The sequence below is a fragment of the Cynocephalus volans genome, chromosome 13, assembly GCF_027409185.1.
Source record: "Cynocephalus volans isolate mCynVol1 chromosome 13, mCynVol1.pri, whole genome shotgun sequence".
NCBI lineage: Eukaryota > Metazoa > Chordata > Mammalia > Dermoptera > Cynocephalidae > Cynocephalus > Cynocephalus volans.
In genome coordinates, this window is record NC_084472.1 from 29,600,714 (window position 1) to 29,844,506 (window position 243,793).

A 243,793-nucleotide genomic window follows, 5' to 3' on the forward strand; every position below is an offset into this window, starting at 1 on the left:
ACTCACAAACATAATAAGCACAGAGATAATTTCATAAAGAAATCTCCATTATAGTTTTATCTTGAAATATTTATTAATAATGTTTATTGTTAATTCATTTAGGCATGAGGATTCTGCTCTCCATCTGACCACAGTAGACATTATCTCTGATCATAGCATCTGCCTCCAATAAAAGTTTCATGCAAAGTACTTTTATCATAATTCCTTAAGAATAGAGAAGTGCGACTTTACTAAGTCTAAAACAATAGGTTGTTTATTACTTTTATGCTTGCCTGCTAATAAGCAGTTAATTGTGGCAGAACTATCTGAAAATTGCTTTTATCATCATATACAACCTAGCAGAAAGTTTGTGGGAGAAGTCCCTAAAGCTGTCTGTGTCTCAGATTGTTGAAGAATGTCACAGTTAAAGACGGCCAAACTGGCTTGGATCAGCTGAGTTGACAACAATATCTCCTTAAAATCAGGAGTAAGAAATCATACTTCTTACTCAGTTCTTCTTTCTTGTGTTCCTGCTCCTCCTTTCATAGCACAGATACTCTAATGTATTTAACTTCCATTAAATACACTCATAATGATTTTTCCAGCTCCAAATAACCTCCTAAAAATAAATATAGCATTTTGAAAATTCATAGCTGGAGCACCTCTTACTGCAATGATACGGTGGCCTAAAGATATTTTTAAGCAATTTAATTTAAATTTTAAAATATTTAAGCATTAGTAAAATCAATTTTAAATGTTGATTAATTACACTGATTTTTTTTTTTTTTTTTCCCAGTACCTCTCTTTCATCTAGAAATCAAGAAAATTTCTTTAGGTAAAAACACATACCACATTTTTTCTTTGAAACTGCAACTTTAGCTGCCAGCTGAAGTTCCTTGGGGGTTTTAAAAACATCAATCAGTTTCACAGCTGGAGAGAAAGTATTTTATTAGAGAACAATTTTAGCTAAAAGAAAAAGAGGGCTTTGTCATTTCTGAAATTATATGATGAGTTAAATTTAAGAAATTTCAAGAAACAGCTTTTCACTCACAACTTACTTTATTTGAAGAGGAAAAAATAGAGTAGGCAAAGTAACAAACACTTAAGTTCTTCACATGCCACTTATGTCTCAAGACTGCAAATAGTGAACTGTGGTCATGGCCACGGGGAAGACCTGGCCTGGGGATGCTGTTTGTCCAATACTGCAAAAAAGCGTTGACATAATAGTGCCAAGACAAAAGCACTTGATTATACTTACATCTTCCTGAGTTGAAAGGTTTGAGCCTCAAGTCTAAATCTTCACAGAAAAGAAAAATCTCAAATCTCAACTGAAAGCTCCCTTTACTTAGTTTACAACTTGTGTTTTATTTACCTTTCACTTGAACTAGATTGTTTTTATTCACAAACATAATGAGCGCACAGGGCTAATTTTATAGAGATCTCCATTATAATTTTAGCTTGAAATATTTACTACAGTTTTTATTAGTTCCTTTAGTCAGAGAGTGGTAGTCTATGAATTGTTATCTTCTGTGCATTTTAAAGAAAAATATGATTTTTAAACGGATAATTATTTGACATATCTAATGAAACTCGATTCGTGATAACTTTGCTTTTGCCAGTATTTTAAATGGGATAATTTCCCTTCCTATGTTATTGTCACAATATTTTGATGACTATGCAAAAGAATCAAGGGGATACTTTTAGTCAATTAAGATAAATGTAAAAATGTACTATTGAATAAAGTTCACTCAATGTTTATTGGTTCATACAAATGAAAGAAAACTACTGTGCTATGTAGTAGTTGAACTATTGTTCTTTTAAAAGTTTAAATCTGTGAGCAAAAGTACATTTATCTATGGCTAAAACATTAAAAAAAATTGGTAATTAACATTTAATATCACCCAAAGAATTGTTTTAAGTAAATCACAGACATTTCTCTCAGAAAAATCGATCAAACATAGAAGCAAAAAAGAATGCTTTATTTCTTTTGTAATTTTAAATAGCTTCTGTGACTGAAAATGGGGGAAAAATCACTATTAGGATGGATTAATGTTAATAAAATCATTTGAAACTATCATTTTGGTATGTATTGTGTAAATACAAATGTATGACTAACAACTCAAGTGCACTTTGAAAGAACAAGTTCTTTATTGCAGATATTTGCTCACATTATCTGCCTTCTGCTATTTGCTCTGACTGGCTCTAGTCTTTGAAATTATCCATTTTACCCAAAATTTATTTGCCAGAATTCTCTTTAAAACTCATATGTACTATTTTTGATATCATTCATTTAAATAATGTATTTTTTCAATCAACAACAACAACAATAACAAAAACCAACTGAATTGGAAATAAAATAGTGAACGGGATAAGGTAGGAGGAATGGTGAGATTCGTGGAGAAGAAAAAAGCATCAGCTGAGAACCTACACGAAATGATTCTGGGCACTTCATTTTTAATCCTCATTGATAACGTTGTAGTCAGGGAATTATCATTTTCCAGGTTTTACAAACAAGGAAACTGGGGATCAAGAAGATTAGGTGACTTGCCCCAGAGCAGTTAATAAATGCAGAGCTCTGGCAAAGCCAGGGCCTGCTGACTGGAAGGCCTGTGAGATGACTAAATAAAATGATTAAAGTGTTAAATCTTCTGCAAAGTTCTGTAGAGGTGAGCCAGGACATTCTTCAGTAACAACAAAGAAGTAAATGAAATTTCGATTAAGTGTCTCAAGGCTTTTTGATGCTTCATTTCCATATACCATGCCCCAAATGCACTGTACCCACTCTTACATTCACCCAGTAGCCATCAGGAATGTCTTCCCAGTCTCTCCCATTTCTTTCTGCCCTGTCCTTTGTGATTTATTTATCTAATTGTCCATTCATATGGATTCATTCACCAAATATTAAGTGTTTACTATATGCTGGGCAGTTTGGGCACTGAGGCTGCAAATGTAAACTAGAGAAATCTTAACCTTACCTTTGTAGAATTACCATTTAATGGTATCTGAGAGCAACCATATGGAGATACTCTAATTATACACATAATAAATATTTAAATTATAATAACTCCTCATTATCTCCAGCTCCATCATCATTCCCAGTCAAAGCTACCTCTAAGAGAAAAAAATATGAAAACTCAAAGTGAAACATAACTCTGAGTGTTTTATCCTGCCACATTCTCACAAGAATCTAGATACCAACTGAAAGGTGGCAGTGATCAGGGGAGAACATGTGAAGAGGAGCCTCTATAGTGGCACAAGAAAGACTATACTAATCAAAGGAGCAGAAAGAGATGGCAATCGGTCAGGGCTGAAAGATGAAGCAGAAGTAGAGGTAGCTTAGAGAGATGTATTAGGGAGAGTCCTGACTAGGGAAATTAAGCTGTGTCCTATCTGTCTCTCTGCAAGACTCTAAGTCCTGGGAAAGAGGAACTGGGCCTTATTTATTATTTATTTGTGTATCATCACCCATCATCTTCTGCACAGTATGCATTCTGTAATATTTGTGGAATAAAAGAATAAAGGAGGGAAGAAACCCATTGAATTGATCTAATCTGACTTTAAATATTAGTGATAATTGATAGGCAAGTTGTTAAGTGTATATAACCCCATGTGTTCTGGGTCCCACAGTAAAGGTGGTGTGAAGGATCTGCTCCTGGCTGTGAAGTATACTAACATTTATATAGCAAATGTATTTCACAGGGCCTAGTTTCCAAATCCCTGTAGTTTCAGGTATAACCTAACCTTTTAAAATTACACATAGAAATGTTAAGCTTACAAAAGACAGGAAACTTTCCCCAGGCTAAAGTCTCTTTGTTGATAAAGAATTGTAACACAGCAAGATTTTTGGCTCAAGGACAGATGCCCTAGAGTTACTTGATTGTTATGTAAACATACTGAGGAAATTGCTGTAGGAAAAGACAGTATTTGCTAAGGACAAGATTTTGCTGGTGGATTGACTTAACCTTTTGCAAATTGCATTATGGAATGTCACTTTGTTATTTCACTGATGTTACCAGCCTCTATTGTTAAACTATACATAGCCATAATTCCACCTATGTTCTTTTTCTGTAACTTTCTGGTTTGGAGAATAAATACTGAGACAGACCCCAGTTCAGAGTTAATTTCCCAAGGAGGAATGCCTTTCTCTTGAGGTTTCCCAGAAACTAACCCCTTCAGGTGTCTCACTGCTCAGAAGAAATGAGCTTTGAGTAATCCTTTGTGTCTCTGTCACCCAGGGGGGAGAGGTGACAAAGAGAGTGCAACACCTGGCTTTCAATTCTTCAGCTCTTTTTGTGTGACAATCACAAAATCCATTATAATGATCTATTTCTGGTCACAAAAAAATTTCTGACACAGTGTGTGGGGTCTTTCTCACATCAATAACAAATTCCCCAACTTACCAGATACCAGCTGGGTGTCCTGCAATTTAATTTAATTTTAATACTAATTACCTGGAGTTATCATCAGATCTCACAAGTTAAGGGTTAAGTTCCATAAGACTGACCACTTCAGATACCAGTCACAAGACCTTCTGGCTATATGTTAAACCTCTTTAGGTTTAACAATTTGCTAGAAAGACTCATTGAACCCAGGAAAATGTTTACATATACCAATTTATTATAAAGAATATTATAAAGGATACAGAGGAACATTTGGATAAAGAGGCATATAGGGTGAGGTCTGGAAGGGTCCTGAGCACAGGAGTTTCTGTCCCATCGAGTTAGGGTGTGCCATTTTCCTGGAACAAGGATGTGTTCACCAATGCATAAGTTCTCTAAACCTCATTATTTAGGAGCCTTTATGGAGATCTCAATATGTAGGTGTTATGGTTTGAATGCCCCTCCAAAATTCATGCTGAAATTTCATTGTCATTGTGACAGTATTAAGAGGTGGAACCATTAAGAGGTGATTAAGCTACGCTACGAGAGCTCCACCCTCGTGAATGGTCTAATGTCATTATCTTGGGAGTGTGTTTGTTATCTCCAGAGTAGGTTGCTATAAAAGCAAGTTCAGTCCTCCCTCGCTCTCACGTGCTCTTTCTTACCCTTCTGTCTTCTATCATGGGATGATGAAGCAAGAAGGTCCTTACAAGAGGCAGCCCCTTGATCTTGGACTTTCCAGCCTCCAGAACCATAAGCCAAAAATTTATTTTCTTTATAAATTATCCAGTCTGTGGTATCCTGTTACAGCAGCACAAAACAGACTAAGACAGTAGGCATTAGGTATTATTAACTCAATCTTCATCCTGTCTCTCCTCCCCAGAGGTTTGAGTGGGTGTAGCTGAATGTTCTGGGCTTCAAATCAAAGCCTGGTCTTTCTGGCAACCAGCCCATATCCTGAAGCTATCTAGTGTCCAACCAAGTGTTGCCTCATTAAAACAAAAAAGGCTTTCATCACCCAGGAAATTCCAAGAGATTTAGGAGCTCTGTGTTAGGAACAAAAGACACTCCCATTACCCACATCGCTCAGGAAATTACATGGGTTTTAGGAGCTCTGTGTCAGGAATTGGGGTCAAAGATCAAATATGTAATTCTTATGCCATAACCATGTATCAGCCAGCGCTGAGTGTTTAGCTCTGAACTAAGCACTGGAAGATGAATGTTCATAATGTGCAAATTTCCTAAAGCCATGACTGACAAAGGTACTCTCCTGCCTCTTTACTCTGCTCCCTTCAAAACTTGCATGTGTCCAGCTGGATACCACGCATTTATATCAGGCAGACCACTCAAAGGCACACTAGCCCTGTTGGAAGAAATCCCTCAGGTATGCTCCTCTTTCTAGCAGCCTCTACTTCTCTGTGCCAATCCAGTGCACACCTGATTTCTGACCTTTTGATTTGGTCGCTTGTATCTAGCCCCATGCATAAACATTGCCCACGATAGAATTCGTTTCTCAACTTTGGACCTCAGTACTCTCTAGGGCAAGGCTAAAGCTCTCACCCTTCAGTCCTTTCTGCTCTTGGTTCTTTTGGATATTCATAATGCATAACCCACCCCCTATTCTTGGAACTATTTCAGCCAGCATAGCTGATACCCTGCTCAGGCCTATTCTCGCTCCTCAGGAAGAGGAAGTAAATTCTCTCACGCCTAGGTGTTTTTTAATTTCCTGCCCATGTGGATGAACATTTTGAATCTTGAATTTACTTTAAATTATACTGTTTTTTCTCACTGTTTTCTTCTCACCCAGTGATGGGCAGTAAACCTATCACTGCCTTTGGACTCAAATTCTTACTTTTCCATCTCGTTCCCTTTATCTCCTCAGATTCGGCTTGGACAACAGATGTCAGGCGTTTTACAGTCAGAATTTTTTACCTTTTGCTTATTAAACTCTATGCCTTAATATCCTATGGGAATATCTGGATGACCAATCGACTCTCAAATTGAGTAAGTTACCACATCAGAGTATAGTTGACTAACAGGATTTCCTATTCCTAAGTTTCAGACTTCTCTGACTTATCCAGAATTATTTTTTTATATTATTTATTTTTATTCATTTATTTATTTAATTTTTTTATTTTGTCAATATACAACATGGTTGATTATTGTGGCCAATTATTGAAACCTCCCTCCCTCCTTCATCTCCCCCCTCCCTCCCAACAACCTCATATCTGTTCACTTGTCGTGTCAACTTCAAGGACTTGTGTCTTCTTCCCTCTCCCCCTCCCCCCCCCACTCTAGGTCCATCCATGTCGTTGCAAATGGCAGTATTTCATTCTTTTTTATAGTAGAGTAATTTTCCATTGTGTACCACAGTTTCCTCATACACTCATCTGATGATGGACATTTGGGCTGGTTCCAAATCTTAGCTATTATAAAGAGTGCTGTGATGAACACTGGGGAACAGGTATACCTTCGACTTGATGATTTCCATTCCTCTGGTATATTCCCAGCAGTGGGATAGCTGGATCATATGGATCTATCTTCAATTGTTGAGGAACCTCCATACCATTTTCCATAGAGGCTGCACCATTTTGCAGTCCCACCAGCAATGTATGAGAGTTCCTTTTTCTCCACAACCTCGCCAGCATTTATCATTCACAGTCTTTTGGATATTAGCCATCCTAACTGGGGTGAGATGGTATCTCAGTGTGGTTTTGATTTGCATTTCCCGAATGCTAAGAGATGTTGAGCATTTTTTCATATGTCTGTTGGCAATTCATATATCTTCCTTTGAGAAATGCTTATTAGCTCTTTTGCCCAGTTTTTAATTGGGTTGCTTGTTTTTTTTCTTGTAAAGTTGTTTGAGTTCCTTGTATATTCTGGATATTAATCCTTTGTCAGATGTATATTTTGCAAATACTTTCTCCCACTCTGTTGGTTGTCTTTTAACACTGCTAGTTGTTTCTTTTGCTGTGTAGAAGCTTTTTAGTTTGATATAATCCCATTTGTTTATTTTTCCTTTGGTTGCCCATGCTTTGGGGGTCATATTCATGAAGTCTGTGTCCAGTCCTACTTCCTGAAGTGTTTCTTCTATGTTTTCTTTAACAAGTTTTATTGTTTCAGGGTGTAAATTTAGTTCTTTAATCCATTTTGAGTTGATTTTAGTATATGGTGAGAGGTATGAGTCTAGTTTCATTCCTTCATATGGATATCCAGTTATCCCAGCACCATTTGCTGAAGAGGCAGTCTCTTCCCCAGTGTATAGGCTTGGTGCCTTTGTCAAAGATCAGATGGCTGTAGGTGTGTGGGTTGATTTCTGGATTCTTTATTCTATTCCATTGATCAGTGTGTCTGTTTTTATGCCAGTACCATGCTGTTTTGGTTATTATAGCTTTGTAGTACAGTTTAAAGTCAGGTATTGTTATGGCTCCAGCTTTATTTTTTTTGCTCAGCATTGCTTTGGCTATGTGTGGTCTTTTGTTATTCCATATAAATATCTGGATAGTTTTTCCCATTTCTGAGAAAAACATCATTGGAATTTTGATGGCGATTGCATTGAATTTGTATATCACATTGGGTAGTATCACAATGTTGATTCTTCCAATCCAAGAGCATGGGATATCTTTCCATTTTCTTGTGTCCTCTTTAATTTCTCTCAGCAGTGGTTTGTAGTTCTCATTATAGAGGTTTTTCACATCCTTGGTTAATTCAATTCCTAAGTATTTTATTTTTTTGGTGGCCATTGTAAGTGGGCAAGCTTTCTTGATTTCTCTTTCTGCATGTTCACTATTGGAGAATAGAAATGCTACTGATTCTTTTTGTTGATTTTGTATCCTGCTACTTTGCTGAAATCATTTATCAACTCCAAGAGTTTTTTGTAGAGGCTTTAGGCTGTTTGATATATAGGATCATGTCATCTACAAACAGGGACAGTTTGACTTCATCTTTTCCAATCTGCATGCCCTTGTTTTCCTTCGCTTCTCCGATTGCTCTGGCTAGTACTTCCAATTCTATGTTGAAAAGGAGTGGTGAGAGTGAGCATCCTTGTCTGGTTCCTGTTCTTAAAGGAAAAGCTTTCAGCTTTTCCCCATTGAGGATGATATTGGCAGTGGTTTTATCATAGATGGCTTTAATTATGTTGATATACTTTCCATCTATACCTAACTTATACAGGGTCTTTGTCATGAAAGAATGTTGAATTCTATCAAATGCTTTTTCAGCATCTATAGAGATGATCATGTGGTTCTTGAGTTTGATTTTATTAAGATGGTGTATCACATTTATTTATTTGCATATGTTGAACCAACCTTGCATCCCTGGGATGAATTCCACTTGATCGTGGTGTATAATTTTACATATGTGCTGCTGTATTCTGTTAGCTATTATTTTATTGAGGATTTTTGCATCTATATTCATCAAGGATTGGCCTGTAGTTTTCTTTATTATTTGTATCTTTACCTAGTTTTGGTATCAGGATGATGTTTGCTTCATAAAATGAATTTCGTTGATTTGCCTCTGTTTCAATCTTTTGAAATAATTTGTAAAGAATTGGTGTCATTTCCTCTTTGAATGTTTGGTAAAATTCTGCTGTGAATCCAACGGTCCCGGACTTTTCTTTTTTGGGCACCTTCTGATAACAGCTTCAATCTCCTCTATTGTTATTGGTCTGGTCAGATTTTCTACATCTTCTTGGCTCAGTTTTGGTAGCTTGTGTGTGTCCAGAAATTTATCCATTTCCTCCAGATTTTCAAATTTGTTGGCATATAGTTGTTTATAGTAGTCTCGAATGATTCCTTGTATTTCAGATGTATCAGTTGTAATATCACCTTTTTCATTTCTAATTTTTGTTATTTGGATCTTCTGTCTTCTTTTTTTAGTTAGTCCTGCTAATGGTTTGTCAATTTTATTTATCTTTTCAAAAAGCAACTTTTTGATTCATTGATCTTTTATTTTGGGGGTTTCAATTTCTTTAAGTTCTGCTCTGATCTTAATGATTTCTTTCCGTCTACTAATTTTAGGTTTGGATTGTTCTTGTTTTTCTAGTTCTTTAAGGTGAAGTGTTTGGTTGTTCACTTGCCAGGTTTCCATTCTTCTGAGGTGAGCATTTAATGCAATAAATTTCCCCCTTAATACTGAATTTGCAGTATCCCACAGGTTTTGGTATGATGTATCATTATTTTCATTACTTTCAATAATTTTTTTGATTTCCTGCTTGATTTCTTCTTGGACCCATATGTCATTAAGTAGAATGCTGTTTAGTTTCCATGTATTTGTATAGTTGCCAGAATTTCATTTGTTGTTGATTTCTAATTTTAATCCATTGTGGTCTGAAAAAATACATGGGATAATTCCAATTTTTTTGAATTTGTTGAGACTTGATTTGTGACTTAACTTGTGATCTACCCTGGAGAATGATCCATGTGCTGATGAGAAGAATGAATATTCTGAAGTTGTTGGATTCAATGTTCTGTAAATATCTGCCAAGTCCAATTGGCCTAGTGTGTTGTTTAGATCTTGTGTTTCTCTGCTGATTCTTTGTCTAGATGATCTGTCCAATATTGGCAGTGGGGTGTTCAGGTCCCCTGTTATTATGGTATTAGTGTCTATTTCCTTCTTTAGGTCTAATAGAGTTTGTTTTATAAATCCAGCTGCTCCAACATTGGGTGCATATATATTTATGATTGTTATGTCTTCTTGATGCATCAGTCCTTTTATCATTATGTAGTGGCCCTCATTATCTCTTTTTATGGTTTTTAGTTTAAAGTGTATTTTATCAGATATAAGAATAGCTACTCCAGCTTGTTTTTCATTCCTGTTTGCATGGTAAATCTTTTTCCATCCTTCCACTTTTAGTCTATGTGAGTCTTTATGATTTAGGTGGGTCTCTTGAAGGCAGCATATAGTTGGGTCCTTCTTTTTAATCCACTCAGCCAGTCTGTTTCTTTTGATTGGGGAATTTAACCCTTTTAAGAGTTGTTATTCAAAAGTGTTGATTTAATCCTAGCATTTTATTGAATTTTGTTTGGATGTCTTAAGTGTCTTTTGTTCCTTTCTTTCTGATTTACTGTTTGTTTTCTGTATTTGTTGGCTCCTTGGGTTGTAGATAGCCTTTTGTTTGTTTGTTTGTTTTCTCTTCATAGACACCATTTTTATTATACTAGTGGCTTTTGATTTTTCTTGGGTTTTTATGGCAGTGGTAGTTGTTTTTCAGGTACCAAACCCAGTACTCCTTTGAGAATTTCTTGTAAGGCTGGTCATGTGGTGGTGAACTCCTGCAGTTTTTGTTTGTTTGAGAAATATACTATTTGCCCTTCATTTTGGAGGGATAGCCTTGCAGGGTAGAGTATTCTTTGCTGGCAATCTCTGTCTTTCAGTATTTTGAATATATCATCCCATTCCTTTTTGGCTTTTAGGGTTTGTGATGAAAAGTCTGATGTTAGTGTGATTGGGGCTTCCTTATAGGTGATTTGACGCTTCTCTCTTGCAGCTTTTAAGATTCTCTCTTTGAGTTTTGCCAATTTGACTATAACATGTCTTGGAGAAGATCTTTTTGGGTTGAATACATTTGGGGATCTTTGAGCTTCCTGAATCTGAAGATCTGTGTCTTTTCCAATAACTGGGAAATTTTCTGCCACTATGTTGTTGAATATATTTTCAATGAAATCTCCTTTTTCTTCCCCTTCTAGAATACTCATGACTCTGATATTTGAGCACTTAAGGTTGTCTGATATCTCTCTTAGATTTTCTTCAATGCTTTTAATTCTTTTTTTTCTTTTTTTTTGTCTGCCTGTGTTATTTCAAACAGCCCATCTTCAAGGTCAGAAGTTCTCTCTTCTACTTCTGCAAGCCTGCTGGTTAAACTCTCTGTTGTGTTTTTTATTTCATTGAATGAATTCTTCAGCTTGGCAAGCTCTGCTACATTCTTTTTCAGGGCATTGATTTCCTTGTACATTTCTTCTTTCAGGTCCTGTATACTTTTCCTCATTTCATCATGTTGTCTAGCTGAGTTTTCTTGTATCTCATTCAGTTTCCTTAGAATTATCACTTGAAATTCCTTGTCAGAAATTTCAAGGGCTTCTTGTTCTATAGGATTGAGAGTTTGAGAGTTATTATCCTTTTGTGGTGTACTTTCTTGATTCTTCATATTTCTGGTATCTTTCCTTTGATGTTTAGTCATTGTGGCTGTGGGTGTCACAGTCTACTGGTTTGACATGATTGTCTGACTAGGATGTTGCCTGGGTTGCCTATTTGGTATGGCTACGTCAGTGTCTGCTCAGTTGGCCACTAGTGCCTTGTGTGTGTGATTGCCTCCAGTCTTGGGCCTCTCCGGGGGACCGCCTTTCTGGTCAGCATGCACTCAGCCGGGCTGCTGGGTCATGCACTGGCACCGCAGGGCGTGTGGTCTCTGCGGAGCTTCTACCTCCCCTGCTGGACGTCTACCTGCTCCACGTGCACTTGGCTGCTGGGTCGTGCGCTGGCACTGCAGGGCATGTGGTCTCTCCAGATTATCCAGAATTATTAATGAAAACTCCAAAATCATCCAGAACAGCACCATTTTTAGAATATCTTTCAGATCTTGAGGATTTAATGCAACTCTCCTGCCTTACCCCTCCAAAAAAAGAACTCACAAAAAATGTGGAATATGTTCTATCATTTTAGAAGAATATGAATATGAGGACTTTGCTCTAGAAAAACAATGAAGAATAGAGGAAATAATAGAAACCCTGCACTGTCTCTTCCCTCAGATGATACCAGTGCTTCTTAGATTTAAAAAGAACATAGAAGAAATAAAAGAAGTTATCTCTGTCACGACTCTCTGTATTATCGAGCCAAATGTTGACATAAATGTCTTTACACATCTTTGTTATCACTAGCTTTCTCCAGGGGTTCAGGAAAAGGAAAATAATTGACTCAGTGCAGCTTTCATTTATTCTGTGAGGCCAGTACAAATTTATCAAGGTACCAAAAGGTCTTCTAGTTCCAACTGGCAAAAGGCCTAAGGTATCTGAATATTTACCTGAAGGACTTGATCAATTAAGACATATTATTTAAAAGAAAAAAAAGATAGATGCAAGTAAGTTTATCCAAAAGAATCTTTTATTTTGAATTCCAGAATATCATTATTCCAGTGCACAAGTTGACATTTCTTTGATATCCATCCATATACATACACACACACATTTATTTATTTATATATTTATGTATTTATTTATTGCTTAAGGGAAATGCTACATATCCTTCTCCACTGCATAAATGCATATTTAATTGTATTTATAGAAGAATAGAAGAACATTTGTGCAGAAAAAAAAAAGGAGGGTACTCAAGGGCGAGTGTGACTCTCTGCCCTGAGATTTATGGCCTCCCGTTGATGTGGAGACAGTGATGCACATAAATCTTTGTGCACTAAGAAGTGAATCTATTCCCTATGCTCTGTGTTAGGTGGGGTACAAGGAAGCTCAGCAAGAACAGATGTGGCCATTCGCTCAGTTACCCAATGAAAACAAGTAATTGCCATGGCAACTAGAAAATATCATTTGGGACACAAACGAACTGACCTCCAAGACTCAGAGTGCTTTAAGCTATAGGAACTGCATATGTATACTTGCTTTTGATGCAGATTTTTGTCCTATGTGACAGTATTACAGTGTTAAAACAATTACTGTTTTTTTTCTGTCTCCCTCTAGTACCTTCTAGCTATACTTCAAACTGAAACAGAGCAAACTGGAACTAGAAAATGCACTATTAAAAGATGTAAATAAATGATGAACTACCTTAAAAAGATGAAAGGACTTCTACTTACAAACAGTCCAGGGAATGAAAGCTCAGGTTAGGTTGAAAAGCATCTCAGCGGCCTTTTGGAATAGTTGCACACTGACCTAAAGCTGTATTCTTAGTCACATTTGTTTAATCCCCGTACCAACCCCAAACTCTTTCTGCTGGAAAAGTAACTCCAAAACTGAATGAATAAATTAATTGCTGTAACTAATGGATGTGTATGTATAATTTAAATATGCTAAAGATAAAAGTAATTAAGCTCTTACACTGTTAAGGACTTTCTCAGTTACAGGAATTTGTTGTGAGCATATGACTCAGACAGGTAACTACAGGGTAATTACTCCATGGTTAACATTCTCTGTAACAGGAACAATATCTGAAACTTAATTTTTGCATGTGGAAACCTAGGATTAGTTCGGCCTTTACTAGAGAATTTCTCTGAATGTGAGAACATTTTCCTGAGAGCTGAAATTGGTAAACTTCTGCAAGTTAAGTTCATTTCCGTTTGGTTTCTTGCTACCTGCAGAGGGGAGTCCACAGGAAAAGCAGAGTGTGTGGCTAGTATGTTTGCTTGTCCTTCTCCTTAACTCGCAGGTTTAAAGAGCCTCATTTAACTGTTGTGTTCTTACCTTCCCCTAGGTCGAAGAAAATTGGTGTTATCTAAGTTGTGAGTACTGATTCTCCAATGTCACTCATACCTAGATGGAGAGGAATACCGTTAACTTTAATTCTGAAAAGTAAAATACACATATTTGTTCTTAGAGATGTTTTGATTGTGGTTCAACGAAAATGGCCCTGAACTAAGAATAAATACACAGTGATTCTAGCTGCATGTCCCACATGGATACTGGGCCTTTAGTCATAACATTCTCTGGATTTTATCTATCATGTATAAGATGAGGAAAAGATTATCTCTAAGGCCTTTTCAGCCTTAAGATGTTGCAGCTTTGTAAAACTAGTAAAACTAGCCTTTAATCACTACCATATTGTTTCATTTCCTTTAAAGATTCAAAGCTCACTAATGTCATTCATCAGAGAAGCATAATAATTTTAATGTATTCTCAATAAGGTCACTGTTTCAAACATATTTTTTGGTAAAAAATATTACTTCTCAATCTGAATGTGAAATTGGAAATATATATCAAGAAGAATTGGAAGACTTATTGATATTATACTTTCATGGTCAATCAGAAGAGGCATTATAATCTACATTTTTAATAATTAAAAACAAGTCATATAATATAAAACAACATAATTGATGATGTTAAAAGATGAGCAACATGCTAAAAGATACTTGCAGCATAGTAAACAAAGATATTTTATTTAGAATATATAATTTCTGCAGACAAAAAAAGATTAAAGATGCAATAAAACATGAACAAAAAATATGTTTAGGAAATTCCCCAAAGAGAAAATCTCAGTATTAGAAAACTGCAACTAAAACCATAATGGAATCTGTCACTCATTATGCTGACAAATGTTAAATGTACATCAATACATCATTATGTATTGGCTAATAAGTGAAGAAACTGAAACATTATTCACAGCTAGTGGTAGTCTACATTGTTATAACAACTTTGTTCAATACATCAGTGAAATCTAGTAAAACTGGAAATATGCATACGCCATCAAGTTTCAAAATACCTACCCTAATGGAAAAATATCCCTCACATGGTCATAAAAAGACATATATACAACGTTGTTCACTGCAAAATTGTTTATGACAGCAAAAAACTATCAATAAGGAAATGGATTTTGAAAATGGAGAAGATTAGGAAAATGGAAAAATATACAATAGTAAATTAAATCAAATAGGTCCATACACTGGCAAGGATACAATTTTCAAAAACCAGCTACAGAATGACTGACTGGTATGATACCATTTAAATACAAACTTTAAAACATCCACAAATTGTATTTTATTCTTGAATGTACATATACATATTTGAAAATCTAAAATAAGAACCGATAGAACTTAGATCAAATTCATAAAAGTAGAGAGTGGAAGGAATGGAAATAGTGGACAATGGAAATTTTGTTCATTTCCTTTTTTTTTTAACAATAGAAATTTTAACTGTAGCTATAACTTTTATAATACTTTATGAAGAAAATAAGACAAAATGTTAGTGTTTATTGATTCCAGTATTATGCCTATAGTTTTTAATGATATTTCTGTGCACTTTTCTCTATTTTTAATTTTTTAAAAAATAAGTTTTAGAAAATATGTGATTTATAAGTACACTCAAGTACTTACATCCTTCAAAGTAGGTATAAGCATTTAGGAATCTAAAGATATATTTAATAGAATCAGTCACAGTATCTATACTATGTTGAAGCTATTATTTTCTGAAAACTAAAAATAAACATACTGCTTCTTTACTTAATTTAATGTAGAACAACTTAGTTCAATAAAATTAGTAAAATTAAGCATAATCTAAAATCTAAAAAGTGTTGAGAAAGTGTCTCAGTTTACAATAGCCAAGAGTTGGAACCAGCCCAAATGTCCATCAGCAGATGAGTGGATACGGAAACTGTGGTATATTCACACAATGGAATACTATTCTGCTATAAAAAAGAATGAAATACTGCCATTTGCAGCAACATGGATGGACTTAGAAAAAATTATATTAAGTGAAATAAGTCAGGCACAGAAAGAGAAATACCACATGTTCTCACTTATTTGTGGGAGCTAAAAATAAATAAACACAAACAAATGCGGGTGATCGGGAAGAAGACACAACAATCACAATTTCTTGAACTTGTTAAGACAAGTGAACAGACATGATGTTGATGGGCAGGAGTGGGGAGAGGGAGGGGGTGGGAGGATTCGGTAAAGGACACGAAAATCAACTACATTGTATATTGATAAAATAAAATAAAATAAAATAAAATAAAGTGTCTCAGAATTCTCTACTCCACCGATATCGAAGAGAAGCTTTTCGATAATCTCCCACACACTTGCACATTGGAAGAACACCAATGAACTGAAGGACCAAAGAAGTAGTAGTCTGATAAATGAATATTTCGTATTCTTATAGCATTTTAAAGTTAAAGAACTAATAGATTAGAACACTGGCTCATTTAACATGATTGGAAGACTCTAAATTAAGAACATTTAACAGCATTATATATCACAAGTGAGTGAGATTATAGATTTTACTGCTGCAGTGTAATATTCCTGTACATCAGCCCAGTTCTTTATTGTAATTATTCAGCAACAGAAAGAGTTAAGTTGAATTCTGTGAACTTAAAGTATCACAAAAAAAGAATCTCTAGGGATATGTGAAATTTCCATTGTCTAAGAAAAGACAGACAGAAATACTGTGATTCTGTGCAGGGTATTGAGATATTAAAACAGCACTGCAAATTACAGCATTTCCTGGATGCTAAACCCTTCAAAATAATCTGAATAAAGACTCTTAAAGAAGCAAGGGGAAAAAATCCCTGCACTTTGTTAAGAATGATAAGTGGTGAGTAGAAGCCCATTAGAGGATAGTTTTTAGAGGATAGCTTTAGAGTAGAAGCTCATTAGAGGATTACTTTTTGAGGGTAAGCTTTCTGTAAAAAGTAAAGATTTCTGGCTTTGAGAGCTTACTCTGAAAAAGTAATAAACCATCGAACAAGCAAGCGAAGAGGGCGGGGAAGCCCAGCAGATCAAGTTCTCAATAGGGTAAGGTTTCTACCTTCCTGATGAGCTGAAACCAGAACCAATAATCTCATTATTTTTAATGTCAGTGTTTCTCTGAACAGGATTAATCCATTTGCAATAAGTATATTTATCTATGATGGAGCCTGTTTTCATGTATGGATTTTGAAAAAGTAAACAAGGTTACCTTAATTGGAATCAGCCAGTCAGTGCATGACAAAGGAACCAGGATAAAATTAGGAGACAGAAACGTGGTAGGGTTAGAACAAAGGAGAGGTGGGAAATAAAAATCAAGTTGGGATAAAATACGGAGAGATGGTTTGGGAAAGAGTCCAAACAAGAAATAACAATGTGAAAATATCTGGGAAAAGAGAAAAGGTCACATAAACCTAGATTTTTCTTGAGTTCGGAAGTAATTAGGAAAATTGGCTTCTCTTAAATAGATGAAGCTAATAATATTTGGGGTGAGCTCAATTCAGGTAATCACAAATGCAGCAGAACAATTTCTTCCAAATTAATCCTTGAATACCTGGAAGATAGCAAGTTATACCACATTATGAAGAGTGGGAAAGAAAGGATTTCACTGTTCATTTTAGGACCTAAAATTTAGTTTAAAGATACCCCTCACCTAAAAGTGTTAGACCAGGGACTCAAGCAGAACTTTCTGGATGGGTCTCATCAGGCTTTATTAACTACAAAACAAACACCTGTGTAACACTCTTGAAATTCAGTTCTACTTGTGCTGTGTTTAAAGGGGGAATTAAATGTAGCTGAAGTGGATTGGAAGCTTTAGTGGAAGCAGGTAACTTTTTCTCAGTAGAATGAGTTTATCCCCAAAGCACTCCATCATAGGAGGTAAAAGTTATAAGATGACATTTGAAGATTTTGATTAACATAGGAGAAAAAAAATCAGAAGATGGTATTTTGAGATAAGAAAAGAATATCAAGAAAAAGTTTGCTTATGTCTCTCTAAAATTTGATTCAATAAACCAATAGGGTAGGGGGACAGGAAAAAATAGTCCTTCCACTTTAGATACCATTACTCTAAGACAATGATTTTCAAACTTGAACCTACATCAGCATCACCTGGAGAACTTGCTAAAACACAGATTACTGGGTCCTACACTTAGAGTTTCTAATTTAGTAGGTATGAGGTAGGAACAGATAGTCTGTTCCCACGTGCTTCTGGTGTAATTCCAGGACCTCACTTTGAAATCCATTGACCTGCGAGATGCACGTTGTTAAACACTGCCAATTTTGTAATGGAAATTCTAAGAATTTTACCTAGATATTTTAACAGAATTTTGTTTTTTCTCTGTTTCCAGCCTTGCACTTTTTGGTGGTGGTTGTACAAGGAACCAGGGAAACTCTTAGGCAGAGAGGAATACAGTATCAGAACAGAAGGATAGTTTCTCCTCATTGAAATCCCAATATTTCAACCCAAAACAACCTTCAGAGGTCAAGGATATTTTCTTAGAGCAGATGTATTCACCAGACCCTACAGGAAGATTTTCACCAGAAAACCATTAGGAATTGCCATGGATTATCATCATACATGACCATCCAGGCACAGCCAGGGCAGTTTTTATGGAGAATTTGTGAGTTTAAGGAAATTAATTTCAGTCCACACAGTTTGAGTTATGATTTTGGAAACCATGTGCCAGACTGCTCCAATGTTAGTTTTAGTAAAATGTATTTAAAATATCAACTCCAGAGAAAATTCTAAATTAATCTCTATACCAACCACCACAAACAATTTATTGATCTCTGTGAAGGGAAAGGACAAGAAACATGAGACCTCAGAAGTGAATGTGAAATGAATAAATAGATATTTATTACATCCAAGCTATACCACAAATGTCTGCCCTTAGACATGTAATAATTATTGTTACTAGTGTATGGGTCCTTATTCCAAGTAGATTTTAGGTCCTTGGAGAACAGAGAGCATGTCTAACTTATTTTTAATACAGCGTTTTACCATACAGGTAAGGACCAAAGTTCTGATTTTGAGAGGGACATCTTATTTGTTGAATACAAGGAAGGTCTCTTTCATTCATTCAGAGTCAGAAAGTATAGATTACCCTGGAGCACTATAGGCAACCATATTTTCTGTGGCACAGTGTTGTAAATTTTTAGCTGATTGATTAGCTTAGCACTCTACCTCTGGAAGTTTTCTGGTAAATTGGGGGGTAGGAAGTACTCGTCTCTGTGTTTTTATATTCCTCTAGTCTTAAACTGGTTACAGATTAGGTGAAAATACTAAGGAACCCAGGTAAAGTACAAAAGATAATCTAAATCTAAAAGTATATGCGCAACTACCTCTTTTCAAATGCTACCTTTGGACTCCTGCAGATAGATTAATGGCATCTGCTACGCAGTCACGTGCTGGGTCAGACTTACACTGGCCCAGGACAGCCCATTGTGCATGTCTCTTCCCAGCGGTCAATGACAACCATATTGGAGGTTTGAAATTGGCCAGAGTGAGGATATTTATAGAACAGAACAGGAAAATTCTAAAAATCAAAACTTCTTGTTTTCTGGAAAGCCAATTGTTGAACATTCACCAGCACAATATTGCTTTCAATGCAGCACAGTAGTATGGCACACCTTTGTGCAAGTCAACAAGATTCCGGACTGATTGGCCAAAGTATGTCGCTGTTTCTTTTTTGTGTCCAAAGAGTTTATAATATTTGGTGAAAGTACATATGTACTGGAACTAATGCACCGTTGAGGCTATCCAAGCAGAGAACTTTAAGAAATATCAGGAAAACTCTCCCATGAAGCATTTATAGATTCCACAAAGTTATGGTGGACTATCTAACTTAAAGACGCCAATGTCAATGTTTGTTTTATGTTATGAAAGTTGTCAGAATCAGAATAGAGTCAATTGTTTTAAAAACAAAAACAAAAATAAATCCCCTGAAAAACACAGCCAGAGAAAGCCACGAAGGGAGGGTTCTCATGAATAAACAAGAACTATCTGATAACAAGAACTATCACAAAAGAATGAAAAAATACAACTTTGCACAAAGGCCATTGCAACCTTACACAAAAAAATACTTCTGCAAGGAGATCTGCACAGCAACTAACTGTCTGTCTGAGTTCTGACTGTTACCATTCTTGTTATTAATCTTTGTAGCCAAGAATAATTATCTGAATATAATTATGTAAACCTTCTGATTTTTCCTTTAAAAGCCTTTGTCTTCCTTTACTTCCTTGAATATACACAGTTTACTATGGCACATGTATTCCCATTGCAATACCCCATTCAATAATAAATAGCATTTTCTTTTAGAAAGCCTCTCTCTGTTATTTAGGTTGACAATGCACATAGCAATAATTTATCCCCGGACCACTTAATTTTATGAAAAAAGCTTCTTAGCGATACCAGCAATGTGATCTTATTTTATGTCATTTAACCTCTTTCAGACCCTTTGTTTTCTAATCTTAAAACAGAGAAAATCCCTTCTTTTTTTATCTTAAAAGTTTGTTGTATAAAATCATAAAAAAGAAAGAAAAACAATAAAAAAAGTTTGTTGTAAGACTCAAAAGAGATAATGTATGCAAAAGTGTTATTGAAACTCTAAATCAATATATACATAAGTAGTGCAAAAGGCATTTCTTAGAAGTAGGAAAGATTAGAAACCTTGTAATTCCTCTTATCTGTAATTCACATTTTGAAAATAACATATATTACTATAGGTAATATTGATTAAAAAATGCAGCTGTTCTACTTTAGGATACTACTTGAACATATCTGTTATTAATGTTGCATAGCAACATCATATACTATTTACATATGGTATAAATAAATTACTGAAATCATCCTGGATCAAAATAACAGTAGACAAAATAAATTTACCAATCTAATATACAGGGAGATCAGATGGAGAAGAAAGTGATTAATGACAGCAGTTTATATTTTCACTTGAAGGACTTCAAAATACTTTGTAAACAATAAAATTGCCCATACCTTCCAGTATTTATTGTGATAATTCACTTCCAACTTGCCTCATTTAATGAAATAAGCCACTTAACTTCCTAGAACACTTCATTAAATTAACTCTAAAATGTCTTGTTAGAGGTAATTTAGCCAAGGAAAAGCTCAATATTGTATTCATTAACATCCATTTAGTCAAAGAGACTGTGGTGGATTTACCCATAGACTAATCCAGAACACAGAGTAGAACTGCAAAGACAAAGCAATAAATTGATTAGGCGATGAAGCAAAGAAATTTGCTTTTAAAACCTGAATCACCTGGCTAATTAGCATAAAATCAAGTTGTGGATAAGACTTTTGCAATCAAATGATTCTCAGTTTAATTTGCCAAAAGACAATTTTGCCTAAGTCTCAGTATTCTGAATTTACTCTTAAGTAATTTAAATCATGGAAGTGTATGTTTTTTAAAATCTACCACACCATGATTCTATATGAAAGACATGATTATGAAAAGGAAGTTTCAGAGATGAAGTGAATAATTATTCTAAATCTTCTAGTTCAAGACAGTCACCATGAAGCCCTCTACAGTTCTTAACATATTAGGGAGACTAGCTTTTTAGTTGTGCTGTAAATTGTAAATTTTTCTTCAATTTGTCATTTGTCTTTAGACAAACCTTATTCTGTGTTTGCCATGCAAAAGTGTTGTTGTTTTTCTAATATAGTAGAATTTACCTATTTTTATACATTACATCTGGATTCTGGTCATGTTTAAAAAGCCTTTTCTATACCCACGTTATTGAGAAACTTACATGTTTCCTTTTACAGCTTATATGTAGATTTTAGTGAGGTCCCTGATTCATTTGACCTTTTCTTCTTATGAATGGTGTGAGACATGCATCTTCATCCCCATCTTTTTCAAAATGGCTAGCCAGTTATCTCAGCACTGTTTATTAAAAAGTCTATTTTGGCCAGAGTGATTTGTTATGCCATCTTTATCATCTATTTAATTTTCATATGTACCTTGGTCTGTTTCTGAAATTTCTCTTCTCTACCGGCTTATTTATGGGCCAATGCCATACTGCTTTTTAATAGAGGCTGTGTCATTTGTTTCAGTATCTTGTGAGGCTAGTCCCTTATAGTTTCTTTTTCATTGTTTTTCTAGCTATTCTTGCATAAGTATTTTTCCACATTAAATTTAGTATCAGGTTTTCTGGCTGCATAAAACTAGTTTATTGGTACTTTATTAAATTGTGTAAAATTTACAAATTACTTTTGGGAGGACTGACATCTTTATGATGTTGAGTTGTTGTACAAGGGATGAGTTTCCTTTGTACAAACCTATATTTGTATCTTTTATGACTATTTCAATCTTTTCTTCAGATAGGTTTTGCTCATTTCCTCATTTTAATACTTAAATTTATTACTAAGTATTCTATTTTTTTTTAGCAATTGAAAACAAACTTTTCTCTACCATCTTCTAACTGGTTATATATATGAAGCTTATTGATTTTTTGTATTTCATTTGTGTATCCTGCTACCTTACTCATTTTTTTTTACTGACGACATTATCATTGATTCAGGTTTTCTAGGTTGTACTATTGTATCTTCTGCTAATAAAGAATTTTTTACTTCTTGTTTTCTAATTCACATGCCTCTAATTGATTTCTTTTATTTAACTGGCTTGGCTTTTATTTCTTTGTATCTCCAGTACAATGTTAAATAATACAGAGGAGACTGGGAATATTTGCTTTATTTCAGATTATTATATACAAACAGAGAGGAACCATTCTTACATTCCTTAAATAAATAGCACCAAATTGTGGTTCCATAGTGTATTTTCACTAATATTTTATTTATCGGTTTTCAACTTTCTTTTTTGTGCTATTTTTATTTGGTTTAATTATTGATGTTGACCTAGCTTCAGAAAAAAAGTTGGAGCATTTTTCTTCATTTACGTCACTTGAAACATTTTATGTAGTTTTGCAATTATCTGTCCTTTCGAGATTTGGTAGATTTCCTCTGGGAAACTAACTGGGCCTGGTACTTAACTGTCAAGTAGTTTCTTAATAACTTTTTCTATTTTTTCCTACAGAAATTGGTGTGTTTAAGCTTTCGAACTCTAATGGGACCAATTTTGGTAAAAGTAATTTTTCTATGATTTATTAATTTCAACTAGGTTTTAAAGTCTATTTGCGTAGACATTTCCAAAGTAGCCTTTCCCAAAATTTTAAAAAATATTTCTTCTGTTTCATTTTTATTACCCTCATGTAATTTCTTACTTTGTATGTCTGTGTTTTCTCCATTTTCTCTATTAAATTACCTAGAAGTTTAAATATGTCATTGTTTTTCAAGGAACCAAAAATTTTATTTATTAGATAGAGCTATCAATTTTCTGGGCTTTACTTTATTAATTTCTGCTTTTTTCTTTATTATGTCCTTTATTGTTCTGTATTATGGTTTACTTTATTGTTGATTATCTAGTTCATTTTTTAGTTGGAAATTTAATGCACTAATTTTAAACTTTTATTTTTCTGGAAATGATCTCATGGCTATATTTTCATTATTCTGCCATGAGGTCTGCTAAGTAGTATTTCCATTTTCATTACTGTTTAAAATAATTCTACAATATTGGTTTTTATTTCCCCTTTCACCCAGGAGTTGTTTAATAAAAGGTTTTTAAATTTTCAAGGGGAAAGGTTTTTCTTTTTTCAATTCTAGTAATAATTTATAATTTTATTACATGGTGATCTGAGAGTATAATACGACTTTATGAAAATTAATGATATGTGTTTTGAAATGAAGTATATGATTAACTTTTGAAAGCTTTTACATTAGTTTGAGAAGTTTTGTTCTCTATTATAATGGTGGAAAGTTTGTTTATCCATTAGATATACTAATTTATTATGTTGTTTATGTCTTTTAGATACTGATGTACTTCGTTCTCGTGTTAAGAGTGGTCTTAAAAAAAACCTTCTATCACAGTTCGTGTTTACTTATCTTTCCATCCTCTGTTTTGTAAAGGTGAATGCTGTGTTGATTGAATCATGCGTATTTATAGAAGTTATATTTAAATTGTAAAACTGACCTTTAGAAGTAAAATGTGTCCTTTTTTGTCACAGTTTAATGCTTTTTGACTTAAATTCTACTTTAATATCAGAATTGTAAATCCTGCTTTAATCTCGTTTTATGTACCTAAACATCTTTGCTTTGCTTTATTTTTAGCTTTTCTGCATCATTTTGTTTTGGGTTTGTCATATTTAGTAGAGTTAGGTCTTACTTTGTGAGACAAATAATCTAATTCATTTATTTATAGATACCTAGATTTGATCTATTGATGGAATTGTTCTGTTTGGTCACTAAATTTGTTATAATAATTTATCTTATAACTGTGTGAGGGTACTTCAGAAAGGTCATGGAAAAATAGAATTAGAAGATAGTATGAATCTTTCCATGAACTTTTTGAAGTACCCTCGTATGTACTGTTATATTAACTGTTTCTTTTTTCTTTGTGATGTGTTTCCTTTGCTCTCTCATTTTTAAAAATTTATTTTGATATTAAGGAAGGTTTGCATTTTATTTATTGGTTACCTTTCCTATACATTTTTAATGACTTTAGCCCTCTATTTTTTTATGTAAACTTTTATTATCTGGTCTATCAGTTGGTGATATCTTTTGATCTCTACCTATTGCCCACATAAAAATCTATAAGCTTTGTATTACTTTTCTCTTTTTCTCTCTCTTCTCTCATTTTTTAATTTTCTTGTTTCCATTTTGTCAAAACACATAAGTTTATACATATTCTGCTACTCTTGTTCCCACCTTTTAGTCTTAGATTTCCAACTATCTACATTAAATTCTCATCATTAGTCTTGTTCTCAATTTTCCCAGTCAACTCTTGGAAAATTTTGTAAAAGGTGTGAGGTTTAAGTAGAGATTCATTTTGGGCTTATGGATAGTTCATTGTTCCAGCACCACTTGCTGAAAGGACTATCCTTTCTCCATTAAACTGTTTTTAAATGTTTGTTAAAATGAGTTAGATGTGCTTGTTTGGTTTATTTCTTGGTTCCCTATTCTGTTCCATTTTTCTATGTATCTATCCCTCTGCCACTACCACCTAGTATTGATTACTATGGCTGTGTAATTCATAAAATAGAGGAAACTGATTTCTCACACTTTATTCCTGGTTTTCAAAGTTGTATTAGTGCTTCTAGTTTATTTGCCTTTCCATGTAAATTTTAGAATAATCTTGTGTATGTCTACAAAAAAATCTTATATTTCTTCATGCTTTCCTTCCTGCGGTTATGTTATGACTATTTTTTTAGAATTCTATTTTGACTTATCTATAGTCATTTTGAGTGTCTCTGTATAGCTATTTTTAGCAATTGCTCTAGGCATTACATTATATATACATAACTTATCAAAGTCTACTAGTGTCAAAATTTTACCAGTTCGAGTAAAGTGTGACCTTACATCCCTTTACCCTCCACCATTTATAATATGTTGTCTCAAATAATATCTCCACCACCTTAAACAGTGTTATAATTTTTGTTTAAAGTGTAAAATAATTTAGAAATCTTGAGAGAAGCCAATTATCCATATTCTTGCTTACTATGTTCTTCCTTTCTGACATTCAAAGATTCCTTATTTAATTATTTCCTTTCTGTTTAGAGAACTTCCTTTAGCCATGCACTTAGAGTAGATCTATTTGCAACAAATTCTCTTAATTTTCCTTTTTCTGAGAATGTCTTTATTCTTATGGATTTTTGCTGCATATAAGATTCTGGGTTGACTGCTCTTTTCTTTCAGCATTTAAAAAATGTGTGTCACTTCCCTCTAGCATCCAGAATTCTTAATGAGAAATTTGCTGTCCATTTAAATTGGTGTTCACTTGCCAGTAATGCATCAGTTCTCTGCCTGCTTTCAAGACTTTTTTCTTTGTGTTCAGTTTTCAGAAGTTTTAACTACTGATGTGCTTTAGCATTGATTTCTTTGGGTTTGGGATTTACACAGCTTCTTGAATATGTGGGATTGGCTTTTTTTTTTTTTTTTTTTTCATTTGCCAAATTTGGGAAGTTTTCAGCCATTAGTTCTTTGAGTCTTTTTTTTTTTTTAAGCTCCAATGTCTTCTCTCCTTCTCGAACTCCAGTACTGAAAGTGACGTCTTTTGTTAAAGTCTCACATACTGAATTTCTGTTCATCTCTTTTTAGTCTATTTTCTTTCTGTTATTTTGAGTGTTTACTTTCCATTGTTCTATTTTCAAGTTCATTGTTTCTCTTCTCCGTCTTCTTTATTTTATTGAGCCCATCCATTTATTTATTTTTTTATGTAAGTTATCATATATTTCATGTTTAACATTTCCATTTGGTTATTATTTATATCTCTTATTTCTTGCTGAAACTTCCCATTTTCATTTTTTTCAAGTGTGTTTATAATTGCTTCTTGAAGCATTTTGAGGATGACTGCTTTGAAATCTTTGTTAGACAATTTGGGCATCTGTGCCATCTCAGTGTTGGTATCTACTGACTGCATTTTCTTATACAATTCTAGATGTTCTTGGGTATAAGGATTTTTAATAAATACCTGCACATTTGAGGTATTACAAGTCTCTGGTTTTTGTTTCAACCTTATGTTAACAAGCCTCCTCTGACACTGCTCCCTTGGGGGAAAGGGAGACTCCACCTCCTTACTGCCAGATGCAGTGGATGTTTAAGTTCTCTACCCAGTCTCCGTTAACACCTGGGTATACGAGAGGGGGCACTCTGTGTTACTGCTGCATGGGGTAGGAGTTCAGGCTTCCCATGTGACTCTTTCACCTGGAGGGTGTGGCTATTACCCCTGAGCCCTGGTGAAAGTCTCTACTCTCCTGTAAGCCTCCTTTGATACCACCCCATCAGGGAAAAGAAGGGATACATTCACCACCAGTTAGGGGTAAAGATCCAGGCTTCCTACCTGGTCTTAGACACTGGAGAGGTAGGGGAATCTCACTAACACCTGGCATGGTTGAAGTTCCAGATCCTCACTCAGCTTTTTCTGACACAATTCCAGCATGGGGGCAAAGGGGTAAGGGTGTAAGAGGGCTTGGGGCACCTCATTACAGTCAGGTGAGGATGGAAGTCTAGGCTCCTTACATGACGTTTGTTGGTGTGAACAGAGGTAGAGCCACAGTTTTTTGGTAAGAAGAATCTGGTGGGTGTGGCATAGTTGTTTAAAGTGTTGTTTCTTGTTTGGCTGCCCCTTTCCTTGTCCTTTGACTAGAGAGAGCAGACTGTTGGTGGGGTTTTTGTTTTCCCTGCATCCTCTGGCATTTCTCAATAGTGTGTTTCTCCAAACCCTGTCTGGGATATATGAGGCAAAAAACAAAACCCAGAGAACTCATCACTGTGCCATTCCTTGGGTCCCAAAGTTCCTAGCCAAACCGCCTCCTTCTCTCTGCCTTTCAAAGTCTTATGTTTGTTTACATACAATGCCAGCGTTAGAAAAAAGTATATCTAATCTATTATATCATCCCTGAAAATGCAGTGTCCAGAACTATTCTCCTTATTACATGAATAGATTTAGTGTAAGCGTAGATAGTTACAAAAATATAAACATTGAAATTAGATATACTTGTTTTTTCATTTATCAAATATTGAGACTTTAAAAAGTAATAATAATACCTACCAGTTATTAAGCACTTAGTGTATGTCAATCACTGTGTTAAGAATTTGACTTTCCTTGCCCTTCCTTGCTAAACTCCTTTCTTACAGGGATGGATCTGCTGTGTTTCTCTTACTCGGCAGATCTTCTAGAAAGATGTCTTCCTGAGCCCTGACACAGAGTATTTTTGCCATAGATATTCTTCAAGGCATATTGTACCTCCTACTACTGAAGCCTGCCTAAATCACACCCAAGTTTGAAATAGCCTTTACACCCATGGTCTCCAAAAAAAAGATACACGTATCTCAGGGAATATGTAAAATCACGTATCAAGGACCTGGAAATAAACATTAGGTTGCCCATGTTTACACCTGTTTCTAAAAAAAAAAAAAAAATAGAAAAATGCATACATTCCTATTATTTAATGCAGATGGTGATACTGGTGTACATGTCATGAAGACAATGTGAAGTATCCTGAAGGAAGAGAGAAAACAGTTATATGAAATGAACGGCCTGAAAGTGGTCCTCTGGCTCATTGATTCAGTTTCAAGTCTTTCAGTTCACCGTGAAGTAATAGATTGATGAAATCTATTATTTTAAATGGTAGAATCTTTATAACACTTTATAAAGAAATCAGGAGGAACAATGAAAACCTTTTGTACATACACAGGAGTTTGAAGATTATCCAATGGTAAAGTCATTGAGCTTAAAGATGAGTTACATGCTCCTTTTTCAATAAAAATACATTCGTTTCAATTTGTAGATCGATTATATAATAATACATGGCTATGAGGAGTATGCTGTCTATAGATATTAAAAAATAAAAATATATATATATATTTAGTTATTTCTTTAAGGGACAGATGCTATTTTAATCACAACTGAGAAAATAGCTGCTTTTTCAAAAGAATCTCACAGAATAAAAGAGAATGTTAAAAATGCATATTTGAAAATGTTACTAACATTATATGATTTTTGATGCTAGAGTGAGCAATATTTCAACTTTAAAGGAAAGATTTTTGTCTTCGGCCAAATTTAAAAAAAAAAAAGATAAAGAAACTTGGAAGCAGCATTTTTAAACTTGTTACCTTCCAAATGGAGAATTTCAGAAATTCCTTTTTAACCAATCTGCTAAAGTTATTAAAATATAATATCTACCAATTAGCTAAAGCAACTGATTGGAGATGGAGAAGATGGAAATATATTAGCTGAACTTCAACAACAACTTTCACATCATTAGTAAATGTGGATGAAAAATATGTATCATGATTTAGTACATAATCCAACAAAACCTTTTTTCATTATTTTTATGTGTCTTCGTGAAGCACCTTTTTCAACTCTACAATCTCAGACAGGACTTGAAGTCAGTCTAATTTAGACAAAAATAGCTTTTGTTCTAATTGAATTAGTTAGTTAATTAGTTTAGTTAGAGTTAAACTAGCTTTTTCAAAAGTAAAATATTTTTAAATACATTGCTCTCACTAATAACTAATAATTATTATTTGATATTCCAATGAAAACAAAAATATTTAGGATTGTTAATGAATTAACTGAAATGAAAAATAATTTAATATATCTTATTTAATCATTAGAACTTCCTTTATAATTAGTATTTTATTTATGTTTGATAGTATATAAATTTGCTACTGTACTAATATAGGACACAGTAGTATAGTAGCAAATGTAGTGGGTTTTGAATATCATTTTAACTCTTTGGAGTGTGTACTTAGAAAAATATGTTGCATTTGACCCTGCAGCTTCCTTCTAAGTCCTCTCTGAGGCTAATTATACCCTAGAACTCTGCACCAACATGAACAGGAAACAAAAAAAGGAGCTCCTAGCCATAAATGTGCAAACTCATAGCTAAGCTGTTTACACATCAATACACAAATACAGAAAGAACAAGTGCAAAAGCAATATAGTATTATTAAATCAAGGTGGAGAATATATGTACTCATTGTCTCAGCTTTTAGCTTTGTTTAAATGTTTTTTAAAGCAAAAAGTTCAAAGAATAAAGCTCTTTAGCCATACATCTAGTATAAAGAAACAGATTTTCAATATTAATGTACATCCTAAATATAACTTCTATTCAACAAGACATTATTGGGCTGCTGTTATGTGTAGACACTTTTTGAAAGGAATTTTTTCTGATATATGCCTCAATTTCTCACTTTGATCTACTCATACACACACACACACACACACACACACACACACACACACACACACACATATTATAGATATACAATCCCTAGTTTTAACTACTGATCAAGTGGAATCTTCACTTAGAAGGAATGATGTCAAAAAAAGTATTTTTTCCCTATAAAACAATTTTAATACATCAGCGATTCTAATATGGGAATTATTCTTGGCAGAATGCATTCTACAGCTGCCATTTATATTCATTCTATTTTAGTATTTTCTTTATCAATTTGTAAACAGGAGGCCAGATTTAAAAAGGTAGTAAGCTCAAGGGTTGATGTCGCCTGAAAAGAAGGTGCTGAATACTCTTCACCACGGGAACCATCTAGAACATACAAATATATACACATTTACAAAACATCCTTTCAAATCTTCAATGGCATTAAAGTTGAATTTTATAGGTTTTTTTCCTTTTGCATATGTATAAACTGAGAATAGAAGCTATTCCCAGTAAGGAGGCTTCTATACATATATCAAAAGATTTTGATGACATTATAATAACCAACAGTCTGGAGCTGGGGCAGTTTGTGATGATTTTAGAATCTCAAGACATTTACTTTCTGTTATAAAATATTAATGAAACAGCTGACAAGCTAACAAAATTATAAAGAAGCACCTCTCACAGGAGAAAAATTTGGTGGCATTGATTTTAGACTCCGAAGTGTGTTTTATGAACTAACAGTTATGGATGTGCCCACTACTTTGTGTTAATTGTATATTTAATAGAGATGTGATGCTTTCAGAGATAGACATCAATGTAAACTCACTATTCAATGTATTTCAAAGCTGTGAGGCAGGGCAGAACTTGGGCTGGTGCTATTTTTACATGCCTTTAAATAGAAGTGACTTATTTTGAGAAATGAATGTGGATAGGTTTTTGTTGCTTTGCTATTAGGTGTTTGTGGTTTAAAATTCTTTGTGGCTGCAGGGATTTCAGGGCATGGTATTTTTCTTTATCAGGAGGGAGAGAATACTTGATGATGAACAGAAACATTTTCATCCACAGTGTGAAGGGGGACGGTAGCATAAGTTGCTATAGACACAAAGTTTAGGATAAGAGCGTGCAGGAGCTACAATGTGCTGGAAAAGTAATACATCCTAGCAGCAGATTATCATTTTTTTCTTCAGTTCTTCATGACACTCTTCCTCCTAACTCCAGAAGTTAGCATGATGAGCTACAGTATCAAAAGTGGCCTGAAATTCATTAGATACGAGGAAAGAACAATTTGCTTCCACTGCACTTATTTATTTTTTCTTTGTTAGAAAAGTTTCTTTTGACCTTCCAGTGTATCTTATACTAATTTGGCTACTAATCCAAATTTATCTATCTCCTGGTTTCTTTTATTTGTTTGTTTTTATTTTTTTTTATACCAACAGGGCAATAAAGATTCACAATGTTTATAATATGCCATTTGTAGTGCTGAGTTTTACCTACATAAGCCACTTGGAATATTTTCTCTTTATAAGCAAGGATGTACATCTGCAAATCAGCAAGGGAAGGCTGAAGTCTGGAGAACTCCCAGCAGAGAGGCACATGTGTCCAAAATATTATATTTGTGTGAATCCAAATTGCTTGCTTAAGACTTAACTTCAATATTGATCTCATTAGCACCATCTTTTAAACAACTGAATTAACGACATACACATATTAAATAACTATATCTCAAGTCATCTTTGACAAAGTTTCAAAGGCATTTCAATGGAGAAGGAATAGTCTTTTCATCAAATTATACTAGAACAATTGAATACTCACATGCAAGAAAGGAAGGAAGGAAGGAAAGAAGGAAAGAACTTAGACATAGGCCTTACACCTTTCCCCAAAATTAATTCACTCTGGATCATAGATCAAAATGAAAAGTGATCTTGAGCTTGATGATGAGTTTTTAGCTATACCACAAAGAGCACAATCCATGAAAGAAAAAATGGGTAAGTTGGACTTAATTAGAATATAAAACCTCTGCTCTGAGGAAGACTCTGTTAAGAGAACAGTAAGACAAACCACACACTGGGAAACAATATTTGCAAAACACACATCTAACAAAGGACTTGTATCTAAAATATGCAAAGAATTCTTAAATTACAATAATTTAAAAAAATGGGCAAAAGATGTGCACAGACAACTTACCAATTCACTGCAGAAGATATAAAGATGGCAAATAAGCATATAAAAAGATGCTCAACATAATTTATTATTAGCAGAATACAAATTTAAGATGCAATGAGATACTACTACACACCTACTAGAATGCCTAACACTAGAAAAAAATGACAATACCAATTGTTGGCAAGAATGCAGTGTAAACAGGCATTCTCATTCTTTGATGTAAAGAATGTAAAATTGTATAGCCATTTTGGAAGTCACTTCAATAATTTTTATGAAGAGAAATAATAGTTTTACCATATGGTTTAGCAATCACATTTCTAGAGGTTTATCCAAATGAGTTGAAAATTTAAGTTCAAACAAAAATCAAGTGTTTATAGCAATGTTGTTCATAATTGTCAAAAATAAGGCAACAAAGATATCTTTTATTAGATGAGTGGATAAACAAAATGTTGTACAATCATATGATGGAATATTATTCAGCAATAAAAAAGAATGAGTTATCAAGCCAAGAGAAGATATGGATAAAATTTAAATAAATATTGCTGAGTGAAAGAAGTTAAGTCTGAATAGGTTACATAATGTGTGATTCCAATTATATAACATTATGGAAAGGGCAAAACCACAGAGACAGTAAAGATCAGTAGTTGTTGGGGATTTGGGGAGGGGGTAAAGGTTTGAATACATGAGGCACAGTGGATATTTAGGGCAGTGAAACTATTTAGTATAATACTATACTATGGATACACAACATTATAGAATGACAAAGTGGAATGTAAACCATGACAATGGAATCTAACTTCATTACAGTTTGTATGAATTTGAAAAGGGCATAAAGAAACATTACTGACCTAACTTTGGAGGTGAGTAAAATTTGTAAGACTAAAGACAAAAAGGTCTGTGCATGACATGAGGACTGTACTATATCTGTTCAAGTTTTTTCCTGTGGGGGAATTGGTTAGCAATTGTGTTATAGCTATGCATATATACTGGAACTGAACAATTAAGTAAATGGATGACAGATGGTGGGAACCAGGCTATAGTGGACGATTTGTTATAAATAAGCAAGGTGAGGAGGCTAGAATGGCCCACTTAGTAGTGAATTAGAGTTGCAGACATTAGTATGAACTCATATTTAGCTTAATATAGATATAGGTGGTTACATTCAGAAATATTTATAGATGTCTGGGTATGTGTATGTGTATAAAAACATTATTCATGCATGTATTTCCTTGCTCTGTCAGCTTAGAGGGGCTAAAAATACCTTGGTAGCAACAAACACACCTAGCACTTAGGTCTTGGTTTCTGAAACCTGTCTTTAATAATTAAACAAACAAACAAACAAACAAAAACACAAAACAGGACTTCTTGGAGAAGACCTGATTCTAGGACTGTGGCAAGAAATAAACATGATGAGCCTGGAGCACCATATAGCGCCAGAAAGGAAAGAAGTGCTCAAAATATAACAAAAACGAACGAGCAATGACAACAAAAAAACCTGATGGGAGGTATACCCAAAGAATACAGTAGCCATTGGAAAGAGTTCTCAGTCACCAGAACTGAAAAAATTTGAGTACCAAAATAAATAAAGCTTTATTGGTTATAACTCAAAGTATACAATAAATATCCATGACTCCTGATGGAGTTTGGATGTGTTGTCTCCTCCAAAACTCATGTGGAAATTTGATCCTGAATGTGGCAGTGTTGGAAACTGATTGAGTCATGGGGGCAGATCCCTCATGAATGGATTAATGCTCTCCCTGGGGGAGGGGGGATTAATGAGTGAGTTCTTGCTCTATTAGTTCTCTCGAGAGCTGGTTGTTTATGGGACCCTGGCACCTCCTCTCTCTCTCTCTCTCTCTCTCTCACTTCCTCTCACCATGTGATCTGCTTGTACCTGCCACTTCCCACCATGAGTCGAAGCAGCCTGAGGCCCATGCCAGATGTGGCTGTCCCAGAATTGTAAGCCAAATAAAACTCTGTTCTTTATAAATTACCCAGTCTCAGGTAATTCTGTTATAGAAACACAAAATGGACTAATACAACTCCATAGTGATATTAGTAACTGAATAAATAAATAAATAGAAATAATATAATTTCTCATGCAGAAAAATCCAAGAAATTTATGTAGATACTCCACTCTTTATTAAGTGTGACTGCACATACTGACTTCTTTCCAAAACATACAGTATGGATTGAAAGGGGGAAAAAAGAACTTTGCAGTGCAGAAAACTGACAAACTACCTCAGCCAGTGACATACAGTACATCAACAGTATGTACTCTTGATATGATGTGATAAACATGGCACTTTGCCACTTCTTCTCTAAAAACCATAACCCCATTCTAATCATGAGCAGACAGACCAATTCCAGTAGAGGGGCTTCCTATAAAACACCCAAAAATATACCTGACCAGTAGTCCTCAAAACTGTCAAGGTCATCAAAGACAAGGGAAGTCTGAGAAACTGTCACAGCCAAGAGCAGCCAAAGGAGACATAATAACTATATGTAACATGTAATCCTTGATGGAATCTGAAACAGAAAAAGGACATAAGGTAAAAACTATTAAAACATTAATAAAGTATGGACTTTGGTATGTAACAATATTAAATTAATATTGATAATATTAATCAGTTGTGACAAATGTAATGCTATAAGATATTAACAATATGAGAAACTCGATGAGGTATAGGAGAATACTCTGTATATCTTTGTAATTTTTGTGTAAATCTAAATCTGCTCTAAAATACAAAGTTTATCAAAAAACTATCTCAGTGTTTCTGAGGAAATCAAGCACATGTTCAGTATGTTTTTTCTAAATAAACATATATGCATGTAAATAAGAAAAAAACAAGGAGCATTTTGCATATATGTAGATAAAAAATAATTTAACTAGCTCAGTATTTCTCTTTGTGGCCTATATATTACAACAGATTCCTAGATATCTTAAAAAATATGTAGCCTTATTTTTACTTTTTAACAAAGGAGGAAAATATTTTATAGTAGAAAATTGTATACTGTTGTGTCAAGGTGCAGTTTCTTACAGTGGAAAAAAGTAAGATACTTTGACTTACATTGTCTAGTTTCATCTCAGTTTGTCATTTGCAAGTTTCATGACCTTCTACAATTTACTTAATCTATCTGCAATGTACCTTCTTTATTTGCAAAAGAACAATAATAATAGTGCATACCACATAGTGTTCTTGCAAGTAACAATTAAAACTAGTGCTTTGAACCACGGCAATGGCATAGTAAGTGATCATTAAATGTTACCTATCATTACAATTGGCATAATCCTATGAACCATCCGTTTCTACATATGTATTGTCCTTAACATGGACAAATAGTTGACTATTTTGATATATAAAAATTAGTTAATAAAATTTCTCTAAGTGTAGCCTTGTGAATGCGAAAGTCAGAAAATTCTATATTGATCATAAGAGGATTGAAAGGGAGAGTTCAACTGCATCTCTTCTCTTCTTCTTTCCCTCACTTCTCTTTCACTTTTTCCTTTTCTTTTCCCTGCTCCTTTTAAATGTGGGAGTGATCGTGATTACAAATAAATACATGGGGAAATGAAAAGGTCACATTGGAGTGTCCTGGCCTGAGACAGTTGGACTTAATTGAATATGACTGAGAATTATATTAATTTAAGCTGGTTATGTATAGGCACTTACTTTTTCCTAACCAAATAATGATATTCAGAGACACACTGCCTAAGCAAAATAAGTGAATAGAACAAATGCTGTCTTTAGTGCTTAGAAATTCATGCATTTGTTAATTCAGATATTTGTTGACAACTAACATGTACCAGGCCCTGGGTTAATTGTGGTGCTACAATGCTGGCAATAACGATACCATTGCTTTCCTTAGAAAATATCCAGTTAATGGGGAGAATGGTGAAGGTTAAGTACTAAACAGAAAAGACATTTGAAGAAATAATGGCTGAGGCATTTCCAGATTTGGTCACAACTATCAATTCACAGATGCAAGCTCAATGAACCCCAAACTCAAGAAACATGATACAAACTACACCAAGTAATTTCACAATAAAATTGCTCAAAACCTGTGATAAATAAAAAAATATCTTAAGAGAAGCCAGAGGAAAAATGTCTCATTATGAACAGAGGAAAAAAGATTAGGATGACTGCAGATTTCCCATCATAAACGAACCAAGTGAGAAGACAGTGGAATAATTTGATAAGGATTGCATACCAGCAGCTTTGCCCTTGCCCTTTTGGGTCAAAAATTGAAAAGCTGATTCTAACATTTATGTGGAAATGAACTGAAACTTAAATAGATGAAACAACTTCGAAAAAGAGAACAAATTTGGAGATCTTACACTATCTGATTTCAAAATTTATAATAATGCTACAATAATCAAAACAGTGTGATATTGGCAAAAGAACAGACACATATATCAATGCAACCTAATAAAAAACCCAGAAAAAACAACCATTTAATTATGTTCAGTTAATCTTCAGCAAATGTGCCAAGACATTTCAATGAGGAAAAGGATTTTCAACAAATGGTTCTGAAACAATTAAATATGCCATAAACTGATAACTTTACCTCATGTCATACCTCATACAATAACTCAAAATCAGTCATATACATAAATTTAGGAGCTGAAACTAGACTTCCAGAAGAAAACATAAGAGAAATATTTGACTTTAGGTTAGACAAAGATTTCTCAGATATGACAGAATAAGCATACTCCACACACACAGAAAAGTGTTAAATACAGTTTCATCAAAATTAAAATCTTTTGCTCTTCAAAACATACTATTCAGAAAATAAATAGATAAGTCAGAGACTGGGAGAAAATACCTGTAAATCATATGTCTGATGACTCATATGCACAATATGCAAAGAACTATTAAAACTCAATAATAAGAAAACAAATGACACAATTAAAAAAATGGGCAAAAGATTTGAATACAACCAAAGAATATGATGACACTTTGGAAACATGTACTTAAAATAAGATGCAGGAATTTGAAAACTTTAACATATACTTACCATAAGATATAGTAATTCCACTTAAAGATATTTAACAAGAAAAATGGAAACATACTTCCACAGAAAGATTTGTATACAAATGTTCATAGTAGTGTTATATGTAATAGACCCAAACTGAAAACATTCTAAATGTCCTTCAGTTGGTGAACGGATAAACAAAATGTTGAATATCATCGAAGCTGGATATTTCTTAAAAATAAAAGAAACGAACTACTGATACATGCAACAAAATGGATAAATGTAAAATAGATTATGCTAGGTGAAAGAAGTCAGACATAAACGACTACACATTGTGTGATTCCATGTGCTGGAGGTATTAACTGATTTATCTTCAAATGGGCATAAGAATGCTTTTTGGGGTGGTCAAAGTTTCTAGAATTAGATTAAGGTCATGGTTGCAGAACTGTGTAAACTTACAAAAAGAAAAAACATCAAACTATACAGTTACATAGGCTACATTTGTGGTATGCTAACTGTGTAAATTTATAAATCTCAATAAAACCAATAAAGCTTTAACAAAATAGAATTCAAAGAAACAGAAGGAAAAATAAATAGCCTTTTATATATTAGAAAAATTGAATTTACTGTAAAAGGAAACCCTTTATACATACACACATATACACACATGTAACTCTAGTTCTGCATAATTTCAACAGTGAATTCTACTAAACATTTAAGGAAGAAATAGTACTAATCCAACAAAAATTCTTTCAACATTTTGTCATACAAAGGAGGAACAAACTTTTCAGCTTATTTTATGCGTTCACCAATACCATGATATTAAAGTATCTCAAAGATATTTTCAAAAAAGAAAAGTAAAGATCAATATTTCTCATGAGCACAAAGACTAAAATCATTAACAATAACAATATACTAGCAAAATGAATTCAGCAACATATAAAAATATACTTAAAAGGACTAAGTGGAATTAATTGTAGAAATGTAAAGTTGATTTAACATTAGAAAATCAACCAATTTAACAGGATAATAGAGAACAACAGAATAATAGAGGAAAATTTCATAATTACCTCAATAGATGCAGAAAAACTTTTGATAAAATTTAAAACCTACTCATTGGGAGAGTAGAAAAGAACAGTTGGCTCTCTAGGAAAAGAAGAGAACTTCCTCAATCAAATAAAATACATCTACAGAAATCATACAGTTAACAAGACATGTAAGTAAAATATGTATCTCTTTACTCCAAAGTTTGGGAACAGAGTGTGTTTACTCTCATCACTTGAATTCAGAATTGTTCCAGAAGTTCTAGCCAGTGCAATAAAGCAAGAAAAAGGAATAAAATGCATTAAGTCAGAAAAGAAATATAGCTTTGTAGACAAAGTTTTATTTGTAGATAACATAATTATACATATAGAAATTCTATTTGAACCTATAACACCAATTAATGAATTTATCAAGTTATTTATCAAGGTTCACAAGATCAATATTTAAAAATCAAATTTATTTTTATAATAGTGACAGCAAATAATCTAAAAATCAAATTAAAATACTATTTTAAATAGTAAAGAAAATACCAAAACTTGAGAATAAATATAAGAAGCATGTCCAAGAGTTTTAAGTTGAAAACTTAAAAACATGGCTGAGATAAATTAATGTCCCCAAAATGAATTCAAGTTTATGAATATACCAATTTTGATATTGTTAATATATCCATTCTTTCTAAATGTCTGATTCTTTAATTTATATGGAAATGCAAGAACTTGCAAGGCTGCAGTACTCAAGACAGTTTATTATTGGTGTAAATGTAACCAAATAGATAAATAGTATAGAATATAAAGGCCAGAAATAGACCCACACATATATGGTCAATTGATATTTGATCACAGTGCCAAGTGAATTCAATGAGTATAACAATAATAATAATAATAATAATAATTATATAGAAACACGTGGATAGCCATATAAAAATTAATTTTGATCCTTATCTCATTCTATATACACAAATTAATTATAGTTAGATCATAGGTATAAATGCAAAACCTAGATCAATCAACTTCTGGAAGAAAAGATAGGAGAATGCCTTCTTGAATTTGGGGTAGGCAAAGACTTCTTGGATAATACCCAAAGGTTCCATCATAAAAAATATATATATATAAATATATGTGTAATATATACAGGACTTTATTAAATACACCAGACACCATTACAAAAATGAATAGATAAGCCACCAGCAGGGGAAAACATTAGCAGTTCATCAACAGGCCAAACTTACCTATGGTGACTGAAGTCTGAAAATGTGGGGTGAGGAATGACCTGAAATGGCATAAGGAAACATTCAGAAGTGATGAAATGTTTTGTATCTTGTTTTGGATAATAATTACTGGGGTGTATATATTTATCAAAAGTTATCAAACCAAACACTTAAGACCTGTGCATTTTATTTTATGTTAATTATATCTAAAAAAAAAAGAACAGAAATTTTTTAAAAATTAGAAATTTTGCCAATGTGAAACCCTCCTTGCCTGCATAGAGAACTCAGCATTAAGCCCACACATGGGGGGGGGGATTCATTTTATGAAATGGAAATTAACTAAATATTATGGGATGGTTAAAAAAGTTCTAATCTAGACATTTTGGAACTACTACAGAGTTAGTTCTTGGTCTAAGAAAAAAAGGAAGGTCTCCAGAGAAAATAATTCTCTACTAAAAAAATGTGCATTCATCAAAATTCTTACCAGCAATTCAATCCAGGTATTGTTAAAATGCATGATTCATTATTTTGACATCTAAATGTCATAACTATCTTTGATCCTTTTCCTTGGGGATACCTTGCCTAAATGTGATAGAGTGGTATAAAGTCAGGGGGAGTAGGTGAGCAAGAATCTCTTTTTCTGTATCTCTCTATTCTCACATGGAAGATAAATGTGTTTAGTTCCACTGCCATCCCCAACATCACTGCAGCTATGAAAACCCTGAGCAGATTTCAGGCACTGCAGGGTCATTGTTCCCTGTTTTTTTCTGAAATACAGTCCTGGTGCCTTTCCTCACTACTATGTGGTCTCAGTAGGGGTAGCAATTTCTGTGCCTTCGCCCCCAACCCCCTGCCACCTTCTTCTCTCACTACATGAGCCAGTGGACAATTGGATGGCATTTCCTTGGCCACAATGGGCTCCTAAGAGATCTTCCAGTTATTCCTGCTATTTAGCTAATCAATCATGTCACCCCCTGGTTACTGGAAGTGTGTTGGCTAAGATGATCATCCGTGTCCTCTGCAATAAAACTCGATGGGAAAGCAATAAGAATTCTTTAGTTACAAAAGGAGCCCTATCTTCCCATCACTTCAATCCGTCCTTGTAAATGTAGCTGAATAGCCTTATATCTTCCTTTGAGGTTTTGGTGTGATGTGTAGAATGCAGAAGTTCCAACACTTGATTAATACTTAAGGGTTGTACTTTATACATCTCACTGTACAACTTAAAATAGTAGCTAGGTGAAAAACTACCATAATAAATTACTTGTTAGTGATTCCTCTGAAGTTCATTTTGGGGGTCTCAATCACAAAAATTACCCTTTTGGTAAACATGGAAGCTGAAGGAATCAGAATATCAGTAACATGGTCAAGATCCCATTGAATTATAGCGTCTGAGAAAGCAGTAGTAATCAGAATTCTAGTCTTAATCTTGAACTAAGACCATTCTTTCCACATAAAGATGAATTTAGCAGCATGTAATTTTCCTTCTTATCCACTAAATGTGGGATTGAATTAGCGTTTACCTAGAGAAATCTAATTTGTGTTTTTGAAAATAAGCAAAAAGCTGTTAGACTGCAGTGTTGAAATTCTGATCATATTACATATGCATAAGATGATAGTATCAAGCAAAGCTTTATTTACATTTCCTAAGTGGTTTTTTTTTTCATTTTGTATAAACTAATGAGTGGTGCTGTTAGGGAATATGTGTATCCCTCTTTGTGTAATGGATTAAGTGCGAGTCCTGTAAAACACTAGGCCATAAATCAGACTGTGTTCTCTATGCCTAATTAAGAGTTTAAAGGGGGAAAAGGTAAATTCTTGAATGAAGGGCTCTACTCAGAAGCAGAGTTTATTATTGCAGAAAGGAAGTAGAGAGATAAAGCAAAAAAAAAAAAAAAAAAAAAATAGAAAGCTTTTAAGAAAGTGAAAAAGAAAACTTAAAATACGTTTAGCTATTTTATTCTATTTCTCCTCAGATTTAAGAATATACTCTAGCTGTTAAAGGTCTGGATATATCACAAAAAAAATTATGTTTCAATTAGTGAATTGAAATATAATAACAATACAAATTGACCAGAGAATTAAAAATGAGTCTCAAAATAGCTCTAATAAGTTTTTTAAAAAAGATATGCATTGACAACATAAATAAAATCAACTACAGAAAAGTTTTGAAAAAAATGAAAATTTGTAAGTTTAGCTACTCATATCTCTATTAGAGTACACTGAAATCTTAAGATGTAAAACTGTTGTAGATTTCAAGAACAAACAAAATGATCACATTTAACCCACTCATTTCCTAGTGGAAGAATTATCCCAAGTTTAGATAAAATTAGTCAGATAGTATTATTAAAACACCTCTGGATATCTTCACAGTGCAGCTAATGTTTATATTCATAGTATAAACGGACTTTAAATGGATATATTGAGAGACTTGAAAAGTACATTACATAGGATATGCAGGATTAGAATAAGAGAGACAGGGTCAAAATTCATTAGCTTTTAGAAGTATCGTTCAGTAATATCTGACTATATCTTATTAATAATACTGATATTTGGCTTTATTTCAGTTCACTTCATAATACTTCTGAACCACTCAGTGAAATATAGTAGAGAAAAACATTGCCACTAAGAGAAAAAGAAATAGAAATATATCTTGATTCACTGAAGTTTTATTGTATTTAAAAGGAATAATACATTACATTATATTTATAATACTATATAGCAAAATATAATAATAAAAGGAATCAATTGACTAATTTTCCAATCACTTATTTTTTATTCAGTAAATATTCAGTGCAGACTAGATTATGACAAGTAATTTGCTTAGTGCTGAAAATTCAGTGAATTGAGCAATGGACAAAGGAGAAAAAGTGACCACATTCATGGATTTTCCAGACTATTTAGATTCTAATTGATCATTAACAAAAAATACTAAGGAAAAATAAGATTAATAAATGTCTTATTTGTAGAATTCAGGGATTTCCAGTTTATGAAATATTTCAGAAATAAAGCCCAGGCTGCATGGTCATCAAGACCACCTATGACCTCTTCATCTTTCCTGCAACCCTTGACTCTATCCTCTCCCCTCATCTTTTGTTACTCCTTCCCCATCCCACCTTCTGCTCTGTGTTGTCTGCTGGTGGGCATGTGTGTGGGAGGAATGGAAGAAATTTCCATTTATTCCAGACTTCCTCATGCAATGGCATGTAGATGGTAACTATGTACCAAAGAAGTCTCAATGACGAAGCAATCCCATCTTCTTATTCCTGCCTGAAACATCTAAACATTTCCATTTTTGATGATCTCTTTGATAACGATCCATGCTGAAATTTTGTACCTCTTGACAGACCACAGTAATGGCACAACAACTATTGTCCCCAAATTCTGAAGTGTCTCTTCTCTTGGTATTAGTCTCATATGACCTTCGACCATTTTCCAGTACACCATCACCTCTTTTGTCTTATATAAATGTACATTTATTACTGTTTGGGTTTGATATCTATTGAGTGTTCATCAATTGTCAAACATGTTGCTATATAAAAAGGACACATTACAGGAGATTAAAAAGTCTGTGGGAACTGATGAGGGAAGACATGCACAACAGAAGTTTGAATTGTTCAATTCAGAACTAATAGCAAGAATGGAAATAAAGAAAGCATGGGAATGCAAAGATGGTGTTACATGCCATTTGAATTCTGGAGCAATCCCTATTGCTGTATAATCGGGATGAAGACTCAGAAAAAGGAGAATTTATAGGCAGTTCTAACTGAAACCTCTAAGTTATTATACTCCTCTCTTATTTAAAGGAAGGGTTCTTGAAATACTTGTGATCTCATGAATCTGACTGAATGTTAGCAGCTCTTGGTAGATGTCATCTATCTGTTTGGATATTTTCCTTGTTTTTAATTGTCCTAACTAATCTTTACTGCATTTGTGTTTGGAAAAGCTTTTCTCCATTACATAATTGAACAAATTTAAATGTTCAAATCCTACCCATTCTTCAAATCCCATTTCAAAGGACTTCTCTTTATTAAAGCCTTCTTTAATCTCCCCAGCAGAGAATTATTTCTCTTATTAATTTTCACATAATTTAACTTGTGCTTTCTTGTGAAGTTTATCACTTTGTTAAAAAATATATTCATGTAATTTACCAAACTATATTACTAAAATACTAGCAAACTGTAATTGATGCATATATACCCTCTCCCCTGCTACAAACATTTATGGAGAAAGTGAGTAAGTCATAAGGAAAAATATGGCTGAGCGTAGTTAGGTAAATGAAGAAGAAAGGAATACAACAGCCTGTCTGTAATGCTGGATTACCTCTAGTCTGGTGCCCTGTAACATATGTTATTTTGCCATAGAATATTCACCAAATCTTTAATTAGATTTACCTTCTATGAGCTATTTATATTCAAGTATCCAAAAGTAGAGGTAAAATCCAAGAGTCAGTTCATAACATTGGTTATTTATACTTGGCTCACTGGTCAGAGAATGGTGCATAAACAATAGCATATGTATAGGTGTGTGTGTGTGTGTGTGTGTGTGTGTGTGTGTGTGTGTGTGTGTGTGTGTGTGTGTGTGTACATACACCATCAATCTACTTCTGCTTAAGTGAGATGATATATTTTCTTTGATAACTAGAATTGGACTTTCTGTGAAATAACTGAATATGTATGTTTTCTTTTAGCTGACTCCAAAACTTCTTATTAAGCACTATTTCACAGAAAATAACAAATTATATGTTACAGTCTGATTGCTTAAAATAGGTATTTCTGATAAGAGAAAAACATTAGAATGAACATACTTTGAAAATATATCAATTACTTTAGCCATAAAGAGTATTTTCAAAAATAAAAGCAGATGTGAACGTGATTCAAATTTAGTACATTTGAAATGTAAAGTAAAAATATAATACACCTGGATAGAGTTACGCAAATTGCATGGGTAAATTTTCCCCTAGGGATAACTTCAGCCTTTTCCCTAAATCCACCTTTAAAAAAAGAAAAACTGGAGATAATCTCTTACATTTTTTTAAACCGATGCATAACTTTTTCTTATTCTAATGAATAAAACAAATATTTTTAAAGAATTAGCATAAGTAGGTCTTTATGATTATGAACTATCAGTGCATAATTTTTGGTAATCAAACATTTTTATTAGTTTAGTCATTTGACAGTGCTTTTAAAGGAATCACCTTACTATAATTGTTTTCATTCTTAGACTTTTTTTTATAAGATGTAGGTGGTCATTTCTTAGACATGAGTAACTATTCTTAAGCATTGTAGTATGGAATAGTACAAACAACATGGGATTAGAGTGAAAAGACTTGGGTTTAATTTTTAAAACCGATTTAGCGAGAGATCTTGGATACATTGTCATGCGTTTAAACTTCATCTCATTTGCGCAGTAGAGGGAAAAATATACGTTTAGCTGCGTTGTTTTGATGATCAAATGAGATAATGTATATAAAAAACACAAATATTATGATCATACCACTTATTACATTCAGGAAATAACTTTAGATAAATAATCCAGTATAAGTGACCTTTTTGTTTTTAGATACTCAGTACAAATACACACATAATTAAAGTGTGGGTCATAGCGTGGTTTCCTTTTTTGCTTAACAATCACTTTATTGACCTAAACAATTCATAACTGATCTAAGAAGGTGGAAAGGTTGCAATTAACATTTAAGTGTTAACACACTTTTTTGTAGTTCGCGAATAAGGATAACAATCCAACTCCTCTTGCATCCCAAACCTGGAAATTATAAACAATTTAAGAAATACGCAAGCATTAACCGTTCAGTTGTTTACATATGCGTCCTGTTTTACGCTGTAAAATGATGACTATACGCTACTTAAAAATAATTAGTGCGACAGTACGGCATTGCATCGACCCACGGCTCTTTGGTCTTGCATTGTTTAAGATGATGTAAGTGGATCAACGTTGTGTCAAGTTGTGTCAACGCTGTGTTAGTTCTGGATCAGAAAAGGCTGGTTCTGTACCCTTTCAGCAAGGCTCTGGGAACCCACCCAGAGAAGCAGAAACCGGGTTAAAGGAGTCCAGCAGAGGGGAGTGGTGCGGAGTGTGTGTGTATGAGTGTGAGCGCACGGAGGCGTCGAGTTGCGGAGCAGAGTCCTACCAAGTTCCAAAGGCCACCGTGTCCGCGGCTTTCGGCCCTAGCGGGACAGCGGGATAGGGCTGGAACGGCCTCACCGGACTGGGCAGCGCCCCGTAAATTTGGGGGCTGGATTGGAAGAGGAGGGGTCTCGCGAGGGTTTCAGGGCGTGGCTGGAGTAGGGGGCGCGCGGCGAGTGTGCGCGGGTGTGCGCGCGCGAGAGGGCGAGTGTGAGCGCGGCGAGTGTGAGCGCAGCGAGTGTGCGGCCGCGTCGCCATTCCCCGTGACGTCAGAGTGTATTGTTGTGAGCGGGGCCGAGCGGAGCATCCCCGGAGCTGTCACCGCGGCGGCCGCGGCGGCGGCGCAGCGCGAGCCCCGCACGAGCGAGCCCGGCTGGCGCCGCCCCCGCCCCTGGCCCGGGCCCCGCCGCCGCCGCCGCCGCCGCCCCCGCCCCCTGCCCGCCCGCCGCGCGCCGCCGCCGCTGCACGCCCCCACCCACCCCACCCCCTCGCTCCATCCCTCCCACCCGCCGCCGCCGCCGCCCGCGCGCCTCCCCCCGCGAGCGAGTGCGGGTCACCGGGTCACTGGGTCATTGTCTCCGCTCCCGAACCCCGAGCACCCCGTGGAATCCCCCACGTCATCATCAGAACCATCAATGAGATGCAAACATGAAAGACAAGAGGAAGAAGAAGGACCGCACCTGGGCCGAGGCTGCCCGCCTGGTACGTACCGCCCCCCGCCCGCCGCCCGCGCGTCCCGTCGGCCCCGCCGCTCGCCCCGCGCCGGCCCGAGGCGGCGGAGACGGCCACTTCCAGCCGAGCCTCCGCCCGCACGCCGGGCTCCTGCTCTTTGTTATTCTGCGGGAGTGGGCTCGCCCGGGGGCCCCTGGATGTGTGCGTGCGCGCGCGGAGGGGCGCAGCGATTATCTCGGGGAGCCCCGCGCCCGCCGCGCCCGGGACCGCCCGGGACACTTCTCCCGGTACTTCGCTCTCCGGGCTCGGCTGTGCCTTCTCCACGGGTGAATTTCCGAGCGCTCGGAGCCTCCCGACTTCCCTCTCTGCCGTTCTGGAGACCTTTGTGTGGCAATTACCACTCCCTCCCGGCCCCTCCACCCCCCGGAATTTCATCAATAACTCTGTGCACGGTCTGTGTGTATGTTCGGCGTTTGTGAGTTCAGACGTTTTACACGTGCATGCATGGTGTGTGTCCGAGACGGACTAGTGGGGCGTGTGCATGTGGGCTAGGTCGTTGCGTGTCCGTGTGCCGTGTCGTGTGCATTATGTATGCACACTGATACGTGCATGTTTTGTGTGGATCCAGTTCGTTTGTAGGTATTGTGCTCTGCTCGGTGTTTGTGTGTACCTTCTGTGCACGTGTGTGCAGTTTGTAAGTGTGTATGTCGGGGTGTGTGTGTGTGTTTAGTGAAGTTGAGTCAGTGTCATTTGTAGTGGGAGGTTATTAAGAGTGTACAGCTAGGTGTGTTTTACTGCTGGCTTCCTAGGCGGTGTTACTTGGCTGCTTTTCCTTTTCTTTAACCTTTCGGAGCTTATGTTTTAATCATGGAAAGAATGTCTCTATAGAAATGCTGGTTGGCAGAGGGGCGTCGGCGTCTTTGGCTTGATGCATGTATATGTGTGGGTTTTTCTTTTCTTTTTCTACTCATCTTCTTTTAAAGGACAGCTGTAAACGGATTATTTTAAAGGATATTTCTGGACAGTATGTCTCGGGAATGCAAGGCATTACGTTTGAAGCTGAGCCTTTCAGGGTTTAGGCTGCGTAAATTAAATATTTATTCACTAACTTACTATCTGTTATAAATTGGCCAAAAGAAAGCAGACTGCATGCGGGGGGGTGGGGGTGAGGGGACTAGTACGTGTTATTGGGTTGACTTTGTAAAGATTGTTTAACTATAACTGTAGTCATTTTTAAAAGCTTTTGAGTAAGTACATTATGCTCAAGGAGAACATTTGTCAAAAGTAATTATCTGAGTTTGGTTGAAGGGCCTTGCTCTGGTATGTCTCTGGATTCTAGCAAAGGGTTTTAGATAATTGGTCCTGTTGCCCTGCGAAGAAGTGACAAAAGTCTTTTTTAATTGCAGTCTGGTTATGGGTAGCGAGAGTGGCCAGGCCCCTTTACTTCGTCTCTTAATTTTGTAGTGGTGTGTTATCATTTCTCTCCCTTATCTATGTTTGTGTTAATCGCTAAATCGCTCACTCTTTGTGGATGAATGGGCAGGTGATAGTCATTCTCTAATGAACTGCATTTGAGAGAGGAAACTTAGTTGTGGGGAACATATGAGAAGTAAGCAGTAAGTGTTAAGTAGATTCCAGATTGATGTTATCACTGAGTTTTTGCTAGAGCATAGTACATTACTTATTGTTTGCTTGGCCATTAATTCAGAATTGTGTGGGGGTGTGCTAGGCTTCTAAAAATGCATTATTCAGGTTGCTTGGAGTGGCAATCAAGTGCTATTACAGAGCTTCAGTGTATATATTTTAAACAAGCGAGCAAAGAGTTGATTTATAAATACTTTAAAATAATGATTCATGAATTAGCCCTATCTCCCTGCAGAGACTTATTTAATAAATAACATTCTGATGGAATTTAAAGCTAGCCATTTGTACTTAATCAGTATATGTTACTATTCTTGAAAGTACTGTGCTTTATTTGATCTAATCATGACATATCTGTGTAGATATATTTTGAAATAGATTTCTGTGTGTGAGCTTTTTGTTAAAAGTTAAATTTGAATTTTTCTCATGTAAAGTTTATTGATGGGAAAAGACACACTAGGAGTCATCAACACAAAAGAATTAATGATAGACCAGATGTCTCTATTTTAACCAGACATATTGAACTAGTAGTTATGGTAATTTTTCAATTTGGTTCAAGTTATTTTTCCCCTGGTAGTTGTACAAATGTGTATGTGTTCAAAATGTGACAGTTGAAATAAAATACTGAATAAAATAGCAAGTAATTGTAGTGGAAATATCATTTTCAGAAATTTGTGATTTGTAAAAGTGACATGATGATTCTTATTGTGAATAAAGGAGAAATTAGTCCATTTGGGTAATAGTTACTTGTTTGATGTTTTCTTTATGATTATATGAATGCATATGGACTTGAACTTTCTTCCAAACTTGCATGATAAAATATTTTTACTTTTATAATTGATTATATTAATTTACACTCAATGAAAAAGGAATATCTTTTTTTTTTTTTTTTTTTTTTTTTGCATTTCTTTGATACACTATCATTCCATATTTTACAATGCTCTTGCTGGTTTTGCTGTTTTGTTAATGACTTTTAAGCCTTTTCTCCATCAAATGTTAAACCAGGTGTCTGATTTTAGAAGGATGGATGGAAAACATGCAGCTCGGTATGTGGTTCTTGCAATATATGAACTAAAGAGTACTCAGATTAACATTAAGAATGATATTCCAATTCATACAGAATATATAGTATATATGTGTAATATAGATATATACCCTGCTGGAGTGAGTGTCTGTATGATTTTCTTGAAAGAGAGAATATCAAGGGAGAGGAAAGGCAAAATAGATATTTTGAACTGTGACCAAAAGCTATGTTTAAATGTAGCGTTGCCTTCATTTTAAGACAAATATATGTGGAAGAAGAATAATTCTTTCTAGAGTAACTAAGAATTTCCAGTTGACAACAATTTTTGTTTTCTTTCTTTGTGAAAAAAAGTACATGGTCTCCAAATCTATAAACTCTGAGTGGCAACTCCAGGGATTTTGTTTTAGATATAGATACATCTATCAAGGTGTACCATTTTTCTCATAGAAATATATGATGCTAGTATGTGGTGGGCTTGCCTAGCTTACAAAAGAAGGCATGGTGGTATAATTTTCAGGAATGCAGTGATTATTAACAGGCTGCCATTTTAAAACAGTAATACCACATCTTTTTTCTTTCTTTTTTCTTTTTTTCTTTTTGTCTGCCCTGAATCAGTTGCAGAAATTTCAGCCTTTAGCCTCCTCCCCTCCCCTCCCCTCCCCCACGGCCTTCTGCAGTTGTAGTTGTTACTTTGCGCATTGCCATTTAATATGGAGTCTGCTCCCAAACCAGATGCATTTTCATCTGTTTTATCTGCTCTTCTAAGGTTGTAGAGTCTCAGAGGATCCCACAATCACATGGAAGTATCTTCTGTCTTAATATTTGCAGACCACAATAAGAATAAAAATCAAAACCATAACTCATGTCGAGCTGGGGCTTTGACTTTAATCCTTTTGACTTTTATCTCAAGTCTTCACTGTTACTATAAATACAGTTTAAACCATTGTGAAAGGATCTTCATGCTTCTTTGTAAAAAATGGGGATTTGACAGGACTTTGTTTTACTGAACTAAGGAGTTTCTTTGTTACTGGCTTAACAGAGAACATACTGTTATTTATATATTTATTCTAGGTTAATTTTTTTATATACATGCAAAAATGTTGTTGCTTTGAGAAGTGCTTTCTGATAGTTTCATCATTTTGTTCTATACGGAATGCTGCTTTTATGATAATAGTTCAATGTATTAATTTGTTCCTTGAGTTTCATTCTATTTGTTTCATTCCTTACAATCTTTGTTTAGTGTCAGTGGCACCTGAAAATAAATCTTAACAATTTCACTAGATTTGTGCTTGGTAATATGGATGATTTATTTACTCGTGGTTTAGATACATTCACACAGAGAAATGAATGTCAGTTTGTTCTTTGTGTGTATGTGTGTGTTTTGGGTGTTTTTTTTTATTTGGTAGTTCAAGGTGACCTTTGGGGAAACAATTTTTTTAAATGGCAAATTTACCTCATATTTGGAAGAAAACAGGCATATATCCCTTTAAGCCACAGCAGGATTACTGAAGGCTTTAAGTAAATTGAAAGTTGGTAAATTATACTGTATTAAAAATTAAGTAGGGGGGGTTATTAATTAAAGGAGATCTGTATGAATCTTTTTTGCACAGTGAAGGTTCTTTTGCATAATGCATTACATTCTAAGTAAGCTGTTAGGGTTTCTGTAAAATAAAGCTGTATGGTATTGGTAACTGTTAAAATAAAAAACAATTCATAATTGTTTATTTACTGGTAGCTTTGCCTTTTGTCTATGTATTTTAGGAATAAGTATAATTCTCAGGAATGATGAACATGGAGATGAGGGGAGAGTGTTGGTACTGCTTTTGGCATTTTCTTATTGTGCTAGTGGTGCTCAGATTTTAGGTTATGATCAGGCCTCCTTAACAGTGTAAAAAATTTTGACTAATGATCTGGGGGTCATCCCATTTTGACTAGTGATTTCGGGGGGTCACTGCAAAGGCACACATGAGCATAATTGTGACAGTGCTTATTGGCTCACAAGCCTGGCTAATATATTTTTGCAAATGGGGTTTTATTTACAATCACTTAAATTGCACTTGGTTTGATTCAGCTGTTTTCTGTGATCTATGCATAACATCATTTCTTTATGTCTATATCTCATCATCCCTTCTTTCAAATATGGAACCTAAACTTCCATTTTGCAGTTTGAAAGATGGAAAAGAGTTTAGCTATCTCTATGCCTACTTAGAAAAAAAGTGAGTTTCCACTTGGAAAAAAATTTATTTGAAAATAATGAGTAATGTGTTTGCACCTAGTGTTTAGGTTGTTAATTTTTTATTTACTGCTGACATGAAAGTGAATTTTAAGAATTGTTTCTTAAGTCTTTCTTTTTAACTAATTCTTTGGTAGCATAATTCCTTGTATGTCAGAAATGGACCATTTTCTTGGTGTACAGTGGCTTTTAAACTTAGACTTGTAGAGTTGTCCCTGTAAAGCAATTTCAACACAGAAATGCCTTAATAAAGTTAATTATTAATTACTAATTTCTAACAAAGGAATTAAGTTCAATATTTAATAATGTAATAGTTTTATAACTTCACTGAAATGCATTGGAAATGTGAAATATGGCCCCTGAATATTTTGCAGGCTCAACACACACACACACACACACACACACACACACACACACACACACACACACACACACACACACACACACACAGTTCAAATCCTGGGGAGGATACAAAGATATATCCTCAAGGAGTACAAAGTTCAGTAGAGGAGCAAGAAAAAGTGAAAAAGTGGAGGATGACTTAGCAGACACCATCTGTAGGTGACACATGAATGATCAAGTGGGTGCTAGTTTACAGATTTACAGAAGGGAGAAGCTGTGTGGTTTGTGGTGATTGTGGATAGCTAAATGGATTAGGTGAAACTTGGTTTGGCCTTGAAATATGAGTAAGTTTAAGCAGGTAACAAGAGGAGAATATTTGAAAGAGAACTGCAGAAGCAAAAGTGTCATGTCAGGAAAGAGGGTAGGTTTGGGGGGCCAATGAGCAGGTGAGACTAGAAATATTAGAAGACTTTGGGGAGTAGGTACTGTGACAAAAGCAAACATTAAATTGTGATCAGATTGGAGAGGGATTCGAAAATCATTTTAAAGCTGTGAGTTGTGGCATGGGTTGGTGGAGTAGGTGGTAGTAGAAGGGGAATTAAAAACACCTCTACTCCTCCCCTTGCATACACACACACAGAAGCACGAAACAAAATGAATATCCATTATAATATATTCGTGCAGTAATAGAGGTACACCAGTGGTTTGCAGGTGTCTCTGAATGCTTTCATTTCTTGGTACTAAAGAGTCTGAAAACAAAATTAAATAATACAACTTTATTCTGTCCCATGTCCTTTAACAAATAATGCAAAGTAAAAATCAGTAAATAATATACATTACATATGTAGAAGACATATTCTGAGTACTCCATTTGTTCCGTAAAATACCCTCTTGAGATCAGTAGGTAGCTAGGATTATCTCAGTAACTGTCTCTGAGAGTGGTTTAATGACACACCCAATATCATCACCCTGTCTTTAAGGAGCCCTGCTTCTCTGAATTTTTTAAAACAGCATGGGCATTTTAACTGATGCGAATTTAATGGATTTGTAGGGTGGGGAGGATCCAAGCCTGCATCAAACTTACTCCCTGGCTTCCAGTTTGCCTGCTTTCATTTCTCTCTCTGCATCAAAATTCTGCATGAAGTTATTACTTTATTTTACATTTTTAACTTTTCACCCAAAGCTTGTTAGTAGCAGATTCTGGCTCCTTCCTGATAGGGCCAGGAAGAAGGGCATCTGTATAGAACCACTTTCAGCTATTGCCAACACTGAGTGCCTTGATTGTTCCGCTTTTGTCCCTGCACAGTTGGTAGCTGCCTAAATCTAGCCTCGACTGAAACTTTCCCTGAAGAGCCCTTGGGGAACAAATAGAAACATTATATGATTAGCCACATTGTTTTCATTATTAAACAAATCTACGTAAAAGGGTTGCAATTAACAGTTTTATGAGCCTGAATTTAGACACCTACCTCTCCTCTTCCCTTAGTATTCCCACTTGAAGTAGAAACAATTAACTGTTGCTGGTTTTAATGTCAGTAGCTGACAACACTAAATTGAGAATAGGCACTTCTCCTGGTTGATTGACATATAGCCCTCTGACACATTCTTATGTCCTTTTAAGGCAAATTCATGCCCTGGGGTTGGAGCCAAAGGGCTTGTCAGAACATTGACTTTAATAGCAGAAATATATAACTTAAATGACATCTAAGACCTTAGCTTCCGTGGAACTTTTCGAACCTGAGGAATTCTCCAAGACAGTGCTTTGTACTTAGTGGACAAGCTTACAAATTGTAAGGTTATTGTAAATATATACATGCATAATTTAATTTATGATATGATTATTTACCATGGGTTTATTTTGCATATTGTTAGCATAGATTAGTTTAGAAAAAAACTGAATTATGGTTTTTAAAATAATTCCACAATTGGTATTTTTGACATGTATTCCATTCTTTATACAACTGTTATGCAACAATTGATTTCTGAATAAATCAGAAAATCAATAACAAATCATAATTATCTATGACTTAAAGAAGGAAATAGGATGGGCCCTATTCATCTTTATCAGAAGACAGATGGCATTCCTAAGATTTCATTAACTATCATATATTAAAACCTATTTAATAATTTCAAGAAGTTAGAAATTGAGATTGAATTTTGGGCTTGTTTTCCAGCTCAGTCACAGAAAGTCATGATCTAGTGAGGCTGTAGTTTATTCTTCTTAGTCTTTTTTTAAATATCAAAACTAAATGACTGCATATATAATTTGTACATATATCAAAACCTTGTTGACACAGCCATATGATTAAGTGACTGTCTGGACAATCAGAACTCTTTATGACCCTCCATTCCTCCCACCCACATGCACATGCAACAGATAAACACTTATTTTAAAAAGTATTCATAATCACCTTCTTTTAAAAAATGTGTTACATCTTCAAAATCTTGCAATCAGAAATTATCTTAATGTCTTTCCTAAACACATTGTTTAATTTCTTGTCTTAAGTCAATCCTAGAAATAAAATAAATTTTATGTATCAAACTTCTTTGATTTTCTCCTTGTTCTCTTCCCATCAGTCTCTTTACTCTTTTCTGCTCACTTGAGGGCCTCTTCTCTCAGTTGCCCCTTCACTGTTGCCATATTTACGGATCCTGCCCATCCCCTCCTCTTTATTCTTTGGCGGTCTCCCTCATCCCCATAACAGTTCTCCCACGGTGAGGATGCCAGTCCTGATCTTGTCTTTGAATTTCAGATTTATATTATTCCTATTGTTTATCTCTATGTCCTGTGGATATTTCGAATGAAATGTATTCAGTTCATTTAAACATTTATTGGATACTTCCCACAAATGAGTAATGCATTGGGCACACAAAGAAAAATGTGACAGCATTCCTGTCCGGGAGGGACTTATCTGTGTGTACCTAAACACATGGTGTCCCCGGAGAGAGGTACATTCTGTTTTCTAAATAGAACTCACATTTACCTCCTCCTCTTTCATTCACTGCATCTTACCTAGTTTGACCTTCCAAATAGTTTTTGTCCCTAATCTTTTTCTTCTGACTTACTAAAGCTGTGTTTATCTTTCTGGAACAGATCTGATGCTACTGAATCATTCCTCTGCTTAAAAATTTGTGATTATCTTTCAAGTAAAGTCCCGTAGGTCATGAGAAGCCCTTTTCAATATTGGCAACACTTTTTAAAAAGTGATGTATGATTGTTTTCCCTAATAATATGCAGAATTTAGCATATTCTTTCCATTATACACCACACCCGTCCTCCAATCTTGTAGTAATTTCTACAGCCTTAAGTTTATTTTATATTATTTTTAAACACAACAAACTAGTCATTTGTAATTATCATTAGTTAATTGACTACATTTATCAACAAATTTATGAACTTCTGTGCTGAACTTTATTTCTTGTATCATATTCCCACTTCTTTCTGAATCTTATTTTAACAGCTTTTAAAAAAAAAAAATTTAGGGCTGGCCCCGTGGCTCACTCGGGAGCGTGCGGCGCTGGCGTCGAGGCCGCGGGTTTGGATCCTATATAGCGATGGCCGGTGTGCTCACTGGCTGAGTGTGGTGTGGACCACACCGTGCCAAGGGTAGCGATCCCCTTACCGGTCAGGAAAAAAAAAAAAAAAAAAAAAAAATTTAAGTGGGAACGTCTCTAGGTAGTAAGTACTCATAGTCTTTTCTTTGTATGTTTAGGTTGTATGGACTTTGTCCAATTCCATCCATGTTGCTTCAAATGATAGGACAGGATATCATTTTTTTTTTTTTTATAACTGAGTAGTATTCCATTGTGTATACTCACATTTTTTTCCCTCTCACCTTTTGAAAAAGTGTTTTTTTAAAAAAATTAAACTATTAAATTTAAAGATGTAGACTCATATGAATTTATAAGAATTAGAAAAGGTGAGGATGAGCAGATGTTCATACCCTGTCCATGTCATTAGTAGCCTCTACTGAAATCCTTTCTGCTCTAATAAACTGAATCTGAGTACAGTCAAAATTGAATACAAAAGTGGTCAAAAGCAGCCCTTTTGAAGCATTATCACCTGAATATGTGGATTGCAATTTCAAAAAATCTTCACAAAGCTGAGGACACCTTTTATTTAAAGAAAAAAAAGTGGAGAAACTTAGTAGAAAAAAGCTAAGAGATCCCATGTTGATCTCATCTTCATTTGAATGATAATTTAGCTAGTTATAAAAATCTCAGTTGAAAATTTTTTTATCCTTAGCACTTTGGAAATGTTTCTTCGTTATGTTCAGTCATCACTGTGAGCTTAATTGTCATTCTTTAAGAAGTGATATAGTTTTTGAATCTGACAGTTGTTACATGTTCTCTTTGTCCTTGAAGTTCTGCAGTTTTAATAGTATACTCTGTCTTAATGTTTATGGGTGGATTTGTCTTTGTTCTACTTAGAATATACTTAATTGTTGTCTTTTTTGTGCTTTAAAATGTGAATCATATTGTGGTGTAAAGCTTACTTATTGCATTTGTATCTTCAGCAGACCTTGAATTCTTTGAAGTCTTTTAAGAGTCTCCTCAACATCTAGTAGGTCTAGCGTGTGTAGCTTATGGGTTGGAAATGATATTAAGAACAATGGGAAAGGGCTCCCCTAATAATGAATACTGAACAGAATAGAGTGACGAATGTGTTGGCTTTATCAGTCAGGATTATGGGTTGCAAGCAACAGAAAGAAACTTCCTAACTTAAGTAGGAAAGGAGATTTTATTTTGTTGGTTTTGTTTTTCTCAGAGACTACAAAGTACTTTAAATAATCATCAGGAAGGATCTGGAGAACCAGGCCTGAAAAATAATCAGATCAATAGAGGCTGGGCCCAAAATTATGCTGACAAGATCATGCTACAACAATAATTTAGCTGGACAGGGTATATACCCAAAGGAAATAAAATCAATATATCAAAAAGACACCTGCACACCTGTGTTCATCACAGCACTATTCAGAATAGCCAAGAGATGGAATCAACTTAAATGTCCGTCACTGGCTGAATGGATTAAAAATCTGTGGTGTATAGTGAAATACTACTCAGCTATTAAAAAAAAAAAAGATATTTGTAGCAAGAGGCCTGCAGCTGGAAACCATCATGTTAACTGAAGTAGGAAGTCAGGCACAAAAAGACAAGTAACATATGATCTCACTCATATGTGGAGTCTAAAAAAAAAAAAAAGGCAAAAAAGTGGTTCTCATAGAAGTAGAGCACAAAATAATGGTTACCAGAGGTGGGTTGGGGAGTGGGGAGGAGCAGGGACAGAAAAGAAAAGTGGTGGACTAACAGGTACAAAACTATGCTTTCTACCCTAAGTGAATTCTTGTGCAACATATGCATGTATTGAAATAACATATTGTACCCTACAAATATGTACAAATAAATTTTTAAAAAGTTATGAATTAAAAAAAAAGAAAGAATAACCTACTTGGGATATTGCTGTAGGCACCACAACCACCAATAACGTTGACACGGGGCACTGCCATTGCTGCCAATGTATTATGAATGTATTATAATCTGCTGCCTTTGCAGCCCTTGTTTAAGATTCAAATTCACAGGAAGGAGCATTTAATTGGCAGACTCTAGGTCCCAAGTCTGTGTCTAGGGAGTGATGAGAAGGTATATATGGCTCCTTCAATTCCTATGGTGGAAATATGTCCACTTGCATTTTCGTAGCAACAGTAAAGTACAGAATATTAAAGTTGAGTGCATCCTCTCTTCCCCAATTCCTGCTCCCAGCAAGTCTGCCCCCGTCTTTAATCTCAGTGAAAGCCACTCCTATCTTCACAGTTGTTCAAGCCACAAACCCTCTTGTCATCATTAGTGCCTTCCATTTTTTCCCCCCTGTATCCAGTAAATTTAAATTTTAAGATTTTGAGATGTAGACTCATATAAATTTATAAAAATTAGAAAAGGAAAGGGTGGGTGGATGTTCATATCCTTTCCCTGTTATCAGTAACCTCTACTGAAATAGCCTTTCTAATAAACTGAATCTGAATATAGTCAAAATTGAGTACAAAAGTAGTCAAAAGCTCCCCTTTTGAAGATTATCCCCCAAATTTGTGGATTACAATTTAAAAAAAAAGTCTTCACAAAGCTGAGCACACTTTTTATTAAAAAAATAAAGTGGAGAAACTTAGTAGAACAAAACTAAGAGACCCAATGTTGATCTCTCCTTCATTTGAATGATAATTTAGCTAGTTATAAAAGTTTCAGTGACTGAGTTGTGCCAGTTTTATTTCCTTTTTTTTTTTTTTAACTCTTTAAATTCTTAATTTTAAATACTACACATATCTATTTCTATGGTCATTTACCTTAATTCAGGCAGTATATGGGTTAGGGAAAAAGTATAGATTAATGATGGACCTAAAAGTCAAGCAGATTTGTGTTTGAGTCCAAATTCTGCCACTTACCATGTGTTTAACCTTGGGCAAATTATTTAACATCTCTAAATTTTAATTTCTTTTTCTATTAAAAAAAAATCTACCTTAGGGAGTGGTTGGAATATTTAAATAAGATAATGTGTATACTGTACTTAGTACAGTATCTGACATTATAAGATAGTATCTGGTAGTTCCATCTTCTCATCAAGTTGCCACAACAACTTTGTACCTTGTTTCACTGACTCTAGACTTGCCTCCACTCAGATTCATTCCTACTGTATCTATAACCACTTATTTTAAAGTAAAACCAGCTCATAGTAACCCCTTGAGTCTTAGTCTGTGTAGGAAGCAGATGGTATTATCTTAAGAGGATGATTGAAGAAAGTTAGGGCACAATAAAAGAAAAAGAACAAGGGATAGCAAGGCAAATGAGGGATATCAACAGCAGGAAGTTGTTACCATCCTTGGACTTGAAAGACCCAAAACACTGGGAGTGGTTATTGCAGTGATGTCAGCTGTGATTCTAGAAGGCTGCCTGCCAGAAACAATGGCCTTAGACAGTGGGCTATAGCCCTCCTCTTTCAGGGGAGGAGCCACCAACACCAGAATTCTGACTCCTCTCTCTTCCCATTATCTGATCTCCAGTTGGTGCCTGCCGCCTATTGGCGAAACCATACAGAAGCCAGATTACAAGGGAACTCCATAGAACTGGGTGGAGAAAGGTAGAGGGTGAATCTGAAGGAGCTAATGGAGAATTTCCAACATACCTGTTAATAGGTTTCCATTATTCCAAAAATATATTCCCTACTTGTTTCAAAACCTTTACATTTGTCTTCTGCATACTTCTCAGTCTGATTGCTTGATCCTCCTGCCGATGGCATTCTAAACTCTAGTCATATTAAAGTATGATTAGATCTTTGAATTTATCATGCTGTTCATATTTTCCCCTGACTTTGTATGCGTTGTTCTTCCTCTAGGCTTTCTTCAGACTTCAGCTGCCCTTAAGAAACTTTTATATGCTCTCAAAGCACTTTGTAATACGGCAATATATGAGGATACTTCAAAAAGTTCTTGGAAAAATGGAATTAAAAGATAGTATGAATTCATCCATGAACTTTTTGAAGACATCTCCTATTATAATTTGCTGTTTACTTTGTTGTTTATAATTGTTTCCCAAGCACCTACTGCACTGCCTCATGTTAAGATAAGTTTGATTATAGTTGAATTAAGTGAATAAGTCAAAGAAGATTATTTAGAGGAGCTGATAGAGTTAAGTATTTAAAAGTTTTCAACATATCTGTAGAAACAGAGAAGGGCTTCTCCACAAAACTTATGTCTTCTTGATTTATTTCTGTGCGTCATTGAATAATTGTTACTGTATAATCTAGAGAAGGAATAAAATTTTCCTAGAATCAATTAGATAACATGGGTTTTGAAAGTCTTTGTCTACTTTCAGCCCACTATTGGCACCTTTTATTTTATTGGGATAATAATTTGATAGTCATTAGAATTAATGGCACTGGAAAATATTCAGTTCCTGCCATCAATATATTAGGTGCCCTATGAATAAAATAAAACATGGGTCTTGACCTTTGGGTAGTTAATTTAAACAAAACAAAACAAAAAAACCCCTTAGGGCCCCCAAAAGATTCTTCTCTCTAAATTTAAAGTTATGCAGTATAGAAGTTCAGTAACCGAAAAGTAAGATTCTAATTGTTGGATTTTAGTAAGGTACAATGATGATTTATAAAGGCTTGCTGTGACTTCCAAATCAAGAAAATTATCTAGTACATTGATTACAACACAGGTTGAAAATGGTTGCAAAGTAAATAATCTCCTTATACATGTAAGTAAAATATTCATAAAGTTGGTGTCATAGCCTCCTTTTGCAGTATAAGAATCTGATATAATGATGGAATAGTCTTAGTACATCAGCTATCATAAAAATACTGTTACTAAAGTATAGTAGTGGCATTGGTAATGGCTAATAATAACTAATACTTATTGAGTACTTACATGCCTGACACTGAACTAAACTTGTTATATGCAGTATATTGCTTAATCTTATGAACAAACCCAGGAGACATTTCGTAATTTTAACCACATTTTTCAGAAGAAGAAATTGTGATTTATAGTGTGTGCTAGTGGAGTTTCTCTCAGTTGCAAGTGAAATAAATTTAACTCAAACTAGTTAAAGGAGAAAGACTCACATAACTGAGAAATCCAAGAATGGACTTTAGCTGTAAGTGGAAGTCGAGACTTAGAGAATGTTATCAAGGTATTTGCTTTCTCTCTGTCTTTTGTCTTTACTTTTCATTGGCTTCATACTTCAGACAGGGTTCTGTCCAAATCTTGGACAAGATAAGGTGATCGGGGCACTACAGACCTTCATCCTCTGAGCTTAGCCACACCAGCATAAAGAGAATCTCTCTCTCTCTCTCTCTCTCTCTCTCTCCCTCCCCCCCACCTCTCCCCCCCCTCCTCTTTTTGTTTTGATACTAATCCCAGGAAAGACTTCACTTTCTCTTAGCCTGGCTGATATGCCCATTCCTGTACTAACAGCAATGACCAGGATTAGGTAACATGATTGATTACCACATAAGGATCACATGGAACAGAGGAAAATTGCATAAAATCTCCAATAAAAGGCAGATGAAAAGTATGCTGGGAAAACAAATTATAAACGTCGTTGCCTTGCTACGTAGAGGATGAATTAAATTGTCCAGAGAGTAAGCAGTAGAAGAATAACTCAAGTCCATGTCTTCCTGACTTCAGTGCTCTAGACCTGTAGGCACTTTCCAGGCACTTTCTCATTCATTATTTCTAGTGCTATTTTTATGATATTTGTTTTACACTAAAAACATGTTAAGCTGAAGCAGCCATTGCAAAGATCCTAAATATTTTTTTGGTTTGTTTCCCCTGAAACCTACTTTCCTGATTTAGAGGCTAGAAGTTACCACGGATGATTTCTAGTGTGTTTCCCACAGACTAGTTTCTTTACTGTTTTATATGAATAGTTTATATACTTATAACAGATTAACATGATTCAGGTTCTGAGTACGATTTAGGCCATAACACACTAGAAAATATTTCTGCGTGAAGCTTCAAGGTACTTTCTGGATGCAAGTAAATATTTGTATTCACTGTCTAAAAACTTTCCTGAGTTGATCATGACACTTAGAGGATGTTAACTTTGCAAAGGAGAACACACTTTTCTTCTCTGTAGAGTGAATTCTCAGTCCTCTGAATATTGAGATAAGGTCAGCATCAGATAATGATCCCTTGCTTTATGTATAATCCATGGCTATCACAGTCTTATCACTGCGCTTTCCTGTTTATTCATTTAAATAACAGTATTTCTCCTCTCCTAGAGCTCAAAGGAATCAAATACAGTGCTTCTGAAAATTTCTTTTTTTCCATCTCACTTGTTTTAAAATTCTTTCCTCAGCTTGAAGGAAATTAATTTGTACCTTTTCAGTTTGGAAGGAGTTAGATGGTACTGAGAGTTGATATTTATTCATTCAGATTTATTCAGATCTGGGCAGAGGTACTACTGTGTGTAGAGAGAAAAACACATTTAGTCCAGATCCACCAGGCTCTTTAATGAGAGAATGAGAAAAATGAAGTCACTATTCAATATACACAAAAATGTTATCTCTTATTCTCAGCCTTTCTCCAATTTTTATATGTCTGACTTGCCACTTTTTGCTAATGCTGTCTTCACAAGCCAAGTTCCAGTAACTAGGAGTAGATGGACTGTCAGCAGGAAAAAGAAAAATCAATGCATGCGTACAGATATTGCATTTCCTTTTAATCTTCTAATGACTCTTTTTTGTTTTCAGAGTTCACTTTTTACTGAGCTCAACTTCATGGTAGGAAATGCATTCATGAAAATTAAACACTTTTTTTTTTTTCCCTTTATTAAAATCGTTAGAGGGGAATGAGGCCCTTAATTAGTTGAGTTACTGACTCGATCTTTTTATGAAATGTTACGTCTTATCCTCTTGGTGCTAGGCACTAGTGGTGGGTGGTTTTAGGGCAAAACACAACTCTAAGCACTTGAAAGGTGTCATCCAGAAAAATGAATGACAGAGAAAGAAACAGTAGGACGTTAGTAAGACTGTTTTGGTATGATTTTTTTCTCTGTGTGTGTGTGCATACATCTTTGTGTTGCATAGAGTCTACAGAGGAAAAAAAGATAGTTTTCCGCTAAGTTTTTTTTTTTTTTAATCTTTATAGATTTTTTATAGGCAACTAGATATTTCTTCATAGGAGTTTGGTGCAGGATTCTTTCATTTTCTTCCTCAGGGATATGTGCTAGGATTGTACTTTTTTGCTGTTTTTGAAGTTAGGCACGACCATTTGAGTTGTTTTGTTACCTCTGGCCTGAAGCTTTTAAGAGCCGGAGTTCGATTCACCTTATTTCTTTCTGGCTGTTGACCACAAGGTGGAATTTCACTCAGCTTGGTTGGACATGTAGATATGAGGGAGAAATAAGCATTTGCTTTAATCCAGTGAGATGTGGGTGTTCGTTTTTACGGTTGCACATGCCTGCCTATCCTGGCAGATACAGTCTTTATAGCAAAACAAGTGTTCTTACTCCAGGCCGCCTTTTACTTTTGTTTATGAGACCAAATGTACAATTACATGCTTAAGAGGTAGGTTAGGCAAACAAGCTAAGTCCCTTTTTTCCTCCTCTATTGCATTTAATTGATTTGTAAAATCTTCCTTTCCAGTATTTCTGCTTTGATATTTAAAACCAGTAAATAATGGAAAATTTTCATTACAAAGAAAATTCTTTTGTATACTATCATAAGATAATTCTTTTTAATATTTTTGCCTTATATTTTTGCTTTTTCCTCCCATCCGTCTACTGAGGAGGAAGGTTTTATAAACAGAAAGAGTAGAACAATTAACAATAGTTAATGAGGAATTGAATTCTGAGATAGTTGAAGAGATAGAGAAAGGGTACCTGGATATTTTAAATGAGTTCAAGTTCCCGAGTCGAGACAAATTGTGTTTCATTGAAAAGGTATGGCCAGATTTCCACACCACTGAGAAAAGGAAAGCAGACACTGTAATAATACTTCTTTCTTTTTTTCTGCCCACCCCTCCCCATTGCTTTTTTGGCCTACGGGAGTGCTGGTAGAGAAGCACCCCCACAAACAGATTATATTTCCTCATCTGTTTGTCTCAGAGATTCCTGTCTACATTTCTCATCCATTGAGGGCTCAGTCACCCTTGGGCCTTTTCCCACCAGTTTCCATTCTTTTTTAGATGTACAATACAGAAACTCCTGATGGCTGACAGGCTCCCTGTTGAGCCCTACTCCTTTCTATAGGAAAAGGGGGGAAAAAATGAGGAAAACTGTTTTTTCATGCCTGCAGACTTTTATACCATAAGGAATGTGTTCACCATATGAATCTTGAAGCAGATGAACAATGTTTATCCAGCTCTTCAAATCACCAATATTTGGCCTGATCTGTTCCATTCTGTACACCCAAAACTGAAAACCAGGAGGTCTCCTAGAATTTTTTAACCCATCCTTTTGTCAAATTGGAATAGAGTTGTAAATGTACACAATCCCTTCCATGTTCAATTGCATTTTTTTATTATGACATAATTTATCTGCAAGAGACATTGATTTTCACAGAAAATTCCTTATATTCAAAAATGTCAACCTTTATATGGGCGTAGAGCCACTTAATTATAATTATAGGAAGGGCCACCTCTGAATTGCTAGGGTCACAAAACAGAATCTCATTTTCCCATTTTAATTCCCCCAAATATGGAGCTGATATGTTTTACATTTATATACTCCTTGCACCAGAATACATACAGATTATCCAAATGTTTGTCTTCTTATGTGTTCTCTATACCTGATGCAGGCATAGTTATCTCTTAAACCTGAATGTAAGGGTAGTTAGGAGCACTCTCAAAACTTTTTCTATAGACAGCTTGCATTGGAGGATTGATTCCTTGTGAGCCTAATGCCTGCTGTCTGTAGTTGAGTGAATATAAGAGAACAACATCTGGCCTAATTTATCTTCAGGCATAATTTAATAATGCTCAATGACAACCTCTGGGAAAAATCTAAGTAAGACTGTGTGTGAGTCCTCATTTAGAGTTGGCTAATATATAACTCTTACTTTGTATTCCTTCTTTCAAAGAGATAGATATTTTGATCACATCAGTGTTGACCTAACATCAAAATTTTCTTCACTCTAACATCAAAATGTGGTATTGTAGTATAATGTTCCCCCAGCCTGGTTGTAAGCTGAACTCAACATGTAAAATCACAACTGAAGAAGGTTAGGAAGCAATAGGGATGATCTGATTTCATAAAAAAACTTTTGTTGGCAAAGGTAAAGTTTTAATATTCCATTGCCTCCTTAAAGAGACTCGGCACATATTTCATATCAACAAATACTGACTGATTGAAACCAGTTCTGCTTGCACTGTGTTCTGATAAACACCGTCTTCATTCTTCTAGCACATAGTTTAAGAAGCAGGACCAGAAAGTGGGGTAGGATGGAGAACATTGGAAAACTTGGCTAATGTTAAGATGGGTAGTACCTCAAGAAGCATATAAAAATAATTGCCTCAGGAAGTTTTTTAGCATAAATCTTGATGCATATATTTTAATTTGTTTTACAGTTACTTGAGTACAGTAAATCAGGGTGGGATATCTCTGACTTGGTTTTTAGTATAATCCAGTAAGGTGGATTTTTAGGCGTAACTCCAATTAGAAATGGGGATGCACATCTCACATAGGCCTACTGGTCTGTAGAAGGTCTGGGTCATTTCTCTAAATTCCTAGGACACCTGATTTATATATTTAAAATGTTAGTATTTTCTCCAGAGCGTGAGAATCAGAAATTTTCAGCTATTACTCATCAAAGTTAAGTTCTAGGTAAAGATCTTGTACTACTAGAGTTATTTATAGCTTTGCCTGGTGGGCTCCTGATGTTACAAACTTGTTTAATTTTTTAGATATTACCTCTGGATGGATCAAAGTGCATATTTAACAAAGGGACATACTCTTCCTTCTCAAAATTTTAGTCTAATAAGAATTTGGGTTGCCAATGATGAAGAAGTTTTAGCAATAGTTGATCTTCTGTTTAGCTGCTAAAGGAATCAGGAAAACTAACATCTGACCTAGAATTATTTATTATACTCATATATCCTGTGCCTTTAAAAAATATCCTGCGAAATGAACCAACTATGGGCTTAATAATTACTACAACAAACACATCGGTCATGAATATTTGATTAACCAATTTAATGAAAAGGATAATTTATTGGAAGACTCATATAACCATAATCTAGTACAGGAGAAGAGTGGGTCCTAAGTAACACCTGGAAAGAAAGAATGAACGTGTCTAGGACTCACTCATCTCCACCCTCTGCACAGTAGCCTTATTTTCTGAGCCTGGCTACTTTCCACATGGCTAGGAACATGGCTCCTAGCAAATCTCAGGGTTTCATTGTATGGTGTCATTACCAAAAAAGCAATCAATATTTGTTCCTTGAGTTTTAGACTGATGTCCTGGAAAATATCAGTGAGTGGCCCTCCTTGTGTACCAACCCTAGCCATCCCTTGATCTCATCATTAGTAGTCAACTCTCTAGTATCTACAAGAATGTGACAGCTCCCATTCAAACTAATGTGGGTAAGGATATTCTTAAGAAGGGAGTAGGGAGTTGTGCACAGAAAACAATAAATTAAGTCCATTAGTACTTCCTTGTTATTTGTTCATCTTATTTTCATTCATTATGCAAGTTTTTTATGAAAAATGTATCATGCTAGGCACTGGAAATATAGCAGCAAACACACACAAAAAAATACCAAGATTATCACACTTCCATAGAATTTGAATTATAATGTGATACCACGGCCGGAAGGACTGTAAGCAGGGATCATTTCTGTGTAGACTAGATTAGCATTTTGAATGAATATGAAAGAAGACATATGACTTAGTCCCCCGACCCCTTTTAAAAAAATTTTCAATCTATTTCTAAGTAAAATAGATGCTTGCCACTGTTCCCCTCCCCCACTATAGTAAACCAGAGAGTAACTGTCTCCAGAGATGGCGATAGAGATGGCGATAGCATGTTGTATCATATTGCATTTTGCTGTGTGTGTATGCTTGGTAAATATTTGTTAAATCAATGAATTATGGAGGAGGTGATGCTATTGTTCAACTATAGTCAGGAGAAAAGGGTCACTGTGACAAAATAAGCATTACTGTCTTTGTCATTCTTCAGCATTTAAGTGGGCAGAATGAAATGATTCCATATAATGAAGTCTTTATATACAATTATCTAAAGATATATTTTACAGCTAATTGCCTCTGGCAGATACATCTGGATACTGTGTCCTGTCAGACCTAGTTTGTGGGAATAACACTGAAGAATTTTTCTGACTCAGATTATGTGATGATTAATGTTTGTGTTGGAAAAAATTTGATCTACCTATATTTTATTTTCTCACTGTTTTATACAGGATAAGGCATGTAACTGTTCATGTTGTTTGAGTATTCACTTTTGTTTTGAAGCTGATTTTTAAATTAGTTATTAATAATTAAATAACTTATATACACATATCACATAATTTATTTAATATATAGGGATTGTGTAAGTATATAAAGATTATGAAAGTGATTTTGTATTGCTCCTCAATTTTTTTGCCTCCTTCAACTTTTTTCTATCACTCTCCCAGGGTAATAATTGGTAACTCTTTGAATATTTTTATATAGTATGAATGTGGGTGGGGGTGTGTGGGTATGTGTATATGTACGCCACATACACTCAGATATATGCTTCCTCTATACATATTTTTCTTCACCTTGCTTATGTTTATTATTTCCTCATGGACATCCTTCCATGTCAGTACATATTATTTTATTCCTTACGTTATTCTTTGTAATGGCTGTATATTTTGTGGTATGTCTGTGTCTTTATTGATTTAACCATGTCTCTCCTAGATTGTGTCTTGTATTTTTGTTGTTGTTGTACTTTCACATAGTGCTTCATTGAACATACAGATGGGTGTGGATTTCTGTAAGAAAAATACTGAAAGGTGGACTAGATTTAATAAATGGGACTGCCTACATTTTACATTTTAATAGTACCGCTAAATTGCCCTTGAAGTAAGTTTGCACCATTTGATACAAGATAATAATAAGGTAGTAATACTGTGATGGTGAAATACTTGGACTAGGAGGACATGGGTTCGAATCCCAACTCTGCTTCTTACCTAAGAAAGGCCTGGGATAAGTGAATTAATGTATCAGTGTCTTGGTTCTCCCAGCTACAAAACAAAACAAAACAAAAAACCAAAAATAAAGAACAAAAAAACCTACCTAAGTGAATGATTGTGGAATTTAATGTGTTAACATAAGTTCTTAGAGAAGGGGCTAGCCTGTTTGTAGTACAAAATGCTTTCTAGCATTATGTAATTACTAGCTGCTATTATTAACACTACCACCTTGTAAGAATTCCCAAGGTATGGAAATTTGGGGTCTCCACTTATTGCTGCTTTAGAATGTTATCTTGCGGAGAATGCCGACTTTAACCGTAGATAGCTCTGGTTGTCCATTTCCGTATGGATAGGGGTTTAGTCTCTAAATGTGAGCAAAAATAAACAGTAATAAGCACCTTAAGTTTCATAATACTGTATTAATCCTGCCATGTGAAAATCTGGTTTCCAGAGTTATGATGTATCTATCCATAGTTAGTAACGAAATATGAATAAACTCCAAGTTATTGTTAGGATATATAATCTTGATTTAATCATATTAGATCTTGGGAAGATTATCTACTTGGATTATTTCACCTAATGTTCTTAATTATATTTGTGTGTTGTGTTTACGTTTTTATGGGAATTTCCACAACAAAACTTTTATATGTTCTGTGATTGCTTTTGCAAAACCTTCATTGAACCACCCAGTGCCTCTATATGAATTTCCATATGAGACAATTCTTTCAGTGTAGGAATAGGAAAACCTTTATCTGCTTTGAAAAATTCATGTTTCTTTCACTCAGCTAATGGGAGTTAACTAACATTTGCCTCTACATTTTAACTGCCATGAAATTAGGAGAGTGTTCAAGTTCATACTCACAGCAACTTTATCATCGGGTATGATTTCTCATTTTTGAAACATTTTGTTGTATTTGTCTCTTTTAAACAAGTGCAGATTTCTTCTAAGGATGTGTGATAAGGAAAGTAACAAGGAGAGAAGTTATATCTACTGTGGATGGGATAAAAATTGATGAAATATGAGCTTAATGACAAGACACTAAAACAATCTGTAGGTATGCTCAGGAAGTGCTGCTGACAACCATGGGAATAATTACAGAGAACAGGAGAGTAATTGTCACATGGCCTGAGTTCAAATCTTTCTTCTACCATTTTCTAGCTGTATAATCTTTGGCAAATTAAATTAACTCCTCTCTTGGGCAAGTTAAATTAAGTCCTCTGTGCCTTAGTTACTTCATTTGTCATCTATAAAATGAGGACAAAAATAGCCCTTATGTGATAGGATTGTTGTTATGAGGGTTAAATGAGCTCTTGTGCGTGTTAGAATAATGTTTGATGCAGAGTAACTGCTATGTAAATATTTGCTATTATTTTAAAAATGGGAAGAAAACATTTTTGAAATGATAGACTATTGAGTTGTATTTCAGCCCTTAGTAAAATTCTGGAGTGTATTATTAAACAGATGACTGTGATCATTTAAAATTGGAAGTAAAGATTCCTGGAAGGCATTATGGATTCTCTAAGTTAATTCATGTCAAACTAAATTAATTTATTTTTTATAGGATTATTAGACATCAGGAAGATGTGCCTGTTGGAGCTAAATTTCAGCCAGTCATTTGACATGTCTATTGTGAAACTCTTTAGAAGTGATGGACAATTATGAACTGAGTGATAATGTAATTAAAAGAATTTGTAGCAGATTAAACATCTATAGACAAAGCATATTGATTGAGTAATCAGTATCAATCTGAAAGGATATTCCAGCAGCAACCACAACACTTTGTCTTCCATTGCCTTGTTCAGCTCTGTCATGAGTAACTTGGAGGAATACATCAAAATCATGTTTATCAAATATGTGGGTATCACAGAATAAAAAGGGAAACTGAACAATTGGGCAACGGACTAATAATTCCAAAAGAATGTTATAAGCTTTAGCAAATAATCTGCAGCTGAAAAGATCAGATTTACCTGAGATCAGTCCTTTTCTGTACATTTCTTGGGGAGGGGGCACATAGTGGAGATTTGGGGAATGAGTTTAGCTGTTACCTCAGATAATCAGATATTTGGGGCTAATAAGATTTTAGAAGCTACAAAAATGGACTGAAATAAACACTAGTACATTAAACAAAAACACATTTACATCTGGCAAGTTTGGAAAATACACCACGGAACTGTGAATGTAATTTCAGAAGCAAATGTTGAAAGAGTTGAAGTTTTAGTTGACTGACAGTGTGAGGTGGCTGCTAAAAAAGAGTGAATGTCATTTTAAGTTGTATTAATGTAATTATAGGAGATAGAAAGAGGGATTTAATAGTTTTCCTACATTGTGTTTTGATCAGACTACAGTTAGAGTATTTATGGTATTCAGCTAATTTATTTTATGAGTATAATTTTTAAAGATGTGTTTTAAAAGTGACATTGGAAAACTCAAGGATGTTCAAAGAAAGGTGATTTGGATGTTGGTGTCTGCATAATATTTTATATGAAGATTGATGAAAGAAACTGAAGATCCATTAGCCTGGAAACAAAGGGAAACTTGGCCCGTAGTAGTGCTTAAAAACATGTGGCAACATATCATGTGAATAACTTATTGGACTTCATTTTGTAAATAAATATAAAATACAATGCCTTTTAAGCTTACATGTTGGGACAGTGCTTGTAGTTTAATATTAAGTAATTATTACAGTCAAAGGCAAAACTAGGATTAATTAGTAGAAATGAAAAGAAAGCAGAATTTTTACTTGATGTACAGGAAATACTTTCTGATAATAAGTAGGATCTTATTAGAATAGACTGCCTGCAAATTTGTGTGGCTGGAGGATTTCTTGGTTTTTCATTAAAGAGAAGTCTTACTTTTTAACACAGGTTTTTTATATGTCACCATATATCAACATTTAACAACTATTATTTTTCTTTTACTTTTTTTGCATATTGTGTAAATTCTGGGTGTCCCTCACTTTTGTTTGTTTGTTTGTTTTTTCTGTGTGAAAAAGGAATGCCATTCTAAAAGATTAGAAATTTACTGAAGTACACAAAAGTTGCCAAAATCCCACAGGAAACTAGAATTCTAAACCCTCTGTGGAATAGAATTTTATCTGCAAATTCAGGTGATGACCACTCTGAAACTCTTTTATTAGTCCGTTTCTGTTGCTTATGACAGAAATACCTGGAACTGGGTGATTTGTAGGAAAATGAAATTTATTGCTTACAGTTTCAGAGGCTAGGAAGTCCATAGTTGGCGAAGGCCTTGGTGATGGTGACAGTGACCCAGGGGTCTCACATCGTAGAAAATGGTAGAGCAGAGAGAGAAACTGACCTCCTCATTTGCTTTCCTTTTAAAGCCCTCCAAGCCATGCACATGACCACCATTTTTAATACATTCACTACAGCATGGTCCTACAATCCAATCACCTCTTCAAGGCCTCACCTTTCAATTACCGTAATAGGATTTCCCACCCTCTTAACACTGTCACAGTGGGGGTCAAGTTTTGGGGGGACACTCAATCCAAGGCAGCCTCCAAAAGCCATCTCTCTTAGCTGTGCTCAGGTTTTATGACCTGGACAACTCTAATAATTTTGCTACAAGATAGAATTTCTTTCTGATGGGTATCCTATGATACTGTGTATCATAGTTGTTTGAAAGTCTGTCTTTAAGTATGTATTGTTGGAAATAAATTTTTACTGTTGATATTCTGTATTTTTACTTGATGTGTGATAAGTATAACAGGATAATTTGTCCCTTAGCGTGCTGTTCTTCCTAAGTATGAGAACAGTATTTAAAAGCATGCCATGATGAAACTAGGCATAGTGTGGTCTGGGTTGACCTGTGAATGTGTGGTGGAATGAGTTTGCAGTGGTCAGGGATGAGGTATGGGAGTATGTGGCTTACCTAATTTGTAGCAATTGATGTAGTTTACTCAGGAAATCTCAAAGAGAAGACACATGCATGCCCATCATTTTCTTATAGCTCTTTTCTGTGATTCTGTGATCTGAAAAAGATCCGTGTTTCTAGGCTGTGCTCAAAGAAGGCTTTTTTTTTCTTTTTAAATCAGCCTGTAGTATTAGCTACTGTTTATTAACATTCCTTTAGGCAGTCATTTAACTCATTGGAATAATAAGCGCTTTACATTCATTATCTCATTTAGTCCTCACCCGTTTTTATGAATGAGGAAGTGTAGCAGCTGAGACGCAGGCAGGTTAAATATCTAACATCAGACTACTAGTGAGGATGGGTTCCTGGTCAGCAGACTCTAAAGCTCATAACTTTCATCATTATTCTATAAAAAATTTCAAATATAGAACAACTCGAACTATCTCCCTCAATTAACTTGGTCTTTATCGAAACCTATTTAGTAGTGCTACAGTCTGGGGATATAGACATGAATGAGGACCAAGACCTTTGATTTCATAAGGCTTCCAGTGTAGCATTCATTCCAGAATATCATTAAACAAGTAACCCTAATTAATGACAGTTGTGATGGGTGCTACCAAGGGAACATACAGTTTAAGCCACTATCCGAGAGTTCAAGAAAATGTCTAGTTGTTCTTCAGGTGAGATGGCTGAATGGGCTTTGTGAGACAGATACTGTGTATGATATCTTAACTATAGGCCTTCAGTTTCTGTAAAACCCCTGTGCTCATGATGAGGAGCAGTTCAACTTAGTAGAAACAGTAAACTTCAGTGTTGGATGAGCTAGTCCTGTCACTGTCTGTGAAATCTCGGGAGCACATTATCTTCAAAGAAGCTGCCGCTTCTGTGTATGAAGGATGGCTGATTCTTAGGGCTATTTTAATGACATTTTCCATGTCCTTTAAGTTACACATTTATAAATACTACTACAGCATGTAATTTTTCCATAAATTTTATTCAAATAGAACAGAAAATTGTAAGTATCATCTATAACCCCTTAACTAGTAAACACATGCTAGGAGTGGAGAACAACCTAATGGAGCTGGAAATACTGAGCAGTTGGTGAGGTGATATCACTCTTTATGTGATTATTTTCTCATCTGAAAACTACCAGTGATCCAAATTCATATTTCATCAAAATGATATGGACCTTTAAGGTTTCTCAAGAATAGTGGAAATAGGGAATGTTAAATATATGAATTCTAAAGTCTGTTATAACATTGTAAACCTCCAAGAGAGGAATTAGCACATAGGAGTCATCTAATAAATATTAGTAGCTCTTATTTTATTTAAACATTGTCAGCATCAGTGTCATCATATGTACAAGTCCTGTTCATCCACTTACTAGGTTTATGGGCTTGGACCAATTAATTAACCTTTGTACATTTCATAGGATAATAATTATACCTCTTCTGTGCATCTCAACCAGTTGTTGTGAGGTTCAAATAAAATAAAGGATGTTGTGTGAGAGCAAATGAAACAATGTATGTTGAATGAAAGCATTCGGTAATTGTGGAGAGCTAGATAATGGTTTATTGTTGTTATAACCTCATAATTGTTTACCTAGGACATGAGACCCTAAACATCTAAACACTTTAATGAACTGCCAGTATGCATTAAGGGAAGACACATTAATCTTAGAAAAAGGGAGAAAACCTGGTCATCGATACCCACTTAGGATTCCACAAATTTAAACATACATCATTGAAATGGTTTTTAAATTATAGAGTTTCTTTGTTTGTATTTTGCAATCAAATAAGTAAGCTCTCTCGGAAAGTTTTTTTTTTTAGGTCCTGAAAAGGGCCAAAATTTTAACCTTTAAATGAACCTGGTCTAATATATTTATCTTAGGGATACTTAAAATGAATTTTCTGTCTGAAGGGTACCAAGGAATTCTTGAATCAGCCTTAAAATGTTTGAGCCATTGTTCTCGGACCAGAAAAGTGCTTAAAGAAGAATGCATTCTTTATATGACCCATGCCCTGAATGATTTGGCAAATCATCTATTTCCTTCCCTTCACTATATTGCTGTTCTTTTTTGCAGGTTTTTTTCCCCCCCCTTCCTCCTACTGGGACATATAGAAGTCTAGGGGAGGAAATTTCTGGGATTGACACTGTCTTGCCTCAAAGTTGTATGAATCTAGATGGGTTTGAGATAGACTCTGATATAATCAGTCACATGAGTAAAGAAGGTGAAATCCAATGGTATATTTGCTAGTTCTGCATATCTGTTAACCCGATATGAAAACTAGAAGAAGATCCATTGCTAGGAAGGTAGCTGGTTGTATGTGCGCTTTATGTAGGGACATAAAGAGAGTCCCCTTTTTGGGGAATGTTGAATTTGAAATCTTTCATGGAGTAGCAATGCAGAAGAAAGCCGAGAATTGTAAAGATTTCAGTACATAAGAGAATCAAGACAAGTCTTAGTGAGAGTTAAGTGAAATCAGAACTATAGCTCTAACATAGGAGAACAATTTATTTTAGAAAGAAAGAAAGGACATTTTATTAAAGATTGAACACTGTCACAGACTCTGATTTGTGTTAAGCAGAGTGATACCTGGCCATTGGTTTCCAATTACAGTCTTCTCTTGGCAGTTTTAGTTTTAATAATTCTAGTTATGAATATTTTAGCAAATCTTGGCAGTTTTAGGGGCCTGATTTTAAGGAAATAAATTATACAGTAGCTCAAATTTTCAGCAAAATTTTTTTTGAAGCAAACTAGAAAAGATCAATTTTCAGCCAAAGTAAATAAAAAAGGAAAAAGAAATAAAACAGGGCTATTAGAAAAGAGACACAATTCACATTATTTGTAGAAAATATGATTCTATCCTTCTATACTGTTAGAACTATTAAGAATTTAATTAGCCCTTTATATAAATAACAATTATCACAATTCAGTGGCTTTCACATGTATTAGAAAAAAAATGTGAGACTGTTATGAAAAAAGTTTATTCAGAGTTGCAACAGAAAATATAAAGCAATTAGAAAGCTTATTGCAGGTTATAAAATAAACCTTAAATGGAATGTGTGTAAATTCCCTCAAAATTTAATTAGATCTTTCATTCAATTCCAATCTCAATTTCATCTGGAATAATAAACAAGTGAATAATTAGAAACGTAAGAAGGAATAACAAGAGCAGTGTCCTCTTCAGAGAGTGACGTGTATTGTAATGTTACAGCAATTAAAACAGTGTAGTGCTGTCACTGCGATTGAGTGAAAGATCAGTGGAACCTAGCGGGACCCCTGGACAAAGCCCCAGGGGCAGTGGCTTACAGTTTATTCCAGAGACCCTGAAGATTCTCAGAAGTGCCTTTAGTTATTAAAGGGAGTAAATATGTGGTCTCTGAATGCTCTCATCTTCAACTCAACAAGAACAGCTCTGCTTTTGTGAGTTTTACATATTGAGTTCCACATTTATATATATTTCACATTGTGAAAACTTTTCATTGTCCTAGTATTAATATTTGGTAGAGAATTCCATATATCAATACTATTAACATATTTTTTCATAAGCCACCTACTAACCATGTGTGTGGCTTGTGAAACAAATTACATTGGGGAAATGTGGCTTACTAATGGGAGATGGGTATTTAAGCAAATACAAAAATATAAATTCCAGATGCATTAAAAAATAAAACTATAAAAATACTTGAAAGAAACATTTGTAGATATTTGTGTGCTCTCTGGATAAAAGGAATTTGTAAACATTTAAGCAGTAGAAATCAATAGAAAAGACTTGACGAAGTTGCTTGTGTAAAAATAGAAAACTTTGCATAGCTTGCTAAAAAAAATCAAAAACATAAGTAACAGCAAGGCCAGAGCAGCACCTTACGGCCAAGAGATTTTGGGGGCAGTGGGCAGCTAATCTAACATTCGGGCCTGGTTGCTTAGGCCGCCATTTTGCTCTGATTGCAGATTCTCCCCGCTCTAGTGTCGTAGAGTACGGGTGCCTGTGAGCTTGATTCGTGTCTCTGCCATGTGTCACATTTTGGTGGTATCAATGTTTTTTGTTCTGTGAAGGTAATTTTCCCCTTTCATTCTAGTAATGTTTACATAGCTAGTTCAGTAAAACTTGTCACACCCAGGATCCTCTCCTTCTCTGTCTCCTTTCTCTGTCTTGCAGGAACTGAGGGTGGCTTCTGGTGTTTTGTGTGGCTTCATCGTTTCCTTCCTGCCTTTCATCCACTCATGATGTAATTCTTGGCACTTTTACTTCCTTTGTAGAGTAGGATGTGATGTCATAGAGAAGGGGACAGGGCTATCCAAATTCTCTCAATTGCTGGGAGGAGCTGCCCAGGTGTGCTGAGGGGCCTGTACTCAGGAAGAGAAACAGGGAATCCTCCACAGTGAGTAACCCCACTTTCAAGTGCACCCAAATTTTTGTTAAAACGTTGTCCAGTACACTGGAGTTTCCTCTTCGGCCCTTTCTAGATTCAATCAGTTTGCCTTTAGACATTCCCAGTTCAGCTCAACTTTCCTCCTTTCTCTCCCTTCTCCTCTGTCCCCCTCTTTCCACCATCCTGTGTCTCTTCCCGCCATTTTCCCTCTTGCTTGCTTGCTTGCTTGTGTGTCTGTCTGTTGACCTTCTGCCCATATCTTTTATGAGAGACCATGAGTGTTACCAGCATTGCTTTTCTTTTGGGATGATATCCACCCTCTCTAAAGCCCATGTGACCACAGCATCTCCTTTCGGTAATTCATAAGTATGTGCTGTTCTGCTTGCAGTTCTTATTTTAAAAGCTCTGTCAGCTTTTTTGTTTTCAAGTCTATTTCTTTACCCCTTTGTCTGTGATCTATTTTTCCCCCTTTTCAGCCCTGTTATGCAGTTTCCTTATTGCCTTTTTCCCAGTATTTTTCATTTTTCCTCCTCTTCCTTATACAGCTTTGCCTATGTTTATTTTTCCTTTTTCCAGTTTTCAGTTCAGCTCTCCTGTGTCCTCCTCTGTGAGGACCATTTTTCTTCTGCCCTGTCGACATATGTGTCACCATACACTCTTTCTAGTGTGGCTCATATTTCTGTATTCTTCAAAAAACTTACTGACTATGAGTAAGGGGCTGATCAGGATTGAGAAAAATGGGGAAATTGCCTGGGAACTGGAAAGCTGGAAGGGGAGAATAGGAAAGTGCTCTAAAGGTCAGGAGGGGCAGGCTGAGTGTAACTCATTGGAGGACCTTGATGAACAGAGCCTTTGCTCTGAACTACTTGGAATTTGGCCACTGACAGTAGAAGAGATTACAGAGCAATTTCAAAAAGATTTGGAAGCCTTTTCAATGTTAAGTTTTCAGGTGACCCTGTTAATTCTTAATAATTATGATCCTTCTAGTAAATAATCATAAATTAGAGCTCTAATATCTTTAAGTAGCTTGGGGACATGACATGCATGATACTCCCCTGCAGCATCTTTAATTAGGAGTCATCTACCTTTGGAGAAGGTCATTGTGAAGATGAGTATAGCCTTGTTTCTTGTACCCAGATGTGGGCCCAGCACTCCATGTCGGTGAGCAGTGTGGGCACTGCTGCTTAGTGCCCTACTACATGGTGAGGTCCCTGCATCAGTAAAGGAACCTGATTTCCAGGGCTGATGGTCTAATGCCTGTGGAAATAACCAACTATATCCCATGCATTCCCCACCCTTTGTTTAAAAGAACCCCACTCCCAAATGAATAAGTAGGACAGAAGGGGAGAAAAAGAAAATGGGACTGAGTTCATAAAACTGGGATGGGCTGAATTAGAAGAGGAAAGGGTTTACTTGAAATTAATTGGAAAAGGCAAAGGAAAGGAAACTGAGCTGAACTGGAAAACACACTGTAATGAGTTACTTGGGCTCCTATATGCTTCTTTCAACATTTTGGCTATGAAGGTTTTTTTGTTTGTTTTAATTTTCTTTTTTAATAGAAAAGAGGTTGATCAAAATATGAATCCAGTGAGGTTGTTTCTGACCGGCACTCCATTCTCTGTTATTGGTAGTATTCAGGCTCCATGTTTCCAATGTCCTGGAAACTTAGGAAACTTTTTAGCAGCCTGAAAACAAGTCTTTAACCAAAAAATATTGCTAACTTTTTAAATAAAGGAAATTATATACATTTATTAACTTGGTCTCTAGGTTTTGCAGTTCTTTTTTGGTGTGTATGCCTTTGTGACATTTTTTGAAGAATGACCCTTATATGTTGCAGAAATTGCCAATTTAAATGTCCAGCAAAAAATCACATTCTTCTTTTGTACACCTGAGCTGTATGATGGGATCTTACATTGACATAAAAGCCCCGTCCCTTCTAAGACTTTAAGTGAAGATTGCATGATTCACACGTTTTCATTTTGTATGTTTCCATGCAATAATCTAGGAATCTTATGTTTATTTTTATTTTTTAGGCACTAGAAAAACATCCCAACTCACCAATGACAGCAAAGCAGATATTGGAAGTCATTCAGAAAGAAGGGTTAAAAGAAACAAGGTCAGTATTTATATTTAAAACGCTTTCTGTTTTCATTGATTAATAATTGTCACTAGTTGCAATAGATGTGTCTAGATTTTGATACTGTAGTTTACTGTGAGTTAAGTAACTACCTACAAATTTTTTGTGACTGCAATCCAAATATTTGGATGACCTAAGATTTACTTAAAGCGGCCTGTTCACTTAATAAATCATATTAGATGGATTGATATAGAATGCACTTAGTTAACAAAGACCATCACTGTGTGACTTAACCCCTCAGTGGAATTATTCCTTATAAGAGGAGATCGTGTTTCTGAAAGTCAGTAGTAACGGATAAATACTTTTACAGTCTTAATAATAGATCCCAGGATATAAAGATGAGCTCACCCAGATAAAATTCAAAGTACTAGTAAATGTAAATATTTAGCAAATGTAAATATTTAGTCTTCTTTTATTTAAGAACTCTACTTGTTCTCAGCTATTGATCCCCCCCTTTTTTTTAACGACAGCTTCACTGAGATAGGATTTACATACTATAAAATTTACCCTTTTAAAATGTATAATTCAGTGGTATATAATCACAAAATAGTGCAATCATTACCACCATCTAACTTCAAATTTGTCACCCTAAAATGCAACCCTGTACCCATTAACAGTCACTCCCCATTATCCACTACCCCTGCCTCTGGCAACTACTAATCTACTTTCTGTCTCTCTAGATTTGCTGTTCTGAACATGTCATGCAAATGGAGTCATACAATATTTAGCCTTCTGTCACTGTCCTCGTTCACTTGGCATGTTTTTAAGGTTCATCCATATTGTAACATAGATCAGGATTTCATTCCATTTATTGCCAGATAACATTTTATTGTATGGATAGACCACATTTTGTTTATCCATGATGATCCATTATTTATGTATTAATTTTAGAGTTTTTACTTTAGCCAGCGGGGTAGGGCCATATTGATGATATTACTAAAGGAGAAAAAAAAGATATTTGTTACAGCATAAAATAGCTATGATGTTATATGTGTATATACTCAGCATGGTTATTTTTGTGCATGAGTTGTCTGTCTGCAAGCCATTGAGCACACAGTGGTTACAACCTGGTGAAAAATCAAACCAACGGAGCTACCTTTTGAATGATTGATTGGTGGCAAGATAGAACTGCTGAGAGAAATGTATATACTCCTGAAACTGACTTTATCTAAAAAATAGGTTTCATATATAAGTCCTACAACTTCAAAGCATGTTTAACATCAGTTGGTAGCTGTTTAACAGGTATCTTTTGCAAGTTAGATCCACTGACGTCACAGTTTAGTGGGGTATAGAACACCCATGTGCAAATGTTTTTATTTCTGTTTTGGAGACCTTTTCCCACCTGCTCTGAAGAAATAGCCCAAGATCCTGAAACTGTGCTGTGTTTGCAATAATTGCTCCCCCATGCAGTGGAGGCCACAGTGGGGAGATTAGCTTCTGACAGCTCTGTGAAAGGAGATCCTATTCTGAGCCAGATGTCAGTGTGAGGAGTTAGGGAACAAAATGGGAAAAATTGGAAATTAATTTTCTCCTTGCTGGCTGTCAATAAACCTGAAAATATTTATGCTATTTAGAAAGCACTGAAAATGTTTCTACCACACCTGAAAGAAAAGGGTGGAGGGTAAAAATCTAAGGTTATCAACTTCTGTCAAATGTGGGCTTTCGTGCCAGAGGAATCTGCCAACACAGATCTCAAAAGCATCTCCTACAAGTGGAAATTTGAGAAGTTTTGAATGTTGGAAATTTGTTCATTAAGGTATTCTCCTCCACAGGAATGACTGTGCTGCTATCAATTGTTGTATTCCTTGAGATGTAAAATTCATGTACCAAAGCTCTCAACAGGATTTTAATTATACTTATTATGATAACAGCATTATTTCATATTTTTAAAAATGTTGGTTCTCCCGGGATGGTTTATTAAAAGAATTTATGCATATATAGTTAGCAAAAACAAGCAAAGGAAAATCCCCAAACAAAACAACTTCTTTAAAGAGTAGTTAAAGAACATTGAAATAGGAAACATAATCTCCTGTTCATTTAAATGCACCCCCCCCCCGCCCCGGCCCTCCCCCCACCATTATCATGTCCTCCTGTAAGGAAAAAAATGTCCCTTGTTACAAATACTGATGAACCAGTATAGTATTATTGAAAGTACCTACAAGTAGTTCCCAGGTTGAATAGGAAAGAGAGGAGGTGAAGAAAGAGACCACAGTTCTTTTACTGAATGACCTCAGACTATGCATTTTGTGTTCTCATTTCTTTTTACTTTCTTCCTTTAAATCTCCTCCCTTCTGTCAATTGTGACCTGTTACTCTGCTCACTATTCCCTTGTTTTCTAGTTCTAGTTGGCTTACAGGGAATCACCTCTAAAATAAGCATATATAGATTTTCAGTTTGTTTGGGACTGCCTTCCATGTGATGTATGTTGTTTTAGGGAACAGTTACTGGCCTTTATTTTGCCTGCTTAATGTACTGTTTTGCTACTTTCCAAGTTCTTCAGTGTTTTCCAAATATTAAAGGTAGTTGAACAAATGTAACTATATGTATTTTTCTTAAGTAAAGCTTAGAAATTCCACCATCATAAGGTCAAACATAGCTGATTAGTTTCTAGGTATTTATTAATGATGTGTTTTTCAAGAAATGCAGGTTGGTGATATGCCTGATTAAATACAGAGAAGTGTTTGTGAAGTTACTGGTGTGCCCATAGCCCTCTGGTGGTCTCCTCTATGGAAGGGATGTCATGTTAATGAGCCTACCCCAAACAGCCCGCCACTGTACCTAGCATTTCTAGAAAAGAGAAGATAGGGCCTTTATCTATCAACATTGCAATCTGGACTTAAAACCATTTGTTTCAAGTACTATGGGGTCCTTCATTTTCTGTGTGCCAGGCTGTTGTAGCATTTACTTCACTGTGTTGTGATTTTGTCCTTGTACGTCTTCCCTGCCTGTCTGTGAGCTCTTTAAAGGCAGGGAACCTAGCACTCTTGGCACTTAACAGATAATAAATAGTTGTTGAGTCAATAATCTTGTTTCTCAGGATGTTAATTTGCTGTTACTTAGTGATGACTTTGGCTTGTATTCAGAGTTGGAAGCTTCTTTTTAACATTACGTGTTGTATTTTTCATCCTATTCAATAGTTGTTTCTTCTTGTTCTTTTTTTTTAATCAAAAGGAACCTAACAATTTTGTGGGAACCCCATTAGATATATGCATACTGATAGTCTTCAGCAGATTATCTGTGAACAAGTAAAGTTATTGTGCCGTTGCTTGTTTTCAAACAGTGTAAGAGCCACTGGTTTGAACTTGTAACTTACAAAACAACAACAACAACAAAAAAACTACACCAGTAATTTTGGCAAAGCTAATGTGGGAATTTGAATGTATTCAGTATATGTGATATTGTTACTTTGTTTGACTGAGATGAATTTCTTGGCATTTTATACTATCTTTTCCTCTTGTCAAGTGACACTTTAAATTACATACTTTTCATGTAGACATGATAAAAAGAGGACAACTTTTTACATCATTTTCTGTGTATTATCTGCATGTTATTGGGAAAATGTCTAGAGTATGATTAAATTCTACTTGGAAAAGCCAGAATGAAATAAATACTTTCCATGCGGTTTTAAAAAAGATATATGTCAGAGGACATGTGGTTTTTGTTGGAAAAAATTAATAATACGATCATAGCATGATTTTTCTAGAGCTGGTTTTCTTTTTAATAAGAGTACATTTGGTAAGTTTTACCTCCCCTCTATAGAATAGGATAAAAGAGTTTATCAGTATAATTTTACCCCGGTCCATCTGTGCACTTGCTTTACCAATTCTGAGTATTTTCAGGCTTCTGCTTCTTTGTGTTTATTGGTTGTCAGCCATTGATCAGTCATAGTTGTTTGGAATGCTTTTTAGATGATCAGACACTTATAAAATCAATCAAATAGCCATGTTGCTTGTATAGAGGGGATTAAAATGTGCATATTCCAGTCTGCTGCTTTTGTGGATGGATATTTGATATTCCTGTTTGGACTACTTAGCTAAACATTCCCACTTCCTCAGGGAGTTAGGGTGCTGCCGTAGAATATGTTCTTGTCTAGAGTAAGTTAAAATATTTATGGAGAAAAAGAGGAGTAACTCTAGTTACTCTGTTGCTTTGGATGATTTTGGGGGCCAGTTCTGCTCTTCTGTTTTTGATTTGCTTATTCAGACATTATCATTCCTTTACAAAGAGGACTGAGAGGTTTTTGATGCCTGAGGATACGTTTTTCTTTGCCATGTCTCATGTAATTTTTAAAGTGATACTTCCAAAGAAGTGTGTGCTCTGCTTCAGTGACATATCCAGAAGCCACAAGGTCACAGAGTGAGGCTTGCATTGCTTGCCTAGCAAGAACAAAACAACCGTTCATTACTCAGGGCTAATTTTTTTTATGTGCTGAGCATTATTGTTACAAGATACCTGTCATTAATGTAGCAAGAACCGCGATGTAATTTTTATATTACTTGATAATAGGTAAATATATTTGCAGAGCAGCAACCTACAATTACATGTCCCAGTAAGGACATTTAAAAAGTTTTTAAACAATCTCTATTATGTTTAGTGTTATTCAAAATATAGACATATTTAGATTTTGTAATGTGGAACGAGCACTTGACAACCCAAGATTTTGTAATTATTCTAGTATCAATGAAAATTTTTTACTTCTGTTTATAATTCTTAGAATAAATTTGTTTATACCTCCTTTTTAAAGGCTTTTTATGTTTTCATGTTTGCAATCTGTTATGATGTGCTCAAATTAGGATCTTTACTTTGTACTGTTGTTTATTAAAGATGTTGAATTTTTTTTAAGGATAAAATGTCAGAAATTCTATTACCATGTATAGTGACAAACAATAAAATTACTTGGCATTACTCTTGGTGAGATTTACATTGCTAATTAGTGCTATAGGCGATGACTCTTTTTCACTGCTGAAATGTTTTGTCTAGAGATAAGAAGGAAACACAAATAATTTCTATGGCAAAATCAATTCTTATCTCCAGACTCCATGTTGGCTTTCTTCCTTTCATACTGAAATGGTGGTCTAGTTTGTTTGTGTTGGGGCATTTTAGAATTACAGTGTTAATGCACAGTGTCGTCCCGGCCATTTGTTAACATCTAATTCTCATTGTGTAAATGATGTGCACAGTCAGCTACTTAGAGAAGGATGTATGGGACAATGGTGTTATTAAACAGAAACACAGGGCAATTTGCATATGTTTATGTATTTGTCTGTGTGTATAGCAAGCCTCTAGGATAATCTAGCTCTTAGTAGTGGATGTAAAATTCTACTTGTCATCGTTACTCAGATTAGAAATCGGTCAGTTATTCTTAACTCTCATCTGCCATACCCTCATGGCCAGGTGATTCTTGGTAGTGTTCCTTTTACTTTCTAAGTACATCTTTCTTTCTCTGTATCCCCCTTTTTGCCATTCTTCAAGCACTTATCATTTCTTACCTGGGCTATTGCACTATCTTCTTATCTGTCCATCTTACTCCCAGTCTCTCTCGCTTTAAATCCGTTTTTTCCCTCAAACAACCACTGTCATTTATAATAGCATTTCTTAACTAAAATTCATAATATTCCAGAGAACACATCATATGTAGTAAGTTATGAATTAAAAGCTGCTATAAGTTGTATGTTTGGTGATAATTAGATGAAACCGGATGTGGTATTTATTTTCTAGTTATGTGGTATCTGGATAAATCCATGATATTCTGATCATATAGGACTTAGGATATGAATGATGAAAGCATATGTTATACTAGACATCTAGATGAAAATATTAATTTATAATCTGGTCATTTTTATATGCATTTGTTTTCTCCCAAAATATGTCACTTATAATGTTTGTTGGCATTGTATGTTTTCTGTACATAATTAATTAGTTTTAAATTAAATGGTCTAACATTGATTAAGAAGTCTTAGTTTGTACATAAATATTACTAATATTTAAAAAATAATCTTGTAACCTGTCAGAAATTGAGCTTTTTTTAAAACTTAAAATTACTTTGTTTTGTAGTGACAAAATAATTGAAATAATTCTTGAGGAGGATGATAAGATTATAAGTTACTGTGGAAGCGTTTTCTGAGTTAAAAAAATAATTATGTGAAATTTTACCCTGCAAGATCAGGTTCCAGCTCCTCAGAACAGCCCTAATCAACCCAGACTCGGGCAGCTTTAAAGCCTTTATAGAGTCAAGCATCTGATAGTGCAGCCACAGTTGACTATTTGCTTTTCATTGTGAAATTTCTCCTTTTATGTTTTTCATGATTTGAAAAGTAATATAGAGCCCTACAAGTAAGCTTTTATGAACTGTGATTTGTGTGTGCGTGTGCACACACGCACATGCGCTTCTGGTAGTTATCACAGCGTTGATATAAGATGAGATTGTTAAATGGAGAGGAAGTACTTTTCAGACAGAATGCCTAACAGTAATGTAGTGAATTTGGAACAGGACTCTTCCTGGCTCCCAGGTCAAAATCAAATTAATAGTGATTGTCTTAGTATGCTCAGGCTGCCATAACAAAATACCATAGACTGAGTGGCTTAAACAACAGAAATTTATTTTCTTACAGTTCTGGAGACTGGAAGTCCCAGATCAAGGTCTGGCAGGGTCAGTTTCTGGTAGGGCTCTCTTGCTGCTCATAGCCAGAAGTCATTTGGTATGTCCTTTTATAGCCTTTCCTTGGTGTGCGTGCACAGAGAGGTGGCAGTTTCTCTGGTGTCTCTTCTTATAAGTATACTAATCGTATGGGATCAGGGTCCCTCCCTTGTGACCATTTAACCTTAGTCACTTCCTCAGAGGTCCTGTCTTCAAATATAGCCACACTGAGGGTTAAGACTTCAACTTAAGAATTTGGGGGTGGAGGGAGACACAAACATTTAGTCCATAATAGTGATTCAGAATTTGGAACATTTCCAGAATTCCTGGCATATCGTAAGAATATTTCTAGAATTATGAGTATCTCATTCATTTTGAAAGCTATTAATAACAATATGCTTAACACAGTACTAAGCTTCCGTTTTTGCAAACTGCTGATATGTGTTTTCATATGTTATTCCTAACATTTAAAATACTTGGCTTAAGAAGTTTCATGTTTAAATATGTGTATATTTACATAACATAAGTTGATTTGGATTTTATCTGAAGCCTTTGGTAAAAATAGATATGGTGACTGCATATAACCCTCTAGGCATCAGTACCCACTAAGCTATGCACTAATAGCTATGAAACAGCCATTTCTTAATACATTTTTTTTATTCTCTCAAGCTTTCTTTCTCCATTCTTCCAAATAATTGAACAAAAAGGGTAATTTAAGTGATTTCAGCTTTATCGAGATTTAGGTATAATTTACTCCAGAAACACTGAGCACTCTATAAATATTTCAGTGCAGAAATAGAAACAGAAATGGATATAAAATTGCATTGTGAGTCTTTCTAAGTATCCCATGCAGGTGAAAATCTGTGGTGAGGAATAGGCATTTAACTGGGGCAATTTTATTTAATTTTTTTCTAAGTGGTGCTTTTCTCTTCATCTGTTATTTCATTGCTTGTACTCTTAATTGCCACATGTCTAAATAATTTTAGTTTTGCTTCATTGTTTTGAACTTGACAACATAATTCAAATGCAAAACAGTTGCTATGCTCACATATCAGCATATGTCATATGAGGACTTCTTTCTACAGTTGATTTCAGAAGGAATAAAAATTATGATATTTTGTTGAACCAGGTTTTCTAGCATCTATAGTGCATGATTCCTAAGAATAAATCTTAGTTCTTTTAGGAAAACTAAAAGACTTTTAATTTTTTTAATGACCTAAGGCCTGTGGTAGGTGTGGTGCAGGATTTGTATACTTCTTCCATCTCTCTTTGGTCTGTTAGGGCAGGTTCTTAGTATTCAGGTGTATATGTGCAGGGTGCTTAGAAGCCAAATTAGAGGGATATCAGAGAAATTAGAGGATATCAGAGAAGTTAAAATAAGGTTGTGTAGATATAGGCATCATTACGTGAAGTTAATTAAATACCTACTAAGTGCCTACTCAATGTTTACTCTGTAAAATCCTGGGATATTTGTGGAAGTTTAATGGCATGTATTTATTCTATTAGCATTTATTAAGCACATGCTATGCTCTTCAAACTTGAAGAAGTTGATGGGGTTAGTAGATCAATAAAATGTGGTGTCTGCTTTTGAGAATTTAATAGTATGGTTCCAGACCATTCTCTGTTATTTAAGTAGGTCTTTTAACCTCTGTGGAGCATGTCTTAAACCTAGTGTATAATGTTGTTTTTTGTTTGTTTGTTTCTCATTTTTAAACTTGGGAATTTCTAAATTATTTCTTAAGTTGTTTATAAATATACCATATTCCAACATGTTAATAAGTGTTTTATTTCCATCACAAATATAAACTCATTAAAGTAAGGAACTCACATCTTTGTATCCATTATTTTTTTTGGCATAGTGCTGACATACCATTTCATTTAGTATGTTAAGCAAATTAATAAGTAGGGGTGTGATGATAAGAATATTACCTAACATTTATAGATCCTTTATATTATGTTTTAAGAAAGCTTTGAAGTGGGTAGATATTATAATATTTCCTATTTTGCAGATAAAGAAACAGAGGCAGATGAGGTTAAATAACTTGGAAAAGTTCATCCAGCTAGCAAGTGATAAACATGAAACTTGATGTCTGACTTAGAGCCAGTCACTCTTAACCTTTTTAAACACTTGTATCCTGAGTCTAATGAAATTTTTGTTTTTAAGAGTATTGACTATAAGATTCTTTTAAGTAAATACTCTCCCATCGCCTTTAGTAGCTTTTCTGGCTGATTGTTGATGCCTTATATGTATTACCATGTTTAAGTCTGGCTTGTAGATAGGTGTGTTGAAACTCAGTTTATAGCCTGTTTTAGTTGTAAATAAGATTGAAGGGTGAAGAAAACATTTCCATAACCCACTTAGATTTGGAGGATGCAAAACCTCAGACAAACTTTAACTGTTATGCTCATCCAACATGGGGAGAATGCTTTGAAGTAAAGATTTGGGCTTATGGACAAAAGCAAGCCATATTTTAAATGTAACTTCTTAATTTTTTAGAAGATAATTCTGTGAAGGCAGGAAACATAACGTGGGTAATAGGAAATCTAAGGACTTCATAGGACTACCACTATTTTATTGTTAATTTTGGATTTATAGATTGAAATTATTGTTTCTTGAATTTGCTATCTGTGATCAGTCAAAACATAATTGCTGACAAAATGTAGCTGATGCAAAAGGCAATTTTAGAAAGTGGCAGTTTCTATACTTGTGGAAACAATTGAATGAATGTAGATGGAATTTTCTAGAGCTTGTTTAGGTGAGGTATAGGGAGGCTGAGTTGTTAACATTGTTTTTCTTTTAAGTGATGTGTCTAGAGAAAGGAAAAGAGGCCCAAATGAATAAGTGAGTGTAGTTTCAGAAGCAGTGTCACTGCATCCTTTAGGAAATTTTTTTAAGCAGAGAATAATCAGAGATAATTTACTGTCATTTGTAATCTGTATCATGACCACCTGTCCATCCATCCTCCATTTGTTGTATGCCCACTGGAAGGTATAAAAACACCACTATTTACCTTTCTATTTTTATTTTTTATTTTTATGAAAGACATAAGCAATATTGCCAATCAGAGCATGTTCTCCTGTAGGCCACTGTGGCTAGCCTGAATTCATGACTTAATTTTCTAGCATGTCTGCATTAAATGCAAAAGTTTGTATAATGATTATGATTCAATTTGTTGCTTAATTTGTGTTCATTAAAAGTGACCTCCTGGTTGCTAGAAATAGAAAAATGACATTCATTAAAATTTGCTGGAGCAGGTTATTGCTTGTGATGTTGTTTAAAGAATGGCTCAAATCTTAAATTCTTAATGTGTTAGGATTATCATGGCTCACTTTGGAATCCCCCCACCCCCAGCCCAACCGCAAAAAGGGAAGTGCTGAGTCAGAATCAGGAACACAGGAACTATTAGGAATTACCAAAAACAGTTTTTACTACTCACTTATTTATGTATTTATTTATGTATTTATTTATTTATTTATTTTTTGCGGCTGTACAAGTTGATCACTTTTTATATACCAACCTTAATATTGGAAATTATAATTTGATTTTTAAGATCAGAATTTATTTAATTTATTAGACACCATTCCTTTATTATATTACCAAAAAAGTCACCCAATTATAACTTCTAATTTTCAAAATTTTATAGTAGGTACAGTGGTAGTCTCCTCTCCTTTTTTTCATAAGAAAGTGCTAAGGAATTGTAAAATAATCCCTGAATCATTTTGAGTAACATGGAGCAGATAATTATCTAAAATTTTAAGTCCAGTCTTTCCCTTACCCAACTTCCAACCATCTAGTTTCCCAAGCAATTTCTAGCCTTTGTTAAAAGTCTGCCTCTGTGGTAAGAGTGTAGAGAGCTAAATAATTTTTAATAGCTGAGAAATTATGTCCTTTGGTAAAGAGAAGTTCAGGACTAGTTTCCACATGGGGCCATTTACTGTGGTCGTTATTATCTCAACTTTAAACTGTGCTTTTGAAAATTGATCTGAGAGTAAGCTTCCTTTCAAAAACAGATTATTCAGAGTGGTATCTATATTTGGATGCAAAACTAAAATGTGAATGAACCTTAACTCAAAATTGCAAAGTTTTCATTCCAGTAAGGACTTTGCAGATTATATAGTCTTAAACTTTTGCTTTACAGTTATATAAGTAAATCTTAGAAAAGGTAAGTGAGTTGTCCACAATCAAAGAACTAGTAAATGCTTGACTCATTTTTAAACTTAGAAGAAACTGTTCATTTTGGAATTTGAGAATACACAAAAACTTAGCAGTAAATGAAGGCCAGACCATATTAAAAATAATGTGTTCTCTTCTAAGGTACTATTGGAAGGGATGTGTCTTTCAGTTGTTTTTCCTGAAGTGATAGTTTCTCACTGATCCAGTCAGCCTCTATTACCTGATTTTATTTGCCTCCAGTAATGCATATTTGTAAAACCGTTGGCAAAAGTTAGGGATGCAAGAGAGATTGTATTATAATTTATACTTCAAATAGTGATCTAAAATTCCGATTCTGGTTATTGGCTCCTTGTTGCCATCAAGACCTTGCCCAAAGGAGGACTATGTGAAGAAAGGGGCTGTGGCTGCCGTACATTCTTGCTGTAGGCTCATGTGGAGAGCCACTGAGCTCAGTAATGTATAGTGAGCCAATGAGAACTTCATAGCAACAGATAATTTTCTTGAATATTCTTATTCCAGTTATTCTTTGGAATGTATATAATAGGAGGATAAAATATGTGAGGTGAGGGCTGATAGATTTGCCTGTAGATAGCTTGAATCACAGGGGTCCTCCATCACCCACCCTTCTCTTCTTTTTGGGTTTTCACAGTGGTCTTGCAGCCCACTCTCTTTCTTCATTCACATTTTGATAATATTTTTATGTTTATTTATTGAATTTTCCTCTGTTCTGTGTAGAAAATAAAATGAATAGCAAAATACTTACAATTAAGTATTTAAATGTAATCACAGTAAAATTGATGGGCAAATGAAAGCATTGTCAACTAATGTGAACCTACAGCAAAAGTCAAGTTTTCATTTACAGATTCTTTTTTCTGGCATTAATAACTCATTTGACTTTTCTTTATGAGTGGATCTTTGGTATATCTGTGCAGTATGGAATATGTGTAATGAATATTTTACTGATGAATTGAGGTTAAATCCAATATAGATAGAGTTATCAAATACTTTCTGTAATTCATTGTATGTTATCCTATTTTCTCTTATAAAATGATAACATTGATCTCTGTCCTTTTCATCGTGTAGGATTTTATATAGATTAAAAGTTAAAAATAGATTTGTTATAAAACCAAGGTCAAGGTTTCAGATCCCCACACCAGCCATCTGCCATAAATAAATAAATAGATAGATAGATAGATAGAGATAGATGGATAAATAGAATAATAAATAGAATAGATTTGAAAGCCATTTACAGCTATATGTTTTTGATTCCATTGACCCCTTTGCAATTAATTTAAATATTTTCAGATTGTTTATCTTAGGTTTTGAGAATGGAGACCCAAGAAATTATTTTTGATAGCAATTTGCAGCACTATAAACTAGTGTATAAATTTGTATAGGTGTCATGGAGTCCCCAAATAAGTGGCTTAATGAAATAGAAGTTTATTTCTCGTAAAGGGAGTCCCAGGCTTGATGAGATAGCTTTGCTGTACCAGGATAGCCAGGGCGTCAGGTCCTTCTGTCTTGCTGCTTTTGCCGTCTCTTGGATTTTGTTCTCATCCCAATGGCCTGAGAAGGCTTGAAGCTGGAAGAAGGGACACACATAGTACCTTTGAAGACATGGTCTGGAAGTTTAGTGCATCAATTCTCCTCATGTCTCACTGGCCAGACACACAGTTGCCTGTTCCCTGATGAAAAGTTAAGGAGGGTCTTTACTACAGGGAAGGGTCCTTATTGAGGAACAACTGACAGTCTTTGCCATATCTATTTTTTCCTTAAATCTCATGCTTGGGCTTGATTTATGTTAATTATGTATTATCATATTTTACATTGAGAAAACCTATATTCTTTATGCAAACATTCCATATGTTTTCAAGTCTCTCTGACTCTGCTAGCCTGTAATGGCCTTTGCAGTTTCTTGCCTTCCACCCTCACACTCGAGGCCTGATTCAAATGTCATATACCACCTCCTCCGTGAAGAATTCTTTAACTCCTTTGGCTTCAAGTCATCATTTTATCCTTGCCATCCCATTATAACGTAATATGTGTGTTCCTTTCTTGAAGTATCTAATAAATTCTCAAATTTTCTCTTGTTGTAATAGGACTTTAATTTCCTTAATGGTAGAGTTCATGTCTCATTGATCCTTCTCTTCCCCATGGTGCCCTTCATATAATAGACTCATGATATTTTCTGATTGAGTGAACGGAAATTCACATGCTTAGCTTTATTTCTGCTTTTAACATAATGTGTTATCCTGGATAAGTCTCTCAGTCGTTTTATGTCTTTCCAGTAAAATAGGAAGAAATTGTAACTGTTTATTTGCATCATATGGCTGTTATAAAGTAATTTTTTAAAAACTTAGAAACTATGCTGTCAATTGTAAGGTATTTGATTTATGAGATTTCACTGTTTGCTGCTTTGTTAGAAATTTGGAGAAGTTAATCAAAATTGAATGAAGTCCAGTTTGTATGTTACAGAAGTATTTTGGCACACTGGTGCCAAAATACTTATTTACCATCTAAAATTTCATCAGAACTTAGAAAAGGGATTCTAGTTAGTGTTTTTAAGTTAGATTCCATGGCAAGATTTAAAGCTACTGTGACTTGATGAAGTGCAGCCTGAGTTATTTTAAATATGACATATGCCAATGACTAATGTTGGGACTCTAGGATCAAGGATTTTCCTGATGTATAATATACCAATAGGTAAATTATTCTTCATTAAATGAGATTTTTTTTGTTGGGGTAGGGACCTTACCTTGAACTCAGAGAATGTATTTCTCTAGCTAGCGCTCATGCTTAGGCCGCTTCAGAGTCAGCCTTTTGAATATATGATACTGATGTAGGATTTTTCTCTGCTTTCCCATCCTCTAAACTTATATGTGTTAAGTAATCTCCTGACATAACTCCTGTTAATGATCGAATTGGCATGTTTTTTGGGGAAAAGGTGTGTCTTGGGGTCCTATGTATTTGTACCATCATCCAAATTTTGTTTGAAATTCTATTATGAAGCTTTGAATACACAAAATGAAATTTTGGAAAATAGACTTTGGTGAACAAAGCCACTTTGCTGTATCTTAGGAGATCTACATTTATGTTTGTAGGAAATAATTAATTCTTCAGGAAATCTATGTCATTATCTGTGTGCTTCTGTCATTGAGATTCTCACGGTTTAATATTGCTTGGAGTTTTCCATTATGCTGAAATAGTTTTGCTGCCTATTAAACTAAATATCACATAGAATATATTTAGTTGTGAGCATAGTGATCTGATTTCCAAGATACTTATGAATTGCATATAACTAATGCCTTAGCCTCTGTTGGTTATTACCATCACCATCAGTGCAATCTTAATACTTATTTATTCTTTAAGATTGTCACCTCCCCTGGAAAATTTCCCCACAGTACTCATGCAGAAACTTGGTTCCTCCATTTGTGTTCCGTGAGACACTTTTAGTGTATCATTATCATAGTTGTTTTGTTACATGTCTTTCTCCCAACTAAACTCTGAATTAATTTCAAGGTAACTAGTGACATGCCTTACTCATGTTTGCATATCCTAGATCACAGTGGGCATCACAGCATATGTGTATTTGACCAGATGTATGTTACAGCAAACCCTGAGCAACATGAGTTTGAACTGTGTAGGTCCGCTTGCATGTAGATTTTTTTCAGTAAGTATATTGGAAAATTCTTGGTTAGGTATGTCACTGAATATATGAATACATGACATACCTAACTAAACAGTTAAGTAGCCTGTCTAACTGTAAGCTATTAGTTGGCTGTTAGTAGTTATGTAACTGCAACTTAAGTAATGGTGTCCCCTCCCTAACCCCCTGTGTGTGCAAGACTCAGAGCGTGAAGCGCGGCTTGGGCAGTCAAAAGTTATACGTGCATTTCTACTGCACGGCGGGAGGTGGGTGGGAGGTGGCACCCCTAACACCCATATTGTTCAAGGGTCAACTGTATTTATAGACATCTTTAGTCAGGAAGGGTTGGTTTGAGCAGATTCTTATACTTACTGTACTAAGGTCAAAACCTCTGGTTATGCTACTAAGTGTCAATATGTCAAACATAAGAACTTAAAATTTTAGGGGGAAGAGCACTTATATAATGCTGAGCACCAAGTGCACTGGAAGTTTGAACTGAACAAGCAAGTGAACTATTCTTTTCAAAATATTTTCTGAGTTTTTTGCCTAAGTGAGTCATTCATTCTTTGCATTATTCTTAGTGAGAGACATGCCATTTTTTTTTATGAGAGGTAGTGAAGTTAGTAGAGTGTCCAGAAAAACATAAGGAGTATCATGTTTGATATAAATCTCAGGTTCAAATCTGTCTAAAAGTTTTCTGTAATTTGACATCAACAGAATAGACTTGGGAAACAAAGTATGTACCATGTGGGCAGGGGAGGCAGTACACCAGAAAGACATTTCCAAGCTCTTTTACTTTAGTATAGACTGAATGTAACTGAGAAAGATGGAATGGGGCTGGCCAGTAGAGCAAGTGAAATGAATGTGAGAAGACAGATTTCTATTAACTTTAAATGGAATTATAAATGATGGGCTGTTTTACAGCTACGATGATAGCTGTTTTCTTGATACAAAAGTAATTTAGGGTAAGAACATAGAAAATAATGCTACAGTGATTTAACCCATTTAATTTTATTTTAGACACATTCTGGAAATAGAGGAACTTGGTAACATTTTATGGTGGGATTGAAAGTTTTAGTTGTCAGTATTTGTTTAGGTAAAACAGGCAAGCAAAAAGGTTATAGTTTTCAATCTTATAATAAAGGACTTAAGAAAATATGAATTCTTTGGTTACACTTTGAATACTCTATGTAATGTCTATCACCTTGTTTCTAAAAAGCATTAAGAAGTGAGAAGGAAAATTGAAAATTTTTTAGTTGGTTTGAATTCATTTTGCATTTTAATGTATAATAGCTCTTGGGGCTCTATTAATCATTTTTAAATTTTTTTCTGACAGAATTCATTCATTCTAAGGTCCATGTCCCTGTCTCCATGATACACACGTGCAGTCAGTCTAGAGCTCTTTGATCAGTAGAGAGTCTGATAATGCAGTCACGGTGATGGTGGTCAGAGTTATGAAAGTGGTGTCCACACACTGGGATTCAGGAGGAGGCAGGGCACGTTTGATAATACCAACTAGAGCTTCAAGAGTTAAACTGGAATTGTTATTCCATATCATTATTCCATTTCCTGAAGAAGCTAAGGCTTTTTTAAAAAAAATTATCAGAATAGTTTGATTCTGTTCACCAAGTTTAGAAGATTAGCTGTGGAAACCAATATTGTGTTTTCTCTCTTCCCTTCAGGACAAAGTATGTTCCATTTGGGACCACCTCAACTACCTTACCAGGCAGCACCAGGTCTTCAGATGCTTTAAGTTTACCTCCTACTATGGGAAGGATCTTTCCCTGAATGTTCATATTTTCACCTTGAGAAGGCAATATATGTAGGATTGGTTAAGCAGCTGTATATAAATATGACAAAAGTAGAAGAGTGGTTTATGGGAGTTTTACTATATATACACATATATAATATTTTCCAGTCTGGTTTCAGACCCCGGCATGGCTTGGAGACAGCGTTGGTGTGTATGAAGGATCTTCCTCGAATGAAGGATTTGGGACAACTTTCCATGATGATTATATTAGAGCCTCAGCTGCTTTCGTGTTGGTCATGAGGTGATGCTGAACCGAATGCTTGAACTAGCAGGAGTGGCTGGGATTGCATTGGAGTGGTTCCGTTCATTCCTTCCGGGTAGGTACCAGCTAGTGACGGGTGAAAATGGACATTAAGGGTCTTCCCGTGTGGAACCCAGTAGCAGTCACTCATTCCCCTGTTCATGTTTCGTGGGCATGAGAGGACAACTGGACACCTGAAGGCCAGGTAGTGAGATTTGAATGACTGGGTAGAAGTTATGAGAGTGATTTCCAGATGGATGCCGCTCACCGTACGTTATTTCTGTTTTGTCAGTGTGACAGTGCAGACTAGAATGGACACTGAGAAAGTGCGATTTGTTGGAAAGTGAATATTCGGGAGGCTCTGCTGTGCTTTCTGATATCTCTGTCTGAATTACACTTTGTGTAAACTGTGGCCATATTTTGACCACATGTTTATTTAAACATGAAAATCCTATTGCAATTTTAGATAGAAATGTTTTATTTTCCTTTCTGGTATATATCCAGAGCCTTCTTCCCCATGAACATGGACTGCGTTTCCATGATCTTTCTTGCTGAGGTCGTAGTCTACTTTTTCGTTCTTTCACTTGGGGCTCATTTAAGCAAAATAGCCTGACTGTATTAACAAGTGTTCTTGAGGCTGAACATTCCCAGTGAATGTTTTGTTTTATCTTTACTGAAAGCACTTCATTATTCTGACTGTGTTTTACTAAGAATCAAATTGGGTTGTACTTTTAAGGAATTTTGCAGCATAAATATTGCCTCTTCTCCTTAAACTCCTCAAGCATTTCAAGTTTTTATAAGGAGCATGCTAGAGTTTCTTCAATTTTGAACATGTTTCTTAGAAATTTGATGCCTCTTCTTGGTTGTTATTTATTTCTATAATGTGATTTCAATTATTCTCCTTTAGAATAATGAAAAATTTGCTGAGTTTTGAACATGGAGGAAGTTTATTAGGCCTAAGAGTAGAACACAGGTAAAGAACTGAAAAGAAGAAACAGCTGTATGTGTCTGTATATATCATTAGAACTATCTGTTGAATGTCATTTTGGCAAAAGGGCAGAAAACTAACATTTATGCTGTAACTGATCAGTGTCAGGCACTGGGCCAAAAAGTGTCTATTTTTTAGCTTATTTAATCCTCATAGTAACACTGAGAAGTGGATGCTGTTTCTCCATTTTATAGATGAGGAAATTGATGCTGAGAGAAGTTTAGATATCTTGCCTAACTTTACACAATTATAAGTGGTAGGTCTGGTATTGGATCCTGTGTTTGGCTGTTTCCAAAGCTCAGTCTTTCCATCACAGTGGGCCACAGGCAAACGTTAGACTTGAAGTGGGGGTCCCCAGAGGGGGGAAAAAGGAGAAAAAATGCCTTGCAGGAGGCATGAGCATACTAGGGAAGAAATAAGAGTCATAGGAATGTACTATCATAATGTTTATTTTGAAAACTTCCAGAGTTTTCTTAAAACTAAGTTTGACAAGCCAAGTGACAAAAAGCACAATTTTAGTATCATCAAATTTTTGTCATGTAAGGACTGAACAGGTTTATATATTTGTTCTGATATTTGTTCATTCTCTGTGCTGAAAATTATTTAATGATACTTACTTCCACATTGGATCCTAGGAAACTACTGTAAGAATCAGTGCATTTAAGCCAATCAGGTAGTTAGTAATTGTCCCAGGAAAGACAGCATTTAAAGACAATTACCAGGGGTTTACTGTTATAAAAGCGTTTTTTTAAAAAATGTGTCTACAAAACTTTTCTTTGTGGAATCTCAGCTTACCACTGTTTTCACATATAACATGTGCATGTGGTAGAAAACATGAATTTCTGCTTAATGAGGACTTGTCTGGATTTAAGTGAATAATTATTTTCATCTTTGGATGAAGTATAGATTCGTATTAGTTGTTTTCCTTTTTATATTTATATGTAGCTGTCTGCCACCATCACAATAGATTTATTTCAGAAATAGTCAGAGAAAATTTTGTTTCTGTGCTTATAAATGACATTTGGCAATAGAAAGGTGCTACATCATAAATTGAAGCTGCTACTATTATCCTAACATGATATGTTATTAATGTGTTACTAGTGCTTTAGAAAACAACCTCCCCTCCAACAAAAAGAGGTAAAGCTCTTTAATCATAATGATTTTCAATGTCAATGCTATATTTTATCTACTAGCAGCTCATGAAGTAACATTCATAACTGAATTCAGCACCTTAAGATTTCCTGACTTAGCTTAAGTGAAATATTGATTTCATGGAATTAGGTGGCAGGTGCATCAAGGAACTATTTCCTGCAAGCTTTAAGTGGCAGTATAAAACCTTGGGGATATTAATTCAAGTTAAATGAATGAATTGGAGTTGTGCTTACTTAAATAAGATGTTTGCCAAACGGCCAGAAGCTGTGATATCCCAAGTTGTGTTTTTAGAAAGACTGAAAAATGAAGGTAGTCAGAAGAACATTTCTTCTATTGTTACATAAACATAGTTCTCTATAATTTTCACAACTGTTTAATCAGTTTCCATTTAGTTAGTTGATTAAATGGGGCCCCAGGTTCAAAGTAATTTTTCTTGAACTATTACCTGGCTCACCAGTTCTCTTTCTTTCCACCCAGTGACATTTACATATTGTTCTTCCTTTTCTTTATTGGCGTTTTTCTCTGGAGAGTTTCTGTGTACCTGGTTGGAACATTTATACTGCTGTCAAATAATGTACAGGAAATCTTGTTTTTGTCTAAAGATACACTTTTCCTCATGGGTCATCAAAATGCGCATTTTTTCCTAAGGAAGAGGTTTATTTCTGTAAAACAGAGGTAATACATATATATAAGCTATTAGTAGCATCACTTTTGCAATTTATTAATATGTGTGTATAATTTTATAGTTTTCAAAACCTATTAGCCTGAAACATTATTTATTCTCTTTAAACATTTGCACCGATTTTATTCATCCTGACCTTTATTTTACTGTTTTTTTTTTCTCTGTATGGAAGAGTATTAATATTGGCTTGTAGCAAACATAAGGGTTTCTGCAACCCCTGCTCCCAACTTACGTCTCTCATGAATCATGTTTCCCTGCGGGTGAAATTAAAACAAGAAATAGGTGTATTAAATTTCTTTTAGGCCTATTGCTGGATCCTTAAGGTGTACTTCAAGTGTCACATAGTAAGTTTGGAGAAAGGAAGAATGCTAAAATTCATTGGTCTTTGTATTTGCACTGCCTTTTCAATATACATTGTTTCCATGAGAGATTTTACCTTGAAATTAGGGCTTTTGTAAAGTGAAGTTTGTTTTCACTTTTTAATTTTATTTGAATTTTACTGATATACTTCAAACCATCCTAAATAACTATGATGTTTGAATTTCAAAAACTTGTTATATTTTATGTAGAAAGCTATGCTTTTTTTTCTCCCTTAGAAAGCTATGTTTATTAAATATCTTTATATGGTAACACTTCTTTCTCATCAAAGTAGAAGACCACCAGTGAAAAAGTACCTTGAGAATTTAAGTGGACAAAGAAAGAGGAGGAGGAGAGAGGAGAGAGAAAAGCTAAATTAAATTGGCATTTGTGTTGGGGTATAAATGCTGATCTTAACAGTAGTGGTCAGTTTAGTTATTTTTAGACATTACCTTTATCAAACATTTAGAGGTAAAATTTTTTCCATAGCCAGCAAATTCTGTGCTGAATTCTTTTGACATTCTGCTGATCAAGGGATTTCAGATGAGTAGTATCAGAGTCTTTTGCAGAGAAGAGGTAGGAGGATGAATCAGAAATGAAGTAATGGATAAGGGAACTCCACTCTTTTGTTTTTCTGAACTGTAGAAAGCCATTATAAGTGATAAATTTTTATTGAACATGGAATGTGCTAGTTGTGTTTCATGTTGTGGAAGATACAGACATGATCAAAAATCTATGTATGACAAGTCATACCATTAGAAACAAATTAGGAAAAAATTTAAGTCTAACGTTTAAATCCACCTTTGACAGGGAAATAGCATTTCACAGAATCTATAAAATAAAACACAAAGGAAAAGATAGACGTAATTGGATACGTAATATTTTATATGCCTGCTCATGAAAAACAAATCGTTAAGTGACAATCAGCTGATGGAGAAAATATTTTTAGTTAATATGCTAGAGTTAATATATAAAGAAATTTTTTAAACAACAAGGAAAAATTAATGGCCATAGAGCATCATGGTCAAAGGACACGAACAGAGGAGCTCCAGTGCATAAAACTAAGGAATAAAGAAATATGTGGATAAGCATTCAGTCTTACTAACAATCATAAAAATGCTAGTGAAAGCAACTCTTGGGGGTTGTTTTTTAGTTTACATAAGAAATTATTCAGTCCATGCACTTTACCTTGACTCCAAATAAGGCTTCCTGATTATATGCTACTAGTGAGAGTATAAACCAAAACAACCCATTGAAAAGCCAGTTGGCATCATTTGCAAAGGGTCATTAAATGACCTATATTTTGTAAAGTAATATTGCCACTTCTGTAAACCTACCTTAAGGAAGTATTCTTGGTTATAAGAAAAAGGTTATACAAGGATACTTCAAATAGTTCATGGGAAGACTCATATTATCTTTCAATTGTATTTTTCCATGAAATTGTTGAAGTACCCTTATATGCACTAAGATATTCACGTCAATGCTATTTTAGTTATAAACAAAGAACGTAGTTTAAATGTTCACTGGTGATATCAGTGGTTCTCAGTACATGCTCATTAGAATCATTTTAAAAGATTAAAGAAAATACTGATGCCTGGATCCCATCCAGGGGTTTTTATTTTAATAGCTGTGGAGTTGGACCTGAAATTTTTATTTTAAAAAATTTCCCTAAAAATTCTAATAGACAGCCAGGTTGAAGACCACTGACTTGAAACAAGTTGATGTAATATTTTTAACCATTTGATATGATATTTATGATGGTTTTGTGGTAGTATGGAAAAGGATATAATAAGAAATGAAATACTGTTCTTCAACATTCAAGTTATTATAACTTAAAAAAACAGAAAAATAGGCTAGAAGAAAATGTACAGAAGTCTCAGGGTTGATTTAAGGAGTTGGGATTTTGAGTGATTTTTCTCATCTTTTCTTCAGTTCGCAGGTGTTTAGTAATGTTTTTATACTACTTTTTAAAAGAAAAACTAAGTTTAAAGGAAGGGATCCTGCTGGCAAGATCCTCTAGATAACTTCCTACTCATAGGTTATTTCTACCTATGAATACAGAGATTTATTCTGGCTTCTACAATAATCATATCCTGATATTAGAGTATACCGTATAATATTATTATGAAATTCTTATAGGATTATTTTTCCTTTCTTTGATTTCAGGAATATTTTCTAATGTCATTTTCTGAAGTTTGGAATATAATAAGCTCGTCAGTTATTTTTCTCTCCTTTGTTTACTTTAACTGTGCCTGTCAGTTGACACCCTTCTAAATACCATCTATATACTGATGTTCCCCAGGGTTGACCTCCAACCCCAACATTAACTCTGTGATGCATGTATATATCTGAATTTTGGATGCATACCTTTAAATAGTAAGTCCGGAACTACATGCGCATATTGTTTCCAAACTCACCGTTTCCATATTGCCCATCTTAATTAACTATATCCCCATTCACCCCTTGTCTCTGAGGCAATCCTTAACTCTTTCCCTGTTGCTCACACATCTCATCAGTGTCTTTGTCCTACTGATCTTTTTGTTTTTCCATATATAAGGGCACTTTAAGAAGTTTGTGGAAAGTTTTGTATTATCTGTTAATTCTATTTTTTGATTCTCTCTCCACACCTCTGCCCTACCATCATTGCTGTGGTAAAGCTCTGGCCGTCTTCCCTGCAGGCCCTCATTGCTCTGTCTTCTTCTAGGTGTCTGTCAGTTTAAGTCTGTCTTCATGCTAGCAGAGACAAGAGCACTTCCTGGTTAAAATCCTCTGGGGCTCTCTGTCGTCTCCTGCATGAAGTGTAAGCTCCTTGTGTGGCATCTAAACAGTGGTACTAAATGCCATGCACCAAGACATGGTGCATACCTTCCTTTTGGAATCTGATTCTACCCTGCTCTTCCTCCTGCTTGCTGCTCTGGAAATGTCAGCTAATCATGCTCTTGCATACCCCCTTCAGTTCTGTTCATTTGTGCCTCCTTCATGTTGCTCCCTCTACCTGAAATGGCCTCTTCACCTCCACCCCTTAATTGGATTGGCAGAAATGTAAAGAGATTTACACTACCCATCATTTACTAGTTACTCTAGTTAGAAGGTCATTTGGAAATAGCTATCAAAATTTTTAAAGCATCCTTCAAACTAAAAAGTCAATGTTTTAAAATTGATTCTAGAGAGATAGTTATACGTGTGTAAGGAAAAGCATATACAAGATTATTGCAGCACTATTTTAATGGGTAAAATTAGATGCAAACTAAGTTTTCTATAGTGAAGAAATGCTTAAATTATAATGCAGTATATATATTTTATAGACGCTTAAGAACATTATATGAATATTAAAGCATTTTAAATTCTGTAGAATATAATAAGAGCAAAAAAAAAAAAAAGTTCTGTGGGAAAATCTCCTAGTCAAGTTAAGTAAAACTGCATACTTATCATTATGTATTAAATTTTCTCATTTGTGTTGAAAACAAATTAAAAATACCAAATCATAGAGTTGAATGCATGCGTATATATGAACATAAATACAAAGAAATCTGGAAGAAAGCATGGTAGATCTTTAATAGTCATTACTTCTGAGGCAGTGGAGGGGATTGGGAGAGTTAAGAGGGTTTTTTACTTTTAGCTGGTTGTAATGATTTTACATTTTCCATGCCATTTCATTGATTTATTTGCTTGCATAAAAATGTTTAAACATTAATATAAGTTGAATCAAGGGGAGAATCTTATAGAATTAGAGAGAATCCAAATTGTGGGTAAAAAAACAATATCAGCAACAATCAGCTGCGTTTTTCTGTTTTGAAAAATTTTAAAAATACAGTGAAATACCCATATTCATTTAGAATGAATGCTTGTGGACATGTTGTTCAGATTTCTTTTAAATAAAGTGTAATAGAAAAAGCTGAAGTTTCTTTGATTTCCTTCTCATTCTCCTGAGAGGCAATTAGTGTCATAGATCTGCTGTGTGTTTTTGTAGTTCAGGATTTTATACTTTTGTGATGAGTATATACCTAATATGTATGTGTCTATAGCTATAACCTACTGAACAGTTATTTTTATCATTTTTGTTCTTATAACAAATACTGTCTCTTTACAAAAGTATGAGTTTTCTAGGGTCTGTACCAAAAAGTGGAATGGCTGATCTGTAGAGCATGTGCAGTTTTTTTCCCCCCACTAAATATTGCCAAATGTTTTTTTCAATTGGTTATATCAATTTATATTCTTACTTGAGTGTATCGTAATTTCCATTTCTGGATGTCCTCAGACTATACTTAGAATTGCTAGGCTTCAGATTTTGTTCTAGTCTGAAAATTGTGAAATGTTAGCTGATCAACAAGCCCCTGCATGTTTTCTGAGCATGCAAGTCTGGCAGGGCCCTATGAGGGGAACATGAAAGATGTTTATAAACTCAGAGTCCGCAAGGAACTGGTTGCCAGGGAGGAATGTGGTGTTAGACCTCCTGTACCTAAATGCTACAGTAGTAGCATGGCTGTAATGCCTGTAGAGGTGCTGAGTGGATCGTTATGTACCGGAGAGGAGATCGGTAGTTTTTAGGAAGGGAAGGTGAGAAAGCTTGATGAATGAGTAGAAAGGGAGGAGAGCAGAGGGCACTGAGGATGAGGGAAACATGCAGATGGACAGCCCTGTTGGAACGCACTTGAGGAAGGTAATAGTCAAGCTATTACCTACTGCCCTTAACACCTTAACCAGGAAGGGATTAGTAGAGCCTTAAAGCATACTGATTTTAAACTCATCATTTTACAGATGAAGAAATTGAAGAATAGAAAGATAAAGTCATTTTGTACAAGTCACTCAGGTGTGTCAAAAATAAAATTAGCCAAGGATTTATTGACTTATTTAACTTAGACATTCAACGGGTTGGTCTTCAACATGACTGGGGGATGCAGGAGTTCCAGTAATATCATTTTTCTCCCTCTTTTCTTTCCATGTTTTGCTCTACTCTCCTCTGGTGAGCTTTATTCTCAGCAGGCTCTTTCCTTGTGGAGGCAGATAGGTACCAGCTGATCTATCATATCTAGATATATCATCTAGATATCTTTACAGCTGATGTTCCTGCTGAAAATAATTTATGCTCTTTTTTTATTTCTCTATCAATTCTCCAAAAGATACTGAAAGTTCCACCAGTTATCAGTCATTGTGATCAGGGAGTTAATTTAATCTGGACAACTCCTTATGGGGAAATCAGGACCATTTCATTGATTGCTACACTGGAATCACAGTACTAAGGAAGGGAGAGTTCCTAAAAGAAAGAAATGCAGGGCCTGAAAATGTAAGATGGCTGCTGCAGCCTGTTTGGTATGTGGAATGTTTGACAGACATGATTGTAGCCACGAGTTTAAAAAGGAATTGCTGATATTTATTGCAGGTGCTTTATATTCACACATCCATGATTGTAACAGCTTTTATAGCAGCGATTACATTTATTTCAACAAACACCTTTTGAGTACATTGGGATAGCTTGTTAGGTGATACAAAGATAAATAAATATGTCTATCCCCTATGGATTTTCCAAATTTGTTAGAAGGATTAAGGGCAGAAAAATTAGAGATGTAAGCAGTTTTTGGAGAAAAGAAACCTTGAGAGAGATGCAAAGTGTTGCGATTGTTCTAGAGACGGTGGGGATATCCTAGGCTCACAGCAGTCTTCATCATACAGGTGGTAGTTAAAATCCCTTTAAAAATTTTGTTTTGAGTGGCAAAATGGAGCACGGTAGGAGTGGGAGATGATACCAAGCATGGGGTTTCATAGGAGCCAAAGCAGAGTGGTGGAACGCCCTACAGGCATGGTGATTTGCTGAGCTGGATGAGATTATAGGAGAGTGGTCTGAGAGTTAGAGAGTATGAAGACTAGGTAGATGCCAAGTGCAGTACAGGATCCTAACATTAGCCTGTGCTTCCTTTGGTGGGCAGTGAAAACCACTAATTAAGAAAAAACAAAGCCATTGAATGGCATGGCCTAGGAAGCAGTCTGAGTAGTATTTTTCTGGTTTTAAATAGGAACACTGTCAGGCTTCAGAGTATAGGATGAATTGGAGCATATTGAAGGCTGGGAGAACTGTTAGGGACTATAGAATTGTCCTTTTGTGAGTGAGGTAAAAATTACTTGAATTAGAATGTGAGGTAGTAAAAATGTAAATTTAAAGATAAACTTTGTTGAGGCTTTGTGGAGGCAGAATATATGGAATAGTATGAGAAATGCTTCAGTCATGAGATCAGTAGGGAAACAGGAGGAAGCTTTGCATTGGGGGGATGAGAAAGTTGATTTTCATGTTAGGTGTGTCATCTGTCAGGTAATATAACATGGCAGATATAGAGGATTTTCAGTTATATATGGATACTATTTGTAAGTTTTTTTGATGCTATTTAGAATTCCTGGATATGTTTTTCAATTTTATGAATTTACCCAGGGAAAAATAATCATGACATTGCATTATTTTTTTTTTTTTCACAGAAAAAAAGATATTTTTCAGACCTTTAAAATAATCTTTTAAGATTTGGCTGATAAATTGAAATATTCCTCAGAGTGATGACAGCTAGGTATTTTTTTCCTAGTGATTCTAATCATGTAAATATAGTATAGCATTTCTCTAAGTATATTTTTTTGTGTAGCGTAATATATGTTGCTAAATATTATGATGGGAGGATTCTATTATATATGTCTAGAAAACATGGAGTTAAGCAGGATTTTTCAGAGACATATATTGTTAGTGTATTTCATGAGTTTGCAAGAGGAGAATGCAGCATGTTGCATTTCTCAAACCCATTTAACAGTTTTTTTGGAGCATCACTCAGGACTAACATTCCATAGAACAGGTTTTGGAAGTGGTACAGTGCTTGTATTAACCATTGCTGACATGAAGGGAGAGTATGAATAGTACAAATAGAATATAGAAAGTTACATTTTCATATGAAACTAATTTATCATTCCAGACATAATTACAATGTCTTCTATTTTTATAATATGAAATTCACTATTTTATTTAGGAAGTTATATAGTTTGATCTAATTGGAAACATCCTTTTTGAGCTTTCAAGGGTCAGGAAAATGGTATGAAGTCCTTAAACGTCACCTATGTCCATGTGTTGACTGCTTCTGCATTGAAGTTGGTGACATAAAATATCCACACATGATCACATCTCAGACATCTCCTTAAACTAAACTAAGGATAGCATTTAAATTCCAAATAGTTTTCCTCTTATTTGTAACATGCCTCAAGGCTGCCTTTCTCCTGAATCCCCTGTCATTCCATATGTAATCAGAAAATTCAGTTCAGCTCAGCCTACATTTCTATTATGTGCAAAGCACTGTCAGAGCGCAAATTCATTTCAAGATTAGCTTGCCATATATTGTGTGCTCGATAAATGTTTGCTCAGTGAATGGATTGTGTCTTTCTTTAATGGTCCAGTTCTACAAAAAGGTGTCTAAATAATAGGTCTGAATTCTCTACATGTTTTCTCAAAGTTCTTTATTCCTTAGTTTTCATGGGCAGCATTACCTGGGAAAGATAACCAACAATGTCATCTTCTGCAGCATAATTATTTATAATGTTTGGAATCTACTCTGTGGAAGTCATTGCTGTATACAATGTCTAGTGAAGATGGAACCAACCACCTTACCATTTAGCAGCATCTGGCTTTTCTTTGTGTTTTTCCTTAATGTGCTAAATATTTTTTAGTATTTATGTTAGATTACATGGAGGAGGCAAATCTATGAAGAGAGAATGTAGGATGGTTGGAAATAGCATGGGCTTTGGAATCAGATTAGAATTTGGATTTCATCTCTATATCGCTTAGTTATTATTTGACTTCAGTAAGATTCTCTGGAGCCTCCATCACATCTATAAAACTAGGACTCCTTCTTACATTTTATGGTGACTGTAAGGAGTGTACATAACAGTTGTGAAAGCCCAGGCACATTGTAGATGCTCAGTAAGTAGTAACTATAATAATAGATATGTGTTGCTATCATTCTTCTCACTGTACCCTTACTGAATATGTTAGGTCTTATTTTCAATATTATTCACACGAGGAAGACTATGGACTAGCACAGTACTCATGTCTTCACTAGTTTTTTATTTTTTAAATTTTTATTTATTTATTTTTTGGTGGCTGGCCGGTGACACTGTGCTCTAACCAACCGAGCTAACTGGCCAGCCTTTCACTTATTTTTGATAATGAGATGAAAATGAAATTAGAAGTTAAACAAAATCTTACTTGACCCAATTATTTAAATAGCTATGAAATATTAATTTCTTAACATTTATCGTTCTCTGTACCTCTAGGTGTTTGTTGCTTTGACTAGTAGCGGTAGTATTTATAAAATATAATAGCTCACAATTTTTGAACACGTACAACATGCCAGACACAGTTCTAAATGCTTTACATATTTTAACTCATTTAATCTTCAGAATAGTCCTCTATGACATAGTGACTTTTATTATCCACATTTTGTAGTTGAGGAACCTGACACCTAGAAAGGCTAAGACCTAAGTGATGCAGCTGGTCAACGGTCCAGACTCAGTTGAACTCACGGTAACTGGTGCCAGGGCCCACAGTCTTATTCACTGTCCTCTACTGCCTTCTGTAGTGCAGCGGTGGTAACGTGGCATGCCATGGCATGCAACAATTGCCAGTACATGGCATGCTCCTTACTGGTGGTTACAATCAAAGATAACCACCTCACCTCCTATTTTTGTTGAAGGTCTTTAAAAATTATAAAATAGATTATATGCTTTGATTTATACTTCTATAAGGTTATTAATTTCCTTAGAGAGTTTATTTTAAAATAGTACTAAACAAACTTTTGTCCTTGTATTAATGTTTTTAAAATTCTTGTCTCCTAAAGCACTCGGTTAATTTACTGAGTATGGCTGTATGAATTACTATGGTCTATCTAGTGGTAGTTTGGTAATCTCTGTAAAGGATACGAAAGGTCTAAGTTCAAGTGTCTGTTTATAACCTAAGAAGAATATCTTCTTATATTGTCCAAGCAATCAGAGATACACATTGAATTTTGGAAAATGGAATTCTTTCTCTAAATTTAATAATTAAATTGCACAACATATGGTATTTGATAATTGTTTCTTGCCTCAATATCCCCCACCTGATGAAAGAGTACCAAGACTACATTTCTAACTGTACCTTAGAGACATGTTGAATATTGAAAATCATTTAGATATCTTTACACAGAAATTTCACAAAATATCTTCTGTTTAAATATGACCCATCTCTTATTTGAGTCGGTGGGTTGTTCCAATTTATTTTTATATTTTTCTACACTCTAATCTTTGTTACTCCTCATATGTCGGTGCTCTTTAAAAACTTTCATTTGTAATTTTCTTAGAGGGACTTTGGCGTTTGGGACACTGTTCTTCAAAATCAAATTTCAGAGTTACTGTTGGTCATTTTTGGTGCGCATTTTCTTCAGATAACATATAGAATGACGTACATATATAACATACATAATTCAGATAACATGTATAAAGGACTCTAGTTTTTAAGGTTTTATGTTCACTCATTTTAGAAAGTTTCTTACTAGCAGTTATATTTCTCAAGAGTGAGAAGTTAGTTTGGACTTGATTTTCTAGGACATTTTTTAATCATTTAGGTTGCTGATTTATCAACTGATGTATACTGTGTTCTATGTGTGCTTAGGAGTCATCCTTATTCACTGATAAAAATAATTTTTTCTCCTCTAGTAGGGACATGCCCATTAAATATATAAATAAGTAGATATATCAATCCAATAATACATTATTCATTTTTTAATGTTTTAAAGACAATTTTGTGTGAAGTGTAACATATATAGAGTTAAGTGCAAAAATTCTAAGTATAAACAATTTAATTTTCACAAAGTGAATACAAAGATCCTGTATTAAGAACTCAAATACTGCCTGCACTCCAGAGGCCCACATCATTTACTCTTAAAAATATATCCTTTGTAATTAAGATATATTTTCAAAGCTAGCACTGGAAATACTTGAAAGAAGCTATTATAAATTCTTTTTTTGAAAGGAGAGTGAACATATAATTTTTTATATTAATTTATATTAATGGCAGTACAGTAACTGTCTAATAATGGTGCTTAATAATTGCTTGTTTAATTTATTGAATTTGTAGACTTAGGTTGTACATGCTTAATTTTTTGTTATCCCATATTTGAAAAATGAGATTTAAAAATGTTTGCAGGAAATAGCTTCCATCTAAAATTTTTATTAAGTAAGAGATACACTAATATAATACAGAATTTTAAGATTTGGATTACTTAAATATTGTGTTGCAAAGCAATATTATTTTTCATATAAAGAAAGCTGATGATTATGATATTTTCTTTGTCATGTCTACAAATAGTCTTTCGATTGCATTTCCCAGGTATTCTTCCTGTTTTTAAAAATTATTTAAATAGGCTATTCATTCCCTTCACTAAGTATTCACTATTGGTAAGATTTTATGTGTTCCATTAGCAATTTGATAATATAAAGCAATGTTTTTTCTGTATTTCACACAGCACCGGGGCTCTGCAAAGTGTCTCTGGGGGTTCTTTGATGTCTAGACAGTTTAAATTATGCCTGCTCCCCTGCTTCGAAATTCCACCCCTGTTCTGCTTCAGGGGTTGTGGGAAATGAAAACAAACCAGAAGGGTTCCACAACCCTACAGTCTAGGGGGAAAACAAACAAGTAGAATAAGCTGTATGTCTACTCTGGCAGGTGTATAGGGAAAGGCCCATTTAGAATTGGGGGCAAATATTGTCCTGCTTGTTTATTTCTAATGATATTTATAATATGGAAATACATGTACATTATGAACAAAATGAAAACATCATAGAAGTATTAGGGAAGAATGTCAAAGTCACCTTTTACCCCAGTGCGCCAGTTCTTTCTTCCCGACCTCCCCATAGGCGGCCAAATCTAAGACTTTGGTGTGTTTCCTGTACCTTGTCCTATTTATTGAAATGGTAAGATGCAGAATTGCCTTTTAAGTTGGAAAACTAACTTTCTTTTCTTCCTTCCTTTTTCTTTGTTTTCCATATACAAATCGGGATATCGTGATTCTTGCAATTCATCTTGTTAGAAAGTAAGTAACTTTTGAAATTTCAGAGATTTTTTTGTTAAAACATTGATTGTTTTATTACTCCATTATACATATTCTGTTATTGAATTTTTAACTTTTAAATCTGACCAATGTGATTAACCTTAGCATTAACTGTGAAGAAAACTTTTTGGATAAATTAAAGATAAATGTTACATGAGTTCATGCCAAGAACACAGACTTTTAAAGCATATTTGCCTGATCTTTTTTCATAATCACAGTTAATCATTGTTTTAAATATATAGAGAGAGAACTTGCTAATTCTTTTTTTTCTGAATATAGAAGTAAAGTTATGTAAGTAAGACTTTTATTTATTCTTTCTAATAGCAGTTAATTAGGGCATACATTTCTTTAGGAAAAGCAGTCCAAGTTTTCTAGACTTTATTGAAATGACGTGAATAATAGCAATAAGTAAATTGTATAAAAGATTTTTAAAATACATTTTCCTATGTACATTTTGCATTGGATGAATCAGTTACCTTTAAGTATTTAACTCTTGATGCTAGTTTTTTTATTGTTTTTAAGTAAAATGAACCAGAATAAATAGGGTGTTTTTCCCCATAAAGAAATGCAAGTGAGATGCTCAAAACTAAGTGACTAGTCAGTGAGTGATTTGAGTTGTAAAATTTGTATTTGATTGCAAAATATTTTATAATTCTTCTTAAGTGCAAATATTGTACAGTTTTGAAATAAAAAAAATCTTTTCATAGGTCTGTCTTGTGAAAGATTTGGGTAAATTACATAGTCATTGAGACTTTTGGAGACATATTGCCATGTGATTGTGAATTACATATTTTTCTGTAGTAAATCTTGAGTTCATCGAATTAATAAACAGTGTAATTTAGTACTATATTCATGCTCTGTAGAGCTTATTATTTATGTGAAACTGGGTCCTTATCACATATATTTGCAGCAAGCATAGCATTAAACTGCTATTTAATGGTCAATTTATCTTCTACAATTATCTTTAGTTTATTGTACCTTAGAAAATGTAAATTATAGTGGTGTTATATTTGTACAGTATTTCTTAGTTGCCTTTAAATCTGTATTATTTTTTAATATTCTAAATCTGAGTTTTTGGAATTGTGTGTATTAGGACCTTAGGAATCAAGATCAAGAAGAGTATTGTGAGGTTTCACATTAGGTGGACAATTTTATGAAGTTATATTTTTAAAGTCTACATTGTATCATTTTTATGTATGTATTGAATTCTATTTTACTTGCCCTGTTAACATCTTCTTGCCAAATCCCTATGGAAAGTGTGTATTTCTGACAGTTCCACTAAATTAAAGCTCCAAAAATCTGGCATAACCATTCCCAGCTTCAAATTTTCTGTGCTTTTGTATGAAGAATATAATGTAAAAATATATATTTTACAGTGTTCAGTATAACATGCATCGCATTATTTATCTGGAATTTATTCATGGAGAAACATTTCTGGGGAGATGAATATATTTTATTTTATAGATATGCCTGGGCTTACAATATGCAGCAAAAGTCCTTTGTGAGGGAAAAGAATGAAATGAAGTCTGTTAGCTTGTAGGAGCTTCATGAGGAAAGATATTACATAAGCACACAGCATTATTACCATGTGTACTTCAGTGTTACAGCTGCATTGTTCTATGACCAAATTTATATTAAATCCCTTGTTTCCCGTCAAACCCAATGGAATCATATTTATGTATTGGCACAGAGAAACTGCTTCCTAAAATAATAAAGAATATTTGTATTATTATAATACTTATAAACCTTTATGACAATGATGCATATATATGCTGTCTTGCTTTGAAGTGTGTTCTGGCAACTCAGCAAACTTGACTTTTTCATTTTACTAGTGAGTTTTCATAGTAAGTAAGAGATGTGCTAATACTGGTTTTTAGAAAACTTTTAATTTAGTAACATAAAATTATATTTTTGTTCCAGAAATTTAAAGTTTGAAAGCTTTATATTTTAACAGCCTTCTTGGCCCAGAATATTTTGGATTAAGTACCCATAACTCCTAAGAGGCATGTGGGGTGGAAGAACGGCTTCTAATCAAAATTGGTTTGGCCAAATATTGCTCTTTTAGTATTATTAGGTAGTAAAATATATATGGAAACATAATTAAACTATTGTAGCTCTAAACTGTAGCTTGTAAAAATATTAATTTGCAAGCAAAACACAGAAAATGTTTTTTGAAAACACTAAAATCTACCCCAGGAAGTGTGTGTACACACACACACACACACACACACACACACACACACACACACACACACACACACACACACATTTTATACATTTCATAAACATCTTTCCAAATGTATAAATACTGTCCAATAATGTTTGTAAACATGTGCTTTGATATTCAAATCATTAATTTAATGCTATTGATTTCTTTAAAGAAAATTTCATAATTCAGTCACTTGCATCTTTACTGCAGAATATGTTTATTGCTACGCAGAATTCCCAAACACATACTTATTTGACATATCTAACGGAAAAAAAAGATATCATTGTGGAAACTATATCAGAGATTTATACAAAGATATTCATTCTTTTTTTTCCATGTGAGAAATGCAGTCCTGTGACTAACTTAAATACTTATAATTTTAAATCAGTTTCTCCTTGGTTTCTTATTATTCTTTTGTTGCTTTTCAACCTATGGGATGGAGCTGCCCTTGAACTTGGGGTTTTTTTTTTTTTTTTTTTTTTTTTTGATCATTCAAGTGCAACCATCAAGTTGTCTGTAATATTTAAAAAACTGAGGCTTCATGACGTTATTTGTAAAATAACACCATGTAAATGTTTGGGCTTTGGTTTCTTTAAAATATAGTATTGGTTGCTTTATGAATAAAAATGTAATTTCAGATCAGGAGACTTTTTGCCTGAAGCCTATAAGACAGATGCATCTGATTAACTTTGGGGAAACTGGACTGACCCGTTATTGTAATGTAGATGTTTTCGGGTTGGGAGGATATTTTAAAAAGGCATACAAGAAGGCCTTTTTTTGATACTCAGAGAACAGTTTTCCACAGAAGCTGCACCTCGCATTGCTTCATTTTTGCGCACTTTTATTTTCTAGTGGAACCTCTCCATTAGCCTGTCTGAATGCAATGCTTCACACTAACACTCGAATAGGGGATGGAACATTCTTCAAAATCCCTGGAAAGTCAGGCCTCTATGCTCTCAAAGTAAGTTGGATTGTTCTGCATATTATGTCTGTTAAATTATTGCTATGTATTATGCATTTTTTCAGACATGTGAAGGTAAACAAAATTAGATTTGGGTGAAGGGTAGTAGAATGACCCCTGTGCCTTTTAAATGTTTTCAGATGTCTTAAAAATGATTTTTTTTATATTAAGAATAAACAATGACATTTTTCTTTAAGAAAAGCATATCTGTGGTTTCACTCCATAACATATGGTAATGGAAAATAGTTGTGGCTTCCTTAAAATTCTTGAATCTTTAAAATTTATGGGGAAGAATGTCATGGATCATCAGCCAGGACTTTAAGATAATCACAGTTGCCATAAACTCTTTGACTTAATGACCATCAGCTGATATACTGGCTTCATACCTGTGTGCCTTTCTGTCTTTTATAAAAATAAGATACGTATTCATTCTGCTTGAAAGTGTACTGATTTCAATCAAGTATTCAATTATAAAACAAACAGTGATCTCAAGGAAGTTTTACTAATAATGATACTTGGTATGTGAGAAAAACAAATTTAAAAATAGCTTGAGTTAACTGACACTTAATTATTTTAGTGGAATTACTGTATTGGAATTCCCTTTTACATTTAGAATGGGAAATGCCATCTAAAATTCAAAATTCCAGAGGACAAAGGCATATGCTCTACAAATGGTTGTGTAACTTGGAACAAGTAAATTCAATGTATTATTTCTTATAAAGTATAAATAAATCACTGCAATAGTGATGGATTATATTTAAAGTTAATTAATTTCCTTTGAGAATATATTTTTTAAATGCCAAAAGTTATCCCTAGCAAAGCACAAATTTAAGCTCAGGCTCTTGTCACTGCGTGTGTTTCAGAAAATAACACAGGTTAATAAAAAGGCTTGTGTTTTTTCAGTTGCTTTTTCCTAGCTACTTGGGTGTTTAATTTATTGATTAAAATTCTGAGTTGTTAAGCCATTTCTTTACAGGAAGAAGAATGTAGAATTGAAAAAAAAAATGGAAACAACATGTCAAAACGAGACTTTTTTTTTCTTTGGTATAGATTTTAAAAGGTGATATCATACAAATCAATAATGGCAATGGGCTTTTCCCAGGTTGTTTTTTGTTTGTTTTTTTTCCTCAAGAAGTGATCTTATATTAAAAAGTAAAATCAGTATTGCAATTCCAATTCACAAATAACTGTGATAGTACTTTAGGATTCTAAAGGTGTTTTGAATGTTTTCAGTTGCTAACATATTTCCATAAATCATCATTTTTGAAAATAATATAGAAAGAGGAGTCGTCATGCCCAGCGGATGGCACATTGGATATAGTTTGTGAATCTGAATTGGATGGTACAGAAATGGCCGAGGCAAATGCCAATGGAGAGGAAAATGGAGGTGAGTGTGACCAATATCAAAATATAAAGCCTTGTTCTCTTAAAAGTTATATAGAATTCTTATAATTCACTAATTGAATTCTCCATCATTAAAGATACAATTTTCTTCTAAGTCCATCCATGTTGCTGCAAATGGTAGTATTTCATTCTTTTTTATAGCAGAGTAGAATTCCATTGCATAGATACACCACAGTTTCTGTATCCACTCATCTGATGATGGACATTTGGGCTGTTTCCAATTCTTGGCTATTGTAAATAGAGCTGCAATATGGGAGTGCAGGTATCCCTTTGACATGATGATTTCCATTCCTGTGGGTATATGCCCAGCAGTTAAGTGAAATAAGTCAGGCACAGAAAGAAAAATACCACATGTTCTCACTTATTTGTGGGAGCTAAAAATAAATAAATAAATACACAAACAAATGGGGGTGGGGTGGGGAAGAAGACACAAAAATCACAATTCCTTGAACTCATTAAGACAAGTGAACAGATATGATGTTGGTGGGTGGGAGTGGGGCTGTGGGAAGGGAGTAATTGGTAAAGGGACATGAAAATCAACTACATTGTATATTGATAAAATAAAATTTAATAAAAGATACAATTTTCTTCTCCGTTTTTACCACTTAACAAAAATTTATCATCAAACACTTTTGATTCAAAAAGGCTAGCACACTAAGAAAAGTATACAGTTCTTTGCTATTTTTTTTTGTTTTAGACAATATATATTTCCCTGAATAATTTTTTTGAGTGTTACCAGTTTTAATGTATTTCTGCTGTAAGGTGAGAGAGTTACTGGCAGTATCTAGTGGTTTTATTCTTATAGCAGGACTGAGAATGCCAGTGTTTTATTTGTGATTGTGCTGATTTTCCTGATCGTGATAAATAGTTTTGTAAAGTCATAGCTTTGTTCCTTGGTTTGTTCTTTATAAATTAAGCTTAGTGTTATCATTCCTCACAGTGAAACAGGGCTAAATAAGATATTTTCTTGCTAAACACTTTTGAAAAGTGAGTGACCCTACTAGGATTCTAAGGGGACGTTTTCTACCTCTGAATTCTGTTCATGTTCATTCATTTTTATGTTTCTCAAGACTTTATTTTGTTTCTGTTGGTGTACGTAATTCTGTACTGTAATTTTGGCAAATCATCCCACAGAAGCTGCTGCACTTTTTTCCTGTCCCACTGGTCCCACAAATGCACCCAGCTTTTGATTTGGGAGGAAGACTGTGTAATTAGTCTCTGTCAGTGGATTCATAGGAACCAGTAAATTATCTCAAACAAACAAACCTTAAAGATCCCTTGCAGAAATATTGTATTTCAGTAATAACCCAAAACCATTCATTTTATTAATGGCTATAGAAATCCCATGGGATGCTCTCTGCAGTCTGACTGAACACTTCTGCTCTTTTTCTAAAGAGTGTGTTTTCTGATAGGCCCCGTAAGACTGATGCTGCCTTAGTTACTGTCTGATCTGCAGCAGAGGTTGTGAATTTAATGTAAGAAGCACAGATGCTCCTCCTAGTAAAATGGCTTCAGACTGCTTTATAGACTGTTTTTTACCAACTTTTATTTGACTTGATATCCCTATCCTACAGCTTTTGAAAACCTCCCTCCCTACTTGTCAAATATCCCCCCCCACCACACACATATTGTTGTGCTAATGTTGTAAACCTTGGCAGGTCCTTGTGGTTGTGGTTAGAGAGAGGACAAAACAGAGATCCACAGCAATTTCTGGCTTTCTAGAATGGCTGGTGAATGGTTCACTCTTCTCTTTCAGGGAGAAGAAGGAGAATGTTATTGTGGTCATTCCTATTGTGGCATGAGCACTGATGGACTCTCTCTAAACATATATTGAGCTTCTACTATGTGCCTAGTTCTATTCTCGGCATTGCAGTTACAGCAGTAGAAAAAAAAAAACAAATCTCTCATGGAGCTTATGTTCTTTGAGAGACAGACAATAAGCAAGATAAATATGGAAAATTTACAGCTTATTCTGTGGTGACAAGTGATAGGGGCAAAATAAACAAGAGAGAAGAATGGGGGAGAGGAGATCATTTGAGAAAAGACCTAGGGTTGTGAGGTATTAAAGGGGAGAGAGTTTTAGGTAGAGGAAACAATTACAAAGGCCTTGAGGTAGGAGAGTGCCTGGAAAGTTCCAGAAACAGTAAGAGATCAATGTGGCCGGGAAGCCAGAGTGAATAGAGAGAGTATGATAAGATACAAAGGCAGATAAGTTATGGGGGCCAGATTATATAGTGCCTTAATACTGGATTTTTGTTTTGATTAAACCATTGTAGGGTTTTGTGCTAGAGAGAGAATGATTTCACTTAAATTTTAGCAGAATCACTAGGTACAAGAGAAATACAGGAACAAGGACAAAAATAGGGAGGCCAGTTCGAAAGCTATTGCCATAATCCAGAGAAGAGGTGATTTGAATGACAGGAGTAGCAGTGAATATGATGAAAAGAGATTGGAATCTGGATATATTTGTGGGTAGATCCAACAGGAGCTGCTGACATCAATGTGGATGTGGATTAAGAAAGGAGCAGGGGATGACTCCAAAGATTGTGTGAACAAGTAGAAGAATAGCATTGTCTTTAGCTTAGATGGAAGAATCAGCAAGAGCAGCAGTTTGGTGCAGGCGGCTTGTTTATGAGGAGCTCAGTTTTGGACATATGGAGGAGGAGGTTCCTTTGTAACATCCAGGCGGATATGTTAAGTAGTTGAACTTATCTGTCTGAAATTCATGAGAAAGATCTTGCTGGTGGTATACATTTGGAAGTGGTCAGTATATACATGGTATTTGAAGACATGAAGTGGGATGAGATCACTAAGGAACTGAAGGTAAATAGAAAAAAGGAGAGGCCCAAAGTCTCTGAGTTTGGGGGTACTTGGATTTTAAGAGGCTGGAGAGATTGTAGGAAACAGCAAATGAGACTGTGGATAAATGGAAGGAGAACATGTTTTCTGTCCTGGAAACCAAGTGAAGAAGGTGTTCCTGAGAATCAAGAGAACATTTTATTTAAAATAATAAATAAATATTAGATTAATTCTTATCTGATGGGATAGTTCCAGCTGAAAAGGAGAAGTGGATAATGTGGGAGGAGTGAGGTTTCTGCTGTCTTCTGCTTGATTAGAGGAGAGGGGATAGGACTGTTCATCAGACGAAGAGGTTGGTCTTAGCAAGGGGTGTAGACAGGTGCTCTAGAGGAAGCAGGAGGAAAAGTCAGGGCATTTTGGTAGCGAGCAAGGACTTGTGCAAGGGCTCGTGGAAGTGTGCTTCTTATTGCTTCATTTTCCTCCAGGAAGTAGCAAACAAGTTCGTCAGGGATGGTGAGGAATAAGGGAGGTAGTTTTATACATTTAAGAAGAAGGTAGAAAATGTTTGTCTAAGAAAATATGACAGCATTAAGGACACTCTTAAGGTTACTTATCCTGAATTTAACGTGAGACCAGCCAGCATTGTTGTACGTTTTTCTTTAGTCACGTTCAGGACCACTGTACGTGTGCAGAGGTACACAGTTCGAGTGCAGTAGAGTTGGGGCTTGGCCAAACGTGAATGATGAAGTAAGAGAGGGGCAAAGGAGCTGAGGGCAGATGAAACAGAGTAGTTGAGGTGAATGTGTGTAGAATTCAAGTGGAACGTGGAAGTGAGTGACGACACGGCTGTGTGAGGGACGTTGTGAAGGAGGCGTCTCATCGGGATGGAAGGATTGTTTGATTTGCTGTTGCAGAGGCGTAGGTGATGGGAACATGGAATGCGTGCAGTTGAGTTTAGGGTAATAGGATGGAATGCATGACTGAGAGGAGAGGAAGAAGGGGGCTAAGTTCAAGGCTGTCATGAATGATGAGGCACTGTGCACTCTTCAGAGTGGCCTGGCGGGGGGCCATCAGTGGCTGAAATACAGCACTCCTCCATTTGCTCAGGCTGGTGCCACGGGCTGGGGATGCCTGGAGGAAAGGGTGCTTTTTCTTATCTGCACAAAGATGATGTATAGGTTGGTGGTGGCCCTGGCATAAGATATTAGAGAATCATCTGCATGGATATTCAAACAGACAATTATGATAGAACTAACATTGACAAGGTGTGACATTCAGGAGCTACAGTCTTCAGAAAATGAAGCAGGGTAACCCAGGGGTTGGCAGAGAAGTGTAGTAAGGAGGAGTAGTTGTTAGTATAGTCTGATGACATGAGATACAGTGCTGGAGGCATCTGAGGAACAGGGAGGGAAGATGGTCTGGAAGGAACAGTGACTAGAATATAGGTCAGCTCTCGCATTCCCAGGCCCAGTGGTACAAGATGTGCCGGAAAGCAAACAGTGACCACCTGAGAGCATTCCAGGGGAAGCAATGTCCATAGGAGAGGGCCAGCTTTTATAGATCAAGATGTGAAGGGAGTTTTCAGAGAAAAGATGGAGGTTGCAGGAGGCTTTGCTAATGACTAATCCTAAATTCCAGAGGAACAGAGGGAAGATATTAGTAGTTGGGAGAGGGTGGGAGATAGAGTGAGAATACTCAGCCAGTAATTAAACCAAAGCAAACTCCCCTAATTTGAAATGGGAATAGGTACTTCACAAAATAACACATTCCCACACATACCCAACTAATGTGACCAAAATTAGATTTCCTGGCTCTCCTTTGAAGTTGCATTAGGGAAATTGCTTTGGGGAATTACTGAATAAATAGTAAATAGCTTATTTCCTTGAGTATTCCTTGACTTGCCCACTTTTGCATCTTATTGCAAACCACAATTGCTTCTTGTAGGATAAACATATTTCCTATCCATGCAAGTACCGTATACCTCTGTGTATAGCCCATTAATCTAGTCTCAGGATACATTTTGAAACCTAGATTTTGAAAATCTATTGAGTGCTTACAATGTTACAATGTCCAGCTTTTGTAAACTGTTTGCACGTATTATTGTTTAATCTTCACAAGATCCCTGTGAGGTAGGCAGTATCTATAGGCTCTATTATTTTATTTATTTCTACCAGTGAGGAAACAAACAGGTTAAAAGTCTTATCCAAATTGCAAGGCCGGGCTCTAACCACTGTAATACTCTGCGTGGAACCACAGGGAGCACTTTTTAGCCAGTGGTCATGGATGCAGTTTGCTTTTTCAATATTAATACAAATCCATTCTGATTATAACTTGAGACTTGGGCTAAGAGGAAACCCTGATTTACCCAAATGAAGGAGTGGGATACTGGCATAATTTCATACAGATCAGTAATAATTTCAAGTAACTGAACTGCTTTAGGTGATTTCCTTGCTTGCTGTGTTTCTAATACATATTTGAACCAGAAGTTAAGATGGATATACTTTCCACACTTCTTACAGCTGTAAAAATACACTTTGAAAATCTGATCAGAGAGAGAAGGTGGGGAACATGTGTGATTGTGTGTGTGAGGGAGCCGTGGGGGGAAGGGGGAAGAAAAATAGGGAGGGAGACGGGAGGGGCCCACCATCTGTTTTTCTATTTTTATTCCCCTCCCCTTCTCCTGTTCCTCCTTTGGGATGAAAGAGTAGGAAGTATTGAGGTGAATAATAACCTTCAATTGGTAAGATACCCTTGATGCAATTGAAAGAATAAGCCTCTGCCACCATAGAATTATTTCAAATTAATAAAGATTAACTGACATTTGCTGCACCATTGGGTGGTGGGGGGGGGGGTAAGCAGAGAAATATTTGAGAAGAAAGCATTTTGCAAAAATCGATAAGAAAGGAATCTTAGCAGCTTGATTTCAGTCATTAACCCTTGAGTCTTGAGGTAGAGTTAAGACAATGATAGTAATGCTTTAGTCCTCTTCTTGGAGTCAATTAATTGGTCAGGGAAACAGATTCTTTTAAAATGAAAGATGCTTTGCCAAGATATTTTGTTTTAGAGTTTTGTTGAAATATTTTACAATGTGGGAAATTGGTATATTATTGATTGTAGAATTTACAAGACAGAAAGAATTATGGTTATGCATATATTTCTTTGACTTCTGAACAGTTTCTCAAGTTAATAAGAATTAGACTTATAGATGTGAGAAAGTAAACTGTTCAAATTTTACAAGCTGAGCTCTAGAGATCGAAGAGTAATTTAGGCAAATCACTTGATATATCTGTGTTGACAATCCATGACCATTTATGCCTATATAAGTATAGATCTATGTCACCCAAAGAAAATATTATGAATTTTATGGTCTCTTTTAGTCAGAGATTTATGGGTATGTTTGTGTCTGAGTTGTTTTCTGAACATAATACATTGGTATATCATGAGTTTCCTCACACATATTAAGTTGACTTACAATGTGTGGCTGGTCTGCAGAACCCATACATATTTTATATGAAATAATACCATCAGTAGACAGTCTTTAACCTCTTCATCCTCTATTTATAAATTGTTATTCACAAGAAAAAAATGAGTTTCTCTTTTTGTGGCCCTAATATATTTCATGTTTAAAATCAACAGCAACCATCCTACTTGTTTTTTAAAATGAGGAAACCAGAGAATGTACAATTTTCATCTGCAGAGATCAAAAAAGGTTCTGCTTGCTATTAACCCTAATGGCTTTCAGGGAGGAAGCAGCACCCTAGCAAGGGAATTAGTATTTTCAAAGTCTCTGTTTAGGAAAAAAAGAGAGAGAGAACATGTATCCTGTGTTTTAGACCTTAGATCACAGGGTAAATAATGATTCCAGCATTTGAAGAATGTTATATGGTCCTTTTTCATTACTCTTTATGGCCAGTTTTATAAGTGGGTTTCTGATTGTGTGATTCTTGGCAGAGTTGTGTTAACTTAATGAAACATTATTCAGCTCACTCTTTGTTTTCATTGGCTCAGAGGCCACAGTTTGAGGGATCTTTTATCAAAAGTGAAAAGTACTGTAAGGTGGCCTGAAGTGTATGGATAGGGTCTCGATTGAGACGTCAGTTATATACAGAGCTTCGTGGAGAAAGGAGTGTATTAACAACGATGTAGTCACCCTAAGGGAGTAGTCACACTGACAGTTTTTTGGACAATTTTATACAGGGTAGGGGAAGGAAAATGAAGGCTACAGTGGAGTTGTGAAGAGAATGTTCTGAGTGACTTTTGAAGATGTTGCCTGCCTACCTGGTGTCTCTTTCCTCATGGTATTCCTGGTCTTGCTTGAAACCTTGCTAGCGGTGTTTCAGTAGCTTGCCTGTGAATGCTCGTGTGTGATTTTACATAGGATGGTGTGTGTCTCTGCATCTTTGTGTTGAGGAGGGTGGGGGTATCGGCAAGTGCTGATAGGCTTCAGACAGTTCATCGCGGAAGATGAGACAGCATGATTCATTTTTACCTGGCAGCCATTCCTAAGAAACTTACAGGTGAGGGAAAGAAATTCCTTATGTCTGTACCAGGTCCCCTGATTTTCTTGGGTTAAGCTAATTTGTCTTTCATCCAACATCTCTTTTAGTCAACAACCTTGTTAGCTCGTGGAGACACCTGCTCTACATTGGTGGCCTAGAGAAACTTAAGTATGTGAAAACTATGTCGTTTTAGCTATACATGGAGGAAAATACAGAGGAAAAAGAATACTCTTCATAGTAAGAAATGACCATTGGCAGGATATAAAACTTCATCTGCCCACTCTTTCTCATTCTCTCTTCTTTCATCCCAGCCCACAGATTTCACAGTTCATGAGAAATGAACTTCCAAAGCTCATACAGCCCAGAATCCTCTCTCATGCCAGCATTTTACTTAAACTAGTCAATTCAATTAGACGTTATTCTAATAGCAGATATCTAGAGGGATAGAAATCTCAGTCTAATTTATATTTGTCTCTCTGTGTTTTCATAAGCTATATAGTGAAAAATATTTTGTGCTTTAATTAAACTAATTTTCTCCTTTTCCTTTTGTGATGATAGAGAACAGCTGGTCATCATCTAGATCCATCCCCTTCATCTTCTCCAAATGACTTATCCCAACTCTTTCAAATATATAGATGCTATTTTCCATTTCCTTTATCCACTAGGGACCTCTTTTTTTTACATACTCATATTTCCCCATGAACTGTGAACTTTATTATTGTGTGAATGGATTTTGGTCAGTTTTAACAGCTCAGAGTCAAAGGGAAAAAAGTTTTTTTTTTTTTTAAGTGCAGATGAAGTAACCCATTTAAGTGTATTTCCCCTCTTGTATTATGAGCGAAATATTTCATAATATAGAGATAACGATTGGAATGAGAGTATGATCTCATAATCAAAATAAACTCCTTCTCAAATAAAAATAGAATTAAAGGTATTCCCCCAGTTATTCATCTTAACTAGCCAATTTTCTGTTTGATTTATTTATTTTTTGTTGTAACTCACCCAGGCTTTTTAAAAAATTACTTTTTCATTGATGCCAGATAATTCATTCTTTCTTTTGTTTTTAAAGTGACAGTGTGTAATGATTTCTCTAACAGTTAGCCACACGGATACCTTACCTAACTCCTCTTTATTGTACACTCGAGTTGATATTTTATATGTTGAAGTACAAAGTAGTTAGTAATGACACCTATGAGTGAAACACATACCCTTGACCTATGCCAACCTTTTGCTGATATCCTTCCTGTCCACTTCTTTCTATTTCCCATTTTGTAAGTCGACTGCTTTATTTCTGTGCAGTTGTTTCAAAAACCGATGCAGTGTGGACGATCACAGGTGTTGTGCCACTGTGAAAGAATAGTCTCTAATGTTTTTTCGCCCCACATAAGCAGCGTATAGTGTTATTACTCTCGCCATTCAGAGAGAGAAATATTTATTGGTTCTATTGTAGGAGGGGGTTAGATGTTGATGCTGGTACCTGTAAGGTATGCTTTTCCTACTAAATATATTTATTTTGGGTTTGAATTTCCTTTTTTCTCATCTGTGTTTGAAGGGGTATTTTTGTGGATATCCAGAGATATTAGTATAATTAAGTTGGCCTGGCTGATAAATTGAGTACTTGTAGGAGCAATTCCTATAGTTATGTCTTCAGTGTGTAAAAAATGTTCTTCCTAGTTACCCAGGAAGCTTCAGTGTCCTGTCCAGTGCAAACCAAAGTGTTTATGATGATTTGTGAACATTGTAGTGAAGTTGTGACAGTTGAGCGTCATTTGCAGTATATGATATCAGCCACCAGTATTATTAAGGTGTCTGGTATGATTGCATCTTGCAGGAGCATGTTCTTACTGATATTATTGCTGATATAATTATCATGTGACTGACCATTACTCTTGGTATATATTGCTCTTTTTTCTGAAAACCTTTTCTGAATAAGAAAGGGGTTTAATTGGGATAATGAAGTAGGTTATAAAATATAGTAAAATTTTCAGTTATATAAAGTTTTTTTTTATTCATAGATGCTATTGTTCTAAATATCATCAAGAGCATCAGTACTTGCAATGTTTAGACTCCTTCTCCTTTGCAGTTTTTCCCTAAGAAACTTTCTTCTGTTATTTTATTGCTAGCGGTGCTCTATTTAATTGCTGGCTTTTCTTGGCATCTCATATCCTTTGAATGTTTTCTTTTAATGCAACAAGGAAAATTGCTTACATCTAAATACCTATACCTATCTTGGGACAGGGAATAACTTTAGAGAAGGCAGCTCTCCTTAGGCTGGATTGAAAAAGGGTTAAGAAATTATCTTTTCTCTAAAAGAAATGAAGTCCAGGAAAGATTTAATTGGGGTCAAATGGGTTTCCCTGTTCTTCAAGTCTTTTTTTTTTTTTTTTTTTACAATTTTTGGCATTTATTTTGTTGCTGAATATATCTAGAATATCTGATATATACAATTTCAGATGTAAGTACTGTACATAAAACACATTATAATCTAAATTCTTTTGATTATTTTCCATCTGGGGATACTTTTTAATTATCTGTTATTGATCTTTTAAAAACAAAATTTAGTTATCACTGCTAAGTTTTTATAAGCATAGTTTTTCTCAGGTGGAATTAATGATTCTATGCCACCGTTGTTTGAAAAAAACATTTTTAAAAACCTTGTAGCCTCAAAATCAGGTCTTGGGTATTATTCACTGTTTTTCCCCCTGCAGTTTAGAAGGTGCTGCCATGAAGAAGAGTGCTCAATAAAAGTTGTACAATTGAATGAATGATTAATAAATAAGTAAGCTTCCTCTGAGACCCAAGCCTCTTGAAAATCTTACTGAATTCTAACAGTGTGCCCCAATGTTATCCCTAATATAATATGTATTCTCTGATTAACATTTTTTATTTATAAAGACTTTATTAAGCCTATCATGTATGGAAAATAGTCGTGATATGAGAGCATATGATATGATTGTTCAGAAAATTGAAAGGGAACATTTGGAGGGAGAACTGATGGAAATGAAATTGGTCAAAGGGAGCTCCCCTCCTTGCCTTTATTAGACCTTTCAACATGAGTTCCCTCATAACCTCTTATTTATTGGGTGGCGCAGTGCAACAGTTAGCAAATAATAGCACAAAAATATGTGCTGCAGTGACTATATAATGTCTAGATCCTGGTCTGTGTTGTGTTTCTGTGCCCACACAGCTCCTGCCATTTTATGTAAGCATTCTTATTTCTAATTTTGACTTTTAAATTTTATTTATTTTTATTTCTCTATGCAAAACCACAAAACTGTGACTTTCCTCTTAAAATAACACAATGAGTAAGAATGGCAGAGGGAAATATGTCTATATTTAGTGGCAGGTCATGCGACTTCTCACTGACTTGCATAGGAAGCTCTGTAGTTTGGCTTTCATATTTTCCCTAATTGAATTTGAGATAATTTTTAAGAATTTTTTTAAGCAGGTTTTTGATTTTAAAAAAGTTTAATTTTTATGTAGACTTTTTCATATTAAAAACTAGCTTTGCTGACCTTCTCTTCCATGAATTCTTGTTCACGACAGTAACTGAAAGTTAACTTCAAAAGTAGATACTTTAGTTAAATTTAACGCAAATCAAATTTGGAAATTTAGTTTAACAAACATTTATAGATCTACTGCTCTGTGCCCATCTTTGCACATAAGTAAGCCCCTGAATTTCTGAGCCTGTGGCTGCTGAGGTAGACTCAAGCAACAGTATTGCAGGGACTGCCATAAATTCACATACTAAGTTTCAAGGAGGCATGGGGAGGGAGGAGCAAGTCTGCTCTGGGACTGGAAAGTCAGGGAAGTTTTTGGAGAAGTTACTCAGAGTTTGTGCCAAGATGAGTTTGCCAGGCAGAGTGATGGGGAAGGGTATTTGGAGGAGGGACAGTCAGAGCAAGTGCAACAAACACAGCAAGTAGATGTGGTCAGGAAACACAGAAGTGTCTCAGATGGTTGGATCAGTGGTGTGGGTGGGGTCGGGGAAGGTGGCTGAGATGTGAGACTAGAAATAGAGGCAGATCAAGTTTGTGTTGTGATTTCTCCCTCCTTTGTATCTTGGGTTAAAGGTCAGAGTTAGAATTGTAGGTGTCCTCTTTTACACCTGTCAGCAGATTAGTAATTAGCTTAGGAGGAAATGCCACTCCTGTCCCCTCTCCAGCACTTAACTTTAAAGCTAGTCCAATAGCATTTCAAGTTGAATGTGAATGAAAAAGGAGAGAGAGAGGGAGACAACTTGGAGACACTGAGAAAAAGAGACTGAAATCCACATTTATGCTGGAACACAATCACCAGTTTCTCTGGCCTTCAAGGCTGTCTCGTGGTTACCTATAATCTTCCACCTCTCTTTATTCCCAGACCTTCTAAATAAAGTATTTTCAGCCAAGAGATCTGTTGTTGTTGTTGGATTTTGTTTGTTTTGATGGCTGGCTGGTACAGGGATCTGAACCTTTAGCTTGGTGTTATAACACTGCATTCTAAGCAACGGAGCTAACCGGTCAGCTGCCGTAAATAGAGTATTTTAATGGAGGGGTTTGGGAGTGTAAGAGTAGAGGTAGATGAGAGGCAAATTAAAACCAATAGATTAGCTTTTAACTATGTTTTTGGCTTGCCTAATTTTGGTAGGCAAGCAAAATGTAGACAGAAATAGTATTTCTGTACCTTTTAAAAAAATGTTGAATGACAAAAGTTCCAGGGAGAACTGGTCTTCTCGTTTTTGTTTCTTCATCTTCAGTTTGTCCACCTATGAAAAGGGCAGCTGTCTTATGAGGTTTCGTGGTACAAAATCCTAGTATTAGTTTTGTGATCATGCCAGTGCACAGTTAGAAAAAATAGCTTCCATTCTGTCCTGAATGCCAAGAAGATATCACTTTCTAAGCTGCATGTCAGTGTTTGATATTTATTGGATAGAACATCTGTCCTAATTCTTCAGTTTCCTGGCTCCTGTTGTAATTTTACATACGGGGGATTTCCCCTGATCCTGTCTTTAACATTAATTTCTCTTTGGCTGTATTTCAGAGGCCAACCTCAGACCCTTAGATAAATATTCAGGCAACTGTTTAAAATGAGCCCTTCATTATTTATTTATTATATCTATTATTAAGAAAGCTGCAAGAATAAGTAAAAGTGAAAACCTTGAGTTTTGTCAGAATATGAGTCTGCCTAAACCTGCACAATCCAACTGCCCAGTGAATGAGTGTTTTTAGATTCAGTCTTCTTCATGTCATATTCATGGCAAAAGAATGAATAAAGCAACCCATATGCCCATGTTAAGGTCTGTATTGGTTAGTACTTAAAAAATATATATATATATATTTGGGCACACTACTTGGACCCTGTGGATGAAGTACATGTTTGCCCCACCCATTTTTTTCTTTCTTGATTTTTTTTTTTCCTTAAAAATAAGTTTGTTTTTAACCCAAGGGAGTGATCACTTATACATTTTATTTTCTATTACATTTTACTTGAAGGGTCAATAATTATTTTATCAGAAGTAAATAATTAGGGAAAAGTAGTTTGACTCAGAGAAATAAGTGTCAGTTTCAAGTTCCAGAAAGAGGGATCAAGGATGGAAATGACTGCCTACTACAGGAACATTCACGATGCTTCACTTGGATGTAGAATGGAGAATAGGATAAAAGAGTCGGGGAAAGGAAAAGGAATCATTGTGAGAACAAACTTCATAGTATTCCTTAATACTGTTTCAACTCCATTGTCCTACCTTCCCTCTGAAGTTCTGGGCTCTAAATTAAACAGAATTTTTCGTTTGGAAACAACATATGTAAATGTTTGTGACTCCCTGTCTACACAGTGAAATAACAGACTTAGACCAGAATATAGAGCATGTATGCTGATGTCAAAATAGGTATCCCAATATCCAGTGGTGTCCTAGGTAACAGAGGAACAGCAAATGGTGAGCTAGGTGGCTGTTAGCCTCAGGAAGGACAGCTGATTGTGAACTGCCAGGAGAAAACAAGAGGGAAGCAAAGGTTCTAACTGCATGTGCCCTGAGTCAGATTTGTTGTTATTGTACCTGCTGTGTTGAAGTTTGAAAGGCTATGAACGAAAGCATTTCCTAAGCAAATTGGTAGTAAATTTGAATTTAGATGTCCAGTTGCAGAACCATTATCATATTTTCCATAAATTCCCTAAAATCCATGGACTGCATTTAGTTTTCCTCATTTACTAGGCAATTGTTAAGTTTTAAATTTTCTGGGAGCAAGTGCTACTAAGAATGTGAAAGTAATAAAACATGTTTGCTAATGAATACTTTACTTTTGGCTGGACTTATCCATTTGTCATTTGTTCATTTGGGATCATATATCCTTTCTGCCACTTTTCTGTCACCTCCCCAGTTTGTCATACTTTATAGAGACTTCAGAAAATTGAAAAGGCCATCTGTGTAATTAGTGTACAGTATAGATTTATCTTTAGTCTATAAATTGATGGTTATTTCTAATATTTCCTGGTAAGTAAGTTTTGGGACAGTGTTACAAATTAATCTGTTGATCATTGCAAGGAGAGAAGCCCAGGAAGCTTTGTCTATGCAAGCAGTTTATAAACTGTTCCTTAACTAGAGCATGTAGACTGTCTTAAGGAAAAATGTTATATTGTATCAAGTAGAAAAAAACCGCCTGATCTTTAATTCAGGGACTTCTGTCACTATATCTGTCCACAAATCTTTCTGCTACTTCAACCAAAGTATTTCCTCGGCCCATCACTATCACCCACAATTCTCAATATTTTCATGAGTGAATGACTAATTCATCCCCCCCACCCTTATTAACTTTCTTTTACAGAATCTCCAACATCATGTTACAATTTAGTTCTTTGGACATGGAATTTTCTGCATCAGTTTTTGACTTTTGAGGCCAAATATTTTAAGCATAAAACCCATGGGCTGGCCTTGGCCACAGCTCTGCTGTTTCATTGACTGTGTGACATGGGCAAGTTATTTAGCCTTTCTTAGCTCTAATTTTTTCTCTCCAATAAAGAGATTAATCCCTGTTCATCTTGCAAGAAAGCTGCAAAGATTAAATGCGATCATGTATGTGAAAGTACCTGGCATTAATAACTAACTTTTGTTTTTCCAAACTTGTTCATTTGACTTCCTGATTACTTTCTGTATTAAAACAAAACTTTCCCCAAATTCTCTCTCATACCCATGTGTTCATTTCTAGAAAAGGTAGACATGAATCTTTCAAAAGCAACTTGAGTGTGTGCAGCACTGTGCATGTATGTATGCTTCCATATTTGACTGATATTTACTTCTGCACTTTCCTTTTAAACCTAAGTCAGAATCATTCCAAGTTACCATTACTTGGAATTTTTTCTTGTATTAACATTAACCCTGCTGCCCTTAAGTCATGTTTTGAGCTTTTACAATGTGTTCTCAAGTTTCTTCTGTTTAACTTTCTCATGCCTTCTGCCTGTAACATATGCCTCCATTTTACTGCTAATTATAGTCCTTCTTCACATTGATTTTCCAAATAACTCCTTGTCCCCTGTTGTACACAGAAAAGGGCCTGCATTTGTGCTCCTACCAGAGCCACTTCAGTGTTGAAGCTAGTCTCTTGGTTTGAGAAAGACTGAAGGAAGCGTTCTAGCTCCACCTTGGCTTTCACAGAGCAGGAAGTCTCTGTGGGCTCCTTTGTCACCCATGTCAGTGAGATATTGCTTCTCCTGAAGAGCAGTTTTATAGAAGAAATGTCTTTGATCGGATAGGCAACAGGAAAGTCTGACTCTGGTAAAAGGGCAGAATATATTGTAATCTACAGAGAGCACCATTTCTTGAAAATAGTAGTCTTCAGCTGACAGCAAACATCTTGTATTTCATTTTTCTTCTCTGTGCCATGTGACTTGGCCCATAGGAGAAGATAAACATGTCCCGGTAGGTCATAGATTCTACAGAGGGAGCTGTTAAATAGAGAAATCATAATACCTGTGAGACTGGGTAGATTTAAAACAATTACATAATTTAGATTGTTTCTTCAGAATACTATGCATTGCCCAATCTCCATATTCAGATTTAGATAGTATCTACTGATTCCCAACTCTTGAGGCAGATCTTGTGCTATTTTTTATGTTCATACAATAACTCTATGACATAGAAATTATCCTCAATTAGTGGGTAAGGAAACGAAGGTTTAAGAGAGGTTAAATGGAGCTGTGGCCACACAGTTATTAAATGGTCTCTTCAAATCTAGATACTCTTCTTTTTACTGTGCTATTTTGATTTATTTTCGGTATCCATTTACAATTGGAGAAAAGCTCCAAGTGAGTAATTACAGTGGATATAAAAAAAGGAATTCAAATTAGTAATATCGTTCTCTCTCTCCATTTCTAGTCTGTGCGAAGCAGGTAACTGATGAAGCATCTTCCACTCGAGATTCAAGCCTGACGAACACAGCAGTGCAAAGCAAGCTAGTGTCTTCCTTTCAGCAACACACCAAAAAGGCTCTTAAACAGGTAAGATAGCCGGTGTCTGTGCTCTGCCCTTTGGTTTTGCCTGCTTAAGGTAATGGGTGTTTTGCTAATCAAGTAAAATAACCAAGAACCTAGCAATCAGAGAGCAATAGAGATATCCTGCATTCAACCACTTTCAATAATATTCAGTGCAATAATTTTAATCTGTGCTAAAAACTAGGAGAGGCTTAGCTGAGAACTTTGATGTAAAATTAAAGAGGGAACATGCATTTGGAAACATAAAAATTTGTTTTAAGTTTTTTTTGTGTGTGATTTATAGTAAACCTACTGAGTTCATAAATGCATTTCGTATTTTGAAGATAATCTCTATTTATGGTCTCATTGTGTTTATCTGACAGTCAGTGTAAAAAAATTATTACGCAATACTGAGATGCAGTAAGTTAAAAATAAGAAAAATAGTAAGCATGGCTTACTTGTATCTGGAATTTTGATCACTGAGTGGTGCTGAATGGCAGTTAACTGCAGTATTGTCCCAGTGACATTACATAAGCAGTCTTGATCCATGTGGCCTTTGACTGAGATGGTGGTGGGAGATAATGGTTAAAAGGTTGTGCTCTGGGGCCGAGCCCGTGGCGCACTTGGTAGAGTGCTGCGCTGGCATTGCGGCGACGCTCCCGCCGCGGGTTCGGATCCTATATAGGACTGGCCGGTGCACTCACTGGCTGAGTGCCGGTCACGAAAAAACGACAAAAAAAAAAAAAAAAAAAAAAAAAAAAAAAAAAAAAAGGTTGTGCTCTGGGCTCTGACATACCTTGGTCTGAATCCTTGCTACTCACCATGTGACTCTGGACAAACTTACCTCTCCACTGAATCTCAAATTTCTTCTCTAGAAAATGTGGAAAATAATAGTACCTTGCAGGAGGGATTGGTCTGATAATTAACTGAAATGATACACTGAAGGCACGTGGTACAGTGAGTGTCTGATCCATAATAATAAACGTTAGCTACTGCTGCCATACCTGCAAATACTGAATTGTGCAGAGAAGAAAAGGAGGAGATGCTGTGGTTAGATGGGGCCATTGCATGGTGGTAATACTAATAATTGGTGTTAGTAAGCGGAAGGCTCACATAGTTAACCCTGAAATCGTGGTTTTCCCTTGCTTAACTGCTTTCCTCTTGCGTGTTTCATTTCGATCCTTCTGTAACAACCACCATCCAACCACCCTCTGATGACCTTCAGCAGGTCTGGGAATAGAGGTATCATCCTAGCTGTATATTTATAACCAAAAAAAAAAAAAAAAGAGAGAGAAACTGTTTCCTAAAATAAAGTTAATTTTAAAAAGTCCCACCAATCTCTAAAGCTTCTTAATATTCACATCCAATCTCCAGACTTAGAATGTCTCTACCTACCTTCTCCTCTACGTCAAACAAGGAAATGTAGGAAAGAAGCTTAACATTTTTGTACTGAATTATATTACTTTTCTATTCCATATTAATCATTAATATTGCAGCATTTCCATTCATTGGTATTGTATTTAAGGTAATAACAGTATTTCATCTTGCACAGGTTAAATAATCTTTTTGGGAATCTTGCCATTAGTTATTGCTTTTGTGAAATGGTTTAGATGCCAGAGAACAAAACTGAAATCAGTGTTGAGATGCATAGAATGGATTTAGGTGGGGAAGCCTGGGCAAAGGCTTATTTAGGTGGAAAATAGGATGCAGATAAGAAAATACAAACTGATATAAAACAAAAGATACAAAACTGGGCACGTGTAGCTGTGGCATTTAAGAAACACAAATGGGATCTAAATGAGACCCATACTTCTGGAGTGCAGCAATTTGGAAAATGTGTACACTGTGAAATCATCTTTCTGTGTATGGATGGAAAGATAAAGATTCAAGTATCTGTATTGTTATGACTTATTATTTTTAATTTTCTTCATTTTGGTTTTTTATAATCCAAACATTTTTTACAATTACTGAATGTTACACAACTTTGAGTTAGCATTTTTGTTTGTTTTTTGTTTTTCTGTTTTATTGTAATGCACATGTTCACGGGAATTGTCACTTGTTTTAAGAACCCTGTCCTGTAAGCGTCTTAATGTCCTGAAATAGTTATTTATTCATTTCTTAAGACTTTTCTATTTTATAACAAAGTAGCAAATCAGTTACCAAGAGAATATGGCTCAATATATAGCAGATATGCTAATGTTTGATTAATAATCAAATTCATATTGGATGTACATTTAGAAGAAAAGCTGTTCTTGCAGAATTTTGCCCAGTTTCCCTGTAATTGCTGAATTTCTTAAGACAGCATTTCAAAAATTGACTGAGCATGCGGCATTTTAAGTTGTAGCAATCTCAGCAAATCTGCAGCTTTCTTTTATTTTGGGTAGTTGAATGGCTATGACCAAGTAGAATTCTTTATAAGTGTATTACACACCCACATATTAATATATCTCCATATGTATCTTCATATATATGTGTTCTGTGTTTTGTATGTATGCATACACATATAATCATATGAACCTAGATCCATCTAAATAACAGTAATAGTTACATTAGCTGCTATTCACATTTTCTGAATTCTAGACACTATGTTCTTCATTTTACGTGTACATTTTAAATTTTGTGTATCATTTAATCCTCATACAAATTCTTTGAAGTATGTACTTATATCTCCATTTTTCAAATGAAGAAATTAAAGCCTAGAGAAGTTAGAAAACTTGCCCAAGATCACCCAGCAAGTAAATCTTGGAGATGACATCTGAATCCAGACTCATAGTTTCAGATTCTACCCTCTTAACTAATTCTGCCTTTCAGCATATGGTTTGTAATAGGATAGATCAATTTTTGACACTATCCAAGGAAATTTACATACTTGAGTTTTTGAATAGCGTAAGGAAAGCAATGTAGCATAGTCATTAAGAAAATCATTAAGAAACTCACACTGCTTATGTTCAGTACCCGCACATGTTAACAGCATGTACTCAAATGCATTAGCCATTATTATTATATTAGAAATATATTGCAATTCAGAAGGCTTTAGTAGTGCAGCTCTACACTGACCAGTGTAGATTCTTAGAAGTAGGTGGGAAAAAACAAACAAAAATCCTAAAAACCTGATAGTTTTATAATCATAAGTGTAGTGAAAGCAATAATTTAAAACACACTCCCTTGCCAAATAAGCCAGACATAATTTCCTAAATCTGAATTCCCCACTCTCCGTGCTGCCCGAAGCATGTTGCTATAGTGAGGGGGCTGGGTGACTTCACAGCACACTTGATTGCAGTGCAATTTAGGCTGGACAGTATGGAAGCTATAATGCCCCTTGATTATTGACAGAATATTTTCGTTGCTCCCAAATATTTGGGTCCCTTTAACTTTCTAATCAGCAAAATGTTAGCTAACATCATATGTTGGGCATAATTGCATGAATAGTATATTGTTATTTCAGGAGTTTTTTATTTTCTGAATAAGCATATTCAGAAGCCTCTGGAGAGCAGCAGATTGCTGCTGATTATTACCGTGTTCCCTATCTTTTTTTGCCTTGGTATTTTAGTTGTCGTGATCCTAAAAGGTGTGAAATGATTAGATTTTGAATTTTAAAGAGGGATAATTAAGAAAGATTAAATTTTGGGAAGAGTTTTAAACCGCAGAATAAAATGAGAGACGAGAGAAAGATGAGTTCTGTTGGGACAAGTAGCGTGGTGGTGAGTATAACCTTTCAGTGTTGTTTCTGTTGGTTTGTTTGACTTCCATTATTTATTTAGGGTGGCAGAATTTATTCACAAAGTTGCAGATCATTTTCCATCTTGATATTGCAAAGCAGATATATTCCTGGTATTTTGCGTTAGCTTTATATGTTTGACCAGTAGTGTAAAATTCCAAAGGTTATGAGGCATCATAGCAGTTTCTGAACACAGGAATTGACATGTAGCATACTAGCAACAATGCAGTTTGTGGGTGCCTGGCTCAGCCAGCTGTTTCCTATGTATGCATTTCTAATTATTTAACTTTTAGCATTCCAGCACGTGAAACTTTTCAGATTTCCAGATTTTCTGGGCTTATTGCATTTCGTGCTTTCTTAAGTTACAGTGTTGGTGGTCTTCCTCTATTAAAATCAAGCAAGGATTACTTGTTGAAAATTCCAAGTTAACACTAAAACTTCTGATTTTAAGTTTTATTTTATTTTTCCGTTGAAGTAGAAATAAGAATCATTCCATATTTTTAGAATTAACTGATAAGCTTTTGGTCTAAAAAATGAAATGTTTATCTAAAGGTTTGTCCTCTATGTTTACAATAAAATACTGCAGTATATCTCTAGAGAAAAGCATGCTCAGTCAGCATCTTTTGATTTTTTTCCTTTTCACTTAAAGTCAGAGTTAAATTGATGTGAGTGTGATATGATCTTTACTTTTCCTGGAGTAGTTTACTTCAGTTATGTTTGTTTCCTTAAAAAAAGTGTTTATTTCCAGATTTAAGCCTGTAAATTTATCTCACATTGAACAGTACCTGACGGTATTAAACTTGGTCAATCTAATTATATCCTTTAAATATCATAGATATTGAAATTTTACTCTGTGTATTTTGGACGGTAGGACATGATACATGCGACCAGCTTGAAGGAACATTCCTTCACAGTAGGCTGCATTTACATTTGCCATCTGCTTGTTTATTTAGGTTCTGATATTGTTTCTTTCTGGATTTGGAATGGCAGGATTTAAAGTTGTTCATAAGATAGTGCATTAGTGTTCGAAAGTACAGCTAAGTCTTGACACACTTGATGGTGCCTTGCTGATGTCATCCCCACAAAATGAATCTAGACTAAAATAGTAAGACTGATGATAAGATATCAATGTCAAAATAAAACCACATTATAGAGTAATCAACAGGGCCACCACTAGCTATTTAAGATTTTGGTATAGAATAGAAAAAGCTGCCCCCTCCCAAGTTGTCACAAGAAAAAAAGAAAATCCCCTCTTTTGGAGTACCCTTGTCCGGGGCATACCCTCCACAACTATCTAAAGTGGCCCTCCTAATCTAGTTTCTGTATCTTGTACATGGATTTATATTTCCTAGGCTGTGGAATGCTTATATTTTGATAATTATAAGTTGAATTGCAGATAACTTATATTATATTTTGTTTCTTTGGACTTTTAGCAAAAGCTGAGGACAATGTGATGCAAGTATACCCTGTTTTGAACAGAAGTGCTAACACAACCCCAAAGGACTTACTAAGAGGAAACCAGATAGTCCATTGATTATTCATGTGTGTGTATACCAGGGTACTTCCAAAAATTCATGGAAAGATTGTATTATTTTTTAATTCTATTTTTCCATGAACTTTTTGAAAGTGTGTGTGTGTGTGTGTGTGTGTGTGTGTGTGTGTGTACACGTGTGTACGAAGAATTTTGAGGCCTGGAGAATTCTGAAATCAAGGGCTGACCATAATGGCTGGAAAGAGAAAAAGAATCACTCTGTACTTAGTACAGTGGCACAAGGATTGCCAAGTGTACTTGGGGCCTGAGTAGGTGTTGTACAGTTAGCCAGACTTGGGGAATTTGTAAAGACCTTGCCCAGGCAGGCTGTCTACTTAGGTGAGAGGAGCCCAACTATGTAGATCCTACGCTGAGAAGAGTCCAAGAAGTCAGCCACAGGGTGCATGGTGCATGTAACTACAAAGACCTCGGAAGTATGCACTAATACAGGCCATAAAAATGTAGCAGGTGGCCTTCTGTCTCCCAGAAGGTTGTGATGCCATGACAGTGACAACACTGGTTAAGATAACTTTTGCCTTACTCTTCTCACTTTTCATTCTCAGTCCTAATCATGGGGAACCCAGGAAAAAAAAAAAGGGAGATGGAGGAAGGGTAAAATCAGGAATCCCTTCTTCAGTGAAGTTTCTGACGTGAGGCATAGGCTGGCTTGGGGAGAGCAGAAGGGAATCTTTATATTTGACCTCATGTTTTCAAACCTAAAAACGAGACTGCGCAGATATTCAAAGATGACCCAAGAATCTATGCATTCTGCATAAATTATTGTCCAAAAATCAGAAAGGGAAATTGGTCAGAGCATGTATAAATACAATGTCAGAAGAATAGTTATTTATTGATCCATGCCAATTTCTACTTTTTAAATAAGTCAGTTATATATTTTAAAGAGAGATAAATGAGGGTTTTTCTGTTTTTAATAAACTTGTTCCTGAGGGTTTTTTCTTTGACTCAGTAAATATTTACTGAGCACCTGATATATTCCAGATACTCTTCTGGGCACTCAGGAGACGTCAGTGAATGAAACAGACAAAAATTCCTTTCTTTCATAGAGCTTACCTTCTAGGATGGGAAGGGAGGAGATAATGATATTACTCAGTATACTAGAAGTCCATGGGGAAAAAGAATGAAGCAGAGTGGATGGTGGGGATGGAGAATACAACAGAAAAAGTAGGACATGAGCAAAGACTTGAAGTGCATGAGATGAGCCATTGAGGTGTCTGAGGGAAGAGTGTATCAGGCAGAGAGAAGAGCAAACACAGAGGGCAGAAGTGTGCCTGGAGTGGTTCGGGAGGGAACAGCTCAAATCATGAGAATTATTAAGACACTTGTCTAAGGTGTTGCATGCAATGCATTTCATGCAGTAGAGCCTTATAAATGTAAGCTGAATAAATGAGTAAGGGCCAGCAGCAGTTATTTGTTGGAAGACACCCTATGCTTCCTCTTTGCTGTGCCTCTTTCACGTCTTCAGTGTTGAAGTGCTGGGGTGGTAACCTGAGGCTGCGGGGGAAAGCACTGGGGGCTAGGGCTGCCTTTGCATTGAACACAAGCCCCACTTCCTTATAAAGCCTTGGCACTTATTTTGGGGAAGTTTTTTTGCCGTCTTTGTAAACTTCCTATTCTTTTTTTCCAGCCATACTAGCTTTCTTTTTATTTTTTGAACCACCAAATGTCCGTTTTGCTAGGTGTCTTCATACTGCTTCCTTCACTGAGTAGGGGCTCCCCAATTGTCACACAGCTGGCTGCTTCATGTCATTTAGGTCTCATCCCCTTTGTCACCCACAGAGGGAGGTCTTTCCTGTCCTCCCAATCTAGATTGGACCCCACTGCCCCAGTTACTCTACCTCATCTTCCTGGCATTAGTTTCTTAGGACTTGTATGTGTGCGAAATTGTAATGTTTATTTTGTCTTTCCTTGTCAGTCCTTCACTAAAATGTAAAATAATTAAACCAAAATTTTGTCATGTTCACTGCTGTGGATCAGCAGAGCTCAACTGTAGTGCAATGGAATTAAGTCCTCAGAAAATGCAATTCGTTGCAGAGTGGACAAATTATATAAATGTAAAAAGTAACATTTATTATTTACTGTCTGCTGTAAACTGTGCTAACATACTGTTCTACAGATTTCCTATTTAAAGCATCTTGCCAACACCGTTGTCTCTGTTTTACGGGAACAGTTACCCAAGTAATTTACCCAGAATTACACAGCCAATTAGTCAGACTGTTCTCTGACTTTACAGTCTTGTAACCATTGTACAACACAGCCATTAAGACAGCTCTGCAGCAGCCCCAGTTCCTCTGCAGTTCAGCACATTAGAAGAGTGGGGTTTTAATCCCTTTATTGAGCAGTGATCAGACTCCTTTATTTGGATTGTGGGTGAGAGAGGGCAAGGGAATGATGTTTAGCAGATATCAAAGTCTGGTGTCTTAGGCTGAACTTAACCCACAGCCATCTTTGGTTGGTTTGGCACAGTGTTTAAAAACAGGAATACTCACCTAAAAATCTAGATTTGATGCTTCTCTTGAGTAGCAGCTGCCCCCTGCAGTGGGTCTGTGTGCTCCTGCTCACTTCAGTTGCCCTCTGTCCTTGTCTTACTCCCAGCTGCCTGGCACAAAAGGCATTTCACGTCATTCAGAGGATTATGAGGACAAGACATGTAGCATCATGTTTGAGTAACTGATGCACATACAGTTGCAGAAATAGAGTTATATAACCAGAACCAAGAAAAATGCAGAGCTAGCTCTCTTTACTATTGCAGGATGCGTGCCCTCCTACAAGAGACCAGGAATCACTATACAGCTTGCCTCATAGACAGGAGAAGTGCCAGAGTTCTCTTGTTTAGGGGCAGCCCAAACTATCCCATTCATCCCATTGAATCAACATTGTTTTTTTCTCCCACCATTGACATTCTGATCTGCTTGGAGAGAGTTCCCAGGATCCAGAGTCAAATAGATCCTACTTTCTGGGATGTGAATTGGAATCGTCAAGGCAGCCACAGATTCAGGCTAAAATGACTGTGGATCTAGTATATGAAATCACGATGCCTCTCTTACCATTCTGATAACTGGACTCTGATACGCCTGAATTTGCCTAGCATCTTGTTGCTTTACTACTGTGACTGGCATTACAGCAAACAGAGACTTCCCAATTTTTGCTTATCTGCCCCTAGAACTGTTATTTGGGAACAAATATGATGCTTGTTTTTCAGAGGTAAACTAAAAAGTACGTATATATTTAACACACTTAAAACAATTTTTTTTCTTATATGGTGGGCATTTAGTTTTGGTTACCTACAGGCACATAGTTTTATGTGTCAGTATATTTAAAAATATTGTATAAAGAAGTATTATTCAAATTTTCTGAGTAGGAAATAATATTCTGAAAATAATTATTCAAATGGACTCAATATTGGTAAGCATTTCTTTGTCCTTTGCCTTGACTCCAACTTGACTCTTTAAAATTCAAAATAGCTTTTAATTTTTAATTTTGGATAAAAATTCTATTTGAATAAAAACAGGTTTTTATTCCTGTTATTATTTCTATCATGGTTTCTTTCTGTCTGATGACTAATTTTTCTATAGTAGAGTCTTCTAGGTCTAGAAATTGAGGACAAAATTTTTGTTACTTTATTTTGATTTACCACAAATGCTCCAAAAAGACATGCCATCAGCTTCTAGGTCTCTAGTTAGTTCATCTTCTTTCCTTAACCAACATTTTCTAAAATAAACTTCTAAACACACACACACACACACACACACACACACAGAATGAATATTTTTTAAATGCCTGATTTTTTGCCAAGAGAAGCAGTTAAAATCTGTGATGTATAGACTCCTAAAAATTGATCACTCTTTGTACAGGCTTTATTGTTTAGTGAGGTCTTACATGATGGGCAAAGATAGACTTAATTGTAATTTAAAGTGCTGTGTTACCTCAATTCTGTTTTATTATTAGATTGATAGGTTAATGTCTATAAAGTGCTTTGAGTTTTTATACAGGACTAGAGAGATTTATGCAATTATGTGCAAAATTTATGGGCAATTATGTGTATACCTTGAAGAAAGAATAAATGTCTTAAATATTTTATAGCACATGTACTCTCATGAAATATATTATTGACAGCAGGATAAAGGTGAGGAGGATGGCATCTTATTAATCTTTGTATCTTTCGTCCCCCATCTCCCCTGCCCACGGCCCATCATGACTGTTACTTTATGAAAGCTCAATAAAAGTAAGAACTGAAGAGAATGTCTTGTGTTATTGTTATCAACCCTATCATTTGCGATAGATTTCCCAAGCCTTTACTTTCTCATCTGGCTTTAAATCTCCTCCGAATATGCCTTCTCTCATTTAAATAGTATTTAATTTTTTACTTGTGTAATTGTTTGATTGCTAAATCTTACAGTCAACAAGTTGAACATTCAGCTAATACCCTTTGCAAATAAAATGACATCATTCTTGATAGCGAGGGGATATACAGTCAGTGCAGTATTTCAGGAGATTCTGACAACTGGTGGTCAAAGAACATTAATCAAGTAACTGAGATGTTGTAAAATTGGTAAAAATTACACAGAAACCAGGAATAAAAAGGTTTGAGATGGTCTGTGGCCAGCCTTTTAACCTTTTGAGGAGTTTTAGCATTCCTGCATTTGTGAATTTAATGGCTCTTCAGTTTCGTGTGCTTAAGACCCTTTTTATTACAGGTAATTTTCTGCATAAAGCAATCAGCTAGGCAAGCTGTATTTCAAAACTTTTAAATGTCTTTTATTACATTATCATCCCTGTGGTCGATTCATTTATGATATACAAAGCACTCCCATTTGGAGAGATTTATTCTCATATCAGTTTTTTTCCTGGGTTTGCCAGAACCCCGTCATGTTCGTGTTCTGAAGGTTAATGCCCAAAGTCAAGCAGACAGAAGCCAAGTGCTGCAAGGTTTCCAAGATTAGGACTGATTCCCTTCACAGAAATAAATGATTCCTGCCATGTTCAGTGATTTTGTGCAGTGCTCCCCACGGCTGAGCGAGTGCATCAGTACTGTAGTCCTTACATGCTGTACATACTGATGACACTCAGCGTTAACTTGATTGACTGAGCGGTGCACCGGAGAAGACGCACCTGCGAGAGAAGTGCAGACACATATATTTTTATCCTGGTTTCGAAACATTTATTTTACATTTATTTTACTTGGGAGTTATAGTTTCACATTCCATGAGCTCTCAAGCCACACTGCTAAGGTAGAACAAACCTTTAAATGCTGCTTTGTTGTCAGAATTATACCAAAAATGGTCTCAGGTTTATACCCTTTGCCAAAGCCTGATTTTATGCTCTTGGGGGAAAATGACATGAAGGTGACTATCAAGAATCCTGACAGATTAGGAGCTCTGTAGAATTTAAGTCTTTTAAGAGGTTCTATCTAACGATGGGCAAATGGATCATTTAATTCAATTATGAAATATTATTTTGGCTATATTTTTGTTATATTTTATTATCATGTTTTGTAGGCTTTGAGGCAGCAGCAAAAAAGAAGAAATGGAGTCTCAATGATGGTAAACAAGACTGTTCCTCGTGTTGTTTTGACACCATTAAAGGTGTCTGATGAGCAGTCGGATTCGCCTTCAGGTAAAGAGCTAAAATATTGTATGCTTGGCCAGTTCCCTCCTGAAGGAGACTTCCTCACTTATGGAGATGTCATAATTTTTTTTTCAGAAACTGAATAATATTTCCACTTGAGGTTTGGTTTAATTTTTTTTTATACCTTTCACTCTTTCAGTGATTCAGAAATGTGGAGTATTTCCCAGTTTAAAAAAAGGGGGTGGGGGAGCACCAGTGTTTTCATCCTCATCTAATGACTTCATTTGCTAATGTCACTAAATGTAAGAAAATGCGTGGTGATGCTAGGCGGATTTTTTTTTGTTGCTGTTGCTTTGGCTTTTGTTTGAATGTTGAACTTTAATGGTGGACCACATGCCGATGTGTAATGCCATCAAAAGCAGTTCTTCCGTGAGTGTGAATTTGTTTTTCAGGCCTCTGCTGCAAAATCAGGAATCGTTTATTAGTTTCTGTGTTCTGGCAACATTCTTCTCACCTCCGTGCAGCCCCGACCTTTTATTCTAATTTACCTTCTGTCACATTATCAGCTATGTACCATTCTAGTTATTATAGATGAACGTTTGCATTTTCAGTTTCTACTTCAACATAAAGTTATTTATAAAGGTATGATCTCTCCCTGTCTTCAAGACTCACTGCTTCATCTTTCTGTCTCTGTTTTGTATCGTCTCTAAATGGCATAGCGTTGTTCAAGTTTATTTGTGTATTTTTTCAAAAGATCTGACTCTATTTCTTTTAAAAGCTATCAGATTAGTGAACGTGTTTTTGACTCCACTGTTAGGCCATCTGTTCTTGCTTTTTGTTCTGTTTGATTGATTTATTGGGCTTTTCTCTTTATATCCAGTAGGGGAATCAGATTGTGGCCAAAGGTAGTATATTACTCTTGAAAAAAAGATTACATCTATGGTTTTTAAAACAATTTTAGATTTTTCTTTTTCAAGGACAGCAAGAGGAAGATAACCACATAATAACTATTTCTTTTTTAGGATCTGAATCTAAAAATGGTGAAGCAGACAGTTCAGATAAAGAAATGAAACATGGGCAAAAATCTCCTACTGGAAAACAAACAAGTCAGCACTTAAAACGATTAAAAAAGTCTGGTTTAGGTGAGTGTTCAATAGACTATGACATCTCACATTTTAGAGGTTTATGTCTTTTCAAATAAATTATGGAAAATTCTCAGAACTATTTTTTATTGGTTAAACAAGGAAATTATAATATCCTTCCATTTATCTAAACCTAAAAGGGTGCTAGGTAAGGAAACATTGCAGTTACAATTCAGTGATCTTCAGCTTATTACTAGATTTTTGAATGATATTATTGGATGAAGCATAGGATAAAGGTAAGAGACTTAAAATGATATATGCATTCAAATAATTATCTGCCCAGTCATGATCCTATCTAATGTGCAGAGTTTTGTCTATGCAATCTAGGTTTCGCTGTATTGGAATATACTGTATTGGGGAAAAAATGGAAGTTTTATAAAGGCTTCATTGAACTGGAGTGTACACTGGGGTCTGCTGCAGTGAAACTGTTCTGCCTTGCTTTTTGTCTCTGCTGCTTGAAATATTTAGTAGTGCCTGTCTGAAAAATAGTGTGAAATTGCTGAGAAGTGTGGGAGACACAGTCCATGGGTCTTACAAGGCCAGCATCAGGTTTTCATCTTCTAAATATTTCCTTCCTGATAACTTTTTGTCAGAAACCCAACAGCAGCATTCAGGGAAAGAGGAGTATGAGAATTAAAAAAATAAAAATAAGCATATTCTGGGCTGAACATTATAATTCTCGACCACCCCTGCCTTGTTAAATGACCTGGACCTGAGGGCTTCATTTCTCTTAGTTATTTCACTTGTAAATAGGGGTAATGATAATAACCTGAATCATTATTTTGTGAAATGGTTGGTAGAGAGTACGTATTTATTGATTTGAACTTTATTACTGGTTCTGGCTCTTACTTTCTTGGCAACTTAGGATAATTCTTATTTGCAGAGTTTATCTCTTTGTAAAATTTAAGCACAGTTTAAGCTGATTAATTTATTTTTAGTCAAGTTTTATTGATTGTATACTGTATACTAGGCATTTTCTTAAATCCTGAGAACATACTTTCAGTGAAAAGCCTTTGAATAGGATTAATATGTCCTTGGATAAGAGAGACTACTGGGAAAGCAGAATTTATTTTTGATTTAAATTATTTAAATATAGCATAGTTATCTATTTTACATTATTTCCAATGCTAAATAATTTTATAGTTATTGTCTAGCCCATAGTATATCTATATGTGTTTGTGTATAACCACACTTACATGTTCACTGACATGTTTTCTTCCTAGTCCTCTGGGTGTTGAAAAGTAAGTAATATAATTAGCTTTTGAAATAGAAAACTGCAGTGGGAGAGTAATATGTGAAGAATGTACTAAAATAAATATATATTCAAAACACTACCATGTTACCATACACTAAGTGATTTAAAGGTCAGTGACCTTTAGTTAAAAACAGTCTGCCACCAACCTCAGTAAAGTCAATGTCATATAATGAATGTAAAAAAATTCAAGGCACAGAGGCCTCTGAGTTTATTTACTTAGCTATGTTCCAAACTGGAAGCCAACTAGACAGTGGACTGTGTTTATAGTGTTACCAGGATCCTCTCAGGGTCTCAGGTCATCATTCAGGATCTAATTGTTACCTTGAAGTCCATACTCAAGCAGATAGAGAATCAGAATTTTTTTCTTTTTATACATTGAGAGTCAACTGGAAGGTATAAAGGATGAGTCTGCTCTTAGGAAATCCTGCATGCCACTAAACATCTTATGTGTTAAAAATGGTGCTGCTGTAGTACTTTGGTTGATTTCTTACCAAATAAAATAGGTAATAAAGGAGACCACCACGATCTTTTGAACCTGCTTTGTTTTAGACTATAAAGTGGTAGAAATAATGAAACTAATGGAGAATGGACAAGTGAAATCATATTCACTATCTATAGAATGGTCAAGGTATTTTGATGTAAGTTATCTCATTTAATTCTTACTTCACTTCTGTACAATAGAATGATTTCCATTTTACAGCTGAAGAGACAGGCCCAGAAGAAAGTTGTCCATAAATGACACAACTAAGATACAAGCCAAGGCATTTCAAACTCCAAAGTCAAAACCATTCATCTTGGATACAACCTAAATGTCAAATCAGCTGGCCTATATTTTATACCTGTAGATACCACTGAGGAGAAATAGCAGTATATGAAAAGATGAGTCTACCATAGAGGTGAAAGTGCAGGTATAATAGTTACATGTGGAGGAGAGCTAGCAACTGTAAGATTTCCTGACTGATCCTGTATCAGACAGAACGAAGAAGAAGTTGGGATTTAAAATAAGTCAACTAAGGTAAAAATCTGTCAAAAATAAACTGTAGGTGATTACTGGGAAGAAACTGTGACTGACTAACCTAGCAAGCTACTGAATGGAATGGCTTATCCTGTGTGAATGAAGGCAGCGGTCCTTATAAAGCTTCCATATATGCCCAGGAGTATAAAATGAAAAATAAAAAAATGTAAAATGAAAGAGTCTTAAACGTAACCGTCTCCAGACAATAACCCCTGTCTTTTTTAGACAGTGATGTTCCGTTACAATCAGGATGATATTTACTACTCTGTAAGATGTATTTATGTACATTCTGCTCTCTCTCTTTGCCATTAAGTTGTTAACTTTTTGCAAACAGTGACCTTCCTGTCCATCTTTGTCGTCCTTAACCCACATTAAATCCCTCTTGTTTAGTAGGTGCTGAAAAGTTTTGAGTGAGTGAATGATTATAGTTAACTGAATGGGCTAGGTAGTAAGTTTGTCTGGATGGATGAATGATGCTGTAGGTTTTAGCATAGCAGTGAAGCTGCTTATATCTCCTTGAATTAAAATGATCCTTTGTTTCTAGGGCAGGTCATTCTTTGTGGAGTTGCAGAACCGGTGCAAAGGAATGATCCCACCCCGCACCTCTTAGCCAGATAGAGAGAGCCTGTTCTTCCTCATCTATATTTCCCACTCGAATTAGACAGCTAATTCATACAGTTTGAGAAATGTGATTTTAACCTTCTTTGCTTTCTCTAGGTAGGGGTAGCTATATGTAAATCATAACCGGTTGAAACCATTCTGAATAAAAACAAATACCAAAAGATTGTTCTAATTTAAATTGGTAATTCTGAAACGAAATCCAGTCAAAAGCAGATTTCAGGGTTTAAGTCTAATTTTTCATTCTCATTTAACAGGATAAAAAATACTTCTAATTATCCCCTAAGTACTTTCTCTTAATGTCTGGCAGTTACTTAATTTGTCAAATTGCAGGATATCCACCCTGTTCAAGGTATGGGTTTCACCTGGGTCTTGGAATCTAATGAGATGTAGGCTGAGAGACAGTGGACCCACTGTGTTGCCCTGAGTGCCCTGAAGAACACACCATAGACCTACTCAGGAGAGAGAGCAGAAGCCTTCATAGGCCCAACTTCAATGGAGAGGGTTAGGAGTACACACTAAGAAAGAAAAAATGATAATAAGTCTTGAGCTTCAATTCAATATTTAATGGATTCGGTTGCTCTAGTTCTGATGGTAATCTAGACGTCTGTATGAGAAACATCACTCAGGATGGGAACCCACTACTGTTGACGTAGATTTTTTGCTTTTTTTTTTGTTGTTGTTGATGTTGTTCATTTGCTCTTATGTGTTATGTATGAAAAGGATTATGTATGAAAACTATGAGAATATTTATCTGAGTAGCCCTCTGATTGAATAGACATGGTAACATGGGGTGAGTGCCTGCCTTTGGGGCGTAAAAATCATGGTTCTAAATAGTGTTTCTCTGATAATGGTGTAGTATAACAAAAGCAAAACCTAGATGGTCCCTCTTCTATTTCTAAAGCAAGCATAGTATAAAACACTTCTAATATATATAAAAAGAAATGTTAACAATGTCTGCAAAGGCTCTTTTATTACTATAGGCCTTAAAATTATTAAAACGTTGGTAGTAAAATGTTAGACTACTAAATAACTAGGCAGTAGATACTTTATCTGGTGAGATGGAGGGTAGGTGCCAGCTGTAAATGGGGTTTGAAGTGTATTTTTTTCTTGCCTAATTAGTTGTTTTAATAATTTCCCTCCTTGTTTTAGCCAAGGATAAAACTCATTTAAAACTCTCCTGTGGAGTTTCCTGAGACAACCCTAGCACATTATCATCTCACTGTCTTCATAGCACTTAAAGCATGGGTTTGTGAATACTTAAAAAAATTCTTTAATGATATACTTTCTTTCTACTTGTTTTATATTTCTTATTTTCTCACATTTTTCTCTAACTGAAGTGTGTGTTCCTTGAATTCAGGGTCATTGACCTAAACCAGTTTTTAAATACACTCCTTTCTATCCAATCACACAGTAGGAGTTTAAAAAGTGCTTACTTAAGCAAATCTAAGCTTCTACTGAATGTCTCTGAAGGGATTTTCATAAATGTCCTTGTTGAGCACAACTTCTGGGATTCAGTCCAATATATTTTATTTGGTTTAATCTTTTCATAGTAAAGAATTACAGCTTTTCTGGTTTTACAAAATGTTACATACTCTAAATCAAAGCAGAAAAATTAAAGTTTGAATAATAACCCTACATCCTCGCATCTAAAATAATTATGCCGTGTTTGGTAAACATTATTTGACATCTCTTACTGGATAGCTATAGCCAGAGATAGTCTTAGAAAATATGTATTATACCATTTAGTTAAAAGTGTAGTTAATTTTAGGCTAAATCATAAAAAAAGTAAAACCAAAAAACAAAATTGTTAAACATTGCTATAAAATGCATTCATATCTAAAAGTTCTCTCCAAAGATATCCAAAATATGAAAAACTAAAATAGGAGTGATTATCTTTCTAACTATTCATTTTAACTTTGGACAATATATTATAAAAGAGAGGAAAATAATTAAAGTTCTTCCTATGTCCATGTTTTTGTTATATTATTTTTTAAGCATCAAGGTTAATAGCATATTGTTTGTTTAACCGTCATCCCTCTAGTTCTTTAACCCTGCTACTGTATTTTAATGGGTTCGGTGATCCACGATAGACTTTTTACACTGTTTTTCCGTTTGTGAAGGCTATGTTGATTCATATTGTATGTGATTAGACTTTGTCCTCCGATACATTTCTTTTCCCTTAGACTTTACTCTTTGAAAGCCTAATTTTCTTCTCTGAGCTCTCTCTCAGAATCAGTTCTCTCCAGTTTCTTTGAAACAATGGAGAACTCTTAGGATCTGAACTCTTTCTGTATTTCTTTGGGCAGTTCCTCTGGTCTGCCTGATCTGCCTTTACATGTGCTTCTTCTCTTTGTGTGCGTGTATCTGCCTGTCTGTGTGTGTATATTTTGTGCATAATCCTGTGTGGGTTCCTTTTTGGGAAATATGAATCTTGAAGCCAGCAGACTACACCTTGATCAGCAAGTGCTCCATAGTCTGCAGCCTTTACTCAGATGGGTGGTCTCAGAACTTCTTCGGCCAAAATAATAGAGAATTTCCCTGACCCTAACTGGACACATCCCTCATGATTTTTGTCCTGAGATTAGCCTAGTGTCTTCTTATATAGCACAGACTCTTACTGTGGCAGTTTGGCAATTGCTGCTCATCTTCTGTCCTTCACCTTACCTCAGCTACCTCTGACCCTCTCGGCTAAGTGTCTGGGAATTAGACACAAAAATGACTACACATTTTTCCTTCTCTGGGTACTGTAGGGAGATATGAAGCACGAGCTTTAATGAGAGAAAACAATCATATATAATTGGATTGTTCTTAAGCCAATTAAGAGTACATGTGTAAGGATAATTAAAATGGAATTAAACATCCTCTGTGGTAACACATTTAGTACATCTGCTGTGCCTTTGTTCCAAAGTTATAAAACATATTTTTGCCTAGGTGGACATCTTTGAAATAGATCCTCTTTTGGTTTTGACACAAAAGACTATGTACTTCTCTGAAGCTGCTTTTTTCTGTGATGTTCGTAAAATTTTTGAACCATACTAAATAGTGACAGCACTAGTTCTACTTTTCATACTGCTCATAGCATATGTTTCAAAAGTAAAAAAAAAAAAAAAAAAATCAATTCCCCAATACTTCCCCTCTCTCCCGCCCCCCATCATAGTTACTCTCAATAAATGACCTCAGCTCCTGTGTATGAGAAAATTTAGGGCGTATAATAATAAGTGAATCCTTTTCTGTATTTTTCAACAATTTTAGCTCTAGGTTGTGCCTTTGCCTCTAGTGCTGAGAAAGGAAGTTCATCCTAATTCTTCTCCCTGTAGTCTGTTTTTTTATTGTGAAATACTTCAAACATGTAGAAAAACACAGGTGCTAAAAAAACAGACACCTATATTATACCTATCACCTCGACTCAACAAATGTGAACTTTTTAAAAAATACGCACAACTTATATGCTTTTTTGCATTTATAAATGAGATCAGCAGATAAATTTTCTTTCTCTTATTCTCCTTGTTCTTATTTTGGAATAAAGGTTATATTAATGTTATAAAGTGAATTATAGAGCTTTCTTTCTTTGCCTATTCTTCATAATATGTATATAATGAAGTAATATGAGAGTTACAGAGAATAGGTAAGGAAAGTAGGCCCCCCACCCCACTTAAAATACGTCTTTAGAGCTGTTTCTAATTTGTGCTTTGTGTAGATGTGGGTTGGGAAGGTTGCCTACTGTTTCACTTTCAAAATTTTTTACAAATTTATTCAAGTTTTCTATTTTTACGTTAAATGTGAAAATTTATAAACTTAAAATGCTTTATCTGTCTTCAAAGATATTGGCAGAAGACATAGTATTATGCTTTTTAAAATCTATTTTTAATTAGAATTACATCTATCTTTTAAATATGTACTGTACCTAATATTATGTCTCTACCTTTCATTCCTATTCATGTTCGTGTATGCTGTCTCTCACCAGAGATGTCTATTTTATGAGTTTAATTTTAAAAACTTGTTTTCTTGATGGTCTTCATTCTTCTTTTCTGTTTCATGAATGTCTGCTCTTATTTTTATCATCTTTCTTTCCTTTTTTGGGAATGAACTATTCTTTTAGTTCATTCATTTTATTAACTTCATGATTCGAACACTTAACCCTTAAATCTTCGACCTTTGTTTCTGCTCTCCAATATATGCAACTTACCTTTAAAACAATTTGAGCAGCATTTTATACATTTTGCTATTATTGTTTAGAATACAAATTTTTAAACTTCCATTACAATTTTTTTTTCCTTTAACTTGTGAAGTACTTACAAGTGTGCTTTTAAATGTCCAAATATATAATGGGTGTAAGGGGGATTGGAGAGTTGGTATCTTTGTGAGATACCTAATTTAATTTCTTTTTGGACAGAGAGATGAAGTTTCATACGAGGATACTTGAAAAAGTTCATGGAAAAGTAAATTAAAATATAATATAAATCTTTCCAGGAATTTTTTGAAGTACTAGTATCAGTATTTGTTGGGACTTCTTGGTCACTTGTATTCTTTTTTTTTCTTATTGTCTGTCTGGCTAGGCTAAAGCCTGGAATCCTCACAGCACCAGTTGTCTAGCTCATAATCCTGTTTGTGACGCCAATTGTAAAGCTACTCGGCCATGCTAGTTGTCGGGATCTTTTACCTGCCGGTAATCCTGCCAACTGGGCCGATTGTTGAACTAAGGCTGGGTCTGGAGCTCCCAGACCCCTCAAGCCCACTCACAGACTGGATCACAAACCCTTCGTACGCCAGGCTGGGTCACCAGACCCCTTCACGCAGGTCTGTGAGCTAGGTAACCGGCCAAAAAGTCCTTGGAGACATAGGTTGGAAAGCATGGCTGTGTGCAGCGGGTGCCCAAGGCCAAAGCCCGCTCACCTGCTTCACTCAAACTCCCTCTCTACTCACTCTCTCTCTCTCTCTGAAGAACACAAGAGTAGCAACAAAACTAAAAAGATACGTTGGTGCGCATGCACACTAACTACACACACACACAAATTTGCTTACAAAGGATGCTGAACCAAACCCAGCTGGATGTGAGGCAAGGGCCCTGACCAAACTATTCTATTTTCTCAACATTGTCTCTTGAGTGCTGAAAAAAAATTGCTCTCTGTAACTATTCAGGACAGTGCCCCATGTTAAAATTATTGGTTCAAGATTAATTATTGAGTTATCAAAGTTCTTTGTATTCTTAAGACAGTTTTTTTGGTCTGATTGATTAGTTTTTGGTAATATATGTTAAGACTTCCTCCTAGTTTTGCGTAATGTCAATTTCTTTTCTTAATTTTTTCAATTTTACATTTTAAGGTTATGCTATTTAAATAGATTCAGGTTCAAGGTTATTGTATATTCCCAGGGAATTATTCCTTACATACTTAAGGAATGATCTTTCTCAGCCCCACTAATATTTTTTACCTCTGTTTATGTTGTTTGATGTGATATTGTGGTACTGCTTTTTTTGTTGTTTTGAATTTCTAGTTAGTATTTTTTAGTTTATCTCCTAATTTTTATTTTTATTTAAAAATTCCAGGTAATTTTAATTTTAAGTCTATCTGTTTAAAGTATATCTCTATCCTATTTTGATTTGTCATTTTTACACTATATGCTAGATATTTTCTCAAGTCTGTATGTTAATTATTCAAAAATTCTTTGCCGTGTCCACTGAATATTTTTTGAAATTTCTAAAAACTACATATTTATTTCTAGAAGTTCTGTCTGGTTCTGTTGAAATCTGACTATTCTTTTATCACAGTGTCCTGGATTATTTAATTTTTAAAAATTCTTTTATCTTTTTTTAAAAGTATATCTCTTTTAAGCATGTAATACTTTTTTGTTACTTTAAAAATCTAATATGAAAATCCAGTTACATTTATTGATATTGTGTTGGACTTTATTTTATTTTTATTCTTTTCTCTCTTTATGCTTTCCATTTGATTGGTTAGGTTTCTTTGTCCATCCATTTGTTTGGAAGTTATAATTCTTCTTCTTTTCCTCCACTGGCTACCTATAGAGTTTTTGAAAAAAAATCAGTAGTCCCTATCTCTCTTATTTTCAGACAATGCCAGGGTGTTATAGTGCTGTCATTTCAATTACATTTTCCATACTACATTTTGCATGCAGTTAATGACAAGTATTTTGTTTCCACTTTGAGCCCGTTAGTCATTAGTATTATTTTTTACAGTTAATGTTTGTTCGAAGTTACTCATGTTTTTAGTTTATCATTTCTTCTGCAATCCTATCATTCCTTCATTGATATAATTTATTTGTTGAGAACAGCCACTACTGGTTATTTCAGCAAGATTCTCTAAGAGAGAGAGTTTCAATTTTGGACACTGAAAATGTTCTTAAATCATTGTCATCATTTTCACTTTTGAGAGACATAGTTATGAATGAAATTCTAAATTGACACTTATTTTCTCTTGGCCCTTTGAAGATATTCCACTGTCTTCTGTTATTTATTGATAAGGTTTCTATCCGTCTTATTGCCATCTCTCTGGAGATCTATCTTTTGTTAGAAATGGTTTTAAAATATTCTCTTTATTTATTTTTATTTTTATTTTTATTTATTTATTTTTATTTGTGACTGGTAAGGGGATCGTGACCCTTGGCTTGGTGTCACCCGCACCGTGCTCAGCCAGTGAGTGCACCAGCCATCCCTATATAGGATCTGAACCTGCAGCCTTGGTGCTCCCAGCGCCGCTGTGCTCCCAGCGCCGCACTCCCCCAAGTGAGCCATGGGGTCAGCCCATTCTCTTTATTTTTGATGTTTGGAGATTTCACACACCAGATGTAGGAATGGGTATTTATCTTTTGTAAAGTTTGGTGTGTTGCTTTATCTGAAAATGCTTATCATTATTTTATTCTAAAAAAGTTTTGTCTATGAGCTATTCAAATATTTCCTCTCTGCCATCCTCTGTTTTTTTTTTTTTTTTTTTTTTCCATTCTGAAATTCCTATTGATAGTATTCTGGCTGCTTATTACATTCTGTGTGTTTCTTCCCTATCCTATTTTGACTTCTCATTCTTATAATACATTCTAGTTTTTTTTTTAAGTCTGTATCTTAATTATTCAAAAATTTGTTTCTCTGCTGTGGCCACTGAATATTTCCTGAAATTTCTAAAAACTAAATTTTTATTTCTAGAACTTCTGTCTGGTTCTGTTTGAAATCTAACTATTCTTTTATCATAGTATTCTGATGTTTTATAATTTTTTAATTCTTTATTTTGTCGTTAGTTATTTAAAACAAGGGTAAGCAAATGTTTTTTGTCAAAGGCCAAAGAGAAACACTGTAGGTTTTACAGGCCATGTGATTTCTGTCACAACTCTTCAACTCTGCATTGTAATGCAAAAGCAGGCCTAGATAACAAACATGTAAACATTTGGCCATTACTGTGTTCCAGTAAAACTTTATTTATCAAAACAGGCTTGGGACCAGATAAAGCTCCTGGGCCATAATTTTCTGGACCCTGATTTAAAACATACTCTTTGTAAGCACATTCAAGTGATTCTCAGCTGTAGTAACTGAGAATGGTAATTCCTGTTTGAAGCAACAGCTGACTATCCCTCATTATGGATTATTTTCTTGTGTGTCATGATTTTGAGTTGTGAGCTCTGCATACAGCTTTCTGCTGGAGGCCTTGAGTTCTGGAATTATCCTTCAAAGCATATTTGATATATCAGTCTTTGCAGCTCATATTTTTATAAAGAATTGCTTTTAAAATTATCACCCTCAAATACCATGAGTAAGAATCTTCCAAAATAATCCAGTGACTGATACATGAGGAACACACAGCTATTATTGCTATAATTATTGCTGTTAAGATTAATAGCACTGTTATTGTTATTATTAATCCTAGGTCTTATAGAACTTACATAAATTTTAGTTGTTTATGTTTCCAAAATTTTTGAAAATTCTGATTAATTGGAAGTGTATAATTAAATATTGGGACCTGGTGGTGCTAGTTTGAATTAAAGGTATGGAAGGGTATTGAGTAAAGTATATACTATGAAAATTAAAGATAACTAAGGGTAGACAGAAGCATGATGAAAGAAGCTTTGGAAATTTCTCTTTTAAAAATGATTTCAGAAGGGATAGAAATATACAAATTGAATATGTATGTTCAATATGTACATATACTTGTGTGTATGTGCATTTTTCTCAATCTGTAGTGAATTTATGCCTCTTGCTTGTTTATCACAGGACACTTGAAATGGACCAAAGCTGAGGACATTGACATAGAAACCCCAGGATCTATTCTTGTCAACACTAATTTGAGGGCACTAATAAATAAACATACATTTGCTTCCTTACCTCAGCATTTTCAACAGTACCTCCTGCTTTTGCTTCCAGAAGTGGATAGGCAGGTAAGTAGAAGTTTTAGACATTTGATATCAGTTTCTAGTTATTATGAAGTGGTAGATCTGTTATAGAAGATGGCTGATACATGGATATAGTAAATTTATATTACATATATATGTATATATTTATATATATATACACACACACACATATATATGTACACACATTCATTTATTGCTATCATTGGTTTGTTTAATCTATCAAAACAATCATTTTTATTCTCAATAGTAAGCCAGTTCAAATTTTAAAATACAGTACATTGTGGTAGAATGAAAACTGCAGACCTACCTACACAGGAAAGGGAAAACAAAGAAATCCACTGTCAAATCAATCTTTGAAGTAGCTGCTCCTTTGCCTGGAGGGAATATTGAAATGCATCAATAAAAAGTCAGGGTTTCTAAAAAATTATGTAAATGTTTTTATTCTCAATTCTTTCCAAAAGGCATTTAAAATTTATGTTTGCAATTGCTCTCTGAGAGTCTATCATCATGAATATGATTACCTATAAATAATCACCTTTTATCTTTTTTTTTTTTAGTATAACTGGAAGCACTATAGTATATTTTTGTATTTTTGAAAAGCTTCTGAAATAAGGAAATACAAATACAGACCCATAATAGCAGGCATCAATCATCTTCTAAAGCTGTTTACTTAGAAAAGGAAAAATATTTAATCACATAAACTTTTATTAAATTTCATTAAAAAAGTATTCAGCGGTTTCTAGGAAACATATTCTTATGATTCTAATTTTAGTAAATTCTGACACTATATCATTTCCAATTGATGGACTTAATGTGTATTATGAATTTGTATCTTGAAATGATAGGTACATCTATGAATTGAAGTGGGCAAGATTGATTCAATATTTCTATCTTACTTTGAATAGGTTTTCTTAGCTTTTCATTTGATTCTGTTTTCTTCTAACTTACCCGTCTCTTTTTATACATATTAAAATGTGATAAGCAACAGTGTGCTGTACAATTCCTATGTATCTCTTTGGTGGTGATTATTGTTTATATTTAGAAAAAGATTATTTTGATTTTAGGTACATTTTCATTTGGGAGGCTGTTTTCATTGAACAAATTTTTTCTTAATATTTACTATGAATATAATATGTTTTAGGTACTTTGAGTAATAGACAGTAAAAGTTTATTAAATTATTATTAAATGAATGATTAAATGCATTCCATTTGATGCATGAACTATATTTATAAATAACCAAAATATGAGGTAGAAATAGGTACTCTTAAGTAAAAATCACGAAGTATATTGAGCTTTAATATGCAGAAAGGAAAATTCAGAGACAAATTTAAGATCTTCAAATTAGGCCTTGAGTTATAGGTAGAATTTGAATAAAATAGATGGAAAAGTACCAAGTGAGAGGTCCAAAGATGCAAAATTGAAAGCTAATTTGGTGGGAGTCTGGATTGTAGAAAGAACAGTGCAAATAATACTGGAAAGTTAGACTAAAAGTAGATTTTGGAAGATTCCTTGGGTAGGAAGCTAAAGTGTCTGAACAGAGCTCTCACTGTGTCTATAATACAGAGCCATTGAGGTCTTTTGAGCCACACTATACTGTAATAAGACCATTGCTTTTTAAGGAGATTATTCTGGCAGTACTGAAAGGGAATGTTAGGGATGAGAAACGTGAAAGTGGAAAGAATAGTTAGAAAGCAATTTTAGTTGTTCCCAAAAGGCATAAGAAGGGCTTGAATTTGGAGGATAGCACTGAAATGAAAGAGATGGAGGAAAATGCAGTCGTCATTGTAGTTGTCATTATCATCCTCCTCCTCCTCCTCCTCCTCCACCTCTAGTGGTTGCAGTTTTACACTTTGTCAAATAATGCTTGAACAAGGTACAGAGAGGAACCACTGATGACTGTCTAGTCACAAGTTTGTTTGACTGAGAATAGAGTTCAGGAGTTGAAAACTTTTTTTGTTGTGGGGGGAGGACTCATTTATTAACTTACTCACTATTTTTTTTTTTTTTTTTACTTTAACATATGTGTGGTTTATCTTGCTTACAGTTCTGTCTCCAGCTTGTGGAATAAGGTTTGGCATATAGAGGATACTTAATAAATATTTTTGGAGTGACAAAATGACAAATCGTCCTAGATTTAAGCAAATATTCAGTAACCTAGGAGGCCAGAGTCTAAGTCCCATATTTTATTCAACCTGTAGCAGTTTCTATTACTCAGTTGTTTTTCTAGTCAGTGTGAAAAAAGGAGAAGGCAGAATACCTGTCCTCAAATGACATTTAGTTCATTGGGAAATTATTTATTTATTCAAGAAATATTTATTGAACATGTATTGTGTGGTATATGCCTTGGTGAACACAGAGGATACAAGAATGAATCTTATGAGGGACTTATAGTCAGAGGAAAATGATAACCTCATGCTGAAATACAATATACTTTGTTCACTACTAGGGAAGGAATTTAATAACTGGATAGGTCTATACCAGATTTAGTAAAAGACCAGGCAAGTCACATAAATATAAAGCTAGAGGTATAAAGAAATTCCTCTGAAAGCATAGAGGAGTAAGATATTTCATCTGAATTTGATATTAGAGAAGATTTTATGGTGGATAGATTACTTGAGTTGAACCTTGAAGGACTAATAAGTGTTTCTTAAGTAGAACTAAAGGAAGGTGAATTTTACAGAGTCATCTACAAATACTTGTTGGTTGTATATTCTAAAGATTCAGTAGTTCCATATCACTGGAACAACCTACAGGAGGAAAATGGTGAAATACTTTGCTGAAGAGGAATACAGTCTACAAATTTGATAACCCAGTTGCAGGCTAAACTCTTTGGACTTTTTGTGAAACCAGTGTTACCTATTAAAGATTTTTAAAATGAGAAATAGCATGTACAGAATAATTTAAACAAATATTTTAGTGCATGGACATGGGGAGGGGAAGAGTGTTCCAAAGGATAAATAAAATACAGTCCTCATTTTCTCTTATTACCCAATAGCCCTGCAAATTATAGATTGGACCAGCAAGAAGATAAGACACAGGGAAACTGGTTAAGAGACAGTTGCAGTAGTTGAGATACTAGGTACAGGTCTGACCTTCAGCATCGGCCTTGGAAATGAAAAGAAAGGAATGAATTCCAGACATATTTTCATCCCCAAATGAATAGGAATAAATGTAAGATTGCCTATAGAACGGAGTTGTTAAAAGTCTAGAAGGCAACTGGAGATTTTATCTCGAGTAACTTGCAAGGACAGAGAAGCTCCTTGGGCCTGTCAGTATTTGATACCAAGAAATTTAGAGCTATTGCATTCTCTTCCTCTCCCCCTCCCTTTCCTCCCTCCTCCCCCTCTCCCCCTTTCTCCCCTTTTCTCCCCTTTTCCCTCCCTTTCCCTCTCTCTCCTCCTAATTGGCTCTCTTTCCCTCTCTTCCCCGCTCTTCTGGAGGTGTGTTCAGTCTTCTCTCCTAGCAGAAAGGGACAGGATACCTAATGCAACAAGCTACCAAAATTTCTGCTTTGCAGTCTAGCTTCTAAATATCCAAATGAGAGTGAACACCACTGCTTCCTGAGTCAGAGTGAGTAGAGATGGCCTGGACATGTGAATTATGTGAAATATGTAAGAATTTCATTGGTGGGAAGCTTGTCTTCACATATTTTTACAAAATTTGAAACTTCAGTTTTCTTGTTTCTCTCTTTTGATTACACCAGGTTCCTGCCTTCTTTCTAGCATGAATCAGTCCTGTAGGCCTCCTCCTCTGGACCCATATGGAGCTGGGGTTTATTACATTATTATGTCTCTAAAATATGGGAAGCTAGGTCTCCCATTCATCTTGCCAGTGCCAACTATTATTAAGCCAACTTCTCTGGGTGTTTTGTTTTTCTGTATTTGTACTTTTCGTTCTGTTTTAGAGGTCTGTTCATCTTATGTTATATTTTTTACACACTCCTAGTTGTTTTCTAACATTGTTACAGTGTTACATCTAGCTTTCTATTTAATTTTACTCTTCACACAAGTAACAGAAAACCCAACTCAAACTGACTTAAACGTAAAAGGGATTTCTTGATTCAGGCAACTAGAAGGTAGAGGTTAGCGTGGGCTTCTGGTTTTGGTCCTGGGATTCAGTTATTAGAAAAGACACATTTAATTATTATTTAAATAATTAATTAAAAAAAAAATCTTCTCCCTTCTTGTAGACTCTATTCTAAACCGGAATCCCTCTGTAATAGGGTAGTTGCCTGAATCAAAAAATGGGTACAGTACTTGCCTCTTTGTTCACGTGCATGGGGAAAATAGTTCTGTCCCAGTGTTTCGAACAAAAGACCTAGGATTCACAGTAACGGTACTACTTAGATCACATGATTTCTTTAACAGTGACTTTAGCCAGGGGAATAGAATATGGAAATTGGCCTAAGCCAACTTGGCGCACCCTTTGAATTTAGAGAGTGCTCACCATCTCCTGTAGTAAAATGGTGCACTTGTGGTAGAGGTGAAAGATACTTTAAAAATCTGGTTTTTAGGAAATTTTATTGGTAGATATACAACGGCAAGGTAGAGGCTTGGTAGGCAGCTAACAGTGCCTGCTGAAGTGGGGTAGGTATATTAAGTTTGGCTTGTAACATGTTGGGTTGAGATGCTTGTACTCTATGAAATGTCCAGAAAATGATTATATATTCAGGTTTTTAAACTAGAGAATATGGATTTAGTGATAAAATGTACACAGATTACTGTGTCAGCTATGAGATTTGATGGGATTGGGAGATATCATAGTCACCCCAGAAGAATACATATATTTGTGAGAGAGTGTAGATAAGAAAGGGTATGGACAAAAGCAAGGGAATAGATAGAAAACAGCAAATCCATAAGAGATCATCAATCCAGAGATCACATACAGGCCACAGTGTCAAATGGACAGCCACTCTTCCAAGTATATTATGAGTTTCAGTATATTTTTTACAAACAGGGACTTACTTTCTTACATAAGTCCAATGTAACCAATCAGAATCAGGAAATGAACAGTGATGATTACTGTGTCATTCTCAGAATGTATTTAGGTTTAGCCAGTTGTCCCAGTAATGTGACTTTTAGCAACAAGATTCTGTACTGAATCTGTCATTGCATTGAGTTTTATGTCTCTTTAGTTTCCTTCTTCTGGAACAGTTCTTTAGTCTTTCCTTGACTTCCGTGACTTTGACACTTTTGAAGATTATAAGCCAATTTGATTTTGCATGATGTTTCCTTATGATCAGATTCAGATTATGTGCCTTTGGGAGGAATACAGTAAATGATGCTGTGTTCTTCTCTTTGCATCATATTAGGTGAGAGGCAATTTTGATTTGCAGTATGGATGCTGTTCACTTGATCATTTGAAGCATATCTGCCAAGCTTCTCCAGCGTAAAATTGCTCCTTCCCTCTTTATAATTAAGTAGTGTTTTGTAGGAAATTCTTTTAAACTGTGTAAATATCCAGTTCCTTTTCAGGCTCTCAATAAATAGATTAATAAATTGGATAATTTTATTTATTTATTTACATCTGTATGGCTTTATTGTTTCCTATTTTTATAGCAGACTGTGTTGGGAAAATAGAATAGTTTGGTCAGGGCCCTCACCTCAGGTCCAGTTGGGTGTGGTTCAGCATCCTTTGTAAGCAAATTTTGTGTGTGTGTGTATGTGTGGAGTTAGTGCACATGCGCACCAATGTATCTTTTTAGTTTTGTTGCTATTCTTGTGTTCTAGAGAAAGAGAGAGGCACAGAGAGGGAGAGAAAGAGAGAGGTAGAGAGAGAGAGAGAGAGAGAGAGAGAGAGAGGAGTTTTAGTGAAGCAGGTGGGAGGGCGTTGGCCTTGGATGTCCTCCCGGTGCAGCCGTGCTTTCCAACCTATGGCTCCAAGGAACTTTTGGCCAGTTACCTAGCTCATAGACCTGCATGAAGGGGCCTGGTGACCCAGCCTGGTATGTGAGGGGTCTGGGGACCCAGCCTGGTGTGTGAGGGGTCTGGGGACCCAGCCTGGTGTGTGAGGGGTCTGGGGACCCAGCCTGGCATGTGAAGGGTTTGTGGCCCAGTCTGTGAACGGGCTTGAGGGGTCTGTGGGCTCCAGACCCAGCCTTAGCTCAACAATCAGCCCAGTTGGTGCAGGATTACCAGCAGGTAAAAGAGCCCAACAACTGGTGTGGTTGAATAGCTTACAATTGGTGTCACAAACTGGATTAAAAGCTGGACAATTGGTGCTGTGAGCAGGATTTCAGACATTGACATTAGCCACAGCAGACCACCACAGACCATTATGCTTAAATTGTCCCACATTTGGTCAGTGGAAGTCCATTAAAGCTGGCTTCTGTGTCCTCTCACATGTCTCCATCATTCCTTGAGCATCTCCTTACATTGAAGCATGTCAAGGTGTCCTCATTTCATCTTTTACTTTCCCTGCCCCAGACCAGGAATGAACCCTTCCTCCAAGAAGAGGATGGCATAATATTTAGAAATCAAGATCTCATGAGGGGTATGCTCTTTGCTGTCAGGGTGTTGCTGCTCCCAGATTTAGTATAGATCTCAGAAAAATATATGTATGTATATAAACAAATACCTACATGCATAAATACCTCCTTACCTCTGTGTCTTGGAGACATGGAACATCATGTAGAATAGAGTGTAAGCCTACTTATAGTATATATAAACATAACACAATTTATATCTACATTTATTTCTGTGTGTATCTCTCTACCTTGTTAGCTGAAACTTCCAATCCTCATCGAATACCTCATGGTTCATTCTAGCATTCTTTCTTTCCATAGTTGTCTCACTTCTCTTACAGTGAGAAACTGGCTTCTATTACTCTTAATATATGAGGGTACTTCAAAAAGTTCATGAAAAATGAATAATTCACATCTTTCAGTGAACTTTTTGAAGCCCCCTGATATCTAAATATTTGATTACCTTGTAGGTAGCCAGTCTTCCATCTTGGCCACCATACCTCTCCCTTGTGGACAGTCTCCTCATTGCACTCAGGCTCTGACTCAATGACAGGCCACCCACTCACCCACGCACCTTGTTCGGACATCTTCCCCTTCCTGCTTGACTTCTCATGCTGCCCGTCAGGCCACTCCTCTGTGCAGGTACTTTCCTAACCATGCTCGGACTCTGAAACTCTTCTGCAGGCCTCACCTCCACTTAGATACCTACTTTGCCCCACTAGGCTCTGTGATTACACTCTGGGCCATCATGAATCCCCTGTCTCCTCTCTACACAGGGGCTAACACTGCTTTAAGCTTCAAGCCTGAATTGTTCAGCAGAGGCAGAGAAGGCCCTGTAGATTCTGATTGAGTTCAGCTATGATGGAGCCCCAACAGGGATTGGATGGAGGAAGAAGAGTGAGACTGAGTGCCATACCCTCACTAGTGGTCAGCACAGCTGCACCCATTGACCAGCTTCTACCAGGAGGTTCTCTCCATACAGTCCTCTCTCTGTCTGGGTTCTGGTAAGCTCTCCCTCCCCTCACACTTCAGGTCAAATGCTACCTTGCATTATTAGCTCTTGTTTACTGCACTGTCCTCTGTGGCTTTGTTGCTTCTTGACCATACCTTTATAAATCTTACTCTTATCTACTCTCTTCAAATGATCCTAACTTGAATGAACCAACTCTGCCTGCTGGGACTCTTGAGTGACAGTACTTCTGAGTAAGTTGAATAATATGGATGTAAGCAAATTCTAGTGGTTTGGTTTGGGGTAAAAATAAGATACACAATTCATGTATTTATTCAACCAATGTTTAATTAACACCTCTTACATGCCAGACTGCTAAGCACTGATGATACAAACATTAATAAGTCACAATTCCTATCTTATGGAGTGTAATGGTTCTAGAAGAGAAGCCGATAGTTAAAAAGAAGTATGCTTTGGTATTAGTATATGCATTGTGCTATGGGAACATAGAAGAGGTGATTATATTCTGTCTGTGAGAGTTAGAGAAGGCTTGAAAGAGAAGAGGAGATATTTAGATTGGGTGTGGAAAGGTGCAGGAAGTTTACCTATCAGGTAAAGAAGTTTGAAGGGCATTCCAAGTAGAGGTAACAATATATGTCAATAATGTTGATCACTTACAATACTAGGCCCTCTACATATGTTATCACTAATCCTTAACGACACCCATAATACTATTATTAACCCCACTATCTACATGGGGAAACTGAGGATTGGGGAGACAAAAGGACTTACCCAACTTTTTTCAAGTAAAGGCATGGGAGTCAGAATTTGAACACAGTTTTGTCCAACTCCAAGCTCATGCTCATTCCTCTGCATGATGTTCCTTGTCCCCAAGACACGAAGAGAAGCGTGTGATGTCTGTCAGCACGTATGGCTGGGATATAAGGTGAGTGAGTGAGGCTAGGAAGTGAAAGAAAGTGAGCCAAGACGCTGGGTACTGTTCAAGCTTTATTAAAGGAAAAGAATCTGCTGGGCTGCACTCAAAGTGATGGGCAGCCCAGGGCTGCCCTCAAATGGAGGACAGCACCAGGTGTGTGGGGGGTGGAGCTTATATAGGGTGCCAAGGGCTGGCTGATATAATCTAGGAGGGGCATTATGCTAATGTGGAAGCTATTGACCAGCATGGAGAATTGCGCCCTTGTGGAAGCAAAAGTGTTTCTGTTTAAGTCTCGAGGCTTCTCTTAGAGGGAAGGGGGGAGGGGCTTTGTGCTGGAGTGGAAGATGAGGCCAGCAAATATTTTGTGCGTATTGTGTGCACAATGGTGCTGGTCATGCCCAAGATCCATCATTCCTTCCTTTTAAGTACAGGGAGAAGGGAAAAGGGGCGAAGGTCTCATTTTTCTGAAGCTACTTCCTGCTGGAGATGGGCAAAGATATGGAAAAAATAAAAGATTTATGTTGGTGGGTAAAACAATTAGGTGGTGGGGTTTTGGTTTCGTGTGAGGAGGCTGTATTCTTCCAGGGAAGGGTCACTGATTCTGCGGGGCTGATGTCGTCGCAGGAAAAATTCGGTGATCTTTTGGTTGGTGAAAGCCTGAATTCGTTCCTGCAAGAAATTAGAGAAACACCAAAAGAGACAGGGACCAAAAATTAGGATGAGGCACAGTTAGGGGTCCTAGTAGGGGCATAAGCCGGGGTATCCAAAGGTTCAGTGATGGGGGCCATTCCCCAGATGTGTTTGTGTTTTGTAACCCTTTGCGTTGGTGATCAATGCTTGCCTTTAAATGGTTTAAGTTGTTTTGGATCACCCCAGACTCATTTACATAATAACAGCATTCCTTCCCCAAGAAGAGGAAGGTGCCTTCCTTCTCTGCTGTAAGGAAGTCAAAGGCCCAATGGTTCTGTAAAGCGAGTGTAATGAGTGAGGTGACCTGTCGCTGAAGGGAGGAGATGCTATCTATAGTTAGTTCTTCTAAGAGTTTTTGATAGAATTGAGAGGCAGTAGCAGGGCCCGCTATGCCAGTTCCAGTTGCAGGAAGGATCCCTGCCCCAATTAAAAAAGTGCAATTAGTGCCCTATGGGAGCAGGGGGGCACTTCCTGAGATTGGGGGGGGGGGCGCTGCGAAGTTAGTCCCAGTCCTGTCTTCATCCCTCCATCTGTCTGGATGGTGATGTCAGGGACAAGCCAAACAAATATGCAAGAAATTGTGTTATGGGGCAGGCAACAGGATAATGTAGTTTTAGAAAGTAAATATATTTCAGTTTTAGGGCATGGATGAGGGGGGCGTAAATGAGTGGTAGCGTTTGGTGGTGTTAGTGAGGCAGAGCGTGGGCAGGCCCTGCATAGTGCTGACAGTCCCCACTGAAGTGACATTAGAGGAAAGTCAAGAGACATTTGTGGAAACGTTGCGGGCTGCATCAACAGGGAGGGGGGTGATCACAAAATGTTTCTCGCATAGCAGGAGACAGATGAGTCGCTCGGGGACCAGTCTGATTCATTGAGGACTGAATCGTCCCTGTGGACCTGGAACGTCCATGTTCCAGGTGAGGAGGAGCATTGAGATAGGAGGAAAAACACAGGAAAGATGTGAAGGGAAGCGGGCCTGCAAGAGTGAGAGGATAATCGCTGGGGGAAAGATCATCCTTCTTTTGGGATTGGAGGAAGAGCAGAGGTCCTGGAGATTTTCAGTTTTGTGGGTCCTAAAATGGACAAAGTGTGAGGAGATGTTGGGTTGGGGGTTGAGCAGAGGGACCCCTCTGGCTTGGTGTTAAGAGATTTTTGGGTAAAGTCTCAGGTGCTAGTTTTACCAAGGATAAGTGATACCAAGGGGCCATTCCTAGTACTTTTACTGCTGTGGGGGTGGTGAGAAGTACTGTATAAGGCCCTTCCCAGCATGGTGAGAAGGGCTTTGGGATTTGGGTCTTAATATACATTTGCTGTCGTGGGCTCAGTTTAAAGTCTAAGGTGGTGGTGGGGAAAGGATGAGGTAATAGAAGGTTGACCTGTTCCTGATTCTTCATCCCTAATTAGCGAAACAGTAGGGAGATACTGGTCTAAAGGTGATGAGCTGGAAGGGAGAGATGTGAGAGTGAAGGGCCTACCATACATAAGTTCGAGAGGGCTGAGGCCTGTGGGCTTGCAGGGGGCAGCCTGTAGGTGAGTGAGTGACTGGTGGGGAGGCCAAAACGAGGGATGATTTCTGAGGTCAGAGCATGTGTTACTGCTGTGGCAGCCTCTGAAGTGCAGGGCAAAGCTTCAATCCAATCTGAAAAGGTATCTACTAAGGTTGTGAGGAGGCATGTGAGTAAAGTCAATTTGCCAATCCTGGCCAGGAGTGTATCCTCTGGCCTGGTGGGAGGGAAATGACTGAACGTGGAGGCCACCTTGATTGGAGCAACAAGTACACAAAGGACAATTTTGAGTGATTTGTTTTAGTAACTTGGCCATGTGGGGAGAGTAATATAAGGGCTGAAGAAGGTGTAGTAGGGGTTCATAGCCTGTATGTACCGAATTACGGAAATCTGAAAGAATTTGCTCAGCTTGTGTGGTAGGTAGGACATAGCAACAGGAGAGAGTATACCAGTTGTCCTTTCCCTGTGCTCCCAATTGCTGGAGGTGTTGTATTTCTTGAGGTGTTAATTGGGGTAGGAGCATAGGGGCCATGAGAAGGACCTGAGCAAGAGAGGAAGAGTGGGGGCCTGGTGATTGAGCAGCCTGTTTTGCAGTTAGATCCACCAGTTTGTTTCCCTGGGCTATGGTGTCATTGGAGGTTTGGTGTCCTCTGCAGTGTATAACCCTAACCTCCTTTGGGAGTTGTGCAGCCTCAAGAAATATCTTGATAAGATGTCCGTTTTTTATGAGCCCTCCCTGAGTGGTCACGTATCCTCTCTCCTTCCATATGGCTGGGCATGGATGTGGCACTCCCTTCTATGAATCGTGTAATGGGATGCGGGGAGATGTGTGAAAAGGGATTGAGAAAGAGGTCTAAAGCCTCCGTGCAATTGTGTTCTAAGCATCATGAGTGTTTTGGGATGAGAGTGGCTGGATTTAAGGGAGGGCAAGTTTTGAAGGAGAACTGGAAATTTTCAATGAAGGTAGGGTGAATAAGTTGTAGGCAGGAAGGTGAGAGAATTGACTTGGTCTTATGGCTGAGAAGGTCTTGACTGTTTGTTTTCCAAAAGTTAGTTTAGAGCTTTCTTGTGGTATAAGGGAAGCTGCTGCCAAGGCCCATAAATAGGGGCCCATTCTCAAGCTGTGGTTTCTAGTTGTTTAGAGAGGTATGCAACCAGGGAGAAAATATCTCCTGCCTTTTGTTCCAGAACCCTGATTGCCAATCCCTGGGTTTTGGTGATATATAGGATAACAGGATGAGATAGGTTTGGGAGAGATAGAGCTGAGGCTGCAAGGAGAGCAGCTTTTAATTGCTGGAAGGGAGAATGAATGGGCTTTGTGGGATCTAAAGGAATAGCAAGATCCCCTTTGGCTGCCTCATAAAGTGGTTTTGCTAGCATGCCAAAATTGGGGATCCCCATGTAGAGATATCCTGCAAGCCCCAGGAAAGAGAGAATGTCACTCTTTGTGGTGGGAGTTGGTAGTTCAGAAACTAGACTGTTGTGATCCACCATTATTTCTCTGGTGTTGGGGGTGAGATGGACTCTCAAGTAAGTGACTGAAGGAGAAGAAATTTGGGCCTTGCTGGGGATACTTGGTATCCCTTGGAGGCCAGCAGGAAAGTAAGGAGAGCAATAGTGTAGGCCTGTGAATCCTCATAGGAGGGGCTTCAAAGGAAGAGCTCATCCACATATTGTATTAAAGTGCTAGAGGTTAGGGAAAGTTCAGATAAGTCTTGAGCTAAGGCCTCGCTGAAGAAGTGGGGGCAATCCCCAAACCCCTGAAGTACTGTACAGGTGAGTTGTTGGGAGCGACACATGTCAGGATTAGTCTGTACTAAGTGTTATGAGCTGTTAGGCTTTACAACCGGAGGGATGGGTGTATTAAAAGGCAAGTGGGTAGGCCATGAGAGATGAGAAGAAAAGAGTTTGTTTATAAAGGGCTTTAACTCTATTAGGTGTTTATTAGCAGTGGGGTCTTGTGGGACATTAGGGAATAAAGAGGGGTTTCGCAGCTTAACAGGGATAGGGGAATGGTGTGTAGTAATGGAGGGAGAAGTGTCTCCTACTACGGGATTAACCCTGTCTGAGGGGGTGGGGGGAAGGTGAAAACTTCAGGGGGCTGGTCTGGGTGGCCTGTAACAGCAGTATTATAGCTGGAGTTAAAGTGTTTAGGTTAAGAGTAGCTTTGAATTTGAAAAGGATGTCCAATCCCAGTAAGGGGGTTGGTCATTGAGGCATTATTATAAATTTGTGCATGAATTGAGTGTGATGTCGGGTGCAGGAAAGGGGTTGAGTGATCCATGGGTGGTATTCTGATCCCATGACCCCTACTTTTGTGATAGAGGACAAGGTTGTTGTTCCTGCATATTTAGGAAGGGTAAAGTAAGTGGCCCCTGTATCAATGACAAAAGAGATCAGCTCACCTGCTCTGAGGCAAGTTACCCTGGGCTCATGCATGGTGATCTCTGTGGGGGCCACAGGCCCTGAGCATCATCAGTCCTCCTCCTGGGCAAAGCCAAGAAGCTCTGGTAGGGATGACTGTGGAGCCAAAGGCTGTGAGTTGGGGACTGGGGCACTCCCTCTCTGGCGAGTGGAACAGACAACACCCCAGTGATTTGGCTGTTTTTAGTGAGGACAGGGCCCAGGAGAGGGCCTGGGATTAGAACAAGCCATGCTGAGTGGCCCAGTTGACTACATTTGAAGCAGTTCTTGGGTGGTTTGTCCCTTGAGGCAGCTGCTTTGGAGTATGTGAGCCATGGATGGCATTAGCCAGGAGCTGGTATTTGGCCTGATCTCTTTTGTAACGAACCTTTTTTTTTTTTTCTTTCTCTATTGTTAAAAACCTTGAAAGCTGTGTTGAGGAGGTAGTGTAAAAGGGCCATGCCTGCAGGGGAGTTTGGATCTATTTGTGTGTATTTATGTAAAGCCTCAGAGAGGCAGGTTAGGAATTAGTAGCCTTTTGGAGGCCATACATAAATCAAGTGTGTGATCATGTTATCCTGGAGATCCCAATCCCTGTGGCCAGCCTGGTGGTCCCAATTTGGGTCCTTGCAAGGAGCAGCAGTGGTTCCCACAGGCTGCCTATTATTTTGAGTATGTACCTTGTCAGCCTGTTGGGCTGATACCCAGACCTGTTCCCTGTCTTCAGGGGACAGATATGTGTCTGGGTTGAACTGGAAGGATTCCGTCATTTTTTGAGTTGGGAAAGGTCCGAAAGAGAAAAGGGGACATGAACTAGGACAATCCCTCCATCCCAGCCACTTCGCACAGGGGTGTATAAAGGAGCCCAAACTGAGGACAAAGAGAGGGAAAAGATGGAGGGGCTGGTGAAGGATTTGGAGCATACAGAGGTAGTTGAGGTTGCCCGTACGGGTAGCACTGTAATCTGGCAGATTAAAAGATTAATCTGAGTCCAGAAGGGGAAGTCGGCATGTGCTAGGAGAATTTGAGACATAGGACAGTTTTGACAGAGAGAAGAACGTGTTCAGAGATAGAAGAAGGTTTGAACAGAAAGGAATCTCTCCAGCTTTTGCCGTCTCAGTGAGTATCTAAATTGAGAGTGCCATCTTGTGGCCACTGGGATCCATTGTAACAAGGCATTCAAGTTTTAATGTCTCCCTGGAGGCTGAGACAGCTTGGAGGCATAGATTGTCGAGTACAGTAAAAAACGAGATGCTTAGGTTTAATGTTTCCATGGAGGCCAAGAAATTGGCCAGGAGATGGCCCAGAGGCATAGAGCATGGAGGTTTGGATCATGAGGATCCTGTATAGAGGATAAGAGAGGGAATGGGCAGTCCTGGTAGGAGAAGAGTGCCAACAAAGAACATCCTCTTTGGTGTCCACCTTCTTTTCTAGAGAAAAGCCATGACCAGCTAATGAAGCGTCCTCAAATAGCTGAGGGGCATGAGAAAAGTTCCCTCGGCCAGGCGCCTGGACTTTGTAGAGATTAGGGTCGTAGAGAGTAGCCGGGGGAACTCATAGAGGCAGGACAGACCCACTGACTTACCCTGAATTGAGGCCGATGTTTCGGATACTTTGGTCCGAAATGGCAAAAAGGAGAGAGTCTTGAATGTACCTGGTTCAGCAGGTCTGGGAAGTGCAGCCGGGAGGGGCCAATTGACCCAAGAGAGGGAATCGTCCAACAGTCTGGCCAGGACCCTTTCCGGCTTTCAGCACCATAATGAAAGAAAGTGAGCCGAGATGCCAGGTACCATTCAAGCTTTATTAAAGGAAAAGAATCTGCCTGGCTGCGCTCGAAGTGACAAGGGCTGGCTGATAAAATAAAGGAGGGGCATTATGCTAATGTGGAAGCTATGCAACCAGGGTGGAGAATTGCACCCTTACAGCAGCAGAAGGGTTTCTGTTTAAGTCACGGGGCTTCTCATAAAAGGAAGGTGGGAGGGGTTTGGTGCTGGAGTGGAAGACAAGGCTGGCAACTATTTTGTGCTTATTGTGTGCACAGTGGTGCCAGTCATGTCCAAGATCCATCAGGAAGATGGGTTAGCCAAAGCATTTTTTAAAAGAGCTCAAATGTCAGTAAGTATTGTAGAACATACCAAGACATACATTGTAGTATGACGTGGTTAGATTTATATTTTAGAAAAAGAGCTCTGGTGGAGGACTGGAGCATGGAGCAGATGAGGGAGGATTCTCTTGTTCTCCAGCTTGCTCTGGGTGAGCCACACTATCTTCCTTTCTGTCCCTCCAGCCTTTCTCCTTTCTCCTTTCTCAGCTTCTGTGCTTGCTGACACCTCTGCAGGGATGCTTTACTGACATCATGTGGCAAGACCAACTTTCTCCTTTCTCGTGTACCAGGTCTCAATGTTTTCTCCTCAGTAAGCCTTTTCTTGCCTCCCCTCCCATCTAAAGTACCTTCTTCAGTTCCTCTTATTTTTGTGTTTATTTCCTTCCCTCTCATAGTCTACAATTACTTATCATGGTTTGTAAGGTCTGTAATTAACTCGTTTATGTTTTGTTTGTCTTCGTCATTTGAATAAAGGCCTCAGGACAGTGCTTTTGTTGCCTCTACTCATTGTGCCTAACCCATAGCAAGTGCTCAGCAAATGCTTCCTGAATGAATGACTGAATGAATATAGGCTGGGAAATCAGTTATAAAGCTAATTGAACTTATCTGATGAACATAACTTTAGCCAAAGACATTATAGAATGGAAAAGAAAGGCCTGTTTATGAGATATTATGTTTGTTTGCTAGGGCTGCCATAAAAAAAATTCAAAAACTGGGTGGCTTAAACAAAAGAAATTTATTTTCTCATAGTTTTGGAGGCTGGAAAATCCAAAATAAAAGTGTCATCATGGTTGGATTCTCTTGAGGCCTTTTTCCTTGGCTTGTGGGTGGCTTCCTGCTCACTGTGTCTTCACGTGGCCTTTCCTCTGTGAGCATGCACCCCTGGTGTCCCTTACTCTTATAAAGACACCAGTCCTATTGGACTAGGGCCCCACCCTATGATGTCATTTAACCTTAATTACCTTTTTAAAAGCCCTATCTCCAAATACAGTAACACTGGGGTTAAGCCTTCAACATATGAATTTTGGGAAGACACAATTCAGTCCATACTAGACATTTTAGAAATCAAATCAAGACTTGGTAAATTAGTCAGTGTTCTGTCACTTATAATAACAGAATACTTGAAACTGAGTAATTCATAAACAAAACTTGTTTCTTACAGTTTTGGAGGTAGGGAAGTCCCAGGATGAGGGACACATCTGGTGAGGGCCTTCTTCTTGATGGGGACTCTATGCAGAATTCCAAGATGTCACAGGGAATCACATTTCAACAGGGCAAGAGTGTGAGTGTGCTCTCATCTCCTTGTAAAGCCCCTGTGCCACTCCCATGATAACCTGTTTAATCCATTAACTCATTAATTCATGAATGGATTAACCCATTCATGAGAGTATAACCCTCACAATCCAGTCACCTCCCAAAGGCCCCACCTCTCAGCACCGGAGCATTAGGAACTGAGCTTCCACATGAGCTTTGAAGGGAACAAACATTCCATTCATAGCACTTGGTAATTGGATTTGGGGGAGAAGGAGATGTTGAATACATGTTTTAGGCATTGATTATTGTGCATTTGAGAATAACAGAAGATTGGTAATTTTTTTAAGCTATGGTAGATTAAACATGTTTTAAACCTAAAAATTGAGGCAGTGGATGGAATAAATTGAAGATAGAACAGAAAGGATTTGATATATGAACCAAAGTTTTAGAGTAGATAAGAAGGGATGGACTATATTAGAGAAGCTTATTTAAGAAAAATAAAATATAAAGTACTGATTTCTAAGATAAGAGGAAAGCAGGAAAGAAGGAGTGAAGAAACAATGAAATGTCAGAAGTGCAGTGGAAAGTGAGGGTTTTCTGCTGTATGGTGTACATTTATCTGCACAGAGACTAGAGGACTAGGGGCTTCAGGAGAGTAAAGAGACTTTGGAAAGCAGCTTGATGGGAAGTCATAGGGATTCATACTTGTGAAAGAAGTGGTCACTGAGCAACATTGAGGGTTCATTTGAGGTTAGATGGCAGTAGATACAGTTGGTTTACTCATATGTTTTTCACCCCAGCAGTGCTAAATATTTGTGCATTTAGCTTGGTGACAGATATGCCAGAAGTTGGATTTTTCAAGGGTTGGAGATTTGCAAAAGCTCAAATTGAAGAAGTTGAGAGATTTTAGGGGACTTGTGAGATGCTTTTTTGGAGTGGTTGATTATGGGATTCAGGCTGCATATGGGGGAGAGTAAGGTCATGGGGGCTGGACTGAATGGAGTTTTCAGGGAGAGGAAAATGTGGGCTGAAAGGAAGATATGTTGTTGGATGAAAGAGTTTCAGAATAATACACTTTAGATAAGATCAGGTTTAGGTAAACACACGGGTCAAAAGTCATCTCCATGGCCACAGCATTTTGGTTCAGAGATCAAATTCAAAGAAACCAAGGGAGCAGGGGAGCATTGGTCAGTGCTGGGGAACAGGCAGAATTATAGCTAGTTCTTTATTCAGTCCCTATTTGTGAATATTGGCTTAATAAATTCAGTGCTTGGGTTTGTAGCCAGACCTGCTTTGTGCATAGCTCTCTGCAAAATGTGCTTAGAGAATTTTTAGAACTTCCTTGATTATACATAGCAGATCCCTCCTTTAAGAATTTGTACTTTATAAACTGTGTCTACATAAAACAGTTTTGTGACCTTTTAAAAATATATGGCAGCTGGTTGAATAAATGTCAACTAAAGTAGAGTACTATTTAGGTTTTTATTACACTTTCAAATGGAACCTCACTGATGAATAGGTTGTTGTCATTTCTGGCATTGGTATCATTTTAAGTGATGTTCTTCTCTGCCTCCATTTGGTGGTATGGGAGCTGATGGGGCCATCTCTGCAAATACTTAGAAAACCATCCCCCAACTTCTTCTAAATAAATTATGCCTACTATTTTTTGTTCAAATGGTAATTGCAGCATTTCAATCCATTCTTACTAATCTTCTAATTTTGTTCTGCATTCATATCTGTGTCTATGGTCTGTTAAATGACTAGCCACTGAAGGATATGTACTATGTAGGTGCTTTAAAATCCTGTCTGGCTTTGTGCTCCTCAGGTTTTGCACTCACTGGCAATAATGCACATAATTTTAACTGTGGAGAATGTCATTAAACTAAAATGGAACATTTACACAGTCCCTTTTGCAGAGAATTTTGAACTAGGAAAATGAATGTGTGTGTCAGACATTTTACAGCACACGAGAATGTGATTTATTGATTTCTGATGGCTCTGTTGGCATCAGTGTATATATTTAAAGAAGTCACGCAGCCTTTATAAATGCAAATGGGAAAAGGCTTTCCATCTTTTTTCCTCCATGGAAATAGCTCATACATTTTCAATAACTCAGTCTCCTCTTAGAGATTGCTCTATGTACTGTATATAGTGATTTAAAAATTATACTGTTATTTTATTCCACAAATAGCATATATAATGAAATGTCAATTTACCTAAAAGATTATAAAATTCAAAAGTATTAAAGATATGAAAAAATACTAGTATTTTAAACCTTTAGGTAAAAGTAAGTATGTACTTGAGATGTAATTATTTTAATGGAACTGATACTTTGGCTTTTTCCCTGCTTCTGAAAGCATATCTTAAAGTACTTAGGAGATCCATTATTTGTTCTTGCCCGAGTTACTTACTGGTGATAGTAAATCATACATAGCCAAAGATATTCTTGCAGACCATACCTGGATGGACTTTATGGAGGGTATGGAGGTACATATATAATTTATGGAAATCACTTATGGAGGAAAGTGATTTTATTTGCATATTATTCATTTTTTAGTTAACTAATAGTTAATATCAAATCCTATTTATCAATATCTGCCTCAGTGAATGTCAAGTAATGCATAGACTAGATTGAATTACAGATTCGCAAGTAATTGCATGTAATAGGCAATCCAACAAACAGAGCTTATTTTTATCCTATGTGTAAGGAAGTTAAGAGAAACACAGATTCATTTAACTCAGAGAACACGCTATTCTGTGCATTAAACCAATTTCTTCCTCTTTTATATATGGTACTGGGTGGCACCTTCATGGCCTGGAAGGGTATCTTTGGCCATGTGTGGTACACTAACACTAGCATATTGGTTACTAAATATTTAATATTGTTATGTAATATTTACATAATTACCTTTTCATTAGCTTATATAATTTATTTAATACTATAATATGTAGTGTAATATTTTGCTGCCAGTTTATATAGGAATGGAAAATAAAGGACATTAAACTTGCTTTATCATAAATATGAAAAAGGGACAGTTCTAGAGTTTGAGGAAGGGATTCACCATAGACCATGATGAACAGGTGTCATATAGTGACTTACCCTAAATTAAGGTCAAGGGTAGGAGAAAGAAAACTGATTTCACTAATAAAATCACCTTAAGAATTTGTAGTATTAAACTCTGTTCAGAACATATAGTTGCCTGAGAAAATACTGATTCCATTTGTAAAACTGATTAAAGTTCATTGTAAAGGAATAAAGAATCAATTATAAGCAGGAAGTCAACAGTGTAGTAATGTTTTAACCTCTGGATTAAGGTGGCAGTATAAGTATGCATACTTAATTCCCTTCACTGCTTCTAATTTCCCATGGCTTTTTCTCATTAATATATTTCTTTATCAGTCCTGGAACCTAGGGGAAGAATGTCATCCAGATGCCAAAAACTGTGAGGAATTTCTGCAGGAGATAATGAAGGTGAGATTAGATTAAGCAGAGAAATGATGAATGACAGCGACTGCCTCAGAAGGAGGACTCTTTGTGGGCTCTGCCTGGAAGGGACTGTAGACCTGCCCTATGCAAAACTAGCACTGGGGGAGGGGGCCCAAGGCACAGGGGAGCAAATCTCAATAGTACTCTTGTTTTCCAGGAATGTTCACCAGGATTTTGTCTCTAAACAGCAGAATCCCACTGCAGAAAGTGTTTCTAGTCTGTGCTTGCTACATACAGGGTCACCTTGTGTTTATGTCCAAAGCCTAAATTAAATGTTTTGCCAGCTAAAGGGAGGCCCACCCTCATTGATGTATCACTAAATATATGGGTAAGATGTTCTTGGTTAAAGAATCAATTCGTACTCCTCAAGAGTGCCAAACCTCTACTTGGGCAAGCATCAACTGGAGTAAACATGCACTTCTTTTTGTTCTTTTTCTGACCCTAAAAGATTTGTACAAGGTCCCACAGAGTTTTTGACAGAAACCATCTGAATATCTGCTTCTAACCCAACATCTGCTGACCTCACTCTCTTAAAATGCAAAGACAGACAATAACTAGACATAGGAAAGATTTGGTAGTACACAAAAGAGACCCAGTGTGACAATTCAGAGAAGACCCTCTATGTGTTACTGACATAGGATGAAAATGATCTCATTAGTATCTTAGTGAACTGAAGGAAATTCAAGAGAATTCAGTAATTTTACAAATATTGGTGTTGTACAGTGGGCTATGCAACAAACTAGACATTGGGGATCTTATGTTACCTGAGACTAATGAGTCCTGCCTTCCCTGAACTTACAGTTTGGCAAGAGAAACTACACTGGAAATAGTGAATGTGCATGAAGCTCCCTGGGAATATAAATTTGAAAGAGAGAAAAAGAGAGCTTCTGAGCTGGCACATGAGTAAGCTTGAAGCAGTTAAGTTTGGAAACAGTTTGGTACTTCAGAACCTTAAGATCTCTTAGGCAGAACCAGACCAGGGCTCAGTCTATGGTGAATTCTTCTCTGCCACTGAAGCAAGTGGTCGTCTTGTCTGGCTGGTGGATAGTAGGCACTGTTTCTGGTTCTGTCTGAGCACAGGGCACTGTTACCTCTGTAGATTTCTGCTGGTTTTTGCCTAGCCTCTTGTAGTTTCTTCACATTAGGATGCTGATCAGTGCTCAGCTGAAGCACTCCAGAATTTTCTGTCTGTGATGCTCTGTTTTCTCAGATTCTCCTTTTGTGAGCTGTAACCATCTTTGTTTCCCCTGAATCTCAGCTAAAGTATCTTGTTAGCCTAATAGATGGATAGTGATGGCATTTATTGAGATAGATAAAACTGGAAGAAGAGCATCTGCTGTGGTTTGAATGAATGCTTCTCTCCAAAATTTGTATTTTGGAACTTGAGCTCCAAGGTGGTGGTGTTAAGAGGTCGGACCTTTTGGGAGGTGATTAAGTCATGAGAACTCTGACCTCATGAAGGGGTTGATGCCTTTATAAAGCAGGCTTCAGAGAGCTGTCTGGCCCTTCTGTCTCTTCTGCCACATTGAGGACACAGCGTTTATTTCTTCCGTACCTTCTGTCATGTGAGGACACATCAACAAATGGGCCATCTGGAAGCAGAGATCAGCCCTCACCAAACATCAAATCTGTGATGCCTTGAACTTGGACTTCCCAGCCTGTAGAACTATGCGAAAATAAATTTCTGGTTTTTATCCAATGTCAGATATTTTGTCATTGTAGCACAAACAGACTAAGAGCATGTTTTCAGTCTTGGACATAGGGCTGGAGGCTAAACTACAGTTCTAAGCTGGAGTTCAAAAAACATTGGAAACCACTGACATATGCATGATAATTAGAATCATGAACATAAATGATATGGGCTAAAGAATAGCTTGAGGAGAGGACCTAAGACTAGGACTTGAGACTTCCAAATCTTAATGGCTGAATAAAAGAGAATGAACTTGCAAAGGATACTACAGAGTAACAGCCAGAAAAGTGGGGTAGAGGAAAACCAAAAGTGCGTATCATTGGAGCCAGGGGAAGTAAATATTTAAAGAGGGCATGATTTAATTTATACTTAGATTAACTCTTGAGTAAGATGAGGATTGAGCGTTAACGATCAGATTCACGTATGCAGTTAAGGAAGGACAGTGTTTGGACAGAACTCTTTCATGTATTCTACTTGTAAATGGAAACAGAGAAAAGGAGCAGTAGATCTTAGAATTTCTTGTTGAACACATTAAGGCCATTGTTCTTTTTAAAATTGCTATTATAAGTGGGGTCTTTTTTCCCATAATATAGTTGTTGTGTTTTGTGTGTATGAAAAGTATTTATGCAGACATCTTACTGAATTTTTGATAATTTTTAATTTTTTCATTTTATACTCTTGAGTTTTCCAGATAATTATATCACTCACGACGAATGATAATTTTATCTCCTCCTTTTGAATTAGTATACTTTTTGAGAACCATTTTATTTATTTAATAGAGGAGAAATCCAGATTGGAGTTGGATGCGATGTAAGTTAAAGAAGAAAGGAAGTAGAGAGTACAGACTTGTCTTTTGAGAAATTTGGCTATAAAGTGGAAAAGGGACGGAGTAACTGCAACAGCATAAGTTACGAGGGAGGTGGGTTTTGTTCGTTTGGTGTATTTTTTCATGTGGGAGAGGGTTTAGTATGTTTAGAGATCAAAGGGATCTTTGAGGTCCCCTTGAGAGTGAGCAATTAAATAATCAAGATAAAAATGGAAACTGGTAACTTACTGTAATGAGTCCTAAAAGGCAGGGGTGGAGTAGGTAGTGATCAAAGCACTGGTAGAGATAATTTTCCTTAGAAAGGAGGCAGAGGATTTCTTCCAGAAAAACTGGAAGGTACGAAGAAAGTGGGTAGATAAAATGCATTTGAATTTTGTTAGTGGAAAAATCTAGGAGAGTTCCTGTCTGATCATCACAGGTTCTTTTTTCCCCAGGAAAGTTGAAGTCAGGATCCTGTACTGGTAGTGATAAGTAGGATAAGGATAGGGAGAAAGGTAAAAAACTTGAGGAGAACAGTTTGCGACAGTGACTGAAGGGTGAGAAAGTCACTGAAAGCAGCACATTAGGCCAGCTGAAGAGTGATAAGGGGCCTGGAGATGAACACGCAATTAACAAACCTGTCTGCTTAAAGGAGCAAAGTTTTCCAAAAGTGCTGGCTGTAGAATGGAAAGGTCTCCTATAGATTGGGCTTTTGTCACTTAAGCATATCTAAATGACAAGAAAGACAACTGTCCTGTGAACATGATGGGCCAGAAAATCTAAACTTGAAAAGGATGGAAATGAAAGGAACAGTGGACTGGGTGAGAGTAAAGGACGAGTGGACAGCAGGTCAGGCTGAGTTCAGGAACGGCCGAAGTAGGAGCAGGTAAGTGTGTGAGCAGGGAGCTGAATGCAGCGTAGGATTAAAAGTTACAGTGACAGAGCAGTTTGGGGCTTTCTCCCCAGTTTTTTCTAAAATATCTATTGTCTTATGTCTTTTTGTTGCTGTTGTTGTTAGTAGCTCTACAGGAAAAAAAAAATTTTTGAGTTTCCTATCTGTTTTAACAATGTATTTTCTACATCAGTATTTTACAAATCTCCAAAATATTCTAATTTTTTATATTTAAAAATTTTCCCCTTTAGATTTTCATCAGTGTGAGTTCTGCAGTTTTTTCGCAAGTTGTTTTTTTAGTTTTTGGTTTTTTTTCACTATTCTGGGTCACTGAATTTCCATAAGAATTTTAAGATCAGCTTGTCAATTTCTGTAACGAAGCCAGCTGGAATATTAATAGGGATTATCTCGAATCTGTAGGTCACTCTGGGGAGTAGTATTGCAAATGGTTAACAATATCAAGCCCTCTGATCCATCAACATAGGATGTCTTTCCATTTATTTAGGTCTTTTATTTCTTTCAAATTGCTTTTTAGTTTTCAGAGTATAAGTTTTATGATTCTTTTGTTAAATTTATTCCTCTCCGTTTTATTCTTTGTAATGGGAATTTTTTCTTCATTTCATTTTTGGGTTGGTGAGAAGTCAGTTGTTAACATTATTGTGGTTTCCTTGTACATGACAAGTCATTTTTCTCTTGCCGCTTTCAAATTTTTCTCTTTGGCTTTTAGCATTTTTACTATGATGTGTCTGGTTGTGGATCTTTTTGCATTTATCCTACTCAAAGTTTGTTGAACTTCTCCAATTTTGTAGGTTGTTCTCCATCAAATTTGGAAAGTTAGTCGTTATTTCTTTGAATATTTTCCTCCTTGTTTGACTTGTTTAGAGACTTGTCTGGTTTATTTTAGTGAAGCTGATTTCTGTGCACCGTGACGCCTCTGATGTTGATACTCAAAGGGTGCATGCAGCCTGGCCACGAGCACAGTCAACCTGGAACTCTTTGTCCCTTTCCCTGAACTCTCTGTTAAACCATTACAAATACCTCTATGAAATGTTGTAATTACTTAAATTATTTTTTATTCAAAGAAGGAGAGTATTTCTTTTGATTGTACCTTTATTTTATCATTATTTACTATAACTTTTTTTTAAGTTTATGTTTGCTTTGGGGAGTGGGATAGTAATTTATATTAGGTTTTCAGTGATCACAATAAAATTACATTTGCCATTCATAAACATTGTGAGCCTGTTTCTAAGTGTTCTGTCTCCTTGGTAAGCAATGGGGATAACATTATTGGGTAGATATGAGTGTGCTCAAGATTTTACAATCGCCTTTGGTATCACAGCCAGCCCTCAGGTTCTATTAATTGCTGCCTGATTGCTTTATTGTTTTCAACAATGCTTTGGTGCATAAATTGCTCCACAGTCTGATCCAATTAAATTAGAGTCCCTTTGCAGAGTAGTTTTGAGGCCAGTTTTTGAGGTGATTCAGATCCCAAAAGGGCTGTACTTAGCTATCTTGCCCTGATTCTCTCTGATAAATTAGTTGGCCTACAGTCTAACTTGTTGCTCTCGTAGAGCTACCAGTCTCTTCTTATGGCCTACCATCAAAACTTCATTGGTTTCAAGAGCACCCTTAGGCTCGAACTTCCCTGTATTCTATTTTAAATAAAGTGAGTTCCTTTTAGGATACCTTAGAAACTCTCTGTTCTTATGGACATTTTCTCTGCCTGGGAAAAATTAAGTCACTGCTCCAGAGCTGGGGACAGGAGTGGCACTCCTGCTTTCATAGCAGGGCATTGGTGGCAGTGGTATGCTCTGGTCTTCTCAGCTTACGTCTCCTGGAAAGGAACCTCCTTCCTATGAGTAAGCTGGAGTGAGGGCCCCAGTATTCTTGATCTGCCACATGTTGGGCAGAGCCACTACCCTAAAGTGGTTACTGGGTAGAGGAAAGGTGCCTGTGACCTTTTGGCTGCACTTGCCAGGAATTTAGCTTCTGCAATTCAGAGCTGGAGAGGGAAGAGAAATGCTATTTGGCTGCACCTCTCTTTGAGTTACTATATCTCTTGAGTGGGAGCTGAGGGGAGAGTGGGTCCCCTCTTCTAGGCCACTACTAGCTGAAGAGGAGTTTTCCTCACAGAGACCTGGTGGATGGAGGGAAGGAGTCAGGGCTTAAGTGGCACAGATACTTGCAGTGGTTTCCAAGATTTAGCATATTTTCTGAATGTTTCTTCATTTGCTCTACACCCTTAGGACAAATTCCCAAGACTTTAAATAATTATTTTTAAAAATATTTTTAATGTTAAGGTTGTTTCTCTGGGGAACAGATCCACAGAACTCTGGAAGTGAAACTCCACTGCCTATAGATTTTTAATGTAACTTTTATATATGATAATGAATATGGGTTTAAATTTGCTTTTCTCTTCTAGATTACCAAGTATGCCAAAGCCATTTCTTAAATGAATTACCCTTTTCCCAAAAGTAACGTATTAATAGCACATGGATATTTTAATATGTGCTATGATATAGAAGGTACTCGATAACTATTTTTTGAATTAAATTTAGATTTACATCTAATTTCTATGAGTAAAAACACCTCAGGAAAAAATCTGTGTTATATTCTCCTTATCTTTTTAGATTTCATATCACATTAAGACTTCAAAAGAAAAATTGCAGTTTTACTAAGCTTTTTTATATTATAGAATCCTCTCAAAAGAGAGTTATATTAAAGAATAGATTATCTGAAAAACACAGGGAGCTTGACAGTTTTTATTACAAATGCCTATATTAATGTAGTAATTGTTTATTTTTTCCTCAAAGAAAGAGAACATTTCTTTTGATCATACTTTTATTGTATCAGTATTTACAATAATTTTGAGGATTTTGTTTATATTAGCTTTAGAGAATGGGATAATTAATTTATAGTAGGTTTTTAATGATCACAATAAAATTGCATTTTGCCACTCATAAACATTGAGCCTGTTTCTAAGTGTCCTGTTTCTTTGGTATGCAGTGGGGATAAAATTAATGAGTAGATACAGTGCCTGTGCTCAAGGATTTTATAGTCTAGTAGGAAAGTCGGATAAGCCATCTTAGAAAATGGTGTGATACATTTTAAAACTGAAGCATCTCATTGATAATGTGGGAGGTCAGAGGTGTTAATGATACTTGGATCATGTTTTCCTTGCCTAGAGTAGTTTTGCACCAGGCCTATACAGAATTGTTTATAGTCACAATATTTTAGTACCAAAATTTTGATTATTTAAATTTAGTGTTTCGTACATTAGAGATATTATTAAATAAGTGGTGAGTGAAAGAAAGAAAGGATACATTGGAGAGCTGAGATCATGCTTCACGTGGTTCAGTTTCCTCACTTTAAAAAAATCTCCTCTTGGGATAGTTTCTAGAATGTTATTATCTATACTCTCTGTTCCCATCTACATTCTTCTTCTAATGCTTTATCCTTTCACAAATTCCATGGAAAGAAAAGGAAAGAAGCCAGAAAATATCTGTTTAAACAAGACTGAGGCTTTTCAAGATGGCGGCGGCTGCGGCGGCTGGCGCGGAGTAGCTGAGGTGGAAAAGGCGGCCACTGGGCCTCAGGCAGCCGGGAATCTTGTGGACCTTCCTCTCGCCATCTCTTAAGGGAGGATCGCTGCTGCTGACCGGTCGTGGGGGGTGACCGCCACTTTGCCCCTGGCAGGAAAGGCTGCCTCATTTACAGACAACAGCTTTGAAGTGTGGAGCAGGAAAAGAACTGTTTCATAGCTGCAAAAGCGAGTCTTGAAACAGGGAACACGGTGCCAGGGCTGCTGTGGATGCAGCCAGGATCCCGGAGGCTGGGGCCGCGCTGAAGGCGGCCAGCTGCCCTATTCAGGATTCGAGGTTTCAGACCGGCATTAAAGAAGATTCCTGGGAGCGCCCGAGCTGCGCCGCGACTGAACAGCCTGAGGCGGCAGCGGCCGAGAACTGGGAAAGGCGGCAAACCAGAGACAGAGCGAGCACCCGACCTGGCACAGCACTGTGAGTGATCCCTGGCACAGCTCTGTTCGGGGGGTGGATGCCCACGCGGCTCCCGCCTACACCACCAGGCCACTCACTGCCCCGGTGCTGCCTCCATTTTCCCAGGTGCGGGCAGCTCCGCCCTGCTCGGCCATCACTGAGCCCTCCCACTTGCTTGGCCTGGCGCGGGGGGCCTCCGCTCCCACTCCCTCCGCGGTTCTCTGGCGGGGCTGGTGGAGGGGGTGTCCCGGGCCAGTGTCGGGACGGCAAGGAAGTACAGGCGGGCCGACTGTCACTCCACCATACCCTGGACTCCGGCCCCAGGTAAACTCCCTGTTACTGGGAGGCAGATACCATCTCTGCGGCCACCAGTTTGGAAAAAAGCCTAACGAATGTCTGGTTGGGAATAGTGTGGTAGGAGAGTTCCCAGGTCCGCTTGAACCTGCCGGACACCAGGCTGCAGGTGGGCGCTAGACTCGGTTTAGACTCGGGGGATACAAAGGTGAACAAGACCCGAGAAAGATCTACACAGTGCTACAAAGGCACCCAGAGAGACCAGTCGTCTGTGCCCAGCAGAAACCTGGTAGACTTCCTGGGCGAGGCGGTGCCGAGCAGGGTCTTGAAGGCCCAGCTGATAGACGAGGGGTGCAGAAGACACGCCCCAGCCCAGCACAGTGCGCACAGAGTGGGGAGACGTACGGCCAGGGAGGGGGAGACTCGACAGAAACCACACACCCGGTGGGGTCGCCACTGCACGATCTAACAGCCTGGGCCAGAGCACACGGAACAGGGAGAAGTCCTGCACAGGAAGTGAAAGCTCAACAGAGATCACACACCCTGTGGTACGTGATCCACCAGCCCAGCAGAGTCCAAGCTGACCAGAAAGGTGGCTCCCCGGAGAAGCCCAAGACCCGAGACAACCACACACACAAGGCACTAGAGGCCAACTGAGCAGTCACGGGGGGAGCCATACGAAATTGGCAACCACAGCAACATCCTAGTTAGTCATTAGTCTCAAACCGGTGAACTGTGAAACCCCCAGCCACAATGAATAAACACCAAAAAAAAGATACCAGAAATACAAAAAGTCAAGAAAGTACACCACCAAAAGTTAATAAATCTCAAACTCTAGATCCTATAGAACAAGAAGCCCTTGAAATGACTGACAAGGAATTTCGATTGATAATTCTAAGGAAACAGAATGAGATACAAGAAAACTCAGCTAGACATCATGATGAAATGAGGAAAAGTATACAGGATCTGAAAGAGGAAATGTACAAGGAAATCAATGTCCTGAAAAAAGATGTAGCAGAACTTGCTGAACTGAAGAAGTTATTCAACGAAATTAAAAACACAACGGAGAGTTTAACCAGCAGGCTTGTCGAAGTTGAAGAGAGAACCTCTGAACTTGAAGATGGGCTGTTTGAAATAACACAAGCAGACAAAAAGAAAGAAAAAAGAATCAAGGACATTGAAGAAAATCTGAGAGAGATATCAGACAACCATAAGCGATCAAATATCCGAGTCATGGGTATTCCAGAAGGGGAGGAAAATGGAGATTCCATTGAAAACATATTCAACAAAATAGTGGCAGAAAACTTCCCAGGTATAGGAAAAGACACATATCTTCAGATTCAGGAAGCTCAAAGATCCCCAAACGTATTCAACCCAAAAAGACCTTCTCCAAGACATGTCATAGTCAAATTGGCAAAACTCAGAGATAAAGAGAGAATCTTAAAAGCTGCAAGAGAGAAGCGTCAAATCACCTATAAGGGAGCCCCAATCAGGTTAACATCAGACTTTTCATCACAAACCCTAAAAGCTAGAAAGGAATGGGATGATATTTTCAAAATACTAAAAGACAAAGATTGCCAGCCAAGAATACTCTACTCTGCAAGGCTATCCTTCCGAAATGAGGGGCAAATAGTATATTTCTCAGACAAACAAAAACTGCGGGAGTTCACTACCACAAGACCACCCTTACAAGAAATCCTCAAGGGAGTACTGGGTTTGGTTCCTGAAAAATAACTACCACTGCCATAAAAACCCAAGAAAAATCTAAACCCGCTAGTATAATAAAAATGGCATTCATGAAGAGAAAACAACACTATCTACAACCTAAGGAACCAACAAACACAGAAAACAAACAGTAAATCAGAAAGCAAGGAACAAAAGACACCTAAGACAACCAAACAACCAATAAAATGCTAGGAATAAATCAACACCTTTCAATAACAACTCTTAATGTAAAAGGCTTAAATTCCCCAATTAAAAGACACAGACTGGCCGACTGGATCAAAAAGCAGGACCCAACTATATGCTGCCTACAAGAGACCCACCTCACCCATAAAGATTCACATAGACTAAGAGTGAAAGGATGGAAAAAGATTTACCAAGCAAACAGAAAAGAAAAACGAGCTGGAGTAGCTATTCTTATATCTGACAAAATAGACTTTAAACTAAAAACCATAAAAAGAGACAATGAGGGACACTACTTAATGATAAAAGGACTGATCCATCAAGAAGACATAACAATCATAAATATGTATGCACCCAATGTTGGAGCAGACAGATTTATAAAACAAACTCTATTAGACCTAAAGAAGGAAATAGACACTAATACCATAATAGCAGGGGACCTGAACACCCCACTGTCAATATTAGACAGATCATCTAGGCGAAGAATCAGTAGAGAAACACAAGATCTAAACAAGACTCTAGACCAATTGGAATTGGCAGATATCTACAGAACATTCCACCCAACAACCTCAGAATATTCATTCTTCTCAGCAGCACATGGATCATTCTCCAGGATAGATCACATATTAGGTCACAAATCAAGTCTCAATAAATTCAAAAAAATTGGAATTATCCCATGTATCTTCTCAGACCACAATGGATTAAAACTAGAAATTAATAACAAACGAAACTCTGGAAACTATACAAACACATGGAAATTAAACAGCATTCTACTTAATGACATATGGGTCCAAGAAGAAATCAAGCAGGTAATCAAAAAATTTCTTGAAACTAATGAAAACAATGATATATCATACCAAAACCTGTGGGATACTGCAAAAGCAGTATTGAGGGGAAAATTTATTGCATTAAACGCTCACTTCAGAAGAATAGAAAGATGGCAAGTGAACAACCTAACACTTCACCTTAAAGAACTAGAAAAACAAGAACAATCCAATCCTAAAGTTAGCAGACGGAAAGAAATCATTAAGATCAGAGCAGAACTGAATGAAATTGAAAACCAAAAAACAATTCAAAAGATCAACGAATCAAAAAGTTGGTTTTTTGAAAAGATAAAATTGACAAACCGTTAGCATGGCTAACAAAAAAAAGAAGAGAGAAGACTCAAATAACAAAAATTAGAAATGAAAAAGGCGATATTACAACTGATTCATCTGAAATACAAGGAATCATTCGAGACTACTATAAACAACTATACGCCAACAAATTTGAAAATCTGGAGGAAATGGATAAATTTCTGGACACACACAAGCTCCCAAAACTGAACTGTGAAGACGTAGAAAATTTGAACAGACCAATAACAATAAAGGAGATTGAAGCTGTTATCAGAAGGCTCCCAACAAAGAAAAGCCCAGGACCAGATGGATTCACAGCAGAATTTTACCAAACATTCAAAGAGGAATTGACACCGATTCTTTACAAACTATTCCAAAAGATTGAAACAGACGCAAATCTCCCAAACTCATTCTATGAAGCAAATATCATCCTGATACCAAAACCAGGTAAAGATATAACCAAAAAAGAAAACTACAGGCCGATATCCTTGATGAATATAGATGCAAAAATCCTCACTAAATTACTAGCAAACAGAATACAGCAACACATACGTAAAATTATTCATCACGATCAAGTGGGATTCATCCTAGGGATGCAAGGTTGGTTCAACATACGCAAATCAATAAATGTGATACACCATATTAATAAACTCAAACACAAGGACCATATGATCATCTCTATAGATGCTGAAAAAGCATTTGATAAAGTTCAGCACTCATTCATGACAAAGACCCTCTATAAGTTAGGTATAGAGGGAAAGTATCTCAACATAATTAAAGCCATATATGCCAAACCCACAGCCAATATCATCCTGAATGGGGAAAAGCTGAAAGCTTTTCCTTTAAGAATAGGAACTAGACAAGGATGCCCACTCTCACCACTCCTATTTAACATAGTGTTGGAAGTACTAGCCAGAGCAATCAGAGAAGAGAAGGAAATAAAGGGCATTCAGATTGGAAAAGATGAAGTCAAACTGTCCCTGTTTGCAGATGACATGATCCTATATATCGAACAGCCTAAAACCTCTACAAAAAACTGCTGGAATTGATAAATGATTTCAGCACAGTAGCAGGATACAAAATCAACACACAAAAATCAGTAGCATTTCTTTTCTCCAATAGTGAACATGCAGAAAGAGAAATCAAGAAAGCCTGCCCATTTACAATAGCCACCAAAAAAATAAAATACTTAGGAATTGAGTTAACCAAGGAGGTGAAAAATCTCTATAATGAGAACTACAAACCACTGCTGAGAGAAATTAGAGAGGATACAAGAAGATGGAAAGATATCCCATGCTCTTGGATTGGTAGAATCAACATAGTGAAAATGTCCATACTACCCAAAGTGATATACAAATTCAATGCAATCCCCATCAAAATTCCAAAGACATTTTTCTCAGAAATGGAAAAAACTATCCAGACATTTATATGGAACAATAAAAGACCACGCATAGCCAAAGCAATGCTGAGCAAAAAAAATAAAGCTGGAGGCATAACACTACCTGACTTTAAGCTATACTGCAAAGCTATAATAACCAAAACACTATGGTACTGGCATAAAAACAGACACACTGACCAATGGAATAGAATAGAGAATCCAGAAATCAACCCACACACTTACTGCCATCTGATATTTGACAAAGGCACCAAGCCTATTCACTGGGGAAGGGACTGCCTCTTCAGCAAATGGTGCTGGGATAACTGGATATCCATATGCAGGAGAATGAAACTAGATCCATACCTCTCGCCGTATACTAAAATCAACTCAAAATGGATTAAGGATTTAAATATACACCCTGAGACAATAAAACTTCTTAAAGAAAACATAGGAGAAACACTTCAGGAAATATGACTGGGCACAGACTTCATGAATACGACCCCAAAAGCACGGGCAACCAAAGGAAAAATAAACAAATGGGATTATATCAAACTAAAAAGCTTCTGCAGAGCAAAAGAAACAATTAAAAGAGTTAAAAGACAACCAACAGAGTGGGAGAAAATATTTGCAAAATATATATCTGACAAAGAATTAATATCCAGAATATATAAGGAACTCAAACAACTGTACAAGAAGAAAACAAGCAACCCAATTAAAAAATGGGCAAAAGAGCTAAGCAGGCATTTCTCTAAGGAAGATATACAAATGGCTAACAGACATATGAAAAAGTGCTCAACATCACTCAGCATCCGGGAAATGCAAATCAAAACCACATTGAGATACCATCTAACCCCAGTTAGGATGGCTAAAATCCAAAAGACTCTGAACGATAAATGCTGGCGAGGCTGCGGAGAAAAAGGAACTCTCATACATTGTTGGTGGGACTGCAAAATGGTGCAGCCTCTATGGAAAATGATATGGAGGTTCCTCAAACAATTGCAGATAGATCTACCATACGACCCAGCTATCCCACTGTTGGGAATATACCCAGAGGAATGGAAATCATCAATTCGAAGGTATACCTGTTTCCCAATGTTTATCGCAGCACTCTTTACAATAGCCAAGAGTTGGAACCAGCCCAAATGCCCATCAATAGATAAGTGGATACGGAAAATGTGGTACATCTACACAGTGGAATACTACTCAGCTATAAAAATGAATGAAATACTGCCATTTGCAACAACATGGATGGACCTTGAGAGAATTATATTAAGTGAAACAAGTCAGGCACAGAAAGAGAAATACCACATGTTCTCACTTATTGGTGGGAGCTAAAAATTAATATATAAATTCACACACACACATACACACACACACACACAAACCGGGGGGTGGGAAGAAGATATAACAACTACAATTATTTGAAGTTGATACGACAAGCAAACAGAAAGGACATTGTTGGGGGGGAGGGGGGGAGGGAGAAGGGAGGGAGGTTTTGGTGATGGGGAGCAATAATCAGCCACAATGTATATCGACAAAATAAAATTAAAAAATAAAATAAAATAAAATAAAAATAAAATAAAATAAAATAAAATAAAATAAAAAAAATAAATTCTTATTTTCCCTATTTTAGTGCAATAAAAATACATCCTGATTAAAAAAAAAAAAATCAAGACTGAATATGCTGTTATTGATACTCAGATATTATTTGATATATTTGATTGCTTAGATATACTTATTATATTAATATATTTTAATATGTCAATATACATTTTATTTTTAAGAAATGAGGAATATTTTTGTTTTGTAGACACCTTAAAAAGGGCATGAATAAACCTTATATTACAGAAGACAAAATAATGTTATAGCAACAATGAATGTAACATTGTACTATTAACATCTGCTAAGTATATACTTGTATTTCACTGGGGAAGAAAAAGTACTGGGATACCGTCCTACCATCTTTACATAGACCCATTTCCAAAACTTAAGGATATTTTACATTTTTTTTTAACTGAAGACATTTTCTTTATACCAATTGTGTGTGACAATTTTATTAAACTTAAAAACTACTGTAAGCTTTTATTCTCTATTTTATTTATTTTTTGAAAGTAGTCACTGTTCACTGACCAGATTACAAAAATTATCATGGCAGACACCTTAGTTCATCCTTCTAATAAGCCTTTTGATCTCATCTTCCCTGTTGCCAGTATCTCCATCTTCTATAAAATAGGTGGTCTTTTTCTTAATTCCATCTTGTGGAGAAGATAATTTGAAGGGCCACAAGAAGTTATTTGCTTCTTTGAAGTGCTTTCCAACATTATAGATCTCATGATCTATGCAAATGGTGCTGTATTTATCAAGAGATCAAGCATTCAGAGTGTACGCTGTCAAGGCAATTTGCTTCATATTGATTTTGTCACAGCCATGTTGTAAATTAGTTTATTAACTGACTTCAGGTTCAGGTGCCATCAGGCAGAGTACAGTTCCACAATCATCTACATATTCACTGAAGCGTTGTTGAGCATAACAAAGGGGCCACTGAAGATCTAGTGAAGGTGAAGAGGCTTCAGCACTTTTCTGACCTTTGGGCTCACACCACTGATACCTCTGATCCTGATGACAAATGCTAGCTTGGGTCCTGCAGGTGCACAAAAAGTGGCTAGCTTTTCTTGCCGTCCTAGCCATTCCAGTCTCAATTCTGTACATCGGCCTATATTCCTTGAGACAGTGCTTAGCTTTTTAATAGATAAGCTTCCTCCTCACCTTTCAAAGCATATTTTGGGCAAACTTCATTCTCATTCTTCATTGTCAGGTGCTTGATCTTCAGTTCTGTGAAATTCCTTTGCTTTTTCTTACACATTTCTGGCATAGCTAGAACCTTTTTTTTTTTCTTCTCTTTGACACTGTCCGTGGCTCTAGCCAGAAAAGTCGAAGTAAGCTTTTAATTTACAGAAAATGAGCCAATTTCAGCAGCAAAATGAAGGATGAACTCTCTATTTTTTTAAAATATATGCCAAACAATGGATAGTTGCAGATAAAAGACCTACATTATATTAAGCAAGACCTCATGTTTATCTTGGCCATTTCTGATTTTATCGATGCCAGATTTTCCCTGATCACCATATATAATCGTTCTTGTTGTTCTGGAGGTCAGCTGTTAATTCAGGTAAGGGAGTAACAGAAAAAGAAATCATTCCTTTATTTTTGCATAAAAGTTTTATTGAAGTTTAACATGTGTACAGATAAGTGCCCAGCTGATAGTTCTACACTTTGATATTTTTTAAAAATGTGAGCATGCCCCTATAACTGGTATGTGGATTTTTTAAAAAGAGAGACTATATGCTAGCACTTTAGAAATTCTTCGACTGCCATTCCAGTTAATACCCACAGGAAGGACCCCACTATCCTGAGTTTTATCACCATCAACTAGTCTTGTCTGTTGTTGAACTTGATACAAAAGGAATCATTCAGTATGTACTCTGTTGTACAAGGGTACTTCAAAAACTTTGTGCAAATTTTAATTCTATTTTTCTATGAACTTTTTGAAGTACCCTTATATTTAGCTGAATATTGTATTTGTGAGATTTATACATTCTGTTCTGTGTAGCAGTACTTAATTTATTTTCATTGCTGTGTAGTATTTCAGTGAATGAATGTACCTTAATTTCCTTATTCATTATCTTGATGGACATTTGGGTTGTTTTCAGTTTGTGGCTATTTTGAGTGTATTGCTATGAACATTTTGCTATCTATGGTTTTTGTCTGCCTTAGTTCAAAATGCTTTGGGGTACATGCCTACCAATCTAATTGGTGGATCACAGAGGATACATATATTCTGCTTTTTTTAGAAAGTATTAAATAGTTTCTCAAAATACTTACACCAATTTACATTTCTGCCAGTAATATGTGAGCATTTAGAGTATTTCACATCCTTACCAGGACTGGATATTGTCAGTCTTTATCATTTTACGTTGTGGTTTTAATTTGAATTTTTTTGAAGACTAACGAGGTTGAACAACATCTTACAGTTTTTGTGTTTGGATATCCTCTGTTGTTAATTACCAGTTAAGTCTATTCCTTTTATCGAGTCATCTTTTTCTTACTGATTTGTGGCAGTTTTTATAAACTTAGGGCATGAATTCTTTGTCACATATATTGCTGATATATTATCACATTGTGGTTTGTCTTTTGATTCTCTCACTGGTGTCCTTTGATAAAGAGAAGTTCATAATTTTAACATACTTAAATGTGTTGGCTTTTGTTAATATATTAAGTCTTATTGTCATGATGAGAAATGTCCTTATGATACATTTAGATTTACCTCTACACACCACCTGGAGTTGAATATGAGTATGATATGAGATAGGGATTATTTGATTTGTTTTATATAGATATATAATTTGTCTTAGATAGATAATAAATAATAAATAGATAATAAACCTATTAAAAAGATCATTTCCTCCCCTGCAATATAATGTTACCTTTGTCAAAAACAATTGACCAGATATGTGTGCTTCTATTTATTGCCCTTATTCTTTTGTGTTGGTCTTTTTGTCTATCCTTATACCAAAACCATGTTACCTTGATTGTTGGTAGCTTGATATCTAGTAGAGGCGGCTCACCAGGTTTGTTCTTTTTCCTTGGCTATCGGTGGTGCTTTGTGTTTTCATAGAAATTTTGGAACAATAGTATCAATTTTCATAAGAGCACATGGATTTTGATTAGGGGATACATCAAAGATATAGACCAATTTAAGGAAGAATTGACACTTTTACCACATTGATTCTTCTAACCTATGAATTTGTCTTTCTATTTATTTAGATCTTATTTAATTTATCTCAAAAATATTTCATAGTTTCATAATTCCCTTAGGAATGGTCTTGTACATTGCTTAATATGTTTGTTCCTATGTATTTGCTGATGTTTTGCTGGTATTCTAAATTGTTATTATTTTTTGTTAATGATATAGAAATCAATTTGTGTATATGGATTTTTTCCAGTGGATGTGTTAATTCGCTTATTAATTCTAATAGTGTATAGATTTTTTTTGGATCCTATGAGTTCACAATTATATTGTTTATAATAATTACAGTGTTATTTATTATTTTAAAATGTTAGGGCCAGCCCGTGGTTCACTTGGAAGAGCGTGGTGCTGACAACACCAAGTCAAGGGTTAAGATCCCTTTTCCGGTCATCTTTATTTAAAAAATAAATAAATAAAAATAAAATGCTTATACCTTTCTTGCCTTATTCCACTGGGTAATATCTTCAGAATAGGGTTGAACAGAAGTGGTGATAGCTGGCATCTGTATCTCATTTTCAAACTCAGGGATATTTTACTCTTCCATCTTTCAGCAGGATGATTAATGAAGGTTTCTTTTATAGATCCTTTCTATCACATTAAGGAAATTTTGTTCTATTCCTAGTTTTCTCAGTTTTAATCACAAACAGTATTTTCTGCATCTATTAAGATGATTATTTTCTCCTTTATTATACTAATATGGTAAATGACCAATTGCTTTTCAGATATTAAATGAATCTCATATTTCTAGAATAAACTTAAATAGACACACACATATGAATGCAATTTGCTGATATTTTGTTTAGGATTTTTACATTTTTGATTGAGGGGAGATTGGCCTATAGTATTTCTTCTAATAATATCCTTGACAGGTTTTGGTGGTAAAAGTAGTGCTGACCTCTTGAAATCAGTTAGTAAACATTTTATTTGATACCAAAGTTTGTATATATTTATATCTTTTCAAAATGTTAGGAAAAATTCACTTCTGTGGTTATCTAGGTCTTGAGATCTCTGAGAATACTTATAATTACAGACTCAATTTCTTTAATAGTTGTAAACCTTTGATATCATCTCTTAAATTTATTCAGTTTTAGTAAATTATTTTTGAGAATTTAGAAAAATTAGCAGCCATGTTGATATATAATTGACATAAACTGCACATATTGAAAAATGTACAAGTTGATAAGTTTTGACATACAAATATCCCCATGGAACCATCACCACAATCAAGATAATAAACCTATGTCACCCCAAAGAGTTTCTTCATACCCTCTGACATCTTTACAGTAGTAAGTCTTCTAATCATAAGCATTGTTTAACTCCCTCCCCTATCTACTGTGTCTTTAATTTTTTCTAACACTTTGTAGTTTAGAGTGTATAACGGAGTTTCTCAGCCTCAGCACTGGTGACATTTGTACTGGATAATCCTTTGTGGTGGGGTTGGGGGTGGGGATGGCTATCCTGTGTGTCATAGGATATTTCCCAACCTACCTGACCTCTACCTACCTAACAATCAAAACTGTTCTCTAGACAGTGCCAAATGGTCCCAGGGGGATAAGTTCCCCAAGGCTGAGAGGTTGAGAACCACTGTTGTAAAGAGAGTTCTCACACATCTTTCAAATTAGTTAATTTATTCCAAGGGATTTTTTATGCTGTTGTTTATAATATCTTTCTAAAACTTAACTTTCTATTTGGCTCTGACATTTATCAATGATATTAACTTGTATCATCAATATTATGATTCAACAATGTTGCTCAATTTACTTGATAATTCTAATAATTTTTATCAATTTGGGAAAAAGGAATTGAGCTGGCACTTTTAAAAGTATGATATCCAAATGGCCGGTAAAAACATGAAAAGTTGCTCAGTGTCAGTCATCAGGTAAACAAATGAAACCACAGTGCAGTACAACCACATACCCAGGAGGGTGGCTGCTATTACAAACAAATGAACATAAACATTAAAAACTTAAATAGTAGATTAATAATGGACTGTAATAAATGCTGGTGATGAAGTGAAGTAAATGGAACTCTCATATGAGTGAACAACCACTTCAAAAATGATATGACAGTATTTACTAAAGTTGACCTAGCACTTAAACTCCTACGTTTATACCCAATGGAAATCACATGTTTACCAAAAGACATGAGGAAAAAATGGTATAGCCATGCTGTTCACAATAGCCAAAACCTAGAAAACCAAAATACCAGTCAAGTAGAATAAGTAAATTGCTGTACGGTATTCCAGTATTTGAATTTACCACAATGGGAATGAAGGAACTATATCTACATGCCACAGTGTGGATGAATTTCACAAATATAATGTTACATGTAAGTGCTCAATACAAAAGTATACGTACTATGTAATTCCATTTTTAGAAAGGTTAAAAAAGAAATGAAACTAATCTGTGGTGTTAGATTACCCATGGGGATTACTACCTTGGAGGAAGTACTTTAGAGCGCTGTTGATGTTCTGTTTCTTAACCTGGTTGCTGATAATATAAAAAAAACTCACTTCGTGAAAATGAATAAAGCTGTATGCTTATGATTTGTTCACTTTCTATATGTATATATCTTACACTTCAATTAAAATACGTTACATTTGCAGAAAATAAAGAAAATGACTATTCCTCCACCCCTAGTTTGGCTCTGTAACCGGCAGTCTGTTCTGTCCCACGTGCAACTCCAGTTACGTTGCCCCCCCTTCCCACCACTCCTTCCAGATCACTTCTGCTCCCACCAGCAGCTTTAGCTCATTGTCGGGAGGTGTTAGTAGATCTAACGTAAAAGTTGAGACATGGCCATTGATGGAGACAAAGTATGTTACTTTTCTCCTATTTCATGGGCACCTCACTAAGATCAACTAAGAAGCTGTAATTAGCAATAGTTTCAGTTTAATAAATTGTGGCTACAGTTAGAATGTCTCAACTATAAAGAATCATTCATAATTAACTTAAAAAATTTTTTTTGAGTGTTCTTTTTTAGTTGATCATAGTTTACTTGGAGAGGGATGCTACGAGCTTCTGAATATGCTCAAAGTCATAAAAAGTAGACCATTCCTCTTTGTCCGATTAAAGACATACTCCTTTATAGTTGCCTTTTCAATAGAATTGATCTTGACTTGATAATCTAATATAGAATCCCTTATTTAGATGCAGATCTATTGATATAGGTTTAATAGATTTCACTTTCTCTTTTATTTTTTCAAAGATGAGAAAAGTGCATACAACAAATTATTGTCTTTAACTATATAGTTGAAATATATGGATTTTTCTTTGCCTGACCATGTTAAACATTTAATTTTTTTCTTTTTGTAAAATTTTATATTAAGACTTATTTGTATATTTTTGTGGTATATAGTGTGTTGTTTCAATACATGCATATATTGCACAATGATTCACTTAGGGCAGACAGCATAGTTTTGTACCTGTTAGTCCACCACTTCTCTTCCTTTCCACCCTCCTCCCCTCCCAGCCTCTGGTAATCATTATTGTACTCTCTACTTCTATAAGACTCACCTTTTTTTTTTTTTTTTAGATTCCACATGAGTGAGATCATGCAGTATTTGTCTTTCTATACCTGACTGACTTCAGTTACATGATGTATTCCAGATCCATCCATGTTGCTGCAAATGATAGGATATTATTTCTTTTTGTAGCTGAGTAGTATTCCGTTGTGTATAAATACCAAAGTTTTTTAATCCATTCATCCATTGATGGGGTCTTAGGGTTGATTCCATCTGTTGGCTGTTGTAAATAGCATTGCCATGAACATGGGAGTACAGGTATCTTTTTGATACATTGATTTCATTTCCTGTGGGTATATACTAGTAGTGAGATAGCTGGGTTGTAAGGTAGATCTATTCTTAGTTCTGTGAGGAACTTCCATTGTTTTCAATAATGGCTGTGCCAATTTACATTCCCACCAACATTATGGGAGAGTTTCTTTTCTCTGCATCCTCGCCAGCATTTTTCTTTTCTGTCTTGATGATATCCATTCTAACTGGGCTGAGATGATCTCCCATTGTGGTTTTAATTTTCATTTCCCTGATGACTATGATTTTGAGCATTTTTCACATACTTGTTGGCCATTTGTATGTGTTATTTTGAGACATGTCCTTTTGGGTCATTTTCCCATTTTTTAATTGGGTTATTTGTTTTTTGCTGTTGAGTTGTCTGAGTTCCTTATATATTCTGGATATTAGCCCCTTGTCTGATGTTTTAAACATTCTCTCTCATTCTGTAGGTTGTCTCTTTGTTGATAGTGTCCCTGGCTGTGCAGAAGCTTTTTAGTTTTATGTTGTTGTTTTTGTGTATTTTTGCTTTAGTTTCTTGTGCCTTTTCAGTCTCCTTCAAAAAAGCACTGCCCGCTCCCATTTTGTGTAGCATTTCCCCTATGTTTTCTTCTAGTAGTTATATAGTTTGGGGTCTTAAATTTAGGTCTTTAACTCAGTTTGAGTTGATTTTTCTATATGGTGAGAGATAGGGGTTTAGTTTCACTCTTCTGCATATGGACATCCAGTTTTCCCAGCACCATTTATTAGAGAGGCTGTCGTGTCCCCACTGTATATTCTTGGCACCTTTGTCAAAAATCAGTTGTCTGTAAGTACATGAGTTTGTTTCCTGGCTGTCTTGATTTTATTTTCTTTACTAAATGTTTTTTTCATGGACTTTGTTAGTTTGCTTATGGAAAAAAATATTTACAAAGGCATTATTTTACAAAATGTTTCAAAAATTTTATAAATTTGTATAGAAAATGGCAAGTCTTATGCATATCATTGTACTATTTTTCAAAGGTGGTTTCTTAAATGTTCTTTTTTCATTTTGCCGGATTTATTATTTCATTTAGATTTTCTGTTTAGTCTCCCGTATTTTAGCCCAACAGAGCAATTTTGTCATTTCAGAATGAATGTACTATCATGTTTTTTCTTGAATTGATTTCTAAATAAACTAAATGACATCTTATTTTGTAAACAGATGTTTGTATTTATTTTATTGCCATAATTTCACTATTCCTTTTGGGAAAATAGATTATTTTTTATTTCTTATGTCCATGGCATTCACATTTGCTTTCTCTTTTTTTTTGCCTTTATATGCAAATTTGATGAATATTCTCCTCATTTCATTTCTGATTTGATTTTGTGCCATATGCCTCAGACTAGCTTTCAAAATATACATAATCTTCTTCCAAAATTTGGTTAGACTTCCCTCTCCCAATTGTTTGCAATATTTATATGAACTGCTTTTCATTTCTGTTTATGAGGTAAAAGAACCATACCGTGGATGATCTGAATTCTTGAATGACTAATAGTCAACTTGTCAGTATATGGTTATTATTTAATTAAATGGAAACCTTTTTGGTTATGATAGTGAATTGTGTCACTGGTAACTGATTTTTAAACAGCTTAGAATTTTAAAAACCATTTCTGCCTTTGTCATTTGAATAAAATTAGACGGTTGAGTTGATTGTTTGCACGTAGATCATGTATGTCCTCTGGGTGAGAGCATATGGCATGACTAGATCACTCCGTGTTGGGGAGGGACTCTGGGTACCCCTTGCAGAGCTAGTGCTGCGTTGTTACAGTGATTGCTCCCCCATGAATTCCTCTCCAGGCTAACACTGTCACATTTGGGGGTTAGTCACTTATATATCATTCAGCAGTATAAAACTTCTGTTAAAAAGATTAAAATTCTATACATTTCTGCAGTTGCTGGAAAAAAAATGGTCATGCAGTTATTAAATATGCAATCCTTATTTTCTTACATTTTCATACTATATGAAATTAATTAGTTTCACATACACCAATTCCTCATTTACGGACAATAGATTATTCTTTAGTATTATTATTTGCTTTCTAAGATGATATATAGAATTAAAGGAAAAATAGATAATGTTTGGACAAAAATTGAGAACTGTTGTTAATCCTACAGTTGTTATTATTTGCAAAAATTCTTCTCATATTCTTTAAGCATTTGTTCATAGTGATTAATCATAACCTGTGATTTTGGCTCTTTGTTTTCGACCTCATATATTTATTGCAAGATATGTTTGCTTTAGAAATTCACCCTTTATTGATGACAGAAAGAGAATATGGATGATGGTGTTTTAATGATTTCTCTCATTTAAAGAAGAATTGTATGATAGTTTTGCAGCCTAAGTGATTGTTGCTCCTGGTATTTACATTGACACACTTAAATAAGCTTTGACATTCATTAAGATTACTTGCTTACAGGCCTGAAAATAGAGATGAGAGATGAAAGAATTTAGATTATTGGGTAAGGAGCCAGACATTAAATCATTTTTCAAATTTCAGACTGCTCTCCTGTTTCACTTGTATGTTACAATATTGGCTGACAAAATGAGTTTCCTTGTAACTGCTCCAAAACAAAAGCTCCTCTGATGTTTTTTAAGCTAGTTTTCCTAAGAGACTTTTTAGCTACCCCTAATTGCAATGAAACATTTAGCTTAGAATACCAAGAAGAGTTCTTGAAACTCCTGAAATTTTATGCAGCATTTTGCGTGTACGTATGTACAGTCACGCACCATATAATGACATTCCAGTCAACAGTAGACCACATGTATGACTGTGGTTGGAGCAATGGGCTTGGTGTATAGTAGGCTACACATCTAGGTTTGTGTAGGTACACTCTGTGGTGTTGACACAATGACAAAATTGCCTGACCACACATTTCTCAGAACATATCCCCATTGTTAAGCATTGAGGATGTTTATAGCATATGTGTGCATTTGTTTGCTGGTTTCTTTCCGGGGTGCATTAGTCAAGGTGGAGGCTAAGTTGTTATAGCAAAGAGTCCCAGTAGAGGATGGCTTAAACATGATAGCAGTTTTTTGCTCATATAACAGTGCACAAGTAAGCAGTACACCCTGGGTGGTTTGGCAGTTTTATCCCTTAGAGTTGTATGGTACTTTGCTTTCTTCTGCATCCTTGTCACATCTTCTGCCAGGCTGTTGCCCTCATTTTCAATGGCTGACACTGGCTCATTCATTCATGTTCTAGCTGGAGGACTGTGGAGGGCAAGTTTACAGGAGTCACACACATCACATGTGCTTACATTCCTTTGTTGAGAATGTAGACATGAGTAACTACAGGAGAGTTTGAGAAATGTCTCTAATGCTGCTCAAACTCAGGGCAGGTGTTTGTTACTATACATGAGTGCAGGAGACAATGAATACTGGGAGATGGTTAGAAGTCTGCCACATAGTTTCATCCATAGTCTTCATCAAATATAGAAAAGGCATTGCAAACCGAAAGCATTTGAAACCACTATTGTAGTGCAAAAGCTGTCAGAAGCAGTGACCCTGTTTTAAAATGCATATTTTGTAAATCCCTTTTCTATCTTTAAACGAAAGTCACAGAAATTGTAACTTTCCTACACACATATTTTTAAAATACATAAATAACATATTGTTATATTAGATACAATGTTTTATTATATACAATACATTATATAAGAGAAATAAAAGGAAATTGTTAATAATCAAATCTGAGTGTTCCAGTATGTCAGTGGTCAGGTGCAAGAATCTGCGTTTGCACGATAGGGAGTAGGATACCTGGAAAACTTCATGTATACGTTGAATGGCTGTGTTTGCCAGAGCTGCAGATGGAGACTGGTATGCATACAGCAGAATATTAATAGAAATACCACAAGTGTTGACTTCGGTAATGTAATGTTTATGAATTGAAACAACTTTTATAAAAGTCCTAAACACAGCAAAGTGCAATATTCTCTCAAAATACAGGTTAGGTGTGTTCATAGAAAGAAAATTCAGCATATATTAAAACCGGTGCAAAATTGTGGTGTTATGTTCTAGTCTCAGATCATTGTAGCAGGCGTTTTAGTTGCATGCATGTCTGTCATCTGTAAGGCATATGGGGTACAGGGCAGTTTTCCATGGAGTGTGACTGTGTACATTACATGACCTCTATATCTTTCTCTTTGCCCACAAAAGGCCAGAAATGGCACCTTAATTGTGGAAACCCTCACCCTGACATGCATGTACATGTGTGCGCACGCACACACACACACACACACACACACACACACACACACACACATTTTGAGTGGCATTTTTTTATTTTTAGAAAGTTTTTTTTCCCTGGAAGTCATCATTGTCTTTTGCTCTTTCAGTTCTTCGGTGGAAACCATGTGTTCACACTCACTCTAGTGCTTTATATCTCTACAATGTCCATCATGTGTTTTAGTATAGCACACCTTCAAGGGTTAAAATCATGTTCAGTGTAGGCAGGTCACAGGCTCTCACAGAATCACACCACTTACCTAGCTTGGCAGTACCTAGTTTCTTCCTAACTTTGTTTCATCTGTTTCCATTAACTGTCACTTCTTTAGACCTAATCATTGTCACTATTTTTTTTTCTTTGCTCTACCTATGCCGTAGAACATTGAATGTGGAAGAAAAGTTAGAGAACCTTTATTTTAATCACTTTCATATGGTTACAGTACCTTGCCCAAAGACACAACGGCCAGTTCTAACTCTGAAGCAGGCCACGGGTATTTCTTATTGTTCCCCTATTTTCCTTGAGAAGCAAGCACCCTTTTTATTCTGTCCAGGTTTCCCCCAGCTCAGCTTCAGACCACCACTCGTTTTCTGAGCTGGTGGTGTTCTGTAGACCTGTGGTGCACACGCCCCCAGCCCTTACTCTTCCCCGATCCTACTCTTACTTCCACATCCTCCTTCTCTTGATGTGGCACATGATGAATTCATACTGGGACCTATGGCAATTCTACTCTATTCCTGTTGGCTTATTAATGTTATCTTGAATCATTTTTACACTAGGAACCTTTTCAAGCTCCTTGTCCATTTTTTGAGGACTGGTTTAGTTATAATTTATAATTGGTAAAGTTTCTTAACTGGGAACAAGTTGAGTGCAATGCTTTTAAGTACATTGAGAATGAACCAAGGTGGAGGGTTCTTCTACCTGGTAGAAGGCCCCTCTCTTCTCTCAGTGCAGTTCCTGCAGTAAGTGACTCAGGATGATGGACATGAAGGTCAAGTGAAGTCTCTGTGTTTTACTTTGCATTTTCCTTTATTCCTGCTTTCAGTGGGTCATTGTGTCCACACTCTGGGCTGAATACCATAACAAGCTTTTGTGTGTGTGGATGTGTTTTTAATTTATCGTGTGTTCACAGGACTTTACTAAGACTTCCTAAGCTCCCTGATTTTTTCAGGATTTTTGTCCTTTTTCATGCTTTCAAACTAACAAGTTTTCTAAAAGCTCTCCAAATTCATTCTTAACACTTTAAAATTAGTCTGGCATATACAGCTCCACCGTATGCAATAGCATATTAAAAAACTCACAGTAGGCCTATACATTCTGCCCCACTATTAGTTATTTGTCACATTAGTCTTTTTAGATGTCATTTATACATTTTGCATATTGAGCTTATCGTTCTGTTAGCCCTCAATCCAGCCATAGGAACTGGAAGGAAGGGTGATTTTGTGATAGACAGTTGGGCTCAATGCTGACTTGTAATTATAAAAAACTAATTGTGACTGATGTCCACAACATCATCGTTGTATGACTAATGTTTTTGTCATTAGCAATGTTTCTATTTTTATCTGTAGTCTTAGGAAGGATAATATTTTGAATTAAATTTCTACAGAAAACCCGAGAATATTAAAACTCATTATTTATAATCTGTTGTATTGGGATACATTAAAAAATGAAACTTTTGAGATATCGGTAAAAAGACAAGTGGCACGTAGTAAAGAGAAAGTAGATAGAATGTGGCCATTATATCAGAAATGCCCTGAGTGAGGGCCCTGCATTTGAGCACACACTTGTTTCCGAAGTCCCAGAGAGCAAAGGCAGAGAGCAAACACAAAAAGTCATATAGACCTCATTTTTTAATAAAAGGAATCATTGGTTTTCATGTCAGAAATACCACACAGCATTTGAATAATGTTTCAATGGCAGTTTTGTGAAAATGATAAAGACCTTGTTTATACTTGTTTATAAAGGGCACTTATTCTGGCCTTTAATAATAAGTTCATTAAATTGAAGTTTATGAATATGTGTCAGTTCAGGGCTAGAGTGATAAAGTAGATACTAGGTCTATAATTCTCTAGCGCTGTGACCTGCTGTAGTTTAATACTGTAAGGCAGCACTTCCTACCGTGAACACAGACTGTAGAATATCCTTCCCATGTTTTATTTTATTTAGTAGAGTATTTTATAGAGAGGAGCATTCAGAGCTTTCAGGGATTTGGGACATGCTTCGCGTATTTGCATAGTAAAAGTTCCATAACTCTGCAGTGAAGGAAATTGTTAAATTTTGTGTAAATGGTGATTTTCAAACTTACCTGATCATAAAATTCCTTATTTCCTTAGGAACACCTCATGGATTGCTATCATAGAATATATTTTGGGAAATGAGAATGAGGAAGTAAAGGAACAAAAGTTTGATACGTTGTCAATCGTGATATAAGTATTTCAAAAATTAGGTGAAAGACAGGCATTCCCTATTATTAATGAAAGGAGTGTTTTAAGGTTTTCATTTAGGTGCTTGGTGTCTGTGTAATTAGGGTAGCACGTTTGACATTTTGTTATGGAAATTTGAAGGTCGGTTTGGAATGTTTATTAAACTTTGCTCTTACGGTTTCTATAAGTTGAACTGTTAACTTGTTATTAGTTTGCAGTCCAACTTTTTTCATGGTCTTTGGCTTTCTTTGCAAATGGAATTTCTTTCTCCAGTGAACTGTACACTATCTTCAAAGTGGAAAGTGTTTAATAGATTACTTAGTGTAATACTTTCTGGTTGTGTTAGCTTGGCCTTGCTCAGATTGCAAGAAATAGAGATCTGCTGGGAAAAAAATTTTAAGTGAGTGGAGGGGGAGTGTTAAACATACAGTGAGCTCTGATATTTGTTATACAATTCTAGGATACCTTTTTTCCTCTCATGATATCTCTTCTGCTAGTTCAGACGCTATCTCTCTCCCCTGCGTGTGAAGGATGTGATAGATTGATTATCTTAAGTCATAGGATATCTCTCTGGTACAGCTTTGGCTCTGGCACTGATCTCCAGGCCAATCAGCTGTGGCCTGGGTAGTAGGACTAATTTTGCTTAAGGTTAAGGAATTGATTTCTGGGAAGGTGACAGTAGAGGTCAGGTGACCAGCCAGCACTAAAGGGGACAAGACACTAAACTCTGGTTTCAAAGTAGATAGTCCCTTTCAAATGTTGCTTCTTAGATTTCGTGATATCTGTGTTCAAGTTCAAGGACTTGATTTTCTGAGATTTAAAAGATCACACACTAATCTCTTACTAAGTTGATAGTTAATATTATTATACATTTTTAAAAAAATTTTACTCCTCATATGTTATTTGTTAGGTAGTATGTTAGTTTCTTTACATTTATTATCTCTAATTCATGTAACAACGTTGCAAGTACGTTTACTTTCTCGCATTTGAATAAAGAGACAGACAGAGACTCAAAGCTGCGAAGAAACTGGAGCATCTTCAGACAGCTGTAAAGACGGAGCTGGGTTTAGCAGACCAATTTTCTAACTTCAAATCCAGCCTGTTTTCCACTGCGACATGCTAGGTTACTTAAGGAGAATACCATGGAATATCTTGAATATATCAGAAGTCCATTTTTTGTTTATTTGATTTTTTTTTTTCCTTAGAAGATATTGGAGGAACAGGAGTGTACATAAAATTAAATCATACTAGATTTAATTGAAGAAATCATATCTTTCATTTTCTGTTTTGTGCATAGCTGATTAATTTAATTTGAAGAGATACACTGTCCACATTTTGGAATGTTGTCTTGCAGATCCATAACTGTGGTGTTGGGACCCCCCCCACCCCCCGCAAAAGCTAAAATTTGTCCTCTGCTTTATTTTTCTCTTTGTTACTTTGAATCAAAGACAGTAGCTGAAAGTAGCTCCTGAAATCTGTATGTTCCTTATAAAATCCATTTTTTATACACCCTAACAGAGGTATCTTTTGGTCACCCTCATCAAAAAACTGGGTAGGGTTACATAGATGCATCAAATAGTGATACAACTGAACCACACAAAATTAATTCATTCAACAATGTTTCTTAATAAGCTCCTGCTTTGCACACCATGACAAAGTTTCTTCCCTACTTTCTAAGATTGCAGCCTGCCCTTTATAAACTGTCTTCTTTTTTAACACTGCCTGAAGTCCTGTATTCTCTCCTCCTGTCTCCTACACACAGAAACACACACTCATACAGACCAGTATTGTTAGCAGATAATTTTGTCTCTCAAATAATAAAGAGGTAATCAAATGAGGTTTCCTCACCTCCCCTGTATTAGTTTTCTATGCAGTGTAACAATTTAGCACAAATTCAGCAGCTTGAGGTAGCCCACATTTACTATCTCCATGGGTCAGGAGTAAGTTAGGGTAGTCTGCGTGGGCACAGCTTAGCCAGTTCTTCTGCTCAGGGATGTCACAGGCTGAAATCAAAGTGTTGGTGGCTGCATTCTCATTTGCAGCATGGAGTCCTCTTCCAAGCTCATTCTGGTTGCTGGCTGAATTCAGTCCCATACAGCTGTAAGGCTGAAGCCCTCAGCTCTTAAAGGTCACCCCTCTCCTTTGGCACAAAGTGGTGGTACTTTGCTTCCTCAAGGTCAGCAGGAGAACGTTTCCACCCCGATAGGTTAAGACAACTTCTCATGTAACAGCATGATCAAGGGGTGACAGCCCATCACCTTGCCTGCTTCCTGTTGCCTAGAAGCAAGTCTCAGGCTCTTCCCACACTTAGTGGGAGGGGATTTTCCAAGCCTGTGGCTCTGGGGGCACTCTAGAGTGTGTCTGTCACACTCCATACCAGATAATAATTATACCTAAGCTTCTCGAGAACTTCCTCTAAACCAGGACTATTCTAGGCATTTTACATATATTGCACTCATGTAACCCTCACAAAAACTCTACCAAGTGAGTAGTTTATTATTAATAGTTTATAACTGACAAAAGCAAAACATGGAGAGGTGGATCCTTGTTAGCTAAGAATATCCAAAAAAATAAAACAGGCAAAAACAACAATCTTGATGCCATGTACTCTTTCAGCTACCACCCTCATATGTCATTCCCTTCATAATAAGGTTCTTTACCTCCCTTTCTCTCACCCCAGGACTCTCTCCTCCCCGTCCTTCATATACATCTCTGCTTAGAAATCATTGCCTTTGAGAGTCTTTTCTGCACATATATGTACCTAGAAATTTCTCTCATTGTACATTTTTCTTTTTTCCTTCAGGGGCCCTAACACAATTGGTAATTATAACTTTATAGAACAGGGACCATGTCTTTTTGTTTATTGTTGATTCCTAGCACCTAGTGCATAAACCTTTTGAGTGGAAGGATGAATGCCTGCATGTTAATTAGAGGAAGCCACATGGTATAATGAAAAAGGTATCATTTTGGAGTGTCAAATCCTGCTTCACTGCTTACCTACTGCTAGAGTCTGAATGTTTGCGTCCCCCCAAAATTCATATGTTGAAATCTTAACCTTCAGTGCCCTGGTATTAGAAGGTGGGCCTTTTGGGGGTGATTAGGTCATAAAGGCAGAGCGCTCATGAATGGTATTAATGACCCTGTAAGACATCCGAGAGAGCTAGCCTTCTCCTTCCACCATGTGAGGACACAGCAAGAAATCACATCTATGAGCCAGGTAATGAGCCCTCACCACCGGACACCATGTCTGCTAGTCCCTTGGTCTTGGATTGCCAGCCTCCAGAACCATGAGGAATAAATTCTGTTGTTTATAAGCTACCCAGTCTGTAATACTTTGTTATAGCAACTTGAATGAACTGAGATACCTACCTTCAGGGTTGTTGTATACACTAAATTAATGGTAGTTATTATTATTAGTTATAGTTTTTATTTAACAATAAGTAGGTAAGGGCCATTGTTAAACTGGGGAGAGGAGGAAACACGTACCTTTGGGCATCGATGTTAACAAGCTACAAAGGACGAATTACAGGCATACCAGATACCCAGGTTTGGGAGTTCTCCTAGCATCCTTTTGTTCTTTGTGTACTTCCTATACCTTTATACCAGACATTTTACCCTTTTCTGTCCTACTGTAGGTGATAGGCTCTGTGGTGGTAGAAGCAATCTGTTCATTTCATAGTTCCTGGCACGTAGTAGATGCTTATGAAATGTTTGTTAAAGAAATGAATGACTAATAGATAGTCACTTAAACACAGCTGTTCAGTGTATTACAAATGGAAACAGTGATTCATTGACTCCCATAACATAATCTTATTTTATCTACACAGGAACGTGAGCTTGAGTTTCACTGAATAAAACATTAGTATTCTGTTTCATGATTGGGTACATTGGAAGTTTGCTTCCCTCCCTTCCACAGAGAAAACAATGATGAAAATACAATTATAAGAGAGATTGTCTTTCAAGACATACACACATTCTCATATTTGCTAAAACTTGTTAAAATTTTATTATCTGCCTTTGGGTCATTCTGAAAACACCACTTCTCATTGAGCCTATTAGATTGCCCCAAAGTGTGGCCAAGGGCTGTTCACAAACTTGTCATGAAGTAGATGTACTGTGAGCATCAAAACACACTTCCCTAATTTTGGAGAAGTTGATTAAAGCTTAATCTCTATGTGCTGAACTCCATAGCAGCAGTTATGAAGAAAACTTTCTTTTTCTCTTATTGCTATGGAATTCCTTTTTCCCATTCACCAGGGCATGAGAGAGAGCTTTCCAGCCTGTCTGTCTGGTTCTAAGGATTGCCCTCCCCAAGTCTGGTTGAACATCTTCTCTGCAAACTTGGAGGCTTGGGCAGGTCATCTGGGGGAAGGGAGAACAGTCTCTCAGGATGAGCAAGAGTTTTCATTCCTGAGGAAACTGCTGTCTTAACCAAGTGGTTGGATTGCTTAGAAATTGTGTTTTTAGAGGAAAAAAAATTATGTATCTGTATGCATGCACACGTAGTGTGCTTAGTGTGTTTAGGTGTGTAAGTACATGTGTACATGTGTAAAATATCTCTATATAAACATATTTGTGTGCGTGTCTACCAATATATCTATTAACATATAGATGTATTACATTTATATATATGTATATATATAAATTATTTAAACATAATTTTTTATGAAAAGGGGATAATCATTTCCCAAAAGACTCGTTCCTATATGCTGTTTTATAAACTTATTTAGTTTTCAGAACCCTTTGCGGTTTATTCATTCAGAAATCTCATTTAGTAACTCAGCGTTGCTATGTGTACTGCCCACTCCTCTGCCTGAAGAACTTCATTTTACATAAGAATTTCACCTGATGGCTGGCTGGTTAGCTCAGTTGGTTAGAACATGGTGCTGATAACGTGAGGGTCCAGGGTTTGATCGCTGTACCAGCCACCCCCCCCCCCCAAAAAAAAGAATTACACCTAGATCCTGCGTATTGCAGATCTTCCATCTCCTAAACACTTCCATGTAGAATTTTATACCTTGAGATTTCTTTCTTAGTGCTCAGTAGTGATCACAAAGGCAGCAAGTAGAAGGGAAAGAAAGGAACCATCTTGCCTCAGAAGAAGAGAGATTTCATTATAAAAACAAACTATGAAACTCTGCCAGAAGAATGATGACACAAAATGTGTTCCACTTTTACATTTAAATGCTGATTTGTTTTTGATAATAGTTTCTCTCTGAAATTCCTCTTTTTGCTACAGCTTGATTCCATGCATATTTTTTTTTAAATTCAGTGTAGGAAGGATGAAAACTATATAACATTTTTTTCTTTAATCCCCAAATGACTAGAAATAATCTCGATTACAACTTTATAATAACGATGTATAATTTTTTAAAATGTTGTTATAAATACGTTGAGTTTTTAAAAAGTAATAGCAAACAGTTGTTTTCTGCAGTGAGCTTAGAACTTGAGGTCACTTAGGCTTGTAGGTTAAATTTTATTATATCATTCTTTATAATTTTTTACTATTTTATTTATTTATTTTGAATATTTGATTCTTTCAGTATCCTGAAAATTATCTCACGTTCAGATCATAGAAATTTTCATTTATTTGTTAAACAGGAATTTAATATCTAGCATGTGCAGATTTATTTTTTGTTCTAGGTTTATCCCATTTGACTGCTTCTGACAATGATAATTTTACAACTCTTTTTTTTTTTTTTTTTTTTTGTCATTTTTCGTGACCGGTGCTCAGCCAGTGAGCGCACCAGCCATTCCTATATAGGATCCGAACCCATGGCGGAAGCGTCGCCGCGCTCCCAGCGCCGCACTCTCCCAAGTGCGCCACGGGCTCGGCCCAATTTTACAACTCTTAATACATCATTTCCCAAACTGTCTTCTGGGGAATACATGTTCCATGAGATATTGTTCTGTGAGAGGATTACAAAGTTAAAAATGTTAGAGAAATACTGTGTAATCTATTCTTAGAGGTTTAAAATAAGTTCTAGCATTTTAGAGAATGCTTAGAGTAAAGAAAACTGTGTAACCACATTTAATAAATACAGTCTATATTTATTGGATGGAAGAATAGATTTCCTTTTAGTTGGATTTACCTACTAAAATACCTATTTTGCAAAGCACAGTTTGGGAAATATTGTCCTACTGCAATTTCAAAAATAGCTTTCAAAAATTATTTGTGAAATTGTTTTTAGTGTATTGTTGATCCTCTTTCCTTTAGTGATGCTATCTCTCTTAGCAGTCTTCTTTCATTTTTATACTTACCTTTTGTTATCCTAAATGATAACATCTTCCTCTATGCATAAAACTATAGCATACTTATAGAGTCTCCTGAGCCATCTGAATTATACTTGGTGGTAAGGTATAAATGAAAATTTATCCTTTAGGGAGAATGAATACCCTGGTTTTAATTTTACTGGGCTGTAGACTACAGGGCGCTGGATGCTTGATCATGCAGAGTATATGTTGCTCACTGGTAGCTTATAGTACATATGCTCATTACTCTTTTCATATTGTATTAGTCTCCTGAATGGTGTCTCACTGTCTAGGTTGTCTGTGTTGTAAAGACCCTACTGATTTTTTTATTGGACAACACAGCTAACATAGTGTATTGCACAGAGTGTTGACCTAGGTAATTCTAAATGGCTTCATAGACACTAGCACATGCATTATACAGACCACCTTCTGAAAATACTTTCTTCCTTGCATCTATGATGCCACTTGCTCTGATTTTCTGCCTACCTCTGGCTGCTTTTGCTCAGTCTTCTCCTTCCCATTCTTTCTGCATTAGTGTTTCTCGGCTCTCTACTTTAAGCCATCTGTCTCCTCTTTTAGTAAATATTCTTTGGATGTTCTCATTCATGCCCATGTTCTCAACTACACTTTGTTTGTTAATAATTCCTGATTTTTTTTCCTAATTCTTCACTCACTGCTGAGCTTCTTGCCCCTGTTTTTAGGTATTGACTAGACATATTTACTTGGATGTCTTCAAGATACACGTACATTAATATATCCAAAGCCAAACCCATCATTTGTTTGTCCTACATACTATTCCTCCTTGTGTCATTTCCTGTCCTGATGTCTGGTGCCAGCGTCTGCCCAGTTATTCAAGCCTTATTCCTGGGAATCACCTTTCACCTCTTTGTCTCATTCACCTCACACACATGCTACTCAGTGCTGTCTATTCTGGTCCTAGACCTCTCTTGAATATCTCCATCCTCTCTACTCCCCCTGTCTGAACAATCTCAAGACTTCTCATCATCTGTTCCCTGGATTTCTCTTGATGCTCCTTGACAGGAGTCCCTGCCTCTAGTCTTGCCTTTGTACAGGCAATCCTCTGCACTGTAATAGTGTAGAGGAAGTGATATGTCTAAGATATCTCCTGAATATTATAATCAGCATCTCAACCTTAAGTGGTGCAAAACCAAATCTCCTCCTGTAGTCTTCTCCATTTTAATAAGAAGCAATTTTGTACTTTTCATTGCCAAGGCCAAAAATCCTTGGTGTCCTCCTTGCCTGCTCTCTTTCATACCACACATCCAATCCATTACCAAGTCCTGCTGGCTCAACCTTCAGAATGTAATCAGAACTCCACCATTTCTCACCACCTCCACTGCTGTTACCCTAGCCCAAACTACTATCATTTTTTTCCCCCTGGATCATTGCAATCACTAGACACTGGTGTCCCTGTCAAGTCTTCATCTCCTAAAGCTACGCTGTCCAGTACAGTAGCCACTAGCCTTCTGTGGCTGTCAAGCTCTAGAAATGGCTGATCTGAATTGAGATTTGCTCTAAGAAGACACAGTGTATATTGAAGAATAAGTATGCAAAGGCAACCTACAGTATCTCATTAAGAATATATTGAATACATGTTAAAATAACATTTTAGATAGGTTGGGTTAAATAAAATATATTATTAGAATTAATTTAATTAATTTTCCCCATTGTGATTACTCGAAAAAATAAAATCACACACATGGCTCACATTTGTATTGCTGCTGGACAGCACTGCTCTACTGTTTTGTTTTTTTTTTAAAACACAGCAGTCAGAGAGCTATGCTTTAGAAATGTCAGATCTTATTCCTCAGGCCAGAATCCTCAAGGGAAAAGCCAGTCTGTACAGTAGGCTGTAAGGCCCATCAGATCCTGTCCCCTCAGACCCTCTTTCTCCCACTCTATGACTGCTTGCCAGCTCTTGGGGCCTTCTGGTAAGCCCCACCTGAAGGCCTTTCATTTATCCTCCCTCCGCTCTGCTAATTCTTTCCCAGATAGAGGTATGACTCTTTGTCACTTCTTTCAGGCATCTGCTCAAGTGTCCCCTATTTGTAGTGATATTAGAGAAGTCCATCCTCACACATGATCTAAAACAGCAGTCAGCAGTCTGTGTATCCGCACAGACTCAACACGAATCTTTTCATCATGTTTTGGCTTTACTTTGAACGACTCCTCATTGTCTATAGAATTAAATCCAAATTACTGGTATTTCTAGGTACATCACTGCTATTTAGCCACTTTCTAACTTCAGCACATTTCTTACTATTCCTCTAAGCAGCCCTCATATGTAGTCGGAATCACTTGCAAGAAACACAAAGTAAGAAAAAAAAAAGTGACAAAGAATATAATAAAGGCTTAAAGGATTGTTATTAAATGTAATATATTCTTGTACTGAATTACCTTTCATCCAACTTCAAACATTGTTTGGCGGGCAAGTAGCAACATGTATTTAACCCTTTGAATTCCACTTGACATACATTCCATAAAATGTATATTAATACAATCAATACCAAAGGCAAATGGTATACTCATCAAGAAAGAGTTTAAAGCTTTGTAAAAACAAAAACCTCTATATGAATGTTTCCCATTACTAGTATTTATTTTCCTCTGAAATAATCATTTTCACCAGATTTTTTCTCCTCCCAATTAAAAAGGAAGTATGACTTACCAATAGTTTAGTAAGGTATTTCATTATAAAGGAGATGGTTCTTGGAATAAATTTTCTGCCGTAATGAATTAGAAAAACAAGAATTTACAGCTCAGCAACAAATAAACCTTTGAGAAGTGTTTATTGTTCCAGTTCATTAACATGTTATATCTTTTGGACAGTATTTCTTAAAGGCCATAAAATTAATAGTGTATTTGAAAAGTTTTATTGGCGTGTATTTCCTAAGTCAAATGTAGCCTAGAGTTTAATTGTGCTGTTTCACACAGGCTAGGAATCTGACAGTTAATATTTTTTTTCTGTTTTAAAAGAAAAACATTTTCCTGCAGGGCTGGCTTCCATATTCATGAATGTGTTTATGCCACACTTGAGTTCTCATGTGCTGAAATTGTGAGAATCTGTCAGAGCTAATCTGGATCTGGGATTTTTTTGTGTCTTAAAATTATGCTGAAATTTCAATTAGCAAGTAATCATGCTCCTGGCCTGGCAGGATACACAAAACTAAAATTCTGTTTTTCAGCTACTAGAATTAAGTTTTAAATCTCTCACTACACAAAGCAAGGGCAGCACAGTAACTTTTATTGAGTATCTGCAAGATGCTAAGCATTGTGTGGACTATAGGAGATCATAAGGCACGATGTCCTCAAGAGTAGAATAATTCTAACCTTTCCCACTGTGCCTTCTATAAATGTACTCCATAGTAAACAAACTTCTCAACAGAGAACTTCCCTCCCACCAACTAGTCCTAATTAAAGCCTATCTACGCAGTTAGAGTACCTCTTCCCTTTTAATCTTCCTAAGTGGAGTTGCTTTTCTCCCCAAGGCTCCTGAACCACAGGGACACATATTCACAGTCAATACCCACAAGGAAATTTCAGACTTCTTAGGGGTATGTAATTCAGATGACTATCTTGTCTTCATCCTTATTGTCTTTTCTAGACAGAACCCCTCAATAACAGTCTGTGGAGACTTGTACTCAAGTTCAGCCATCATTTTTAGCCCATCATTTTATACCCCATCTCCCAGAATCATTCTGAGCAATGTTAGTGTTTCCTGAAATATTCCCCCAATGCCTTTACCTCCTCTATTCTGAAGACTTTCATCCAATCCTGAGTATCTCTCAGATTTGCCTTTTGTTTTTTAAATCATCCTGTACAGAAGTATTCCAATACCCTTTCTGATGATGTGTCTGCATCTGTCTTTCCCTCTTGATTCCATCCTTTACACAGCTATTAAAGTCATCTTTTTAAACACAGATCTTTCTAGGCTTTTCCCGGGCTTCAACACTTTGCATAGTTTCTCATTGCCTAGAGCAGTGCTTTACAACTTTCCCCCATCATGGCTCACATGAAGAAGGCAATAGATATGCAGGAGTAAGTGCAGGGGACTCAAGTTTACCGCTGGTACATTCACTGGGCCACTCCCATGTAGAGGATGAAGCCCAAACTCCTTAGCTTAGGATTCTCCCCAGCCCCTTCCCTCCCAAAGCAGACCTCGGAGCAAGAACTTGAGTACAGGCAGTTTGGAAGCAGAAGCCAGGGATTAGACAGTATGAGGCAGGGAGGGAAGAAGCCCTCTGGACCTTTGGGGATCAGTTCTCCTGGAAACATTTTTAGTTGTCACATCTGGAAGAGGGTTGCTACTGGTATAGGATGGGTAGAGGCCAAGATACTACTAAACACCCTGAAATGCACAGGGCGTGCCCCCAAAACAAAGAATTATCTGGCGCCAAGTAACTGTACTGCAGAAGTTGAGAGACCCTTCCCTAGTAAAAGTGATTCCCAACGGGAACCTGGATTTCTAATCCTGCAGAGGCTAGAGCTGTGGGGACAGGGTGCACATGGTCTGCAAGGGGGTCCTGGGGAGTAGTAGTGCAAGGGTTCATTTGTTCCATTTCTTAGTTCCCAGACCCATGTATTTGGCATTGGGGACACAGCACCAAATAGCATTCCTTGGTTCAGGGAATAAACCACATTGCAGAGGCCAGGACATATATCCACTCAAATCTTGAGGCATGGGCTTGGTGATGTAACTGTAGATCACAGCCATCCTGAACCCAGGTGGGTGCAAGGGATGTACATGGACCAGAAGCATCTGCTCCATATAGAATATATTCAGAATGTGAGGGCAAAGACTTTTTTCTTTATTGCCACTGTATTGCCAGTTCCCATGAAAGTGCCTGGCACGTAGGTTCACATTGGTGGCTTAGTAAGAATATGGTGAATAAATGAAACAACTGAGAGTGAGTAAATAATGAATCAATGAATAAGTGGAACCTTACCTGAAATGTTCCAAGTGTACTGAATATTTTAGTGTGATTACCAATATCTTGTTAGAAGCAGCATCTCAGGATCTCAAGTCTGTGGCCTTCCTAAAGGTGTCATGTCAGTCATCAGCATATGTTGATGTCTCTCTTTTCTGGGATCCATTGGCCATTACCCAGTTTAAATAGTTAGTATAATGCTTACTTTTAGATTCAGTATTGTCCTTTGCTCCTACATGATGGTTTATCTGACACATTCATGAAGATATTATTCGAATTAAATTTTGACAAAGGAATAGTATGTCAGTGGGTGAAGATGAAGTGTGGAGAAGGTCATAAACAGACAAAAAGATGAAGAAATCTGGGTGTGTTTTCTGAGGTAATAGTAATTAGAACTTACGATAACTCATATATGAATTATGCGTATGGGAGTAAGAGGAAATTTTTGAAAATCTAGTTGGGTTACAGTCTGCTGGTCTTTGACTACCAGACTAAAGCATCCTTGTACTTTCACAAATCATCCAGTTACTGATTGTTTATGATCTACTGCCTCTGCAATAGAGCTCACACGCTCTGACAGTATACTGTATGCTCCAATTTCTAGCTCTTCTGTCCAAATCCTACTGTTTTGTGACCCCGCACCAGTCCCACCCTCGTGCCTCAAGTTCTTCCTAACCACACATTTCCACCTAAGTATCTTCCCTCAGCTTTCACTTTTTGCATGTCTTAATTTCCGCTCACTTAATGCTTGGCATTATTTAACTTTTTATGTGTTTTATCTTCCCTCCATAACTACATAAGATGCCAATCAAGGACAACACTCTAATTCTTTCCATCCCCTACATCAGTAAGCAGAATGCATGCAATTTTTATCTTAGGAGATTCAGCTTTTGTTGGGTTTCTCTCTTCCCTTACTCCTGCCATGTACTTTCTTTCTCTCTTTCCTCTCTCCTTCACACACACACCCCAATGCCACTTAGCTTTCACTTCTTTCCAGCATACTTTTGCTTTGAATGATTCCTGATGGAGTCTTGTTTTTGTCGGCTTATTTCCTAGATGGGAAGTGATGGAATTTTACGCCTCAGTACTTCAGCTCTAAATAATGAATTCTTTGCATATGCAGCACAAGGGTGGAAACAGCGGCTGGCAGAAGGTAAATTTCTATTTTCTTTTATTATGTGTCATTGGAGTACGCATACTACACCGAGCTTTGCACCTAATTTTGATTTCCAAGTCTTGTTTTTTCCCTGAAATATATTTTAATTTAGTAAAAATTTACATCCCATTTCAATAGACTTCACTAATTCTTTTGTTATATATGGCATTTTTGATGTCCGATATTTTTGAAGAAAGCATGATTTTATCTGGGACATAATAAAAATTTTTGATATAGCAAGTTTTTATTTAGAATGGTAATTTTAATTACATTGTTTGATCCATTACGTATTTTCTTGAATATCCTGGAACCTAAAGAAACTTCTTTTAATACTTCCTTCCCCTGGAGCCACCACTTCATCTTATCTTTTCTTTAGTCACCAAGCTTCTTGAAAGACTAAAAACTACCCATTGCTACCCCATTTTTACTCCCTACTCGTTCACACTGTTATAGTCAGGTGTGGACCCACTCTTCACAACTGAAATGTCCCTCATGGAGAATACTAATGACTTGCTAATGGCAAAGTCCAAGCCCAGTTTCCTCTTTTCAATCCTTACATTTCATGTTCCTCCTCCAATTTCTCATTTGTTTTTTATCCCATCAAATTTGAGACTATCTACCTTAAACATTCATCATATATTTCAAATAGTTTCCTGTGGCTACATTTCTGACAACCCCTTTCTCAGCTTCTTTCAGGAGTGCCTGTTCATTTATGTGAAGATAAACATTCGTGTCTCCAGCATTTTCTTTTCTAACCATACATATTCTCTAAGCAGCCTCAGTCACCACCTTAGTTTGAACTATTGCCTGTATACCAAGAACTTCCAAATGTGGCCCTTGTCCCCTTCTCCTGATCCCCAGTGTTCTGTTTCCAAATGCTACTGGATCTCACGAGCTGATGTCAGGCACCTTAAAACCAAAATGCCCAATATTCAACCCCCTAAATTCCCTTTCACATCTACTCCTCCTGCTCTTTCTTTCTGTAATGTCACCCATGTCTTCACAGTTCCCCAGTTTAAAACCTTAATGATACCTTTGGCCCTCTCAATTTTCCCCAAGCCTATCTGGCCATGAACTGTTAATTATGCCTGACTCATCTTCAGCATTTCTGCTGCTCCTGGTCCAGTTGTAATCTTCATCTCTCATCTGTGCTGTTCAGTAGCCTACCTGGAGTTCTTAGATTTCTTCACTCTTGTCAGACCTATCTTTTTGAGCTGCTTGTTTGGCCATATTCCTTCCCCACTGAGTGCCACAAGGACCTCCCTCTGTCTCTTGTAGAAAAATGAACTCTCTTTAGAACATACATTGGGTAATTGGCCTTAGCTGTCCTTTCCCATTTCATTCTATCCTACATTCTAGTCATAACTGGCCACTCAAAAGAATATATATACATATTCACGTCTCTGTGCCTTGTGATTTAATCACTTTATAAAAGCCTGGTTATCCTTCAAAAGCTAAATCATCTCATACATGTGGTCCTCCTTAATTGACTTAGGCAGAATTGAGTGCTTTCTCTTCTATGCCTTCACTACATTTAATTTCATGGCCTGTGCAAGGCCTTTGACATTATATTACAGTCAACTATGTGCCTCTACTCCCACCAGACTGATTTCCTTGCGGACAGTGAATATACACTCTTTTATTTGCAGCCCTTGGCATGCAATACATTTTAGAGTTCATCAACAATGAAATGACTATTTGAGTGATGTTCATAAAAAGAGAAGCTGTAAAAATGTTATCATTATTCATCATTTTACTTTCCAACATCCATAAAAGTTTACTCAAATGAATTACATGTTTATTAATTGGCAAAGATGTGACTACTTTTACTTAATATATTAGCATTTTCTTTCCAGGAGAGTTTACCCCAGAAATGCAATTGCGGATAAGGCAAGAAATTGAGAAGGAAAAGAAAACAGAACCTTGGAAAGAAAAATTCTTTGAAAGGTTTTATGGAGAAAAGTAAGTACTAGAGCATTTTTTCTCATTTCTCTTAGAAGGAAATGAAAATGTAATTCTCTGCTTCACATAGCACGCTCATATGCTGTAAAACTTAATAAACCTGTGATAAAAGGCAATAGTCCCTTGGTGTAAGAAATTGTGGATAAAATTATAGTGGCATATCAGCACTTAAATTTTAAAAAATGCGTTTTCAAGGGTTTATAACTTGTTCATGAAAATTTATTTCAGACTGAAAACAGCACATGAAATCCTATAGAAGTCATTTTTGGTTTGCTTAAGTGGATTTTAGTAAAATTTTCCTATGTTGGGTTTTTTTATTTTGAAGTATTTTCATTAATGAATACTTTAAAGTTAAGTAGTTTTAGGCACATATTTAAATCTCATATTTTTCAAGGAATATTGTCCATATACATTTTAATCATTGTTTAGTCCTTGTTTGGGGGAGACCCTGAGATATTTTCTTCACATTACCCATCTTCCTTTTCAAGTATTATCTGTGTCTGTTTTTAATTTATTACTTGTGTGTGTGGATGTGTTTCTTTTTAAAGTTACCTGTAGTACCAGACACATGACTGAGGGTAGAATTAAAAGATACTACTACTCTTTCCATGAACTTTCTGAAGTCCCCTTGTAAGTGTGGTAGTAACGGAACTAACCTGAAAGCAGTTTCACCTTTGTCTTACACTTAGCAGAGACATATTCTACTTGGGCAGAATTAGTGTCTCATAAACAATCAGATCCCTAAGAAAGGAGGGATGTAAGAGCCTGCTATTGACAGTGACTTCAGATCTCCCTTAGCGGAGGAATTTGTGCTCTAACTCCCACATACGTAATTAATGCTTCAAAGTTGTTATTTTGTGTCACAGACACAGAGGTGGTAAAACTTATGCCATTTGATCTCATTTCACAAAATTCCCCCAGTAAGTGGGAGGAGTAAAAAAAAAAAAATGCCAGAAGGAGTCTCACCTGAGAGCTCTTAATGAAAAAGAATCAGATGATTCACAGACTGCTCACTCAGAGCAGGCTGGCCTTGGTGAGTTGTCCTAATTAGCAGGACTCCTGAGTGGGAAGGCCTGTTTTTGATTGCTGTGCTAGGATTCCTAGAATGTATATATGAGGGTACTTCCAAGAGTTCATGGGAAAATTCGTATTATCCTTTAATTCCATTTTTGCACAAATATCTTGAAGTATCCTTATACATACTTAAGCAAAATTGAATAGTGATAATGTCTTTTCTCAAAAATTAAAATGTGGCAAACTAGTTATATGTCTTCACTTATAGTCACCAGAAGTATCACTCAAGCCTGGCTGTATCAAAATCCTCACTGGAGATTTAAAAAGTAGGTATAGGTTTCCCAAACCCACCCCAAACATACTGATTGAGAATCTCCAGGAGTTGAGCCCAGGAATCCATAATCTTAGAAGCTTTCTAGGTCATGCTGATGCCCAGCAGGATTAAGAACCCTGGAAGAGGAGATTGAAGACCCCTCAGGAGCTCTCTCCTCCTTTTGTCTGTAGAATGGAATGTTGGGAGAGCTCTTTTCGGAATGGCAGAAACATAACTGAGTCAGTTACCTCCAAAGCCCTGGTCCTTAACTTTTGTTAATTAATGGACTCATTCTCTTATCAATTCAACAATATTTATTTAACATCTCCTCTGTGCCAGACACTGTTCTAGGTGCCAGGTGTTCAGTCTTCTGTAGGGCTTCCTAGGCCTTCAGAGAGCCTACATTCTAGTGACTTTGCATTACAGAGAGCTTTCCTTCATTCAACAAATAACCATTGAGCATACTCTGGCTCTGATATTTTTCTAACAGCTTTACAAATATTATTTTATTTAATCCTCCTAACAATTCTGTAAGGTGTATACCATTATTATTATTATTTAAAACAACAATTAGGAAACCGAGGGAGAGTGAAGCTAAGCAATTTTGCCAGGTGTATACAGTGAGGTTAAATAACTTCCTCAGCATCTTAATCCCGCAAATCCTTCTCAGAAAAATTCATACACATCTACAGTTATTTGCAAGAAATTTGGGGTCTTCATAGACTCCAGTGGATATCAGTTTAAGGCCCCTGCCCTAGAAGGTGATAACTAAGCTACTATGAGTAGCTCCGAATACAAGAAATTCTTCTACTTGACCCTTCTTTTGCTGTAGTTTATTGATAGTTTTTGTCCCATCAAATCACTGGACTTGTCTTTTGTTCTTTTCTGTCTTTGATTACATATTGGATGACATGTGCTTTGGACATTTCATTAACTATCCTTTTCATTTTGTTACACCCAGATTACCTATATTTCTCCAATATATGAGGGATTTTCCCTAGCATCAGACAATTTTCAGCTGACTGACACTGTGTGTCTTTTCATTGCTCTAAGTTTTTTCAAGAATGTTGCCATTCAGGCTTGTCTCCAGTTAATATCTGTCTGATTTAGTTCTCAGTTTTAGATATATATTATGACTCTTACTGGCTTAATATGCTAATAACATAGTACTGTTCTGTATTTGTTTTAGTCACTTAGAGATCACCCATGTACTCCCATCCCTCGGTATCCATGAGGGATTGGTTTCAGGATCGCCCTGTGGATACCGAAATCTGCAGATGCTCAAGTCCCTGATATAAAGTGGCATAGTATTTGCATATAACCTATGCACCTCCTCCTGTATACTTTAAATCTTCTATAGATTAATTTTAATATGTAATGCAATATAAATACTATGTAAATAGTTGTTACACTGTTTTGCTTAGGGAATAATGTCAAGGAAAAACGTTCAGTACAGACACAATTTAAAAAAAATATATATTTTCTATCTGAGGTTTGTTGAATCCGTGGATGCAGAGCCCATAGATATGGAGGGCTAATTGTATATGCTTACTCAGAATTATGGGGCTCGGTCAGTGAATTTGTAGTCTAGATTTCTGAAGGTCAAGGTTTTCCTTTGTGTGATATGGAGTGTGCTGTGAGCATCTTCTTTCTATGCCTTGTGCCATGTTAAATCTATTTTCCTATGAAAGTAATAAAATGTCGCCATAAGCATATTTTATACATTGCTTTTTAATATATATACACACACACACACACACACACATGCATTCATATACACACATACATATACAAGGTTACTTCAAAAGGTTTGTGAAAAAATATAATTAAAAGTTAATACGAATCTTTCAATGAACTTTTTGAAGCATCTCTGTGTGTGTGTGTGCTTGTGTAGTTATCCATTTCTTTATTTAATAATATCGTTATTAACCAACTAGCAGAAATTTGGCTGTCAGTAGTTAGATTTCTGTGTATATACCTAACCTAGTATTAGTGGTACCTCTGCTTGACCCAGTCCCAAGGGGCCTTTTTTCTAGCTGATATCTTCTGCTTTAAATTTATCTGTAATGTTCTGTTCCCCTCTGTATAGTACAGTTATAAACTGGAGCTTGATTTGATCCCATCTTAGGGTAAGTTGAAAGAAAAGAAACTAATTGTAAAGGCCGTGTCTTCCCACTTCTTTTCAGAGCCTTCTGAATTGAAGAAGGAAAGGATCAAATGTCTAAAAAGTGTATTCGATTTTATTTCCCTTTCATTTTGAGAATTTTATTTAAATGAAAGGGAAAATGGATTTCAGTGAAGTATTTTCTTGCATCATTAGCTGCATTTCTTCACTTCTCTTTCTCTGGAAATGTTCTCTCTCCTGCTTTGTTATTGCCTGTACCTTCATTTAGCTTCATCTGGAGTGGCATATTTCTTTACTATCTGATGCTGACCTTGTAACTTAATATAACAGAAAACAGTGATTTACAGTATCCTCTATTATAATTCTGATTAGCTTTGCCTTAAGACCTGAATGTTAGGCTGGATTATTTCTTGGTTTTCTTTACTGTTTGTATGGAATATCTTTACAGTAAGAGATGAAAGAATTTAAAAGTCTTGCTTCACACAAATGTTAGCTGGTAGAATAACTTTGACCTCAAATATGTTTTATTATTCTTTAATGAAATTTCCATATTGTCTCAGGTTAGACTCTGAGATGCTAAAATAAGTGATTGAGTAACACGTCTTAGGGTAGTTTAAGAGAACCAATCTTTGAAAGTCATTTCAATTTCAAAATTTAAAGAATTTTATTCATCTTCCATTGATCTTAATTATTTGGTTCTGTTGCATTCCCTGAGGATTACATAATTTTTTACTATAAGGCATCTTTCTACTTTCTGATTTTTTTAAAAAATTACATCTTATGTATTATTTTGCTTTTCTGCCCATATTTTCCAGTTTTTTGTTGTATGTAATTTTCTTATTCTTTTGCAAACACTTGATAAAGTTCATATCCCCTTTCTCACAAAATAAAAATCTATATCTTTCTTAACCAGAAGTAGAGTTTTAGTTGTGATGATAAAAGCAGCAGAGAAACTACATCATAATCAACTAGTTTACATAAATTAAGTGTTAGCAACTGTAAGATTAATTTGATGCATTTACTTCTGAGTACTATGTTTGTAAGAAATCCAAGTTGTACCTTTCATGTTTTGTGATTGAACAATAATTTCTTATCTCTAATTTTGTTCAGGTTGGGCATGTCAAGAGAGGAATCTGTGAAACTCACTTCTGGACCAAACAATGATGGAGCTGAAAGTAGTTCTTCATGTGGAACCTCTGGCCTACCTGGTTCTTCTTCACAGACTGTCCTGGAAGAACAACAGCCAAAAAGCACGAAAAGTCCAGCTTCTCCAGAGCCTGATTTTTGTGCTACTCTTTGTCCTATGGTAGAGGTCCCAGCTAAGGATGTAATGGCAGAATCGGAGTCAGAGGATATCTTGATCCCTGAAGAATCTGTGATTCAGGAAGAAATTGCAGAAGAGGTAGAGACTAGTATTTGTGAATGCCAGGATGAAAATCATAAGACAATACCCGAATTTTCTGAGGAGTCTGAAAGCCCAGCCAACTCTCATGAGGAACCCCAAATAGCACCTCCTGAAGATAACTTGGAATCCTGTGTTATGATGAATGATGTTTTAGAAACTTTGCCGCATATCGAAGTTAAGATAGAAGAGAAATCAGAACCTCCCCAGGAAGAAATGTCAGTTGTTATTGATCAGTTAGAAGTCTGCGACTCTCTTCTTCCTTCCACTCCGTCTGTGACTCATGCCAGTGACACAGAACATAAGGAGCCAGAAACTGCAATAGATGACAATGCTGCAAAAATAAAAACAGGGTCATCTTCTCTAGAAGCCCAGTTTCCAAATGAAGGAATTTCTGTAGATATGGAGCTGCAGAGCGATCCTGATGAACAGCTTTCTGAAAATGCTTGCATCTCTGAAACTTCTTTCTCTTCAGAGAGCCCAGAGGGAGCCTGTACCAGCCTGCCATCCCCAGGAGGGGAAACCCAATCCATGTCAGAAGAATCATGTGCTCCAGCCTCGCTTGAGACAACGTTTTGTTCTGAGGTGTCCAGCACTGAAAATACAGACAAATATCATCAGAGAAACCCAACTGATGAAAACCTTCATGCATCTCTGATGTCAGACATATCTCCAATATCCACTTCACCTGAAATATCCGAAGCATCTCTTATGTCCAACTTACCATTAACATCTGAAGCATCGCCGGTATCCAACTTACCTTTGACATCAGAAACATCACCGATGTCGGATTTACCTTTGACATCAGAAACTTCTTCAGTGTCTTCCATGCTTCTCACGTCTGAGACCACTTTTGTGTCCAATTTGCCACTTCCTTCACAAACATCTCCAATTTCTAATTCTTCCATAAACGAAAGAATGCACCAACAAAGAAAGTCACCTTCCATATCTGAAGAACCACTCTCTCCACAGAAGGATGAGCCTTCTGCCCCTGCAAAACCCTTGGGGGAGAACCTTACCTCCCAGCAGAAGATTCTGCCCAGTGCTCCTGAACCCATCAACACGAGTGCTTCTTCCATTGCTCCCGAAGCCTTTCCATCGGAAGAACTGCATAGTAAGACCCTGAGTCAGCAGCCTTGTAAATCACATGTTGAGATGGAGAAGCCCTACCCTGCTTCTATTCCAGAACTCCCTTCTACTGAAATGATAAAAATCAAAAATCACAGCGTCCTGCAAAGGACAGAAAAGAAAGGAATATCCTCACCATTAGAGTTATCTGTCTTCTCTGAAGAGACAGAGAGTAGAGGAAATGAGCTTCCATCAGCGAAATTACAGGACAAACAGTATGTCTCATCAGTAGATAAGGCTTCATTTTCAGAAGGCTCTAGAAATAAAACACACAAGCAAGGGATCACACAGAATTGGTTGGAGACCTCACATGCTTCCAAGTTTTCAGAGCCCTCCAGGTCACCTGATGGGATAAGAAATGAAAATAGAGATTCAGAGATTTCAAAGAGGAAAACTGCAGAGCAGCACAGTTTTGGAATCTGTAAGGAAAAGAGAGCAAGGATAGAAGATGATCAGTCAATCCGGAACATATCATCTAGCAGCCCACCTGAGAAAGAACAGCCTCCAAGAGAGGAACCCAGAGTTCCCCCTCTCAAGGTATGGTATTTTTAAAATAGGCAATTTCATAGGTAGCCTTTCCTATTTGAGAAACTTAATTTTTTAAGAGTAAATTAGGTTTTTCTCTTTCCAGGTTTTATGTGGCAATTTATAATTGAATCTTCCTACCACCCGAGTCTAATAGTAAATGATCCTTTTTAAGACTATGCATTGAACTCATATGAGAAGTTCAGATACGAGCATGTATTTAGACCTCAGCATTTAAGGAAAAGAATCATGGAGAGATAACAGGGTCTGGGAGGGCCTATAGGCCACTGAGTCACCGGGGCTTTTGGGGATTCCAAGATGTAGGACAGAGATTTATATAAACATGAGAAGATGTGAAAGATAATTCAGTGTCGTATAAAAGTTCAATAGGACTAGGGAAAGAAGTAGTCTAAAGTCAGTGGCAAACACTAAGGAGATGAAGTTGTGTATTATCCCTTCATTAAATTTCCAATAAATATATAACACCACCGTTGCCTAGCAGGGAGGACCTGGCTTATTGTGGAGTCTCATGAAATATTTCTTGAATAAATCAGTAAAATTGCCTTCTGAACCCTGCGGGAGAATGCTGTAGATATATAGATACAACTTCTATTTTTTTTTTAATTTCCAAGATAATAAAGAGGTCTTTAACTTAACAAAATAATAAAGCCTTGTACACAGACATTTCTGGTTATATACTTTCTTTGATCCCAGGTGAATTTTAACTTTCAGAAAACAAACCTTTTATATAAATTGAGTCACCTACTAAACTGAAAATTAAGGTTAATATATATAAAAAAAGACCTGTTTAATTAAAAAAAAATTTCTGCTTTCTGTAATTTGTACTTATTTAATGCTTTTATCTAAGTGCATTTATATTGTCATGCAATAACATAGATGATTCCATCATAGGACTGCTCTAGAATTATAAACATTTCGAGCTTTTAAGAATTTCTCTTTATTTTGCTCTGCTCGCTCTACTTATATGTGACTCATTATCTCTTCATAAAGCTGACTTTTAAGAGTGTGGTTGTAGTTATTCTATTTAATAAAGTAGTCCCTATTAAATAAGATTCTAGAGATGTAAAAGATGAACATTAAGTTCCAATTAAAAAGCCGCTGTGCATTTTAATTTCTGATGCAATGGAAAGAATAACATAAATATATTTTATACTACTATTATATATTACACTATTTCCGAGGAAATATTTTTAAACATACCAGTCTGATTTTTTTTCAAAAGCTTATTTTCAGAGTGATATGCACTTTATTTAAAGATAGATAGGTAGATAGATACTATAAGCATATTTGATATTTGTTTGTTCTCAAGCTATTAAGGATATTTAGGTTTAATTTTCTAAATGTGTTCCGTTTTTTAGAATAAGGGAAACATTTAAAAGGGAAAATTGGATCCTCTTGCCAAATTCATCTTTTCTTGGCCCTTGTATTAGAAGAGAGGCTTTAAGAGCAGTTTGATAATGAGAAATAAGATAGTTCAGGATGATAATTGCATCAATCAAAGTTCCAAAGCATAGTTCTAAATTGATATGATCCTGTAGTATGTGTCAATTATAATGTAAATATACATATGTTAGGAAGAGAGAGAGAAGCTTTTTAGGAAAAGCTTCTTGTAGAGAAGGAAAAGTGGAAGCAGAGTACATGTTAACAGCATTAAATTGGGAGTCCACTTGCTAGTTATATGACCATAGGGGCAGACTGTTTCACCTCCACAGACCTAATTTTTTCAACTGTAAAGCAAGGAACTTTTAACTAGCGCCCTTCCAGCTGTAGAAATCTCTGACTCTAAGAATGCTCTTAGCGACCAGAACATCACAGCATTGCTTTCGTATGCTGGTGGTTAGGTTTTGTGCCTCATAAATTGGGTGATGACTTCATGAGTCTCTAATTAAAGCTTGAGTAGGTGAATAGTCTAGATTGGGACATGTATGAAATTCAAAAGATCATGAATTATCAATATCAAAAGAAACTGCTCAACCATACATTCTTTGAGAGGCAGAAAAGCAGAGTTGCCCTTGCTCTTATGAAAACGTAATAATAATTCATCCCTTTGGAAAACATAGCACTCTCATAAATATAGTCTCATCCATCTTTGTAATAGCTCTGTGAAGGAAATAGACCAGAAATAACTAGTCTCATTTTACAACTGAGTTTACAAACTTTTCTTGTGTTCTGATTATATATGTATAAGGCAGCATGCTAGGTGGCATGAGAGCACATAAAAACTATAGACCCCTTGGCTCAGAGAGATTACTGGAGAAACCGAGATACATACTGATTTGCCTAAGATCACAAAGTTCCTTTGTGTAAAGTTGGGATGAGAATTCTAGTCTTCCAGCTTTTTGGCCAGGGCTTCTTCTTTGGGTCAAGTTAAGACAGATAAACTCACATAGAGTTGAGGTGCCAGTTTTTCATGACAGCAAGGCAGATAATTTGAAAACTAAATATCACTAAGTCTTTGTAGCTAGCCTCATTTTAAGAAGCATGGATTTTGTTTCCATTTATATGAAACATTAAGATGCTTCATTTTCATGCGAAATGAAGTCACCAATTGATGTTTTTGTAGATTAAAAACAGAGATTAAAAACTTATGTTTCACATATATGCTTCATTTATCGTTGTTACTTTTTACTCTACAGGCCCGTTCAGGGGTTTAGGTGCAGTTTATCCCACATTACAAGAGAATACAGCTAGTCCTTTTCCTTGCATTACTGTGTTCCACATGCCTCCTCTGCAATTGTGTATGAAGTGCTTTACCTTTCTATTCTCTCCTTCTTTTAGATCCAGCTTTCCAAAATTGGGCCACCTTTCATTATCAAGAGCCAACCAGTGTCCAAACCAGAGTCTCGAGCATCCACTAGCACATCCGTCAGTGGGGGGAGGAATACAGGAGCCAGGACCCTCGCAGATATCAAGGCCCGTGCCCAACAAGCCCGGGCCCAGCGGGAGGCTGCTGCAGCTGCTGCTGTAGCCGCTGCAGCAAGCATCGTCTCTGGAGCCATGGGGAGCCCAGGAGAGGGTGGAAAGGTGAGAACTCTAGCACACATTAAAGAGCAGACAAAGGCTAAGCTCTTCGCAAAGCATCAAGCCCGAGCCCACCTCTTCCAGACCTCAAAGGAGACCCGGTTGCCTCCACTCAGCTCAAAAGAAGGGCTTCCAAACTTAGAAGTCTCTTCTACCCCTGAAACAAAAATGGAAGGTTCAACTGGTGTCATTATAGTCAATCCAAACTGCAGATCTCCTAGCAACAAGTCTGCGCACCTCCGGGAGACCACCACTGTATTACAGCAGTCTCTTAACCCCACTAAACTTCCAGAAACTGCCACTGACTTATCTGTGCATAGTTCTGATGAAAACATAGCAGTGTCACATTTATCTGAGAAAATTGTTTCATCTACCTCTTCTGAAAATAGCAGTGTGCCCATGCTTTTTAATAAAAATTCTGTCCCTGTGTCTGTTTGCAGCACTGCTATATCAGGAGCAATTAAAGAACATCCCTTTGTGAGTTCTGTTGATAAATCCTCTGTTCTAATGTCTGTTGACAGTGCAAACACTACAACTTCTGCTTGTGATATAAGCACGTTAAAAACCATCCAGGGAACTGACACTCCATGCATAGCCATTATACCAAAATGTATTGAAAGCACTGCTCTTCCGGCCACTACAGAGGGCTGTGGCATATCGAGCTCCATGAATGATAAGCAGTTGTTAATATCAAACAGCAATGCCAGTAACTTAGTCACCAGTCAGTACACTTCTGTGCCAACTCCCTCCATTGGAAGTAATTTGCCAAACCATCTCTCCACTAGCTCTGTCTTGATTCCCCCAAAGGGCATTAGCAACAGATTTCATTCTGAGAAGATAGCCATGCCTGGGAGTGAAGAACAGGCCACCGTATCCATGGGTACCACTGTGCGAGCAGCCCTCAGCTGCAGTGATTCAGTAGCAGTCACAGACTCTCTGGTGGCACGCCCACCCGTCGCAATGTTTACTGGAAACATGCTAACAATAAACTCTTACGACAGTCCTCCCAAGTTAAGTGCCGAAAGCTTGGACAAAAATTCAGGGCTTCGAAACAGGGCAGACAGTTCTGGGAAACCTCAGCAGCCACCAGGGGGTTTTGCCCCAACAGCCATAAACAGATCTATTCCATGCAAAGTCATTGTTGACCACAGCACCACGTTGACCTCCAGTTTGTCTTTGACTGTCTCCATTGAAACTGCAGAAGCCAGCGGGGACCTCCAGAACAGGGCAGCAAAGACTGAGGCCTGCATACAGCCTACGGCGTGTCCTCAGGTATCTGTTATCAGCAGGCCTGAGCCAGTTGCAACTGAAGGCGGAGATCATGGTTCTAGTCTCACTGGGGCTTCTGCAGTAAACCAAGACTGTAAAACATTGAAGGCCACCTGCACAGGTCCTCGGGAATTACCCCTTGTGGTTACAGATAAGTTAAATGAGGCGACTGCTCCTAGTCATAGCTTTGCCGAGCAGGCACGTGGCCCAACTACTTTCAAAGGTGAAGCAGACACAGCCTGTAGCAATCAGTGTAACCCAGGTAACCGGATCTGCTGGAACGATGATGTGATGAGGAGCACAGGACAACCTTTGGTTAGTCACTCGGGTTCAAGTAGACAGAAGGACTACATAGAGCAGAGCGGTCCAAAGGCTATCAAAACTGAACACGCCAGCTACTTGAACATGTCAGAACTTCACTCTAGGAATCTCATAGCGAATGTCACTCTTCCTGTGAAATCCGAACTTCACGAAGTGGACAAGGGCTTTAGAATGGACACAGAGGGCTTCCCTGCTCCTGAGCTGCCTCCTCCGGCTGCAGAGGTAGCCTCTAGTACACAACAAGCACAGAACGTGAAAGCTTCCACCATGAGTCCTATGGAAGAGGTTATTTCCTTGGCTACGGACACCCTGAAAAGAGTTCCCAGTGCAGCAAGCTCGAGCTGTCGTCTGTCGTCTGTGGAGGCTAACAATCCACTAGTGACACAGTTACTACAGGGCAACCTGCCTTTGGAGAAAGTGTTGCCACAGCCCAGGTTGGGAGCCAAGCTCGAAATCAACAGGCTTCCTTTGCCTCTTCAAACTACCTCAGCGGGTAAAACAGCAGCAGAGAGGAACGTCGTTGAAATGCCGTCCAACTCTCCAAATCCAGATGGTCGGGGCTACTTGGCTGGGACCATTGTACCACTGCAAATGAGGAAGCGAGAAAACCACCCCAAAAAGAGAGTTGCCCGGACTGTGGGGGAACACACCCAAGTGAAATGTGAAGCAGGGAAATTGTTGGTGGACCCAGATATTAAAGGGGTGCCTTGTGTCATCAATGCCAGCATGGCTCAGCTAGGACATAGCCAGCCATTTAAGCAAGACTGGCTGAACAAGCACTCCATGCAGAACAGAATTGTTCACAGCCCTGAGGTCAAACAGCAGAAGCGGCTGCTCCCCTCATGCAGCTTCCAGCAGAACCTGTTCCATGTCGACAAGAATGGTGGCTTCCACCCTGATGCTGGTACGTCCCACAGACAGCAGTTTTACCAAATGCCTGTGGCTGCCAGGGGCCCCATTCCTACTGCAGCTCTATTGCAGGCCCCTTCCAAGACCCCAGTGGGATGTAGTGCATTTACCTTCAATAGGCATCTGGAACAAAAGGGATTGGGAGAGGTTAGCCTTTCTCCAGCACCTCACCAACTAAGGTTAGCCAACATGTTATCCCCCAATATGCCCATGAAAGAAGGTGACGAGGTGGGAGGTACTGCCCACGCAATGCCAAACAAAACGCTAGTGCATCCGCCACCACCTCCCCCTCCTCCTCCCCCACCACCTTTGGCTTTGCCTCCCCCTCCTCCCCCACCACCTCCACTACCTCCACCTCTCCCTACTGCAGAAGTCCCATCCGATCAAAAACAACCGCCAGTTACCATGGAAACCACTAAGAGACTTAGTTGGCCGCAGTCCACGGGCATATGTAGCAATATAAAATCAGAACCTCTTTCTTTTGAGGAAGGTTTAAGCAGCAGCTGTGAACTGGGCATGAAGCAAGTTTCCTATGACCAGAATGAAATGAAAGAACAGTTAAAAGCATTTGCGCTAAAAAATGCAGATTTCTCTTCCTATTTGCTCTCTGAGCCACAAAAGCCTTTTACCCAATTAGCTGCTCAGAAAATGCAGGTGCAGCAACAACCACAGCTCTGTGGAAATTATCCAACAATACACTTTGGTAGCACGAGCTTCAAAAGGGCAGCATCTGCAATTGAAAAGTCCATTGGGATTTTGGGAAATGGCTCCAATCCTGCCACGGGTCTGCCCAGTCAGAATGCTCAGATGCCCGTTCAGAACTTTGCCGACAGCAGCAATGCAGATGAACTGGAACTCAAATGCTCTTGCCGGCTGAAAGCCATGATTGTGTGCAAAGGCTGTGGGGCCTTCTGCCATGATGACTGCATAGGTCCTTCCAAACTCTGTGTAGCTTGCCTGGTTGTACGATAAGAGCTGAGTGAAAGATGCAGTATCCCTTTTCGACACAGAAAAGCCAAACAGCATCGGCCACAACAAATTGAGTAACACGGTGATTTATATCATGCTAATTTATTTTGCTTTGGAGCAAATTATCTTTCTCTGTGGGATTATTATTTTCTTCCATTTCTCATAAAGGGGAGGACTCACCCCAACCGAATGGCTCAGCAGCATAGCTTTGACATATTTAGTCTCCGTTCCAAGCTTTGGAAAGTTTCTGTTCATGTGTAGACAAGTTGCTGGTGCATTTTTTTTTAACCTGGGTGTAGATAGGCAAGTGACATTTTTAATTAATAACCAGAAATGCAGATATGGAAAGAGAATGGTCAAAGTAATTTCAGGTGGTTATGCATTTTTCTGTGGATTAGCCACTGCAGCAAGGGTTTTTACAGTTGACTTTTCTGGACCTACTTCTACTATGATGATTAGATCCTATTTGGAAAGGGGAATCTGATTTAAATATGTGATTCCTTGTGTTTACTCATATCACAAAAGATACATTACAGGAAGTATGCCATTAATGAAATCCACTGTCCTTATTATTTATTCTCTTTGCTCTGTTTCTTTGAGACTGAACCAGAGTATCTAGGTCTGCCTTGGATTTTGGACATATATTGTAGTGAAATGTGTCCTACACCTGAAATTGCAGCATGTACCTCATACCCAGTAATCTGGTTATAGGCCTTTGACACCTGATGATATAAGATGAATTGGCCAACAAAAGGCCATAGGCCCAGAGCATTTTGGAGCTTCATGTGTGGCTTTTAAGAGCAAGTATGAAAAAAATGCCCTAAAATTAAAAGCAAACCAATAAAATGCTGTATATGCACACATAAATGGGTTGATGATGTAAATATTACTCCATCCTATTCACCGTAATACAATTATTAGCTATTAAAATATGGAGGAAAATCATTGTAGCCCTTTATTATTGATGCCACTAGTACATTCTGGCTTCTGACTTCACCGAGATTGGCCACCACTTTTTAAACATGTAATCCGTGATAGAAGGGACTACAGGAGGCTGGCGTGTTGACATTTTTCAGAACAATTTTTTTTTTTCATGATTTATAATCTGTAATTATATTTGACTCTGAAATAACCCCTTCTTAAAAAACTGTTCTAGGTATTGCATGTTTTGGTTTTTTCCCTCAGGTGAACTCAGTAATTCTTCATATTTGGGGGTGTGGAGCTGCTTTTGAAAAAGGGATACTGCATCTTACTGTTCTTTTCCACATTTAGCCAGTAAAGTCCGAGTGCTGAGTCTTTGAGCTACGTTCCACATGCTTTGGCCACCCTCATGCGGAGAGCAGCTGTAGTTTAGGAGGTCCTGTTCCCAAAAGCAAGTTCAAAAGCACATGCACGTGTGGGAAGATGAAAGAAAACAAAAACCACGCCCATTTAACCTCAGATTACAGAGCACAAAATATCGAGTGCCATTAACCCATTGATTGTGGCTGTAGAATTAAAAAAAAAAAAAAAAAAAGAAAACATGGGGGGGAAAACATCATCTGTATCCAGGGTAAGAATAACATATTTTACATGGGATCATCGTAATCAATGTAAACTTTTTGACATTCCCTTAAAACACATCTTAAAAGTTGACTGGAATGAGCAGAAGTTACATTCCCGGGGGGGGGGGGGGGACCACTTGTGAATTTTTATAATCGACTATGGTATATGTTCTTATTCTCCATATTTATTACTGTGACGTTGCCAAATTTCTTTAGGTGATAGAGACATCGTTCTTATTAACAATTGCTGATAGTGAAAGACATGTTATCTTAAGAAAGAAAGAAAAACAAAGGCCTGCCTCTGTGGCTGTGACTCGGTGCTTCAGTACTGTCACTTCTGTTTTTCACATCATTAAAGTTAAAATCAATGACTGAGAAATTTAGCAATGCCCTTAACCACCCTTCCCAAGGAATGCAGCATAAATTCCAGCGGATCCTTAGTTAACTCTGCTCGCCAGGTTGCATCTGGGTGGTGTCCTTATCAGTGGTGTTTTTATGGTCTGCTTGGCTCTGATATCATCTTGATTCTGAAGATCAAGCTCTTAGTCTCACAGCGGTACACCCCTATAATATAGACATTTGCATGCAAATTCCTTCCAAATTCAGTCGCCGCTATACCAGTGTCAGATACTGTCTACACCAGCAGATTGAAAACTACCACATCAGTAACTGACACGGTGTTGAAAGAAACTCCAGTCTACGAAAACTTCGTACTCTGTATGTGAGGTACAATTGAGGCTGATGTAATGCTGAGCTCATGATCAGTTGAATACTGCCTGCAAGTTGCTTACTGGGAATAAAGGAAAGTGTCCTTCTCTATGTTTTGATTTTTCGCATAATAGGTTTGGAGAATCAATTGTTGATAGTGCATGGATTCTGTCATCCAAGTCCAAAGAGCAAAATTTTTCTGTGCCCTTGCTCTTTTTTGCCCCAATTCAAATTTCTAGTGTTCTCATATGGTTTATATAACTGAAAAACTAATCTTAGGCTAAAGAAATAATGGAAAGAAGAGAAATTCAGAAGTAAAATGTGGGTCAGGTATTTTATAGGCGTCCATTTAATATATATACAAAAGCCAGTATATTTGAATTAGGTGAGTAGATTCTTAGTTTTCTGATTTCTACATGTGTCTGCCTATGTGCAAATGGAGTATGTTATTTACTACATGGTTATTGTGGTGTAATGTGCAAATTTTATTGTGTGCATTATCCTGATTACTGGACACTATTTTATCCCTATCAGGAATGGAACTTGCACATATAACATGCAATTTTTTTTTTTTTTTTTAAATCACAAAGGATGTATTTCCCTAAGTAGCACTTTTGGAGCAGGGGAAGGAATAAAACTGCTATACCCCAATCCCCCTATTATATGATATGCATATGCCTGAGGTGTATAAAGACATTTAGGTAGTTAATGGGCATGTTAATAGCGTTCTGATGCAAATTCATTTTCAAAATGAAAATAATTTTCCTTCCCCAAAATGAGAATAGCAGAAATTCTGATGAACTGAACACCATAGTTATATATATACTATTTCCCTGCTAAGGTCTAGTTTGAAGAAAAAAAACTTGAAAACAAACCTATGAGGTTGAGCCTGGTTGCTATAAAGACTTTTGGTATGTGGCGGTATGTGTTTCTGGGATGAGCTATAGAAGATTTAGTTGACTTTGGACCTAGGATGTTCTTACTCAGTTCAAAATAAACATAAAAAACCAAGCTGGTGAATATGGTGCTTTAAATGCAGTCAAGAGTAAGAATACGCGTTGCTGCAGCCCCGTTTCCTTTACAAACACTCACACAGTTTCAAAAGAGGAAGTTACTGTGGCCTCTGGTTTCCCAGTTTCTCCGTGGTATGGTGACGTCCCAGGTTTCAGAATCTGAAGCCGAGCTTAGGGTTGTGCCGTCTCCATGGTGCTGGGCCTCAGCACCGCGTTCCTTCGATGCCTGGTGGGAATGTCCCCGCTGGGCATGCGGAGCCCAGAGTCACTGCCCGTTGTGTTCCCAGAGAACAATGTGAAGAGTCCTAGAACAGGAACTCAGACTGTCAGGGGCCTGTGTAGCCAAAATGTCACTGAATATAAAAATCCTGTCGTCTTCAGTCCTCATGCTGTGTCACTGTAAAACGAACAAAAAGCATTTTTACTATAATTTAAAGGAGCTGCTTTTTTATAGCACATACTATTTCGCTTTGTACTATATTTGATAGTTGCAGAATAATTTAGACTGTAGAAAAACTTTGTTGTATATGTACTGTTCATGAATGTTTCAAAGAAAGTGCTTTACTTGGTTGCCATAATTTCCTTGGACTGCTGTACTTTTACTCTGCTTCATGGAAACCTAATCTGATTTATATTTTCGGTCCAGTTTTGTTTTTCTTTTAAATGTGTTTTTGCTTTTTTTTTTTTTTTTTTGTCAGTATTCTGAATGTTTACATCTGTTTGACATTAGCCATTTAATGCCTTTTTTTTTTTAAAAAAAAAAAAAAAGGCGGTATTACTCCTATAGTGTAACAGCAAAATGTGAAATCAACCCAAACATAACATGCATGACAAACACAGATTGGGGGCGAAGGCCCTGAATAGACATAGACATTTTATATCAACATCCAGAAAAGTAAAACCCTCCTTCACTCCTCTACCAAAGAATATATTATTCCCACAGGAAAAACTCAGAAAAGGTGTGTAAAATCCTCAGAAGGGGGGAGCAGTTGATTCAGTAAGACTGGTACAATTTAATATACTGTTATGCTTGCTTTGATACCTGACTAAATGTGACTGAGTGCAACAAGCATTTAAAAAATTTTTAGACAGTGTTTTGTTTAGAATTCAGGGATCATGCATTCTTTAATGGTGCTGTTTGTTTTTTATTTCTTCTTTTCTACAAAGAAAAAAAAGCGTTGCCTACAAAAGTGACTGCTCACAATACCATAAGTTAAATGAAATGAAATGTTTGTCTCTTCATGTCTCTGTTTTTCCCTTTCTCAAAGTAACAATTTGGGTTTCAATATTAAAATATTCTGGAAAAAATAAAGACATTAAACATGAAATATTGTCAGTTTTAATTTTTTTAACAAAGTGAGCTAAACATATGTATAAAATATACTAGTAATACCTTGAAAATTTTACTTAAAAAATATAGGGAGAACTTAAACTGAGTATTAGTAAATTACCCACTTTTTTTTTTCCTGTGGTGAATTGTCAACATATAGTTGTAACTATTGTTAGAACATTAAAAACTGAAACCGAAACCTTTTATAAATTAATATCTACTATGCTTATCATTTAAAATTATATTTGGACCTTCTTCTTTTCATAGAGATCTTTTTAATTCTTTATACCAAAAAGCATTCAGATCAAACAAATTGTTACTACTGTATTTAATTTTAATCTTCAAAATGAATTGTACAGAAAATGATCTTTTAAAAGAATTGCTCTGGTTAACTTTTTGATCCTACACGAAATATTATAGCTAGAGTTATTTGAATAAAACACTGTGAACCAGTAGAACAAAATTGCCTCAGTTATATTTACATAGGTTTAAGAAATATGTCTATCTTTTCAGTAAGATGAATCAGAAAGCATTCAACATAATTGCCTGTTACATCTGAGTTCAACTGTTTCCATCTCCACAGAAAATGTTGTCTTTAGCCACCAGATGGCGAAAGAGGATGTTTATTTTTGGAGAGGAAGAAAAATGCTTCCTCCTCCTCCAAAAACAAAATTAAATGATTATAATAAGACCCAGCTTATCCAAGTAAGTCAGTGGAGAATGGATATTTCTAAGTTTTATTACATTATTTTCACTATAGTAATGATGTTCCTTTTTTGTTCCACTATTTTTTTCTATTAACATATTTACAAAATGCTTTCTTAATTTTATTTAGGATTGCAGGATTTTTTTTTTTTTATTTTCATTGCTTCACAGGCATTATCTAGACGAAAATTCATTAGATAAAATTGAACAGCCCAGCATTCTTTAAGCTGATATTTATTGAAACATCTGAATGCTTTGTTTTAATTAATTTATTCTCAAAATAAGTACAATTATATAACTTTTATGTATATATCCTATTCTTAATACATTGGTATGTCTTAATTTGAGTAATGGTCTGTCTTAGGATCTAAAGTATGAATTTGTATCCATCATAGTCCTTATGTAAGAACAAGTGACTTATGCAGTAATTTGTCAATTCTTACATAGGTACTTCATTGTAATTAAAGATAATTATGTTATTTAGAAGGAATCTAGCAGGTAAGCAGTTGATAAAACAGTTTGGGGCTTCTTTCTGCAGAAGAGAGTTAAACAGAAATTCTACGAACTGTGTCTCACTCTATAAAATTATTTGAAGTCTTTAGTTATAGGTCACCTCAACTTAATATTTCAAGCGCAGTGATCTGCAGAAATGAAAAGTTGAAATTTCAAATGTCACAGCTAATCTGGAAGTCTATATTGAGCAATGAACCTAGTCCTCTTCCCTACAGAAACTTTTATCCAAGTTGCCAGTGTAATTAATTACCCTACCGTACACTCTCACTATTTAGAGGAAGTTCACCTGATTTACAAAACAAAGGCTGAGTTTTTGCCATTTTATTTAAACATTTAATAAGTTTTGAAGCTATATTAAATAATATCCCATTGTGATACCTGAATATAAATAAAGCTGGTATTGAAAATACTTAGCAATTCTGTAAGGCATCACCTAACCTAAACATGCTAGACAAAAAGAGATGATCCTATTGCAATAAATCAGTGAAAAATGGCTGAAAATCAGTTCCATGAATTATGGAGCTCCTCGAATCTCCTATCAATAGTTAGGATTTATACTTAGTACATTCATTGCATTTATGGGAGGGTATGTTTCTGAGGTAACTTTTCTTAAGCTAAAATTACGTCTACCATCTCATTTTTATCTTTGAATTGTAAATTGACAGTTATAGTTGTATATATTTATGGGGTCGAAAGTGATGTTATAATTTGTGGGTCCAATGTAGAATAATCAAGCTGGTTAACATATCCATCACCTCAAGTACTTATTTTTTTGTGATGAGAACATCTGAAATTTAGTCTCATGATTTTGAAATGTACAGTACTTCTTAGTTACTAAATTCACCACACTGTTCAATATATCTCAAAGTAAAAAAAAAAAAAAAATTGCTTTTTCTGTCTAATTGAGGCTTTGTACCCTTTGACTATAATCTCCCCATTTATATATTTTTTTTTAAGAAATCATTTAGAAGTGGTACAAAGATGAGCTTTATTCCAATCACAATAAAATGTCCAGGAGTTTCCCCTTTCTTGCTTTTTCCAAGTAGACTGTTCAGTGGATGCGTCTCACTGATTACAACCTGGCCAAAGGGTCGGAGCACCAGCTGCTTTGTAACACGGTCCTGGACACCTGAGGTTACATAAGCTACATCTCCTTTTCTGCGGGCTCAATGCAAAGTCTCTACTACTATTATAAGCTTGTAAATGGAAAATAGATTTCACCTTTGATCCAAGCTAATATCTCGTGTCAAATTATAATTTTATTTCAGGGAAACGCTGTATTCAGAATTGTCATCTTTCAGGGATGAACACAAAGGGATTTCAGAAGAGTGCAGAACTATGGTTCTATTTTCCTTGATTTACTTGGCTTTTGGCGTCCGATTCTGGGATGTTATAGCATCTTACACATATAGGAAAGAGTGGTTGGGCCCAATAACTGTAGGAAACACATGAGCTTCTCCTGGGTCTTCTTTCCCCATATAAAAGTTGCAACGTTTGTATATGTTCATTTATATGGAAATAAAACATGGTTTCTTACTGTAGCGGAAAGTTCATTTGCCAACCGTTTAAATCTCAAAATGAGAAACTGAAACCCTTGGTGTATGAGTGGGGTCAATTCTCTATAATGGCTTCTAAGAGAAAGCCACTAACACATTATACAATCTTTTTTCCTTAACCTGTCAACTTAATGTATGTTTTTAAAATAGTACTACATGTTTTTATAAAATCTTTGCATCCCCAAGAAGTAAAAAAAAATGCTATAGGAAATTAATTGGTATTTTAAAAAGAAACGATTCAACAATTTGAAAAAAAAATTTTAAAACTACATTCAGAGTAGTACTCTATGGAAAATGTATTACCTTTAATCTTCAAATGCCTAATATCTCACTGCCAAAGGGCATACCACACACCTTTGGATCATCAGAAAGACAGCATGAGATTGGTGGCAACTAGTTTCATTTTTTTTTTTTTCTTCACACTTTGATATTGGAAAGTTTATTTGGTGGAAACTTTTCTATCCAAAAAGCTTTTCTTGGCAAAAACTAGAGATAATCGAGGATATAATGCCAGTTTTATAATTGCAGTTCTCTCAGTAATAAATCACTTCCTTAAAAAAATTAAGCTAAAAAAGCCTTCATGATCTGAATATGGAGATTTTACAAGTTCTCTTTGTACAGATAAACTTTAAGAGTTTTAACTGTATAGTACACCAAATATGGCAATTTCCCAGAGTTGTTCCCAAAAGGCAGGCTGTCTTTTTTTAAAAATCGTAATTGATGACATTATGTGCCAAGTGCTACAAAGCATTTTACAGGTATTATCACATTTATGCTTAGAAAAACACTATAAGATAGACATTGTTGTTATATCTAGGTAATAAAGAAGGATCCTGAGGCTTAAAAAGCTTAAAGAACATTCAGCTATGATTTGGTGTATAAAGAAGATTTTTCAGAAACCAAAGTTCATCCTCCTATTTGCTGCGAGATGCAATCAATGGCTGCTACACAGATTCTGCTAGGTACTAGGGATTTCGAGAATGATCAGAGGGTCCCAAACCTTGCAAAAAAAATTATAGGCAGGTGGGAAAGATAAAAGAATTTAATGTGACAAGAGTATAAGCAAGATGTGCAAGGTGCAGTGGGAAAGGGAGCAACCAAGTGGGTGAAAGCATTGAGGACTGCCTCTGGCTAATAATGAGATCTCCAGGGGCATCTGTTTCCCTCCCTGACATGGTTCCAGGGCTGTCCCATTGGTGGGAGATCATGTTCCTCCCTGTCAGCATCCCAATCATTTTCCCAGTTCAGGGTTCATCAAAAAAGGCACTCTACTTCCTGATAATGATCTCTTCGAGGTGTTTGACCCTTTATTTACATAGTTCAGAGTTCTGTTCCCAAGCCCTTTTTTAATGAATCTGGGAATTTATTAATGTTGATCATAGATTTTGTAAAAGCTAACAACATATTAAAGTGATGTCTGTGGTGCCTGATGTCTTTGGTGGTCATGAACTTTTTAAAACTTTAAAAAAATCAATGTAATACATATTTCCTATATTAAAAAATCAAATAACATTACAGAGACTATAGTAAAAATATTGCAGTGACCTGATGTAAATTGCAATGTGGGCTACTAATTTTTTTTAAAGGAGAAGACATTGCTTCTGACTATTCATATAATTCAATAGGGTTCAAATAAAACAAATATCTAGTCCTGCAAGTTTGCAGTCAGGGAACTGATAAATGTCTTGGGCAGTACTTTGGAGAAATAGAACCTTCCCACTCTGCTGGTAATCACAGTAGGGAAATGTTTTGGTCATTGGGGAAAACGAAAAAGTATAGAAGAGGCAGCCAAATGATAACACCAGGATACATAATACCAGAGATGAACTCACCTGTATCAACATTCTTCCAAGCAAACCTTACCTATTTAGGTGAATCTTAGTGCTCTATTAATTCCACACTGATAACTGGGGACACAAGTGATGCTGTTCCTACAGAGAATCCTGGTCTGTAGCACCAGAGTCTACGCTGCACTTGCTATTATCATGCCAAAGTTGTGTGAGCATGACTTTGGATTATTTACATTCCTGCTCAGTGTCTGACTCACCATCCTTCCCACAGGGCAAAGCCGACTTTTATCATCTCTTACTTATAAATATTACTCTTAGTTACATCTGTCAATCTAATATTTTAAGTATTTTAATAACTTTATTTGAAGGTATTTTAAAACTATGAAATTTATAAGGTTAGATTTAGTGAGAAATTGCATTTTTATATCTTTAAAAAGAGATATTTTTACCTTCCCCTGCACTTAAGGAAAATGTGCCATCTCACTGAAAATAGGAGAGTTTCCTCCTTGGCCCTCAATACGTGTAAGGGGATTCTAAAGACTACGGAACTTTAGATGCCAAAATTCATCCAACATTCATGAGCAAACTTTTTGGGGGCTGTTACCATCTCTGTGCTAGCTGCAGTATTAAAGGGAATACTTATGACTTGATTCTTCAAGAAAAATGAAGTTATCAAACATTTCTTTAGTGTTTTATACTTTGGCATTGTACCATGAAACATCATCATAAAATGGAAGAAATTTTCTCAGAAAATGTCATTCAAACATACCTTCCCGGGACATCCTATTTTCCAGAAAAGCTTGGGTGTGGATGGGGGACAATAATTGAGGAGATGTGAGTTTCAGAAAGATAGATCAGTCTCCTTTGAAATGATAATTTAATTTCCAGACTATTTTATCCAGGCTCAAAGTCAAAATATTTAGCAATATTATATAAGAAACAAAATACTCTTCTGCAACTTCTATTTATTGAAGGAATTACACTTTCTTATTTAAAGTGGAAAAATAAAAAGAAAGACTCTCACGTATGGAGAGTAGTTTGTCACCAAATTTGGCTCATCTGGAGAAAACAGCACAGATGGTCTAGGCTGCTTCAGGGTTGTGGTTTCGTGCCATGCATGATTCACCAGAGAAGGTACATCAGCATCTGCTCATTTTGTTTTGTGTTCAGAATTGTACTAATAGGTAGTAATGTGCATTAACATTCTTTTGTCACTAGCCCTTAGCAAGAAAATGAATGTTATTTTTTAGCTAAATTGAGATTATTTTTAACTATAGTCTTTCATTCAAATTAATGAGAGGATGCCTAAAACAAAACAAAACAAAACAAAACAAAACCTTTTCCAGCTTAATAACGTTTGGGACCTCTTCATTTGGAAAGCGCTTTGGCCAAGACCTAGTAAGTAATTTGTTTGTTGTAATGAATATCAAACTAATTTATCAGAAAGGGAAAACTGGAAAACTGGGCTCGGTACTTGGCTACTCTTACACATGGTTTATTAAAATTTTGTCACAGGGGATATCTCTTTTTATGACTGTGAGGATAGATGTTTAAACATACTTCAACACATAGATTTGATGTTATGTCTTGCAATTTGCTCACATAAATATTACCAAGAATGAATGATGACTTTAATAATGGGAAATCTGATTTCCTGACCCATAGTTCGGCAAATAGAGTTATGCCAATCTGATGAGGTTAGTTTGTGCACGGGAAGCAAATTATCTCTCTGGACTGTGCACAATATAGATTCCTATGTTCATTTTGATTGTTCCCTGAGTTATATTTTATAGAGAGCTACCATTCATTTATAGTGAGCCTTGTATATGTCACAGGACTGAAAGCTACTGAAGAGCAGGCATAGTATCTTGTGTATTTTGGTATCTCTAGCAGCCTCCATCACTCGTAAGATAGGATAGGTCATTCCTGCACACAACAAATGTTTACCTTGTGGCTTTCTCTTTGCCAGGTTCTGTCATAAAAGCTATGAGTACCACAATGAACAGTCAGAAATCCCTGAGATTTTACTCTAGTGGAGAGAGACAGGTAGCAGAGAGATGAATGCATAACATATGTAGCATGTTTGGAAGTGGTAAATGCTATGAAGGAAAATAAAGCATAGTAAGTACATAGGAAATATTGGGGTGTGGAGGTTGTAAATGGATATAGGGTTCCCAGGGAAGGCTTCACTGAGAAGGTGCGATAGACTGAATTGTGTTCCCCCAAATTCATATGTTGAAGCCCTAACCCCCAATGTAACTGTATTTGGAAATACGGCCTATGAAGAGGTAATTAAGGTTAAGTGAGGTTATAAGGGTGGAGCCCTAATCTGATAAAAATGGTGTCCTTATAGAAAGAGAAAAGAGACATATCTCTAAGAGACACAGAGAAAAGGACACAGCAAGAAGGAAGAGAAGTCTCACCAGTAACCAACCCTGCTGGCACCTTGATCTTGGACTTCTAACCTTCAGAACAGTGAGAAATTCCAATTGTTTAAACCACTCACTCAATGGTATTTCATTGTGGCACCCCAAGCAGACTAAGATAGAAGGTAACATCTGAGTGGAGAATGGAAGAAGGCGAGAAGGTACAGTAGCATGTCAAATGGACATCTAATGGAGAGGCCTCCTAGGCAGAGGCAGAAGCAAACAAGGCCCCAACCTCAGTGTGCTATGGTAGGTAATTTACATAAACTTGTCTCTAATTCTCAGAATGTTCCTTAAAGAAGAGGAGGCTCTTACACAGGCAAAATAACGAACTTTTCAGGTCTTCCATTTATCAAAGCACTTGCAGGATTGATGGGATCAGCTATTTCCAAAGGCCCAACTTGAGAAAAAAGTGTAACTTTTTCAGTAAATGATTAAAATCAATTATTTTTCCTTTGCCCACATCATCAGGCTTCTAACAAAATGTTGGATTATCTATTCTTGAAGCAAAATATTAAAAGGGCCTTATGGATCACTTCATCTAGGGCCTCACTAGGTCTAAAGCCACCTCTGAGAACTAAGCCGACGGTATATCCTCATTTTTAGATAGGGACAAGTAGTAGTCAAATATATTAAGTCAACTACAAGGGATTCACTGTCTCCAAAGGTCATGCCCCCTTTATAAACCACACAGTTCTAGGTCAATGTCGGTGTGCACAGACTGCTCCAGAATGAACTTCTCTTCCACAGCTTCTTCTAGTTTTGAGTAACTGTAAATTTTAGCAAAAGTGTCAGCAGGGATACGTTTTTGTTTAGTGGAGTATTTTATTACATTTTCTTCAAAGCCTCTGAGCAATGTATACACCACTAGCTGACCTGTAGTTGGTGAATAGAGCATCTAAAACGCAAGAGCTTAAAAAAAAATCCAAAGAACAAATAAATCCAAGGCTTGCCTCTCAGTAAACTCTATGATCTGTAACAGCATCAGCTTTGAAATACTCCCTTGCCATTTTTAAGTAACATGGAGAAGAGACAAACCAGCAACCATACAGTAATTCTACTGAACCAGGAAGAAACTTCATCTGCCTACCAATACCTCTATGTTTTTGCATATGGCTTGACAGAATACTGGAATTAAATGAACAGAAGTCATAGGATGAGAAAGACTTATTTGAATTCAGATTTTGACACGATAATCAAACCTGTGTAAATTTACTTAACCCATCTGACCATCTGAGCTTATCTATAAAGATGGAATTATGATGGTAACCTGGCAAGATTGTATGTGAAGGATACAATATATGTATACTGCTTAGCATAATGTTTGTTGCATATTATACTCACAATAAGTAATCTCTAATATCCAAAGAGGCATAATCCCCACAGTGTCTCCAAAGCCTGCATTTCAAGGTGGAAATAAATGATTGATAAACACCAGCATTCCTTTGATATTACCCTAACCTTAGGATATTTCATCATTTCCACTTAATAAAGGAAGAAACAGATACACATGAAATATGAATATTCTTCCAAGTTTGTACATTTCCAATTGAAATTATTGTTGAGGCCCTCTGACTGTATAGTTTTATTCATAGTGAAAACTGAAACTTCAATGTGCATTGAAATAACTCAGGTAGCTGGTTAAGATGCAGAATTCTGAGCCTCATCCTTAAGGTTCTAATATAGGACCACTCCAAAAAAGTTCTGATCAGAAAGCTACAAACATATTGCACCAGGATCTCTTTCTACATGAAAGATTAATTTACCACTTAACATTGGAAGGCTGAAAACCATTAGATACCTAGCCTTCAAAATTAGCAAAAGTTGCCTGTAAGAGTAAATATTAGAAAAATGGGCAAATATTTACTAAAAGGGAAATGGTTATATAAATTGGTCTAGACATATAAAGAAATATTACACATTCACTAAATATAATATAGTGAAAGAATACTTAATGACACGGAGATATAATTTATACTACATTAAATGAAAAACCCAGCAGTTTAAAATGTTACATAAAAATGACATTATTATTTAAAAACCTATACATATAAAAGAACTATATAATAGTTGTGACTATAAATGGTTAATTCTAGGTTTGGAGATATTGAGTAATTTTGTTCTTTGTCTTTTTTGAATTCTTCAACATTTCTTCTCTAAATATGTGTGATTTCTGTTAGCAGATGTATAAAGCTATTAAAAATAATGGCAACTTTTATCTATTAGGAAAACAACTTATATTAATCTGCAAAGTCATCCTAAGTAATATTAAAATTTTATTTTTTATTCATAAAATATTGGGTGGTAAAGTTTGTTTTAAATGTTTATTTTCTCATAGTTGAGTATACTAGTTTACATTAGAGAAATGAATTAGATGAGTGTTATCTATCAACTTGTTTTGAAAATGATGTCTTTTAGTATGCTTAACAATAAGAAATAGGATAAAACAATAAAAATGTATTCATGCAGTGTATTTATCATATTTTTGCTGCCACCCAGTGGCTGTTCAATCTGTTTTATGTATATTGTTCATCTAGCTAATTGACCAGTAAAGTTGCTCATGGAGAACACATTTGTAGGTAAAATTAGCCTGCCCTGAAAAAGCAGTGATTTTCTAGTTCTGGAAATTACCAGTTACAGCATGTCAAGTTCGAAAAAACTCTTTCAGTCGAACGGCACTAAGATGTTTTGGGTCCACATGAGTAACCTGCCAACATACCCAATTTGTCCCACAAATTCTAGAATATTTTTCTTGCTATAATGGAGCCCTTCTTAAGCTAATGTACCGTGAGTTCTGTGCAAGGGATAGCTGTCATAGAAAGCAATCATTAACAAACACCTGCTTGCTACTAAATTGGATCCAGTCACCTTTAACTCTCAGAGAAGAAAAAAGCTAAAGATGAAGCCAAATTATGCTGGGACATCCCTCAGGACCAGCAAGAGAGGGCAGCCAGCTGCACTTCAGCAGGGGCACTGGTAGACAAAAAGGGACTCACACGTTTGCTAATAGCTGAAGAAAGGTCCCCAGAGGATGATTTAGAGAAAAATATGTAAAAGCATGAAGGGAAAATAAGAAAAAAATATCTGAACAAATTCCAATTCCAGTGCAAAGAAATTTTAGAAAGCAAACCACATCTAGAAAACCAGCTTAGAAGTGTAAACACCACATATGTAAATCAGTGTTTTGCATATAAAAGCCTTCAGATAAGAATGAAAAGATACACACCCAAATATTATCATTGATTACATGATATGGGTGGGATAAAAGGAGGAAACTACTTTTTCACCCCTCTCTATTTTTTGAGTTGTTACAATGAGCATGTAAATATAATTTTAAAAGCCTATGACATATTTATTATGAGATAGAAGGAAAATATAATAAGCTCTGGGCTAGTGGCTCTATCTTGCATTTCTTTGGATAGGAAAAGAGAAAAACAACCTGGAATAGTCTGCAGGGCTGTAAAATGGTCACTTTTCCCAAAGGAGACATGAATGTAAGAAAAGCTGGAAATGGAGATTCTTTAACACAAAGCAAGGCAATTTGGGGGACTAAAGAGCAACCAGGTCAAACAAATGTAAAATGGAGACATCTTTTGATTAAAAAGGCAACTCACAAAGTTGAAGCCAATACTACAATCAAGTTTTTGAAAGGGCAATGTCAAAAAGTAATTTAAAATCTAAAGGAAAATGAGTTAAGAAGCACTTGTATGAAATAATGGCAAATTTCAAATTCTGATTGAGCCATAGTGACCTACAATGGTTGCTCTGAATAGGGCAGGCTGGAAAACCCTTCAGTAATTGTGAAAATCATACACATGACTGGTGTCTTGTGGGTTATTAATTCTAAAGGAGGGAAGTGGGTTTTGGAAGATCTAGAGGGCAGGTCAAAGAAAGGTCAGTTGCAAAGACTTGGGTCTTAGGGTCTTTCATTTCTGCATAAATCTTCTTTTGGACCAGCCTGTCATTTTAAGCTGTAAGCTTAGAGGAATAGGTATAATTTCACTTGACTTTTTTTTTTTTTTTTTTCTTGTCAAAGAGCTTTTGCCTTTATGTCACCCTTTTGGTTTGGATTGTTTGTCAGATTCTGACTTTCGAAGACTGTGACCTCAAAAGCGAATGGAGATTTGTTTTTTTATTTCTCTCATTTTAGAGAATTAACACTTTACAAACCTAAAAAGAGTAAATTTTTGATTGGTCTCTATTTGCCAATCTAGGAACACAAGTAATTATATTGTCTTAAAGTAAGAATACATAAAACGATGGTACGTGTTCATTAAATTATGTTTCTGAACTGTTTTAAAATCAATTAATCAAAATTTGTCTTTGTAGTTTTAGAACAGTAACAATGAATACACATTTATATGACCAGTGAAACTACCAATGTTGAGTAAACGAGACAGGAATTATATCAATACAATTAAATTATTTGTTTCGGTGTCTTTATAAGATTAAGTAGTTGCTGACCACCTCTATACAATAGCCTCCTGCAGTCTCTTTTCTCTTTTACCCTTTCTCTGCTTTTTTTTTTTTCCTCTGTAGAATTATCATTATTAAAAACAAAGCTTGAAGAATGACTTGGGATAAGAATAAAAGCACAGTAATAGTTAAACAACATAAATATGGTGTTTTATATTTTTCTGGTCTCGAAGTCAGCATAACAGGTGATTGTTTCATTTTTTCTTAAGAAAAAAATAGAAGAAAGGAGAAGGAAAAGACTATTTTCAAACACAAACTATCTTCAAACAGTACTAAAATCCATTTGATACTGATCCATCCTACTAGCATTTAATTTATATTCTGTTATTCTTAGACATTTCTTATTTAACTTTTTAAACAAACAAATTCAGGTGTTAGCTCATTAAACTTCTGTATCTAATTTGTTTCCATCTTTAATTTCTATTCAGTAATTATATACATTATATTGTAATTGATTATATTTACCTGGAGCAAAAGTTCTCAATTACTGTGCCAAGAATCAATGTGGATACTTGTTGAAAATGTAGATTCTGGGTCTCTGCCATCAGAATTGCTATATCAGGAATGGGAACCAAAAGTCTACATATGTAAGAGCACTTCAGGTGTTTCTGAAATACACAGTCTAGAGATTAAAAGTATGTGATTGTCATCGTCATCTGCTAATACTACATCCTGATATGTAGGCCTAACTCTAATAATCACTTACGAATTTAATAATTCCTGGAGAAGAGTGGACAGTGAAAGCCATAATATGAATACTTCTGAACAAGTGAACTTACATTGAAGGGAATGATTTGTTCAATTTGTGGAAAAAGGATATGGGCTGGCACTTTGTAAACACACAAAATGAGCTCAGTTCACAGTTTTGCAAATAGGCAGATGGTATTTCTTCTTCTTCTTGCCTTTTTAATTTAGTGTCAGCTCCAGGGTTTCTGTCTTTCATTTTACCTTTTTAATTTACTTGACTGTTCTCTACATAGTATGTCCTACTGGTTAAAAGTGAAGCATTTTAGCTTTAATTTATTTTCCAACTTGTTATCACTTGTTATTATGCTGAATCAACTAGTTATGTAATTATTTATGTCTTCTTGTGGAAACCAGAATTGTACATTTCTTGAAAGGAAATTTCCATTACTGAGCAAATATGTATTATTCTAAATATCTTGCAACATATTTGTTTACATACCTGTGGAATCATACACTACAAATTTAATGTGGAATTAACTTTATTGCATTTTATTCATAGGATTAATATTGTTGTATTCTTAATATCCTTCAGGTAACTTTTGAGTTTTCACAGATAATTGCTAAACAAGATTTGGCTAATTGTGTGCTGTTTGTCTTCATGAATATTTTTTACTAATACTCAATATAGCAATCTTAAGTTTGTCTTCTCTGCTTTTCCTATTTATGCTTTAGAAATAAGCACTGTCAGAATTTTAAAAGGGGATATTGCAGATGTTGGATAATTAACTGCTACAATGTTAAAAATTGACTATAGTAAAGTGAATTAATTACATTTTTCTTGTCCTCTAGATTATAAAATAGTAACAAACCATAAAAAATTAGATTACAGGTGAGGCTTATAAGCTTTTGATCCACATCAACCAGAAGACCTTGGACAAAGCTCATAAAAGATAAATATTCTTTTGCTGTGAATAATTTAGTTTACTTTATTCTCATATGCTTCCTAAGTATGGATCTTTGAGCCATTACAGAAATGAATTGGACTCATGTTTTTCACTGTATATTTTGTATGTTCTCTGAACTATGTACTAACTCTCTGTACCATACTCCTGAAATATACTGTCTGGTTTTCTCAGACTATCTGACATTTACTGTCTTATATATTCAAGCGGATTTGCCATAAGCATAACTTAGGTTATGTTTGAAGAGGAGAGAATGTTATATATTTGTTTAACTGATTCTTACAGTACTT

The 243,793-nt window shown here is 36.3% G+C and overlaps 1 protein-coding gene and 1 pseudogene across 1 annotated transcript; one reads left to right on the plus strand and one right to left on the minus strand.

Annotated features, from left to right (window-relative positions):
* The first annotated feature begins 76,898 nt into the window (after window positions 1-76,898).
* Window positions 76,899-225,796, plus strand: ASXL3 (ASXL transcriptional regulator 3). Its single transcript, XM_063076442.1, has 11 exons — window positions 76,899-76,975; window positions 110,850-110,958; window positions 112,237-112,345; window positions 128,011-128,132; window positions 138,871-138,988; window positions 139,963-140,082; window positions 151,189-151,352; window positions 210,715-210,811; window positions 212,671-212,776; window positions 217,339-219,295; window positions 222,083-225,796. The coding sequence occupies exons 1-11, from the start codon at window positions 76,920-76,922 to the stop codon at window positions 225,794-225,796; spliced, it is 6,672 nt and encodes a 2,223-aa protein (XP_062932512.1). The 5' UTR covers window positions 76,899-76,919.
* On the minus strand, window positions 185,356-186,091 carry LOC134362165 (large ribosomal subunit protein uL30-like; annotated as a pseudogene).
* Window positions 225,797-243,793: the final 17,997 nt, after the last annotated feature.

What these genes read in the sequence shown, in the direction of transcription:
- ASXL3 (XM_063076442.1), top strand. Translation starts at nt 76,920, where the DNA reads ATGACAGCAAAGCAGATATTGGAAGTCATTCAGAAAGAAGGGTTAAAA. An exon ending in CCAAAAAGGCTCTTAAACAG is followed by an intron (nt 128,133 to 138,870) that starts GTAAGATAGCCG and finishes CATGTTTTGTAG; the next exon opens with GCTTTGAGGCAGCAGCAAAA. An exon ending in CCAGAGTTCCCCCTCTCAAG is followed by an intron (nt 219,296 to 222,082) that starts GTATGGTATTTT and finishes TCCTTCTTTTAG; the next exon opens with ATCCAGCTTTCCAAAATTGG.